The sequence below is a fragment of the Momordica charantia genome (assembly GCF_013281855.1).
Source record: "Momordica charantia cultivar OHB3-1 chromosome 1 unlocalized genomic scaffold, Mcharantia_2.0 BLBB01000001.1, whole genome shotgun sequence".
Lineage (NCBI taxonomy): Eukaryota > Viridiplantae > Streptophyta > Magnoliopsida > Cucurbitales > Cucurbitaceae > Momordica > Momordica charantia.
This window is the reverse complement of record NW_028275157.1, coordinates 24,132,491-24,341,398: the sequence shown is the minus strand read 5'-3', so window position 1 is coordinate 24,341,398 and position 208,908 is coordinate 24,132,491. Positions and strand designations below refer to the sequence as shown.

General features: G+C 34.5%; 21 protein-coding genes and 2 long non-coding RNA genes across 49 annotated transcripts in view; 13 read left to right on the top strand and 10 right to left on the bottom strand.

Annotated features, from left to right (window-relative positions):
* The first annotated feature begins 1,206 nt into the window (after positions 1 to 1,206).
* On the top strand, positions 1,207 to 17,156 carry VPS54. The gene is made up of 19 exons (XM_022290868.2): positions 1,207 to 2,331; positions 3,359 to 3,421; positions 3,946 to 4,025; positions 4,641 to 4,755; positions 7,843 to 7,917; positions 8,341 to 8,497; positions 8,949 to 9,037; positions 10,506 to 10,762; positions 11,503 to 11,674; positions 11,770 to 11,853; positions 11,967 to 12,385; positions 12,722 to 12,875; positions 13,182 to 13,263; positions 14,120 to 14,199; positions 14,853 to 15,014; positions 15,345 to 15,412; positions 15,821 to 15,901; positions 16,000 to 16,263; positions 16,825 to 17,156. The coding sequence occupies exons 1-18, from the start codon at positions 1,531 to 1,533 to the stop codon at positions 16,133 to 16,135; spliced, it is 3,075 nt and encodes a 1,024-aa protein (XP_022146560.1). The 5' UTR covers positions 1,207 to 1,530; the 3' UTR covers positions 16,136 to 16,263; positions 16,825 to 17,156.
* Positions 17,157 to 18,453: 1,297 nt separating this feature from the next.
* On the top strand, positions 18,454 to 20,620 carry TT16 (K-box region and MADS-box transcription factor family protein). 2 transcript variants are annotated; one of them, XM_022290952.2, is made up of 8 exons: positions 18,454 to 18,734; positions 18,812 to 19,014; positions 19,111 to 19,198; positions 19,283 to 19,447; positions 19,538 to 19,579; positions 19,674 to 19,715; positions 19,815 to 20,130; positions 20,267 to 20,620. In XM_022290952.2, the coding sequence occupies exons 2-8, from the start codon at positions 18,827 to 18,829 to the stop codon at positions 20,269 to 20,271; spliced, it is 846 nt and encodes a 281-aa protein (XP_022146644.1). In that variant the 5' UTR covers positions 18,454 to 18,734; positions 18,812 to 18,826; the 3' UTR covers positions 20,272 to 20,620. The 2 variants fall into 2 exon arrangements, with proteins under 2 accessions (XP_022146644.1, XP_022146643.1); XM_022290951.2 differs by having other exon boundaries at positions 18,456 to 18,707; positions 18,800 to 19,014; positions 20,267 to 20,616.
* Positions 20,621 to 22,446: 1,826 nt separating this feature from the next.
* LOC148213478 (uncharacterized) lies at positions 22,447 to 27,980 on the top strand. Of its 3 annotated transcripts, none has more exons than XR_015789026.1 (4): positions 22,447 to 24,060; positions 24,158 to 24,287; positions 25,470 to 27,085; positions 27,587 to 27,980. It is a non-coding gene; the product is annotated as an uncharacterized LOC148213478 (long non-coding RNA). The 3 variants fall into 3 exon arrangements; XR_015789025.1 differs by having other exon boundaries at positions 22,449 to 24,287; positions 25,470 to 25,645; positions 26,767 to 27,085; positions 27,587 to 27,950; XR_015789024.1 differs by having other exon boundaries at positions 22,447 to 24,287.
* A 368-nt stretch (positions 27,981 to 28,348) lies between these two features.
* LOC148213477 (uncharacterized) lies at positions 28,349 to 29,315 on the bottom strand. Its single transcript, XR_015789682.1, has 2 exons — positions 29,193 to 29,315; positions 28,349 to 28,592 (listed from the first exon to the last, which is right to left on the bottom strand). It is a non-coding gene; the product is annotated as an uncharacterized LOC148213477 (long non-coding RNA).
* Positions 28,586 to 46,482, top strand: CHR4 (chromatin remodeling 4). Of its 7 annotated transcripts, none has more exons than XM_088121357.1 (11): positions 28,586 to 29,753; positions 31,805 to 32,032; positions 32,349 to 32,450; positions 32,613 to 33,428; positions 37,360 to 37,494; positions 37,632 to 40,400; positions 40,780 to 40,937; positions 41,127 to 41,241; positions 42,367 to 42,449; positions 43,552 to 44,188; positions 44,319 to 46,482. In XM_088121357.1, exons 2-11 carry the CDS (start codon positions 31,814 to 31,816, stop codon positions 46,290 to 46,292), a joined length of 7,008 nt encoding a protein of 2,335 aa, XP_087977483.1. In that variant the 5' UTR covers positions 28,586 to 29,753; positions 31,805 to 31,813; the 3' UTR covers positions 46,293 to 46,482. The 7 variants fall into 7 exon arrangements, with proteins under 7 accessions (XP_087977483.1, XP_022146550.1, XP_087977439.1 ...); XM_022290858.2 differs by having other exon boundaries at positions 31,799 to 32,032; positions 37,387 to 37,494; XM_088121313.1 differs by having other exon boundaries at positions 31,799 to 32,032.
* Positions 46,483 to 47,783: 1,301 nt separating this feature from the next.
* Positions 47,784 to 48,164, bottom strand: LOC111015812 (uncharacterized). Its single transcript, XM_022290972.2, has one exon. It carries the CDS (start codon positions 48,162 to 48,164, stop codon positions 47,784 to 47,786), a length of 381 nt encoding a protein of 126 aa, XP_022146664.1.
* Positions 48,165 to 52,647: 4,483 nt separating this feature from the next.
* On the top strand, positions 52,648 to 55,662 carry URED (urease accessory protein D). 2 transcript variants are annotated; one of them, XM_022290994.2, is made up of 8 exons: positions 52,648 to 52,805; positions 52,892 to 52,957; positions 53,067 to 53,141; positions 53,310 to 53,354; positions 53,466 to 53,699; positions 54,881 to 54,963; positions 55,073 to 55,244; positions 55,372 to 55,662. In XM_022290994.2, exons 1-8 carry the CDS (start codon positions 52,704 to 52,706, stop codon positions 55,483 to 55,485), a joined length of 891 nt encoding a protein of 296 aa, XP_022146686.1. In that variant the 5' UTR covers positions 52,648 to 52,703; the 3' UTR covers positions 55,486 to 55,662. The 2 variants fall into 2 exon arrangements, with proteins under 2 accessions (XP_022146686.1, XP_022146687.1); XM_022290995.2 differs by lacking the exon at positions 52,892 to 52,957 and having other exon boundaries at positions 52,650 to 52,805.
* A 423-nt stretch (positions 55,663 to 56,085) lies between these two features.
* Positions 56,086 to 65,164, bottom strand: LOC111015829 (UDP-N-acetylglucosamine diphosphorylase 2). 2 transcript variants are annotated; one of them, XM_022290993.2, is made up of 15 exons: positions 64,782 to 65,160; positions 64,392 to 64,446; positions 64,156 to 64,307; positions 62,511 to 62,550; positions 61,592 to 61,684; positions 61,310 to 61,422; positions 61,152 to 61,226; positions 60,374 to 60,413; positions 60,202 to 60,284; positions 60,031 to 60,108; positions 59,472 to 59,615; positions 58,707 to 58,774; positions 56,957 to 57,071; positions 56,676 to 56,832; positions 56,086 to 56,414 (listed from the first exon to the last, which is right to left on the bottom strand). In XM_022290993.2, the coding sequence occupies exons 1-15, from the start codon at positions 64,968 to 64,970 to the stop codon at positions 56,317 to 56,319; spliced, it is 1,500 nt and encodes a 499-aa protein (XP_022146685.1). In that variant the 5' UTR covers positions 64,971 to 65,160; the 3' UTR covers positions 56,086 to 56,316. The 2 variants fall into 2 exon arrangements, with proteins under 2 accessions (XP_022146685.1, XP_087976105.1); XM_088119979.1 differs by lacking the exon at positions 59,472 to 59,615 and having other exon boundaries at positions 64,782 to 65,164.
* Positions 65,165 to 72,641: 7,477 nt separating this feature from the next.
* On the top strand, positions 72,642 to 75,136 carry LOC111015821 (PLATZ transcription factor family protein). Its single transcript, XM_022290980.2, has 4 exons — positions 72,642 to 73,222; positions 73,894 to 73,968; positions 74,060 to 74,200; positions 74,436 to 75,136. The coding sequence occupies exons 1-4, from the start codon at positions 72,962 to 72,964 to the stop codon at positions 74,766 to 74,768; spliced, it is 810 nt and encodes a 269-aa protein (XP_022146672.1). The 5' UTR covers positions 72,642 to 72,961; the 3' UTR covers positions 74,769 to 75,136.
* Positions 75,137 to 81,733: 6,597 nt separating this feature from the next.
* LOC111015788 (phenylalanyl-tRNA synthetase class IIc family protein) lies at positions 81,734 to 87,417 on the bottom strand. 2 transcript variants are annotated; one of them, XM_022290942.2, is made up of 11 exons: positions 87,182 to 87,417; positions 85,861 to 86,051; positions 85,000 to 85,206; positions 84,798 to 84,915; positions 84,338 to 84,414; positions 83,533 to 83,712; positions 83,374 to 83,418; positions 83,086 to 83,190; positions 82,516 to 82,632; positions 82,353 to 82,437; positions 81,734 to 82,104 (listed from the first exon to the last, which is right to left on the bottom strand). In XM_022290942.2, the coding sequence occupies exons 1-10, from the start codon at positions 87,369 to 87,371 to the stop codon at positions 82,387 to 82,389; spliced, it is 1,281 nt and encodes a 426-aa protein (XP_022146634.1). In that variant the 5' UTR covers positions 87,372 to 87,417; the 3' UTR covers positions 81,734 to 82,104; positions 82,353 to 82,386. The 2 variants fall into 2 exon arrangements, with proteins under 2 accessions (XP_022146634.1, XP_022146633.1); XM_022290941.2 differs by lacking the exon at positions 81,734 to 82,104 and having other exon boundaries at positions 82,139 to 82,437.
* Positions 87,418 to 90,161: 2,744 nt separating this feature from the next.
* Positions 90,162 to 94,104, bottom strand: LOC111015843 (thioredoxin O2, mitochondrial). The gene is made up of 6 exons (XM_022291011.2): positions 93,796 to 94,104; positions 92,561 to 92,626; positions 92,403 to 92,453; positions 92,189 to 92,268; positions 91,239 to 91,283; positions 90,162 to 90,589 (listed from the first exon to the last, which is right to left on the bottom strand). Exons 1-6 carry the CDS (start codon positions 94,031 to 94,033, stop codon positions 90,491 to 90,493), a joined length of 579 nt encoding a protein of 192 aa, XP_022146703.1. The 5' UTR covers positions 94,034 to 94,104; the 3' UTR covers positions 90,162 to 90,490.
* A 19,387-nt stretch (positions 94,105 to 113,491) lies between these two features.
* On the top strand, positions 113,492 to 119,795 carry RAN1 (copper-exporting ATPase / responsive-to-antagonist 1 / copper-transporting ATPase (RAN1)). Its single transcript, XM_022290835.2, has 9 exons — positions 113,492 to 113,991; positions 114,359 to 114,973; positions 115,350 to 115,779; positions 116,227 to 116,552; positions 117,571 to 117,629; positions 117,714 to 118,056; positions 118,267 to 118,461; positions 118,582 to 118,839; positions 119,042 to 119,795. The coding sequence occupies exons 1-9, from the start codon at positions 113,671 to 113,673 to the stop codon at positions 119,516 to 119,518; spliced, it is 3,024 nt and encodes a 1,007-aa protein (XP_022146527.1). The 5' UTR covers positions 113,492 to 113,670; the 3' UTR covers positions 119,519 to 119,795.
* A 5,713-nt stretch (positions 119,796 to 125,508) lies between these two features.
* On the top strand, positions 125,509 to 126,403 carry LOC111015794 (VQ motif-containing protein). Its single transcript, XM_022290948.2, has one exon. The coding sequence runs from the start codon at positions 125,652 to 125,654 to the stop codon at positions 126,207 to 126,209; it is 558 nt and encodes a 185-aa protein (XP_022146640.1). The 5' UTR covers positions 125,509 to 125,651; the 3' UTR covers positions 126,210 to 126,403.
* A 547-nt stretch (positions 126,404 to 126,950) lies between these two features.
* LOC111015686 (RNA-binding (RRM/RBD/RNP motifs) family protein) lies at positions 126,951 to 129,882 on the top strand. Its single transcript, XM_022290783.2, has 4 exons — positions 126,951 to 127,182; positions 129,156 to 129,224; positions 129,310 to 129,416; positions 129,502 to 129,882. The coding sequence occupies exons 1-4, from the start codon at positions 127,032 to 127,034 to the stop codon at positions 129,637 to 129,639; spliced, it is 465 nt and encodes a 154-aa protein (XP_022146475.1). The 5' UTR covers positions 126,951 to 127,031; the 3' UTR covers positions 129,640 to 129,882.
* Positions 129,883 to 130,668: 786 nt separating this feature from the next.
* LOC111015846 (RING-H2 finger protein ATL78-like) lies at positions 130,669 to 133,602 on the bottom strand. Its single transcript, XM_022291018.2, has one exon. It carries the CDS (start codon positions 131,424 to 131,426, stop codon positions 130,851 to 130,853), a length of 576 nt encoding a protein of 191 aa, XP_022146710.1. The 5' UTR covers positions 131,427 to 133,602; the 3' UTR covers positions 130,669 to 130,850.
* A 142-nt stretch (positions 133,603 to 133,744) lies between these two features.
* Positions 133,745 to 137,454, bottom strand: LOC111015845 (polygalacturonase QRT3). Its single transcript, XM_022291016.2, has 3 exons — positions 137,177 to 137,454; positions 136,859 to 137,095; positions 133,745 to 135,084 (listed from the first exon to the last, which is right to left on the bottom strand). The coding sequence occupies exons 1-3, from the start codon at positions 137,420 to 137,422 to the stop codon at positions 134,005 to 134,007; spliced, it is 1,563 nt and encodes a 520-aa protein (XP_022146708.2). The 5' UTR covers positions 137,423 to 137,454; the 3' UTR covers positions 133,745 to 134,004.
* A 4,211-nt stretch (positions 137,455 to 141,665) lies between these two features.
* On the top strand, positions 141,666 to 145,496 carry LOC111015696 (uncharacterized). 4 transcript variants are annotated; one of them, XM_022290800.2, is made up of 4 exons: positions 141,666 to 141,898; positions 143,457 to 143,545; positions 143,677 to 143,798; positions 144,980 to 145,496. In XM_022290800.2, exons 3-4 carry the CDS (start codon positions 143,702 to 143,704, stop codon positions 145,198 to 145,200), a joined length of 318 nt encoding a protein of 105 aa, XP_022146492.1. In that variant the 5' UTR covers positions 141,666 to 141,898; positions 143,457 to 143,545; positions 143,677 to 143,701; the 3' UTR covers positions 145,201 to 145,496. The 4 variants fall into 4 exon arrangements, with proteins under 4 accessions (XP_022146492.1, XP_022146490.1, XP_022146489.1 ...); XM_022290798.2 differs by having other exon boundaries at positions 143,457 to 143,550; XM_022290797.2 differs by having other exon boundaries at positions 143,457 to 143,555.
* Positions 145,497 to 147,725: 2,229 nt separating this feature from the next.
* Positions 147,726 to 154,074, top strand: SUF4 (zinc finger (C2H2 type) family protein). Of its 4 annotated transcripts, none has more exons than XM_022290834.2 (7): positions 147,726 to 148,153; positions 149,502 to 149,602; positions 151,354 to 151,480; positions 151,615 to 151,975; positions 152,649 to 152,828; positions 152,909 to 152,962; positions 153,650 to 154,074. In XM_022290834.2, exons 1-7 carry the CDS (start codon positions 147,960 to 147,962, stop codon positions 153,719 to 153,721), a joined length of 1,089 nt encoding a protein of 362 aa, XP_022146526.1. In that variant the 5' UTR covers positions 147,726 to 147,959; the 3' UTR covers positions 153,722 to 154,074. The 4 variants fall into 4 exon arrangements, with proteins under 4 accessions (XP_022146526.1, XP_022146524.1, XP_022146523.1 ...); XM_022290832.2 differs by having other exon boundaries at positions 147,727 to 148,153; positions 149,502 to 149,599; positions 151,615 to 152,039; positions 152,677 to 152,828; XM_022290831.2 differs by having other exon boundaries at positions 147,727 to 148,153; positions 151,615 to 152,039; positions 152,677 to 152,828.
* A 777-nt stretch (positions 154,075 to 154,851) lies between these two features.
* On the top strand, positions 154,852 to 159,736 carry LOC111015827 (GTP-binding family protein). The gene is made up of 8 exons (XM_088119274.1): positions 154,852 to 155,533; positions 156,671 to 156,760; positions 157,493 to 157,638; positions 158,139 to 158,297; positions 158,384 to 158,454; positions 158,725 to 158,828; positions 158,901 to 159,040; positions 159,295 to 159,736. Exons 1-8 carry the CDS (start codon positions 155,024 to 155,026, stop codon positions 159,377 to 159,379), a joined length of 1,305 nt encoding a protein of 434 aa, XP_087975400.1. The 5' UTR covers positions 154,852 to 155,023; the 3' UTR covers positions 159,380 to 159,736.
* Positions 159,737 to 160,642: 906 nt separating this feature from the next.
* Positions 160,643 to 163,142, bottom strand: LOC111015855 (ribosome biogenesis protein). 5 transcript variants are annotated; one of them, XM_022291029.2, is made up of 6 exons: positions 162,983 to 163,142; positions 162,724 to 162,826; positions 162,568 to 162,626; positions 162,002 to 162,051; positions 161,094 to 161,242; positions 160,643 to 161,010 (listed from the first exon to the last, which is right to left on the bottom strand). In XM_022291029.2, exons 2-6 carry the CDS (start codon positions 162,741 to 162,743, stop codon positions 160,785 to 160,787), a joined length of 504 nt encoding a protein of 167 aa, XP_022146721.1. In that variant the 5' UTR covers positions 162,744 to 162,826; positions 162,983 to 163,142; the 3' UTR covers positions 160,643 to 160,784. The 5 variants fall into 5 exon arrangements, with proteins under 5 accessions (XP_022146721.1, XP_022146719.1, XP_022146722.1 ...); XM_022291027.2 differs by having other exon boundaries at positions 162,724 to 162,808; XM_022291030.2 differs by having other exon boundaries at positions 162,724 to 162,790.
* Positions 163,143 to 164,863: 1,721 nt separating this feature from the next.
* LOC111015757 (Haloacid dehalogenase-like hydrolase (HAD) superfamily protein) lies at positions 164,864 to 173,452 on the bottom strand. 2 transcript variants are annotated; one of them, XM_022290900.2, is made up of 11 exons: positions 173,072 to 173,452; positions 171,691 to 171,740; positions 171,524 to 171,587; positions 170,382 to 170,430; positions 170,199 to 170,267; positions 169,349 to 169,410; positions 168,317 to 168,397; positions 167,481 to 167,635; positions 167,293 to 167,377; positions 165,651 to 165,790; positions 164,864 to 165,112 (listed from the first exon to the last, which is right to left on the bottom strand). In XM_022290900.2, exons 1-11 carry the CDS (start codon positions 173,329 to 173,331, stop codon positions 165,108 to 165,110), a joined length of 1,020 nt encoding a protein of 339 aa, XP_022146592.1. In that variant the 5' UTR covers positions 173,332 to 173,452; the 3' UTR covers positions 164,864 to 165,107. The 2 variants fall into 2 exon arrangements, with proteins under 2 accessions (XP_022146592.1, XP_022146591.1); XM_022290899.2 differs by having other exon boundaries at positions 165,647 to 165,790; positions 173,072 to 173,451.
* A 5,037-nt stretch (positions 173,453 to 178,489) lies between these two features.
* Positions 178,490 to 206,564, top strand: MOR1 (ARM repeat superfamily protein). 4 transcript variants are annotated; one of them, XM_088120023.1, is made up of 54 exons: positions 178,490 to 178,876; positions 179,004 to 179,109; positions 179,240 to 179,363; positions 181,747 to 181,826; positions 181,911 to 182,088; positions 182,167 to 182,231; positions 183,459 to 183,541; positions 183,635 to 183,720; positions 183,871 to 183,984; positions 184,461 to 184,580; positions 187,395 to 187,497; positions 190,323 to 190,459; positions 191,960 to 192,025; positions 192,127 to 192,244; positions 192,372 to 192,406; positions 192,514 to 192,585; positions 192,700 to 192,819; positions 193,574 to 193,679; positions 194,102 to 194,214; positions 194,310 to 194,397; positions 195,170 to 195,270; positions 195,488 to 195,595; positions 195,712 to 195,817; positions 195,908 to 195,987; positions 196,088 to 196,237; positions 196,360 to 196,435; positions 196,564 to 196,688; positions 196,775 to 196,885; positions 196,964 to 197,113; positions 197,203 to 197,277; positions 197,360 to 197,441; positions 197,519 to 197,634; positions 197,746 to 197,847; positions 197,930 to 198,004; positions 198,118 to 198,213; positions 198,291 to 198,392; positions 198,493 to 198,594; positions 198,782 to 198,964; positions 199,048 to 199,159; positions 200,000 to 200,076; positions 200,272 to 200,351; positions 201,072 to 201,134; positions 201,521 to 201,644; positions 202,359 to 202,481; positions 202,573 to 202,650; positions 202,847 to 203,005; positions 203,093 to 203,251; positions 204,139 to 204,236; positions 204,343 to 204,499; positions 204,595 to 204,711; positions 204,906 to 205,001; positions 205,298 to 205,369; positions 205,628 to 205,901; positions 205,990 to 206,564. In XM_088120023.1, the coding sequence occupies exons 1-54, from the start codon at positions 178,717 to 178,719 to the stop codon at positions 206,259 to 206,261; spliced, it is 6,075 nt and encodes a 2,024-aa protein (XP_087976149.1). In that variant the 5' UTR covers positions 178,490 to 178,716; the 3' UTR covers positions 206,262 to 206,564. The 4 variants fall into 4 exon arrangements, with proteins under 4 accessions (XP_087976149.1, XP_022146619.1, XP_022146620.1 ...); XM_022290927.2 differs by having other exon boundaries at positions 201,515 to 201,644; XM_022290928.2 differs by having other exon boundaries at positions 192,369 to 192,406.
* A 2,307-nt stretch (positions 206,565 to 208,871) lies between these two features.
* The window catches only part of LOC111015688 (patatin-like protein 3), a 2,387-nt gene continuing 2,350 nt past the window's right edge, over positions 208,872 to 208,908 (bottom strand). The window contains exon 3 of the mRNA XM_022290785.2: positions 208,872 to 208,908. This exon is cut by the window's right edge and continues 694 nt beyond it. The gene's annotated coding sequence lies outside the window, so the exon portion shown is untranslated.

The following is a 208,908-nucleotide window of genomic DNA, read 5'->3' as shown; positions in this document are numbered from 1 at the left end:
AATGAAAAGTTCGTATTAAACAGATACAAGTTTAAAGTGAAATGCTATTTTGATTGAGAAAAATAAACTAAATTGTGGTGATAGGTATGAATCTTGTATAATTTGCATGGAAGTTCATTTGATGGACGATGTGTAGTGGTTGATTATGAAGCTAAACAAGACAATGAGGGTGGCTATACCAATTAGGCAAATACAATTACTAAGTGTAGTTTCAACATAGTCATATTTATGCAAAATCTCTTATTTTAACTAGTGTAATTGGATTGGATGAATTTGGTGTACACAGGTGAAATTACATTTGGAATACGAAGAAGCAAAAGGGACAACAATGAATGAGATCCGGGGCCAAGTCTCACCAAAGCTTCCCTGAATTAAACGAATGATCCTTGGAGATAGAAAGCTTGTTCAGGAAGAATTGAATGGAGCAAACTGCTTTATTCTGTGTTTAATCAAATGCCAGAAGCTTTGGAGATCATTCGAGAGAGGAAGAGTATGCTAATTGCTAGCCGTGGAAGAGGAAGACTATGCTACATAATCATAATCAATCCTTTTTTTTTCCATTGCTGTATATCTTGTTTGAATGATAATGTACGCCTCAACTTTGTTACATAATTGTTTTGTTGTAACATTTGTGGCACACACCTCTGGCTCTCACAATATCTATCTAACTATAAATGCTTACTATAAATGTAATTGAATTGCCTTGCTTCTAACAGATTTCAGCAGCTCAGCGGTAATTCGCATATACTTCTAATCAAGAGATTAAGAGTTTGAGTTTCCTCATCAACATGTTCTAAAAAAAAAAAAAGAAACAATAATAGATTCCTGATTTTCCCTTTTTGGCTCCACATGTGGTTGTAAAGTCAAAAAGGAGCCTGTGATAAAGTGAGAATTTTCATTTAGCCAATTTTTTTAGTTAATATATTGATACAAAATTGAATCAAAATCATTAATCACTTTGAACCCGCAACATAAGATATAAAGGAAATAATTTGTTGAGTTATGTTGAGTTTGATTACTTAATTGAGTAGAGTTTAGCTCAGTAACAATCGTCTCTAATTAAGAAGTTATTACACTAATGGTAGAAAAATATATGATTCTAATTACATAATATGATAATATTGAAAAAGAAAAAGATAAATGATGTGAAAAATTAATCTCATTAAATTGGCGTTACAATTATATTATAATATTACAAGGTAATGTGTAATTGCGTAATGAAGGCCAAGGCCAAGGGTGTGGAATCGGCAGGTGGAGGTGGGCAGTGATGTGGTATAGGAATGGATTCCATTTCATGAGCCCAGAAATTTTGAACGAGATCTACCACCGGAGTTGCATTGGAAGGAGTTCGTTTTTCTTTCCTTCATCCAGCGCCAACTTCCTTCTCTTTTCGTGGCTTTTCTTCGTCGTCTGTTGAGATCTGGTCTGAACCACTTCATCTCGATCTCTATCGCTTTGGAATTCGACTACTGAACGTGATATTTCTGTCTGGAACCCGCCATTCATTCATATGATTCTCAGATTTTGAGCATGGAGTCCCAGCCTTCCCAATCGGGAAGGTCCCCTACTGAATACTCCACCCTTCTCAGTAGAGAAACGAGTCTTCGTCGAACTACTTCCTCTAAAACCAACTCCGATGCCAGCAGCCAGAGCTTGTCTTCAATTCTCAACAACCCGCACGCTGGCAAATCCGATGCCTCTTGGGCTGCCTGGTGGTCGTCTTCGTCCACCGTCAGCCCGCCTGAGTTCTTGCCCCTCTCCTCCACCATAGCCTCCTCTGAAGTTACTCGATTCGATTTCAACAACTACACCGCCTTGATCTCCGATTCTTATCATCGATTCGAGGACATACGGAACCATTCCACCAAAGAGAGCGTCGGCTTGGATAGCATTGGGGGCCAGGGGGAAGCGCTTGTGGCATGTTTGAGAGAGGTTCCCGCGCTTTACTTCAAGGAAGATTTCGCATTGGAGGACGGGGCGACATTCCGTGCAGCCTGTCCCTTCTTGAATGTAACGCAGAATTTGGTGCTCCAAGAGAAGCTTTCACATTATTTAGATGTCGTGGAGTTGCATTTAGTCAAGGAAATTTCACTGCGTTCCAATTCTTTCTTCGAGGCTCAGGGGCAGTTACAGGATTTAAATGTGAAGATAGTGGAGGGATGTAGCCGGATACGGCAATTAAAGGAGACCATACGGCTCTTGGATGTCGATTTAGTGGACTCTGCCAGGGAAATTCAGGAGCAGAATGCGACCAGGAACAATTTATTGGCTCTTCAGCAGAAGTTGAAGCTTATTTTATATGTTAATCAGGCCATTTCAGCTCTTAAATTGGTATTTTAATCAGTCCATTTAATCATACGTATGGTACTATTTGCTTGCTATAATTTCTTTGCGTTTCTTGGATGAACCTTTAATTCCTAAGTTTTTACCCCGTCTACTTAGTTGTGGTCGATGCATTAAGTCATAGAAAATAGCAACTGTTGTCAGAGTCTGTGCTTTTTCATAACAATCCGACGGCTTCAAAGTTTATAATTGGATCTTTCAGAGCACAATTCTATGACCATGTTCAATCGTGAAGCGGGTACTGATTAAAAAAACAATGAAAATTTGCTAATACTTTTAGAATGATATGGAAAGGTAATGTATTCAGGACCTGTGCAGTGCTTTTCAGACTCTCAGTCATGAGACCACCAAGGTAATCTGGATGCGACGATATCCTAAGAAAATAAAGCTGGTGTGATTATTCTGTCAAGAGGTCTTAACATCCAAGATAAAATTCAAATGAGGAAGTCCTACTCTTGTCTTTCTCCAAGTTGGTGTATTGTGTTTAAAAGAAATTAGGAATTGACACATCACCTTTTCCTTTTGTGTCCTTTTAGCATGGGATTGTGGACAAGCCTGGTTGTACTGCTGTTAAGAAGGCTTGTACACGTGAGTCTGCTTTCTGTTGTTTTCATGACTTCTAAAAGAAAAGCCAAAATTTTATGGCTCAATGTCATTAATGCAATTTCGTGGGAGGTTTGGTGAGAAAAAAATAGGAGAGTATTTCCTAAAAAATAGGGGGATGGAGTCTTGATGAAAGTTAAGTTTTTGTTTCCTCCAATTGGAATGCTTTACACGGATACTTTTTTTATAGTTATCATTTCTCTATGGCTTGTGCCAATTGGAATGCTTTACCTTTTGGTGGAAGATTAGTATTAATTTTTTTAGTTAAGGAACCTTCAACAAAACTTGTGATTGTGGAAGAGAGTCTATGTAACTTCTCTTTACTCTTTATAAAGGTACAATATTGGCCATAGGACTCATATCTAGTAGTGATCGAAACTAGTATTAATGGATTTATACTTTTGTCGTACAGCTTGTAGCATCAGGAGATTGTGCTGGAGCCTTGGATGTCACTGATGATTTACTACATCTTCTGGTATTTTCTCATCCAGCGAAGTAGATGATTTTTATTTTTTAAATCTATATGTTTATCTGTTCTGTACGAGTTCTGTTCATATTCTAGGGTCGGAAAAAATAAATCTAAAGTGATGACAGTGTAATCTTGAATCTTTTGATAGGCTTTATACTGCCCCTATTAACGAGAACTAAGAAATAAATAAAATTTAATAAAAATGGAGAAACAAATTGAAAATCTAGGAGGTTGTCAGTCTCGCAAGAAAGCAGAAAAGAGATGACCCAGATGCCAAGATATGGATTCTAACTCTGCCTATCACTCAGAAGGGGGAAACTGAAAAAACAAACTTGGTTTACATTTCCATTTTGTACTCTTAATTTCACATTAGTAATGAAATTGTTTTTTCTGAAAAAAAGTTTGGTTTACATTTTTGTTGACAATTTCTTCCCGTTCCAAAAAGTTAGTATGTTGGCTTGAATCAAACAGAAGTTTCTCAGTTGATCTGAATGTAAATATTTATTAGTTCAATTTCTTATGTGCTTTAGGAGGGTGATGAACTTTCCGGTCTTCATTGCTTTCGCCATCTACGTGATCATGTAGCAGCATCAATTGAATCCATAACCAGGTAATATTTTAATCTTATTGTTGTACAAGTGGGAAAGAATCCGTCAACATGAGTATAGCTTAAAGGTAAATGACATCAACTCCTGTAGTTACATTTTGGGGAATCTCATCTATCATTACATTTTACAGCTTCCATTTCGAACCAAGCCAAGTTATACTGTAACCACCGACATATTAAACTTAGTGCTATGCCTGTTCCAAATAACCTTAATCATGAGGTTAATTGTTAAATTCAGTATGTTGGTAGTCATAATTGTCCATATCATTTCCTTTTTTATTGATTAAAAAAACTATACAATCATGTTAAGAGTCTGAAGTGTTTCACGTAATCCCGTTTGGTGCTTTTGTAATTTCATCCATCAATGAAATTGTTTCTTACTCAAAAAAAAAAAAAAAAGGTTAAGAGTCTAGTTAGTACATCAATAGGTTGAAAAGTTTATTTGTGTGATTTTTATAAATGTGACAGGCAAGATATTGTTGCTTGTTTCTTATTTTGCATCTTATCGTTTTTCGTAACTTCGAAAATGAGTTGCTATCAATGTAATATACTGCTTTTATTATTCTATTTTTTTTAATTCCCTCTGGAGACTATTAATATATTAATTTTCTGGTGTAGCATTCTTTCAGCAGAATTTATGCGTGCCTCATTTCATGATGCTGGAGATGTAGATCTCGTTATTATATTTGAAACAAAAGCAAGGGCTTCAAATCTAATGAATGGAAAGGATGAAGTAAGTAAATATTAGTATAAAGTGCCTCTAAAACATTTTTTATTCTAGTTTACCGATGTGTTAACAGGGAAGCCTGAAGGCTCTTCCCGACCCTGTCAGGGGAGATGCCAAGTATCTCTTCAATGCAGTAGATTAATTAATGCAATGTATTATTACTTTGAAACGAATTTTTGTACATTAGCTAAATGACCTCAATTATAATTAAACAATTTTTATGTCATCTTCAAAAAAAGACATGTCTTGCTCTCTCCTTCCCCTCTCTTCCTCCCTCCCCACAACTCCACGCCGTGAGCACTAATCCACACCCTTGTAGGCATGGCCCAGCAGCTTTCAGTTCGCCCTGTTTTCATAGAACGAAAACGTTTCACGATAGATAGAGCCTTGTTCCTAACCATCAAAGATAGAGCCTTGTTCCTAACCATCCAGCGATCCTCCCTCACCTGGCTAAAGAACATCTTCTCAATCTCTTCTCAGCATTCCCCTGATGACCATACAATCTGGATAGAGAAAACTGTTAATAGGAAGGGACCCATTGTTGAAATCGCGAAACTAGACAACAATGGTGGTTTCAACAAGCTATTGGTTCCATAGGTGGGGAAAGAAAAGGATGGACGACTTTTTATAACCTCTTGAATGCATCCTCCTTTAATACTGCACAGCCAAAACTACCAATATTGCTACCTTTTTTGAAGTCGTTAAGAAAGGAAAAGTAGTTGTGAGAGAAAAAATCCCTCCCTGCATCACACCATCCTCCCATCAACAGCATTTAAAGACTCACGGCCCAATAGACCTCTATCCAGAATCAGACCCCCATGGCTCGAATCCTCCATCATTGTCATAAGGAAACACTTCCATGACAATTGGTTCTGTATATCTCGTGCTCTGCAACAACATATCAGTCACTTCTGTACTGTCAACCCCTTCCCTGTGGACAGGGCCCTCCTTCGATGTGAAAGCGAGGACCAAAGGCTTACTCTGTGTGGATTAAAGGACTGGTACAAAGTCGGTTGATTTCAGCTAAAGTTTGCTCCATGGAGCCCAGAGGCGGCAGCACTTTACCCAAAAGTTCCCTCATACGGGGGATGGATAAAGATTAGAAACCTCCCATTAGATAAATGGGATAAAGAAACCTTTAGGTTTATAGGAGATTCATGCGGTGGATACGTTGAAACGGCCAAAAAGACCCTGTCCCGGCTTGATATTTTTGAAGCCTCCATCAAAATCAAGAATAACCCATACTCTTCTCCTCCTCTGATGATCTTTCCCTTACCAACTTGTTCAGCATTGTCCGACTTTTTGAGGAAGCATCGGGGCTGAAAATCAACCATAAGAAATCAGAAATTATGGGTGTAAACCTTGAGGATCAAGAGCTTGACTACATAGCAGAGAAGTTTGCCTGTAAAAAGGGATTTTGGCTCAATACTTATCTTGGCCTTCCCCTGAACAGTAAGTACAAATCACTCTCATTCTGGGATCCCTTGCTTGAAGAAGTGCAGAAAAGACTCCTATCATGGAAAAACTCCTATATATCCAAAGGAGGTAGATACACCCTCATTCAAGCCACCTAAACAACCCCTCCCCACATACTTTTTTATCCCTTTTACCCTTGCCTTCCAAAGTTGCAGCTTCCCTAGACGGCATCTTCAGAAAATTTTTGTGGAAAGGAAGTAAAGCAGACAAAGGTATAAACCTAGTTGAATGGGAGACCATCACTTGGCCTATAGAGGATGGGGTCTCGGCCTATATGGTATGAAGCAAAAAAACAGAGTGCTACTAGCGAAATGAATTTGGAGATATTTAACAAAGCCGAATGCCCTCTGGAGTAAGCTGATTGACGCCAAATATGGGTATAACACAAGGAACCACAAATCGGGTACTTCATCTCTAGCCACTGCCAAAGGACCATGGAAAGCCATCATAAAACAACAGCATCCAATTTTCGAGCATTTAACTTATTCTATTGGAAATGGACAAATCCTTTCCTTTTGGCATAATCCTTAGACAAACGGCGGACCATTGTCTCGTCAGTTCCCCCTCCTGTTCAATCTGACTAGGGTTAAAGAGATGACAGTGAAGGATGCGTGGAATGAGGAAAATAGAAGCTGAAATCTGAAGCTGTAAAGGAACTTGAAGGAAGAAGAAATTGAGGAATGGGCACTCCTATCCCTCCACCTATCAAGCATCAATCTCGCTGCTAGGAGAGAGTCATTCCTTTGGAACCCTGAACCAGGAGGCAAATTCTCGACAAAATCTCTCATGAAAGATCTTCTCAAACAGCCTAATGATTCCTCTCCCCTGCTGTTCGAATCAATTTGGCAGGACCCCTATCCCAAAAAAGTGAAGTTCTTTATTTGGGAGCTCAGTCACAGGGCCAGCAACACAAACGATAAGTTGTAGCAAAGGTTCCGCTCCTTGGCTATCTCCCCACAGTGGTGTCCGATCTGTAAGTACAACTTGGAATCACAGCAACATCTCTTTTGTCACTTGTGTCTTTGCCACACGATTTTTTGGTCAATGATTCTCACAACTTTTGGCTGGTCAATTGCTCTTCCAAATGATCCTCCCCTCCTATTGGAAACGACTCTCCTGGGACATCCCTGCAACAACTAAAAGAAGCTTTTATGGTTGAACATTAACAGGACCTTCTTGTGGATCTCATGGAGGGAGCAAAATCAGCATATCTTTAATGGAAAAGCTCACTTCTGATAGACTTTTTGAAGATGTAGTTTTCTTGGCTATATCTTGGTGTACATGCTCACCCCTCTTTCACAACTATAGCTTCTCCTCTCTATTGTTCAGCTGGAATAGCTTAATGTAATCCCCTATCATGGGCCCACTTTTGTAATTTCTATCATCAGTGAAATTGTTTCTTCATCCAATTTTTTTTTTTATGTCATCTTCTACAAAATAAGTTAATTAAGCAGTAAATTTGATTCTGCTAACAACTACATATGATTCTGTGTATCTGAAACTTCTATTCACTGTTTGTAACTGCTTTTTGTCTGCATCTTATTTCTGTTATTGTTACTAATCGAGGACTAGTTTTATAATTTTATTGCATGTGACACGTGGATAAAACTGTGGCAGGTAAAGTTTGATGAAGAAGAAGCCTCCAACTTCCGTGATCGCCTTCTTCCTATCATCATTGGATTGCTTAGGACTGTGAGTTCTCATTATCATGCTACATTGTTTTGGTTGGAGAATAATTTCTTGATCTTTCCTCTCTGATTGAACGTTGAACATCCCCTTCATTTGTACATGAAGATCCATAACTATCAACTACCTCGTCATTTTATCTTGCTAAGTGTAATAATCCCGATGGGAACTGATCGCCCACAATTTTGTAGCAACAATTCTTTCTCCCCCCCCAGGTTTATGCAATACTGTTATGTGGTTAATCTGTCTTATGGTCAGTTTAAAGATGTTGATATGTACTCTAGATAGGGTTCTTGATATGGCTTGATTACGAGCATTAAAGTTATTTAACTGTTGGTTTGGAAGTCTGTACATGGAGTTATATGATCTTCAAATATTGATTTTCAATTCTGAACCAAATTAATTACATATATATGGTTGTTTCTACAGGCCAAGCTTCCCTCTGTGTTGAGGTTATATCGTGATGCAGTTACAGCTGATATGAAAACTGCTATTAAGAATGCAGTGGCAGAACTACTTCCTGTTCTTCTAATGAGACCTCTAGACTCAGATTTTGCACCTGGAGAGAGAACGGTGGATGCAGATGGTGAGGAGTAGCTGAATCTTGATATCCATCTGTTTGTACAATATTACTGTTTGATTATTCTTTTCTTTTATGAAACAAAATAGTTTCATCCATATTTTTGTGCATGATACGAAGTAATTTTGCTAAAGAGGATGAATTGCACAAAAGATTAAATGAAGAAAGTACAACTGATCAACAGCGTTGTGAAATTATATTACCAATAAGGTGATAGGCTATAGTTGCGTTTTGAATTGTCATGACAGACGTAGTGTCCTTCAGCATTTGTAGGATTTATCCTATTTCATTACAAAATATTCTCTCAGATCTAAATCTACATTTCTTATCAAGATACATTCTTTCGTGATGAAATTGTGTGTCATCCAGTCTGCAATTTTTAAGTTTCTTTAGTGCTTCTTTATTTCCCTGTTGTTCTCTTTTATGTGAATGATATTACAATAAATTGATGACTCAGGTGGAGGTGCATCACTCGCAAGCAAGCTGAGGGGTCTGTCATCTGAAGGCTTTGTTCAACTTTTAAGTGCCATTTTCAAGATTGTACAGGTAATTTTACTTGCTTAAACGTACTCTCTCCATAATGCACTCAATCTGTCCTACACTGCTTCTAATTATTAAAACATTAGATTTATTATATCAAATGTACGGGCTTGTTACATTAAAATAAAGTTACAGTTTATGATTGATGTGGTTTTGTAATTTGTTGGGAGTTGGGCTGCGGATAGAAATGTTAATATAAGAAAGTAAAAGAAGCAAAGGGTTGAAGTTCCAGAGTTTTGGATGTTGAAATCAATCGAAGCTTGAGACAGATTGTGAAACTGGCAAGCTTGTTAAATCGGAGATTCCTTTGGCCTTCCCTCAACTATATTTTTGGTTACTTAGTTTGGTGTAAGGTTCTTACAAAAAACTGGTTTGGTGCAATGCTAGAGTGGATATCCCATCTTCATCTCTTTTGTTTTCTTTCATTAATGAAAATACTGTCCTACAAAAAAAAGGTATGGTGTAGGGTTGCTGGTTCAATTAGCTTTCCTGATTCTAGTAGGGGTTTGGATTCTCTATCTCAATAAGTCCTTCTGATTCTAGATGGACATTTAAGGTTCAGTAATTGCTGTTTGTTGTTTTGGGTTTTATCAGATTAAGTAGTGGTTTCAGGTTTAGGAGTGGCTGTCTTTGGCCCTAAGATTGTCATTTGAGGTCTAAAGGCATGGGTCTCCGCCTCTCTTGAAAGAACTGGATGAAACGAATTAAGGGAGAGCAAATTCCAATCTTCTTCCCCAGTTTCTTCTTGAAGACAGATTGGAAAGCAACACTTTTATTAACAAAAAAGGGAGCATAAAACAAGGTGGATGAAGCATTCTCTTGAAGGGCAAAATTAGTTATTAAATTGCTCTTCAATTGGCTTTGAATCACAAAAATACTAGATCATACTATTTTCTTCTTCAATATAAAGATTGGAGGTAAAAATCTTCTTAATCTAGTTAAGGCATTTGAGCATACATCTGGTTTGAGAATTACTAGCCTACCCAAATAGGTAGTAGTAGGCATTATTTCTTTTCTTTTTTAAAAAAAAAAAGTTTTGATAACGCAGATGTTTTGTAATTACCAGTTAGGTGTTATTCTTTTGGATCGGGTCCCTTGTTGTAGGCGGATTTCCTTTTGTTGGTTGTTATTTTTTTTAATTATTATTTTTTTTATGCCTTTGTATGTTCTTTCACGTTTCTCAATGAAAGCTCAGTTTCTTATAAGAAAAGAAACAAAAATTCGATAAGGTTGTAGTAGGCATTATGATATGTGAACTTAACACCTCAATATAGGACCTAAATCAGGTTTGTCATTTGGTAGTGCAACAAAGCAGATTGATTGGTCCATTACTGTTTTAGCATCAATTGGAAAAGTTTCTTGAACAGATTAAATGAAATTAATCATATTTCTAGAGGTCTTCTTACCCTAAGTTTTGCACCATGCTGGAAATTCATCGGATGCATTATGATCTCTTTTCATTTAGTGAATGCAGGTACATTTAGTGCGTGCTGCAGAAGTGAAAAAGTCTATTGAATGGATTATGTGCAACCTTGATGGGCATTATGCTGCAGATTCAGTTGCTGCTGCAATTGCTATTGGTGCTGCAGCTGCTGGTACAGCTCAAGATAGTGATAATCAAGTTGGTTTGCTTCTTCCACATTTACCTCAGCGAGTAGCTGCCAAGGTTACTTCCTTACCGGGAAAAGCAAATGATGCAGCAAATCCTTCAAATATGTCTAGAAATTTCCGGTAAAATATTGTTTCGTTGTTTTGATATATTTTACTTTTCCTTTTTCTTTTGGGGGACGGGGGGAGCTATGTGCCAATTTAGTCCGAGTAAAACTAAGTAGGTAAAATTTTGTACCACTCCGTACATATCATACTTGATGTACAGAAACTTGCATCTACTCTCACTCTCTCTTTTCCGCTCAGTGCTATAATTTTGGTTGAAAAAGAAGAAATGTTTGAACGGTGGAAAAAGTGCTCTCAGTTTAATTTACCAATACAGGTGTTGATCTAGGACACTGGCCTTCCTCTAAGTAGTCATAATTCTGGAAGATTGGATATCAGAAATATGACAATAGAGTAGTTTGATTCTTTCATTGTTCATCTTTTAGTCAGAAAGCTTGAGAAAGAATAAAATTAAAAATTAGGACACTCTTACTGTTACTGCATACTGCCTACCCGCTGCGCCACCAATAGTTGTTGTGTTCTAGGATAGCTAAGAGTTGCCTGTGTTAGCAATGATCTTAGCTTGAATTAAATGCTTTTGAACTCGCCTTCTTTCTGAAAAAAACAATAATAATCCAATCTATCTGGGTCTGGTTCTATGAAGCACCATTGAGAATCGTATTCTTCATTGTTTTTTTTTCTTCTCTGTTTTAAAAATTGCTGCTCACTTGCTGAATATTTAATTTTGATACTTCCCATCTTTGCTTTTATAACTTTATTATTATTCTCGACTGTTGAAGCAATTTGATTGTAAACAGAGCTGATGTACTGCGAGAAAATACAGAAGCTGTTTTTGCAGCTTGTGATGCTGCTCATGGAAGATGGGCTAAACTCCTTGGTGTTCGCATTCTAGTTCATCCAAAGTTGAGACTGCAGGAGTTTTTAAGCATATACAACATTACACAAGATTTTATAACTGCCACTGAAAAGGTACCAAAAGTATATCTGGAATATGAACTTTTAAGGATATAAATCCATAGCTAATCAGAATATTCATGATTCCATCATTCTTCTAACTTAAACAGATTGGTGGAAGGTTGGGATATAGCATTCGTGGAACTTTGCAGTCACAGGCCAAAGCTTTTGTTGATTTTCAACACGAATCTCGTGTAAGTTTCTGGTTTTCTTTCTTTCTTTATTCTCTTGTTTTTAGAGTTATTATTGTACCTAACTCTCTTTTGTTGAGTTATTATTCATGGTTCTGTAACTTATGGCATTGTAGATGACAAAAATAAAAGCAGTGCTTGATCAGGAAACATGGGTTGAAGTGGATGTTCCTGACGAGTTTCAAGCTATAGCTGAATCACTTTATTCTCAAGAACTGCTTTCTGCAAAAATTGATGATGCTCAGGGTAATATGGATCGAAGCTACACTGATGTGACTACAAATAATGATGATTCAAGCATTGTAGGGGGTGGATCACTAAATGCTCAACAGCACTCTGAGCTGACTGATTCAAGTGACATGACGGGGGGGAATACTGAACATGCAAAGCCTACTCCTGCGGACAAAATTGAAAAAAGTAAAGCTGATGTGTTAATTCCTACAACACAAATTAACAATACTAATGTGAAGGAACGTGGAAAATCAAGCTCTCAGACTTTGCAATACAAAGGCATTGGTTATCACATGGTAAACTGGTTAGTTTCTTCTTTCTTTTATAATTTTTTCTCGATTATATATCTATTACTTGCTCCCTCCTCCACAAACATCCTTAAATAAATTGGTTGGTGCCTAGTTGTTGGCCATGACTTAACCTATTTGGTCCTTTGTTGTTATTCTGTCTTCATTTGGAGCTTCTTTATTCCTTGTGATATCACATTGTCACATTGAATTATATATTCTATTTTTTCTCCATAGTGCAACGGTACTGATGTACACCATCGTTTATTAATTTTAATTAGCTTGATGAACTTTATTTTGTTTGCTGCTGGTGTCTCAAATAGTATGTTTCTTCTTTTATGGTTCTTTCCCAGTGGGTTGATCTTGCTCAAGATGTTGTCGGAGTACATTGACATGAATGATTCTCTTCCAGCACTATCTTCTGAGGTCGTTCATCGTGTTGTGGAAATTCTCAAGTTTTTCAATACAAGGACTTGTCAACTTGTTCTTGGAGCTGGTGCTATGCAGGTACTTCAGTTAGACTCAATGTATGTAGTCAATGTAATGCTTCTATATTTGCTTCTTTAGTTTTTAATTTACTTGTAAATATGAATCCTTTTAGACTGTTAAATCATTGAAAATAATGTGGATTTTTCTTTTTTCTTTTTTTTTCCCTTAATGTGTAGTTGGTTGAATATTATAAATCATTCTTGAATAGCGCTTTCTTGTTCTTGCATAGCGCTTTCTCTATCTTGCTTACCATGGAAGCTATGACTTTCAAATGCTAGGTTGGTTACTCTCCCTCCTAAAAACTGAATTTATGTGGTGTTCCAGGTGTCTGGTTTGAAGTCCATCACATCCAAGCACTTGGCACTGGCCAGTCAAGTTATCAGTTTTACTTGCGCGATTATTCCTGGTACGTTGCAACAAAATCTTTAAGGCTTCAACTTTAATTCCCTATTGTTGCTTATGTCGCAGCCTATATTTCATAGGCAAGGCCAATCAATTTTATGTCTAGCAAACCACATTCTGCCCCACGCTCTTTGTCTTCAGCACCTACTTCAATTAAAAAGAAATCTTCTCATATAATTATTCTATTTTTTCATCATTGTTTTTTAATTTAAAAGAAACCGAGCTTGTATTGGAAGAAATATATGCAGATAAAGGAGGACATAAATTCTCCCAAGAAGAACTAACAGGATCTGATCTAATTGGTTTCTTAATATTTAATAAAATGTTTATGTTTTTTATGAAACATTATTTTTCATTCCATTTTATTGACGATTCCAAGGACATTTTTAAGTTTTGAAAGTATGATGAATGAAAATGTTGACACTCAATCGTGCATGCTTGATACTTGTTGGGAACTTTCAGAAGCATGTTGGATGTAGCCGCAGCCTATACCTCCTGTCGTGCTTTGATTGAATTTAATAAAAAAGAGAGAATTTAAATATTAAACAAAAGAGAGGATTTAAATATTCCCAAGGGATATAGCCATTACTTCCTTCTTGGTAATATTCCTTCTTCCAATATGAAAGTCATGTCAGGCTTATCTAAGATTGACTAAATATTACAGAGAAGCAGGAAAATGCTTTGGGAGACATTGTGTTTCAGAATATAATCTTTTTCCCTTTTATGTGATGTATCTGACACAGGATTCCATGTTCTTTTGCGGTGATTTGGTGAATATGGGATTGGGAATAATATTGTATTGCTCAAGATGTTTTGAAGTAGTTTGACGTTTTTTTTTTTCTTTTTGTGTCTTGACCAAGAAATTAGGAGAATCCTTTTTCTCAAGGTACCTGAGGCGCGAAAGACACTATTGATCTCAGAGATTGATCGAGTGGCTCAAGTATTTATTTTTTCATCATTTCATTCCTTCTGTTATATATCAGTTATGCTAATTGTATATGTTGCTTGTCCCTGGGGCGGAAAAGGGTTCAAATAGTTATACTTGTAGTGTTGTGCCATGTGTGAGCGTGTGTTTTTTAAAGTGAGAATTACATTGAAATCCAATAGTCCTGGCACTTGAAGCACAAGTTTTGAGAATAACCACTACATAACCCAATGAACCAAACCTAAAAATTGCACATGCAATTCACATTTAACTTTGATTGAGCAGTAAATGACTAAAGAGAGCAAACTCTCATCAAATATGCAAGTATTTCAATCTTTTTGGGTGTATGGTGAGACATAGAAGAGTCTGAGAAAAGTTAAAGGAAAAGAATATACATTTATTGGCCATCCTGGATGGTTGGTTATTTTCAAAGATGAATCTACTTTAATTTTATTATTATTATTTTTTTACAGAACTTTAACTTTAAATTGTTGGTGTTAAAGTTGCATGTATATATAGAGTTTGACTTTTTTCTGGAATTGTTTCTAGATTCTTGTCCAAGTCCTTGTATTATTACTCTTGAATAGCTTTCTCTTATAAGATTTTCTGTTATGAAGAATTGCTTTGTTACGTACTTGCACCATTTATTCAATTATTTAATAATTTAGGATTACAAAGTTCACCGAGATGAAATTCATACTAAGCTGGTCCAGATAATGAGGGAGAGGTTATTGGTTCATCTTCGTGGCCTACCTCAAATTGTTGAAAGTTGGAATAGACTCCAGGATTCTGACCCTCAGCCCAGCCAGTTTGCTCGATCCCTTACCAAGGTAGCTACTTGAATTTATCAATCAAACCAATGCATAGAAGTTTGATAAGAGCCTTTTCCTCTAGTTACTTTAGATATTTGTCCTGGCTATCATGTAAAATTAAGGGATTAGTTCTTTATTTTCAATATCAAAGTATTTTCTTCCGCTTTGCATGCTTGAACACATTGCATGTACGAATGGTTATGACAAATGAAATCCAACATGGTCGGTGCATAATAGCACAAGTCATCTCACAAGTTTGATTAGAATGATCTTTGCATTTAATTGCACTTTTTGCCTTGTTTGTCAACATGTTTCTGATTGACTTGGGTTGAAATCACTGATATCCAGGAAGTTGGGTACCTTCAGCGTGTCCTATCTCGAACCTTACATGAGGCTGATGTTCAGGCAATATTTAAGTAAGTCATACTATGATGCATTTGCTAAATTTTATTCCAGACATTTCTCCTCTTATTATGTTGAAAATTGTAGGTGTTTCATTTGTTTTTACAGATTAAACATTTCATAATGAATATATTTTTCATGCATGGAGAACTAATAAAATTTTTTCTAGAGTTTCTCTGTGAAGGTGATTACTACCAAAGATACATATAATGGTTCCTTTTAGTAGATGAGTTCTGAAGCAGATCAATATTGAGATACATATGTTGGTTCCTTTAGTAGATATGTTAAGCAACCTCTGATCTTATAATAGGGCTGTTCCATTTTAAAAAAAAAATGGATTGCTGCTAAACATCTGTAGATCAAGCATGTTTTCCACATTCTACTACTTGGAAGTTAATAATTTTCTTTGGTGCTACCTTCAGGCAAGTGGTCAAAATCTTCCATTTACAAATTTCTGAAGCATTTTCACGGTTAGACATAAGTACCCCTCAAGCAAAGGATAGGTAATGCCCCTTTGTCCTTTGGAATCAAGGATATTATCACCGAACCATTATTACAATATGCTCCTTGTTCTGACACCCTTTTTCTAATTGGATACCAGGCTGCTTCGGGATGTTAAGCACATTCTTGGCTGCATAAGATCTTTGCCTTGTGATGATTTGAGTAAACCAGACACCCCAAACTGGGGGCAACTTGATGAATTCTTGGATCAAAGATTCGGATCTGAAGCTGGATAATGATGTGAACGTGGAATGGCTATTGTTTTCCTTTTTGATGAAGGGTGTCATATTTGAGGAGTAAATATCAGGATATCAGAGTCAATTTTCGACCTATGTCATCTCCCTTGTACAACTAAAATATCAAGGTATGATGTAAACAAATCCTTATCCTATAGAATTTTGATGGATTGTTGGCAGGTAAAAGTTTAATCACCTTCGAGATCAAATCAAAGTTATCATACCCATAAGATTTATGAGCACTTGACAGTTTTTCGTTTCTAAAACCTCTAGCGGTAGTGTAAGAAAAACTGGTACTTTCATATTTGCACTATTTGTGAGCACTTCTTTAGTCTTCATTTCTCGTTTTAATTTGAGGAACTGCATTGGCCTCCAAAACTTCATTTATATGTGGCTCTGCGCTGAATCTTTCATGATTGATACTACATAGCAAGTTTTATGTTTCTACTACTAAATTTTGGCTGCATAAATTTCTGTTGTAATGTCTATTAGATTTCTATACTTGCGTAGTGAACCTTACCTTTTTGTTACTTCGTATACATTGGCCACTTTGTACTCTCAACTCCAGATCAGGACTACTTGTATCAAATGAGATTGTAACACTTGATTCGCTGGTACTTTGACTTGATTTTATTAGCAATATCATCCGAATGATTTCTGTTGTGTACTAACCAACGGGAAACTTCCAGGTTTTCGAATGCGATGGACAGGTATAAAGTAAAGTATCGGATTCAGATATTTCAACGAAGTTTATCCCCCTTGCCCTTTTTGCTGAAACGCATAACATATTTGTTTGTATTGGCTAGGCCAACGCTTTTTGCTGCCCTAATTGTAGTTATGATGTCTAGAGAAAGAACAGATCAATTGGTTTACTTGAGAAGCTTTAAACAGAATAGATTTTAGTTCCTTTTTCTTTTTTCTTCCCTCCAATTTCAATTGGGTTTTCCGTACAGGTATGCATGTTTGTACTTTGTAGAACAGAATTTATCTTTATTGCTATAAATCAATTATTTTTTTTTCAGTTTCAACTAGCACATCTACTTCTGTTGCGTAGAAGATAATTTATACTTATTTTATATGCTATATTTTCCAATTCTCTACCTTCAAAGTCTTAGAATGAGACTTGGAAAAGTTTTCCTTTTGTTTCTTAGTTAAAAGAAAGTAATTATGACACTTTTGATGCCTTCAACAGAGGGAGGAAACTCCTATTTCAATCTTCGGCGTGCAAAAGCGATGGTGGAATAAAGTTGGGTGCTGTGCATGGAAAATAAATTCTCCATGCATTATGAAATAAGCAGAAAAACCCTCCTCTGGGCACGCTCAATATTGTGGAAAAATAAGAATTGCACAACAAAACTTGATTTACATTCACTATATTTTTAATCAACACTTCAAGTTTCAGGTTTTATATAATAACTTTCTATCTTTCTAAAATAGAAAAATAAAGTGAAATTCATGCTCTCAATTTTGAAAGAGATCTCAACTTATAAACAAAAAAAAAAAAAAACTGGATTGAAAGGCATAATACTGCTATTTAATTTATCACTCAATTTGTAGACCAAAAAAAAAGAGAGAGAGAGAGAGAATATTCAAACCATTGTAAAAGGTTTAATTTTGATTCCATGATTCCAATTAAATTCTAAAAAGTGAGGGAAATTGAGTCTGAAGTCTGAATGGTGAGTGGTTTGAGATTTGAAAAATGGGTAAATGGTTATGGGATCCATTGTATTTTGTAGTTGTAGGGTGTAATTTTGGAAGTAAAAACAGAGGGTCCATGTGAAAACTGGAAGGGAAGCAAGGCTTGAAGTGGACGCAAAACTGTTTTCCACTCCATTTTTAGTAATTCTTAATATTCTCTGTGCCCACACCTCCCAGCTAATCATCATCATTCATCAATTCATACACCCCACCCACCCCCTCTGAATAATAAATAAAAATAACAAAATAATTAATTAATTAATAGAGTGAGCAAGCTGATTAATTTGAAAAAAATAAACTTTTAATGGTGGAATTAATAATAGTTGTTCTGTTTGTAAGGCAAACTGCAGAGGGATAATTTGGTAATTAAACGGGAAGGAAATGGTTTTGGTTTTGGGGTGTAGTAATGGGAGTTTCCCAATTTGGCAAATTCCATAAAAGATAAAACCACAGCACAGAGGGTGGTTAAGTGTCTTTCTCCTGCCACTGCCACTGCCACTGGGCATCCGCATCCGCATCAAAATTTTATTTCTTTCCCACTTGGTTTTTGGGTAATATTGTTGGAAACCCAAGGGCAATTGAGGAAAACCAAGCACTACTTCAATTCTAAAAATGGAAACAGGTAGCTGAAGAATGAAGATGATAATCTCATGCAGCAGGCAGCACCAACCCTAAGGCTCTGTACGTACACAGTCGTCGTCGTCTAACATTTATAAAAAAGAAAAAGAAAAAGATTTCATTTTGAATCTCTTGTTTTGTTAGTCTTTCAATTCCTCCGATCCCCCAAAATCTCTTTCTTTCTTCCGTGCGTCTCAGCCATCATTAGGGCTTCCGTGTTTGTGTGGTGTGTGGTCCATATCGCGATCAGGCCGAGGTGAGGAAACAAATTGAGAATTCGAAGGTAGCATTAATAATAATAATAATGATATTTGGCGTATTTTGTTTTTGAATTTTGCGGTTGAGCAGTAGTACTTGTAGTAGTAGTAGTCGGAAATGGGAAGAGGAAAAATCGCAATCAAGAGGATCGAGAACCGGACGACAAGGCAAGTTACTTTCTCGAAGCGGCGAGCTGGGCTTTTCAAGAAGACTCATGAACTCTCCGTTCTGTGCGACGCTCAGATCGGACTCATCGTCTTCTCCAGCAACGGAAAGTGCTTCGAATACTGCTCCCAACCAACTTGGTAAGTGGTAACTACATACTCACACTCACACTACTACCTACTAAATACCACTACTACCCTACTTGTGTTGATTAATTATTAATTCATTTCTCACAGCATGGATCAAATCATAAAAAGGTATCAGATTTCACTGGCCGGGAGCCGAGCTCCGGACCGGCTGCACGACGGCAACGACCCGGACCCGGTATGGGTATATATCTTAATTTTATTTAAAGGAATCAAAATGGAATAATATATGTTAATAAATATTGTAATGTACAATAATTAGGAAGAACTGGCGAGCCAAATTCGGAAAATGAGAAAAGAGACGGAGGAGCTTCAGGTGAGATTGCAGCGGTACACGGGGGAGGATCTCAGCGCCATTCAGCTCCGCGATTTGGATGAAATGGACCACCGTCTCCAAAACTCTCTCAATCGAGTTCGTGCCAGGAAGGTAACGTAGTTAACTCCAATAATTCTCTAATAACGTTACCCTAATCCCTAATTCCTAATTAAATTCCTGATTAATCCATTTAATTTGCAGTCTGAGCTGTTTCAGCAGCAAATGGACAATCTCAAGAGAAAGGTTATTTTCTGTCTCTCTCTCTCTCTGTAGATCGAACTCCTTCAATTCTTCCTTGTGTGATCATATACAGCGCTTGGGCTTTGTGTGTACGTAGGAGAAAATTCTGGAGGATGAAAATGAGCAAATATATCATATGGTAAGTAATTTAATTAATAATTAATGGAATTAAAAAGATGAGCAGTGTTTTAATTAACATTAACTGGGCGGATTGGGATATATTGGGGTACAACCGTAGATAAAAGAGCAGCAGATGGCGGCGGCGATGATGCAGAAGAGCGAAGAGGAACAGATGATGAGCAGCCACGTAGACATGAACCAGCAGCACCAGCAGATGCATGACTTTATCCCATTCCCGCTCCATCCTCAGCTTCAACTTCAAGTTCAAGTCCAACAAGCTGATCAAGATCATGAGGCCGATGAGCCCAGCAGCGTGCTCCAGCTGGCCCCGCTGCAGCCGCCGCCGTCGCCCTTCCACCCCTTCCGCCTCCAGCTCCAGCCCATCCAACCAAACCTCCAGGACTTCAACCTCCATTCCTCCACCACCACCTACGGTACGCCACACCCATCCTAAACCCTAGTCCCTACCTATATATAATAATAATAATAATAAACAAATTAAACATAACCCCCACTTCAAACTTGTACTAATTAATTTTAATGCTGAATTATTAATGTGTGTACATGCAGAGTAGGAGCGATGGATGGGGGCCGGGGGTTTGGACACACTGCATTCGGGACGATATTCATCTTCATCTTGCTGGTGACTGTTGACTGTTGACTGTTGACTGTTGACTGGTGAGGCTGCCAATTTATCACTACAATTAATTAATTAATTAAGCTGCAAAAACCAAATTAATTATATTTATTATACAGTTTCTAGTTTTTTTTTTTTTTTTTTTTTATCATGTCAGCAAAACTACCTTGATTATTATTATTATATATATATATATATATATGACTATGGGAGGGAGTGTTTATTTTTGTGCTACTGCTAGCTGGGGGCTGCTGCAGTTACTGATTACTGAATATGGATTTGTTCATTTCGTTTCAGGACCACATTTTATATATATGTCATTAATTACATCATCCTTCTTTTTATTGCATACTTATTAACCTAACAGATACACCGCTACACGCCCATTAAATTAAATAAACAAAATTCTGCCCTTTTTTATTTTTTGTTTTGAGTTAAAAATCGAAGAAATAGCTAGAGGGATAGAAAATCCAAATGAATCTTATGTTGATCGCTATATTTATCACTGGTTGATAACTAGTATACAATTTTTTGTTGCATTTAAATTTGTAGTTTATAAACCCTCATTATTTTATGAGAAACACATAAGAAAATTTAATTATAGGATTTGAACTCATTCCACCTATAAATTACGAACAATAATTTTTAATTTATTTTAGTACAACAATAATAAATAATTTTTAATTTTTTTTTAGTACAACAAGATATTGGATATTGAAGATTTGAATTTCTGATGTCTTCTTTGAAGGGAAGAGTATATATATTACCAATATTATTTGATTGTTTCTAATTTGTTAATATTAAATTATTTGAGATAATTTTGAGAGTGGTGTTTTGAAATGGGCCGCGCCGTACTGTTCTTTTAGAAGAAATATTAATTAAAAAAAATATTAATCGACCTTTAGTATAGTGTCTCTTTTCAAAACATTTTTAAATAAGGATTTTCTATAATAAAACGTAGACTTTCTAATTTCAAACACTACATGAAAGAAAATTACATACACTGCATATAGTAAATATGTATTTTTAAATATAACATGAAATTTAAAATTTTAAAATAATTGTACAATTCAAATAACAGGTAAAATGCATTAAAAAAAACCAAACCGATGCTATATTTGTAAGAAAAACCTTTCAGAAAAATAAATAAATAAAAGTTAGTGATTTTTTTAAAACGTATATATTAAATTTATAATATGTGGTATAATTTCTATAATTTTAATCAACTACAAATTAATTTGTGATCATTTAGGGTTGTATCAAATTAACCTACCCTAAATAATTTCCTCTAACCATATTCAAAACGGTTGACAATGTTATGACTACTTATGCACACAAAAACCATTATTCCAAACTTAAAATATTTGGTTCCTCACTAGAAAAGAAGAATCTTGTACTTACTACCATTAAATATCTCACAATTAAGGGAAGGGGAGAGAAATGCAAAAGTAAAAAATATTTTTAAAATATTTTAAAAAATGATGAGTTGTCAAATATTTAATGGTGGTAAGTACATTCCAAAATATGGTAAGAAGAAACCACTCTTTGGACGAGCAAAGCTCTTATGCTAAGAACCTTCATTCCAATTCGAGAGAAAAAATTGAATATCCATTACAACTGGGATAGATAAAAAAAAAAAAAAAAAAAACTCTTCCATGTAACAAATTGTTTCTTTTTAATGAACAAATTTTCTTTTAAGTCAACATATTTTTGCTTAATTAATTAACATTAGATCTAGCTAATAAAAATACTTGAACTCAATTCAATTTAAGTTAATGTTTCTGTCTCACGTCGATGGTGTACAATATGCCACTCAACCACCAACCAAATTAAAAATAATTCACTGTAGTTTTGATTCATTCGTAAGGAAATAATATAAAGTAATTATCAAATTTCGATATCTTCTACTAAAAATAATTGGTCTGGTTTAATATAATACACCGCCACTCACTTATAATATATTTTTCCTCTGTATTTTACAAAAAAAAAAATGATCAAATTGGAAAATAAGTGTTCACGTAGGGTTTGGTTTAGTTGCTTTTGTTTTGTTTTAATAAGTACTACATGTGTATAAATAAATAAATAAAAACTCCTTTTATTTTCAGTAATTTATATATCCATAATTTGATTGGGATTGTTGGGTGCACAACACAATCCATTTGGCGCCTCACTCGACCCGCCATCCGCTGCAGCTTTTGGCAAAGAAGTTCATTGGAAGGCGAAGGCGAGACGAGTCGTCTTCAACCTTCGTCTCTCTGCCTCTGCGCATTCCTTTTTCGATCAGTTGGTTTTGGTGGGAACATGAATTTCTCCGGTACTCAATTTTAGTTTCCCATTTAATTGCTGCCAAAATCGTGCTCCAACTGCTCTGTCTTGGTGGTTCCATGTTTTCTATATTATGTACACGAGCGAGCGCTTTCCGCAGTGACTTAATATTTTTCAACTACTTCCTTTTCTTGCCCTCTCAACGATGCTCCGTTTATTTCGAAGGAAAATGGCCGGAAAATGGCCCTGCCACTTCACCATCAGAGCCTTGCAGATGATAACTATTATATGGTCATATGTTTTGTTTTCCATAACTAATCAATCAAGAACTTAAAAAGTAGAGCCTTCTTTTTCAACCAATGAAGCAGCCCTTTTCCCTTTCTGTTGTGGGGAGGTGAAAATTCTGCTCTGTATCAACATATTTATTCTATGGAACGTTTTTGTTTCGAAATTCAGATTTTATGTTATTATGATCTTCTGATGTTTCGTTGGTAAGCCGTCTTAGAGCACACGGAATCTTGATTGACAATTGACCTATACCTAATATCCATCCTCTTATACTCTTACTACTGATCCAATATTTTTATCTTCTGCGAGCTCTTGATAATTTCCCAACTCTATATGCTACGAAGATGGAAATATGGCTACATTTTTCTCTCTCTGACCCTTTTTATTTTCATTTTCATCTGCATGAATTTTTAAGTTCAGATATTATTTTGATACACTGCTAACTCTGAAGACGAATAGAATACTGTACCATGCTGCACTGGCACATACCGGAGGTTCATTCTCAAATTTTTAATAGCAGTTTGTATTTTCTATTGTTCACTACAATGTGAGATGATAGTCCGGTTGTCTTGAATTTGAGATTTACTATGTAATTATTTCATTAGGCTCTATTTAAACACAACTGTTTTATTATAGAGCAATTACCTCGTGTTTCTAACTAATACTGTTGTGCGCAATTTTTTGATTCTTTACGACTAATTCTGCTAATTTAATAAAGAATGAGTAGACCTTTCTTTATTATTCATTGAGATTAGGGACATCCACATGGATATATTGTAACTCTCCCTTGGGCTGCTGTAGTTCTAGTCTATTTACATTTTCCCTTGCAATTCTCAGTGCACTTTATTTCCTTTAAACCCATTAGAAGCATTCGTGCATTCTATCTCATGGATGTTTTAATCAGAGAAGTATATCATCTAGCTCCTTTGAGGTGTTAATTTTAGCTGCCTTATATCTCGATCTCCTTAGGCAGATTGGGTATCTTGAGTTGTTTTATTTCCTTAATTCCCCCGGATGAAGTTCTCTCACTTGGGCACATGGCGATACTGTTAGTATGGCACAGGTTAAGCAATATTGAGAAACGGAGGAGCAGCACAACATGGTGATGCAAAACTATATTAGTGACATTAAGATGTAATGTGTTGAGACTCAGGTTCCCATGAAATTGATAAAAGTATGGTGTCTGATTTGGAGTGGAGGCCATATTTTATTTCCTTTTCTTTTGCAACATTCTGTGGAGAGGTCATTTTGGGTCTTTTCATATGTTGCAGATTGAGAATAATGGGGGTGATAAAGGAGGCTGCTTGTCCCCCATTCATCAGGCTCGGGAGAAGTTGTGAGTGGCTTCAATGATTGAGTACTAGTGATAGAAATTGAGAACACGTGTTGGTCTATACTTCGGTATGACTTGATTTTAATTTGGGATACCTACTTTGAATTTTTGTAACCATATGCAAGTGTATGCGATCAGATCATGGCTTTAGAAGTACTAAATACCAGCATTCTTCTAGGTATTTGATTGAAGAAGGTAGATTTATTTTTTTTAAAATCTGATGTGAGATGTGGGAAGTACACTAAAGATTTCTTGTGGACGTCTTGTGGGCTTCAAATATGAATTTTTCTTCTGTGTGATATACTTTTGTCTCTATTAAAAGAAAGATATAATTTTATCCTTTAAATCAAGGCAAGTAATTTCTAATTTTTCCTCTTCTGGAGGATCTGTGAGTTTTTTCTCCCCTTGTTTTAATGCACTCGTGCTGTTTTCTTTTTAAAATTGAAACTAAATAATTTCCCACTTTTTTTGGAACATTGCTTCCTCTCTATCATATTTCTCTCCTTGTTCTAATATAGTAAAATCCTCTTTTTCATCCGAAAGAGAAGATTGTGCTTCTTGTAAAAGGAAGGAGAAAAAAAGGAGAAGAAGGAAAGGATTAGAAAAGGATAAGAAAAGGTTAGAGATGTAGTTTGATTGACTTTGCTGTCTCTAAATTTGAAAATTCGTTCTTGTTCTATTTTTCCATTCGAGCCACTTTGAACCGTGTCTTGTTTTTTTTTTTTTTTCTTCTTTTGTTTATCACCCTTTACGACTCCAGAAATGTTGAGAATAGTTACTGATTTAAGTTCTACTTTTATCCATCATTCTAAACTTCTTGGCATGTGGCTTACGAAGAACTTAAAGGTCAAACTATGAACCTTGAAAATGGACATCAGATACTTAAGGGTACACGTGTTATGGTTGGGTCACGGATTGCACAGAGATATAATAGTGAAGTGTATGCCATTATATTATTGTCTTTGGTGAACTTGAATGGTAACATAATATTGCAGCTTGTGTTATACTTTGAAATGCGAAGTTAAAGTAGTTGTCAAAGTTTAGTGATTTGAATGTAAATCTTGTCCCTGTCCTTGGATTTATGAATCCGTATATATACATATATTTTCGTAAATGACGTTTTGTTAATATTCTGCTGATGGTAGACAGTTAGTCAGTCGGTTGTTTATTAATATTTGAAATTTATTTCCTCGACTTCGAGAGCCCAACCATTATTTTCAGAACACCTCTCTAATGGGGAATTTTTTCAGATGAAATATTCGAGGCCTGAAGGACCTTCATAGGCTATTTCCATCTGGTCAAGCTGGTGATGTGCAGATTGGTCTTTTGAAGTAAATGTGAAGTTAAGATGAATTCTCAGTGCCATTAACTTCTGGGTTGAAGTTAAGATGAATTCTCAGTGCCATTAACTTCTGGGTTGAGATATGTGCGTTTCATCTTTATTTCTTAGTTTATATTGTTTTCTATTCTCAAATCTGACCTGCCAGCTTCTGCAATCTGCAACTTTTCCATCTTATTATTGAGGCACATAGTGTGTCAAATTGATGGTGAATGGAGATTCAATGTTGGAATTTAGACTCCCTTCCACTATTCCATATTCTTAACCAGATTCACAAGTATTATAAGTTGGGTGTTAGAATGCATATTTATATATATATATATATATATATATATATATAAATATATATATATATATGTGTGTGTGAATGTTTGGACTAGCTTACGTACACTAATAACCGTCTGACTCATTATATTTGGTTTCCAAAGTAACTTGTAGGATATTAAATCCTATATAGTGGCCACATTAGATTTCATCTTACAAAATTAAAAATCTCTGGATCTTCTATGGTAAAGCCCAAAATACACATGGATGCATCCTTTCTAACACAATAAAGCATCAGGTGTATAAAAAAGTCGAAAGATGCATTGATGAATGATGGTTTCAGACTTCTTAAAACAGTTTGGAACATTGATTTCTGTTTCCTGTTTCTCTCTGACATATTTAAGTCATTCAACAACCCTGACGATGTAGGTTTGACTTCTGAGTATGATTCCACGAGTTCTACTTATGGAGCAGTCCTATGGTTTGAATTTCGGATAACCCAAACCACAGATCGCTAAGTGTTAGATTTGTTACCCCATATGGTTATTATTTATTTTCTTGTGCTGCATATGCTAGTTTTCAGTTTTTACATCGACCACAGGAGGTCAACTGAGTTTGTTCTTCCCACCAACCACATTTATCCATGAGGTTTTTCTGATTCAAGTGTATTTATATGCTCATAGCTACAAAGAGGCATGTCTGAGTTGGATCAGGTACAAAGACGAATCGTTCCTAACCCAATGATTTGAATTACCAAATTTATCCAAAATAAATGATCTTAGCTGGGTTATTGGACTTTTCGAGTCGACTTAATAGTAAGAGTCCAAAAAATTAGACTTGTATGTTTTTTTGGGTTACAATTAATGCTATCAATTGTGGCCAAAACTAAGTGACGTGGGCTTTGTATATATACTAACTGGTAACCTCTTATTTCCACATGTCAGCTCAAGTCTTGTCGCAGAGCAGGAGAGCCCAGAAGTTTTGATGCTTCCATACACAGCTTTTTTAACTTTGAACACACTTCTTTTGACTATAATTTCATGCCTTAATTAATCTATTTCCGTGAAAAAACAAGAAAGAAAAAGTTTTCAGGTTGGTGCACTGCAGATGCAGGTAATACTGTGATGTACTTGGACTTGGACAGGGCTGTTGTGACGAGCGTAGCGTATGACTTCCATTGGTGGAACTTGTAAGGAACACCAATATGAATTCCATACAGTGCTGTCAGCCATCAGCCATCAGCCATCAGCCATCAGCCATTAGGTACAACCACGACGCGCCTTCCAGCTAATTTTCAAATATATCAATAACCGATTCTCTCACCCTTTTCCTTGAAATATCGTCAATTTCTAACGAGCCAAAATTTAAGTTATTGCGTCTTCCATAGTTATTAAATAGAATTCAACATATACGTGAGATTATTTATGCATCAAACTCTTGTCATGTGGGATTCATTTAATTGCTTATATGAATTTTAATAGAAGAAGGTATTCATTTAGTCAATGGCTCGTGTATTTCATCAGGAAAGAAAAAACAAAATCTTCCGTATTAGGCTTTGATTCAATGTTTTATTGAACAGTAACTTATAATTGTTGAAATTCAATTTAATTGTTTTTATATAACATAACTCTATAACAATTGAGTGTCGTATGTGTAAAAGTAATAAATAGCTGCTACTTGTATGCTTGTATATGTATATCTAATTTGTTGACCTCTGTTATTTCCATCTATATCACAACTTTGACTTGTTTTATAATTAAACAGGCTTTATTCAACCACATTTAGAAGTCAAAAAGGAGGATTTTCAAGAATGTGGACAGACTTGAGCATCGTGCCATTTCAATAACATTGGGAGTAAGGCAAATAATGCTATACAATGTGGTGCATTTGCAACTCTGCATCTTTTTTATGCATATTTTTTAAGTGGGGAATGGTGCATAATCAGACTGACCTAGTTTTGGATGTTTTCGGCTTGATTTGAAAGAAAATAGAGAAGTGAGAAAAATTTTATAAATGTGAGACATATTCATATTCTTGAGAGGGTAAATATTTCCTCAATGTCTTAGAGATGTAATCTTTATTATCAATATCCATACAAATTTGTATAAGTTTTTCATGTATCTTTCTCTTTCTTTTATCTTTTACCTTTTTCTTTTTTTATTTTATTTTTATTAAGTACATCGAGGAGAGTAAGAGAATTTAAATTGATCTCTTAATCAGAAACATGTGTCAATTACTGCTCAGTTAAATTTATGTTATTATGTTTTAAAAATTTTACATCCTTTGTACCACCGAGAGCTTGATTAAAAAACTACAAAAATCAATCAATAATTATATTTACATATTAATAATATTAATTAAATTAAATGACTAACATTTATATAATTAATAAACACAGCTTACTGTTTTTATGGATCTAATAGATAAAATGTCAATTTGACTCGATCCCTATTTTTAAGGGTGTCGTTTGATTTTCCACATTTCAATTATTGAACTCATAAAAAAAAAGGGGTAAATAGAAACAAATATTTAATTCTCTAGCTCATACTTAATTTTAACATATTTAAACTCATCAAACAAATATCGTATTTCCAATCATCAAAAACCTTTAACAGATTTTTCAAGCTCAGCGGATAAGGTATAAATTATATATTACTTCTGGAAGAATCCAACCCTACCCATGCATTTGAACTTAAAAAAAAAAAGGAAAAAAAAAATATCCACGGCCGCCTTTGACGCCGGATTTGGAGAGGACCGCCTTGGGCGGAACCTGCGGGGCGGCGGAGAATGGGAGGGAAGAGCGTCAGCGTGTAGGATAGAAATAGAAAGGATATTTGAAGATTTTTTGGAGGTTTAAAGAAGAAAGTTGCAACTATACGATAAGTTAATATGCGGATCCTGATCGAGATTTTGCAGGTGTTAAATTTAGAAGAAACATGGGCAGGCTAAGCGATCCAGGTCAAAGTTTTAAGTAAAAATTTCTCTTTCCTTTCGGGCAGCACGCAGCAGAGGAGGAATCTATACTCTAGGCACAGATTCAGATTAGAAGCAATCTAATCTCCTTCCAGCCTCATCATTAATATACAATTTCCCCAAATTTCCATTCCAGATGGTTTTGGCGGCAAATGCTCGTTCTTCGCCCCTGCATACGCGATGTTGTGCTTATTTCCCACCAAATTTCCGCAATTTTTTTGGCCGGCGAGTCTCTTTTAGGGCTAACTAAATTAACCAGGGCCGCTACTTTCATTGTTATAATTAGAAAGAACAGGAGGAGTACGCCATCCTGGGTACTGCAATTGGGAATTGGGATGCAAAAGCTGGAAAGAAAAAGGGCGAAGAAAGAGAAGTATGGAGTGGAGGAGGAGCATACCCGAAAACCCAGAGAGGAATGGACGCCATTGATTATGCTTACGGGATTGGAGGTGGATGGAGAAGACAGAAGAGGTTCTTCGCTATGTCTATGTCTATATCTCTCTCGCTGTTGTGTGTCTCGGAAAGAGGGAAAAAGGAAAGTGCGCAAACTGAAGGCTGAAGCGAAGTGCGTTAAGGCTCTATTGATGACACGTGGCGAGAATCCAGTGGTTTGGATTCCTGGGAGGCTTGGCTTCAACAGCAACAACAGCAACAACCCAAAACCCAACACCAACGTATACACCCACAATCACAATCTCTCTCTTCTGCCATGTCAGAGTGTAACCCCGTCCTATGACCCCGGCGAATCCGTATTTGTGTGCTTCTCTTTCTAAAAACTCTCTCTCTCTATTTATTCATCTGTCTCCCACATCTGTCTCTTTCATTCTCATCTTTCTCTCTCTCATCCCCAACGCCAACTCTCCGAGCCCTAACTCTCGAACCTGCTTCTCCCCCCTTTTACTCTCTTCCCGCCCTTAATCACATATTATCATGCTCTGTATTCCCTATTGATCCACAGGTAACACTGCCAACCTCCTTAATTTTCCTGCCTACTGTCTTTTTTCTCTTCTTTTCTCTTGTATTTCCCAATATGATTCGCTCTTTTATGCAAATCGTCCAATTTTACCTTACCCATGTCTGCTTTCTTACTGGTTTGTATGGCCAGAGTGTTTGATTCCTATAGTATTTTGTTCATCTTTTTTAATTATTGTTCAAAGTTGACGTTTTTGAAGGGTTTGCTAATTGGGTTTTGGACTATTGCATGATATTTAGTACCTGAATGGGGCTTTGGGGGTTAAGTGTGTTAAATTTAGTGCATGCTGAGGTTGCTGAAATTTTTTATTTTTTCAGTTTTATCATTGTAGATAGTCTACATTTGCAGCATTGGTTGCTTATTAGATTCTGGGCTTATGGTTTGCTATACTTGGCAGTAACATGTATCAATGCAATAGTTGGATGGTCTTCTTGGTGATCTGCATACTGCTTTTCTTCTCAACTTCCTAACCCGTTTAATCTAGTGTACTCATCACTTGTTAATATTACAATGTATGCATTTGGTTTGTCTCCCTGTACCATTTTGTTGATTGGGTTTATTTTCTCTAATATGATAACGAAACATTTAATCTACTGTTTAGCTAGCTTAGTCACAAACCTCTGTTAGCATGGCAATGGGAATTGCATTCGCTTTGAACTTTTGTTCCGGAGAATCATACTTTTGCTCAGGGCACTATGAATCACAGAGTCTTGGTTCTGGATTGACCTAGTATATTGAGGCCTCATTCCAAGTTTCAAGTTCTTACAGTAAACCTCTGTTAAAAGATTTGGCCCTACTTATGTTTATAGAGGTTTAACTCTGTTGATGATTTAACTTTTGCAAGTTCAAAGTAATAGTGGTTATCTGGATAATACTATCTTTTTCTGCTTAGAGAGGAGAAGTTTCACTTTCATTACCTATTTAAATAGCTTGGTTTATATGTTTTGGATGTTCCGAGGCTTAATATTATTATGGTCAAAAGTTTGATGGTAGGCAGTAATTGATTCAGCAGATATTTTTTTTCAATCACCTAGAAGTATGTTTCAAACCCATGATAGTCACCTACGTAAGATAAAATCCATAAATTTCTTGACAACCAAATAATGTAGAATCATGAAATTGTGCTGTTAGATTAGTTGAGATGTGCATAAGCTAGTTTAGATACTCACTATATCCAAAAGAAAAAGAAAACATTGGTCATATTACAAATTGCGTTAGATTTACGCTGATAGTGGTGGATAAGGTTTATAGTAAGCCTGATGAATTGAGCAAAAAGTGCTCTTTGGAATTTTTTTATGGGAGGTAGGCTAACTCTCGTGCATTGGTTTTGTGCATTTTGCCTCTTTGCTTTACCTTTTTAAGGTAGCTGTAGGGATTGGAAGGAAATGGCAAGATGAAGGAACGAGGAATCATTTAGTGAATCAAAATTTGGTTTCTGGTTTTTGATTTTTGAGTATGGTTGTTGGGGGGGGGGGGGGGGGGGGGGGGGGGGAGTGTCTGGATTGTTATTTAGGAATGAAACAATTCTTGAAAATAGCAGTATATTTTTTCTTATAAATTAGGTTGTCTTTGGGTTTGATAGATTGGAGGAAGTATGGATTCACAAAAATCGATGAATTAAAAGCATGCAGGTACATCCATCTGTTTTTATTGAAATAAAACAGCTTCTTAAAAAAATGAATGGAAAAAGGAATTATGTCTTGGTACTTGTTCTTCAGCCTTTTCATAGAAGAAAGTGATATAATGTAAGTATCTGCAACTTATAATGGGTATTATTGCTCTTGTTAAAAAATGACCTTGGGGTAGGTTCATGTGTACGGTGCATTCTTATCCTACCCAAAATTGTATCTCATTTCTTCAAGGAAAGCTTTTGTTTTTATATAAAAACAAATTTATTATTGAAGTGTAAGCAACTGTATTTTCTAGATGCTCTGCCGAACATCAAATTAAAGCAACTGTCTTTTCAAGAGGCTCTGCCCTCCTTGACCTTTATGCCAACTCATGATGTGGTACATGTACTTTTTTTCAAGACCCAGGGTTAAGGTATGAAGGAGGATGAATCATCGAGTAGTAAAGTTATTAGCAGAAATTGGGTCATGAAACGCAAAAGGAGAAAGCTTCCTTCTGCTACTGATCTTCCCAGCAAAAGGGAAGACGGGTCACTTGTGATTGAATCCCCTAGAAGTATTTCTTTGGCTAAAGGGAAGGTGAAGAGTGAGGTACATGGTGAACAGTTTTCATCCAAGAAGAAGGGAAATGATGGGGTGAGTTTCTTTCTGTCTAATTGGGACAGTTCGCATTAGTTTTTGTTTGTCAGTCTTTTTGTTTGAGGTCATGTTCTAGCATATGCATCATAAATGGTTATCTTCAAATGATGATTACTGCAAGGACAAACCTTGAGGATATGGTCTCCAGCCTTTTTACCCTCTGACCCTCTTAAACGAAAAAGTTTTCTTCTTGGTGAATTATTTATGCCATCCAATCTTTTTCCTAATATGTTATGGTAAAATGCTTATATTAGGCGATATATATTCATATACTTCTCTCTAAGTTGGACATGCTTATTATTTGTTGATCCAGTATTTCTTTGAATGCGTGGTCTGTGATCTTGGTGGAAACTTGTTATGCTGTGACAGTTGTCCAAGGACCTACCATCTTCAGTGCCTTAATCCACCCCTTAAGGTTTGTTGATTCAGTCTATAATTTGCTATTGGGACAGACATTTACTCTTTCTGCTTCTGGTTATATTCATTAAACAAAATTGTTTTTGCCTGGATTTTATATTTTTTTAAAGGTTTGCAATGCTCTGGTCTAACTTCTGCATGAATCTGTTATTTATTGAAGCGGATCCCCATGGGGAAGTGGCATTGTCCAAGCTGCGAACAGAAGACTGATTTGCCGTTAGAACCTACAAGCTATTTAGACACCATATCTAAACGAGCAAGAACAAAAGTTGTCAGTGCAAAATGTAAAAATGGAATCAAGTCCTCTGACACTGAGAAGGTGTCCCGGATATTTGGAAGCTCCATTCTTGCCAAGAAGAGATCTTCCAACAAGAGAAAAGCAATCTTAGCTCAAAAAGTAAAGAATTTTGGAAGGAAATCAACCACCAGCAATATAGATGTGTCTTGTAATACCGAACCAAGTCATCCATCGGATGGTAATACTGTAACAAGCGTTCCTTCTCCTGTCATCATCGATGATGAAAAGCTGGGCAATGCATCTCACTCAGACTCTCACACAGAAGGAAAGTCGGCCCCTGCTGTTACGGATGATTTAACTCATTCTAAAGCTGAAAATTTAGAGCTATGTGACGAGGTTCCTGATAAAAATCTTGATATGCTTGAGAACAAGCTTGGAATTCCTTGTGATGATGCATCTCCGAGTAAGAACCTTGCTCTTGCAACTAGTGCTGTGGGGAAGGAGCCTAAAAAAAGGAAAAAGAAGACAAATAAAGATGTTGATCAAAAGAAGCAGAGGACTGGAAAGCCAACATTGGTAGCTAGCTCTTCAAAAAAACTTGGATGCAAAGTAGATGCTGCTAGTCCTGGAAATAGTAAATCGGTAAGGAAACATAAACATGTTGACCATGAGATACCTAATTCCTCCCCGAAAAAAGAGGTTGGGACTAAGAATTCAGATCTTGATGGAAAAGATGAGGTACCTTTAATACTTAAATCTCTTCATTTGTGCTTCTTGGGATGTCTTATGCATGAATACGAAGCTTACAGGGGTTCAACATCTTTCTGTTAGTTAATTTTGTGCTGTGAACTGATTGTCTCACAGCCAATGCATGTGTTTTTCTGTTGAACCCACTTTATAGGATATTAATTTGATTGATTCACCTACATGTTGTTAAATTAACATAACGTTGGAAATTATTTTTATTAATTCACCTGCCGTATCCAACAGCATTTGAAGTGATGAATGTGATGCTGTGGTTCCTGTGTGTGTGTGGCTATGTGATTCAAAGTTGCTCCTACTCCTGCTCCACACATGGCATAGTGTATCCTCAATATCAGTATGCTTAAAAAGTATCCAACTAATTTTACCTTGCTGATTTGTATGTGTGTGTGTTTGTTTTTTAAACAAGAACTTTTTCGTTGATGTGGTGTGAAGACCATACGTAGGTATAAGACTCTCATTAAGAGTTAATGATAAGGCCCCAAGTTATTACAAAAATAATTGTCAACTGGACACTAATATGAATAATGGAATTTATCCAAATCCAAAACTTCCTCCCAACTCTATTCATTGATCTTGAATACCCAGAAACTGAGCTTTCATTTTGGGATAAAATTTGTGGGGTTAATATTCTCCAAGGAAACCAACTAAGAGAGTATAATCTTCTTGGGATTCTTGCCTTGCAGAGCCCAACGTAGAAATGAAAGATGAAGAGATGGGCTGAGCAATCCAATAGCCAAAAAAATATTTTAGTAGAATGTTAGTTGGAAGGTGGATTTGTTGGCTAAGGAGGTTGGGGGTTTGGGGATTGGTAATATTAGGAATTCAATTAAGCTTTGATGACAAAATGGCTTTGAAGATCTCTTTTTGAGTCTGACCGGCCTTGGCACAGGGTGATTCAGAGCATTTATGGGAATAAAGAGGGGGAGTGGTACTGGGGGAAAAGAAGTTGAAGGAGGAAGACGAATTCCAGGACATATATGAAAAAAGAAATTGAAGAAGGTTGGTAACAGTGAGAAAACACAATTTTGGGAGGATGTTTTAATTTATATTGGGTGGTGGAAGGGAAGTCCAAAAAAGTTACTGAAATTAGGGATACAAGAACTAGGAGTTGGAATGTTACAAGAAGAAGTAATTTGAAGAATAAGGAGGAATTTGAGCTGAAGGGGTTGTTGCAACAAAGATGCTTGGTTTAAATGATATTGATTTTTTTTATAGAGGAAACAGCTAATTTCATTGATGAATGAAATAATACATAAGGGTATAGACCCATGAGCCACTTCAAAATGGAGTTACAAGGTCATCCATTTGGCCAGAAGTAAAGTAAGGCTATAATTGGTGTGTGTGTGTGTGGGGGGGGGGGGTGTTTGTGTTTGCAGTTACACCAGTATTGAGCCATAAGGGGAACAAAATTTAAAAAGAAGTGTATGCTTCCTCGGAGTCTTTGAAGGTTTGGTTGTTTCTTTGCAGCCAAAGTTTCCATATGAAAGCCCTCACAACGTTTAGCCATAATACTTGTTTATCACCTTTGAAGGGGTACCCTTGAGGACGGAAGAGATAAAGTAAAAAATATTGGCTGGGAAAATGGTGGACCAGCTGAATCTGTTGAGCATGAAAATCCAGAGTCTGTGGATGAAAGGGCAATGAATAAAGAGATGATATCGGCTCTCAGCTTCCTTGAGACACATAAAGGCAGTAGCTTGGTTGGAGGGCTATGCAAGGGGATTTTTTTTGGGTATTCTCCTGTGGCTTCATGTGATAGTTCCCTTGGGAAGAATTTTACCTTCTTTGGACAGCAGCCTTTCTAGATGAAGGTGTAAAGTGGAGATGATCCAGTTGCTTGGAAGGAGGAATAGAAGGAACGTACAGTGAAACCTTTGGAGAGGTCGAAGGTCCCCTTCCAGTTGTTCTTCCTGTCCCTTAGATGAAAGGGAGCAAGCAAGCGGGTTAAGGAGGTGCGTTCTTAAATTTCAGAATCTTTTGTGCTTCTCCTCAAGCCCAGGCTCCAATAATTTGAAGAGGAATTCCATAGCTCTTTAGTGGTGGCTGTTGGGCGATTAGTGAGACAGAATAAGATAGGGGAGCTTTCTTTGAAGGGCCTTTTACTAAGCCATCCGAACTTCCAAGAAAGGGTTTTTGCTCCATCCCACACCATGCTGCAGTCCCTTGAGCATATTTATCCTTCAGTTTTATGATGAAATGCCATGGAGCACGAGTGGAGGAAGAAGTTACCTGTTTTGGCCAAGAAACCTCCTTTGAGATGCCGTATTTTACCTTCATCACTTTGCACCAAAGCGCTTTATCCTCTTCCATATCTCCAAATCCACTTGCCGAGGAGAGCTTGATTTCTCAGCTTGATACTATCAATACTGAGACCCCCAGCTGCAGTAGGTTTCTGGACCTTCTTCCATTGGACTAGGTGTGAGCCTCCTTTCATTTGTGGCCCATCCCAAAGGAAAACACTCATGAGCTTCTCAATCTTTTGGAAAATTTTAGATGGCATGAGGCAGAGAGACATATAATATGTGGGAAGCTTCGATAGTGTTGCCTTGATGAGAGTAAGCCTCCCTTCTTTGGATATAAAAGCATGTTTCCAATTTCAAAGTTTGCACTCGATTTTCTCCAAGATTGCTCCTTTGTATGGTTTGAGTGGTTGAGTAGAGGTGCTTACCAAACCGACGTTGGTGGTTCTCTTGGGTTTTTTTAGAGAAAGAATTTGAGGGTGGTTTGAATATTTATTAGTAATTGGTATTGTTTCTTCTCTAATGGGGTAGGGTTAGTGACTTGTAACTTGGCTTATGGTATAGTTCTTGCGAGAGACGTATTAATAGTTGGTATTGTTTGGTTGAAGCTTTGTAAAATTTGTGCTCTCTACCAGCCAAGACCTTTGAGGAATGGCCAACCACTATTTGCATCACAAATCTCCCTTGTCTTGGATGTTCAATTATGATTCCAGCTACCTTGTCGGTTGTTGAATTTAATAAATTATCTTCCCCCATGAGCATTATTTATGTTTGAGCTTAATCTTTCTGATGAATGCAGAGGTTGGCATATTGATCTATCCAGGCATCTTTTTGTTGATTCCTCAACATTATCTTAAAGCCATTTGATATCATGTCTTCTAGGAGTCCATTCTGAAATTCAAGTTCTTATTTGGTTCTTGGATTTGTGAAGGTCCAAAACTTGTGACATTTTGTGAAGGAGGGAGGTAGCCACATAATCCTGTGTTTTATTTGGGTGTGTTCACTATGGAGTTGACAGACCACTTATTCATATTTTGAAGCTTTGCAAGTAAGCTTGGTTTGAATTTTTATATGTGTTCTGTCTTTGCTGGAGATTTGCTGAGATTCCTTTCTAAGTAGTTGAGTCGGTATTTCTGGTGGAAGGGTGCCTAAGAAGAGAGGAATTTCCGCACAAAATTTGCAGCTCCAACAATTTATTTGGTTTGGTTGGAAAGAAATAAAAGAACTTTGTAGGATAAAGTTGAAGATGTCGAAGTTGCTTGAGATTCGAGATTTTTTTCCCTTCGTTCTTGGTGTCTAATAAATTTTATTTGGTATATTTTGGCATTTTTTTCTGCTTGTTGATTTTTGGAGGATTTTCTTTCACTAATCCTTTCTCTTTTTGGGAGGATGCTGGCTTCTTCATTTTTTGTAATTGCCTTTCGTTTATTATTAATATGTATTTTTCCCAATAAAAGAATTCTCACTTTTAGATATAATGATATATATTTTTACAGTATGAATGCTATTCCAAAAATGTTAATATTTAGCTCAAACTTAATATATTATCAATGGTTTCCAGTTTATAAATCATGTAGCTGCCTCCATCTATGGTTGTGATTGTCGTATGAATTATTGTCATATGTTGCTGTTACTTGATATCTCATCCATTAATTGTTAATTAGGAAGTACGACACATTTGCTTATTGCAGAAACATCTTGATGAAGACAAAGATAAGTTGGTCGAGCTTGACAAAGTAGTGAGTCATTTAGATGGCATGTTGATATGTGAAAATGGATTGGATGGTGAGACTTTACAGGTAAACGATAATGCTTCTAAAGCAAAAGTCTATCTGTTTCAATGGTTTAGACATTGATTGCTTCCTTTATGTTTATTCTGTAACAAGCTGACATGCTCTCATTTGTTTGTTTTTCCTTTCCCCGCTCAACTTCTCAGGTTGATCGAGTTTTAGGATGCCGTGTTCAAGGTAATAGCAAGGAATCTTCATATTTACCTGAGATAGTGGTTAATGATCATCCCCATGATCTTTTAAATCCAGAAAATGAAGCCAGAGAAACAGGAGATAAATCTGCATTTGATGATGTTTTAGATGTTGGAACAGAAAATGTCATGAAGTCTCATCAGAATGTAGGTTCAAGTGGTGATATGGAAGAAAACTTGAAGAGTGACACGAAGGTAGATAAAATACAGGTATACAGAAGATCTGTGAATAAAGAATCAAAGAAAGGGAAGGCCCTGGATCTGTCGAGCAAAGGCAATATTGATTGTTGTACTACAACCTTAAATGGAGAAAGTCGAGATGGATCTTCTGCAACATTAGAAGATCAGGGTAGAACAATTGAAAATACCATCTCAGAGGAGAACGTTGACAACAGTTTGAGAAGTTCTGATGGAAATGATGTTCTAAAAGTGTGTGAAAAGGTTGTTTCTTTTGAAACCAATAACATAACAGAAGGTGATATAGAAGTAGGTATCAGTAGCAGTGTGGAAAATAAAATTGAAGATCCATTGTTACCTGATACTGCATGTAAGAAAGTTGAGACCGTACATTATGAATTTCTAGTGAAGTGGGTTGGTAAGTCTCATATCCATAATAGTTGGATTCCTGAATCTCACCTGAAAGTTCTAGCAAAGCGAAAACTTGAAAATTACAAGGCAAAATATGGCATGGCTGTCATTAATATATGTGAGGATCGATGGAAGCAGCCCCAGCGAGTGATCGCTCTTCGTTCTTGCAAAGATGGTGGGCATGAAGCATTTACAAAATGGAGTGGCCTTCCTTATGATGAATGCACTTGGGAAAATTTAGATGAACCTGTTCTAAAAGAATCTCCACATCTGATCCAGTGGTTCAATGAGTTTGAGCAGCAAACAATTGAAAAGGACTCTTCGAAGGAAACTTTACCTAGGAAATATGGCGATTCACAGTTTGAAATTGCTACTCTTACAGAGCAACCTAAGGAACTCCAAGGGGGTTCATTGTTTCCTCATCAACTTGAAGCACTCAACTGGTTGCGGAAGTGTTGGTACAAGTCAAAAAATGTAATACTTGCTGACGAGATGGGTCTTGGGAAAACAGTATCAGCTTGTGCTTTTATTTCATCATTATATTTTGAGTTTAAAGCTAGACTCCCTTGCTTAGTTTTGGTCCCACTGTCCACAATGCCTAACTGGCTTTCTGAATTTGCTTTATGGGCCCCAAATTTGAATGTTGTGGAATACCATGGGGGTGCAAAGGCCAGAGCAACTATCCGTCAGTATGAATGGCACGCTAGCAATCCAAGTCAGTCGAATAAGAAAACCGACTCCTTTAAATTTAATGTTCTTTTAACTACATATGAAATGGTTCTTGTCGATTCTTCTTATCTTCGTGGGGTTCCTTGGGAAGTACTTGTGGTAGATGAGGGCCACCGTTTGAAGAATTCTGGAAGTAAGCTTTTCAGCTTGCTCAATACATTTTCTTTCCAACATCGTGTTCTGTTGACTGGCACACCTCTGCAGAACAACATTGGTGAGATGTATAACTTGCTTAATTTCTTGCAGCCGGCTTCATTTCCTTCTTTATCTTCATTTGAGGAGAAGTTTAATGACCTTACAACTGCTGAAAAGGTGGAAGAACTGAAAAAACTTGTTGCTCCACATATGCTTCGAAGGCTTAAAAAGGATGCCATGCAAAATATTCCTCCCAAAACTGAAAGAATGGTTCCCGTTGAGCTATCATCCATCCAAGCTGAATATTATCGTGCAATGCTGACAAAAAACTATCAGATACTAAGGAACATTGGGAAGGGTGTTGCACAACAGTCAATGCTGAATATCGTGATGCAATTGCGAAAGGTCTGTAATCACCCATACCTTATTCCGGGCACCGAGCCTGAATCTGGTACTGTAGAGTTCCTTCATGAAATGCGGATAAAAGCTTCAGCTAAGTTAACGCTGTTGCATTCAATGCTCAAGATTTTACATAAGGAAGGTCATAGGGTTCTACTATTTTCCCAGATGACTAAGCTTCTTGATATCCTCGAAGATTACTTAACCATAGAATTTGGGCCGAAGACATATGAGAGAGTAGATGGCTCTGTTTCAGTGGCAGATCGTCAAGCTGCAATTACACGCTTTAACCAAGATAAGAGTCGATTTGTTTTCCTATTATCAACACGCTCTTGCGGCCTTGGTATTAATTTGGCAACTGCTGACACCGTTATTATTTATGATTCTGATTTTAATCCACATGCTGATATCCAAGCTATGAATCGGGCACATCGAATTGGTCAATCAAACAGACTTTTGGTATACCGGCTTGTAGTTCGTGCTAGTGTCGAAGAGCGCATATTGCAGCTTGCTAAGAAGAAATTGATGCTTGATCAGCTTTTTGTAAACAAGTCAGGATCTCAGAAGGAAGTAGAAGATATTTTAAAATGGGGTACGGAGGAACTATTTAGTGATACAACCATCACTAGTGGAAAGGACACGAATGAAAATGGTAATAGCAAGGATGAGGTGGTGACAGATATGGAGCATAAACATAAGAAGAGGACAGGTTCTCTAGGGGATGTCTACAAGGATAAATGTACAGATAGTGGCAATAAGATTGTTTGGGATGAACATGCAATTTTGAGATTGCTAGACCGTTCAAACCTTCAATCTGACGCAACTGAGATTGCCGAAGCTGATACAGAGAATGATATGCTCGGCTCAGTGAAGGTTATAATTTTACTTATACTAGCTAAATGTTATTTAATTTTTTTTTTTTTCATTTCTTTATGGCTTGTGGAAAGTTTAAATATTTTTTGCACGGTAAAGGAGAGGGGGTGGAGGATTAAAAGAGCCGCATCTTCAGAAGATGCGTGCATGTGTGTTGTAGCCTTCCAATCTTGACTTTGGTTGACACATTTTTCTCGTCAAACAAAAAGTCTGATCAATCCAAAATAGTATCAGGATTAAGTGTCTAATATTAGTATTTCTTATTAGTGTTCAACCATGTGAAATGCTACGTACCTTGTGACTTCTATATCATAAAGCTTCAGAGTCAATATCCTCTTACTGTTGTTAATTAGAAATTCCTAATTTGTATTCCAATTAGTCCGTCGATTGGAATGATGAACCAGCAGCAGAAGAACAAGGAGCTGAATCACCCACTGGTGTAAATGATGATATTTGTGCTCAAAATTCAGAAAGGAAAGAAGATAATGCGTTGGCTGGTGCTGAAGAAAATGAATGGGACAGACTTCTACGGATTAGGTAAAAACTTCTTTATTGAGGTCTCTCTACTTTCCTGTTAGCACTCTTGGTTTGTGTATAAATTACAATATGATTCAATACAAATATGTGAGAAATTTTTATACTAAAAGAAATGAGTACTGTAGCTAGTATCTTGAAATCTATCAAACACATGCTGTAATTTTAAACTTCGCTTTCTTTGGGACATAGGTGGGAGAAGTATCAGAGTGAAGAGGAAGCAGTTCTTGGCCGTGGGAAACGCCTCCGTAAAGCTGTTTCTTACAGGGAAGCCTATGCTCCACATCCTAGTGAAATATTGAGTGAGGTACTTTTGAATCCCTGATTTCTTGTAAGCCCTTATCTTTAGGAAGTGCGCATGGTAGTGTCCATTAACAGACATCATGTCATTCTTTATTTTTTTAATAAGAAGCAAAACTTTTCGTTGATTTACGAAAAGAAATAAATGTTTAAAGATACAACTCCCAAATGGAGGAAACCAAATAAAGTGCAACAAACTAAACATGAAATATAGAAGCATTTCAAAGTTAAATAGATATCTTGAAGATGACAATACACAATAACTTGGAAGAACTCCACTGTGAAGCTTTCAAGAGGCTATATCAAAACAATCAAAACAACTGTCATGCTTGATATCGAAGATCTTTTGATTACGTTTCCTCCAGAGCTGCTAAATAATGGCCTTGAATTCATTAGACCAAAGCAATTGAGGCCTTGAAGATAAATTAGGTCCAACCAAAATATGAAGATGATTGCATTTTGAGTCATTTGAAGAGGCCCAAGATAAATCAAACTTCATAAATATGAGGAATTCCTTATTGCTGTCATTTTCTGATAAGAATATTGTTGTCATTTGATATTGATCTTCTACATATTTATTGCTATGGAGCTAGGACAGAGACATGACAAAAACATTATAGTTCCAATTAGCAACCTCCTATTCAACTGTCTTCTGATATGTTTTCTTCTATAAATAAAAAAACATGACATTTCATTAGATAAATGAAATATGCAAAATAAGGGGAGAGGTGCGCTAACCCCACAGCTAAGGGAGGTCGACTGATTTGCAAGTAACTTCCATACATCTCAAAATATTTTACAATAAATTTATGGTTCTTCAGTTTGGATATACAGCTAGCAGCATGTTCTGGAAATGAATCTTGTAGTGCTTTGTATATCCTCTTGGCCTTCCACCGCATTCTTTTTTGATCTTTTAAAGTGACAAAATTCTTAGTCTGTGCTTTAGGGTGTTGGGCTGCCGATCTATTCTTCCTTCATATTTTAGTACCTTGAATTGCATAACTGCAAATGTCTTGATTTGGAGATGGACAATATTAATCTTCTTTGATTGCTTGAGAATAAGTAGAACTGTTACACTATTTTGTCATCTTCATAACGTACAAGAATCATTATTGTTAATTTTTAAAATCAGAGTGGGGGTGAAGAAGAAAGAGAACCAGAGCCAGAGCCAGAGAGGGAATATACACCGGCAGGACGAGCTTTAAAAGAAAAATTGTAAGTTAAATTTTCTCAAGAATTGAAATGCTTTCCAGTAACAATTTTGAGTTTTGAGACAATATAAATGTAGTTAAATGGTTATCATGGCTGAGTAGAACATACCAGTGTAGTTATTGCAAAGTAGAACTTTTATTTATTGTGAAGTTTTCCAAATGTTTCTTAGTTATTGCCTGCATTCGTAAATTTCATGTTTCTTATTTTGAATTTTGAATTCATGGGCTTATCTTTTCTGTTCACGATACTTCAATCTCCTTCTGGAACTTGATTTGGATCCTTACCTGCTTGAATGTTCTAATGAGATATTCTATATTATGAAGAAAAACTTGATGCAATAGAAAATATAGTATGTAACATTATTCTTTTAATAAAAGGAAAGAAATTAAACAATGGACATTAACAGACCCTGAATCTAAAGCTGCTGCACAAAAAATGAAAAAAGAAAAGAAAAAAAAAACTAACAATTGAGTCTCCCGTAAGTTTTGTCTTTAGGTGATTCCTTTAGTTGGGAAGCCTTTATTCTTCTATGAGAGGTGGTTTCTTATTTAAAAAATGAATGTTTGCAGAAGGAAGAAGAGGACAGGAGACCGTTGAACTAAAAAGAAAATGAAATTACAAGATATTCTATCAAGTTGTGTACATAGAATGCAGATGAAAAACCAAAATTTAAAGATTAAACATTATTTGACCTATAAAAAGTAAAGAGTAGAACTCTTTTCTAATCCACTTTCTAATCCTTGAACTTATCCTATAAAATAGGCTTGTTCCTTCATGGATACATTATCCAACACTAGTCACTAGAGCAAAAACTACACATTTAAATAGAAGACATTCCAACAAATCAATGTGTGTCATTTTTTTGCTCTGATGCATGGCATAGTGGTGTAGGTGCAAACTGTTTTCAAGTGACAAAAAGATTCTGTGTGACATCATACATATTTTGCCTTTCTTAAGATGTTTTGGCTCTATTTTGAAGTGTAAAGATGGTTGTGAAAAATATGACTTAATTAGTTCGAAGAAATTGCTTGATTAGATGTGCAGGTTGTCAATACTGACAATTTTTACTTTGTGATGCTTTATTTACTTTCATTTTAATGAACAGTTCTAGGCTACGAGCTAGACAAAAAGAACGGCTTGCTAAAAGAAACGCATTGGAAGAATCATGCTCTCGTGAGGGAGTGACACTACATGGGTCACTCCCTCACCCTCAGTGTCCTCTCACCAACGCAGCAGATCCAGATCAAGCAGCAGGATTGTTAGAAACTAATAAAGAGAGGCCTCCGGTATTTGACTTGGAGGATGAAAAACTTGTCCAGTCAGCAGATGCTCCAAAGAGCCGGATTGACTCAACCTTGAGGCTGGGAAGAATTCCAAGGCATAAAGTTATCAGTCAATTAGATCTTGCAGTAGGTCCATTAGGCTATCCGTCTGCTGATAACTGTGTTCCAAGCCAACATTTTCAGGGCACCAATCATACAAACTCAGTCCCGATGAACTTGTTGCCAGTTCTTGGACTTTGTGCTCCTAATGCTAATCAGCTCGAGACATCGCGTAAAAACCTGTCAAGATTGAATGGTAAACATAGCAGAACGGGACCTGGACCTGATTTTCCATTTAAATTATCTCCTTGCTCTGGAACTTTAACTGGCAGTGATATTGGTGGCGCCGAGGCTGTGCCAGACAAAGAACTGCCAGCTTCATCAGCAGAACGCATGCATGGCCATCTTTTATTTGCTCAGGTAAATTTTCTGTCATTCTCTGATCAGTTTCTTGATGGATTTCTCTATGAAGTCCTCAACTTTTTGTGGAAATGAAAGGACTTCAGAATTTCCTGCTTTTTTTATTACGTTCGACATCTCTGGTTTCCAGGAAAAGATGGCACCACCCAATTTTCCCTTTGATGAGAAAATGCTGCCCAGATATCCAATCCCATCTAAGAACTTGCCGACTGCACGTCTCGACTTCTTATCAAACCTATCCCTGGATAGCAGAGTTGAAGCTGTTAATGGCTGTCTTCCAACTATACCTTTGCTGCCCAATTTAAAACTTCCTTACCTAGATGTTATGAGGGGCAATCAACAAGATGAGGAGGAAGCTCCCTCCTTGGGTTTGGGACGGATGCTTCCTGCGTTTTCAACATTTCCTGAGAATCATAAGAAAGTGCTTGAAAATATAATGATGAGGACTGGGTCTGGATCTGCCAACTACTTCAGAAGAAAACCAAAAGGAGATGGTTGGTCAGAAGATGAACTTGATTTTCTCTGGATCGGTGTCCGAAGGCATGGAAAGGGAAACTGGGATGCCATGCTTAAAGATCCAAGACTGAAATTCTCAAGGTACAAAACCTCAGAAGATTTATCATCCAGGTGGGAGGAGGAGCAACTAAAGATTTTGGATGGGTCAGGTTGTCAGGTGCCAAAATCAGCTAAGCATAAATCACAGAAATCTTCTCTATTTCCAAGTCTCCCTGATGGGATGATGGCCCGGGCTTTGCATGGAAGTAGACTAGTTACAGCACCAAAATTTCATACCCATCTAACAGATATTAAACTGGGTCTTGGCGATATTGCTCCTAACCTTCCAAGATTTGAAGCAGGTTTGCAAAATGAGCAATTTGCAACAATTCCAACCTGGAACCATGACAAGTATCACTCATATTTTCCAGGAGAGTCTTCTACAGGAGCTTCTGATCGACCAGGGATTAACTCAACCATGCCTATCGAAAACCCATTTATGTTCAATTCTTTGGGAACTACTCACTTGGGTTCTTTGGCTTTAAATGGTTCTCGTACCTTTGATACACGGGGAAAGGAGAATGACGAACCAGATCTCGATAACTATGGGAAGTTGCCGATTTTTTTGGATAGATCCTTGAAACTATTTCATGAATCACCTAACAATTTGGAAAATGGTGGTTCTGGACTGCAGCCTGATCCAAGTAGTAGAGGGCTCAGTGTAGCAAATTCGAAAGAAGAAGTAACGGACAGTAGTTCTTCAAAGGACAAACTACCTCATTGGCTAAGAGAAGCTGTAAATGTTTCTTCAAAACCTCCAGACCCTAACCTGCCTCCCACTGTGTCAGCAGTTGCACAATCAGTTCGATTGCTATATGGGGAAGACAAGTTCATCACCATTCCTCCATTTGTGAACCCAGGTCCACCTCCCTCTTTACCCAAAGATCCGAGACGGAGTCTGAAAAAAAAAAGAAAACGAAAATCAGTTCTTTTCAGGCACACTCCAGCTGATATTGTAGGAAGTAGCCAGCAGGAGGAGCTTGAGGGTGGCCCGGTCCAGGCTGATGATACTGTTTCTTGCCCCATCTCATTGGTCTCGCCACTTGCCATGCATCCACAGCCACAGGAAATGGCAGGAACTTCAAGGCTTCCAGTTTCGGAATCTGACCTCGGCATACCTGCTCTGAACTTAAACATGAATCCACCATCGTCATCTCTGCACACGAACCCACAGAAGAAAACTAGCATGGGATTGTCGCCATCGCCAGAAGTTCTTCAGTTAGTTGCATCTTGCGTCACTCCCGGTTCACATATGTCATCTATATCAGGGAAGTTGAACTCAAGTCTCCTTGAGAATAAGCTTCCACTATCAACTTCCCATGATTCTGAAGACCTCTTGGGTTCTAAAAGTTCTTCAGGAAAAAGTAAAAAACAGAGGTTATCATTCAGTTCATTAGATTTATACCATCAAGACAAACCCAATTCCCCCGAAAGTGACGACTCGAGTAAGACACAATCAGACCCCTCAAGGAGCAAAAGACCTGATGGGGAAGAAATATCGTCTGAAGGGACGGTCTCAGATCGTCATGCAAGTGACCAAGAATTGTAGTTGTAATAAGAACCTGTAACAGTATAGTCATTTTTTAGTGCTGCGCGAGGCTGTATGTCAATGTGCTTGAATTTTTGTAGGCATTCCCCAATGAGTTAAATGCATTGGTAAATGGTAGGCTTATCATTATCATATCTTTATGTAAAGCTTTTTTCAAGAGAAATGTCAAATATAGTTCTCTCTTTTGGTATTTCTTGTGTTGTGGAACTTGTAATGGTAGCAGTAGCACCAAGCTCCAAGTTCTGTTGTCTGATCCATGCCTGATTCTGATTCTTGGTCACACAAGTTTGAAGGGAACTGTGTTAAACAACAGCTGAACCAAAAGCACTCGTACTTTGTTGAGTGTAAATTTGTAGTCTTAGGGAAAGCATTTACTTGAAGCTATAATGTAAATTTCCTTTGTATGGTTCTCTCCCTGATTCTTTGTAATTGTGGTAGTCTCCCTTCTAGGATTCAATAAAATGAGTTCATATTGTGAGATTCGAAAAATACAAAGTCAATTGCTGATGACTCCGCTACAGTTTTGACACTTCTCTTTTTTCATGTTTTGGCAATTTTCTTCACGTCTATTACTCATAATATAAAGACAAGTAGATGACAAATAAAATGTTCTTTTTTAAGCAAGTTGTCTATTTTTTTCTACTACTTGTATTTATATGTCATTGTATGTCAAATCAATCCGAGTTTGATCAATAGACATGAGCAACAAATACCACATTCGAAACATAATCGAAAGCTCATAAACTTAAATGAAATTATTTTAAGTAAAATGACTAATCTAAAAAAGATCACGGGTGGGAATTCTCATCTCATGTTATTTATGTAATTAACATTAAAAAAAATGAAAAAAGAACAAAAAGTGCAATACATGAACCTTGATTTAGGGAGATTTCATGGAGCTTAACAAAAGGGGTATTACATAATTTGATCTCAACACAGAAATCCAAGTGAAGCCGCTGTATGGCAGAACAGAAAAATAGTATATTTGCCATTGCCACCATCCATCACCGGGTTTTGTCTGCCAAAATAATACCAACTTTTCATGTCACATGCTTCCTTTTCACTCCGGAACCACTTTCTTCAATTTCCACTTGTTATTAAAGATCGAACCAAAACTCAATACTTTCTCATATATCAAAAAATAAATAAATTCATATCCAGGATCATAATTGGAGCTCTGACAAAACTCTGATTCTTCTCTCTATTATTCCTTTATCCATCCATCCACCACTTTTTTTCAATGATTCTCATTGGAACGCATCGTGTGATCTTCACTCTCTTCAAGTCATAATTATTGATCCAATTATTTCACGAACAGGTAAATAAAATGATCTGAATTCGATCTTAATTAATGTTGCTTGCTTTTGCCCTATCTGAACTTCTTGAACCGTGTATATTTATATATATATATAATCAGAATCAACCTAATGTACCATACAAGTTAAACACCGATAAAGAAAGGGGAAAGAAAAATGGTAGGGACAGAGATCGCTAGCGCGAAGCAGTGACTGTTACATCAGGGACAGAATGAGAAGCATTTCCTGGATTTGACGCGAATCTGGAAGAGAACGCGCAGAACTGATAGTAATCTTCGTCTAACAAGCTTCCGCAGCCGCTGGTGTCAAAGTTGAGAGAGTAGCTCAGCGGATCGTACCGGCACTGGAACGCGCTGCTCTCTCCACTAGTGCTGCATAAAACTCGCCCTCGTTTCTTCAGTTTCCGCAACAGTTTGGCGACGCAGTTGCAGTGAGAGGAGGGGGACGCCTTTTTGGCGAGGGAAGTCGCAGTTACCGCGGCGGTGGCGGAGGATGTGGTAGTTTTGCCGCCGGCGGAGACGGTCTTCGGCCACCACAGAAGCCACATTTGCGTCATGCTCAGTGAAGAAAGAAAGTTGAAGAAGTTGCAGAGTGCGGCGAAATCGAAATATGGAAACTCAACTCTGCTAATTTATGTAGGTAAGTGGGAAGGTGACGTTTACGCGTCACGAAGAGCGCGTGAGGTTGAACTCTGTCTTCGGATCTCAGCGTGATTATCAAAGATTAAAAAAAAAACAAAAAACAAAAAATAAAAGGGTCGGCCTTCTTTTGTTATTCCCTCTAGGAAGTCATGTGTCCCCCACGTGATCGAGCATTGTAAACCCTAATTAGCATATGCTCTCTCTTCTATCTTTCTACAAACTTATTACCATATTTAATTTAGGTTAAAGTATTCAAAATACCAGTAAACTTTTAGTCTGTTCCGATTATACATCTGTCATTTAAATTTTTTACTAATATTCTTACCCTTTAAAATTGATTAGACACCCCTAACCAATTTTGTCGCAATTTTATGGTTAAAATATAAGTGATAGAAATTGACATGGTTGGTGAGTTATAAATGGAATAATGGCGTATGACAAATACTAATTACCACTAGACATAACTTTTCTAGCTAAGTTTGTTGTTTGCTTTTTTTACTTACCCCACCCTCCACACATTAGAGACAACCACCCAGTAGTTATTTATACATGTCACAATTGTTGTTTATTTGTTAGTTTTTATCCATCAAATTGTCGAGGAACATATTTGAAACAATGTTAAAAGTAAGGGTAGAAGTGAAACTTTTTTATTAATAAAAGTGTAATTAAAACTAATCTCAAAGCATTTGGAATAATTTAGTCTTTTAATTTATATCATAAAATCCAACTTATTATATTAGATTATATATTAAAGTAGGAGGAATAGTAGTCGTTGCTCCCTTAGTCATATAGTGAAATAAAAAATTAAGAAAAAAAAAGTTAAATTTTCCACCACCCTCGGGCAATGTATGACTCTATCCAAGAAAAAATTCGAATGCAAGAAGAGTATATTACTCTTTGTGTTCGCACTGGGATTTTATCTTTACAAATTTTTTAATGTTGGTAGACTCCACGTCATTTCTAATACGATGTTGACGTAGCGTACAGTGAAATGAAAAGGAGTTTTTATGAATATGTCAACATGCATATGTAGAAGCGAGGATTTGAATCCACGGCCTTTCAATTGAGAATATATGTAGGTTAGCGGAAGAGTATATATATCTATACTTCCGTAATACGATAAATTTTCCCACTTCATCCCTAACTTTAAAATTTGTGTTTATTTAATATTATGTATACTTTAAAAAGTTTCCTTACCATCTTTAATATAACAACGACATATTATTTTGATTAAATAACTGATTTGATACGATGCAATGGATAAAAGAATAGACACAGATAGATAGATAAATGGACAAATTAAAAAGATATGCAGACAAATAAAATTAATAAATGAGCTTAGTTTGTGAACTGCGATGTAGATATTTTTGGAGTTGAAATTCAATTGAATCCAATGGGAACTAGAAAATGTTGAAATGAGATGAGATGATAGAAGAGGCCATAGGGCACCCATAGTCAATGTTGTAGAGAAATGTCAGAAATGATTTGAATGGGACAAGAAGCTTCAAGCTATGGCCCCTCCCAATTGCTTTTATTTTCTCAATTCTCATCTTATGTGGGCCTGGGCCCCTTTTTCTTCAACCACATGCTACCCACTTTCATCCTTTTTTTTTTTTTTTTTCCCTCTTTAACATCTAATTTATCTAACAACTTAGGTAGTTTATAATATGAAAATGTATATGGTAGGGTTATAGGTTTATAGATTTTTAGGTTCATAAGTTTATGCTTAGATCTTAACCTACTAATTAATTACATACTAAAATTTGAATAAAGGTACTACAAACTTAGAGTATTGACTTGATGACTTCGTACTTTTGAAGGTTATGAACATCTTTCAAATTTTTCACGAGTAAAGAATTGAGTATTTTTTTAAAGATAATAAAAAAAAAAAAAGCAAAGATTTAATTTGTAAAAAGATATATGGAAGAATGATTGGTATTGGTATTGGTGTGCTAAGTTTATATTTGGAGGTTGAAAAGGAGATGGTGGGGGCATAGAGGCTTTGCCCCATGCCTTTACTCTGACTATCACGTGATTCCTTTATACCACTTTTAAAACTCATCTTCAAAACTCTACTGGTATGTTCAGAATCATAATTTTTAAATTCTACTCCTCAAAATATCCTAAAAAAATTACGCAAGTTGAATCTCAATCTTACACATAATAATCAACCAAAAAGCCAAAAAAAAAAATTTATATATAAAATTCTAAGGTTCTTCGTATCCATTTTAATTTAACTCAATATCCTTAATTCTTTTTTTTTTTTGAAACGTAACTTCCTTATTCTGAATAGGGTAACATGTTGTCCACTGTATTTAATATTAAACTAATAAAATTCTAACGACTTAAACTGTTCATATTTCATATTCTGATTACTTTTAATTACTCATATCTCATCATCTTTCCTCCTCACCGTCAAGTCGAACATCGTTAAAATACCTATCTCACCAAGATTCGAACCCATCCCCACTTGTTGTAAGAAGAAAGAATAAAAAAAAAATCTTCCCTCCCTACCGTTTTGGCCGTTTTCAATGGTAGTTTCTGGCTTTTTGCGCTAACGAGCAATTGGATTTCCCCAATATGGGTTGACGGAATCAATTGAGAAAAGGGTCAAATTTATATTTTTATGATTGTTTTATACAGTTCTCTTTAAAAATAAATTATTACACTTTTGATGGTTTATTTGTACTGTTTGTTTTGCTTAAAAATCAGGGTACATGCGATAATATTATCGTTTCTTGTTTATGTTTCTAACTATATTTTTATTAATATTTTAGAATAACTTGAAAACAGAAACAACAAACAAGAAATTTATTTTTGTTGTTTCCAAAATTTATATGTAATTTTGAGAATGTTTCCAAAAAATGAGAAACGATAAATATAAATAGTTCAAATACCTAGGCTTCTTAATTTTTCTTTAACAAACTCACAACTGCCCAAGGGAAAAAAAATTACTGAAAAGAGTTGTCTTTTGAGATATTATACAGAGATTTGAATGGGTAATTACCTCTCAATACCCCAATGAATGGTATGGTTGCATTGGAATTTGGATCTAAATATTCAGTTGGCCGATATATATTATATTCCCCACTGGCCTCAGACATGATTTCGTGGTTTTATTTTATTGTTTAATTTATTATTAAGAGAAAAAAAAGCATGTGCCCTCTGAAGCTGCCAAAGTATTTATTGTTGTTTTGATGGTATAGTTTATAATAATATTGTCCTTGGAAAGAAAAAAAAAAAAGATTATAATAATATTGAAAGTTCTTTTCTCAATTAATAAATGGGATGTGGAGAGAACAAGGGAGATCATTGGGTAAACAAGTTTGACCAAGACATGTGCCAAACCTTGGATTCTAAATCTTGTCATTCTACACACAGTGAGATGAGATGATAACATGATCACCTCACTCCCAACCCAAATTCTTCTTCTGTTTTTTTTTTTTTAACAACTTAATTGAGATTGTTTGTGTTATAGGTAGGTTCAAAGACTGTCACGTGAACTCCTCACTCGAAAATGCGTGTTCAAGCTTCAATTCAATCACCTCAAAGATGAAGTAAGACTCGTTTTGTGCCCACCTGGAGCATAGTCCAGCTCAACTATAATCTAAGAAAGGGGATATCTCAATAGAAATTTTGTTGATTCCATCCAAGAAAGATAGATATGCATTAAAGTAGTAGGGTTGCACTCTCCTAAGCTCTCTTGTATAAAAAGTGGAGTCTTACCCTCCAAAGGTACAGAATATCTTAGTAATGGCCAAACACCCAGGTGTGTAAAGTTTTGTTTATAGGTCCCCCGTTCATCTTGTCAGTTGACATGACATATCCTTGTCCAAAATCCTCCATCTACCGTCTTACTTAAAAATTTTAATTTTTTTTCTATATCTTTTTATTTTATAACATGAGTTAGGAATCTTAGGATTAAACCAGATTTAATTGTTTATAAATGTCACCAATATTTATGTTTATGTTTGATATAAATACCTAGGTATAGTGTCAATTTTAACATAGTTCAACTAGTTCAAGACACTTATTATTTCTGAATAAAAAGTTATTAGTTCGAATTCGTAATAAAAATAGTAGGTCTTCATTCTCTTGACTTTGTTTGTAAGATACAATAATACATTAAATTTTTGTATGACATTTTCATATGTCCATACATTTGACATCAACGTAAAGGATGAATGATGTTTTCTTAGTATCATAAAAAATTGATACAATATAAAAACATCAACGTAGTATCAAGATAATATTAATATTAATTAGGAAAATTCACAGAATAATTAATAACATCACTCCGGTGGATTGGAGCTCAATTTGAAACAGCCCAATAAGAAAGTGGGCCAGGATCGGGTTGGGCTCTTGTTGTTCTTTGCTTCTTCCAGTAGTTAACAACAGTGAAAATTGAGATTACTCGGATTTCTCCGTCGCAGCTGCAATTTGCTGGAGAAAGAATGGAAGTCGACGGTGCGGTGGTGATCGAGAAAGTTGCAGGAAAATCCGCCGTCACGAGATGCTTTTCCAAGTATCCCCTCAAATTCATCATTCCCAGAAAGGTTCGTCTTTTTTGTCTAATCAACTTTTTCTTTTCCTCCGTTGTCAGCTAATTATGTTCAATCGCCTGTAATGTTTCCTCTTTTAGGTCGGTCCCTCCAAAACTGATGCTATTTGGATTTATAGCCTCAATTATGGTGGCGGCATTGTCTCTGTACGATCTCTCTGCTGTCTTCTACATTGAATTACACTTTTTCTCTTCAACTTACTTTCGATATCTTTCCTTTGCTCAATCTCATTCGGGTTTAATTTTTATGATGCAGGGAGATTCAATTTCGTGCGAGTTGACTGTTAAAGATGGCTGCACTGCAATCCTAACGACTCAGTCTTCTACTAAGGTGATCAATCTTCCGCGCCTAGCTCTGATTAGATAAATCGCCACTTCCTCATTTTTGTTTAGTGGATTGGAATCCATGCAAAGTATTTTGTACTTTATCTACTTATTCATTGTACTTCTCTCCTCCTGCCGATGGGGTTTCCAATTTCGCAATCTTATGCTGCTTTAGGTTTACAAGTCCAGGGGAGAAGAGCGCTCTGAACAAGTATTGAAGGTGTGCCTTGTTTTATTTTTGCTTTTTGTGACTGAAGTGTCCAATGATTTGTTAAGGTCTTTTCATGTTTCTATAAATATTTTCATGTAGTTTAGCATTTGTCTGCAGTAGGCAACGATTGGTCGCGATGCCCTTTTGGCCGTACTTCCAGATCCCGTGACATGCTTCGCCACCGCAAGGTATGCACAGAAACAAGTCTTTAGAGCTGATGCAGGCTCTAGTATGGTTCTTGTCGACTGGTTTACAAGTGGGCGCCATGGAAGGGGAGAAATCTGGGAGTTTGATTTCTTCAAGAGCACCAATCAAATATACTTAGAAGACGACCATCCATTATTTTTTGATACGGTAAAGTTGAAAGTACTTTCACTTTAAACTACAATTGCATAAGAAAGTGATACACTGAACTTAACTTTTAGGCACGGATTCTGTGAGTTTCTCTCTATTGTAGTATTGTTTATTTTCTGCTAGATGCAATTTTATCAACTCTTGCGGTCTGCATTGCATTATACACCTTGTCTTATCTCATGATAGACTCTCTCTCTCTTTCAAGTTTCAATTTTTCATATTCTGTTATTTGTTTAGAAGTTCCATTATTTCTTTCAAAGATTATTTGGTTGGGAAGCCAAGGCATCTCAAGTATGTATCTGTGTTGAAAATTTTCCTTTATTCCACTTCACTTTTGGGCTAAAAAGCACGGACACTTTATTTTGGGCAACGTGTCCGTGTCCGCTCCGACACTTATCGGATACTTGCTAGCTTAATAGACATGTATCACACACTAGTTGTAAAAAGTGAATATGGATTGAACACTTGTTAGGCACATATCGAATACTTGTTAAGCATAAGAAATAGACATGAATGAATGGTAGTATAGGGCAAAATAATAAACTTTGAGTAAAATACATCAAACTCATTTTTCATACACAAAAATGCATAAGCTTATTAGTTTTGAATTTCCTTCCTAAAAAAATTGTATAATTATTGACGTGTCCTTGTCGTGTCTATGTCCTAGATTTTTAGAAAATAACGTGTCACTGTGTCTGTGTCATGTTGTATTTGTGTCCGTATCTGTGCTTCTTAGCTTTTGGGTGAGTTTGGTTCATATTGCAAAGAATCATGAACTTTCTCTAATCAGACCATTAGTTTTAAGTTGTTGTATTATAAATCTATATAATAATGTAAATTGTGCCTGAAAAGGTCGTCCTTTTCTTAATCCCCTTGTGACCTTTATAACCAATAGTAGTATCGTCAATGAGGAGCAACTTCCAAAAGTTAAATATTGTTCTTCCACAAGTACTGGTTAAAAATTAATAACCTTCTTATAAGTCATCCTGGCATCATATAGGTTAAGAAGACTTGAGCTTTTTTTCCTTTGTCCATGATGAGTGCTTTATACTATCATCTATAGTAGAGTATGTTTGTATCCTGAAATCCTAGATACAATCACTTCCAAAACATGCTTGAATATGATTTATTTGTCTGTTGACCTTTTTTTCTGAAATCATATATGGTCTCATCAATTGCAGGTGCTTCTAGAGCGAGAAAGCACGAACTCTTTAATAGATCGCATGCATGGATACCAAGTCATTGCAATGGTTGTAATTTTGGGGTAGACACTTGAGCATCTTTGACTAGCTTCATTTCCTTGACCTTCTACTTTGAGAGTCAGGAAATGTGTTTTCTGGTTTACATTATTGTTGGTGGTGGCTCCACTACAGGCCAAAGGTTAAGAATATTCGAGACCAAGTTCGAGAAAACGTGAAAAAGATGATGAGTGACCAATTACATTCTCCTTTCACTTCTGCCCGTGGAGCCCAAATGAAAATGAAGTCTGATCATTTTTTGACCAAACCTGGCATCATTGCTTCTTCCAGCGTCTTTGGCCCCATGGTGAGTTAAATAAATGCATTCACGATCTGTTAGTTGAATTTAGATATTTCTTTGTAGTAAATTTGTTATAGAGTATAGTAACGGCTAAGTGGACTAAGAATTTTAAAATGTTACATTTTTCTTGTAGGGAATTGGCACTGTTGTTAGAATAGCTGCCATGGAAACTGAAACAGTGTACAGGTTCCTCCAGCAACAGCTAGCTTCAATGGAACCCCTTCTTGGAGTGCCACCTTATAAATGAGAAGTAAGCTCAAAAACTCCTGAATGTAAGCCATTCCCTTGTAACGGAGCAATAATCAATGGAATGTTGTATTGTCTGGAACCTTACATTAGTAAAGTGAAGAACACAAGCACAGAGAAGGCGGTTGCCATATGGAACCTATGAAATCTGGAGACTAATTTCGTTTTTTGCTTTCAATCCATTCACATTAGCGTTCAATAGTACAGAGAACGAAAACTAAAAATCCGAAACTTAGAACGAAGAATAGAAGAACAGAGACGAACAGTTAACCCACATACATTCAAGTTCATCTGTCGAATTAGCCTTAAGAGAATTGGACTACATAATGTTAAAAAAAAATTATTGTTATTCAAGCGGCACATTTGATTGACCATTAGTTGAAGCTAATCCTGATGCCAACCGTGAGGTAAAAGAGAATAATTTAGACAATTTAAGTTCGAATTTAACAACTTAAATTTATGAAGCCATCAACTAGAGCTGCCAGATTGCAACTGATAAGGTTCCTGCATGCATTAAATTAAACGATTTAAAGAGTGGAATTTATTTGTTGAAGCTAAAGTTCAGTTTCCTCACCTGAAATGCTAGCAATCAGAGTCATGGTAGCTAAAATCCACACAATCTTCGATAAGTGTTTGGGAAACATAATATTAAGTTTATTAACAAGAAGGAAGAAATACTTGTTGAATAACACAGCATTTGATGTCACAAAGCGTTAAATAATCCCACACTATATTTCACAAGTATAAGAAAAATGAACCTCATTTTCAATGCTAACTCTAAAATAATAAAGCCGGTGCCTCACAAGTAGGTTTTGGGAAAGGTTGACTTCAACTAGAAAGAAATTTCACAAGGTGCATGGAATGTCCTTCCACGGCATATCGCTTCTAGGTTTTCTCCTGCATATGAACAAAGTGGCGATACCTCCACACCTATGTTCAACATCAAATATAGATCACATCAGAAAACCATCATTCCAAAGAGTTAATAATATAGCCTCGAGGAGATATTTGTCTAATACATTAAATGGTTAGGAGAATTTTGAGGATCAAATAATATTAATAAAATCTTTCTGCCTGGCCAGGCTAGGGAAGTCCTTTCTATTTTATCTGTACTCCGAATACGCTTGCTATGTGTTCAATCCAAGATACTGAGCGAACATTATCTATAGTTCAAGTATGCATTAAATGTACCGGTTGCATATAAAGGCACTGAATGTGTCAAGAATCCACCAGCTGCAACCACCCAGCGAGCGTGGAGTCGAAGAACAAGGAGCCTAGCACTATCTGGAGTGTCAAAATTTGACCCATTGGCATTTTTCACTGGTGCGAACTCTTCTTCTCGTAAGATCTAGTTAAAGAAACAAAAATGAAACTTGAATACCCAGTATGGTGATAACTGATAAGAACCCCTCCTAGATAGAGTACAAAATAATATATATATATGCAAGAGAGGAAACAAAAGATGATTTCACCTCAAAAAGTGCAGTAGAAGGAGCATAAGGAAATGCATCGAATATAAACTGCTCCATTTTTAGTCCCATTGTGTGCCCGTGAATAGAAGGAATTTTTTTCTCCGCCAGGTGATAGCTACAATTAGAAGAAGTATATGAGCAAGCTCTTCGTGATATATATGAATTGTAGAGTCACTGTCAACTCGAGGATATGAGCTGGCATAGTAAGCCACAAAAGAACACAACATTGAAGACATGCAGCTTTTCTAAACTGTGTGATACTAAGAATAATAATTGAGCAAAAGTAATCAAACCTCCTCTGTATATCCCTTTAACACAGTTATTAGTCATCCAAAACTTGGGTAATGAACATAGATCCTCAAGTGGATGCTCCTAGGCTGACCACTAAGCTAAGATCAGATTCTTCCTCTCCTGTTACACCAAGAAAACCCCACCCATCCCTTACAACTATAATTGATGGATCCTCCTTGGACATTAGGAAGAATGACTGAGACTAATAATGTTCAAGGAAAGTGAGACAATATTTATGGTATAAAATAATGCCTTTTGAAACAAGATAAGAATATTTTTTGGTTTTCTATCAAAAATAAATTAGAAACTTAAAGAGGAGCTTTTGGAAACCCTTTTATTTTGCATAAATGAAAGTCAAGGTTTTCTATGAATGCATGCGGACCATCATCTTGTAAAACTCATATCGAATTCTTGAATATTATATAAAATAGTTTGCAAAGAATTTTAAAAACCATACATTAAAAGTTATATAAAGTGAGATGGGGCTAATATCATGGTTCTCAAAAAAAAAAAAAAAAATTAAGAATTATACTCATTAAACCAAGTTAGTCAATCACAAGTAATGATAACATTGTGAACAACAATGCCAAGCGGTTTTTTTCTCTTTTCTTATAACTGTATGCGAATATGCCTAGCTTAGTTAACCAGGTACTTGTATAACATTTACAGACAAGAAACTCATATGAAATTTAGCATCCTAAACTGGTGGACATCATAATTTGAACCCATTATCTTAAAACAATTTGAGTTTACATTGTGTCCTATCCCTTTAACTATTGAGCCAACCCATTGCAGTTAAATGCTCAAAGGATAGTTCAGACTAACAAAGGGTAATTACCTTCAAATCTCACAGTCAAGGACATTTGTATAATTCCAGGTCAATGGTTTACGGGAAAAAAAAAGTACAGAAGTTTCATAAAAGGAATCCAAGAATTTCAAGCTAAAAACCTTTGAATAAAAACTAACTTTCACCTTTCACCTTTCACATGCGCCTACTCAACAAAAATGAACAAGAAAATTGAAATGCATCATTTGATTCTACAACATTCGATTGCAAATGAACTCCCTACTTGAGTTAAGAAGCTTTTTCATATCCAAAAATCACTCAATGTCCAACATACACCAAGTCTGGAATTGAAATATAACATTCAATTCTACAACATTCAATTGTAAAAAGGGACTGTGGATCCGTGTCCAACTTCAGGTTAATTCAACCCTAGCAATCAAAACCAGGATAGAGTCCTATCCAACAATCTCAATATTATCATTCATTGAGGTTTGAGCATTTCAATCATTTTATGAATTGGATAATAGTTAAAAACTCTAGCAAGGACCAAAACACGTTCCACCTAGAACATTATAACAAGGATGGAGAAGCATCAAATGAATAGTTGGAACCTTATTCTGTTCAATTATAAAATTTTAAACTAGATGGGAGGAGAGAGAGAGAGCTACTAACATGCTGTCTTTCTCAAGACCATTTGCCACTTGGTTTAGAAACTCCAAAGTAAACATGTGTAAGCACACCTGTACATTAAAAAAAAAAATCGAAACATTAAGCTTCATGTTCTAAACGTTATTTCAGGTTTCAAAGCATAAAAGAGGTTGAAAATCCAAAGTAAACATGGGTACGCATGCCTGAACATGTAAAAGAATTTAAACTTTACATTCATATTATTTCAAGTTTCCAAGCATAAAAGACAAGAACAACATGATAAATTAGTAGAATTGAGTGTATTTCTGAAAGAGGATTAAAGATTCTGCTCCATCAAAAGAAAATATAATCTTCGGTACTATTGATAATAGGCCATAAAATATATAAGAACGTAATACAACCAAGAATCAAGAAAAATCCAGCTATGAAATGGTCTCATAAATGGTAACTTGCATTTGACCTTGCTGGGGTGTTTCGGGTGAGTGCACACTGAAACCAAAAAATATCATGCACAATAGCAAGAATGAAAAATGTAACTTGACTAAAAAGTAAATGCATTACATACAATCAGACAACCACTAATAAGGTGCTAAAAAGTCAACTGTGTGAATAAAATTTTGAAGCAAAAGGATATTGAAAAACTGATTTTCATCTGTCTGTATGTTGACATAAGAGCCACACTGAAACAATCTCTAAACTTGCATTTACGAATAATTGGGCTAGATACAAAAATTTTAGATATATCGTAAGTACTATTTCAGCAAAAGAAAAGGGTAAAACAAACATTACATTACTCCAACAGAAACGAAGGCGCCCTGTTACTTGATTGATTGCAGAAGCCAGTGATGGATCCAATTCACTGTACTCAACCACAGTGAGTGGTCCCCCTTTCCCTCGTCGGACAAATACACCAACCTTTTCTTGGGGGTATGCCTATGACCGAAGAAATCAAAAATAAAATAAAATACAATCTACTCCTTAAAAAATTGCATATGGGTAAGATAAGGTCAGAGAAAATGTTAAAGAATCTGTCTCATTTGGCTGGCATTTACTGGGTTGGACCAAATAACTCATTCAGTTTTTTACTGTGAAGTTGTAGACTTCAGAGTACGTCTTTTACAGAGCAAGAACAAAGATTTCAATCTCTACATTATATATATTTCTAAACACCATCATCCAGATATAAGAATATCTAAAATGAGATTGAAGCCAACAGTAGTTTAGAGATCTACTACGTTCTAATCCACAAAGAATTTTAAGTTAGACAAGAAGCTTCTTGGAACCAATATTTTAGTCATTATTGCATTAATCTCTTCCCATATGTAAAATAAACAATAAAATTAATTACCTTACGGACAACTTTTGCTGCCGCAGATACGCCTTTATCAATGAAATAACCCAAGAACGTTGGATCAGCCACGCGAACCTTTCATCATGATGCAAATTTTTGAAACATATTAATAATTTTGCAAAATCACTAATCCAGCACTAAGAAAGTTCAACATATATGGGAACTCACTAATGCATTGTCAACTCCATAGCAATCTATATATTTAATCCCTCTTGCCGACATATCTTCTAATAAGTGTGAGGATCTTAAAGCTGATCAAAAAACAGCAGATCCACATAAGAGGTAAAAAATAGAGTTATGAGTACCCAGCAACTCAAGCTTATTAGTTTGACCAGCTTACCTGTGTATACTCCCCCATTCCCATCTGGAGCCTTAGATACCTAGCTTTTCAAATTTCAAACTCTTAAAATCTGGTTTTTATATAATTGGAATAGAGAATAACAGTGTGATGCAGAGATATGGAGTTCAATAACATTAAAATCATCAGTGTTAATAATTTCTCCTATCAAATGTAATAAATGCAGACGAACTTTCAGACCCTGAGGAAACAACCGCCAATTTACCAATGCCATATTCATCCACTACATAGCATTGTACTATATCCATGACTACTAACAAATTCTTTTCATGAAAGAGATAAGTCCTTCCTCCTAATCAAATATAAGATTCTACCCTGCCCCTTGAGTTCATCAAATACAAATATCAATCTATGAGTGTCCATACCAATGAATATATTTGAAATCAAAATAGATTTTCCAATCCCAATCCCAAAGTTACTTGAAATCATGGTTTAACATGACTTGTGAAGTACTGGGATTGTGAAATTATTGGTCAACTTTGCAAAAAAAAAAAATATATAGATATATTATTGGTCAAATATTTTGATACTATGTCAGACACCACTTCCTTTATTCAAGAGACAAATCAGTGTCAATGTTTCTTCTCTTAGTTCCTAGCTTGAGAAATCAAAGATTGCTAGAAGAGTCAACTCACAATGATACAGGGAAAGGGAACATGGGGGGAAAGGGAAAGAGAAGGGTCGTGTGTGAAAGATATGATATGGATAATTGAGAATTTATCAATTCATATGAAAAAAAAAAAAAGAATTGAAACCATACTCTGTATGGTGTTTCCATCACAAATCTACCGTCCTTTGATATACAAGGAATGGTGCCCTGCTGAAAGAAGGTGACCTGCAATCCGGACATGGTGAAAGTGAGCACCATAGAAAGCAGGGAATTTAGAGAAAAGGTATGAGCATCTAAAGGATTATAACTTGATTCGCCTCCAAACCGAAATATTTCTGACTTTCAAAAAAACTGCGAGTGGTCTCATCAGTAAATGGGCTGGTCATCACATACCAATGAATTGATGCAGAACTGGAAGAATCTGTGATTAATGATGTACGTCAATAACTGTGACTAACCTCCATTATAATATAACTTCGTCAGAAGTCTCAAAGTACTTGGAATTAAATCCATACTCCATTATTTTCTAGCTGTCCCAACCTTCAGGGATAAAAAGGAAACAAAATGTGTACAGAAAAGTGAAAACTTACTGTCGGTTATGGCTTGAGCAGCTAATCGTTGAATGCGTAAAATTCTCTCAGCTTGAAGTTGAAAAAGGGATTTCCCCGATGGAAGGCCAATGTCTAACAATGAAGTATATCACAAATATAAATACTAGAGTGTATCAGTGGTATAAATACATAAACAAATATAAGCTTCCTCAATCTCCTATCAATACAAAATGAAATTAGAAGGAATAAGGATTCAATCATTTTGTGTGTAAGAGAGAGAGAGAGGAGGGAGATTTAAGTCACTAATCTTCCTCATACCTCAAATAGTTTGAAAATACGTCATCACCATAGAATACATCACAGTAAAAAATGTTTCATTGTATGTCAGCTCAAGACGAGAGTATGCCTTTCTTCTAGTTCTTACCTTCAAGCCTTCTCATGGCACGCTTTCCCTTTCATATCATGACCTACTACAGGTATTCTATTTATAACGTATTCCATATTAATTGTTACAGTTACACTTATGTCATCGTAATACATTTATGCTCTCTCTCTCTATAATTATACTAGAACCATGACTGAAACAATTTGCTAAGACATGACCAGATAGATACAAGCAGAAGTAAATAGTTGTTGATGAGTTTACAAAACTTTTGGGATGATAAAAAACCATGAGAATCTCAAGAAAACATAGATTTGACCCTTTCAACATACAGAAGTCCATTGAGAGCAATAACAATTCATTTTTTGCCATCAACTATTGGATTGAATATCCACACCAAAACATTATGAATCCTTTTATGTGAGCCAGCAAGTAGAACAAGGAATAAATGATTCAACAAGTAAATAAATAGCTAAGTAAAACATCAATTCTACATGAAAATCAATTTAAATGGCACCTCCGTGGGGAAACCTTAAGTATTTGCTCTATTACTTAGTGAATATGATTTTTACTTACTGAAACATCCCTTAGGATCAGAACTGCCCAGTCGAGTTCCCTGCATTTAAATTTCAACAACAGAAGGCAAATAAAAATCCAATCGAGTATCCACCCATGTAAAAATAAATCCATGGTTATTGCCCTAGTGCAAGTGATAGTGTAGTTGTATTAGTAGTAATAGCAGTTATAGCAGTCATTTTCACAAAAAGTCCAGTTGCTAAGGATGTCATGCATCAATGTTCATAAGTTGACTATTTAATTGAATTACAAGCACGAGACAGATTACTCAGTCATGATGGACTCGTTCTTAGTAAGTATTCATCTCTGCTATCTTATATCCTTTTGCTTGCCCAACTAAGTAAAGTAGTCGTGCCCAAATAAGGTAAGAGAAAAAAAAATTAAAGAGATTTCAAGTAGAAACAAAAATGAAAGAATCCCCGTTCACATTTGTTGATCATTATATTGTCTCGACTGCCTATCAACTTTAAAAGTAGAGGCTGCAAAACTAGATCATAATTACTTTTTCTTTTTTGTTCCAAATACACTCTCTCTTCTCAAATCAAATAAATAATTTGTTGTATGGGAGGCTTTTTTTCTACATCTTACATCTAAGACTTTATCCATCTTCTATGAAGGAGTCATGGCAAGATGAGTTCTTATAAGAAGCAACAATGAGTGACTTCAAGAATCTAATTATTATTACAACAAACAGCCTAAAAATTTCAACCGCACAAAACAAATTAACAAATGAAAGACTGCAGTCGCCAATTACTGCTGTCAAAGGATGCATTTCATACAGGTCTTGCGACACAGTTAGCTTCTTGTAACCTATAAGCTTTCTGTTACTAAATCCCTGTATACAGATTTATATTCTTTAATAAGGGATTTTTTGCCACCGCCAGAAGGGTAAAAATGGCCTTGGTACATCTCTGATACAAGGCTGTCCAATGGCTAATTCTCTCCAAAATTGGAAAGCATTTCAAGTTTTCTGCCGGTCCTTATCTCTCTCAGCAAATCAGTAAAATCTCTAATTTACTGATCTCTAGCTCTTCGGCTTCTTCAGATTAAGGCATCTTGCAATCACCCTTGATTGTTCATTTTTTTGTTTTTAGCCGTTAGCTTCTTTTCTTTTTTTTTTTCTTTTTTTAATTTCCTTAGATCATGTCTCTTAATTTTATTTTTTTCTTTTAAGTACAAGATTGTGTCCTTTAGACTTTGATTCTTTTGTACATCGTTCCAATATGTATGCTGATTTCGTATAGAGATCTCTACAGTGAAAATAAGACTGTTCCTTTGGATTCTTGTACAAACTCTTTTTTCCATAGTTCCTTCATCGTAATAAGTGTCAAGTGGAAGTCCTACTTGGCAGACTATTTCTCAGCAATTTTTTATATCAAATGGACTCTACGCAAGGTAATTATTAGCTATCTAAGACTAATCAGAATTTTCATTTTTTTTTAATGAATAACGAGAACTAAAAGGGGAGGGGAGGAAGGGATCTACTTAAAAAGAGTAGAATCAAACAAAGAGCATCATTAACTTTGATAATGCTTTATAGTTGAGTATAAAGGTCTGACACAAAGTAAAAGGAATCAATGCCAAGCAGTCGAATCAAGTTTTGCCAAAAAGTTAAAACATGCCAAGGAGAAATGAAAAATTATACCTGACCACCAGATAAAAGCAAAACAGCCAACTTTCCATCTGAGATGGCCTTCAACCCCGTCTTCCACCATCTCTCTCTTTCGTCAAGGGTTCGCTCCTCCAGCGTGGACACGCAACTCTCTGGTACAGGCTCAATTGCAGCCGCAGGTAGCCCTACCAGCGTAGTACAATTACAGATTACATTTAATCAATCTGATTGTCACAATTAAAAAAGGGACACATGAGGGAGATACCAACCTTGAGAACGAAGCGAACATCGAATAATTCGATCTACTCTGGAAAGATCTAAACTCTGAAAAAGAGCATCGATAATCATGTTACAACTAACGCTTTGTGCATCAGGAATGAATATCACAAGAAGAAAATAACTAATTTCCAGCATCATGCAGCAGGATTAGAAACATAAAACTAGCAAAATTCAGCTTGTTTAGCTGAAGAGAAACCGATTAAAACGATAGAAACTGAAAATTCTTGTAATTATAGAACTCTCACACTCAGCTCTCAACTAAAATGCATGGAGTATGAATTAGAGCAGTAAGTGATCCATTTCTTTGGGGAACACCATATACTCATACTCAGAAGATCCAAAGGGAGGTGAATTCAGAAGGAGAAATAAGGGAGGTTTACCTCAATATCCTTGACAAGAAGGTCTCTCTCCTCGTGAGAGAGCTCGTCCCAGAGAGCAAATACATCTTCCTGGCCATAATCCTTGAGCCTCTCAAGCAAGGCCTGAGGCGGTTGTTGCAGCAGCAGCTGCTGTGGCGGTTGCGGCTGCGGCGTCAGCGAGGCATTGGCATCGAAACCAACGACCGCCATTGGCTCCGTGATTGGCAGATCTCTGTGGAAAACTGAAATTGGGAGGGGGTGAATCTTTGATTGAGTGTCGGTGTGCGTTTGATTTTGAGGGAGAAATAGAACAGTAACGACGAAGACAGGGAATCAGTCAGTGTAACCACCTGCTAGAAGTGGGATGACCGAAATGACCCCATTCTTCTTATTCTATTCCCAATCCGGAGTTTCAACTTTCAAGCAAATGCGAACGCCTCTTGTCTTCTTGTTTTCTACCTTCAAAAATCTATCTCCAAAAACTATTTTGATTTCGTCTCTCTAATTTGGCACCCAATTCTCTTCTAGTCTCTTTACTTTAATTTTCGAATAAAAAAAAAGCTTCAATAAATAATTTTTAATCTTATTTTGAAATTTGATAAATTCTTTATATTGTTTAAATCTATTAATATAAGCTTCTAATTTTAAATTAAAACATAACAACCTTTAGCTTGGGTGGAATATGGTAGGGGATCAAATTTGAATTTGATAACATAATTTATTTTTAACTTTTAATCATTTTGGTCCTAAAATTTTTTTTCATCTGAAAACATGATTTATCGTCTAGTTACAAAAGTGTAATAGGGATAGGTCGGTTTTTAGATGAACTCGAACCGACTCGAATGTATTTGATTTTGACTTGATTTTGGTTGATCAATTTCGGTTTTTTTTCCTCCTCTCTCGATAGAGGGGGAGGGAGAGTAAAAAATTCAATTTGTAACCTAGAAATTTGCTTGATTTAGCAAAGGAGAGAGAAGTGCGGAGAGAGAGAGTAAAAAATTCAAATTGCAACCTAAAAATTTGTTTGATTCACACCAAGGGGAATTCTTCTTCTATGGATTCATGCCAAAGAGAGAGAGATTTCATTGTTGGGGTCGATGTCGCATCAATGGGGTGTTGTCGTTAGATCGTTGCCGCTGGTTCCGCTCTTCTTCTTCTTTAGAGAGAGAAATCTTCCGTCCTGTGCCACCATTAGAGTCGCAGTTGGGTTCCTTCTCGTGCCACCTAGGGGTCACAATCGCTTAAAGTCGAGAGATATGGAGAACGAACAAGAGATAAAAAGAGTGGTACATCAGGTTACAAAACCGTCGGTTGGTCGGGTCAAACCGACTATTCTTACAATCAAATTGGTTCGGTTCGGTTCAATATTTTTAGATCGATTTGGTTCTTCACACCCAAATTTAGATAAATCTTCGAACTATTACTACTTCTCTTTTCTTTTACAAAATAATAAAATTAATAATTCAAATGGTTGGTCACTCAATTCAAATATTGCATAAATTATTTTGTCTTGAGATCTATAATCACTCCATTCAAATATTGCATAAATTATTTTATCTTTCAGATCTATATAAATTCAATCTAACTCATTCATATCTCTATTTATTCTTCATTATTTCTTCTACCAAATCCATGAATGAACAGAGAAATATGAGAGATATATGGAAAGTGTAAGAAATTGGCAATGATGGACTGCTGTTGAACCTAATTCATTAGGTTGATCTAATATTTGCCATGTTGATGACTTGGTCTATATATTGTTATTTGTCTTATCCTAGCCCTATATTTTTATGAGCATATCGGTTCAATTGTCAACATTAATCAACCAATTATTATTATTTTTTAAATCTAATCAATCAATTATTGATGTGAGATCACATCCAATTCGATTAAAAAAGATATATATCCATACAACCACATTATTATTCCATATATTTATATTTACGGTGTAGTTTAACTAGATAAAAAATTTGTAGGTTCAAACTCTCACATTTGTTGAACTTAAATGAAAAAATTTAGTTCAGTTAATTTTTTTCCCCTGAATTGTAATGGTTTGATTTAATATTAGCTTCAAATCTTTAAATTCATAAAATTGAACCCTAAACTAATAAATAGTAAAATTAATATATATTTCTTAAAATCAAATTTGGAAATTGTACGTAAATCAACCAATAAAATACTTAAAGTTAAGTCAAATAAACACTCGTATTGAATTATGAAAAAATATTTGAATCTAACAACAAATCAAGTAGATAAACAGTCGACATCGACATGAATATAACTCAGCGATAATTGACATGTACTCATTTCCTCTAGGTCGGAGGTTCAGTTTTTCATATCCCCAAATCGTTGTACTAAAAAAATCAATAGGTAAACAAAATGTTGAAATCACGAGAACATCAAACAGAATATACATAACTAGTATCTATAAGCAAAATGGACAGACTAGTACCTAGAAAATAGTCACTGTGATTAAATTTTTAATTTATATGATTTTCTATAATAATTAATGGAGTTGTCAATTTTTTTTAGGTGGTAAGGACAAGATTTGGTTCTCGGAACGAAATAATTAATAATATGTGGAGTGAAGATTCAAAGTTTTGATATTTTAATCCACAATATATATTTTAATTTATTTGAGTTATCATATAACCCAAAGCAAAGGGAAAATGTACCATTGTTTCTTTCTTTTCCTGAAAAATGGCATTAACAGTTAACATCACTCTAGCTAGCCTTTAAAAAAATAGTAGCTTTTTAAAAAGAAAAAAGAACCCCAAAAGGAGCAGGCGAATCAATTTTCCCATCATTAACAATGTTATTTTTATTTTTATTTTTATCTTTTTCAGAACACATCATTAACAATGTTATTAATTAGTCTACAAACGTAAAAACATTATTACATTGATGGGGCGCACGTGAGAGTTTATTTGTTACTTCAAAGTCAATAACCAGTTTTACACGCTGAACTAAAAACAGAAATAAAAATAAAAACTTTTCCACGTGTGGTATGAAAAGTTGCACTGTATAGTGTATGGAAATTAAACACTCAAATATTATGTTTTATTATGAGATAATATTTGTAATTTTTCTTAATTAATACATAAAGTATTGAGTTATGTTCAGGTTAACGATGATATATGTCCTTGAGGTATATAAATAATATAAATACATATAATCATAATATCTTATGAAATAAAAAGGACGTGGATGCTTCCCTCCAACCCAACATCGGATACCACAACATTTACATCTTCTTTACGAGGATGGCCCCAACGCCAACATTTTTAAATACATTATTGTTTCTCCCTCTCTCTCTTCAATCTCCATTTTTTAAGTTTCATTATCAATATTCAGTACTTGTCATTCTCTTTTAACTTTAATTTCTCCATTTCAACCAACTTTGGTGTTACGACCCTTTCAATTTTAAATCGTGGCTTCAATTTTGTTTTTTCATTTATGCCGCAAATTTGGATTTATTCTGCACCAATAGCAAAAACTAGCAAATATATATATATAAATTAATAATTATTTTTGTTCATATTCTCACCACTTTGTTATTTTGGTATTTCTACTCATTTTGGTCTTCATACTTTGAAAGTATTCTCGGTTTAGTCCATATACTTTTCAAAAATCTAATCTGATCCCCATAATTTTAAGAAGTAATAGATTTGGTCATTGTAGGCAAAATTTTAACAAATTAAAATTTTTAATATAAATCCATGAGACTATATTTTAAGAAATTTATTGGATGTGTGTCATGTTGACATTATGATAAAAATTAGATAAGATACCTTTTTTAAAAGCATAGAGATTATAATAGACGTTTCAAAAGTATATATGTTAAAATGGATAACAGCAAAAAGTACGAGGATGAGGATGAGGATGAAGTTAGTATTTATTGTTATTATTATTATTATTATTATTTGCATGCTCGAAATAGTTACCAATTGTTTGGCCCAGTAAAATTGTTAACCTGGCCCACCTAAAATAGCCCACTTTAAATGTTTGGGCCTAATTAAAGGTCCTTCTTCAAATCATAATGGGCGAGGTAGCCCAGGATTTCGTGGAAAATCCAACAAAACTCCAACCAGCTTGCAAGGAAGGAGAATAAAAGTAAACTATCTTATAATATTTACGAGATTTAATTTTGGAAAATAGGCTTATAATGTGTTACCTTTATTCTCCATCCTTTTTTTTTCTCTTTTTAATACTTGCCAAATAATATTTGGATTTTGTTATTAAAAAAAAGTATGCCAATCAATTAGGTAAACCAATGTTCTAAAAATAATGAAAATTAGTTAGTCGACAACTTCTAATTTATTAATCTATTTTGATTAGATAAATCAATTATATACTAATATTAGTACATGATATACGTAATTTAAATTTACCATTGGCTTATTTTTGTAATTATTTTATAAAATGCACTTGTTGGAGTATTAATTGTTCAAAACATAAACAAAATTGATCTGAGATTAATTTACACCAAACAAAATATATCCTTAATCAGTGAGCTACTTTTACATGTGTTTTAATCTTCACTTACATATAAAGGTTAAAAAAAATCACACTTTTTTCAACACAATAAATATAGGGATGGAATATTGAACTTTCGACCTTTTCTGTATGTTCATATTCGCATATGATTTAACGTTAAATGAAGTCATTCTCGTCAATTTTCAATATATTACAAAATGTAGGCATTTATGTTAATGTTCATATTTTTTAGAAAATAATCAAACATGTGTTAAAATTACGTTAATTTAATAAACTAAACAATTGATTTTTTGTTAAAAATAATAAAATTAAGCTGATTTAAGGTTTCAAAATCTCTCTACCTTGAAAACTTATTTTTTTAGCAATATATAATTAGAAATTAGGAGTTTTATAAGGAATAATGAGATAAAATTAAACATAAAAAAATTGGGTGATTTAACTGATTATGATGTGTGTCTGTAAGGTAGAAGAATATTTTGGAACGCTAATTGCACGTGGCATTCCACGTGCAACTTGAACGACTCTTCAGGTAATGTCGTTTGCAGGTAAAGGAAGGATCGTCAATGAAAAAACGACATAATTAATATACTTTGGGAATATTCGTTTAATTAATTGATTAATTATGAGTGTAATGTAGTGTAAGTCATACCATACCCCACCTGGATGCATAAATATTAATTCGATCAAGACTCTTAAATATTATTAATTATGAATTTAAAAAAAATATATTATTGATTATTACTATTATTTATTTTATTTTTATTTTTGTTGGGGGAGGAACCCAATGAAACACATCTCCCAAAATCTAGTAGGCAACATGACCTTGACCAACTATTATTTACTCATGGAGTACCAATTTAATATTTATATCTTGCTTGTAGTAATTCAATGAACCTCTCCTTTGAATATTTTAAAATTCTAAATAAATACTTGTATGATTCGACTCACCACTAGTTCGGTATACTCGTACATGATCGAAATAATTACTTCAAAAACATCACTTTTTTTAGTACCTCTTGAAACATCACATGACCATCATGTGACAAATCAAATCAATATATATATTTTTTCTACTTGTACAATTGGATTCAAAAATACCCATGAATCTAGTTATACCAATTTGAGACCAATGCAGTAACTTGAAACACGATCTCTTAACTTGAAATTTATTTTAATTGCTGATATAATAGCTGACACAAAGTTATTAAGAAAGATTCTTCTTTCGATGGTGATCCATCATGATATCCATAGCGTTAAATCAGAACAACTTTCTACTGGAGAAATACATGACCGAATGATTTTTCCCATTAAATCGCAATTTCGTTTTTCTTTGTCTTAGTTTACGCCCCAGGTGAAGTACACAGCCACATTTTCTGATTCTAATGGTAGCAGTTGCATAATAAGCTATTGGGATTAACCATTTTCATTATTGTTATAGTTGGATTGAGGAAGGAAGATATAACATTTCTATTTCGAAAGATTCAATGTAGACATAAGTTCCCTTACAACTACGCCTTGTTACGACTTTATCCCGAATGAAGACTGGTTGTTACTTTTGTTTTGTGTAATTTTTTTTAATGGAATCATATAAACTATTGAAAGTCACTGAATGTTTCGAGAATTACAAATAATATAGCTAATTGGAGTAAATAGTGAGAAACAATCATGTAATAAATTAGGTTGATGTGCAAGTATTTCGTTTTCTTCAAGGGATTCAAGCCCTCTACAATGTGTATTTCTTTATCAACCACCAATGTCGCAGATATTCTCTGTATCTCAAACCATCTTGCAACTAGGAAGTTGAGCTCAAGGCTCCACAACATATCACCTTATTTCGATGATTTATATATATATATTTAACCTATTTTATATACTTCATCAATGAAAAATACTAACGAGCAACAATCATATCTCTATTCATTTATTTATTTACTTTTTGAGAAACATGCATATTTTTATTTTTCCTTACGTACATGTATATGCGATCATGTCTATTATAACTTAAATGTTTGCTTATATTATTATTCATTTATCTCTAATGAACTGTTTAATGTTGTTTCAAACTGTACTAACTGTAAGAACAAGAGGTTGTTTTGTAATTAAGATATTCACTATATTTCTTCTATAAAATTTGAGTAAATTTGACTATAATAGTTATAAATATATTTTAGTATTTTTACTTCAACTTAGCTGGCAAATATCTATATAATTTGATTTAACCAATAGCAGATCTTTTTTCATTTAAAACAACTATAAAGCATATCTTCTCATATAATATAATACAGAAAGTTAGAACATATAAAATAGAAAATTTTGATCAAATATCTTACTATATATGTTATTAATAAAACCTTGAACGGAAAATAGGTACATAAATATATATATTTTTTAATAATACTAAAATATGGTTAGAAAGGGAGACTCTTTTGTCTCTAACCATAGATGATAATGTAATTTGATGGAATAACTAAGTACAAGAGAGTGTATTATCAAAGTTTTGTGACTTGCAACACAAAATAGATTATTGAGTTCATATTACGAGTAGATAGAGTTGAAAATTATGATTGTTAAATCAGTTAGAAATTGAAATTATTTGATAAAGTAAAATTAAGCAAATTATAAGATAAGAGAGCGAATCCCCCGCATTAAAAGAAGAAGACTAACGAATCATCATTTACGGTAATGGAAAGTGTCATAGATCGTGGATAAGGACCATACTATCATATCGAAATTTTTACAGGGGAAGACGATGGCATAGTAGGTCAATATTATATTTTTATTGGTCATGGAGTTTTTTGAGCATGTGCAAATATGACACTGATCAGCATCCTATTAAAACGACTGAACTCCAACGTACACAGGAAAATATGTACCTTATTATTGAGGCGATGTGTAAGGTTAAGGTAATTATAGGCAGCTACCCTAAACCGAGATAGAGATAAGATTGAGTCAGGGCATTTAGAAGGCGATCACAAAACCAAAGAACCAAACTCATCTAGTTATTAATTAGTTATGAGTATGAATAGAGTAGCAATTAATTAATTGGAAAAAAGAAATAAAAAAAGAAAAATTGGTTAGGATTGGACAGTACATAATTTTGGGGAACCCTAGGTAAGGTAGTGATTTGAAAAGCAGAAATGGCAGTACAAGTTAAGTTATTATTTTATGGGCATTTGTCAGGTGACTCAATTTGTAATTTGTAAATGGAGATTAAATTAAACTTTTTTACATTTAATCCTCAAATCAAATCACAATTTACAATTGTTCATTCTCCATTGCTCTGCAACTAAGCCTAATTCAGTTTAGTTTCAATTAAATTTAATTTATAGAGTCTGTTTCTCTCTCCAGTGTCCAGCGAGTAACGACAACAATTCTGGAAAGTGGAAAATGGTCAGCTACAAATTGAGGGAGCTGGAAATTTGTGAAAGGAATTAAAAACAACACTCACACACACACACACACACACAGCAGAGAGCAGTGAGCAGTGAGCAGTGAGAGAGAAAAATGGCGTTTTAGGGTTTCGTCCCAAAAAGGCACATAGGGACTCTCATTTCGTCAGCCCAAATTAATTTAAATACTTCGTCTTCCTCTTCCTCTGCTGCTGGGTGCTGCCTAAGCCATGATGAGAGCTATAGCCTAATCTAAACCGCCTTTCCATACTGAGCCTAAACTCTCTAAACACAAAAAGTGGGCAGAGCAGAGATATGGTTAGAATGAGAGAATCGTCATCGACGTACGGCGGCGGCGGCGGTGGCGGTGACGGAGGCGACGAGGAGGAGGAGATGATGATGATGATGATGATGAAACCTGCATGGCTGGAGGGGCTAATCTCCCACACGTTCTTTGGTCCATGTTTGGTCCACGATTCCCGCAGGAAGAACGACAAGAATGTCTTCTGCTTGAGCTGTTGCCTCAGCATTTGCCCTCACTGCCTCCCTTCCCACCGCTCTCATCCCCTCCTTCAGGTACCCTAATTTTTCTCTCTCTTTCTCAATTCAATTCTTTTCCCTTCACACATTTCCATTTCTTTTTTCTCGGCTCCTCAAATCCGAGAATTGGGACCTATTTTTCTTGAATTTCTTAATTTCTTCTAATAATTCTTCTCCTACCTAGCTATGTGCTTGTCCTGTTCAAATTTCTAATCTGTGAGTGAGTCACAGTGGGATATTACTAGCTTCAAAGTTCAAACATTGCCTCTCTCTCTCTCTCTCTCTCTCTCTCTACATTTTATTTGGGTTCTTGAAAAATGAAAAAAGATTGTATGTAGTGTAGTGCAGTGCAGTCCACAGATGGGTTAATGATGTGTTGCTTGATTCCCACTTTTTGGATTTGGTTCCATTCCCATTTATGGAACGAGTCTTCTTTATCCATTTTTCTTCCTTCTCACCTGTTGCTTTCAAGGAAACCCAAACTTTGACCCAACTTTCATTCACCCCGGCCCCCAATTGTCATCATTTCTATATGCCATTTTCCCCCAACAACTCACTTTCAAATTTATTTTCTCATCACTCCAAATTTATTTTTCCCACCTAATTTACCTTCACCCTTCTTTCACCAAATTAACAACATATACAAATAATTAAGATCAAGATCAAGGGGGTGCAATTAATAACAGAAATGTGATTGAATTCGACAGATTCGACGCTATGTTTATCACGACGTGGTTCGGCTTGGCGATCTTGAAAAGCTCATTGACTGTTCTTACATTCAGGTTAAATTTGATTTAGATTTTAAAGTACTTACACACAATGTGCTTTGCCAAATGCCAAAATTTAATTTAGATTTGTGTTGCTTTGGTGCAGCCTTACACTATAAATGGTGCCAAAGTGATATTCTTGAATCACCGGCCACAGTCTAGGCCTTGCAAAGCCCCTTCCAATGTTTGTTTAACTTGTGACAGAATTCTTCAAGACCCTTTCCACTTCTGTTCTCTCTCATGCAAGGTACTGAATTTATATGTGTAATGTATAATAATAGATGCAATGTTTTAATTCTGAAAAAAAAAAGCCTGTTAATCAGTGCTTACTTGATCAAATTTGCAATGATCATGGAAACCCCAAGTCGGAGCGGGAGATTCGAACCACGAACGGGTTGTTTAAACTATAGGCATTGATTGATAGTAGAAGACTTGTTTTTGCTGTTCTTTTTGTGAAAGTGTGATTGTATTACAAAATGCAGGTTGATCATATGGTTTTTGAAGGGGCAGACCTATCAAGTATTCTGTTCAGGTTCGACGAGTCAGATTTTGCTTTTTCACAATTCGAAGGATTACGAATGGATGGCTCCGAGGTCACCGATGACGACGCCCAAATCGCTCCGAACTTCGACTCGTTGCAATGCAAAGGTTTGTCTTACTCAACTTCCAACGAGGCCACAAGCAATTCGGTACTCTCACGAGAACCCGAGATTGCGATGAAGAAGAAGAAGAAGAGCAATGGTTTCCTCCCCGGAATCGTTCTCTCTCTCGGTAATCGGAGAAAGGGCGCTCCTCAAAGGGCTCCGCTGTCTTAATTAGATTTATGCGAAAAATAAAAGTAAAACAAAATAATTTAGGAGTTAACGAAGAATGTTAATCACTGGTTTAAATTTGAGAAAAGGATAAAGGAAAAAGAAAGATATGTTTGTTGATTGTTAGGAGGAAGTTGTGTTACGTTGTTTAAGGTTGCGTTGTGTGTGTGTATCCAAATCCAATGTGATTTCGAGGTTTAAAATTGATTAGTGTTGTGTTGTGTAGTCTTGTCTTGTCTTGTCTTGTCTTGTCTAGACAACATATTCAAAAACAAGAAACTAAGACCAATTCCATTGCCATAGGCAGGCGGTTTGAGAACTTTGCTGATCTCAACACCCACCAATTTTGTGCTTCATCATGTAATGGAATTGACCTATATTTATATATAATATATATGATGTATATATAAATGCCTTCAGTTTCAAGTCTCCATTCTCTATAGTTTTCATATAGAATTTTGAAAATAAAATAAAATGATAACAATTAGATTTTGAAAACGCTTTTTTTAGGGTCGATTGCAAAAACAAGAAAAGCTAATAGAGTTTACCAGCAACATTATTAGAAATAGAAAATGAAAAAGTAATGAAAGAACATGGACGACGTGGGTACAATTAACAATTCATATATAAAATGGCATACACAAAAAGTTAGAAAATATAGAATAAAACCATGCTCATAGCTCATAGTTTATAAGCTTCACAAGTGACGAAAAGGAAGAGTTGTTGAATTGCAAAGATGATAATGAGAAAAAGGGTTTAATTGTAATAAAAAGAAGAAAGTAGGTGGTGGAATTTGAATTTGTCGTGTGAGAGTCTTGGTTATGTGTGTGTCTTGGAACTTGAAGGCTATGGATGGGATGAGATGGGATGAGATGTTAGGGTTTTTGAGTGAACACCAAACAAAAACAAAAACTTAGTTATGGAGACGGACTGGGATACCACCCTTCCTTCGCCACTAACTTTTTAATAAATTAATAAATAATAAATGCCTCTTTATTTTCAAAATTTCTATTTTAGGGAATGGGTTTTGACTTGCCTTCTGTCAGTTCCTTTTTAACTTCTGTCTCATTCTCAACTTGGGAAAAACCCCTTCATTATCTCCGAAATAAAATCTTCAACTCTAATGCCATTTTCAATATTTTCATATAAATTCTGGACCAGTTTTCGAGTTAGATACTAAAAAGTTATGCATATAACATAGAATACAAATTTTTTTTTTATTTTTTTTGAGATATTTAATTTCTAGCTGCAGAGGAAAGTAGAACATTTAAAACTTAAAATACCAATAATACAATACATAAATAAGATTTTAAAGTCATAAATCTTCATGAGAGAGAGAGAGAGACATGATGCACATGTTAAGGCTGACAGATATTTAACGTCTCTCTCTCTCTCTCTCTCTCTCTCTCTCTCTCTCTCTCTCTCTCCCCTACTGCAGCAACGCCTATAACTTAGGGTTATTATATACTACTAGCCGTAAGCGTAACAATTCATTTTTCCGTTTTTGGTGTATCTGTTTTATTATGGAGCCGACTGAAAATGTAACAAAATAATGATAATCATACACTCATGCATAATAACTCAAACCAATCACCAAATAAAATTAAAGATATAATTTTTTTTTTGTCATAATATATATCTTTAATCAAAAGATTGTAAATTCGATTTCTTACTCTCATGTTTTGTACTGTAAAAGAAGTAGGGGAGAACGCGAAAGGTTTACCATTAATTTGTGAGATCTGAGAGAGGTAATTTGTAAATCTTTGTCCTATATGAGAAATAATATTTATAATGGACGGCGGAAATTTGAACGGAGACTTTCAAATTTAATGGAAAGATAGGAGAGATTATGACACGTGGCAATGTAAATGGTGGGAATATCACGTGACATGTGCATGTCGCCTTAATTCCAGCATCCATTTGAACCTGCCTGGCATTATTTTAACAGCTGTCCTGGGGTTCTTCCACGTGGCACCTACACCCCTATCCCATTTCACTATCAACTCTTATTAATTCATTATATTAATAACATCAACAGGACAATATTCGAATTTATTGTAGTTGTTTTGTTACCAACACTAGATACAATATCCATAACAATTTAATTAATGGCAAAAAATTAAAATTAAGGAGATGAAAACTACAAGATTTTATATCTACATCATAGGTTAAAAGAATTGTTTTCATTAATTCAAACTCGAACCTTTGTAGTCCCCCCTTTTAAACAAACAAATAAAATAAGAAAAACAATTGACAACTATAAAAAAAAACATTAATTTTGAGGTTTACATCAATAGAATCTAATTATCAAGATACTGAGTCTGTTCCCTTTTTGGTTGTCAAGTAAAAAAAGAAAAAACAGAAAAAAAAAAACCTAAAGGGCGAGAGGATAAAGTTTGTCCATGTGCTGGTTGTCATCTTCCTTCTTACATCCAACTATAAACAGAAACATCCAACTATAAACAGAAGTTCAGAACATTTTCAAAGTTGAATCATTTCCATAATGGTACAAGGTGATTTTTGTGAAAATTAATCATATTCAAATCAAATCTATCAAGTAATGGAGAGTGGGGGAAAGATTTATCTACCATCAATGAAATTTATTATAAACAATATTTAGATACTTACTCTCCACCACTCATTTTTATGATAACCAACCATGAAAATATTTAACAGAATATTTATCTCCTCCACTTGTAGTGGTGAGTAAAATATAGGTGCTGAAGAAAAAACAAAACATCTCTTTTACATTTCTATTTACCCAGTTCATATCTTTCTTTCGTGCGTTTCCGGGAGGAATTCGATCTCGAAATACAACATAAATAATAGCGGCCAGAGGGTCAAATGATTCGACAAGAAAGAGTCAAAAGTCGATCAAACAACATACATCTTGATTGGTTTCCCCACCAATAAATCGTAAAATTCACGTCCAATAAACAAAATCTAAACGTGTGTTCAAATCTAATATGCGTTGGGCAAACATTTGAAGCTGTATATTAATATGTAGTCAGCTAGTTTTCCCTATAAATCAAAATATTTCAACGCTACCAATAGGCAATAGCATACTAATTAAGCAGTGAGTAAAGATGCTTATTTTTCAGAAACAGAAACAAAATATATAGTTGTGAAACAGAGCAGAGCTACAATACAAGTATTTAGTTTTGAAGCAGTGCAGTGCCAAATTCAAACCTGAAAGGGCAGACCCCTCCTATCCCTGCCTGCTCGTATATAATATATGAACACTATACCAACTGAAAGATGAGAGAGACACAGACACAGAGAAAAAGAAAGGGGACCCAGCGACTCTGAAATTGAGCACAAGCATTGTATTGTACAACCCAGAATTTGACCTTTTCAGAAGGATAATTAATCCTCCCAATAGATTCTTATATCAAAACCAACCTCCACCATCTACACATATGGCTATGTCTCAAGCTCCCAACTATAATATATTACAAAAACCCAAACTTAAACACACATTTTCTCGTAAATGGTGCTGTTCATTGTTCAAGTTTAATGAAAATTTTAACATCTTATAAATGGAAACGTACAAGTACAAGACATAAATGTTATTAAAAAGAAAAGCAGTTGCAGTACAAAGGAAATTAAATGGGCAGAGAAAAAAAGAAAGTGGGGACAGGTGGAAAAAAGGGCGAGCTGAAATCAGAGGAGGGGATGGTGAGTGGGTGGAAGAATAATGGGGTGGCATTTCCAACACAATAATAATAAGAATAAAAAACAATAGATGATTAATAGGCATGCATTTGCATTTAGCATTGCAATGGAAATGCAACTTTTCATGCATTATTATAATTCTATATGTACGTGGAATGACCCTACATGATATGACCAACCATGCATTGACTCTATTCTTTTTCTCATTCAAACTCCTTCATCATTCACCACTTTGCAGCCACCAATTTCCTGTTTCCAGACTGTTTGATTTGATTTCCAACGCCATTCCTTCTTTTCTTCCCTTCTTTTTCACTATACAAAAATTAGTTACCTGCACTACCCCCATCAAAATTTTAACTGAAGATTACTGTGCATCTTTTCAATTAACAGAATTTTTTTATGCTTTTAACAAAACCCACACCCCACACGTCTATACATCAAGGTTACTGCTCTTTCTTGGTAGAATTCTACTTTTGAGATCCAACGACTTGCATAGTTGCAAGAAGCTACAGTACTTCACAATTAATTGGAGGAAAACAGGCAAAGAAATATTCTAATATCCGCATAATTCATAAGCAAAGGTTTACCCTAGTTCAAATTGGTAATGGCAACTCTTACTTAATTATCAAGGAGTCAGGGGGTTCTGTGAAGTGTCCTTAATTGAGGGTCTTGGTTAGAGAAGAGCAAAAAAAGATCATAAAGGAAGGATATAACACTATGTCAAAAAAGACCTTATTCAAACAAAGTTAACGTCTGATCAGTTGGAGCCTTTTGGTGAAAAATAGGATCACAGTAGAAATGTCAGCTTTGAACAAAAAAGCTTATTTGAAGGACTGTTTTCAAATTGAACATTAAATAGCAGGGGCTTCCGTTAAAATAATAGCCTATCCAAAGAGTGAAGAACCGCTCTGGACGGTCATGTGATCATCACGTGTCATCATAGTCTATAAACTAACAGGTTGAGGAATGAATTAAAAAGTATCATTTGAAACGAAAAAAATGACTAAAAATAAAAGTAAATATAAAAGAGTTCGAGTGGACAAAAAAAGGTTAAAATCTTCTCGACATAAAGAGAAGTTATGGGGCTTTCAACTAAACATTGAAGTGACCAAAAATCTAACCCACAATTCTGTTCAAGGAATTTGTAGAACAACAAAATGGATCATCCCTCTTCAAAAACATTCAAACAACACATAGAAATATTAATTATAAGGAGCCACCATGATACTTGTTCTTTCTACCATTCAACAGATTAAAGTAAAAGCCAACTGCAAGAACAAACAACTAATCTGTAAATTATGTCATAATGAAATTTTGTTTGAGGGGATATAATTAATGTATCTTTAGTGACACGAAGAATTAGGTTTAAGGGAAGGAAGGCCAAATTTGTTAATGGAGATGATTGGTCCCCAATCCCATCACAGTTCAGGAAATGGGTCAGGCCTTTTTTAAGTTGGAGCAGAGCAGGGCAGAGCAGGGCAGGGAGCAGCTGGCTGCCATTGCCATTTTCTGATTTAGATCTCATCTTCTCTTTCTTTTGGGAGTACTCTCCACTTCTAACCTACGGTTACTCGATTACTCTCTACATCTTTCTTTGTCTTCCTCCTCTTCCTCTCTCTTTCCTGTTTTTTCCTTAACTGGCATTTGATTTATTTTATTTATTCAATTTTCTGATTTATAGGGTATTTTACAAATTTCATATAGCTCGTTAAATTTTAAAAAGTCCAAGAACCACAAGGGTCCGTATTAACCTTCAACCACCCTAGATCCTCTCTTTATTTAAGATGTAATACCACTATTATTTGTTATTTAAAAAATCGTATTTAAAAATTTTAGTTCTTACTAGTTAAAAATTCAACTGCGACAGAAATTGTGTACATTATATCTAATTTGAGACATGGAGATTTATTTTTATATTTAAAAATAAATTACAAAGTACAAACAAAAATTGAAGTCAAATCACACATTTCATCTCTATATTTCATGTTTGAGTGATTTCATCCCTGTGCTTTGAAAATTTTCAATATTTTTTCATACCTAACTCATTAGTCTCAACAATCCGTCATAATGTTCAGTATAATAAAAAATAATAATTAAATGAAATGTTCACATGTTTGTATTTATTTATTTTCCCCACTTGTTAAAGTTTCGAATTTTGTCATGTACTCTTATAATAATCACTGTATTAATTAGTATAGAATGTAATAATGATATTGATATAAACTGACATGACATCAATGTAGTTAAATTTTACAATGAAATGCAATAATACAAGGACTAAAGGAATAATTTAACCAAAGTGATGAATTATAAGGATGGAAAGAGAGATTAAGATAGGACATGGTTGTCACAGTCAGAGTGATGGCTGTAGGCATTATGGGGGTAGAAATGGAGCCCAGATATCAGATATTTCAGAGGCCATCATTGTCCCAATCCTTTGACTCATTTATACTGATGCAACCCTTCCTTTGACCCTATAAAATAAAACTCTCTCTCTCTCTCTCTCTTGCTTTTAGTATTAGGTTCAATGCCCACAGCCCTGTTTTCTCTCTTCATCCATTTTTATCCGTTTTGGTTGGAGAATATCTTGTCAACACAACCCTTGCTTCACTTCTTCTCAATCTTACCTCATCACCTACAGTACTCACTACCATTCAACAACTCTTCCCTCCACCTTTACAACTTTACCCTTCACATCTTTCCTTATTTCAAAACTCTCTTACACCTAAAGAGGCGTTTGTGTTCAGAGTAAATAATAAGAATATAAAGTTCAAATGAATATGAATAGAATTGTATAATCTAATCTCATATAAACTCATCACTGCATACTAACACACTTCTTCAAGTGACTCTACGACTTCAAAACTACACCAGAGAGATGATATTGTACTAAAACTTATCTAATTGTACTCTCAAATTAAAATTTAAGACAGAAAATGCTTCAATTTCTTTATATCTTATGTTTTTTATTATGGGAATCCCGTATCATGAGTGGTCTCTATTGTATTCACTAGAATTGCAAGGAGGGTCAACTGGTAGTCGGAGGGGCTGGGGTGTTGGAAAATTGCATCTTTCTTTTTTTCCTTGATCAGTAGATTAATGTGCTCTAGCTTTCAAAGTACAATTTCTTGCCCTGCACACTTGGTTAGTTGCATTAAGATATCAAAATTGGGTTAAATATCAAGGAAAAGTACCTTCCCCCAGCTTCTGTTTGTTTGGCTGTCAAGAAAATTCTCCACTATGAGAGATGCCAATTGAGGGTGTTTCAAGTTCCCATATAAAAGGAAGATACTGGACGTCAAATGCCCTTCCGATTGCTCACTTCCACGAAACAAACACCAATAGAACTGAATTCCTGTCCAATAATATATACACATTTGCTATCTACATTCTTTTGTTCAGTTAAATATAATTAGTTCCGAACAATAATGACTATCCACCTCCCACCCCCAAAAAGAAAGGCACATCCTGATCCTACTGTGAAGCACACAAGAAGTTCGAGTTCTTCTTCCTTTGTCATATTTCAGACAGACTAATAAAGTTCCCATTCTAATCTTGGCAAAAGTGGTCTAGTGGTAAATGGAGTTTCTTGATTGGATGAGTTCAATGATAAGACCCCCATCGTGTTTCTTTAATTCCAAGTGGGCTTTATCATTCAACAGGTCTGAAAATCGGCAAAGGCAAAGTAAAAAATGACGTAGGGGGAAGAGAAACTGATTGTATACATATACATTAACAAATTAGCTTGCGATACATATCCAGTTGAATTCTTGATTATTTTCAAGGATTTAACTGGATTATATACTCTAGACTTCCTATAACCAAGTTTGGAAAAAAATTATTAAAGAAAAAATCAAATGTGTACAGAGTAAAATTTCATTCAGTAGAGCAGCTAAAAGTATATAACATTACGAGGCTTTGACTGAAAGTGTTGCATTTCGAACGGTCATCTCAAAACAACGTTCAACTTGCTCTGAACCTGTTCTCTCACATTCCTCTGCAATTGCAATACACAATCTTTGAGGATCTATCAACAGTTCATTCTAAAGGGATGCAACTTAAAGCTAGTAAGTACCTGCAAATCATTGATTTCTTCATCTGTGAGTGATCGTTCCATAGATCGGTAAGCAATCCTGTAACAATGACTCGTCATCCCTTTCTTCTTGTTGGTAAAATTGTCTATCAATTGCACCTGCCAGCATCCATTTGTAAAGAATAAAAATTATTTTAGTGAACGAGATGGAACTGTTAGGTAACTGGAACAGACCAGATTTTGAGGTGCATCCATGAGCAATAAAAAGGTTTCCAGGTTTACACGTGCAGCTTTAGTTTTGAACAATCAAACTTTAGAGAGCAGATCACTAAGAATAGCTAGATAACAAGCCTCAAAAAGAACAATGTTCTCCTGCCCCTACCTAAAGCATGTCCTTCACAATAGTTATCTTAAAAACTCCTCTTTTTTTTTTTTCTGAAATCCGTGTGTCCGGACCAGCTTGCACGCATCTCGACTAATTACGGGCCAACCGCCTAACCTCACTACATTTGGTTGACAAGGTAACTCGTAGGATATTAAATCCTAGGTAGGTGGTCACCACGGTATTATCTTAAAAACTCTTTAAGCCCCTCAAAACAATTAATAACATACCTCTTCAACAAGATCACCGGCAATTCCTCTAACAACTTCACATAAATTATTCTCAGTGAAAGATTCATTGATCCAAAAGCTAATGTCCTTGTAGCAAGGTGGAAACTGCAGCAGATGCAATTACTTAAGCTTTTTAAAATAAATTAGTAGACATAATTTGTTAGAAGTCTAGTCGTACTGAAAAATAGTAAAATATAATTAAAAGAAATAAAACTACAAATTGCTCTCTAAAAAAAAACTTAATAATGCTCTGCCCTCTCTAGGTCTAAAATGTTTGGGTAACAGTACCTTCGAGAATGGTTTAAATTTAACACCTAGCTTGCCCTTTGAGAACTGCAAATAAAAATACGAACTTGGTGATTAAATAATTTATTTTTGAGAACGTACCTGAAGAACAAACAGAATGGAAAACAATGAAAGAGTTGTTTAAATGATGTTATTAGGTACCTGGGAGGTAAATCGCTCATCGGCTGACCAAAATAGTCGAATATCAGGTATATCAAAAAGAACCATAGCTAGCCGTTCCAATCCAAGTCCAAAAGCCCATGCAACATTATTCGTTTTACCACTTCTTGTCAGTATTTCTTGCTCCATCACCCCACATCCCAATACTTCCAGCCATTTCTCCTGCATTGGTAGGACATCAAATAACCCTCACACACACGACTACTTTCTATTATATTCTTGTTTGAAAAAGAAAGAGAGAAAACAAACTATAAATTCAAAGAAGGAACTAACAGCAACCACAAATAATTTGACAAGGAAATCTCACAATTCAAACATTATCCATTCATTCATTAATAGGATTTAAGGGAGGACAAATAGGATTCAAGGAGGCAATAATAGCTGAGATCTGGTTGTGGCCAACGCCAATTAGAGGAACTTTTTATAACCCCCTTGCCTTTGTTGGGTTGATTCCTCGTCACCTTTGTACTTTATGGTTTACTCCACGGAAGTTTTTTTATCCCAAAAAAAAGGTTTGCATTTTCCAACTTATCAACAGTTGTTCTTTACCTTTTTGTTCCATTGTCCAACTTATCAACAGTTAAAAAGCAGTAGGGTTCTTATATAACTACTATTTTAAGTTCATATAAAATAACTCAGAAATGTTACTGCATAATCGAAGTTTAAACTTCACATGGATAAACTTAAATTTATTTTGATAGTGAATGAAATTCATTTATGAAAGATGTAATGCAGTGTGTCATAATCAAATCATTGGAGCAAATTGACTAAAGGATTATCAAGATACCTGAAAGAAAATCTCAAGTTCAAATGATGGGTTTGTAAATGGGAAATATGTATCAACCCAGCGCATTTCAACAGCACCTGAAAGTTTAAATATATTAGTTTATGATAATACAGCTCCATCATGTGTACAACCACTGTGAAATTAAATAATTTTTTTAAAAAAATTCAAAGTACAATTAGGCAAGTAAGCAATTTATTCTTCAGAGTTATCTAAAAAACGTCTCAGCTTTTGGAAGAAGTTTATTCAAATCATATGCAAAATAATAATCATCAACACTCGTTGAATGCAACATATTGTTATTCCACTACTTTGTCTTTTAACCGCTTAATCTGCCGGTGTTATTATTTTGTCATTACCCTAAAATTATTGCATTTTCCAATAGAGCTACCAACGCATATCTAAGGCATAAAGGGAAGAACCATACATGGCCTTAATTCATATACAAATCTTAGTATCTTACCAAATAAATGCCTTGCCAAACCTTCCAAGCATTTTTTTAAGTCATTAGCTGCATAAGATGTTCCATCTGTGCCAGATGCCTCCCAATCATCCACAGAAACAACACGGACACCTTCCATCTGAGAAGTAGGCAAAGAAATTCATCAAATGAGAAATTTAGTAGATTCAGCTGAAGGCTTGATTACTATATTCATTTAGATTACCTGATGAAACACAGGGTAATGAGTTGAGTCAATGGAATCCCGACGGTACACATCTCCCGTCACAAGAAATTGAGTATTTCCTCTTCTCAACAGCTCCGCTTGATGAGCACTTGTATGACATCTTAGAACTGTTTGGGAGTCAATATAGTACGTATCATTATAACTTCGACTTACATGATCTGCTGGAACCAATACATCATCAAAATTCTGCAAACATAAACATAGGATTAAGATACAAAAGGCATAGTATAAAATTCAATACTTCAAACAACACGTGAGCTTTTGTAATTTAGGAAAAAGAACTTAACCAATTGCCTGGAAAGATGACAAACTACCAAACTGAGCCCACTTTTTCAAAAAGAAAAAAATATTAATAATACAATACGTAAAGCATAAAAGAAATTCTTTTCCTACAAGAACTACTCGTTTGAATTCTGAGCCCAATTTCTAGATCTAGTTCTAGAGAAAAGTTATCTTTCCTTCCTCTTCCATGAGAGACTTACTCTTCCATAGAAGAGGAAGTTTTCAGATCTGAAAGCTCTTCCAGATCTAAAACCCATTCTAGAAAACTCATATCCATTATGTAACTTTCTAGATCAGAGAATCTTCAATTACTCTAATCAATTTATTAAATTCTGGCGTTCAAGAATGTTTTAATGCTATCAAATGTCATATATCTCTCACATACACGCACAATCACATAAATGCACATTTTGGCAATCAAGAACGCTTTAATGCTATCAGATGTCATATCTCTCTCACATACACGCACACTTTCATTTCAAATTCACTACATATTTGGAGAGAGAGAGATCAATGTTAGTTTACTCTAATAACAATTGATGAGTTTGAGAAGCTTACCTCCTTCACGGAAACGATTGGACTGAGGTCATCAAACTTATCGAACTTATTTGAGTAATTTGTATCAAAATAGTTATATATCTCATTCTTCAGAATACCAAGTGGATGGTTATCTCTTCTGTGGAGTTGCATGCCAAGTTTTGAAAAAATATTATCTGGAACATTGTTAGTAGGATCATCCCTCACAACATCTGCAAGCATCCAATCATATTAGTAAATCAATTATGGTAAAATTTAACTTTAAATGGCATAAATTCCATAAAGAGATGGTCGATTGACACGAAGTTCAACAAGCACCTATCAAATTAATTAGGTAAGAATAGCTTTGATAACTTAACAAAAAAGAAGCATGAAATGTGGTGAAGGATTACAAAACTTCAAATCAGGGGGAAAATGCAACAACAGACAACAACTGCAGAAACATTTTTAGAAGTAGTTCTATCTCCTTGGCACCAACATAAAACTGGAATTCTAGAAGAGATTAATTATAACTCAGAAAGGCAGAACCAAACACTTAGGGCATATAACTTTAAAAGTTATTTTCTCCTTTAGGGACTACAAATAAGCACCACTGCTCTACCGAGCGAGCCATGTATTGTAAGTAATCTGAACCTACCCGGAGCGTGCCTTCCATAGAGGCAAGTGAAGTTGGTGAGCTGTATGATGGGCGACTATCTCATGGGGTTCGGAGAGGACTCAACAGTTAGTTAGTAACCCTTGGTTTTAGGGTGGACCCTTTCACTCTATTTTATTATATACGCCTTGTGAAAATAATGTTTTTTGATACACCTAGGACATGGATCGAGTATATATTGATCTCTATATGCCATATTATTAAGTTGACATCAATTTAAAAAATGAACGAATACAACAAAGTAAAACATCTCTCTTCAAACAGCTTCCTAAACTAGAAGAGATAAGTAAACAGAGGGAAAAACTACACTGAGGAAACAGTGTTAAGAAATAGTTTTCAAAGATCAAACCAACAGAGCCCTTCAGCATTCCCTAATTCTTAGTCACAATGTTAAAATAAAACGTGAATTACGGGAAGAATCAGAGAAAGAAACTTTGGTTGAAGTGTTCACCCTAATGTTCAGAGCACGAAGCAGCAAAACAATTAGATAACCAGGAACTAACTGAAAATTTTCAATTGTCTAAGATAGTAACTACACATATTACATCGTCACAGAAAATTCAACTAAATCGACCAGAAAAATCTAAGAAGTGGGAATAAGTCCAGGTCGCGGAATACAGAAGCCGATTTTACCTTAGGCAGTCGTAATAGAACGGGAAAGAATAGTAAAAAAGTGAGATAGTTTACCATCTTTGGCAATTACGACGCCGCCGAGCTGAAGGAGTGAAGACACCGGCTGTCTCCATTTCTTACGGTGAACGGTATCGGAGGAGGAGAAAGATGCAGAGAAGGCGAAGTTTCTGAGGCAATTCCTGCGCAGAAGAATAGAAGCATTGGTGAAGAGAATGGCTCGCGTTAGTGGCAGAGTGGATGCCATGCTCGTCTCCTCCACTTTCCTGGTCCTGCTCGGTTCTACACAAAGCTTATCGGGAGGCGCCCTTGCTTGCAATAGCAAATCCAACCAACCATGGGCTTGCCGAGGCCCAAGTTACCTTCAAGGCCCAATAATTTCAGAATACCAATTGGTTTCAGGAAAGCCTGTTTTAATGTAGTTTTATTGTTTCCAGGACAAATCTTTAATAAAACTATTATTTTAATTTTAAAAATATTAAAAGAATATGCTAGTAATTGTTATAGGGAATAAATAGGTGTCAATTACCTATACTACATATTTAAACTATTATTCTTTTAAAAATCACTTCATATGAATTTAAACAACTTAACATAACACTAAAAACAATGTTAAAACATATCCTACAAAACAATCACTACCACGTTTTTTGTATAATATATAAATTAATTTTTTAGACATAAGTAAACATAATTTTCAAAATAATTTCTTTTTGACAAGTTTAATGGAATAAATGACGTCTTTTCGAGAAAAAGGTAGAGAAAAGTTTTAGCTAGAAAAAATTTAAAAAATAATAAAAAAGAAAGGAAAAAGTTTGAAATTGCAATAAATTTTTAGATTTTTAATCATAATTCATAAGTAAATTTCAAAACACCAAAATTAGAAAGACTAGGAGAACGTTTTGAGAGGCAAGAAAAACAAAATTAAAAGTAAAAAAAAAAGTTAAAGATTTGGAAGATAAAGCTATAAAGAACTAGAAAAACATTTTGGAAATAAAAAGTTATAAACCGAGAGGAAAAAAAAAGTAGTAAATTTTTAACAAATATATTAGAAAAAGGTTGAAATAATTTTAGAGAGTAAATAACAAAAAAAAAAAAAGAGGAAAAGGTTTGACATTGCAAAATATTTAAAAAATGAAAGAAAGATGAAAGTTTTGATAAAAATAAATAAATCTTAGCAGAAAAAATTTAGTTATAAGTAAATTTCAAAATACCAAAATTAGAAAGAGGTCGAGAAAAATTGTGAGAGAGAAGAAAAACAAAATTAAAAGCAAATAGTTAAAGATTTGGAAAAAAAAGAAAAAAAAGTTAGAAAAAAAATATTTGGAAACAAAAAAAGTTAGAAAACAAGAGAAAAAAACGTAGTAAAATTTGAAAAAACGAATATTAGAAAAAGGTTGAGACAAGTTTTAGCAAGAAAATAACAAAAAAAAAGAAAATAATAATACTAATAAAGAGAGGAAAAAGTTAAAATTTTGCTAAATATTTTTAAAAAGAAATAAAGATAAAAGTTTGAAGAAAAATAAATAAATATTTACATCAAAACATCTTTCAATAAGGGCCGCGTTAGCGAGGCCGAGTCGGGGTTGCGAACAGCGGCCCTAAAAGACCTTACGCGACAATGCTGGAATTCTTTTTCAAGTTGTGGCCCCCCTTGCCACTCCCTGAGGCCAAGGATGGGGTTGCCGAGATATCGATGGGTTCTTTGCTCCTGCGGGGATGGAGCGACAGGCTCAATCGACAAAAAAGAAGAGGGGAACCCCTAGAACTGGCAAAGTCCGCATGTGTTGAATGATCTACACTACACAAGTGTGGGTACTTCTTTCTGTTGAAAATGGGTCGTTATCGCTCCTTCACCTCGTAAACTCGGTAAAGCGGCTTCACCCATGAAGACTCGGTTTCGATATAGCTCCAGTGGGATCAGTACCCTTCTAAGTTCTATACCCAGCAGGAGCAGTAGACCCCTGAGAGTGGTCGTAGATCACGGGCCTCTAACTTATCTTCGGAAAGGCTGGACGATAATAGCTCCTCTGCATCCCAAAGTGCAAAACCGATGGCCTGGTTTGAAAATACCAACTAATACTTTCTCTAAAAAATGAAAAGTGGGAGAACTTCCAGGTTCAGCTGTTCCCATTTTCTCGCTGACCCATCATGCAAAAGGTACGCTGTTAGAGTGAGAGGGCCCCGACAATCATACCACCGCGGTTGAAAAAGCGTGTTCCCTTCAGATAACTAAACTCATAAGGATTTTGATCGTTATCCCATGCTTGATCCCTTCATAAAAGCTATACCTATTAATCGAGTAGGTGATTTTGGATTAGCTCCTATGAAATGCAGTGACGCGACTTGTGTAGCGGATTTTCCGCACCCTCGACTTGAGAATCAAGAAGATTGATGTATATGAGGGAAAACAAAAAGATAACGAGGTTTTTGAAAAATTAAAAGCCACGAATCTTAAACTATATTTAATATTAGAATTGATTTTTTTTTTAGTTTCAACAATAAACTTAATTAACAATCCACTCTAATTAACAATCCAAAGAGTAACTTCAACTTTTACTTTTGATTATAAGTCCATTTGAATTAACAATCCAAAGAGTAAACTTCAACTTTTGCTTTTGATTGTAAGTTCATTTGACGTACAAATCATTGGTAAGATTTGAGCTCGTAACCTTTAATGGCACCTCAGTGGAAAAAGACAAAAAAAAAATGTTATTTCTGAAAAAGCATAAAATATAAAAGTGACAAGAAAAATGTGGAATTATTTTTTTAATGATCTTTTAATTAAAAAACAATTTGATGATAAATGCATGCTAAAAACGTTGTTCGATCATGGATGTATTATAACACTTATATCATAATTAATATAAATAAAAGTAGAATCTAATATCTATGATATAAATTAGAAAGAACAATCTTCAAATGTACCTTAAATAACCACTCCATGCAAATTTCCATACAAAAATAATAATAATAATATATGAGTTTAAGACTATGGGAATGAGCCTATTAATAGGGGATAAAGTTGGACTCCCAATTATGAGAAGAAAAGAAAAATAATTGTGGGAATGTGAATTAAAACTTAAAAAGTTTTGAGTTCAGGATGACAATTCTATATCAGTTTTTCATGGATTGCATCCAGCAAAAAGATTCTTATTCTGATCATCACATGGAACGACAGTTTAAATAATAAACCGACAACCTTAAAAAAAAAAAAAAAAAAAAAAAAACCATACGATGTTTGTCATCGCATTCCGATGGCTATCAAATTTCAGAACACTACATAACATGAGTAGGTGTGGCTCCAGAAACTGAGTCAAATTGAAAACATGCTTGAAAATGGGTAGAGCAGCAAAATTCGTGAGGTCATTTGTAAAGCTTCTCCACGATATTCTTGATGCCTGCAACATCTGCACCGATTATCTCCCCAGCCTTTTTTCCACTCTGAAAGAAATGAAATGTCGGCTGTTGCCCAACACAAAAGTCAGCATATGTTTATGTATGTTCAAATATTCGAAACTTTTAAACTCATCATCACACTTCACTCATTTTGCTTAGAAATGAGCTCATTTGTAGAATGATGTGTGTGTTTGTATTCCTTACCCAAATGCTTCCAACACTTGTAAATTAGATTCAAGGCTCCTTTATGTTAACGTATCAGTTGGATTGGAAACTTCTGGTTTAAGTTTAGACTTTGCTTTCATATTGAAAATAGTTTGTTTTCTCAATGACAAGAATCACAAATTAATTTCAGGGTTGAGATTGCGACGAACTAAAACCTTTAGGCTTTAATATAAAACTGCATTCATAATGGGAGGCGGTTTAAAACAACCTATCACAGATACCAGGCACTCAACATTCTTAGACATCATAGACAAGGACTATGTATAATCACATAAGATCATAAAATTTTGCAAAGGGGGCTCAAATAGAAACTCAGCCCCCTTTGCAAAATTTTATGATCAACAGAGCAATTCACGAAACTTATAAGAAAGCATACAATGATACAGTTGAAATTACGCACAAAAAATGAAAATTCTTGCTCAACGGAGCAATTCACGAAACTTATAGTTATAACAGGGTTGTAGCAAATTACAAGAGCCGAGACACTTACCACAGAGGTAATATTTAACTCGTTCAAAGTTCTTACAAGGCCCTCCTGTAAAAGGAATAAGAATTTTATTACAACCAATTTTCAGTGAATGAGAAGATGAAGACATGATCGACATTAATCATAAGGCAGCTGCAGCATGAATGCTGTTTTGGAGAAATAAAGCATTAAGCACGAGTGCATATGGAGAAACAACTATGCAAAAATACGTGTGAAACGGTTCATATTTTGTACGAAGCAGGGATGATAAGAGGAGAATAATTGTGCATTAAAAAAAATATTGAATAGGAACTTCATCTAAAAGGTAGCAAGAAAATGGTGTCCTTTCCAACTAAAATGTCCTTTATATGGATCCTCAAAAACCTCCTCTTCCTCTCCAACCAAATCATCCACACAGATCCGCAGCAGGCATCAATTTACAAAAATTTTGAATTGCCCTTCAAGCCATGACCTAACAGGCATTGCAGAAATTCCAAATTGTTCTCCAATTATACCAAATCAAAAATTCCCCTTGATCTCCCTTCAAAAGCTCACAATACAGAAGGTGCTATTCATCCTCACTGTTCTTATTGCATGGGCTGCACCAGTTCAGGTATAAGGTTAAATTGGAGTTTTTCCTTTGAATTTGGACGAGTGTTGATCTTCCCATCCCATGTAAGCAGGACCAAACAACGACTTTTCCGTTTATGAAATTTGAAGATTAGTGCTAACCTATCTATGATCCCTTTTCTCATGACCGTTAGCGTAAACAATCAGTTGGATTTTTCACAAGATCAGAACTTAAAACATATAACCAGTAAATCAAACAAGTCTAACAAAACACAATAAACCTGGATAATCAGTTGGGTAATCATTCAAATGAAGGTGACACAATTTAAGGAAAGCCGGTTTAACATTGGGAAAAGAAAAAGAAAGAAATAAAAACTACCAACCCCATAACATTATCTACCTACCTGGTCAATGTCAATTTTATATGTTGTCACTTGAGGGTGGTCCTTACTCAATTCTTTAATCACAGGAGATACCAATCTGCCTGCAAATGTAGAAATAAAACAGATTAAGAGCCGTATATTTGTATCATTCAAAAGAAAAAACTCCAGGAGTATGGAAACAAATTTAGACCAAAACAAATAAAGTCGCCAAATGTAAAATTGATTTGAAACTCACAAGGACCACACCAGGCAGCAGTGAAATAGAAAATTGCAGGCAAAGCTTCATCTACAGTGAGTTTTTGGCCAGGAAACAAAATATCCAGCAGTATTAAGCATCTGAAAAGGCAAAGCAAGAAATTTTTTATGAAAATGATGTTGCTAAAGGGGATATACCTCGTGCTTTTCTAAGTGCCTTGTTGAATTGATCTTCAGACGTTATCAAGACAATGTTCGAAGGATCTGAAATCATAATATTAAACCATCAAATATTATCACATATTGTAAGGTCGTTGACGAAGAAGTACATAATTCATAGCTAATGCCTAATTGAGAAGAACCGCTAGAAGCAAATCGATCTTTTTCCACCAGCGCCCTCACAAAGGACCTCGCACACAGCAACAAAGTGTCCCAAAACAGCCTCTAAAACACTATCTGGAAGGCCAAGTGCCCAATAAAAGTGAACTTCTTTCTTTGGTAGCTTAGTCACTGTGTCATCAATACCAATGATAAGTTACAAAGAAGACTCCCCTACATGGCTATTTCTCCACAGTGGTGTATCATTTGCAAAAACAGTTTGGAATCCCAACAGCATCTCTTTACCGCCTGCACCTTTGGTTCTGATTTTTGGAAGGATATTCTCAGAACTTTTGGTTGGTCCACAGCTTTGCCTAACGACCCCCAACTTCTCCTTGAGGCCACCCTAAACAGACACCCCTTCAAGAACGAAAAGGAACAGCTATGGACAAATTTCATTCGAGCTTTTCTTTGGACTACCTGGGGTGAACGAAATCAAAGGACCTTCAATAACAAGACACAATCCTTTGACCGTTTTTTTGATGCTATAGTGTATAAAGCTATCTCTTGATGTAAAACCTCTCCTACTTTTCATTATTATAGCTACGCTTCCCTCTTGTATAATTCTTATATAATTGTAAGTACCTTATGTAACCCATCTATGGTCTTTTGTATACCCTCTCGAGATTGTAATTTCATACATCAATAAAATTGTTTCTTTCAAAAAAAAAGAAAAAGAAAAGAAAAGAACCGTATCACACATAATTACAGTCGTTGAACCGTAAAATACAAATAAAAAGTAGCAGTATTCAAATCTCACGCTCCAGACGAAAGCAAAACGAGAAAGATTTATGAAGGTTTGATAAATAAAGACCTACGTCCACTGGCTCTGGCTCCTTTACTGAGCAATTCACCATGAGAATCAATAAGTACATATTATACTCCAAATTTTCTAACTGCTTAACCAACAGTAACGCCTATGTACAGTATATATACATACGTAGTAGATGAACACAATAAATACAACATTCTCAGAATTCAGCAGTAACAAACAATCGCAGTGCCAGACGGCGCTTAAAGAGGGAAAAAATGGGGAACGATGAGAAATGCAGAACCTGACGCTGAGCATATCGGTCGACGGTGCTGGAAAGACGGAGTCGGGAAATGAAAGTCCGGCGCGTTGGAAGAGGAGGAGCTGAAGGGCAACTTTGGCAACGAAGACGATGACCTACTTCCAATAATTGTTTCAGAGCGATTAAGAACGGAATAATTTCGATAACATGAACCTAGCCGTCGGCCGTCGTCGAGAACACGTCGGAGTACGCGCCACCGCGCTACGAGATTTCTTACCATTCCGCCGATGTTGAGCTTGATGATCGCGCTAATTTTCTTTTTCGGCTCTTCAAAATTTCTAATCCATATTATAAGATTTCAACAAATTTCTGAAGTAGAGGAGACTTGGCGTGCCCATTTTTCTTGCTGGGCCTAATTCTGACAGTCAGGCCCATCCAAGCCCGATCTGAGGGCCAACCCAATTGTCTTTTTTTTCCTTGAAAAATTAAAATCTTCCTCTATATACCTTCCCGTTAAACTTTGACGTGTCTGACAATTATCAATTGAATTTAAAACTTAAAAAAGTATTATACACAAATTTATAATCTACCCATTACGTCCAATGTGAACCCATACATTAATTATTAATATATAATGCAATGAGTGATCACGTAAAGTATATAAAATTAAATATATATTTCAATATTTATATTCTTTCAAACGATAATTTTGCTCGATAAGATTTTTGAAATTGCACATCAATTTTGTGAAGTAAAAAAAACCAATGTTATCATATGATATTCCAAATGCAAGGTTATTATTATACTGTTGATATTGTATATAAAATATTTTATTATTTTAAAATCACACAGTGACGTTTCCATTAAATTAACACATTTTAATTATATAATGTTATATTTAGAACTTCTTTAAAGGTTTATGTTATAGTTTTTATCTTCCTTCTAGAATTAAAATATAATCTTCACATATGATTGGAGATAAAATATAATAATCTAATCCATAAAATATCAAACTTTTAATTAATACAACTAAAGAATGGTGGGGACGAAATTGGGTCCTTAGTCTCCTAGACGTTGAAGATTATAAGTTATAGGTTTAAGTATTATTTTTATTCTCGTACTTTTGAATTTACTTCATTTTAGTACATATACTTTTAAAATGTTCATTTTAGTTTATATGCTTTCCAAAAAAAATTTCCATTTTAGTAATTATACATTCAAAACATTTTTCAAATTCATGTTCATTCAAAATGGGACCAATTCGATCCCCTAAATCATAACACATCTTTCATATACAATAGTAATCGTTTAATACAAAATTATGACTACAATTCAACAAAAAATTATTGAGTAAAGTATCACGCTAAAATTATGATTAAAAGAAATTAGATAAAAATAAAAATAAATGGACTAAAACGATCCATTTTTAAAACTATAAGTATACGAACTAAAATAAACAAAAATTGAAAATTTATAGATTAAAATAGATTTTTTTTAAGATGGCGTTACCAAAATTAAAATAAAATAATTATTAAGAAAATAACTCTTGATTCCTATAATTTTTCCTTTTTCTAAAAAATCTTTCTTTTACCCATTATTGTCTGGTGCGTTTATTGTAAATACAACGTCCAAACTACTTTTTACCTCTGTCTCCCGAAATTACTATTATTACAAAAGGCACGAATGACGAGTTCTTTTGAAATTATTGAGGAGATAAAATCTTAGAAGTTATAGAGATAACAAATTCTTTTGTGGGAAAGACTTAGAAAGGAGAACTACGTTACAGTTCTCAATATTGTCGGCAACGATATTAGAGGACTTATTCCAGACACCATCCTCTCATTCTTGAAATAAGATTTACAGATATATGTCGTTAAGGTTGAGTTAGGTGTAATCTACCAGATTAGTTTTCCAACATAAATTTTAGTTAGTTTAGTAATCATTTACTGTTTTGTATAATATATACTATTTATTGAACTACAAAACACAAATAGCTTTTACAATATTTAACTTTGGATCGGACTAAGAAACTTGATGGGGCTGGCATTAGAATCGCGGATTATTTCGACGTTGTTGTTGGAACCTGTACTGATGGTCTATTTACGGTCATGCTGACGATGCCCAATGAGAGCATCACGATGGACTATTTACAGCAACACGAAGACAAGTTATTGAATGCTGATTTTTTTGATATGCAGTATCGACATCGGCAGCACCCACCTATTTTCCTTTTCATTGTTTCACAAATCACGATACCAATAAGAAAAAAGTGAGGGAGTAATATTGTAGGGATGATGGACTTCTGATAAAGTATCTGTTAATTAATTATTTTTTCCTTCTATTTTTTTATTAATAATTATTTTTTGATAATTCTGATTTTCTACCAATTTTTAATTCAATTACATACTCATTTTGCGATAGACGAGGAGATCAATGGGTTCTGTATACCTCTCCAACAATATAAAATTCTCGTTATATCCATAGGCACTGGCCAAACATCTCACTCTAGAAACATAGTCATGTCTTGGGGCCTAATTTGTAGGGGTTTTTCCTCGGCAAAAGTTTTTTCAGTGCAGCACAGTGCAAGTTTTGGATTGGACATCCCTACGCTTCTCACGCTTTCTGAACACTTTGATCGGTATTTTCTTCGTATTCAAGAAGATCGGTTCATTGGTATTGTTGGGAATTGGATACAAAATAAAACAAAAGATGGATTGAAAGCCATTGGGCCATGGCCCAATTGTGTGTGTGCGTGTGTGTGGATGCTTGCGTGCATGTGTGGATGCTTGCGTGCATATGTGTACGTGCATGCGTGTGTGCGTGCGTGCTTGTTAAGTGTGTGTGTGTGTGTGTGTTGTGTGGTGTGTGTGCGTGTGCGTGCGTGTGCGTGCGCGTGTATGTGCACATGCGTGTGTGTGTTGTCTGTATGTATGTGCGCGTGAGTGTGTGTGTGCGCGCACTTGCATGTGTGCATGTGTTGTGTGTGTAGCACATGTGCGCACGCGCGAGTGTGTGAGTGTGTAAAGTATGAGACTTTTGTTGGGACATTTAGGAGATATTTGGGAGAAAATTATTGTAATTCAATTCTTAACATTATTAGTGAATTACCCACATCTGAGTGGAAGATTGGACGTAGCCCTTAGTGGTGAACCAGTATAATTTGATGTATCGTTTTCCTGTATTTTGCAGTTTTCTTCTTTATTTGCATATTGTGGTTGTGTTTGGATATTTTCTATGGAATGAAAAATTATACAAGACCGTTTATTTCCCAACAAGTGGTATTAGAGCTTTAGGGTCGCAGATCATGAGAGACAAATATCACGCACACCATTATTATGAAGGGGTTTTGAAGTTCACTACAAAGAATTTCAGTTTTTGGAAGATGCAGATAAAGAATCTTCTTACGTGCAATAAAATACACAAGACTTTGGGTGAGGGACCAGCGGGGATGACCGACAAGGATTGGAATGAGATGAATGAGTAGATCGTTCCATCTCATTCCAAACATCAAAATGTCTTTATCGATGGGTGTATGCAGTCTCGTGGTGAAAGAGACGACTACGAAAGAATTGTTGTAGCCTTGAAAGATAGGTATGAGAAACCTTCAGCCAACACTAAAATACTTATATGAACGAAGTATTTCAATATCCACATGGAGGAGGGAACCTCAGCGAATTCCCACATTAATGAGTTCACCGACGTATTGATCTAACAAGAAGAGATGAGTATCAAGATCGATGATGATGTTAAGGCTATGAAGTGGCCTACATTTTTACGTGACAGTTAGAAGACGATGAAGACCACGGTGTCGAATCACTTCTTACCCAAATTACTATTATTACAAAAAGCTGAATCACGGAGGTGCGGATGACGAGTTCAATTTGGTATTTCTCATAAATAACGTAGTATTATTATTGTTATCAAATAATTATAAAGAAAATATTTCATCATCCCTAGATTTTTTTCATTTTTCTCATAAATCTTTCTTTTACCAAATTTTGTCTCGTTCGTTTTTTATAAATCTGGCGGCCAAATCACTTCTTACCCAAATTGCTATTATTACAAAAGGTCGAATGGCGAAGGTGCGAATGGCGAGTTCAATTTGGTATTTCTCATAAATAACGTAGTATTATTATTATTAAGAAAATATCTCATCGTCCCTAGATTTTTTTCCTTTTTCTCAGAAATCTTTCTTTTACCAAATTTTGTCATGTTGGTTTATTATAAATCCAGCAGCCAAATCACTTCTTACCCAAATTACTATTGTTACAAAAGGCCGAATGGCGAAGGTGCTAATGGCGAGTTCTTCTGAAATTATCGAGGAGATAAAACCTTTGAAAGTTAAGGAGGTGACTAATTCTTGTATGGCCAAGACTTTGGAAGGGGTCGTTTCAGATTCAGCCACAGTTACTGATAACTCTCCTAAAGAGAGGTATTTGTGCCTAAAAGTTGAATAAAATAGCTAAATATAGTCTCATCTAGTCCCCAATAATCAATGTGTGCCTATTATAAAAGATAAATTCATGTTCTCATATGGCTAAGAGTTTATTGTTAGCACTCATATAAATGACCTTATTTTAAGCATTTTGCTGCAGCTTTAACGATGCTACAACATCGGCCCCAGAAAGAGACAAAAAGCAGCAAACTAGCAGTAAAAAATCTTCTCAACAACTTTTACCACAGTAATTAGAGGTTTCACATGAAAGTGAAATCTGGGCCACACAGGGCTTGTTTTGTTGCCCTAAAATTGGAAGAGGTATAAATGCTAATAATAAGAGAAGTCTTAACACACACACCAAGACAATTCCATTATTCATTCTTGAATGAATGAACCCTCACTCCAAGAAAACCTCTCCAATTGATAGAGAAAGTCAAGAGGAGAAGAAGACACTCACAGTAGCTGAGTGGAGGCCGAGAAATCTTATTAAGAGCTGATCTTCAGCTCCCTCTCTTCATTTTTAGCATATTTGTATTGTTTTTAATCCTACATTTTTTAACCTCCTTATGGTGTTGTGTAGCTAATCACCTTGTGTAACGGGGCGATGTTGTGAACTCATTTTCTAGGCTGTAACCTTGTTGTTTACGCATTAATGATAGTATGTTTTGAGTTGAAGTTGTTGTATCACTCTATTTTCGATGTGCTTTATCACCATGTTGAAATACCTCTTTGATAACCTTTGGAAAAAGGTATTAAGGAGCGAAAAACTTCATTTCGATCTAGAGTTTACTTGAGTTTAGAGTGTGGTGACTTAGGGATAAGCATCGCCTAGCTCGGTCTTGAAAACTATGCATATATGCTGCTGTTGTTTGTCTATGAACTTTAATGGTAGAAAATCTGGGGTGTTTGGAAGAACATCTTGTCTGTTTGACCATTGCATTTACTCCATTAATGTTGCAGCATAGTTAAGGTGTCCTAGAAAGAGTCGACATTCTCTCCCCCTTGCGTCCTTATTTTCATAAGAACTTCCTTAGCGATTGTGGATGTTTGTTAACTCTAGCGAAAACTTTACTTGTGATTGATATAAGATAAATATTTAAACAGTTTTTATTTCGATGCAGTTTAGCCATTAATCAGAAGAAAGACTTCTTAGTTTATTGTATTGATTTCTTAAGCGAATATTTGGTGTTTGGGCATTTAGTCTATGTGGATTCTAACTTTTTAATAATTGTTGCGACGATTGTGTACAATTGCAAATATAAGAATTGGTAGCATAATATGTAGACAACAGTTACGGAGGGAGCGGCCGACAATCCAACCGAGTATGAGAACTACGTTACAATTCTTGAGTATTGACGGTGGCGGTATTAAAGGGCTTATTCCAGCCACCATCCTCTTATTTTTGGAATCGGAGTTACAGGTATATGTTAGTTTGTTCAAATGTTGTGAACTTTTAGTAAATTTTGCAATCATTTACTGTTTTGTATAAATATCTACTGTTTATTGACCTATAAAAGACAAACCACTTTTACAATATTTAAAGATCGGACGAAGAAACTCGATGGGGCTGACGTTAGAATCGCGGATTACTTCGACGTAGTTGCCAGAACGAGTACCGATGGTCTATTGACGGCCATGCTAACGACCCCAATGAGAACAAGCGGCTGTTGTTCTTTGCTAGCCAATTAAAAGATTTTTACCTTGAATATTGTCCTCGTGTATTTCCTAAGACAATGTAAAGCTCTCTTCTCCATTGTGTTTTTTTTTTTTTTTTGTCCATGTTCAATTTTATATTGTGTAGGAAAAGATTGGTGGTTACAAAGTACTGTGGCAACAATCATCGTTTGCTTATCAAAAAAATTCTTAAAGATACACAATTAGATCAGACCCTCGCCAAGGTTTTGATGCCAAGCTACGATATTAAGAACGAATGCCCGTTATATTTTCCACTAGCAAGGTTGGTTATGTGAACTTTTTTATTTTTTATTTTAATTAAGTTCCAATCTAACTGTCAATTTAAGCAATGAGTTGTTTTTGTTTTTATTTTACAGCAACAGGAAGACAAGTCATTGAATGCGAATCTTTGTGATATTTGCATATTGACATCGACATCACCCACCTATTTCCTTCTTATCGTTTCACAAATCAATATGTCGAGTACCATTGTATGGATGGTGGACTTCTGATAAATAATCTGGTAAATAATTATTTTTTTCCCTTCTATTTTTTATTAATAATTATTTTTTGATAATTCTGACTTTCTAACCAATTTTTAATTCAATTACAAACCCATTTGGCGATAGACGAGGGAATGGATGAGCTCTCTATGTTTCTTAAAAGACATAAAATTCTCGTCATATCCCTAGGCACTGGCCAAACATCCCACTATATAAACATAGTCGTGCCTTTAAGCATTGAAGGGGTCTTTCATTGGGGAAAGTTTTGCAGCGCGGCATAGTGCAAGTTTCGGATTTGGGCGTCCCTAGCTTCTTAGGGTTTTTAACACTATGATTGGTATTTTCTTCGTATTCAAGAAGGGCTCGTTGGTATCACAGAAAAATCTCAAGGAGTTTGTAAAAATCAGCAAAAAGCTATTGAAGAAGCCTGTCTCCAGGTTAAATAGGCGGACTTGGGTTTACGACCCGGACACCTTAGAAACCAATGAGCAAGCGTTGGTTAGATGCACCCAATTGTTATCTCAAATTAAACAAAAATGTAGGGGCTAGATTATATTATTAGGTTATGATTATGTTATTTGAATGAGATTTTTATGGTTATGTTGTTTGAAATATATTTTTATATTAGGTTATGATTATGTTATTTGAATGAGATTTTTATGGTAATGTTGTTTGAATTATATTTTTATATTAGGTTATGATTATGTTATTTGAATTAGATTTTTATATTATTAGGTTAATGATCCATTAGATTTTATTACATATATTTATTTTTTATTAATAGAAAGTTGAACAAAATAAAGGTTGAGAAATATATTTTTAATAAAAATATGAGTCTCCCACTAAAACTAAAACATTGTTAAAGAGCCAGACTCTTTGGTCACTAATAATAGATAATAATGTAATTAAATGAAATAATTAAGTACATGAAAGTGTAGTATCTAAATTTAGCAGCTTAAAACTAATATGCTACCAGGTGCATTTGTACCTTATGATAACATAAATAAAAAATATCACTAATTATAAAAAAACAAAGAGAAAATTAAGTTATATATATATATATATATATATATATATATATATACCTTCTTATAATTGTCCGATAACACAACTTTAAAATTGAATTCTAACATCTCAAATCAATAATTTATAATATATATTGACTTGTGTGTGCGTGCGTGTTGTGTGTGTGCACGCGTGCGTGTGTGTGTTGTCTGTGTGCGCGCGCGCTTGAGTGCGTGCATGTTGTATGTGTGTATGCGCGCACATGTGAAGTATGAGACTTTTGTTAGGACCTTTTAGAGATATTTTTGGGAAATTTATTGTAATTCAATCCTTAATACTAGGAAAGTAACTTTTAAATAAATATGAGATCTAATTATTTAAATAAAATACAAATCTGATTCAATCAAATAGTATTAATTGAGGAAAATGTAGGATAAGCAAAAAAGTTCAACTCTAGAAATTCAAATATGAAAATAATGAAAACAAATGTCATTTGTGAAATAGAGTTTATATTGTGACCTACCAGACAATTCCTCTTTATTTTATTTATCTGCATTTATGCACTGATTTGGGCTCAAGTTTTTGTCAATGCACTTTTTTTTTATGTTAGAAAAATTTGTCTATGCACACTTTGTGGTCAATCACTGTATTTCTTTCTACTTCTATTCTAGAAAATCGAGCACTAACCTTTTACATAGTTCGTCCTTGTCAAGATTTCAAATGTGGATAGAACTGTCGATATCTCAATTTCATGGAGATGTTGACGAAAATATCAATGTTGATAGATATTTATGGACAAATTATAAAAATAAACAACTCATAAAAAATATTTAAATTAATAAATAATTATTTGAACCATTTTTAAATAAATTGAAAATGATTAATATTAATATTATATCTATATTAGGGAAATTTATTTTTCATATAGTGTCAATTTTTTTATAATACTATAAAAATGTCAATTTATCCCTTATGTCAATATCGAACATATGGATATATAAACATGTCGATGGACATGTCGACAGATATTTAATACTAGGTTGTTCTAACCTCTAAATATTCGCTACAACTCCATGAGATAGGATAGTTTGGAAACCATTGGAGGTGGAAATCAACTCAAAGTCACTAAATTCTAAATTTTAGTACTTAGTTTTTCATTTGAGGTCATTATTTCCTTGGATTTATTTTATGTGACGAGCTTGTTCTTTCATTTTCGTTCAAAATTAAGCGGTTAGTACTCAAGAATTTAAATATCGGTCATCGACATATTGTTAAAATAGCGAAATGTCGTAATATCCACGACATTTCGAGTATATCGTCAATCAATTAAAAAAACAAAAATTAGGGATTAGTACATTGATAGCCTATTTAGGAATCATAATTACATAAAATGATTGAAATGTATAAAATTTACACTTTTGTCGTACTAATTAAAATGATACCCATCACACAAATTACTAGTATATCATTTTAAGCATCCACTCAATATTAAATAATTTTTTAAATCTAGAAATGGTAAATTGGGAGGTTACAATTTAAATCTCTCCTTAATTATACTTTCCAATATAAAAAAATCCCAAAACCCCCAAAATCCCAAAACCATCCATTTTCGAAACCCCTTTCTTCTTCACCGTCTGTTTTTCTTCCTCCGACCGTCCGTCTCTATCTATCTTCCTCCCCGGCCGGCTCCGTTTTTCTTCATCACCCATCTCTGTTTATCCTGTTCGAAAGGAGATTTCTGTCCTTCCTTCTTCTCCGGTCGTTTTTGCCTGCTTTCGTCTCCGGTCGGCGTTTGCCTGCCTTCATCTCCAGCCGCCTCCATTTTTCTCCGTCGCCAGAGCAGGTCGTCTCGGTTTATCTCGATCGAAAGGTTTGCATTCCAACGGTTGTTTTGGATTTCTGATTTCATGTGAACTATTGTATATATGAGGATATATATTATAGTGAGTTTGATTAAGATATATCTTATAACTCAACTTGTATATATGCGAATATGCGGATATATACTATAGTGATTTTGAATGTATATATGCAGATATATAAGTGGATATATCTTATAACTCAACTTGTATATTGTTGGGTGTGTTGCCCTAAACTCGTAGTTTGTATTTTTTAAAAACAAATGTCTATTTAATAAAGTTTTATTCAATAAATTTGTTGTTGAATCATAGCTTTGCATTGTCCAAAATCCAATAAACTAAACATCCAAGGCTATTTATGATGTAGTCGGGACAGTATATATACTGGGTATATAGTTGATATACGGGGTATATATTTGATATACCCCTGATATATGAATGGATAATGTACCGTGAATAACCTAAAGGGTCTATAGTATATGGATAAGGCTGGGTACCTTATCCTGGCAACACTATGGATACGACCGGCTCTGTAAAGGTTACAGACGACTCGATCCAGGTCATTCGTGTGGAGACATGCGAGTGGGGGTATCCTATACAATGAGTTTGTATAGGACCGGACCGCAAAATAGGCAATCTTTAGATGTAACACCGTTAACTAATAGATTGTCATTTCTTAGGATGACCCGGCAACTCATTCTCAATCCTAAGTGAGTTATGAACTCCTGCCCCGTGAGGGCTCGTTCTTTGATCTGTATGGGTTAGAGTGGCATGAGTCGCCGACTCAACATTCCTACCATTTTGGGGACGAGACCGAGAGCTGGGAACATAACTTCACAAGATGGAATTCACTTCTCCCCGACTTTAGGGAAGTAGGTGAGTGTTCCCTTAAATGCTGACTTCGGGACTTGAACAAGGGGCCCCACCCTCTCATTGGCCGAGAGGGACTTCCAGTTATTGGTTGGACCATAACCGGGTTGTTCATTAGAGGAGCAGTGGTGTTTAAGGAGTAAGATGTAACTCAGGGGTAAAACGGTAATTTGACCCAACTTGAGTTACGAACACTCGTGAATGATTGACTCGTCATTAATGGTCGTATATCCATGGACACGAAAACATTCTGCAGTGAGAAGAGTGCAACTGCGGGTCTTTAGTGGAATGACCCGTAGTTAACGAATCTAGATTAACTCGGTCAATGAGTTTGACCGATTAATCTTGCATCGTTGGAACTTCGGATCTGTAGGTCCATTACGTCCCCTTGCTAGCTCATAACGGGTAAAACGAGGATCAAATTTTTTGGAAGAATTTGAATTGTTCAAATTACTTAAGAGATTATATGTATATTGATACATTATAATATATATAGTTAATTGTAAATTAAAACTATATATTATGAGAGATATTATTTGAATAAGATTCAAATAAAATTAATATGAATGAGATTCATATTAAAACTATAGGTTAAAAATAATGTGCATAAGATGTACATTAAAACTATAGGTTATACGAGAGAAATGTTTTAAAATATGATTCTAATTTTATAATAAATAATTAAGTGTTAATTATTTATGTATATATATATTTATTAATTATTAATTGGATTAATAATTAATTATATTAATATTAATATAATTATTATTATTAATATTAACTCCCCTGCAAAATTGTAGGGGAGTGAGGGGTTGCTTGTGCTTCTTCTTCAATGGTTAAGAAAACAGAACACAACTAAGAGAGAAAAAAAAAATCCCAGATCTCTCTCTCTCTTCTATCAAGGTGCTGCCACAAGCACGATCCCGAAACCCAAGAGGATAGCGAGGAAGATCCGGTGGTGGTGTTCGAGGGGAATTTACCGAAGAAAAGTTCCGCTCCGAGATTCACATCCCTTCATATATATGCAGATATATACTCTGTGTGTGTGTGTGTGTGCGCGTGCGCGTGTGCGTGTGCGTGCGTGTGTGCGTGCGCGTGTGTGTGTGTGGATATATAAGTGGATATATACTGTGATTAAAAACCAATGTGGGAGTGAATTAAGGGATTTGGATTGAAAATTAGTATGGGACCCACAACAATTAAAGGATTATGGTAATGGAATTAAATCTTTTATATTTTAAAAAATAAATACTATAATAAATGTAAATGCAATAAATAAGGATAAAATCGAAATTAAAATAAAATACTACATGCAGAAATCTAAAAACGTAAAATTAGAAAATTTTAGACATTTCTATAAATAAATTTATAAAACAGTCGAGACTGTCTCTAAAAACTACTTATAAGGCAAAACCCACTCTTCAAAAGCCCGGCCCAATGAAGCGATGAAATTGGGGGAGGGGAGGGGAGATTTTATTGAGGGATGCTCCCGTCCCCTGTTCCAATTATACCGATGGGACAATGTGCAGACGTGAATTTGCACCTGTGTTTTTATTTTTTATTTGTCCTTTTAAGTTTTATATTTTTAATTAAACTTCTCAATTTTAACAACCCTTCCTCCTCTATCCTCTATTTTAAATCTTTAATATATATTATTTTATATTTAGCAAACATATTTCTTCCTTTATTTTATTTAATTGATGTAATAGTTTAAATAAGCCAGAGACAAACTGTCAATTAGAAATTCAAGAATTTTCATGTCTCTTTATGGTTATTTTTGAGATTCCATCATTGGTATATATAATAAAATGGTAAATTTCAACTTTTCTATTATAAAATTCAAGAATTTTCGTGTTTTTGAGATTCCATCACTGGTATATATAATAAAATGGTAAATTTCAACTTTTCTATCAGTATTTCTAACTAAAGACTAGATTTTGATTAAAAATTATATATAAAATATAATTAAACAATGTTTAAACTTTAATTTATTAATTCAAATAATTTAAATCAATTTAGTAAATTGCTTATATTTTTATTCTTATTTTTACATGATCAATTAAGTTATATTAGAATTTTAGTTACTAATTCTAAAAAATTGTATCAATATTTGCGATTTTCATGATTCTTTCTAAAATATCCATCGACATAAAATCGGGATCTCGACATTTCCATCCATTTCAACCTTGCTAGTACCAAATAAAATCCTACACACAGTTAAACTATTCTTCATCTGCCAAATCAATCTTTTATTTAAGATGAAACGTGGATGGAGGTTGCAGAAATTTGTGTATAATGGGAGTGTTATGTTGTTGAAGTTGCAGAAAGCTAGAGCTATATCGGAAGGTGTTTGAATGGCTTGTGTTGGAGGCAAAAATATAACCGACCACATGACGAGATATGGTCGAGCCACTTAACTCACCTATGGCCGAACTTCTGAGGCGATATACATAATTCCTTAATAATCCTAATTCTAATAATTCCAATGAGTGATGGGTGACGAAGATAGGCTGCAAAATTGTTTTTGGAAAATGAAGGAAGAATATGGAAACATTTCTATCATAAGAAATTGAGCCAAAAATTAATTTGTTAAAAGAATCATATACAAGATTAAGGAAATTATTTCTTTCATTCATCTTATAATAATGTAGGATTAGTTCGAAGGAGAAACGAGAAAAGTGATTCATAAAAACACAACAAAAACATAACAACATATAAGCTAAAATAATTAAACACCCTTGGTGGAGGCCCTTCTATTATCAGATAGCAATTTGGCGAATGTAACCAAGGCTTGACGATTGGTCTCTGAGCTATTACAGTACTTCTTCTGTATCTGAATCAGTCTCTTTGGAGAGAGGCTTGTCCAACAGTCCTTCGCCAATTTTTACAAGCCGCTTAAGATTTTGATTTGTGGCAATGTCCAATGCAAGAGCGTGTCTTCTTGAATGCGAAGATAATAGGGTTGAGGACGCATGAAAAAACCAAAGACTTCGAGAGCCTTCCTTGGCAAAGTTCTGTCATACAACTTTTCCATCGTTGTAATTCTTTTTTGAATGGCCTGTTCCGAGAGATATAATGAGAAATTTTTTATGAACAGTTGAGTAATAACGCGACATCTCTATTATCCCGAACATTATCTGTAATTAAATACATAAGTGGAAAAGGAGAAAGTGTATTTAATTAAACCCGCAGTCAAGAAGATTAAACTCCCTCATTTCCTGTCGGGCCGCATCGTGAGTTTGGAAATAGTGGGCAGGGAAATAAGTGTGAATTGATGCTGCGGAGATGCAGATGTCGGAAAGCTTAGCATTGAAGGATGGGTCTTTCTGGACCTATAAATAGACAATTGTCCTGAGGAAGAAGGGATTTAAGTCCTTGCGGAAAACAAGGGCCGGTTGTTCTCGTTGGGCGCTGTCAACATGGCCGCGGATAGGGCGCCAGTATTGGCTCCAGGAAGGCTAGGATGGTAGTCGGAATCAGCCCTCTAATCTCGTCGCCGTCAATGCTACGGAGTAAGGTCCCGGTCCCGGCCATACTTGTTGTTGATTTCAATGGGAGATTTTCGTAATAGCTAGCTAGACGTGCCCTTTTGGTAAAAATAACAACAAAATAAGCACAATGAGGATCAGATTTGAAAATTAAGAAAAATACAAAAAGTGGGGATCAAAGAAGAAAACATTAACCTGTTTGTGGAGTACCACATATAATTTTTGAAGTATCCCACTGGACAACCACATAGGAGAATTATTTGAAGAAATTAAGAAATAGCAAGTAAATTTTAAGCATATCTGGAACGAATATATTATTATTATTATACATCAACTGGGCGACCGCGATCCCAAACAAACGAGAGAAAAAAAAAAAAAAAAATCATGAGAGTGAGAGAGCGAATACCGACGACGGACGTGAGGGAGATGAGAGTAAAGAGGTTTTAGCCGGAAACCCTAAAACTTAAATCACCAACTCAAAATATTTTTCCATTTAGCATTCATTAATAAAAATTCAAATTTTAACCATTAATAAATATTTTCCTTAAGTGAGTGTTAATCCTTTTAAAATATATATTCATGTTAATATTTTATTTAAATAAATCTTAATTTATTAGGACAGAACTTTAGAACTAAAAAGTGCCTATACGGGATTCTCAAATACCCCATATTCCTCTCCAACCAAATCATCCACACTGATCTTAATTTACAAAAATTTTCTATTACCTAATTACAGTCATTAGCAGAAATTCCAAATTGTTCTCCAATTATACCAAATCAAAAATTTCCCTCTATCTCCCTTCAAAAGCTCAAAATACACTGCAGTTCGTATATAAGGTTAAATTGGAATTTTTCCTTTGAATTTGGACGAGTGTTGATCTTCCCATCCCGGCCATGTAATAAGGACCAAACAAAGACTTCTCCATTTATGAAATTTGAAGAATATTGCCGACCTATCCTATGATCCCTTTTCTCATAACCATTAGGGTAAACAATCAGTTGGATTTTTCGCAATATTAGAACTTAAAACATATAACAAGTAGAGCGAAGCAACAACAAACATTGAGTTCACAATGTTGGGGCGGAGAATCGAACTCATAATCTCTTGGTTGGAGATTTATACCAATTACCGCTGAGCTATATTCGTTTTGGCAAATAGGAAAATTTAAAATTAGTGTTTTTTTTTTATTTAGAATGTTTGGTTAAAGAAATAGTAATGTATTCATCCAATATAAGCTTGTGTTCTTTTTATTTGGAAAAAAACCATGTAAATTAATACCTCAAAAAGTTTTTAATTAATTAATTAATTATCAATAATAATCTGTATGAAATCTAAAAGTACAATTTTTTTTCATTTTTTTTCCAAAAATATACTTTAAAGAATTTTTCTTTAATAATTTTAATTATAATATAAAATTAAATCAGTAAAATTATTTTATCTCAAGCTGTTCTGTAGTTTTTTGGGCATTTGCCCCGTTGCTTTCCGAAAAAAAAGAGTTAAATATATAACAAAAATTCAGCTTGATTCTTTTCTTTATAATTTTTAAATAAACAAACAAGTAATTAAAGAAATAATCCGTTCAAATTAGGTAAAATAACAGGTTGAAAACAAGAATACGAAATAATTATATATATTTTTTAATTTTTATTAAAAAGAATGAAATGTAATTTAAAATTCTTAAAAATGTGGTATGAAATAATGCACATAGAAAATAAATAAATAAATGTAAAAATTAGGATGTAAAATATTTTTTCTTGATATATAAATGAATTTGTTCTTAAATATATGAACGTTTTGTAACGTCAAAAGTTTATAATTCTTTCACTCTTTTTCGTTACAAATTCGTCATTTTTACTTATTTCCACCACAATTCAAAGGTTACATTTTAAGAAAGTTAATAAGAAAATAGAAAAAATATAACAATAATAATTTAGATGATTTTGACGATGAGGTATAAATGTAAAAACAGCAACAAATTCTAAATACATAAATTAATTTTGATAATAAGTCATGATTGATGTTGTTAAAATGCATTATTTATTATTATTATTATTTTAAAGAGGTTTAAATGCATTCATAAAATTGAAGTTGGGATGTAAAAGGTTTTCGTAATTTATTCCTAAAAATTGGTTATAAAATTTAAGACTTTACATTTTATTATAATTTTACAATATACATTCATGTCAATGTTATATTTATATGAATATTAATTTATTAAGAAAGAATAAATTTTGAATAAATATATTTTCTTTTTCCTAAAAAAAATAAATATTTTTTCCTTCCACCTATTCAAATGTACTTTTTATAAATAATTATTTACCAATTCTAGGAGACTTCATATTTTCATATAATATTTATAAAAATTTAAATTATTTAATGTAAATTGATATACTTATCGTTAATTTTAATGTAGGATTGAATAAATTGTAAATATTATGTGCATAACACGTATTAAAAACCTAGTACATTATATGTTATATGAAAAATATGATGTCTCCTAGAATTGAGGTCTTATGTCGGACTTAGTATTATCATATGTGTTAGAATCCATATAAATAAATTAAATTTACCTAACTCATCTTTTGGGTTGAGTGGTGGTGCATAGTCATTTCCTTCCCATTTATTATAATTTTCACTTGTTGATTCTTGATGTTGTTCCATAGTTTATACATCCTTAAGAATATGGTATTCTAAATAATGAATGCCTATTTGTACTTGCATCAACGTTTTAAACTTTGCCGGTTCAAACTGTTACATTTAAAATTGTTCAAAGTTTAAGTTAAAATGAATAAAGTCAATAATATAAAGAACAATATAGAGTTAATTTAAAACTAAGTTAATGGATTATATAAACACACACAAAAAAGTTGGTTTAGATCACCTGCTTTAACTGCCTTTTTGGACTTTGAATCAGTGGGTGGCCGTCTCCTAGCACATAGTTTGGTTCAAACAACTACAAATCCCACCAATTACGACATTGCCCTCGCTCTTTTACCACTTTTTCCCAAAATGCCATCCAGCCTGCATCATTAATTCATTTGTAATGTAAACCTCTCGTTTCGATTTATTAATAATTAAAAAATATATTTATTGTCTCTATTCTATATATATTGTTTTCAAAATTTTAGGACAATATATTTTAATCAAAGCTATTTTCTACCATTTTACAATAACTGCGAGTCTTTTTTGTTTTATTTATTGTTACGTGTATAATAAGAAAAGTACTCATGATTTAGTGAAATGGAAATAAAAAACTTCAAAAAAATTAAGATAAAAAATGATGAGACGTTGCAGAAGATAGAAAAATGAAGAAGTAAGACGATATGGGGAAAGAGAAAAAATGGAAGAAAAAAATAGGAAATATGAGACATTGAGGTTTATGGGACCAATTTGGATGTTTAGAAGCGAGGCAATGTGAATCTTGAAGAGCAAAGTTTTTTCTCTTCCTAAGTAATAATCAACTAATAGTTTTTCATTTTCATTTAAAAAAAACTAATTTTTATTTGTTTAAACATAATCAATCCATCATAAAAATAAATGTAATGTAATAGAGCATATTTAATTATGAGATATTTTGACATTTTTTGAAATCACGAGTATAGTGTAGTAAAATACTACTATTTCTTAAATTAAAAAAATAATTTCTATCGTTTTAAAATCACCTTCAAACATATAATGAGCTCGATGATATAAAAATAGTTTTAAAAGTTCAAAAATCACTCTTAATAATATCATGGACATAAATCATGCATGTTAGCAATTCTCATCCATTAAAAGGCGAGTATAAAATAGTCCTACAATCGCCGGTGGCATTGCCACGATGGCCAAATACTCGGTGTAAAGGTCATGAGTATTTGAACTTTTAAAGTATCTATAAAAAAAAGTTTATATACTTCCAATTTTGTGTAATAAAGTTATAATCTTTTAGATATTTTTATAAATTTATATGCTTAGATAATACAAAATTAAAATGTCAAAAATGATATAAAATTTGTTCTATATTTTTTAAAATACAATTTATTAGACATAAAATAAAATTAGAATTTTGTTGTTTTTTTTATAAAGTAAAAAAGTGACAAAATAATAATAAATTCGAATAAGAAGAAATAATATGAACGCTGAATGGGGTGGACCTATGTCTCGTCACCAAACATTGACAAAAGTTTACGATATAGCTAAAAATATGGGTTCCACGTAATATATATGAGATTGGTGGAAGGGTGATAACGTCCTTTTTTTTTTTTTTTTTTTCTTTTTCCTCTTTATTAAGCAATTTCATATTCTTCTTCCATTAGCATCTCAACTCTCATGAGTGGAAATTCGGTCACCTTTTCAATTACTTCTTGTCTTCATTTTTTTCCCCCGAAAACAGTTACAGATATAAATTTATCTCGACTGTTCTTCTGAAAAGAAGTTTATCTTTATTTTTATCATTAAACTTCCTTATTGCATTCAGCGAGAATATTCAGACTATGCCTTTATTTGTCACATACTTTAACTTAACCCATGTAACTTTTTGTGAGATCTCTACCAAAATGTGTTTCAAGAAAATATATATATATATTTCTATACCAAATCGATAAATTAAAAATAAAAAAAAAAGAGGTTGAATTCATCAGTGAACTTTTGAGGCGTGTGTCATTTATTTGAACAAAACATTATGGTAAAGAGACTTCTAGGGACAGAGTTTATTACAGTTTTTTCTTCTTCTAAGTACAACAATAAATTAAAAAAAAAGGTAGGATTGGAGATTCGAAGTCACTGCCTTCAAGTCATATATATATATATATATATATGTATATCTTAACCAATTGAATTGGGTTTAAATTGGTCGATTAATACTAAAATCTTACAAAAATATATTGTGACCAATTGCCTGAGGTTAGACAATTGTCCAATGAGATCATTAAACTATGGGCATTGAAAATTGAGTTGAATGCTCCATAAATATATAATTTTTATTATCCTAACAATTATTCAAAAGTATACTTATTTGAGTTTAAGGTTAATAATTATAAAGTATGACAAAATTATATGATGTTAAGTGCTATGATTTACTCTGATCACATATGTACTTTGAAAAAACAAAATACATAATCACATCTACAAAATTTTTAATATGCCATAAAATTTTAGTTGTATCTATTAATAACAAAAGAAAAGTCATGTCAATCCTCAAAAGTTAAGATATATGCATCAAATCATGAAGTTGTGAGTTCAAATCTTTATCTCAGATGTGGTACTAAAAATAAAAAAGAAAAGAAAAGTTCTTATACAGGGGACGTTCAAGAATTTAGTTATAATAATAATAATACATTTTTAATCATTATTAAAGCTAGTAATTAATAGTGCATGCTAAAGCTGAACAATTAAAATTAGTTAATGTAGGTCACTGTCAATTGGAATGTATACAATTTATTGTGTAAATTTAAATCGTAAAATTAAATATATTAATTAGTAGTTTGGAAGTTTGGATACTTCCATTTATCCAATATTTATGATCCAACCAAATTATGACGCCTTTAAATTTCACATCGTGGTATGTTGTAACACGAGTCATTGTTCGTTTAGCTCAAAAATATGTGCAGCGAAGATTCCAACGTTCGAATTTTTTGGTCGAAAATGATTTTATTTTAGTAAAAAGAATATAGAATTGAGTAATGAATCTCTAATCCCAAAGAAGAATTAGATTGAAAGAAAAGAAAGAGAATGCAATTTTGGTGAGAAGAAGTGAAAAACCCGTGAGTACAACAAGTGAATAAAAACGAGTACAAAAGTACAATTTTTTTAATTATTTTTTGGGTGGGGTTTGGAGGGGCAAAATGGGAAACGTTAAAAGTTTCCTCGCACCACCACCATCTCTGGGCTGTCCCACCACCTCCACCAGCTTTAGTTAGAAAATTGGTGTTTCAACCTCTCTTCTTCTTCGGAAAAAAGTCTCCCTTTCTTCTCTCTTTTCCTCTCCTATAATTCTCATATATATCTCTCCGATTCCATTTGTTTCTCTTATTCTCTTCTTTTTCTCTCCTGTTTCTGATTTCCCATCGATTAACCTCTTCGTCTTTGACCGGAACCTCCAATGGCGCCGGGCCTCAGAGACCTGCAGCTCACCCACGTTGCCGCCTCCGACCGCCGCTCCCTCGATGTTCCTGCTGCTGACGAACTTTCCGATGATCTCGAGGACGTGCGTCTCCTCGATTCCTACGACAGGCAGGACGAGAATTTGGGCCAAATTGGGGAAGGCATGCGGAGGGTTCAGGTCGGAGTTTCTGGGATGACATGCGCTGCTTGTTCCAACTCCGTGGAAGCTGCTCTGAGGGGCGTTAATGGGGTTTTGATGGCTTCCGTTGCATTGCTTCAGAACAGAGCTGACGTGGTTTTTGACCCCAACTTGGTTAAGGTCTTTGTCTAGCCTTAATTTTAATTTAATTTTCTCTCTTTTTAGAGCCATAGATTGTTGATGTAGGGAAGAAGGTGAGTTGACTAGACAAGGTGGTTGTATTGCAAAATGCAGAGCATTTAATGGCTTTTTGCGCTGCAGGAAGTGAGAACAATAGTTGAAAGATAAGAGGAACAAATGGGATTTTAGAAAAATAATATAAGAGAAAACTAATTGCTTCACACTATCAAACCAATTTTAGGTCTTAGGTTTGGATCATTAATCTCTTATCTTTTGTGATTAATGATTAGTTTCGAGTTTATTAGCCTCGTATGGACCAAAAAGAATATATGCATATGTAGATTTCCTAATTTTTGAAATAATTCAGGATGAGGACATCAAGGAAGCAATAGAAGATGCTGGATTTGAGGCTGAGATTATACCTGAAACCATTTCAGTTGGAAAGAAGCCGCATGGGACACTTTTGGGTCAGTTTACCATAGGAGGTATGACATGTGCAGCCTGCGTGAATTCGGTAGAAGGCATTTTAAAAGATCTTCCTGGTGTTAGAAGAGCAGTAGTTGCTTTGGCCACATCATTGGGAGAAGTTGAATATGATCCAACTATAACTAGTAAAGACGATATAGTTAATGCAATTGAGGATGCTGGATTTGAAGCTTCATTTGTACAAAGCAATGAGCAAGATAAAATTTTACTAGCGGTGGCAGGCATTACTGGCGAGGTCGATGTACAGTTTTTGGAAGTCATACTTAGCAACTTGAAAGGGGTGAGACAGTTTCTATTTAACAGGACAACAGGAAAACTTGATGTTGTTTTTGACCCACAAGTCGTGGGTCCGAGAACCATAGTGGATGAGATCGAGGGAAGAAGCAATAGAAAATTTAAACTGAATCTTACGAGCCCTTACACGAGGTTAACTTCAAAAGATGTTGAAGAAGCTATCAACATGTTTCGACTTTTTATCTCCAGCCTGTTTCTCAGTGTACGTGAATTTTCTTTCCTCTCAGATACACGTGTTTCTTAAGTCAAATATGCAAATTTGTTTGTCTCTTATTCACAATTCTTGATGCTGGCATTACTTTAGATAACTACTTCACCACGTGATTGAAAATTTTCCATAGTCGGAGATTATGAAGTGTTTGAGTTTGCTTGTTTGTATGTCTGATCGCATTGTTACAATTAAAAGAAGAGTTTAGTTTATTACGAGATTGAGAAACAAGGCACTTTGTACACATGTATCTATCAGAAACTTTGATCTGATTCCAGGGAAAATTTGTTGTCCTAATTTTGTCGTGAATTTCAATAAAATTAATCTCATCTGATATAATTTAATTGTTTCACGACTGTGTTTCTTCCAGATATTGATCTTTCTCCTACGAGTAGTATGTCCTCATATTCCTTTAATATACTCGATGTTACTGTGGCGGTGTGGGCCCTTCCTCATGGATGATTGGTTGAAGTGGGCATTGGTGACTGTTGTGCAATTTGTCATTGGAAAACGCTTTTATGTTGCAGCTGCTAGAGCTCTTCGAAATGGTTCAACTAACATGGATGTTTTGGTTGCTTTGGGTACCTCGGCCTCTTACTTCTATTCTGTCTGTGCACTTCTATATGGTGCAGTCACTGGATTCTGGTCTCCTACTTATTTTGAAACAAGTGCTATGCTGATAACCTTTGTATTATTGGGAAAGTATTTGGAGTGTCTTGCCAAGGGGAAAACATCAGATGCCATCAAAAAGTTGGTAGAACTTGCTCCTGCAACTGCTCTATTGCTTATCCGAGATAAAGGTACCCACTCTGATTTTAACGTATCAATAAAAGTCTTCTAGTTTTCTTCAGTACGAGCTTTTAATGACATTCCATATATTTCAACGTTCCTTAATATAAAGTTCCAGGTTGAGCATCTACAAGTTATGGATCACATTCGTTTGAAGCCATCTAATTGAGACATTAAGTATGTCATGTGTTTCTTCACTAAATATTGTAGGGTCAAGTTACTTAGGAGAGATGAATCTGGAGAATGAATAAAAGTAGAGGGATTTTCTGAGTGTAAAAAAAAAGCTGGTCTGGAAAACTTAATCAACTATCCTTTTTTTTTCTCCGAAACAAGGGTAGAAATGAGGTGGAGGATTTATATCTGTGATGGATACTTTAAACCAATTGGATTCTGTTAGTTGAGTTCTCACTAATGGATATCTTCTAAATAATTGATTGGTTCTATTTTTTTGTTTCTAGGTGGGAATTTGATAGAAGAAAGGGAAATTGATGCTTTGCTAATTCAACCTGGTGATGTGTTGAAAGTTCTTCCTGGTACAAAGATTCCAGCTGATGGTGTTGTTGTTTGGGGATCAAGTTATGTTAATGAGAGTATGGTTACTGGAGAATCTATACCTGTTTTGAAGGAGGTTAACTCGAATGTTATTGGCGGTACTATTAATTTTCATGGTGCCCTTCACATTCAAGCAACAAAAGTGGGATCTGATGCAGTTTTGAACCAGATCATTAGTTTGGTTGAGACAGCACAAATGTCTAAAGCCCCTATTCAGAAATTTGCTGATTTTGTAAGTATCCATCTAATCTACATTACTTTTGTTAGACGAGTGTCCAAATTTAATCTCGTTGTCAGGCCTTTGGTTATTGAACAAATCATATTCTTCTTTAAATTTTAATCTCCCGTTGCATATAGAAGCAAATTAGTAAGATATGAGCTGGATAAGAATACCGTAGTTCAGCAGTGGCATAGCTAAGCTCGTGTAGACAGATATTTGCATACTGCCTTTGTTCTATCCTTCAAAATTGGAAGGCTTTCATGTCATAGCTCCTTTTGGGGAGTAATGTACAACTCACCACTTCCAGGTGTTGCTATGGTTTCAGCAAATTTTTTTGTAACTACTCCCTTTCTTCTATCCTTCAAAATTGGAAGGCTTTCATGTCATAGCTCCTTTTGGGGAGGGGTTTTCTCTACCCCTTGACCTTAGGTTGTTCTTTTTGTGATTAATACATTTTCTCTCTGTTTCTTATCCAAAAAAAAAAAAAAAGAATTTATATATACTGCAGGCAGTATGGTACCTTAGATTTAGTCTTTTAGGCAGAATGGTACCAAGCAGTTTTATAGAATGGGACATTGTATTTGGGTTTTCCCCTCCTGTCCTTTCCATGGACCAAATATTTTCTTCCATGTACCTAAGGGTTTGAACTCTAATATTGACAGATATTTGCATAAACTTATGCTCTTATTACAAAGAAGAAAGGGAAACAAATGTAGACAGAAAAAAATGTAGAAGAAAAATTCTCTTTGTTTGTCTGTTTTTTTGTGTGCCCTTTGGTATGAAAGCTCGGCCTTTTTATGTAAAAGAATATAAAAGAAAAGTTTTAAAACTGTTTTGTTGGTCATACATGCATAGATATAATTGTTTGGGCACGTCATAGTGACGGAGTCTACGAGCATCTTGGTTCTCTCTTTCCTATTCTGTGCTGCACTCTATTTGAATATGTGATCTTAGACATGGGCTGTCAGTAAATTATGAAATCTGTAGATTCTGGTATTATTTGCATTATCGGCATCTGTTTGGTTTGCAGGTAGCAAGCATATTCGTTCCTACTGTTGTTGCTATGGCATTATGTACATTATTTGGTTGGTAAGTATCATTTAAAAGCATTTTAATTAATAGCCGAGTCGATCAATTTGCAGTGTGATTTGAAGCTCCTGTTGGCATCTGTAGGTACGTTGGTGGAATTCTTGGAGCTTATCCATCAGAATGGCTCCCAGAAAATGGAAATTGCTTTGTGTTTTCCCTCATGTTTGCAATATCAGTGGTGGTGATTGCGTGTCCTTGTGCACTCGGCTTAGCCACACCAACCGCTGTCATGGTTGCAACTGGGGTTGGTGCCAGCAATGGTGTCTTAATCAAAGGAGGAGATGCTTTGGAGAGGGCCCAAAAGGTTAAGTATGTGATATTCGACAAAACAGGCACGCTAACCCAAGGGAAAGCAACCGTTACCACTGCCAAAGTCTTCACTGACATTTCTCGAGGAGATTTTCTGAAGCTGGTGGCTTCAGCAGAGGTGATTTGCAATCTTTGCCAACTTTTAACTCATCTTTGAGCAAAAGACTTTTGGTCACTTTTTTCTTTATTAAACGCTATGAAGTATACAAAAAGGACACAATTTAAATCTTTTGGTATCTGCTGAGAACTGGGTGATGTGATGAATAATTCTGATACAATTCTGGAAACCAACTCAACCATAATTCCTATTGCTCTTTCTTCTGGATAGGCTAGCAGTGAACACCCATTGGGAAAAGCTATAGTTGAGTATGCTCGTCATTTCCATTTCTTCAATGAGCCTTCTGCAACCAAAAATGTGGAAAACCAAAGTAAAGAGTCTTCTGGATGGCTTTTCGACGTCATAGATTTCTCTGCATTGCCAGGCAAGGGAATCCAGTGCTTTATAGAGGGAAAAAAGATTCTGGTAAGAGTTTTTTTTACTTGTCAGGAAATATAAATGATCATTTTCTTATATCCTGCGATACACTGTGAAGGTGTTAATACTCTCTGGTTCTGCTTCTCAAAAACGTGATCCCTTGAACAGGCTGGCAACAGGAAGTTGATGAATGAAAGCGGAATCTCCATAGCACCTCATATAGAAAATTTTGTTATAGAGCTCGAAGAAAGTGCAAAGACTGGTATTCTTGTTTCATATGACGACAACTTAATTGGAGTTTTGGGAATAGCAGATCCACTGAAGAGAGAAGCTGCTGTTGTTGTTGAGGGTCTTGTAAAAATGGGAGTTTCCCCTGTCATGGTTACAGGGGATAATTGGAGAACGGCTCGTGCTGTCGCCAAAGAGGTTGGCATAAAATTTTCTCTCCACAATTTTTTTTGTTAATCCAAATTTAAGCAAGATTTCTTAAGGGCTCCCTTTAGGATGTTTTCATTTTCATTTCCTGATGGTTGGTTTCTCATGGATCAAATTTGATTCCCTGAATGAGACGAATGTTCAAATACAAAAAATTTCATCTCGGGGTAAAAATTTATGTTTTGTTATGCAGCTTGGTATACAAGATGTGAGAGCAGAAGTAATGCCAGCAGGAAAAGCTGAAGTCATTCAGTCGTTCCAAAAAGATGGAAGCACAGTTGCAATGGTAGGTGATGGCATCAACGACTCGCCTGCTCTAGCCGCTTCTGATATCGGCATAGCAATTGGGGCGGGGACTGATATTGCTATAGAGGCAGCCAACTTCGTCTTGATGAGAAATAATTTAGAAGATGTAATTACAGCCATTGATCTCTCAAGGAAAACCTTCAATCGGATACGACTCAATTATGTGTTTGCCATGGCCTACAATGTGATAGCAATTCCTGTTGCTGCCGGAGCCTTCTTTCCTTCTTTGGGAGTTAAATTGCCGCCATGGGCAGCCGGTGCATGCATGGCTCTATCATCTGTAAGTGTTGTTTGCTCTTCTTTACTTCTTAGACGATACAAAAGACCGAGACTTACCACGATACTCGAAATAACTGTAGAGTAGGGAAAACTATGAGTTTTATGAAGAAAAGAAAGCTTTAGCTTTATAGGATGTGATAAAGAAAAAAGGGAAAAAACGAAAGAAGCCAGTGTCTACCAATTTTTGTGTTGAAATTAGCATCCCAATCCTTGTAAATGGTACTTGTATTGTATGATAGTTTGTTTTTGTCTTTTCAATTGTCTTCTTTCTAAAGTAAAGTGGTCCAAAGTTGTTGGGATTCATCCTACTCAGGCACAGCTCAATTGTATGATCTTTCTGTGAATTTATTGATTTTTCTTGACTTTTGTGTTGTTGTTGGGACACTTTGAACGTTCAATCTTACACACAGCATTTTAGGAATGACCAAAAATTACAGGGTTGTTTGACCATTTGTCTGGATTGTTGATCACAATTCACATGGTTAGTAAAGATTTAGTTTACTTTACATTTGAAATAAATGTAAGTTCATGACTTTTTGAGCAATTTCTAATTTTGGGAGAGCAAGTTAAAAGAAAGCAACTTTTGAAACGTGTATTACTATTTCTTTAAGATGTTTTTTAAAATTCAGCTCTTGATAACCCAAATAATTTTCTCCCGTACTGTTTTTTAATAAAATATTTTTACTCTTTTTTTTTTAAATTACATAATGAATAAGGACCAAGTCAAAAACTTGGAAAAGAAGAATTCAAACTTTAAAGTGAGTGTGATTGAATGGGATAGCTAGAGAGAGAAAGGGGAATGGTTCCTGTTGAAGCTCAACATCTTAATCAATGTTTTGAAAATTATTTAAATGTTTTTTTTAATGCTATTGTTTTTATTACATGTTTTGAAGCTTACATGGCTGCACACATCAGCAATGTCCCAAGTCATTCATTGACTTTGAATCTTCTTTCACATTTTTATCCATATCAGCTCAGGTCTTCAACAGGAAGAAACCTAAAACATTAGTTTTTTTCTTTTCCTTTATTACTTTCTTTCTTTCTTTTAAGGCGTGAATTCGAACCTTCAACGAACATCAGTCGTAAGTTACAAATTCATCTATCTTGTAAAATTCCAGATCGTGTCTATTAAAAAAATCAAGGTTTAAGAAATTTAAAATTTGGCTAGAATAATGGAGGTGTTTTCGAAAATTTATTGCACGGCAAAACTTTAATGAATGAATAAGCTCGTTTTCAAAGAAATAAACTCTAATTTTTCTTAACATTTTGATCCTAATATTTTACTTAGAAAATGGTTGTAATTGATTGATTTTCTTATCATATAAGGAAAATAAACATTAATAAATTAATGTAACCTCAGCTTCAAAATTAACTAAAATGAAGATTTTTCAAAATTCTATAAATAGAAATGTCAAGCTCTAGAATTCAAAACCCAAAGTGAACATTTTTCCTAGAATAAAGCATAAAGACTTATTCAATGTGTATCATATATGCTATTTTAAAAAAAAAAAATTATATTGATAGAAGGGCATGAATTGCAAACTCACAAATTATAAAGATATGGTTTGAAACTATTTTAACACGCAAGGATCTGATTTGCAAAATACGCAGACCATAAAGATGTAATTTACAATCATCCCTAATTTGATATAGCAAAATAAAAATGAAAAAAATACTAAAAAAAAAAAGATAAATAATGAAAAAATATCTCTGTTTTTAGTCGATATCCGACAATTATGAAGAGACGACTTTATTCAGTAACTTTTTTTTTCAAGGAAAATGATGAATTGGTAATATTTTAAGAATAAAATTGTACTTTAAAAAAATAAAACAAAAAGGAATGGTACAAATGAACTTTTTTTTTCAAGAGAAAATGACTCTGCACCTATAAATTAAAAACCAACAACACGTTTTGGGAAAAGGAAAAAATAACAATAAATGGATAAAACATTTTTGAGTGTTTAAAAATATCCGAACGTATTATTTTAAAATTTTTTAAAGCTTTAATTATCTTGAGATAATAACATTAATCTGTTACTAGTAATTTCTTGCTTTTTCTGAAAATACTTTAAAAATTTTAGTCCTTTTTGACATAGTTTTGAAAATTGTTTTTTTTTATCCTGTCAAAAGAAAAGGGGAAACTATTTTTGTTAATTAATAACAATTTTAAGTAAAACAAATAAATTAATAATTATTTATATAAACCCTTACCATTAACATTTTTTCCGGATTATAAAACGTAATTTAGACGTAACACACCCTTTTCAAATATCAAAGATGTACCTTTGAGTCCTTGACCAATCCCTTCTAGAAGTTTGAATTATATATATATATATATATATATATATATATATATATATATATATATATATATATATAGAGTAGATGGTGTAGTTTTAACCTAGTTCATTTTGTCTATATTTCTAAAACATTTGAGATGTTTAATTTTTTTTAATACAACAAATATATAAATGGGAGATCAAACTCTCTGACCTCAAAGGAAAAAGGAAAAAGTAAGGTGTTTTAACCATTGAACTATATATAAGGTCTAAAATTGACTTTTTAGTTTTGACTTAGTTTATTTTTTGTCTATGGTCTAATTTAGACCATGTATTTTTATTTTTATTTTGTAATTTTAATTCTCGTCCTTTCAAAACATCAATTTTAGTCTTTGTGACCATTTTTGTTCATTAATTTTATATTTTATCTAATTTATTTTCATCATCATAATTTTAACATGACATTTCACTTACTAAATTTCTTGAAATGCTACTATATTAAAAACTTTCCATTGTGTATAAATTTTGTTTTAAAATGTTGCAAATAGGAACTAAATGAGCAACTTTTTAAAAATACATCAACTAAAATATACATTTTATAAGTAAAATTAGGCTAAAATCAAGGTTGACATAAATCAAAATAAACCAAAATATATAGTATTTAAAATTATATATTTTAATTTAGAATGATTGACACGTGCGAAAGAAGTTGATGAGTTGCCCCATTCCTCACTCTACTACATTAGTTAATACTTGTGACTTGAGAGATAGAAATGTAAATTAAAAGAAGAGTAGGGGTCTATATGGAATATTGAATAATTAAATATTTTGGAAAATGAGGATTAGTTAAAGGTCAAAATCACGTGCAATTACTTTAATGAACTTTGATGCAAAATCTAATCTCTTACAATATCAAGGCATTGAATTTATCCTTATTCTTAATAACTCATTGACCAATTAAAATATCATATATTAATTAAACACCTACTTAATAACCATTCTATTTTTAATTTTTTTTAAAGAAAACAAGCTCATTTTTTCATGGACTGACTAAGAATTTAAATTCAAGTTCAAATAAATGAAAAGCAAGAAAATTAATTTAAAGTTTAATTTTTAAATATGGAAAACTGTATTAAAAGAGAGACTATTTGAATCTTAAAGACTCTCTCCCCTTTATTTGATCCTCTTTTTGTTTTTGTTTTAAACCTTTGTTAGAGTTTGTTTCGAGGATGAAATTTGTAAATATTCACGAGAGCATTAATAAGTATATCAAACATTTGTTAGGTCACTTATGTTTTCAACGTCTAGTCCTTAAAAAAATTAATTAAATAAAAAACGTTACATTTATTTAATTCACAGGTGGAACAAATTTTTTTTTTTTTTTTTACATAAGTGGCACAAGTTTTAAATGAAATCAAATTCTTAGTTTCCACGCACGTGCGCGTACATACAAAGCTAGAAGTGTTACACGTAATGGTGACTAATATTCCAATTAAATGTATTTTAAATAGTTAAACAAAACCTAATCCAAATTATTTTCTGTAAGTTGCATTAGTTTTGATTTTAATGTTGCATGCTTCAAGTTGATCGTTTAAATTTTTTCAAATAAAAAAAGAGTTGATCATTTAAATTCTCTTAAAATTAGGAAAATATGATATTAAATTACTATTATATATATGTGTGTGTGGTATGTGCATGCATGTTAGAAGTACAAAAAATGTTGGGGGTAGATTCAACTTTCAATCTCAAGGAGATTGATGGGAGATCAAACTCACAATCTTTTGGTTGGATATATATGTCAATTACCATTGAGACTCATGCTCATGTTTGATATATATTTCCCTTTTCTAGTTCAAACCAACCTATAAGCAATGCCGTAGGAAATTACATGTTAGTTGTATATATACTTGGGGACAAAAGTTATTTTTTTATTATTCAGTTATTTATTTTATCTTCACAATATATATATATATATATATTTTATAAATTCTAAGTATCGTAGATTCTTATTCTCAAATATATCAAAAAATATATGTCAGTTTTTTTTTCTTTGAAATATTAAACATTTTTTTTCTAGGAGTATATTCATAAAATATTAACCATTTATTTAAGAGACATATTTGATCGAAGCCAATACATATGTCATTCTCTATTATATATAATGATAATTTCTATCACTAACAAAACTTTTACGTTCAGAATATATTTTACCATATATGTTTTCATATTCCAAGACTTCATTTAACAGTCATTTTATGTTTTGTTTTAAAAGTTATTTTTGAAATCTTCGTCAATTTAAAAAATAAAACACATGCAATTTTCTTAAAACTATTTTTTAATTTTTTAATTTTGATTAAGATTTAAAAAATATCTTCAATTTGATGGAATTTGTTTTAATTTTATAACATAAATATTTACTTTAATTTCAAGTAATGGAATCAATAAACTCTAAACTGTAATTATTAAGGTAAGTTTCCAATGTTAAAATGATTTTAAGAAATATAGTATGTGTACATAATTATAATTCATGACTATTCTTCATTTTTAATGAAGATTACAAAAACGAAACAAACAAAACTTTAGCTCTCAAATTAAAAACCAACGCTCCATATAAATTGAGCTTATTCCTTACATAACATTTGAAGCTTCATCATCGGACATTCCTCAATTCAGATATCTCGTTTGCTTCTCTCAATAACTAATTTAGCTGTTGCATATAGAGAGATGTGTTTGTTGCAGGATCGTCCACCAGTAAAAAGAAAGAATACACCATAAAAATAGATAAAATTTGTGTTCTAATGTAACAAAGATTAAAAAAAAAATGCATATGACAGCAACATATATGAAAAAGAATAAAAATACAAGAGTTAGATTAGAGGGTTGGTGGGTGGTAAGAAATTGAAATTCTATAAAGGAAACAAAGCTAGAGTTGCACACACCATCCTTAGTTCCTTACTCACATCCCATTTTGTCTTTATATATTTAAAAACAACTTTTGACCAAAGAAAAATAGAGACAAAGGCAGCATTCTCAGACAGACAAGCCAATTTAACCTCATTCAACTTTTTAAATTGGTTTTTTTTAATCAACTTTTAAAACGATTATTTTAACATTGAAGCTTAAAAAAAATTCTTTTAAGTCACATTTATGAATTTGTTAAAGTAGAATAAAGTTAAAAGCGCTAAAATAATTATCTTTTACGACTTAAAGGATTAGAAATAGATATTTCGAGAGTTTAGGATTCGTAATAAAATTAAAATTAAAAGTATATTAACTAAAGTAGACATTTTTAAAAGAGATAATATCGACCAGTTAAAAATTCGAACGTCTATTACTTTTTCCCTAAGTGATTGCTTGGGGATCTAACCCACAATCTAAGTTTTCCCTCGACTTTTGATCTTAGTACTTCGTTAAAGTTTTCTTGAAATTAGTAACATGAAATGGGGTCACCCTACCCTAGTTCATTGAATGTTCTAGCCTATATATAAAAAATATAGTTATAATTTTTTTACTTTTAATAAATCAAAGATAGATGCGGACTAGTTTAAAAAATTTAACAGCAAAACAAGATACCTTCTTAGTACATCTAAACCAAAATATGATTTTAAAGTTGAGGAACCGAAATAAAATAACAATCGAGACGGAGAAAAGAATGGGATTTAAAGCAAAATTTGGTTACACATCCGAGTTGGTGACATCACTATCTCCATTAATTTACCTTTTTATGTCCCTATTGATGTCTCAACTCAGGTAGCTTCCTGGAAGCATCGCTTTCTTCCTCCTCACGCTGTGTGCAACCAAATCCCCTGTTTTCTTCCTCTCAAAATTATCAAAATTCTCTCCATACTCCATTTATATATAAATATATCCATCAGTTTCCCCTCCATTATTAACCCCAATCACTTAAATTCTCCTTCCCCATCTGGGTTTGATCTATACATGTCTGTCACCAGCGATCAGTGGCCCCAATTCTACCACGGCGGCGCCGATTCCACGGCCCTCCCACACGGCGGTTCCACCAATGCTAATTCCAAGCCCACCAGACGGCGCTCCCGAGCTTCTCGGAAGGCGCCCACCACGCTCCTGAACGCCAGCACCGCCAATTTCCGGGACTTGGTGCAGCAGTTCACCGGCTTCCAGGCCGCCGGCGCCACCGTGCCCTTGGGCGCCCACAAGGGCCCCGTCAACCTCAGCTTCGGCCACCCCGGAGATGAGCCGCTGCACACCCTCAACCACCCCTCTGGCTCTGTTATGCTCCCTTTCTCCGACGCCCGCCATTTTCACTACCGCCAGCCGCCGGTGGAGCACCAATTCGCCTACCCGCCGGAAAACAGGAGCGGCAGCGGCGATGGGCTTTCTCGGCCGGCGTCGGAACTCGTCGAAATTCAGAATCTGATGGACGAGGACGATGATTTGAATTACGATCTGCAGGAATTGGCCATGGAATTTTCCTCTTCCAATGGGAATGGGAATTACGGCGGTGGCTACTTCCCCTGATTCAATCAATGCAATGTAATGTGAACAAGAAAGAGGGCTCATTAAGTTAATTAGTAGGTGTCCAAATTTATTTTATTTAATCCACTTTTTTTTTTTTCTTTCAATATATCCTGCTATACGTCAATGTTAATTAAAGCAATAGCTTCTTCTTCTTCTTAATTCTCAAATGGAAACTGAAGTTAGTTTTAAGAACAGTTTTCAGATATGTTACCAATATGAACACTGCTACAGATGGTCAAAGTCAAGGACGAAACTCTACTACTAGTCAAAGTCAGTGATCACCGTTGATGGTTATTTATCTTTTCAAGAAAAAAAAAAAGTAATTTAACCTTGGTGGTGGTTGTTGTTGTTGCTGCTGCAGCATCATTAAACGATGGCGTTGTGGTCCAAGTGTTGACTTGAATTAAGTGAGCAAATGAAGAGACAAATTTATAAGATTAAGATTAAGAGGAAGGGCCATTATACATTTTCCATTTCGTCTGTCAATAGTATTCATCTACGCCCGCCCTCAGTCACCGCTTTGAATACCTAAAATTAATCAAACATTATCTCTATTTTTGGCTCCATATGTACCTATACTACCAAAACTAAAAATATCTATTTTAGTCATTTTTTATTAATTTTAGTGATAATTTTCCATTTTTATTTATAAAATTTTCACACAAAAATTAAAATTTTTAATACAAATTTATGATTGAAATTTAATAAGCACGTAAAAATTATAATAAAAAATTGAAATAAAAATAATTTCGGGCTATGGAAATGTAAAACCGAATTCGGAAGGAACGAACAGATTTCCCACGGCGTCGTCTGAGCACGAACATGTGGGCTTCCACCGTCTCCTTCCCTTGTCTTTTAAACCCTCGTTTTCCAATTCTTCTCAGTAATCCAACCCATGGTACAGCCCGTCAATCTCTCAATCTTCGAGCTTCTTTCTTTGATTATCCCCTTGCCAGCAGAGTCATGGTTAGAAGTAATTCACGTTTCTCTTTCTTTCCTCTTTCTATGCATTTTATGATACGTTTTACTTGATTTCCTTGATTTTGTATTTCTGAAGTTTCCCCCCCAGTTTGTTGCCTTCGTTTCGTACTGATGTTGTTGGAGTACTTCCTTGGAATGTGAATTTTTCCGCTTTGATTGCCTTTTCTGTGCTTGTTCTTGTTTACTTCCTTTTCTTTCGCGATTTTAGTTGCCTTTTCTGTTTCTCCTTGGTCTTGCCCTATTTCTGTTGATGCTATTTTGTACCTTTGTTTTCTTTTTCAAGTCTCCTTTCCGCTATTATCAATGATTAAATTTATGCAGTTAGTTTGAAGGGTCAAAACTGAAAAGAAATTGAGTTGTTTTGAGCAGAGAAGGCACTAGGAAAGTTCGGGGTGGTTTTTTATAAACGAGTGAGAGAATTAGACCTTCAAAGGCAAAGAATTCAAAATCTCCAAAGTTACTTAAGGAATGTCTAAGGAGTCCTAAGAAAGAAATTGAACCTACACAAAGGAGACTGGGGAGACAAATCATCCCCTGCCGAAGAAAGGGAAAATTGCTAGAAAGTACTCCCATCTAGGAGTGAAATAGAATATGAAACTGTAAACTTCCAAACACTGGAAGAAGGCTAGGACTTTGACCGTGTACTTGTTCAAAAATGAGCAGTGTAAAAAGATGGTGCAATTAAAAAAAATTCTGGTGTAAAGTACTCCAAAGCTGTGTAATGTATATTCAAAAAAATCTTTTAGGTGAATTGATTTGGATTGAAACTTTTCTTATTTTCATGTCTCTGTGTGAAGGTGAGCAGAGATACAAACTTTGTTGTACTGCTGATAGAAGTTATAATTCCTTGAGATTTTTTTGCAAAGTCTATTGGGCCTACAGAACGTGTAGTTAGATAAATTGATGAGCTTAAGGAATAATTGTTTTTGTGTAGGTTGCTTATCAAACTGGTCAACTACGATTTCTGAAAATACGATTCTAAAGTTGAGTGCAATAAAATAATGCTTGTATCTATGTTTTAGAAAAAAGCTGTAAACAACAACAAAAAAACTTGGTCTTGTTTTTTCCAAACTTTCTTTAAAATGAAAAAACGAGGACAAGAACAGCTACCTAACGTTATGTTTCTCAAAAATTGGAAACGAAAAAGAATTAACAAGAACGTTACCAAACGAGCCTTTACATCAAATGTCCCACTTGCACACAAATAATGATGTTTAATGGATAATGATGTTTAATGGAAGTGATGTGAGTGGATAATAAAGCATTGATGGAATTCTGGAACTAATGTATTGAGAATTATGTGGACTTGACACAGATCTCCAATTCTTTTTCACTGTATTCCTTCTTTTACATTTAAGAACCTGGCCAGAAAGGGTCAATTATTTATTTGAAGTGATAAAAAAAAAACAGTTAAAGATGGGCTCTGGCTTTCTGTGTATATCTCTAAAAGTTATCCAGTTCTTCTCATTAGCCTTCTCGGGTACTTTCCAGTAAACTTCCTTTGCTCTATTTTGGCTTGTATGTGTCGTCTTGCAATATGGGTGGCTTTCACCCACTATAACGTTATTATTTATACAGCCATCATCACATTTTGAGTATACTTATCCATATTTTGGTGACGTCCTTCACCTTTCTAATTGAAACTAATCTTTCAGGAAAAGTGAAAGAGAGAAGAAAGCAGCATTGCTGTCTCATCTATTGTTCAATTCTAATACATCTGCCTTCTGAAAACAATTTTTTATGAACCATTGAATTTTCTTGTTTTCCTCTTTTTCATAATATTTTGTGGAGTCTTTGGAATCTTTTGATGTCTAGGTTGTAAAAGAAGTCTTGTATAGGAGGTTATTGTAATTTGTAATATCAGATCCATGGGATTCGTTTTCTGGAGCACCTGTGAATATTCAAATCCTGCTTCCATTGAGATTCTTTTTTTAACTAAACAAAAAAGGTGTACACAATATGCAGATTTACCATACTCTACCGATGAGGGTCGGCTGCAAGAAGAATTTTCAAGTTTTGGTGAGGTTGCTGAAGGTAATTGCATTGCTTTCCTGCTTAGGCGATGAAACCATTATATGATGTCTAATCTCCGGCCAATTCACTTATCAACCTGTGGCAGTGTTATTAGCAAAAGATAGAGTAACAAAAAGACCGAGAGGTTACGCGTTTATTCAATACACTTGCCAAGACGATGCAATGCTGGCACTGGAAAATATGGATGGCAAGGTTATGCTCCGCCTAGTTCCATCTTTACAAGATTAGATAACTTATGCTTGAAAATTAATGTACTTTCTGCGTCTGTCAAAACCAGAAATTTGATGGAAGGACGATCTATGTGGAAGTTGCAAGACCTGGGAGTGATTCTTTTGGAGGATATCCAAGAACCTCTGGACCCCCGAAAGAGCGGCCGAAACTGGAGCTAGAAGAGGTGGCAGATTGCTGGTATTGATATTGTTCTTACTGAGATACACACAATATAGAATAGATGACTTAACAGTTAATGACAGTTCTGCCCGATGAGATCGATTCCAAAGAATTTGTGCTTGAAGGATTGTTTGATGTGAGTGATGGATTCATTACATTTATACATATAGTTTCAAGCTTTAAATTCTGATGCCATTCTGCAGCTCTTCTCCCGCAATTTGTACGCAACTGTTTAAGAGACTTAATGCATCTCCTCGTGCTTATTGCTCTTTGTATTGTAGCAATTTAGATTATGGTGGCAAGAGCTTTACAAGTGCAGCTTTTTTATTTTCATGATCAAATAATCAGTTTTCAAATTAAAGAAGTATCACGTTTCTCAATCAGTTCTTAATTCCTTATCTTGCACTCAACTTTTGACTCGATCATTTACAGGTGAGATTTCATTTCTTAATTTAATGAAGGTATTTAAGGCTACCCTTATGCTCATGACCCACCCCGACTTCACCCACCTCAGGAACTAGCTTTAGAAGACAACAAAGATTTTAAATTGTTAAATTTTCTGTTTACAGTCTTGAACCCAAGGCATCTCCAAGTTCTTATCATTAGGGTAGGGTCGGTCACTCCTTGGATTGATGCGCTTGAGAGTGTAATATTCACGTTATGTTATGTTAGCTTCGAAATGTCGATATGGATGGAAATATTTCAACTTTATGAAAAGATTGATGTGAAAAAATCATGGAAGTTGTAAAAATATATGAAAATTGTTTGAATTAATAAATAAGACTTTAACGGTAGTTTAATTAGATTATAACGTATCACTTTTAACCATGATTTGATTTAGATATAAGAAATATACTTTTTTCCAACATCCATCATGCACTTCTAGACAGGGCTCAGTCCCACCACACAGAGTGCTTTGCTCCATCTTCTAAACAAACCAAAAAAACAAAAAAGAATAGAATTATAGAGTAACTTTTATCAACTTTTGAAGCTTGATCAATCCGTACGTCTCTGCAGTCGGCTATTTCCTCATCACAAGATAACAGAAGAAAAAGAAAACAACAAAATCTAGTTTGATTCCAAGTTAGCATGAAATGGCTCAAAACAAGCAAACTGACTTCAACTACTTTTATCATCAATCTCAACTCTTGGGAATTGGTAACAACTTCTTTATAAGTCTATCCGAGGGATCATCTTTATTGCTTACCTGATTCACTAAGTGGCTACTTCTCGACATTACACTGCGTGATCCACAGAGGAAATAGAATCCTTGGACTTGAGCTGATGCCTGCAAGTGGGGCAAGAAGAGTGACACAGCAGCCATTTATCTATGCATGTGACATGGTACCTGTGAGTACAGTTTGGCAACACTCGTATTTCATCCCCGTTCAAGAAATCGACAAGACAGATAGCACAGACCGAAGTTGGTGAGCTTGAATTCCTGTAAGTTGAAGTTGGCAGGGCAACCATGTCTTGCTTCTTCATGCCTGAGTTCAGTCCCCTTAAAGCCACCCATTGGACTGTCTGTCTGAGGGTGTGAATGGCGCATTGAAGTATACATGTCAGCATGGTATTCAGACCGACTGTGCAAACAACTGCGCAAGTAATGGCAGCCACGATGACAATGAGGCTGAAGTTGTCGCCGTGTTCTCGCTCGTGAGGAGCTGGGAAAGGAATGCTCGGCGAGGGATTAATGGAAGGAGAGGATGCAAGCTCCATGTACGAAGAACCAAGCAGATTCGCAAGCTGAAATGGCCGAGAGGGAAGCAGCAAACGACATATGGAAACAGGTTGGGGCATGTGATAAAACATATTTGTGGACAGAAAGCCTGGTGGGATCAATTCAACATGGAGGGTGACAATGTGATGGGAAGTAGTGGCATTGGATATGCTTATTTGAATATCCACAAACCTCTTTTTTCTTTTGTTTGTGCGCTACAAACAGAAAAGGGAAGTCTCACTGTCCCCTCACTTTCTTTCATCCTTAGCACCAAAGAAAAACAATCTATTTCTCTTCACAAAAGACAACAGAGAACCTGATAAAGAGTTGGACATTTCAAAAGCAGGTTTCAAGGATTGATCTTCAACTAAATACATAACTCATCTGTTGACCTGATTGCATTCAGATTACTCATTGTTATGATGATACTCATCACTAATGGTGCTTCTGTTCTACTAAAAAAAGTGCAGGCAGATTTTAGGAAGAGGACAAACCAAGAAAAGTATCCACACAAAGGAGATTTTTTAGAGACAATAACTTTGATAAAGAATGATTTCTGAACTGCCTCCCCAGTGCAGTGCTGTGTATCAAATTTGGTCTCATTGGTGAGGGTAAAGGCATGAATAGGCACAAGCACAATCTCCAAAAGATGTGGCTCTACTTGCTTACATAGTCCAATCATTCATTCAAAAGGATCAAGAAAGACAATGTTGGGAAAGAGGTAAGATGTTCAGAAAAGATTAAAAGCATTCTTTGGTCATTTTGCTCACCGAGTGTCAAGTTGAAATTAAAGTTAAAAGATCATAATCATTTAAAGAGTGTAAAAGTGAAACTGTGTGGTGTATGGTGCTTGATCTTGAGTGGCCAATAATTTGTGATTTTGAAGATAAAGAAGGATAAGTATATGCCTTTATGTTTCAATAATGATGGGATTTCATTGATTAGTCTAATCTATGTACAATGATCCTCCTTTCACTGATTGTATGAATGATTTGGAGGATATAGAAAAGCATAGAATGAGGAATCACAGATTTGGACGGATGTTTCCAAGCTTTAGTTGAAAATTGGATTAGTCTAGCAGAGGAGTATGAAAATTGTTGAAAAACTAACCAATAAATACGTGTATTGGTAATGATGTTTCCAAGGGTTAGTTCAAATCAAAGAGCAGGAGAAAGAAAATGAGTTAGCAGAGTTGCTACGGCACTAAAAAGGAGTTGAATAGTTTGAAATTATGCATACTTTTGGTAACGTCAAATCCAAATCCAAATCCAAATGGAAATGAGATGAGCATAATTATTCGATCAGGTGGCGGTCACTTTGTCTCTTACCTAACCTAAGTCCTAAGCAGAAGCAAGTACAAATCTAAATATTTTATTAAAAATCCCATGAAACTCCAAAGTCTAACGAGGATTTAGCTACTTTTTACTGCCTAATGATTTTTCTCTCCTAACTTTCAAAATTGACATTTTTTTTTCTCTCTGTCATAAGTTTGAATCTTGTTCTTGCATTACTCTTAAAAGTTTCAAAAGCATACATGTCTACGTGAATTATTTACTTAATTCACTGTTATTGGATTCCATCATTTTCAACTGTTTCATCAATTCTTTTTTGAGTTCAAGAATTGAAGGAGTGAGATGTTAGAACCATCCACAGAGATGAGGTGATAATAGATTCATCCACTTGAATTATGCACAGAGATGTGTTATTGACAAATAATCTCTCAATCCCACTAAACTATCTGTAGTACAACAAAATGTGGGGAGGAAAGATCTAACTTCAAACTTCTAAAAAATGAGTAAAATATTTAAACCTTAAACTAGGCTCAGATTGGCCATTGCATTAATCTTCCACACGTTCAATTATCTATCATTCATTGTAGTTGGGTGAATCCCTTCAGGTTTTCATTTTTGGAAGACTTTATACTCAAAAGTAAACCTTCATCAAGGCACCTATTCTCGATCAAAAGCCGATAATTTGAATCATCACTCCCACGCTTCGTTGAACTCATGTGATAAAATTGAAACTAATCCAACCTAAATGATAGGACCACATTTGTTTGACCTATATATATATATATATTTCTTCTTTTTTTTTTGTTGAAGCAAGGTTTCAAATCTCTTAGGATGTTATAAAAAAAAATCTAAATCTTTTAGGATAAATACTTAGTTATTTAGTTATTAACTAGAAATTTTGTGCTAACTAACACTTCTCTCTCCTCACATTTCTTTTCCCTACTTATCATAAACATAACGTAATAATGGTGTGTAGGAGATGAGTCCTTCCAAGAGTTTTATTCATCTTTTTATATATGCACTCCACAACATTGTTTTTTTTTTTTCTTTAAATATATATATTTTATATATGTGACGCTAGGCTGCCCTTGGAATTGTAAAATAAAGAATGAGAAGAGTACTCGAAAAAGCAAATCTTGTCTTTTGCGTTGTTCCACAAGAAGAGCGCAAAAGCAGAGGATCAACAACATTGCTTTATTTTGGAATTCCAAATCCTCCTTCCAATTTTCCATTTCAATTTCTACTGTTTTTCTGTATCGAATTTCACAATCTACACTCCCCTCCACGTTTATTTACAATTTCTTCAACCAAATTAAATCAAATCAAATCCAATCCAATCGAAACCCTAGCCCTAAATTATTATTAAATTAAATGTTTCTTACCTGTGCCCTTGATCCACCGTCGCGAACACGCTTCCGGCCACCGCAACGTCCGACTCGATCACCACCCGATTCTCCGACACGTTTCTCACCACGTGCTTTGGAAATCCCTCGCCGCTGCTCCGGAACGAGTACTGCACGTTCCTAATCAGGTTTGGAAACAACAGAATCGGATTGAAATCTATAATCCATGACGTTCCATTCCCTTGCGATTCTGCGCTTGCCGCTGTCGATTTTATCTGCATTCCCCTCGCGTTGTTCCTCTCGATCACCACCTGATTTATTTCCCTGAATGCCGATTTCGATTGGTCCAGTTTAACGATCGGAACTCCTCTGTCCGATCCGCTGAACATGTTGTCTACGATGTTCAATCCGTTCACCACGCCGTTGATCGATTTCAACGTAATCGACGCGTCGCCGAGGAAGAATGTGTTCGAAATGTGGAGCTGAACTGGATCTTCCGCCACGATTCCGGTGTAATCCATGTACGAGTTCACGATTCTCGTCTGCGTAAGCCCCGGTAACTTCAAGTAAATTCCGGTGCCTCCGAATCCGGTGGCCTTGTTGTAGCAGTGTACGCCTGTGAGGATGTTGGCTTGGCCGGATACGAGGATTGCGGTGGCGGCGGAGAAAACGACGACGTCGGTGACGGAGTTATCGTTGCCGATGAGGCTAATTCCGGTGCCGGAGAAGTTTCGCTCTCCGGGATCGGCGCCGGCGGTGATGTGCTGGCCGAGGAAGGAGCTGCGGATGAAGGTTTCGTGGCCGCTTTGAACTGAAATTCCAGTGGTGGTGAAATGTGTGATGTAGCAATTGTCTATGCTTGTTCTTAAGGAATTGATGATCGAAATGCCGCCGCCTCTGTAATTGGAGTCCAACAGAAGGTCTCTGAAAGTGATGTACTCGTAATTGTAGGATGAAGAAGAAGCGAGCTTCACGACTTCCATGGACTTTCTCTCTTTCTGCTTCTTGATTTTCGCCACCGGTGACGACGGCGACGACGAAGACGACGGCGACAAATCTATCAGGTAACCGTCAGAAGGAAAATCGTCTGAAGCGCGTAAGCTTCCACCTTGTATCTAAAATTTATAAACAAGTTACCAAAAATCACATCCAAAAATCACATTTATTTTATTCTAGATAACGTAATTCTGTTTTTCTTTTTTCTTTTCTAAATAACAATTTAATTTCTGTTAGTTTAAAAAAAAAACAATTTAATTTCTGTTAGAAAAATAATAACAAGTTTAAAAATAGAATAGACGTGATTAATTTATAGATCTAATTTGTTAAACTTTTGGGTAAATAGTTCTTTTTTCTAGTACATTGGGTAAAATAGTTTCTTTAACTTTTCGTAAACACTTCAATAAAATATTCTCTGTCTTTTATTTGTTTATTTCTTTGTCTTTTATTTGTTTATATCCATGTTAGGTAAATATTTATTTAAAAACCGACATTCGATCCTAGCTTGAACAAGACATTACTTATTTTTCTAAACATCGAGTTCAAACAAATATCACACCTCCACTATAGAAAATAATAATAATAATAATAATACTTAAGTAAATATTTTAAAGCCCTGTGTAATAGACTAGTTATATTTTTTTAAACAGCACACCAAGGATTTTAAATACTCTAAAGTACATTTAAATTATTATTAAATGATTGATAAATTAATTAATATTAAACAATTTTTTATACAAAGTTTAAGTATTAAAATTCAATATTTGAAGATAAACTAAAACAACACGTTTGAGGACAATATTTATTGTGCCTTGCCTATGAGTATAGGGAAGAAATAAAATGCATAAATGAAAAGGTTATAAGGATCAAATTAATACTCTAAATATGTCCATTTGAGCTAGTTTAATTGGTTAAGGCATTATCTCTGATTAAAAGGTCGAGACTTTAAATTCTCACCCCTGTATATTGTTTTAAAAATTCTTAATATATTTTAGTTATTTTATGAAGTTTTATATTTGGAATATAATAAATGATACACTACATGTTTTAGTTGAATATTTTATCAAATCCAAATATTCGGAAGATCTTTCTTCCAACAATTGCACATGAAATATAATTTTTAATTTGAATAATTAAATTTATATAATATAAGTATATAAGTATGATATAAAATTTATAAATAAGTACGAGTTCATAACATTATTAAATACATGTTAATATAAACATAGTTTAATCGGTTAAAATATAGATCAATAGTTCAAATCTCCACCCCTACATATTATTGAACTAAAAATATATACATCTATAATGTAATTTAGTACCTGTGTATTTTGAGTTATTTTATATATAATTAATTTATCATTAATATTTAAAAAAATGCATCTTAAAAATATATAATTAAAAATACAAATTTATGGTTGGATGACTTTGTGAGGCATCAAGAAAGCAAGATTTGAGTTGAAAGAAAGAGAGAGGCGTTTCCAAAAGGAAATCGAGACCCGAATATTGTTTGAATTGAAAAGCGATGCTTTCCATTTTCCGAAAGCTACCCTTGAAAAATATTTAACTAAATAAAAGTCATTAAAAAAGTGGAATATTAGATATTCGAGAAACAATTTAATGTTTAAAATTCATATTTAATATTTATAGACCTAAAAAAAAGTCATTTACGGACCAAACAAGTGTTGAGTTTGCAGGGAGGGGGAGGGGGTGAATTGACATTTATGACCCTCTAATTAACTTTCACCAACTACCCTCCTTCCCGTTTCCATTGGGAATTACCAACATTAGTTGCACTGCTCTGTCCACCTAATCAGAGACTTTTCAGTTCTTTTTTCTTTTTATTTTCTATGGTAAATTAGAATTTTTGTAATCAGGTGCGGGAGTACTTACCACAATGTTGCCTACGCCGGCACCCGGTAAGCGCAAGGGACGGCTGATTAAGTAATTTCCACCGTCCAGATTGATATGAGCGCCTCCCAGGTTCCTGATGCCGTCCATCAGCCACCCTTCACCGGGAGATCCGTACGCATCCGATAATGCCCGGAGAAGCGATTCTGTGCTGTCAACTCTGCCCGTCGGATCCGCTCCGTACGCCGTCACGTGATACACACGAGCGCCACCTGGTGCCTGCACTATCAAATACCGTTCTAAGCTGATTCCGATGATTTCGAAATAGAAAAAAATAAAGATAAAAATTAAATATATTACCTGAAAACTTGGTGGTGTTGGCGTCGGTGCAATGGAGAGTGAATCACGACGAACCGGAAGCGAGGCCTTGAGTTTCTGTAATTTAGCCAAATGGCGGTTATAATGGCGGCTCCGGCCGGAAACCTGAGCCGCCGGCGCCGGAGAAGAGAGGTGAACTGTACTTGGTGATGCAGATTCGGAAGTCCACAACAGCATGGCCGGCAGCCATAATGTGAAAATCAGAGCTGCTGCTAATTCCTTCGCCATTGCTGTCTCTCTCGAGAAGCGTATGGAGCAGGCTTTTATAGGGAGAGAGAGAAATAAAAGTTTTAAGTTAAAGGTTGGGGGCATGGAAAGAGGACACCAGTATTTGAAAGAACACGAAGCAAAATTAATTAATTAAATATTGTTTAAGGCAATGTGATAAAGAATATGACAACACATCTCACCCACGGCGATTTCGAGATAATTATTTATCAATCTGAACATACCATATGTTAAGTAGGAGATTCGAATTCTTACTCAACGAAAAAAAATTTTTAAATCTCTTATGAATTAAATCTTTGGATATATATATTTATAATGCTATATTCTAAAAAAATTCAATATAATTTAGTTGTTGTTGAAAAATAAAAGGGGGAAGTAAGTAGGGTTGCAAGTTTTGGTATGGTTTGGTTTGGTAGGCTAACAAGTTTGACAAAGGGTAAGGTATTTTTACCAACAAAGTAAAGGTTATTGTTGAAGCAAGCCCAAAACGTGTCTGAAGCTGAAAATCAACGTCACCATAAGTAATTTTCAAAATTTAGTTTTATTTTGTTTATTATAAAATAATAGGCAGGGCATCGCTGAGTAAAAGATGAGATTTTAAAAAATATATATTTGCTTATAATATTTATAAATAAAAAAATTCAACGGAAACATTTCATGATTTTAGAAAATGATAAAAGTAAAAGAAAAGATAATTTGAGATGGTAATGAAAATGAAAATTATCACTTCCTTTACAGTTGTATTCAAGTAAATTTGTGAAAATGACTTTTTTCTAATTTAAAAATTGTATAAAGTTGTATTTCAACTGACAAATTACTTGGATAAATAAGTTAATTAGTTAGTAATATATCTTTATGCTTTATTGTTAAATCGGTCCATGAGTTGGTGGACAGTTTAATTAATAATCATAATCCCCAACAGATTTGGAATAACTTGCAACTGAAGATTGCTTCTTATAATGTTTTGTGTATATATATATTGCAATCTAATTTTCGTTATATATACTTATCCTCTGAGTTACTATTTTTATAAGTATTAGTTTCATATGAACCATCATGGGATGGTTCAAGTGGTCAATAAAGACTAAGAGGGAATGAGTTCAAACCATGGTGGCTACCTACCTAAGATGGACACACAGATTTCAAAAAAAAAAAGTATTAGTTTCATGTGACAAAATTAAATTTAAGTTAACAAACAAAGTACATTCTTTGGAAAAGTTTATTATTTCCATTATATTAAGATTCATTTGAGATTATAATTTAACAAACAAATTTAATCCTGTTAAATAATTTTAAAGGATTTGCAAGAATTAAAATGCTACACATTAGCTAGGCCTCTAGGGTTAGATAAAACATTAATTATAGTCATACACATATTCAACAAGGTTAAAAGTCATCTCCTATATAATTCCTTTTTCTACATCTATGTATGAATTGAATTGTATAGATGTCTCAAACTAAGTAAATTGAATTGCTAGAATTAGACCTAGGAGACATGCATACAACTAAACGAATTTTTAAAAAATTGTAATATTAAATTAAGTCGGTTTGATAATTAATGTCAATCGATTTGTTTTGAAACAACCCATTTGCACATTTAATCAGAGCAATATGTTGCTGTCTCAAATTATTTCATTTTCCTTTTTTTAGTTATTTGGATCAGCCTAAATTACAAAAATATCCATACTACCTAAATTATTTTGAAATTTCAATATTATTCGTGTCTTTTTTAAACAATTCAAATATATATTTTAAGCAAACATCATTAATATTTTGAAAAAAATTTGACGTGATTTTAGAACAATAGGATAATTAACGTCCCAATTTTATTTTAAAAGTTTTCGTCATCTATTATCAACACATATTTTGCTTATCCATTTGTTTGCCTAATTTTATCCTAATCTCGATCTCTTTTAAAAACAATAGCTTCTTCCACGTTTCTAGGATAATTATTACTTCGTTCTAGATTTTGACACATCAACTTTCTATTCAAAATATTAATAAATGTTTGCTTAAGTAGTGTTTTTTTAAACAAATAGCAAAGTTGGTAGGTTTTTTTTTTTTTTTTTTAAGTTTAGCCAATTATTTTTTTTTATCACTTGAAAACTGAAATTACCACTCCCTCCATCTGCCAGACTTCGACTTCTTCCCAATCTCTCTCATGGCTTTCTCAGTTAGCACATCAAATTAATTAATATGCACACGTTTATTTTCGGTCCCATAAATTGAGTTTATTAATAGAATTGCTAGTTGGTTTTTTTTTTTATTCAACAAACGTGAGTAAGTGATCAGACTTTCGAATTTAGAGATTTGATGAATTTATTAATTTAGTTAGTTCAAATATATATACACATATGTGTGTATAAAGTTTTTTAAAATTGAATGTTATTTAAAAAAAATAATGACATTGTGTTAATTCAATATCTAAGTTATATGAATATAGTTAAATTGTTTTGAGTTCGAAAGTTCAGATCTTCGCTTCTATTTTGGTTTGTATTAGAAAAATAATATACATACTGGTTGCTGTTTCTTTTAATAGAATTCCGAGTAAATAATCATCGTCAATTTTATTTAAAATAGCCCCAATTTTAAAAGGACGTTTAAAATGGAAAAACGAGACTTTGTTTTTTCCTGTTTAGAAAAAAAATTATATATATATATATCTTTATCCCATCACTTATTTCTGAGATTATATTTGCTCGTGCAATAGCTTTTTGACGGTGATAACGGGTGGCATGTCGATGACAAAATGCATTTTATAAAATTCTTTATTAAATTTTTTTTTTTCCGAACCTCATAATCATCACCTAGGTTAGAAATTAGTAATTTGTATGTGTTTCCAACGCCAAATAGTAGGGTCAGACGATTATCCAATAAGATTAATCGAGGTGTGCGTAAGCTGACCTAGACATTCACGGATATAAAAAAAAATTATTATTTCTTTTTTTTAGAGACGTTTGCGTTATATGTACGTATATAAATAAATTATAGTTCAACATACGTAGGTATAAAATCGAGTCTTTAATCGTAGTTGTTGATGTAGGATTTGAATATATGAGTTAAATGTTCGGACAAACACATGCATGTACCATAGATCTAGTGGTGTTAAGTCCAACACATTTTGATGAGAAAAAAATCCAACTAAGAATAACAAAAAGATATAGTACAAACGTAGCTTGCACCCATGCATCTTCTCTTATTCATATAAGGAGTCTTATTAGGTTGGTTCTAGTGGACCGACTCAACTGGCTTCGTCGACTCAATCGTGTGGTCCAACCTAATTGGACTTTGGTTTGATTAGGTGGTCTAGTCTTGTTGGGTCAAGTGATCCAATCAAGGAGACTCGACCTTGTTTGGTTTTAGTTTAAGTGAACATATAGTACGATAATTTCACTGTTAAAATTGTCGAAATCGATAGATCTCTTATATGTTGAATATTAGTTTTTTTTTTCTATGGTTTTATTTAATGAGTTCAACAAATATACAGTTAAATATCGCAAACCTTCAACGTAATAAGTATCTCATTCATTGAACTACACTTGAATTGACTTAAATTACCTAGTCAAATGGGTAAACTCAAGCAAATTTTAGTTTTTTAGTATTACAATACAACAGATAGAGTTACATATTCCAAATTCTAACTTACCATTTAAAAAAATAAAATAAAATTATATTGTATCATGTGATAACTATTTTGTTTCTTATTTTATGTTTTTAAAGTACATGTTCGACTTCTCACGATTCCTCTTATATTTGTCAAGTTTCAAATATATTTAAACTATTAGTCAAATTTAAAAAATAAAAACAACTCATTATTTGATCTATTTATTTTAAATTTGGCATATATTTTTGAAAAGATAGGTAGCTAAAGAAATAAATACATGGATAGAAATAATATATACAAACTTAAAACTTAAAAATAAGGAAACAACGAAATGATTATTAAATAAGTTGTATTAAACAATATTTGTTATCGATGACAAACTTCAAATTGTGAAGAAAAAATTACACTGTATAACATAATTTTAACATGTATTCTTTAAAATGTGCCCAACTTTTTATTTTTTTTATTAAATATAGCATAAATTTTAATTTTGTTTTATATTATACTTGAGTTTAAATTTAATTTCAATTAGGATATTTTTGTAAAAATTTAAATTTTAAACACGTTAATTTTACTCTATTTATTTTGAAAATACACGTTAATCTTATGCCATTCATATTTATACATCCATTAAAAATTAGCGTTTTAAAACTTGAATTCCTCAATTGACTCTTCGCCACCTCCTCTAGACAAAACCTTCTCCTCCATCTCTCGACAGTCGACAACTCTTCATCATCGGTCGATCGGCTGTTCCAAAATCTCCCCAGAATCTCGATTTTGCCCATCCTTCTAGCTCTTGCGAAGTGCAACTGCATTTGAACCCCCAATTTGGAACTTCGAAGCCCTAATTTGCGGTCCAAATCTGCCATCTGGTAAGCTCAATCATATTTTCTAATTTCATGGAGCTATTGTTTAAAGAACACGAAATGTTTTGTGACTGTGAACCATGTCATGTATGTGGGATTTGAATCGTGGATGGCCTATTTCGTGGAATCTTTTGCTTTTTTTAGATTGTATTTGTTTTCTATCTGTGTGTTCTTTCACCTTTATGGATGCTTGTTCGATGGTTTTTGCCTTTTTATTTTTTGTTTTTTTCTTTAGAATCACATCTTCAAAATTGTGAAGGCGTTACTGCTTTTCCCTTTCACGTACATGTTCCTCACTGGCGTGCTGCATAATGAAGATTATATCCTCTAATTTTAGAAGGATTTTGTATTATGTTTTTAAATTGTGAATCAAAACATAAATCGTTTTTTAAAATAGTACAGCGTGTATCATAAATAAGAAGATTCATTTTCTAATTTAGTAGTATATATAAGCTACACGATAATAAGTGTATCATAAACTTTAGTTTAAAACTTTATGCTACACAACTGTCCACTACCATATGAAGAACTCAATTGTAAAACTAAATTCTAATAAATATATTAAACTTAGAATTAAAAGTTTAACCTGCACTCTTATACCAAATAGCCTGAATTTCTACTAAATTACACATTACATTATTCCACACTCCATTGTATGTGATTTTACAGCGGCCTTTTTTGGCACTTGCCCTTTAAATCTCCACCTATGCATGAGTTCATAGCAGGGTATAACAAAGAACTCACTTTTGCAAAGCCATCGTTTTTTTTTTTACTTTTTAGGTTTAGTTCCTCTGGCTTCATCTCTCATTTACTTACAGAATTTGTTCGACGGCTTCCTTTCCCATTAACAGATATTGAAACTCCATCTCCATGCCCTAAAAGATTTCAGTAGAACTTCTTGTTCACTGTATGGCTGATCCTAAGAAACACGGACACACATTTTTGGGCGAAGTGTCCGACACGGATACGTACGGACACGTGTCAGACACGCAACACTCATGTCTGGTTTTTTTTTTTTTTAAATCGGACCGGCATGATACGGCCTGGACACGGGATGATAATTTTGTGGGTTTTTTGAGCCCAAATTAAAAGGCCCAATGCCCACGAGTAATTTTAAAAAAAAACAAATAAATGATAAAAACCTAATACCCACCCACGAAAACAAAACACACCACCCACTTCACGAAGCCACGGACGCCGCCCCTGCCTCTGTTTTTCTTATTTTTTTTGCTTCTTAGGTAAGATCTAATAACCTAACTTTTTTTTTTTTTCCAACCCTCTGTTTTTCTTTCATTTTCATATACTAAAAACAATTCTCTTTTACAACCCTTTCTTCTTTTTTTTTTTCCAACCCCAATTTTGAGTAAAATGATAGCATTTCTGTCCACTTAGTCTTTGTTTCTTCGTTTTTTTTTCTTATTTTATAAATTTAATTATTCATATTTATAAATCCAAAAATAAAAGTATTGAAATTATATTTATGCATTTTATTGTATTTAGCATTTGTTTTGTGTTAAATTTACATATATCCTGAAAAAATATTAAAAAAAAAATCGTATCCCAGACGTGTCCTGTGCCCTGATCTTAAGTCTTCTGGAATCCATTTCGTATCCTCCATGGCAATGCAAGTCCAATTGTGAGACATCATTCAAGGTTCAGTTAGGTGACCTTTTGTTTGGTATTTAAATTTGATGTTCATTTTTTGTTTGAAGTCTCTGAAATTCTTGTTCTTGTTCAGTATTTTAATTAAGAATTATATATCTAACAACCTTCCCTCTTTCCAGACATTGTTTACTATTGAAGGTACGAATGGCAAGCGTCATAATGAAGTTCTTCACTGCATCACTGTTTATGTGGATAACCCCCATCGCGTTGTTATATGGTTTTAACCATAATTTGATTCCTGGTAAGATTTATTCACCTAAATACTGGAATCAGTCTGTCCTTTTATTATGTACGGTTGGTCGTGAAGATTTGTGTTTAATCATGTATTCTCAAGATTCTTGTTTTCTGTTGTTGGTCTTTCTTGTAACAAGAGTAATTAACTGTTCTATTTCTTACCTTTCTTATAAGCATCAATTTTGTGGGAAAGATGCAAAATGATCAGAACAACCTCTACATCTTAGGAAAGATACAAAATGGCAAGAACAACATAACTCCATATGAGCATGCCCAAAATTACTCTACCTCCATGTCTTCTTCCGCCCTAACTTGTTACTACACGTTTCTAAGCATTCTGCAGCCTCCACGTTTTCCCAAACTCTTTTGCTCAATAGTGTTCCTTATTCATATTCTATCTCCCCCTTTCCAAACCGATTCCTCAATAGCACTTGCCGCACTTGAGCCCTCTTCCATCTTATTCTTTGACAGAGTTTTATTCAATTATATTGTCACCATAGTCCTATGAGTTTCAATAATGCTACTAAGATATAAGCTACATCTTGTGTGAGAAGCTCCATGGTACATTCTAATTATGGTAGTTGCTTTAGTTCTTACATTTCTCCGGAATCCTCCACAACTTTGATCCCCTCATTTAGTTTCTGGTTATAGAGGGTATGGTTTGGTATGCCAATTGCCATCTTTACATCCTCATGGTTTCTGGTTATATAACTCAATTATTTATTGATGATACGTCTTATGGGAACTTTAATTTCAGACTCAAAATCCCTCATTCTTCCTGTCTATAAATTTATTAGTTTTTATGTGAAATGTTAAAATATTTCTGAGGAATCTGGAAACCTCGAACCAGCTTAATATAAAGGTCTCTCTATGGTAGTTAGCCTCCTTCCTAACCCTTGGTCATTAAAAAATCACTATAACTCTACCTCTGACTATTCAACTTAACAAATCATTCTAACTGTACCTCTGATTAGGTCTTTTTATGGTAACGTTCTTTCTCTTGAGTTTTGAACAAGGATACTACTTCGTGTTTGTTGGCAACTTGGCATGGATATTGTATTTGTGTTCGTTCTTATTGTTTTCTTCTCTGCACTTTTCGTTGTACGGCATGAAATTGACTTCCCTTCTCCTCTTCTTTTCGTTTTCCTGCGTGTGATCACATATTTAAGGAAATTCTATTGCGTACAGGTTCAACACAATTGAATCCACATTCTCTTACACTATTGAGTGGATTCCTTGCTGTCATATCAGTCAACGTTGTCATCGCCATTTATATTATAATGGCAATGAAAGAACCCGCTAGTAAACACGAACCAGATCCTGCATTTCTTGCTGAGGCGAAAGCTAGTATAAACCAGTCTGCTGGGGAAGCAGATGACCCCTCGCAAGCTAATAAGAAGGAAGATTAGGAAATGAGAGAGAGGCTTTGACGAGGAACATTTTGAAGCTTAATCTTCCAGGATTTGAGATATGAATCAGTCTCATATGTGATCAGAGCTGTCTGCTTGTGAATGATACTTGGGAAGAACAAAAGGTTCTGTTTCTCCTCTAGTTTTGTTTCATTAAAATAGACTGCATTTAGAGTGAGCTAATTTTCTAATGGTGATGTGATTTGCGATGTTTCAACTCTTTGCTTCCACTATCATGAAGTGAAGAGATGTAATAGCTTCTGGGGAGAATTAAAAGAAAATTTAATTTAACATAATCCTGATGAACAGAGCTCGGCCTTAGTCTAAGGACCATTCATCTACTCATAGTTTCAACAAGAACCAAGATCATTTGAACCTCTATTTATTAAGACGTTTTTTTTAATAAACAATTTAACGATCATTTAAGACAGGGTTGGAATGAAGTTGAATTTCTCCTGATTTAATTTTGGAAATTGGAAATAGAATTACAGTTCCCTTAAATAGGTAAGAGAGAGATTTGTTTTGAAATCTAGTAAATCTCACATTAAACTCTTTAGACGAAGTTTATCATCTCCATTTGACAATATTGGCTAAATATGGATGTCTGCCACATACTTATGATTTCATTTAAATTATTTTTACAAATTTTAAACATTTTAAGAGATAGTTACAAAAACATTACATAAATAATTTTAACAGAACTTTTTTTGCCCTAGTAAGAGCCTCTTTGGAAATGTTTCTTCCCGCTGTTTTCTGTTTTCTACTTTTCGATTCCGTATTTATTGTTTTTTCTTTTTTATTGAAAAAGAAACTAGAATATATTTGATAATCATATATTTTGTTTCTTTGTTCTCTGAAATTACTAAACAATTTTATGTTAATGCATTTTATAAGTTAGAAATGAATATAATAATTTGTATCCACGTTTTGAAAAAATATAAAAAGAAGAACCATAAATAAAAAATTTGTTCCTAAAATTTGTATACCATTTTGAAAATATTTTTTTTTAGAAAATAAGAAATAAGAATAGTTATTAAATACTAATACTTCTCAAAAATTGAAAATTAGAAAAGAAACTTTAAAACGGGCCTAACCATTTACATGGGGATTTTTTTTAATAATGTGAATTTTTAAAATATTTACTAAAATATGCCTCATAAGTTGGTTGTCTCTACTAACGTGGCGCTTACTCAGCGCCACGTTAATTTTTTTTTCAAATTAACCAAGACGACCATGTCTTTTTTTTTTCTTTTTTTTTTTAAAATAACGTAAGAGACGACACGTTAGGCGGGATTTTTTCAAATCCCGCTTGGTCATCTCTTTAAGAGACGACCGGCGCCTTGGTCGTCTCTTAAAGAGATGACCAATGGTGGGTTTTTAAAACATCTTTCGTTTTAAAAACCCTAACCCCTCACCCCTATCCCCATATCTCCCAAAATACATTCAGTCGCCGCTGATCTTTCCACCGCCGTCGTCGTCAATCAGTCCACCGTCTAGCCTTTTTAATTTATTAAGTAATGTAATTAATTGATTAATTACTATTATTATTTAGTTAGTGAACTAAAACTAAAACTTTTTAATTTATTTTTTTATTAATTTATGAAATTAGATTTAGTTACCAAATTTAACTTTTGTTCTGTTATAGGATAAAATATGGCATCTAAATGTTTGGCAATTGTTTTGTATATGAATGGTTGTATGGTGGAAGGTGTAAATGGGATTGAATACAATCGATCTCCCTCATGTGGGACACATTAGATTGATTGATAGACTATAATGGTTGATTATGGTTATTCAGCTGTAATTATACATATTAATTAATATATTTTTTCATATCTCGGATGATAGTATTGTTAAATTAATTATAATTCTCTAATTTGATAAATTAAAAATATCATTTTCTAATTGCAGTATGGTATTAACAAACTTTTAAATATAAATAAATATAGCAATTAAGAAAGAGACGACCAAAGTATTAAAAAAAAAGACCAAAGTATTAAAAAAAAAACCTCACATGTCGTCTCTTGAAAGAGACGACATGTTAGGTTATAGAAAAAAAGAAAAAGAAGCCATGGTCGTCTCTTAGAGACGACCAAAGTAAAAAAAAAACTAGAGACGACATGTTACGTTATTTAAAAAAAAAAAAAAAAAAGACATGGTCGGTTAATTTAAAAAAAAAATTAACGTGGCACTTTGGCGCTGAGTAAGCGCCACGTTTATATGCCAGTTCATAGGTCGTCTCTTCAGAGACCTATGAATTCCAAACTATCATTCTTGTAATTAGTTTGAGATGAGACATATTTTAGTAAATATTTTAAAAATTCACATTATTAAAAAAAAATCCTTTTACATGGTCACGACCGAAAAAAACTTCCGAAATAAATTATTATAATTTCACAATACGGTTTTTTTTTTTTTTTTTTGATAGAGAGTACAAATTAAATTTACAGCTCCCTAAAGACGGAAAATAATAAATTGTACAGCTAGAGCTATATATAAAATATAATATAAATAAACAAGTATTGAGAAGGAAAGGAAAAGAAAAAAAGAGAAAAAGCGAAAATTGGAGGGAGCGAGTAAAATCACAGATCGGGTTGAGGGGTAAACGAGTCGGGAGACGAGAAAAGAAAACCCCGTTTCCGGATAGGGAAAGGCCAGAAACAAAACCCTAAATCTTCGTGATCTCTGTTCGTTTGATTTCTTTTACAAGCCAACTTGCGAAGAACTCGTTTCCGGATTGCAGAAACAGTGTTCTGATTATGGGGAAGAAGAAGAAGAGGGTTTCCTCAAAGGTGTGGTGCTACTACTGCGACAGAGAATTCGACGATGAGAAGATATTGGTGCAGCATCAGAAGGCCAAACACTTCAAGTGCCATGTCTGTCATAAGAAGCTTTCTACTGCCGGCGGTATGGTCATCCACGTCCTTCAGGTCCACAAAGAGACCGTCACCAAGTATGCGTACTCTTTCCTCAACTTTTAACTCTATAATCTACTTTATTTTGACTGTTTTGTTCTCATCTTTGTCTGCATCTTCTGCTCTGCTTAAGCCACTTATTTTACGACTACACAGGTCTATACATAAACTTATCTTTCTCAACGTGTTCGAAAGATTAAATTTTTGTACAGCGCTGTATTTCATTCCAATCGCAAGAGAATTCTTTCATTGGTGTTCTTTGTTACTGACTGCTCGCTGTCGTAGGAGTTAATTTGGTAGATTTCTGTTTTCTTCCTTCCCTAGATCTCCTCGTGCTGGATTGTAAATTCAAACAGGAAAGCATATACGAATATAGTAGTATATAGGATATGATGGAAATTTCTCCTGATGTGCTCATGAAATTCTTTAAGTTCCTGGCGTTGACTGAACGGTGATAGCTGGAAGAGCTTGACTGAATTTTGCCCGTGTTTATTGTGGAGCTATCAGGGTTCCCATCTTATTAAGAAAATTTATTCGAGACATAATATTGCTGTTTCCGAGTTTTTTTCAATTATTAATGATTTCGAGTAATTTCCAACTTTGAGCACAAACTGGTTAAGCCATAAAGTAACCTCCCGTGAGGTCAAAGGTTCAAACCCCACCCCACCCATTATTGATGAACTCAAAAAAGAATTTCCAATTATTTTTATGGATTACAATGCTAATTTTCATTCACGGGATAGATTCTGGACGTACTGCTAGGTTCTACATAAGAATGTTATGATTTCTATCTTCTTTAAAAGTAGGTTGTAAGGTATACTTTATCCATTTCAATAGTGACACCCTACTACAGTTAAATTTTTGTTCTAGCCCCTTATTAATGTTTTGAGATAGATAAAGGATTCTGGAATGTGCATGAGATTTCGTATCCAGAGGGTAATGCTTTTTTTTCAAGTTAATATATATTTTTTGTTGTTGATAAAAATGTGCTATTGTTTAAGGGGATATGCATACCAATCAATTGCGATGAGTTTGCTAAAATTCTTAATGAGTATTAGCTACGATATGTAGGTAGTGTTCAAATATGGTTTTGAAATTTTGCATTCTGGTATTTTGTTATATTGATATAGTTTTGTAAGCAGAAGATTTTTGAACTATAGAATATGGGTGTCGAGGTCCACTAGATCTTAAAAAATCTACAGGAGGCCTATGTAGATACATAGCTTGCAGTGACCTGAGAGGCTAGATAGACTTGCCTCTCAATAGGGCTTTTGATTTGTCTAAGATCAAATGCATGTTTATTGGTTTGTTTCTGAACTGGTATTTTTGTTTTGGTCATATTTATATGCTAATTTTTTTCTGTTGTGGTGGCAATCTTGTGACTAGAGTTCCTAATGCAAAACCCGGCCGAGAATCAACAGATATTGAGATATATGGAATGCAAGGGATTCCACCTGATGTCTTGGCAGCACACTACGGAGAAGGTGGTGAGAAATCTTTATAATTCTTCCATGCGTTATTTTATTTCTTCCTACACCTATTATCTCTTACTTTTTTTCCTCTTCCTCTCTGTTTTTCTCATGCATACATTTATACATACATTTAAATAGACATACAAGAAGATATGGGTTTTCTATTTTTGTGTTAGGGCAAGGATTACTCTTTTAAATAAGTAGGTATTTTTTAATTTTCCAAACTGAGGTGTGAATTTGGTAAATCCCCCTTGGTCAAAGTTTCTTTTTGGTGGGTGTGGTTGCCCCACTTGGTAGATTTCTGTAATCGTGTCTTGCGGCTTTGAAAATTTAAGAGATTTGAGAACGCTCTCAGTTCCCCCCACACACAATATCTCACTGAGTTTTTTCTCCCTGTGCTCTTTCTTTTGAGGGTTCCTGGCTAAATATGGCATCTTATAGTTTTTTTTTTGGTTGTATTTGTACGTGTGTATGATGTTTATGTTTATATACTGTTTGTTAAATATTAAGGGCAAATCTTATAAAATTAACATAAACTTCTCGCATTTTGCAACATTTCCATGGAGATCCTAAAATACCTCGAGCTAAATGGCACCTAAGTTTAATGGACTAATAGTTATCATTTTGAGAAACTGTATGGATGAAATTTAAGTAATGAACTCTGTCTTTTTATTTATTTATTTAAATGAACTTTGTCTTTTTCTTCCAAAAACTGATCTGAATAGAAGGTTACCATTATCTTTCTTGTTTTTTAAGTTAACTATAACATGGTTGGTAGTGTTATTTTATCTTCAAATAGTAGTTGAGCTTGAGATTAATTTTATAACATAACTGAATTATTGTTTGTAAATATCTCTTAACGTCATATGTGTAATAATAATTTAATGTGGTAAAATGGGAGTTTGTCTACTCTGGAGAATTTATTTTGATCAAGCATGAAATAAATTTCCCATTTTCAGTTAGGTCACATTAAAGTAGGAGATATATGTTTTACACAGAACTTTTTATTAAGGTTTTAACAGATCAGTCTGTGACTTTGAGTTTATTTGTGGAGAGGTATTTATAATTTCTTTCAAGGAGGGAGGTTAGTGGAAGGAACCTGCATCTATATTTAGTCAGAGAACCTTCAGACTAGTTGACTATTTTAATTTTCACGTGTGAAATTCCTCAAACTACATGATATGTACAGTTCAAGGTGCTAAGGATGTTATTGTATGCTCTGGGTTTGAAGTTCTTCAGAAATGCAAGGTTTGATGATGGGACTTGTTGGTTCCAGAGAGTATCAAATCAATATGGATGGTTTATTAAGATGACAACTCTATCTCATAACGAGGTCAAGAGGAGCATGTTCTTGTAAGTTTGGAGTTTGGACAAGGGAGAGTGAAGAGCAATGAGGAAGGTATTAATAGAATTCCATGGGGAGAATGTTAATAAAGGATTGTATGGTTGAAGGGTGATATAATATATATATATATATAGCCAACTTTCATCGAGAAAAATTAAAGAATACACAAAGGTGGTAGTACAAACAACGTTTTTTTTTTTCTTTTTATAAAAACAAAAATTATGAGAAACAGATGATTTGAAATTACTAGAGGGGAGCTCTGAACTTTTCTCTTGTATATTGGATGGAGCTGACTTCTTTTTCACCCACCCCAAGCCTTTAGTATGCTTTATGATGAATGACATCTTGTCTGTTCCTTCTTATGAAAGAATGTTTTGTAGAGCGGTATAACCATAGAGTTATGGAAATGTTTTTCTTGTAGAGGAAGAGGCTGCATCGAAGGTGGCTAAAGTGGAGATGCCATCGACTCAGATGGTTGGAGGTGTGGTGCCTGGATCGCTGGGTATTGTATATCCTCCTCAACCAGGTTTAGCTGCAATGCAACCAATGTAAGTTTTTGCCTGTCCTTTTGTCTTCCATTCACTAGCCTAACTTGAAGTTTTTACAATTATTTGTGTTATCTTAAGTAAACTATAAAATGATCAAACATTGTTAACTTTCATCGATTATCATGTTACTGCAGTTATGCTTCTACCGGACAGGCGCTGCCTGCTGCCTGGCCAGTTCCACCTCGTCCACAACCTTGGTTCCCTCCAAACTCAGCAGTTTCAATTCCTCCACCTGCCCCATTGGGTTATGCTCAGCAGCCACTATTTCCTGTGCAGACTGTGAGGCCCCCACTCCCAGTATCATCAACTCCTATGCTCCAGCATTCGCAAATAACGCCTCCTGGATTGCCTTCAACTGCACCTTCAGTTTCTGTATCTCAACCGCTGTTCCCTGTTGTTGGTAATAGCCACGGAGCTATGCAAAGCTCGCCATTTTCTCCATCTACACTTCCAACAAGCATTCCTTTGACCTCTGCAGCAGAAATCAAAGGCTCAGTGAGTGCACATCTAGGCACTAACTCTTTTTCTACAATTGGAAATCAAGTTCCAAACATTCCAGGTTCAACTAATTACTTTTTACAGTCCCTTCGATATGAGTTTTCACAAGGTTTTATCCAGTTAGATTTTCTCCCAATGCCTTCAATGAAGACAAAATGAAAATGATGGTAGTACTTTTGAGAACTTTTTGATGATTGTGTTTGAAATATTAATGTTCGTTGATGATTTTGGTATCAGTTACCTACTTTGTTAAGGGTTATCCACTATTAAAATTAGTTTCAATTTTACATTTCAATAAGAACCATAATCTATGCATTTTTCTTAATGTAGTTTCAATTACGAACTCTTGCATTACTAGAAAGTCAGTAGAGCCATCATCTGACCGAGCCTTCAAGTTGTGCATGACTTTCTGCATATTGCCCTAATTACTCAAAAGAAAAACGAAATGGTCCAAAGAACATACAGCATTTTATGGAAATAGTTTTTCCTTTTTTTCTCCTTTTGGAATTAGAGATTCAAATCTTTGCAAGTTTCTAGAAGACTTATTATCTGAATTACAAGTTATTAAAATTTGATATTGATGCGTCCCTGCCCAACTCATTTAGTTATAGCAGTTGATATTGTCTCTGTCTTGTAGTGTAGGCTTTGATTTCGTTTAATTACTTAACAGGGTGACTTAACTGCATTTAATGCTATAGGTGGAATATTAAGTAATTCACACTCTTATGCATCGGGACCAAATACAGGCGGTCCTTCTATTGGACCACCTCCTGTAATTGCGAATAAAGCTCCTACTCAGCCATCAACAAATGAAGTATATTTGGTTTGGGATGATGAGGCGATGTCTATGGTAAGTTCTTGTGTGCTGGTTTAATATGATATATCTCGATATTTCCGACCTAGTTTCATTTTCTTGGTATACATGTGCAGGAGGAAAGAAGAATGTCCTTAACTAAGTATCAGGTGCATGATGAAACTAGCCAGGTAAGTTATACTGCAACTTATATATTTGGAGTTGGTTTTCAAATCTAACCATGTGGGGGTAGGCGATACATGTTTCTGTTTTTGGATTCTTTTTAGTATATATTTCCCAATGTAGGGATATGTATAAATCCAATTTATATAATTTATTTTTCTTAGAACCTTGAGCCTGAACTCATATTTTACTTCGAACTTCATAATCAAATGTAAATGCTGTTTTTTTTTCCAACTGACATTTTCCAGTTTGCACGCCAAACCACCAATCTTGTGGGCATCAAAAGGCTCAAGTAGGTATTTATGTTACCCCACTTATGGTGTGTGTGTATATAAAAACTTTCCAAATCTTGCTGCCAGAAGGTTCTATCCTTATGGCATAAAATGTGGTTAAGAGCGTAGTGTATTCAGTTCTTCCTATTGGCTTTTCAATCTATTATATGCGATTCACTCTCCCTATGCTTGATGCCAAAGTGTGGGGATTTGGGTGGAACAAGATTATACCCTACAGATTTTTGCTCATTCGTAGCATCATTACAATTTATTTTATGATCGATCAGTGAATTCGACTTTGACCAGGTCAGCCTCTTTTGCAAAGTTTGGCACCTCTTGCATAGGACTCAACCATATGATCTGGCGATGGCATCACTTCCATATAGTTTTGCTCTGATCATTCATATTGTATTCTTGTTTCAGATGAGTTCAATCGATGCAGCCATCGACAAACGAATCTTGGAAAGCAGGCTTGCTGGCCGAATGCCATTTTAGTTCAAGCGACGTCGACGATGGTTTCATGAAGCTCCATAAGCGTTGTGTTGCAGTAGGTTTCAGAAGAAGCTGTGGAAATTTGTAAGTCACCTGGCAATGTTGAGAACATATTTTTAGGGTGTCTAACAAACCGAGCAACTTAAAACATCTACATTGAATTCATTGCGAGAAATTGGTAGGACAGAACAGAGTTTTCATTTTTCCTATTTATGTAGGCGATTTAAAAGAGAAAGGGTGTTTTTTCCTTCATTTTCGTTTCTTCTCCTCCTCTTTGTATCAATTTGTAAACCCTCTTTCAGAAGATACCCAACCTAGAGATTTAATTTAGAGAAAGATTTGCAGCTTCCTTCCAATTTTTTGCTGGTTGTCATCTCTCTCCCCTGTTGTTCTTCATTTAAACATGATTTGCATTTCCTATGCTGTTAGTAAATAAAGCAATTTAAGAGAGCACGAAATCGACACTAAATTATATTGCATGAAAAGTTTAAATAAAGAATATATATATATATGTGTATAATAACTGAAACTACAGCAAAAAGAAAATTGAGACTTGTGTACCGAACAATGTCTATATGTTGAGCATCATTGTTGCAAAGACATCTCAATTTGGCCAACTTTCCAATGTCCTTCCTTCACTTTGTTCTTAATTTTAAAATTTGGACTAAATACTTTGATGGAACTACTTGGTTAAACTAAAACTTTAGAGTAAGTTGTGTACCAATTCCAAAGTCAGTAAAATTGAATTAAAGAGTATGATTTTTTATTTCGCTCGAAATCATTTTTACAGCATGATGATGTGCTTGGAAAAAAAAGAAAAAATGCAAACCATTAGTGCAAATTTTTCATGAAAAAAAAAGAGGTTTTTCTTTAAATTTGAAAACTAACACAATGTACCATATCATTTTTTTTATTAATTTATTATAATAATTATTATTATTTTGAGTCCAACGGTTGGATACTCGGAAAATTTTATTAATTATTTTCCTAAATAAAATTAGGCTAAGAATATATTTCAAAATTCAAACATTTTTTTTTCCATTCAAACAAACATTTAAAAGTTAGGAAAAGTATTTTGTAGATATTTTTTTCCTTTTTTAGTTCCTAAAAACTACTCATTCTTAAAATAAAAAATAAAAAAATGTGACTAAACCACCGTTCTGCTACACCACCACTGAAGGTTGTAAACCCCAAAAACCCGTCTTCCCCCAGCAGAGCCAAATCAAATCTGCTGCTTTCAGCCTTCGATTCTTGTTCCTGCCGCTACACTCCTCTTCCTTCTTATGCTTTACATGAGAATTTGATATGAAAGCTTTCAGAGTTCTTCGACTTGTCTCCACGATTCCTGCACGAACCCACCAGTCTTTTCTCCTAAATCCAATTTTTTCCCATGGATGTTACTCCGCCCAACCCGAGCAACACGATTTGAATCCCAACCCTACCTTCTCCGACTCTGAAAATGCCTCAGATTCCGTATTTTACAGCGCGCACTTCACCATTCCAAACATGGATTCATATACTAAAACTGAGCCTCAGTCCCCTGCAGAACCCTCTTGGGATATGAAGTATAGGGCGAAGGCCGACCAACTTGTATTTGGGAAAGAATCCGAGGGGCTAAAATACAAGATTATGGAGGAGGAGGAGGAAAGGAGACGGAGAGTGCTTGCCAAGGCTCTGCTTGAGGCGGCGTTGCAAACTGCTGACGATGAGGAAGAAGACGAGGATATAACAGTGAAGGAGGAGGACCAGAAGTCTCTAGCAGTTGGGATAATTGGTGCACCAAACGCCGGCAAGTCCGCATTGACTAATTATATGGTTCGTCTTTAGCTTTCACTCCTTGGAGTGACCAACTGATGGAACTTTTATGATCAGTGCATTTCTTATATGATTTTTTAAACTTATGGTGGCTTAAGAGATAGATTATATATATATATATATATATATATATTTTTTTTTTTTTTAATATGATCCTAAACTAACACTAAAGCTGCCAATTCGGTATAAATTCGTTTGTTGCAAGATGTTTGGAAGTCTAAACTTTTTCATGGTAGTTAAGTTGGGATTTCTGTTAGCTATTTGGGTCATTGGTGGCATCCAACATTTTTAGACCAGGTGATGGCAAAGAACTGGAATTTATAATTGATCGTCAAATTAATAGTTTGTAATGCATTTACTTTTCTGCTACCTTCACTTCATGAATGGATTGTTAAGCTCAAGATCTTATCATTCAGAAAAAGATGCCCGCTTTGGTTTACTTATCCAAGTATGTGTGTCCTTTGCTCCAAGGCAGGTGAAGATAACGACCATGCATTTTTTTTCTCTTTCCCATTGCTGATTTAGCAGTAATGTGGGATTCTGTGATGCATACATTTAGAACTTCTTGGGTATTTGATGCGAAGGTTAAGAATAACTTCATTCAGCTTTTTGGAGGGTATTGATTAATTAGAAGATGGATTAATCTGATTAAAGCAGTGGGGTATATGAGTAGAAAGAAATCAAAGATTGTTTGGAGATAAGTCTTCTAGTTTGGTGGATATATTGGACTGAATTATATTCCAAGTGGCGTCTTACTGTGCAAATCCAGAAGCTTTTTGTAATTATTCTAATTGCAGACCTTTTCTTAATCTACTATTTGCTATTTGTGATACACATATTGCAGTTTTTCAACAATGAATGAGAAACTTTGTCTTGTGTTTTGAAAAAAGAGAGTTTTAGGGTTGTTATTCTTTCTTTATAGCTTTGTATACTAAATCGGTTGTTGTGCATTCCCTTGCATGCAGAACTGTCTTTTCCATTTTCTATCCTTATACTCTAATAAGAAATTCTTCATCTCTTCAATTTTATCTTTTCTTAATACAAGGGTGGTCATGTGGGAGCAATCAGATAGTATTAGTTATACTTATCATATAAGAGATTGGAAGAAGGAATAATTCCATTATGTTTGTTATGCAGGTGGGAACAAAAGTTGCTGCAGTTTCACGGAAGACAAATACCACTACTCATGAAGTCCTAGGAATAATGACCAAGGGAAACACCCAAATTGTATGTATCATATTTTTGTTTTTCTTAAAACAATTAATCATAAGATATATTGCCACTATTTACTTTGAGCTTGTAGATGGAATTATTTGTCTAAACTCTTTTATAGATATCGGTATTTTTCTTATTGATGTCCATTGGGAATTTTTAGTCTCCTTTGCTTTTGGAATGGAGGGTAGCCTATCTACTTTCTCAAACTTTTGTTCATTTTCTAATAAGTTTATGTAATTCCTCTTTTCCAAATAGAATACATTTATCTGTATGAACTATCTACATTGCATAATGAGTTATAGCACTGTCATCTTTCAGAGATTTAAAGTAGTGATGTTACGTCTGAATTCAAGTAACTTTAATAGGATTACAAAATTTTTCAGAGATTTCTTGATTAAACCATAGATTATTGAAGGTGCTGATTTAAAAATTTTCAGATAATGGCTTGTTTCAAAACGAAATCAGTTGATATCAAAGAGAAAACTGTGTCAAATTTAATGTCATGACTCATGCATCTTAAATATTTAAGAACTTTGTAACATTTCATAATTTCTTCCTCAAATAACATTTGTTTGTTCTTTTTTGGATAAGAAAATAGCATTTGTTTCTTCAATAGTAGTGACAGATTTCCTTTGCCTTTGAGCTTTTTTGTGACGAAATCTGTCTCTGTTCTTTATCTTCTTATTACTACAGCCTACAGAAATAGTTAAATAGGAGTTTTCCTAATGTATTATGCCAATTCAGTGTTTCTTCGACACACCAGGGCTCATGTTAAAGAGTAAGGGACTTCCTTATAAAGATATGAAAGCTCGTGTGCAAAGCGCTTGGAGTTCAGTTGAACTTTATGACGTGTCGATAGTTATTTTTGACGTCCATAGACATCTTACAAGGTTAGTGGCAATTCCTTTTACTATCAAATGTTATAAAAAATAGATTTGTCAAATAAGAGACTAGATATTCATAGGCTTTGCAAAATTTTCCTAGTTTTTCCTAATAATTTAGAAATTTTCGAATTTGACTAAAAGTATTGCTTATTTTCCTCGAAACATTTGGGACCCTGCAATTCCCCTCCTCTTGAACCAAAACCAGTCCCAGATCATGTTAAATTGGATTTCCTCTTCCCCTTAGAACCGAAACTAGTGATGTTCAGGTATTGAAGATTAAATGCTTTATACCTTCAAGTTTTCTTTAAGAATGAATGCTTTAACCTATAGGTTTTCTTAGTTAGTTATTATCTTTGGAGCACTTTATCTCAAATCTTCATTCTACTTCTATTCGGTATGTTTTATAACCAACTCCTTGGTAATGATAGTACATTTTGTCTTCTTTTTCCTACTTCAAGTTGATTGTAGCCAGATGATTTAGCCATTGACTCTTGCATTTTGTCTAGGCCTGATTCGAGGGTGACAGGATTGATCAAACGAATGGGAGCATCGTCACACCCAAAACAGAAGCGAATATTATGTATGAACAAGGTTGATTTAATCGAGAACAAGAAAGACTTGTTAACAGTTGCTGATCAATTCAAAGATCTTCCTGGATATGAAAGGTAAGATTTGTTCTAGCTTTCAAAGAATTGACTCACTTAAGGGTTCTGCAGCTTTCCTTTTCACTTACAGAACAAACTGTTTATAGGTACTTCATGATCTCGGGGCTAAAGGGGGCTGGAGTAAAAGATCTTTCAAAATATTTAATGGATCAGGCATGTTTCCTATTCTGTTTAACTGCTGTTAGTCAAAGTAATGTATATTTTTTTGAACTTATATTTGTATGAAACGAATTAATTTATATTATTCAATTTTCACTTTCGTATTTAAGGCACCTTGATTACAGGCATATGAGGTTTTCACAATTTTGATGATGATGCTGAAGTTATTTTTTACTGTCATCACTCAGCCATCAGCCACTTATTATGTTCATTCAGCTTAAACTCTGCATCTAAACCTGGGCTCACCTTCCCCTCCCTTTTTAGGCAGTCAAAAGAGCTTGGGATGAAGATCCATGTACTTTGAATGAAGAAATGATGAAGAACATCTCTCTTGAAGTTGTCCGGGAACGGTTGTTAGACCATGTGCATCAGGTAGAGCTCAGTTTTTTTTGTTGGGTTGGCTAAGATATTCATTGTGACCAATCAACTTTGCTTCTATTTCAGGAAATTCCTTATGGGATTGAACATCGGTTGGTTGACTGGAAAGAATTTCGAGACGGTTCTCTTAGGATTGAGCAACACTTGATCACCAACAAACCAAGTCAACGCAAAATTCTTGTGGGGAAAAATGGATCTAAAATTGGGTAAAGTTATATGATTTTAATGATTTTTTTTTCCTTATAAATCGTACATATAAGTAACTTCCTAGTTCCTCCATCAGTTTTCAAAAGATTCTTCCCATAGAAAATACAGACCGAAGCTATCCAAATGTGACCATACCTTTAGTATCATATTCATGCATGGATACGATGATTAACTATTCAATTCCAACCATGCTAGTTTTAGTTGTTGACCATACCGTCTAATCATCGAATGCAAAACTTGTTAACAATTTCAGGAGAATAGGAATCGAAGCAAATGAAGAGCTACGGTCTATCTTCAAGAAACAAGTGCATCTCATCCTCCAAGTTAGACTTAAATGATGCATCCGCCTGCTTCAACAAATTCAGTCGCGAAGTAAAGTTTCCTTATACCGAATTAATCTGTTTATATTGAAAATCGTCGTAGATTGTCCTAGATTTGCAGATCTCTCTCGCTCTAACTTATGGTGGACGTGAAGATGGAGGCGTCGGAGACGAGGCGTGATTCGGTCAATTGTTTTAAAAGACAGAAATGCATTGTGATGAAGGGAAGAATCACCATTGTTCCTATAGCCTGCGAGAAATGAATGATATCGTGAGATTAAGAAGTTACTTAGATAGATTTTGATCTACCGATATAGTTTTGTTTCTTCTATTATTGATAATTTTATATGAAAGAAATTTATTTTTTGGTCTTTATTACATTGTTGTGAGCATGATGCAACCTGTTACAGCCTTACAGGCATCTTTAAACAATTGGATGAGAGTCAAATTCCGTCACAGGTGCATTGAAAACTTGATTTTGAGATCATTTTTGTTTACAAGAAATGGTTGGTCTATGTCTTACGCTGTATCGTATATTACTGAAATGAACCATTTCTTTTTCAAAGTGAAATTTTTTAGTTGATAAGGGCTTAAGTATAGCGACGTGGAACCACACTGCTGCCGTTGCCCTCGGAGCTTTCCAACTCATTATATTAGATAAGCAAGAACAAATTGTGTGGTGACATGCAAGAAAGCCATGTTCCGTTTCATGAGTAAGCCATCTCAAACCAAACTTTTATTATCCAACCCTAACGGTTTGGGTTAGATTGTTTGGATTGTTAACGGTTTGGGTTAGATTGTTTGGATTGTCGGTTTGATTGAACACTCTTAATTCCAGCTTTTGCTCAACATGCAAGAAAGCTTGTTCGCTTGGGAGAGAATTAAGAACCGGAATAACAACATCAACCTCAATATTACTAAAAATGGGAGGTTTGTATGTACACTAGCAAACCAAAATCCAACCATTGGCTGAATTTTCATTTTAATTTCTAAAAGTTCAAAATTGTTCCGCCGCATGTCTAATTGACAGCCGATCTAATGAAAACTTTAATTTGATCTTATCGGTTTGATGAGTAAGAACACATACATATTTACAGCCATTAGATTTTATTAAATTTAACATCGAAGGAAGAGTTTTGAACTTTCAGAATTGTCAACCTTTTAATAGAAATATACATCTTTTAACGGAAGGTATACATCTTAATCTTAATCAGATAAGCTATGTGAACATGAAATCTCAACTGTTGATAAAAGTAAATTCAAAATACAAAAACATAAAACTAGCACATTGAATACAAAGTAAATTCAAAATAAGATGTTTTCTGTTTTCTCAATAACTTTTTTTCATTTTAACTCCAACTTAGGAGATTCAAAACCGTTACACTAAATGTGTTTGTTATCATCAAAACAAAACATTAATTAATTAATCAAGACTAAGACCAAAAAGACCAACACACATTTGTTGAGGTCCTGCAGAAGCCTTCAACTTTTTCTCTTTCCTCTTCTTGCTCCCATTTTTGTTCGTATTTTTTTTCTTTGGTTCCTCAACTGGCTGTGTGCTCTCCAAATGTAGATGAATAGCTTTCAAGGGATCTGCCTGGAATGCAGGGTGATTAAGAACTGTACCCATCTGCTTTCTTTCCTTCAATCTGATTAAAATACCCCAGAGCATTACAAGACACAAGTAATGTCAAATATAGAACATGTCAAACAATAGTAACAAGTAACTTACATAAACTTTAGCCTGGACTTGCAATTTACTTTTAACTCGGCTGCAGAAGATTTTTGTTTAGGAGCCTCCAATCCAGGAAGAAACTCTGACAGAGTGGTCAGATCGAAAGCTTTCAACTGCTTTTTTCGACTTCGCTTTTTTGAGTTCTGCTAAACATATATATTCAACTTTAGCATAATGCTAAAAGTACAGTAGAGAGATTAAAGATTCTAACAATGCAATTTCTTCATTGTTTACGACAAAATTCAACGCTTTTCCATTAGTACACCCCATATCCTTGTAACTTTGTTCGTATGTTTCCATGACTGCTAAACCTTGTAACATTGGTTATAAGAAAACTTGGGATAATTTTGAGATAGGTAAGTGGCACCACATGATCTATTTGCTGAATCTAAGGTCTCTTATTGTGCTTTTACCAGGTGCCTTACACATGGGGTTGAGATTTCAAGAAAATTATGACCACAAACAGTTCAAAAGGAAAAAGATAAATAAGAAAATTTTTCAAGCATTACCCACAAAACAGAAATGGAATTTCAATAACAACCATCAAAAAGCTCTTAAAGAACATGTAATTACCATTATAAGCTGCAATACATTGCAAGATTTTTCTTTTCCATATTCAAGGGTGCATGTGCCATCTCAACTAATCCCACGGATGACTGTCTAATCCTATTTAGTTACCAAGAAAACTTGTAAAAAATTAAATCCTAGGAGGTGATTTGGACCTATTGCCTATCTTCCACTTTTTCGCCAGCCTTAATGACCACTGACCAACCCAGGGTTCAATTAATTCCAAGATACTCCCCATGGAAAAGAAATAATAACAAAACTGAATATCTATAACTAATACAGAAATATAATGCTATATCAAAACTGTAAATGCAAAGTAATCGAATGAAGAATTTTACCTTACTAATGGTTTTTTGAGCATTCAAGGCAGTAACGGTTTCTCCAACTCCTGCATATAGTCAGATTTTAATGTCCATGATACCACAAACAACTCTCAAAAATCAAACAAACATCCCGAGTTAAATTGAAAATCCTACATAAATAAATGACATTAAAATATAAACTCAACTTGCTATTCTGAAAAATGAACTTTCAGATATTTGGGAATCAAAAATCTAGGGGAAACAAATTGATGCGGACTTCGTAAATATGCTCAACAATTTGTGGGGGTGACAACTGAAGTGAAATTGGTGGCCAATTATGTATCATGCAATTTGCATAATATTAGCCGAATGCTATCAAATTATTTGGAGAAGTGTTACCAAACCTACTTAATAACTTGATGCTTTGTAATTTGTTTATCTATGCATCTTTTTTATTCAAACAACGTTTCTTTACAATGTCACCTGAGGTTTTTTCTTCTAACCTCTATCAGAGATAATGTCAATAATATCAGAAGTAACAAAGGCTGCGAAGAAATTTATAGAGCAAGCACGATCAAGTTTCTGTCAGAGTTCAAACTCACTCTCATAAAACTGGACCTTCTTTTGAAATTTTCGTTCGGCTTTAGATTTCGAATCCGACCTTCATCAAACAAAAGTTTAAAAGAAAAATTAGGATTGATAAAGAAAAAATAAGAAAATAGGCCTAACAAAAGAGAACCAATAGCTTGCATTCTTACCGAGAGACCGGTTTGCCCATAATTAAAACTTGCGAGCTTTCTGATGACTTGATCAAAAGAATTAATCCTATTATATAGAGACCTCCTGCTCAATCGGAGATTTCTATCCTCAAATTGTAAAAAGGAAAACAATAAAGTTCATGAAAACTTCCAGTTCCAGTTTTACTCATTGTTCGCGACCTGATTCTGATTCTGAGATGAGATTCTCGGAGAAAATCGGCGAAAAAGTTCATGAAAACAATAAATTGCAATGGCATACCTGGTTCTGATTCTGAGATGAGATTCCCGGAGAAAATCGGCGAACTCAACTCAAGTATGCTGATGAAATAGGGTTTGTCTGAGAAAATTGGTTGAGATTAACTCTCCCCTGCACAGCTCAACAAAAAAATAAAAATAAAAAATCGTCACTGAACTTTAAAATTGTTCCAAATATCTTTAAATCTTATATTTCTGAATTTTTAATTCCCAACTTATTTGACTTTTTTTTTTAAATTAAGAAATCGGTTAAAGCATAAAATTAAATTTTGCTTTTAATACGATTCTATTTAATAGTCTCATAGATACTATTAAAAATTACCGACAGCTATTATTCAAAATTGGAAGTTTAAATTTTATTAAATATAAAATTGAACTGATTATGCACCTTTTAAAAATTAAGGACATATTGGGCACCGTTAAAAGTAGGGTGTAATCAAGCTAGGTCGGTTCGATTTGTGAATTAACTCGAACCGACTCAAAGGTGTTTGATTTTTACTCCTGACCAAACAAAAAACCATAAAGCCAAGATTTCTATAAAGCAGAATACAGATGTGCAGCAGAGAAGGAAGAAAGACGAATGCTATGAGAGCTTGGATGGAATAAGGTCTAGGAGAGACCGCCCTTTTCTAACATGTGAGGGGAAGACTAGTAAAAGATTTGAGCTGTAAACTCGCAATATAGACATGAAAAAAGGAAGGAGACGGAATATGAATGAAGGATTGAAGCATCTGACTGGGCTCTGGAGATGAATACCGAAAGAGCTTACCGGATGCACCATCGACCTCAGACAGCTCGACCGGGCGGGGGAAAAACTAAAAAAAAAACGTAGTGGGTGAGCAAAAAGGTCGGATTGGGTCAACTTCGGTTTTTTCTTCCTTCTTCTTCATCATCCTTCAATCTTAGGGTCTATATTTTACATTTACGTAAGAATGCATTGGTTAATACTAAATAAATATTCTAATTCTATATTCGAAAATTAACGAGTACTGCAGATATAAGATATTAAATTAGAGGGTGAGGGGAAATGAAAATTGAAATATTTGTACGACACAGTGGGTTTTTTTTTTAATGTTGTTGTAAAATGAAACTTATTTTAAAAATATAGTTGTTTAAAAAACTGAAGGTTGGTCGAGAGACGACCATTTAGATGTGGTGCCACGCAGGCGTCACGTAATTTTTTTTTTTAATTTGAAGGTGAGAGACGACCATGTGGGATGGTCGTCTCTTGATGTATTATTTTTTATATAACGTCTCAATGGAGAGACGACCAATTTTCAGTTTTTTAAAACTACAATACTTTTAAAATAAGTTTCAAAATCTATAATTTTTTTAATTAAACAACTATATTTTTAAAATCAGTTTCATTTACAACATTAAAAAAAAAAAAAAAAACCCTACACAATGATGCAAGGGAGAAGGTTTGTTTTCATTATATCATTTTATTCTTCATATTATTCGTCCTAAATAAATTATTTTTAATCCTCCTTTCTGAAAAATTCCTATTTTGTATTATTTTGTAAATAAAAACTTAATTAAATATCAACAAACACATTAAGATCAGCCAAAAATAAAAAATAAACACATTAAGATCATTTTCAAAAAACAATAATAATAACAACAAACACATTAAGCTGAAAAAAACATTAATATTTTTATTAATAATATAATAAAAATGATCGATATATATATATATATATATTAAACTTTTGGGGTTGGAGCTCCATCCCGAGGAAAAAACATAATAATAAATTAAAAACAAAATTTATTTTCCCATCCTCAATCCCGATGAGAAAAATTGCGGAGATTGCGAAAGGCCGGCCAGTACACAGTGTTGCTTTGCTCCTAAAATATGTAATTATTCTCATGCTTCTGAGTTCTGATGTACGCTAAGGAAACATTATTCTCTATTATTTCTCAAAAGTTTCAAGATTTAAAGCCATACATTTGAGCATGAAAACTGTCATATAGCAGTGTTAAATACAAAGGCTTCATCTTAGAAAAGACAGAAATAACACGAGGCCAGCTATCTCAAGACCATGTCTTTTGCCGTAATCTGGTAATGGTCAAACCACCTACTCCGAAGCCATCCATTATAGCATTTGCTGAAGGGAACTCAGCTCTTGATGTCAAACTACAAATAATAAATAAATGCCCAAAAGTTAAGAAGCATAATACTTTTCTTAGAAGCATGCATGTGTTTGTTACAACTATCAATGACGAATTAAGTTTAATTGTACAACATGATTGTGAACAACAGTTTTTTATCTAGTCCCATTGGCAAGCCAAAATTTTCCTTCTAAACCTTGGCGTATGATCAAGAACAAAGTTCACATGTTATACCATCAAGCTTTTAGATTGAATCTCGTGTTGTTTTCTTGATGTATTGTAGTGATGAAACTTGGGAAAGCATCTCAAAAAGTCAGCCAACCATAAATGCAACTTCTTCCCAAGCTCAAACAAACTTCTGAGTGCCAATTCTTTTCCTGATTAAAACTTGATTGATTGTTTTAAATCACTTATCACTCCATCTATTTTAAGACCTAATTTGGCTCATTGAACACTCTAAAATTACCTGCATGCATACTAATTACCGAGACGTAAAATCATGGTATTCAGAGGGAAAAAAAAAGGTGAAATTTAATTCGAGAATCGAGATCGGGATTACCTACTACGTAGTACAATACATGGCATGCCTATTTGAACAGCTCCATCAACCCCATACTGGGTTCCTGCAATAAGGATGCAATTTGAAACAGGTATGCCTGCAAGTTCTGCTCCAGCACGCAATGCACATGTGATCTTCTCCAAACTGAATGTGTAAAAATACAGAATCATATAAATTATCACATAATAGAGCTTTTTCTTTTTGTAACCAATATACATAATATTAAATATTTTTGTCAAATAAACAGATAACCAATTATTTAAAATAAACTTTCAATACTTGAGCCCGTATCCATGACAGTTATAACTAGAGGATTCTTAGAATTTGAAAATAAACCACATAATCAAGCTTCTAAAAACATCCCTTGGATACTAGAAAGTCCACTAACGAGATGTATGTACGCATACACATGTATGTTTATAAAACTGATAATCATGCACAATAAGTATTTTGGTGCAGAGGTAAAGAAAAGGAAGGGTCTGCATAAACCGCAACATGTTTTTTTCTTTGGACCAGCGTACATCCATCTTGATTACTTCTATAAGATTCCTGCCTGAATTGACAACAGCATCGGGAACCTCAAAGGTCATTCAATATCTAAGTAGGTGATTTGACCCTATGGTTTAAATTCATTACCTTAAAGACATAGGTTTGCAGCTAGCCCAATCCATGGTGACTCATAAACTACAGTATTTTATATCAACTATTGTGAGGATTATCTTTACTGTTAGTGGAAGAAGTACAATACCAAAAGCTGGAGCACTTAAAAGATCAAACGCATTAGTAGATCAAGCCCCATGGAATTGTAATAAGAAACTCTATGCCGCCAAAGGAGTTCATAAAAAGTGCTCCAAGTGGAATAGATAAGAAAGGAGATCAGGAACCAGTTCAAACTCGAAAATTTTATACAATCTTTTTTATCTCTTGCGCTTGAACTTGGTTTCAGGAGATTGATTGCTAACCAAGCCCCTTCAGCAACACTCCATTGTTTGCATCGTCTTCTAATACTCATCAATAATCATTGGCAAACATTTTGTACGACAAAAGGTGAAAGCAGCTGTGAAACTCAGTTCAAGAGGAGAGGATGAAAGGTCGGTGCTCTCTCTCTATTTTACTTGGATAGCTTCCTCTCCGTCCCATGAGATCAAGTACCACAATTTCTAACTGCAAATTGCAGAACCTTCTCTCTTCTAAAACTCTATATGACTTCTCAAAAATTGGCCAACCAAGCTAAATTGTGAAGGAACTTCTCCATGAAATCAAGTTTTGTTGGCCGTGGACAGCAATTTGTGAAAAAATGTATACCAATGGTGGATACCAAGAACAATTCTTCCAAAGTTCCAAGTCCTCAGAAATGTATGTTATGTGAATATGCTAGAAAGGACATGGACCTCAATTATCCACTGCTTTCCTGTCATGATCCTTCAAGGCATGCAAGTCAATTAATTTTTAGGTGGTGCCTCATAGTCTAGAAGACTTGGAAGTATCAAATGGTTGGAGGCCCTACACTTCTATTCATTGTGGTCAGCTGGCCATTAACATGAAAAATATAGTAATAATAATAGTACAGCAACAATAACGACATAAAAACAAAAGCATATCATAGTAAACATTCACCATGGACTTAATTTAACAAATGGACGGACCTTTCAGATGAGGTAATATTTATCTCAACACTCAACTTTAGCGCTGATGCAACCTTCTCAGCTATCCTTTGTTTCTCGGCAGAAGCTAGCCCGTCAAGCAATAATACAGCCCTTCAGTATCCAACCTTGAATATTTAAAATAAAATTGGATTCACAAAGTATGTCAACCAACATGGAAAAAGGACTACCTGCTTTCATTGCTTCCTTAGCTAGTTGCTCATCCAGACCTGAATGCTTTGCTTGACCAAGCACAACCTGACTATATAAACTCTGTCTTGCCTCCTCATTCCCAACAATCTTTACTTTGGATATTCTCTCCGGTCCAAGCTTATTAATGATAGATCTAAAAATTAAGCAACACGTACCGGAAATGTTAGCTTTAAACATTGATAAAATTTTATTACAAGGCAGTGACAAATAAATTGTATCAATTGTGAGGAAATGACATTTTATCCAAAACAAGAAACATTTTTTTATTGATATGGGGAAAGCATTACATGAGGAAAAATCAACAATAAATAAAAATAAAAAAGTGAAGGACCTTGAAAAAGAAGAAATACAAAAAGAACTTGTAAAGATGGATGAAAAGTCCTTACTACTGGTCCAATCCGGAGAACAGCATTTTAAATGATTCAATAAGATAGTGCAAGAGAGAAATTTTCTCAATATTGGAGCCTCGTTATTACAAGCAACAAATAGTATTGTAGAAAACAATGTCTAATTAGTTTCACGCTTAAAACTAAATTTGAAATTGCAACAAAATTAGTTAGTCATAATTCCACGACTAAGCAAGCAAGGACACTCACGGATATCAAAAAAAAATAATGCCACGACTAAGGTTTTATGATTTCCTGATAACATAGCATATCATAGCTACTCGCAATTGGATATTCTATAATTAGGCAATTCAATCCCAAAAAGTGAAAAGTACTTTATGACAGCTATTGGGAAAAACCCACAGTTTTGGGAAGACAATTTATGTATTTCCAACTGTTGTATAACTCTAATATTAACAGGAATTTACCTAGCAATTTCTTCTCCAGTCTTGCTGTAGGCCGTGAGAATAATCACAGGTATTCCTTCATTATATGCATTGTCAATGAAACTGCAGAAATGAAATGTAGCTCCACTTAATAAAGAAACAGTCGAGAGGGATTCGTAGATCAAGTTTTGATAATTGACAACTCATGATATCAACTATAGTTGTATGTCTGATCTCATTTAAAGTCAAGGGTAGCAAGCAACCGGTTACCGTACGCGACATGATATTCAGCAATATCTGAAACTGTAAGTGCAAGTTTTTTTCTTTTTAATAAAGTAGGTGCGAATTAACTGTGCCTGAAATTGTATCTTCCGTTGCAGAATCCTTATTTTTATAAGACTGACAAATGAGTTTCTAAGAAGAGTGAATTTTCCAAATTTTCAGAACATTTCAAGGATAAAATCCTTACATTCCCTAGAATTTCATAAACCAATTCTATTTCATGAGGACTTCTTGCTTCAAGTTAAGCTATGATTGCTAATATGCCTACCTATTTTCTCTCTATCTTCTGTATTCTTGATGCTATGGCCAATAAAATTGATAAGCTTACTAGGACTTCATCGGGGAAGATCTCACTCTTGCTGGGTGGTAGTCATTTGAACTAAATGAGCACTAGAGAATATAAAAGCTTCTTCCATTTGGAACTAAATGGAAGATAGGGAGTTAATACAAAAAACTTTAGACAAATCAGCAACCAAATAAGCATTATTGCTTCTAAACCATGACCATATAGTCTGGTGTAACAGGTTTTCTTTTCTTTTTTTTTTCTTTTTTTCTTTTTCTAGTTCTAACATACAGAGCAAGAAAACCATAACAATATGACATGATTATACTACAACCATTAAATGGTCAATTTTCTAACACGTAATCCAAATATCAAGGAAAACCATGTCCACTCTAATAAGAAATATAGGCATTCAAATTAAAAAATAGGTGGATTAAGTAAATCATATAGATGATTAGGCAACAGATTCCCAAGTACCAATCGACTGGGATTCAGTTTGGAGCACTTACTCTTCAACTCCTGGCCGTAAAGGTAAGCTTTGTGAGACCATCAATTCATCTGATGCATTTTTCTGCAAATAATGGATGAAAAAATTCAGATTTAAAAGAAAAATAAAAAGATAGAAGAAAAAAAACATTGTTATAGCATCATTTTTTAATAGCTAATGCTCACAAGAGGAATGACATAAAAAATAAATATAATTTGTAAGAAACATTTTCTATGAAAAATGGTTACAGAAGGAGAGGGGAGGATAGTGCATGCAAACTAACTTGAGCACCAAAGGAGATTTACATTCAAGAAGACCAAGACATGACTGCCTAATCCAAACAAATTCACTTGTTCATTCATTGTATTGGACTCAATACGCTGTAAAAGTTTGACCATTGGTATTTAACTCCAATCTCAACTAGATCACAGATTTGTGTTTTATATCACAAATTCACTGACAGGTCCTTTCTTCATAAAGAATGCTAAATTTATATGGACAGATGCCATCTTTTTAGGAGGTGATTTAGAAAGAGAAAAATACAAGTTCGAGCCTTCAGGTGAGCTTAATACCAAAAACCCTTGATGTCTCCCGGGTCCGGACCTTGGGACGGGTGCAGGTGCCCCTTAGTATAGGAGAGCAAAGCTCCGACTCCCAGTTATCAAAAAAGAAAGATAAAAATACAAGATTATTCGAGGAAAGGAATAGAGAGGTCCTGTATATTTGGGAGCAAATTGGGATTATCAAATCAAGGCTACATGGCTATTTGTGTACAAAGGAATTATTATCCAATTTTTTTCATTTCATTGAATCAAAAACCTTTAAAAAAAATATCTGCCAGACATTTATTCATAGATGACCTATAGAAGCACCTTTTCTTGCAGAACACGTTTAATAAATGATTCCTTCTCATTTGTTGGCAGTGAAGTCGGCCAACCAATCTGTACAGAAGAGAAACACTTTGACTAACTTAAAAATGTGTTTCAGAACCAAGGAAAAAGAAGCAATTACCAAAACTAATAGTTCTAATTCTCAATTCAAGAAAAGAAACTCACACGGTTAAAATACGTAATTAGCATCCGTTCCTCATTAGAAGCATTTTTCCTGTGAAAGAGATCAAAATGATTTTCAAAAATCTTGAGTCACGACAGTGATAAAGCCTTGGCCAGAATATGCCAATTAGGGTTTTGGAACATGCTGTTTTCTTTTCTTGTATGATCCCTTATTTTTTATTACTATCTCCCTTCATCGTCCATTCAAAGACAAGGCAAAGGTTCTTTGGCTCGACTTTATTAGAAGTTTTTTGTGGTGTACATGGTTAGAGAGAAACCACATTTTTTTTGTCAGGAAAAGATAGAGATTTTTTATCTTTGGTGGAGAACCTCTTTGTTTCTACTTCTTGGTGTAGGCTTAGTAAAGCTTTTTGAAACTGTTCTCTAAATTATCTTTTGGCTAATTGGAGCCTTTCTTGTAACCTCCCTTGACTTAGGGTTGCCTTTCCTCCATTTTCTCTGGCATATTTCGTTGATATATAAAAATATTGTGTTTCTTATTTTTTTGTTAAATGTCACTTATATTGATAGAGGAAAGGATTTACAATCTACAAACATCCTAGAGGTTTGTATCTCTCCCACAAAACTAGCTACTCCCTGCATTCCCCTCCTTTACTAACAATTATACATACCAATGGCAGGTACTACAAAGGGTCCCACGTCACTTACTCATAAACCCTACCCCATAGAAATGCATTCACTTTCACATGCACCCTTTGCTCTGACAACTAAGAACTTAAGCCTTACATAACCAACCTACTGCACAACATCGTGAGACTTCTTCCTAGAGTATGTAAAATGGATGGGGACTTCAACACCATATAGTCATAAAAGCAAAGATGACAAATTTTGTTAAATTGAAGAAATTGGTCTTGAGTTGCAGAAAAAAGATGCAATGTAAAGTTACAAGCTTTTTTTTAATGAGAAACAAATTTTATTGAAGAAATAGAAGTATAGTTACGTGTTTGTTAATAAAATATAAAGGCAATGCAATCAAAGTTTGACTAATAAGTTTAATTGGGGCGGCCAGGGGTAGTGAAGATAATCTTTAACATGCCAAATTTATCATGTATTCATGAAAGCAAATATGGAAGCATAATTTCAAAATAATAAGCTAGATTAGATAGTATTAATAGGAGTTGCACCTCACAAGGTCTGAATATACAGGCTCAGTCCAATTTGCGCAGTCAAGTCCAAGCTTCCGAAATGCTGACAGCAGAAAGTTGGATAATGATCATCCAAAAACACATAAATCCAAATTAATTACAGAATTTAGAACTGATAATGAATAAGTATGAAAGTTTGAGCACACCCTCATTGAAAGCTTGGCGATTAGTCGAGCGATATGCATCCACGAGGACTCTGGAAGGAAGGGACAAAAAGGAGTTACGGAAAGAAACTCCATCCTACCCACCACATGCAACGTTCAAAGGTTGGAGAGCAGAAAAATATTAATTTCTTATTATTTCAAATCACGTAGACAATATTGGCCAGATACCCTAACTCAAATCAACATAGTCTATTGCCTCCCTGGCAATATTGCATTTACACCTTTTCTTTTCTTTTTTTAACTTTATTTCTTGATATCTAGTCCTTCTTTCTCTTGGTTTATCAAATATCCGCAAAAGCATTAATGGGCAACATAATCATCACAAGTCTAAAGGAACTTAGTACCTATTCTAGATTTTTGTAAAATCTAATAAGTTCATCATCCAAAGATGTGGTTGAAAGGGAAGGCCTAGTTGTGCTTGAAAGACCTGCTTGGTCTCTGCTTTAGCAGTTAGATACAGACAAGGGCTTGTTTTAAGTGATTGATAGATTGAAGGGGAAAGCCATAGCCTGCTCAACTGTTCTTTGGTGAAAGGTTAGATCTGGTTTTTTATCTTGAATATTTAGTTATTTTCACTTACATGACGTGGGAAGTAGTCAACACTGCCAGTTATTCCTTCATATGGCAATCCAATGATTTTTCTAGTCCAAATATGAGATCTTTCCCACTTTTTTATTCTTCAACACTCGTGCATGAGCCACGGCATAATTCAACCCGTTAAAGCATTGTATCCTCGACCTAGGTCGAAGGTTTGAATTTCCACCCCACATGTAGTTGAACTTTAAATATATAAAACACACAACAACAACTTCTGCATTATTTATGATGGTTAACGTTGTCTCTATTGATGGACGAACTTGACCGGAATTTAATTTTATCATATTTCCTCGATCAGATCTACAGATGAAGGGAGATAAACAATTTCCCATTTTCCGTACTTGGGCCGTCCGAAAGATAGTAGGTCCAATAATTAAGAGCCCTGTCTACTGGATTTCTGGTGGTATCCTATAATGGTCTAAAATTTTATTTGACTCAACATGCCTACGGGATAAAAGGTAGATTAGATCAGGAACGTGATAAAATCAATGAGTGTAAATAATTTAAACTGAAATCGGTCAGCACATTGATTTTGGAGAGACCATAAAGCTATAACAAAGTAGCTTCGTGAAAGTCGAACGGATAATGGAAAGCATTGCTACGTCAGTACGTCTTTGAAATTTAACAATGTGCAGGTATTCGTAGAATACTTATCTGTAAAGAGAAAAAGCAGCTTCGGTCTTCGGATAACAGAAGACAATTCGAACCAGAAAGAATTAATAAAAAGTGTAAATGCATGAGTTAATGAGAACAATTATGAAATCACCCTTCAACTTCGAGAAGAACCGCGAGTTCTTGAGACGAGTCGAGGTCGGAACGGCTGGGGCTACTGAAAGCAGGCAATCTTCCGAGTCGTAAACTCTTTCCATTGAAATTACAGCTTCTCGAGAATACAGAGAGATGCGGAGAAGACGGATGGAGCCTACTTCTTGGCTGATTGAGTATAAGATATGAGTCGGAACAGTTGCAATTCGGGGTTCTTTTGAGAGGACGATAATATAGCGTTGAGCAGGAAGTTATTTCCATGGCAGTTGGCTGAAGGTTTCAGAACGCAAGCTCCAATTCTCGCCGTCTGCTAGTGCTGGCTTCCTACTATTTTCCCCTAGCTAAAAAAATCCGTCGAGCACTCGAATTATCAGAAATAAACAAATACTTGTGAAGATGAAAATATCTCTGACTTCGGTCGTTTACTTTTCAACCTTCAATTTGGCCTGTGTATTTAGGTTATTAATTATTGGGTTTAAAATTTTAATCTCGTTCGGGTTACTTTTTTACTTTTAAAAGTTTGTATTGTTTTAATTATATACTTTTTTTCTATTTAAATACATTTTAAATGTTTGGTTTCAGATGCCTATAATTTTCTTTTTCCACTTTAGCTAAAGACGCGTGTCCATCCAACTCTACCTCTACTACTTTTTCTATTTGGTCCATGATAAAGTCCTCTTTACTTGATATCCAATTAGTAAAGCTTCCATCGTCCTGCAACTAGTATAGTATAACATAACTGATAGCTTCAGAGTAACACGATATTTCATTCAATACTTTGTTTTTTTAATGTATTCATAAAGTTGTATTCAGCGACCTTTATTGTCTATACATTTTGTGGTACGTTTTTTAACTAGTTACCAAAATTGTCACTATTTAAGGTACGAAACCAAAATGGATATTTTGAAAACATGGTGATTAAAATTAACAAAAGTTTATACATTGACCGAAATAAATGTTTTGAAAGTACAATTATCAAGATGAACCAAACAAATGTATATGAATTAAAATAATATTTAAACCTATTTTTGTTCATATCAATAATGTGTGGGAGGGATATTTACTTAATAATATATGTATTGACCAATTATGCTATGATTTAAATTTTATTTTGATTAATTTCGCTGATGGTATCCCTAAAAAATCATTCTTATATTGGTTAACTATCTGTAATCATTTGTTAACTTAAAATTGTATTTGTTTTCTGTGTCCATCTAGTCCAAGTTCACGTGTTTGTTTCGATTAAGTTGATATTGGGGATCGCCTCTTACTTGAATATGGGGTGGTATGATTGTTTCGGTAGGTTTATCTATTTGCCCATGGACCAGGTACAAAGTTATTAAAGTGAATATGTCGTATTAGTAAAGGTCGATCTCCTGAATGCAAAGTATGGATGATTTATTGGACTACATTTATATATCACATTTGAAGATAATGTGACTCTACAACCCATGATGGTGCCTATATTTCGGCTTCGGTTATTTGACATAACATTCACAGTGATGTTTATAATCGCACTATAACATGATTGGATAGTGCTCATTTTAGAGATCGTCTTTCGATGGAGTATGTATGAAATTTATTTTTCATAACTAAGTTCATTTGATTTTTAGCTCTGTTGTGTATGTTTGTAATTTTTTTTTTTTGTCGTTTGTTTAGAAAATGTATCTTTATTTTTGTTGTGCCATGATTCGTGAAATCCTTATTTTTTCTTGCAATAAGTCAATACACATAATATTGTCCTACCCACCCAACTTTCTAAGTAGATAGGAGATTCGAATATCATGCGTCAGAAATATATGCCACTTAAGTTTAGTTGAATTTGACATAAATTATTATATAATTGCTTCATGGGCCGGGAAACAAAATATGATATAATCCCAATTATTTTGTTGGACGCTTCCGTTATTGGTTACCATGGTCTTACAAATGACCGTGTATCAGCCTTGTACAAACATATTTTAGGAAAATGACATGTCCACTCTACAAACTTCAACATTTTCAAATGTATTTATTGAATATTGAATGTATTTTGTTTTGTACGATTATTATTGCTACTACAATTGGTTAAATGATCCTGTAATCAATTCGTTAGATAAATTTTATCTTTTCTAATTCTACATGGATTAGGGTTCCGAATTTCCAACAAGTTATCAATAGTAGATATTTTAATCAATTGAATTATATTAAAGTTGAGAAAATTAATTGATTTTGTTTGGGGAAGGGAATACCCTGGACACGTGAAGGACCCCTATTGGTGCTCCAAGATGACTCATGAGTCATGCCCAGCTCGGACGGCCGAGATCACCACTACTAGCGTTGATAGATGCTAAGTATGAGGGCCGAGGTGAACCTGGCCGAGGTCCGACCTACCGGGAAGCTCGGTGGGGGCCGATGCGAATTACTGTCAGCGGCGTGATTATCGGGCATAATCGTCGGTCCCGAGATTACCGGGCGTAACTGACAATCCCGAGATTACCGAGTATAACCGTTGCGATATTAGCGGGACTACCACTCATAAGTAGAGGACTTCACTCCACGATCAGGTACGATGATTTCAAGCCTCGAACTAAACTGGGAATCCGACCTATACTGACTTGATCGTCGGAGTGCTCACCTTTTTGTGCAGGTCCGCTCAAGTGTCCATGTCGGTCCGCAGGCCGAGTTCGAGCTGCAATCTGAAATACGCTGTTGTGCACATCATTGCATAAACAGATTTGATGCAATATTATATTTTAAATAAATATTTTTACACAAACAATACTTATTATGTGAAATATACTATATTATTTATTAGCACATTGAAATTCATTTTACGTATATAGATAAATTATTGTTAATAGTTTCATACTAAAAAACAATCACTTAACAAATATTTATAATATATGTGTGTACTCCTCTCATTGTCGAATGATTTTTATAGGGAACCATAAAGATTGATATAGTATCACAAAAGCTCAAACGAACACCCGGTCTAAAAATGAGATTTGACCAACGTACAATTATATAATATATTTGATTTTCGTACTGAACTGCAGTCACACACGACCTTGGCACGTGCTCCACTAAACCATTGTGAAATCTCATTAATATTTTTATATTATTTAGTATATATATAACAAGTGTTTCAAAGTTGAGGAGTGGAGTATAGATCCATCATTGATGTTACTTCTATCAATATTTCAATAGGTAATTATTATAAAAACTTTAAAACATACATCAACTTAAAAATAAATTTAAAGTTAAGAATATAGTCAATTTTTACCAAATTGAACTAGTTAAAAGCATAGATTATATGTTTCGAGTTTGAACAGCGTTATTGGGAGAATCCTTGGTATAAAATAAAGAATGTAAGAACTCTACAATGTGAAACGTACACATGATTTTGGCATATTTAATACAATTAATAAAAAAGTGGACATAGGACAATAGTCAACCACGTCACACGCACGTTTCAAAGGGAAAAAAAAAACCACGTCACACGCAGAAAAGGAGGCAAACCTCTTAATTTGAAAATGTTTAAAATCAAAACAATTGTTACTATACCAACTCAGTTTCATAATTATCCGTTATTTATATTATTTTTGACTTCATAATTATCCGTTCTTTAAACACACAAACAAAAAAAAAAAAGAGAGAAGAAAATCAAATTCCAAATTATCCCAAGCAGCAAGCGAACCGTTTTATTATTTTTTTTTTCAAAAAATGAAGAAGGTAAACTAAATAAAAAAATGATGAATTTGCGGAACTAACAAATCAATATTTTAAAATGTTTTAGCTGTTATATCAGTTTCACGACAAACGAAGGGTATTTCACAAATTTTGGACATAGAATTTTTGAATATTCGCAAACTATGCAATTATTTTAAAATAATTTGAAAACTTGATTTCCCGTAATTTATAAGTTTGCAGCCATACTACTTTGTATTGAATATAATCAGTACATGACTGCACGTGATACGTGTAAGATAAATCATGTGAACTGATTTTGTCTAAATTAAATAACCAAAATTTATAAAATGGTATGGTTTGTATATGGTAGGAATGAACAAAAAAAGTATTTTATCAAAAAAAGAAAAAAGAAAAAATAAACAAATGTATTAAACTACTAGTGAGACTACTCACGGCAATCTAAAAAAAACTCACTTGCATAAAATTTATATATATATTTCTTAATCTATTATACGCGGCAAAAGTTTAGTATTTCCTCAGTCTCTTTATATATATTTTTAAAAGTTCACGACTAAACTTCATAATCCTCTTTTCTTTTATCGTAATCATACTAACCGACTATCATAATTCTAAGCTCTTAAGTGTTGTTGTCGATAGAAAATAGATAAATGTCAATGTCAATATGTATTTATAGAAATAAAAATTCACAATAAATATTTAAATTAACAAATAAACCATCCACATTTTTTCTATGATATAACATTTATAAATATTAATTTTATGTTTATATTAGTGATATTTTGTTGACGTTTTTAAAAAAATTTTTGATGCACTCCCCTGCGTAGCATATTCAAATTTAAACAACTTGAAGTTAAAAGAATGGAATAAAAATCGTGTTTTTTTTAAAGCAAGAAAAAAAACTCCTATTAAAAAAAAGTGTAGAAAAATCTATTCCCTCATAGTATTTTTTGAATCTTATATCATTTTGGAAGATATAGAGGAAATATATCATAAATAAAATAGACCCATAAAAAAATCAGAATTTCCTAAAAAAAAATCACAATTGAAATAAGATAATATAAATTTGGATATCTCTAACATATAAACAAAAATTTTATATTGAGAGAATAAAAGAATTAATATATTTAGATCAATTTATAAATGCTTCCATCAACTTTTATTTTTGTTAGTATGATAAACGTGAGGTATATAAGCTTACTATTTATCTTTGTTAATGTTGGTCAAATGTATAATAATATTCGAGATAAGTGGAAGTCATGAAATTTAAAAATGGCTCAATAATAGTAGATGAATGTTTAGTTCATGTTGGAGTAAAGAATGTTTAATTTACGTTATTTTTTGAAAAATGGGCATTTGGGAGGTTTTCCAAACTTGAAAACGCCCGCGGCATGATTTTAATAATGCAAATGAATATAAAAGAAAATCCAACGGGCAGTTCCATTTGATGAGTATCCGCTCCCCTCAAGTGTCACTGTAGTCTCGTTTAGAGCTTTGTTTCGGACCCCACTAGGGACCCTACAATTTGAACCGCTCAACCATTGTAAATTTCAATATAATATTACCTCACGCGCCCGAGAGAATGTTGGTTTCACCACGCGCCTTTCACTGCCACGCTGTCATTTCTAATTCGCGGACTCTGACACGAGTGCAGGCCGACGAGTGGGGATGGCTCTCCCCGAATGCGTACACCCCAAAATACCCTTCTGTCTCACAGAGAAATGAGAAACGAAAAAAAAGGGAAGAGCAAAATCTCTCTCCCCCACTCTCCCCCATCGCTTCTTCTCTCCCCCCTCTCCTCTCTCTCCGTGTGTTTGCTCTGATTTAGGGCATCGCTTCATAGCGTTTATTCTCTGGGAGTCGTGTTCTACCTGTTGCAGGTACTTGCCGGAGAGAAATATAGAGATAGAGACAATTCTGCATTTGTTTTGTAGATAGGATCAATAGCTAGTAAAAATGTCGGAGGAAGAGAAACTACTCAAGGAGGCGAAGAAGCTACCGTGGGAGGATCGGCTGGCGCACAAGAATTGGAAGGTCAGGAACGAAGCCAACATTGATCTAGCAGCCGTATGCGACTCCATTACGGATCCCAAGGATTATCGTCTCCGCGAATTTGGTTAGGCCACTCGGTTACGTTTCCACTTATTAGATCTGGTTTCATGGCTTTGGAGCTCAGTGTCAATGATCCAGTGCAGTGATTGATGTAGATCTTTGCTCATGCATTTCGTTTCTCATTTCTCTAGGTCCATTATTTAGGAAGACCGTTGCAGATTCTAATGCACCTGTGCAAGAGAAGGCACTGGATGCGTTAATTGCTTACTTACGAGCTGCTGACGCAGATGCGGGGAGGTGGCAATTCTTTTCTATTCTCTATCTGCAACCTGTAACTTTTTTTAGTCGTCCACATTTGTATCTGGTGCTCTTTAAGGTTGTCACTTAACATTCTGGTTGTCTTTGCTTTTTGAATTGTGATTTACAGGTTTGCCAAAGAGATTTGCGACGCAATTGTGGCTAAATGCTTGACTGGTAGACCTAAGACCGTGGAGAAGGCCCAAGCAGTGTTTATGCTCTGGGTAGAACTGGAAGCCGTAGATGTTTTCCTGGTATTTTTTTTCTTTTCATCCCGTAGCTTTATCTATCGATTTCTGAACGTAGAATTGATTGGCATAAGAAATGGTTTTTACACTGTAATAAAGGATCTACTATAACTTTATCCATTGTCGCATGGGAACTCTAACTCGGAATCATAGAAATGTTGAAGGTCTGCCAAAAGTGACACTGCTCCGTAGTGGCAAAAGGGCAAAGCCATGAAAAGTAGTTTAAATATTTCGAAGCATACCTTCTCAATACACATCAATTGGGGTGAAGGACAAACATTGAGGTTGTCAAAGTAAATTAAAGGGCATTAATTCTCCTAGGCATAAAAGCTAGGAAAGAACCGAGTTTTCTTCGTGTTCTTTAAATTACTAAAGCTTAGTGAAAAAAAAGTGTGGGGGAGACAGAAGAGGAGCTGAAACGAATTGAATGTGTAGAGATGTACAAGTGAAAGTGATAGATAATACACATGGTGATTGCTATATTAGAAATAAGGTTGAATATTTGAATAACAGGAACAAGGCAGCCTAATCCACAGATCTCTTCATTGAGAAGGGCTCTAGGAAAATGATAATTGAAAGAGGGAGATTCACCCATCGATATAATGGTTCAGGATATTGGCAAGCTTTTGGAAAGGGATAACGAATATAATAGGAGAAATTGTGATTGGAGGGTGTTATCTTCAAGCCAAAGATCCTACCAAAGATGGACTATACAGCCATCTCCAATAGAAAACTTATTTCCCTTTACAATTTGATGTTTCTTTTGAACCACAATTATCCTTTTTGCATGATGTTTATATTCCTTTAAAGGCAAGCCAAGCACCCACCAAACATCTACAAGAAAGAGTTACCAAATCGAGAAAGCAAACTTGAATCTCCAAAGGGTGTGACCCAAATCCTTAGACAACTTCCTAAACAGAAATGCACCATTGGGGTCTCTGAATACGATCCATATTGTTTACTCTCCCATGTAAGACTAGACAAGCTAAAAAACCTAACCTTCTTGGGAATTTTAACCTTCCAAGTGATAATAGAGAGTTTCTAGCTATGTGAAGGTTACCCTAAAAGATAAGGAAAGAGTGGCAAGAGAACCCTTCAAAGGGATTGAGTGACCAAAAATGAATATATGTACTGCCTAGGCAAAGATGAAAGTCTTCTAGAAGAGAAAAAAGAGCTGAAACATCCAACAACTCTCTACATTAGAAACTAGGAGTAGGGACTACAATCTCACTATACAATGGACGAGAATAATTTGGAAGGGAAGTGGATGATCGGCTAAAGTCTAGTTACACATCACTGCTTGCTGGATTTTTATTTTTTTTTGATAAGAAAGCAAAGATGAGTATTCAAATCAAAATAACTCACAAAAAAGGGGGAGAACAGTCTAAAGGTGGAGGGTAGAGAGAACCCTCCGTAGAACTCTATACAATCACTGTTTTCCAATCCTGAGTAAGCAAAAGAAGATCGTAGGTAAAAAAAGCTTTTTTTGTGTAGTAATGACCACTACGATGCAATATGCGTTATTCGCACAAAAAGAATCTATCGAAGTTTACTTATCTTCAAAGAGCCGTCTATTCCGTTCCTTCCATATTGACCAGAGAAGAGCCCGGGCCGCACAATTCCAAATTACCCATGCTTTGCCCTTTAGCTTTCCACCACCAAAGCCTTCTGCAATGAAGCAATCAATCTTGCTAGGGATGTAGAGGGAGAAATCCAAAAGAGAAGCAATGAACGCCCATGCTTTAGATGCAAAATGACAATAAAGAAAGAGGTGATCCACCGTTTCGACATCCCTCATACACATACTACATAGAAGGAGAAAGGGTTCAGTGAGGGAATTTTCTTTGTAGCTTGTCTTTGGTATTTATCCCTCTGTAGAAGAGCACTGCTTGCTGGATTGATGGCTTGAAATATACCTATTGAAGAAACCTTAGAGAGTCTATAAATAATAAAGATTATTGCTATCACTGGAGGTTAAGTTTAAAAATTGCTTTGGAAAAAGGAGTTTCCCTGATCATTATGCTGCTAAATCACGGAAATATGAAGTTCGTCTTAATGTTGATAACTCTCTCCTGTCAGTTGATTGTTTCCTTGGCTTAAGTGTGCTGGAATATGTTTTTGAGTCAAGCATGAGATATCTTTTTTTTTTCCTGAAGTTTTTGTGTGCTGGTAGTGCCTTTTTTTGGGCAAAATGAAATTTCAACACACACACACATATATATATGTGCAATGTCTCGTTTCTTATTAATTTTTTTTTGGATGAGAAACAGATATTTCATTTTTTTTCTCTGATGAGAAACAAACTGCAAATTGCAATTTAAGTTCATTTGTCATATATATGAATTGAGGCCTATTCTTGTATCTCATTAGAAGGTTTATGCTAATGTAGGATGCAATGGAAAAAGCAATAAAGAATAAAGTTGCAAAAGCAGTTGTTCCTGCAATTGATGTCATGTTTCAAGCTTTGAGGTCTGTATTTGGATATCCATGGTGTAAATTCTGTCATTTACTTTTATTTCATTGTGTAATTTATCTATGATTTTCCTCATATAGTGACTTTGGAGCAAAAGTTGTTCCTCCAAAACGAATTTTAAAGATGCTTCCGGAACTCTTTGACCATCAAGATCAAAATGTTCGTGCATCTTCCAAGGGATTGACACTTGAACTTTGTCGTTGGATTGGGAAAGACCCAGTAAAGTCAATATTGTTTGAGAAAATGCGGGATACAATGGTATGATGAATTTAGATGGCTAATTTAACATCCTTTATCACCTCCTAAATGAAATAATTTTTCTTTTTGAATTTTCAGAAAAAAGAGTTGGAGGCTGAGCTTGTCAATGTTACAGGGTCCGCTAGGCCTTCTCGGAAAATAAGGTTAACAACCTTTAGTCTCTATACATTCTTGCTAGTGCAATTTTGGTTAAGATATTGTTATTGGCCTGATGGTGAATGGATCATGCCCTCTAAGCTGTCATTACTTTGTTTTTGGTTTCACTGGAATGTCTATCATGCATGTCATTTACTGTCTACTACTAGATCCTCTCCATTCTCTCCTAAGTATATATATATTTTTTTGGATAAGACTCTTTAAGTATGTTTAATTGATGTGGTTGTAGTTTAAATGAAAATCTATTCACATAACAAGATCTTTATTTTTAGTGGGATATTGGCAATAATCGGTTTTATTGGGTAGTCTGTTTCATTTGACAGTAGCGGCCATTCTTGCTGCTCTCGGATATTGCCCTTCCCTCACTCATATTCGCTCTGTTATTCTTCTTCTCCCCTCCTGTCTGATTTTGCCTCTTATTCTTCTTCGTCTTCTCCGTTTCAGATTTGAGATAAATTTTCTTTTATCAATTTAAAGATGTTGACGTTTTCTTAATTGTAAATACATCAACATCAATATGCTGACTAGTTGATTTTTGTTGTTATGTTGACAACTTAAAGTGTTTTCAATTTGTGGATAAATTAAAAATACTGCTATTAAGGAAGATATTTCAAACAAATAACTTTTTGAATTATGTATTGACACATGCTCTTGCATTCTCTTAGTGGACTTTCCTCTATAGAGACAAAATGATAGGAAAATGTGGGTGTGTGTTGGGGGGGGGGGAGGGAGGGAGAGAATAAGCAGGCTGTAGTATAGTGGGTGATACACGGATGATTGGTTGGTGGACAAATAAAGTTACGATCTATATTTTATGAAGCTTCTTGCTGCAAGGGTCTATGGTAGCAATTATCAGGTCACCATAATAACACGGAAAATTCAGCAAGTCCAATGCTAATGCTAGACAAAGTTTCATAATATTAAGGGTTTTTCTCCATTTAAATTACCCTTTCTCTGTTCTTATTCTCTCTTCTTTTTAAATTGTTTATATTTATTTTTTATTCTTTCTATCTTGTAGTTAGTTCTGGATTATGTATACTGTTAAATCATAACTTCTAATCTTCTTGTATCTTATAAAAAAAAAATTCGGCTTTTATACAATTCCAAAATTAGCCATTTTTTTATAGCTATTTTGCATAGCAGCCAGTTAAAAGGTTTTTTTTTTATTACTTTTTATTGTATTTCTGTTGAGATTAATTATGTTACTTAGTTAGGTCCGAGCAAGACAAAGAGCCAGAAAAGGAAGATACTTCTGAGGCTGTTGGTACGGGACCTTCTGAAGAATCTGTAGCTGATGGTATGTCTAATGCATATAGTTTGAGTGCGACATGAACTAAACATTTATTAATTAATTAAAGATTCTACCATTCTAATACACTTAAATTGTCAGTTCCTCAGGAAATAGATGAGTATGATCTTGTTGATCCTGTAGACATATTGACTCCGTTGGAGAAATCAGGATTTTGGGATGGAGTGGTTGGTGATTTTGACCTATTGCCTTGGAGATTATAATATATATCTAGTTCTGTTCCTACTAGCTGATTAAAATTAATGTTGATCTAGTTTTGAACCTCACTAGTTTTGCTATCCCACAAATTTATTTGTTTATCTTTGGTCTTTTTTCAGAAAGCTACAAAATGGTCAGAAAGAAAAGAGGCTGTCGCCGAACTAACCAAACTTGCTTCAACAAAAAAAATAGTACCTGGTGACTTTTCAGAAGTTTGTAGAACTTTAAAGAAGGTATGATTTCTTCTCCGTGGCCCTATTCTCTCCCAGGGCTTGAATTAATTTCTTTGGATGGTCATATATTTATTTGTCAGTCTTTCAATTTGAAATTAAATATGTGTCAATCTCTGATTTCGATATCTTAGTCTGTAACTGCCCACTCAATGTACAAAAGACACTTTTGTGACTTTCCAGTACCATACTGTAGCAAAACTGCGATGATGTCACATTCATACATGCATCAATCATGTATATCTTTTTGTAATAAATTTCAGGATCATCTTTGCAATCACAAAAGAAGAAGTTGTAAACAAAATTGGACCTGCTTGATTGGTAGTTTTAGTTTTGTTGCTGTCCAGTGTAGTTACCTGAATTGCTTGCATACGTTGATGAAAATGTTATGTTAGCATGGTGCTCGTTGATTAATTCCAAGCGTCTTCATGCGTGGGAGATTTTTGACTTACCAGTGGAGTTTTTGTCAAACTTTGCAGCTGATTACGGATGTGAATATTGCTGTTGCTGTTGAAGCCATTCAAGCTATTGGCAATCTTTCCAGGGGTCTCAGAGCTAACTTTTCTGGGAGTTCACGATTCCTATTGCCAGTTTTACTTGTATGTATATTAAGTATTTTTCGCTGTTCTTCAGGAAATTATTAAAAGTATCTCAATCAAGATTTTATATTTATGGTCTTTGTCTCGGTATCTATAATAGTTCGCAATGAAGACTCTCATTCTATTAGCTAACTTTTAGTATGTTATTCTGGCATATTTTAGCTGTACTTGTGAACTTACATCAATTATTATTATTTTGTTTTTAAATTTCACATAACTCTTCTTGTACTTGCTGGTCTGTCTAGGTTACTAACTTGTTTATGTTTTTGAATAGTAAACAAACTTGTATAGGTTACCAACGTGTTTCTGAAAGCAAATTTTCTTGTTCTTTTTGCCAAGCTATTTGTCCTATCATATAACTTAGTATTTGTTTTGGCATTTAAATTTGATTTATTTAAAGTGTGAGATCTATGTTTCTTGGTTGATAGGAAACATAAGTTTCTTATTTAGAGAACGATACCAAACATAACATAATAAGTTGACAGATGGCCTCTATTTAATTGAAACCCCCTATGTCATGGAAACTTCATGAGGTCTATTTTTGGGACTTTCCTGCGAGTCTAATGATTGGATGACCAAATTAAAAATTTTAGGATGTTCCACAAACCTGGAAACCCTCTGACTATTACCCATATTGGAGATTGGTGCTTTCATGTGAGGCCAGGTTGTTTTTGGTTTAAAAAATTGGTGAATTCCACATTCCTCCATCATCCCCTCTCTAGATTCTTGTTCGAGAGATTGTTTTGTTCAAGGCTGGCCAAGGTTTGTACTTGACCAAAAGCTTGAACTTTATGGAACATTTACTGCCGTATAGAAGAAAGGAGTTTGATTTTTATTGAGCAAGCCTATTCTCTTTCTATTTTTTTTAATAGGAAACAAACTTTTTCATTGATAAATGAAAAAGAACATAAAATGTTCAAAGATACAAACTCCAAATGAGTGAGAAAGATACAAACTCCAAATGAGTGAGAAAGATAACGGAAAAAAAAAGGAAAAGAATACAAAGCACTTAAAGTTGAAACAAAAGAAATAAGATTACAAAGGAGAGCTAAAAGCATCTCAATTAGAATCAATCATATTAGGTGAGTAATTGACAAAAAGATGGGAAAGAGCACACCATTGAGAAGCTTTGAATTTGGCAATGTGAAAACATTCCAATGGATGCCTTTTAAGCCCTTCGAAGGTCCTTTGATTCCGCTCGAACCATAATTCATAAATAAGGGCTTTAAGGCCAATGACCCGAAGTAATGTAGCTCTAGGATTCAAGTGTAGACCAAACAGCAACTGGAAAACCAAGTTCGAGACTGACTTGTCCATAACCCAAGATAGGTTGAAGATACCAAATAAGGCAGGCCAACAGGTTGCTGCAAATGGGCAGAAAAAGAAAGTGTGCAGCTGACTTTCGCTTGAGTTTACACAAAAAACACAAGCAGATGGCTGGAGAAACATATATGGTATCTTTTTCTGCATAATTTCAGCTGTATTGACCTTGCCAAACATAAGAATCCATGTGAGGACATTAACCTTCTTGGGGCTACCAGAATTCCAGAGCTTTGAGCAAAAATCCTGTGGTAATGCAGCAGAGGGAGCCTTAGAATTACATAAGGAGCTGACAGAAAAAGCCCCATTTTTATTCAGATTCCAAGAAAGTTTGTCTTCACCATCATTTAACAAAACCAAATTCAGACTGTCCAATAATTGTATACATTCAGCAATTTCTTCATCTTTTAGCGACCTTCTAACTTCAATCCTCCAAGAGGAGGTGGTTGAATCCCAAGCTTCATGAACCGAAAGGTAGGGGTTCGAGGAAACCCGAAACAGAAGTGGAAGCTTGTCCTTTAAGCTAGAATCGCCCAACCACAAGTGATGCCAAAACAAAGTACGTTTGTCATTTTTTACTGATGATGAAGAGAATTTCTGTAACTTTTTCCACTGTTTTTGAATGTTGTTCCAAGGGCTACGACACCCCCAATTCTTTTTTTCCAGAGTGTTCCAATCAAAACAATCTGTTTCATAAATGCTGGCCACAATCAGGCCCCATAACACAGAGGTTTCCACACTAAACCTCCAACCCCATTTCGCAAGAAGAGCATGGTTCTTATTCAATAACATACCAATGCCCAAGCCACCATTTGCACAAGGACAAGAAGCAATTTGGGGATGTTATTCTCATAGATTAGGTTTGTGTAGCTCGAGTTTAAGAAGTTGGACGTTGTCTACATGGATTTACTCATATCAAGCTATGAGTTTATTATCTTATGAGCCACATAAGAGATGTAAGAATAACACCGTGAAGGAATTACTGACCGAGTAATTTAGGAACAAAAACTGATGTACTTTGGGTAATTGGAGTTTTGTGACCTTTTGAAGGATGAGAAGCTGTCATTTTGACCAGCTTGTTATACCTTGTTATCAGCGTTGATTATGTGGGAAAAGAGAGAGACTAAGAGAGGGGCTTCTCTCTCTTTTTAATATTATCGACAACCAAGACTTGAAGTCATCTTAATTGCTCTTATCCTCTCACCGACTTTTTTGTTCTTTTGGGGTGTCTCCTTATATTCTCTCTTTGAGTAGTGTGCTTAATTATATTTTTTTTTTTTCTGTTTTTCATCCCAGAAAAGGGTTGTATTTCTTAATTACTCAAATCGTATCACCGCCTTTCAACTGTAAAAGTTTTGGTTTCTTGAGAAATATCTTGGTCAAGGAAAATTTGTTACCGGAAAATTATTTTAATTAATTTCTTTATATTTTCTTATGGTTATTGGAACTCACCTTCACAGCATGCTTAACAACTTGCCTTCGTTTTTTTTGTAGGAAAAATTAAAAGAAAAAAAACCTACTCTGATGGAGTCATTAACTCAAACTCTCCAAGCAATGCATAAGGCTGGGTGCTTAAGTCTTTCTGACGTCATTGAAGGTGAGATTCTAATACTTGTTAGATTCGTCCAAAAGTAATTTTTAGACAATGTTTAGGACATAGTCTTTTATGATTCCAATGAACTTAGTTGTCTCCTTAATTAAACTATTCATTATACTTCTTGATGCTCAACATGTTGTACTAAATTTATGGTAAAAATATATCGTTTATTGTTGTAGCTTCCTGTTTTTGAAGCGAAAAGTTTATCCCATGACTTTGGGTATCTATTATATTATCATTTACCTTTTTTGGGATCTTAACCTTCTTAAGGGAGGAGGAAGGAGCAATAGGAGGGGCGCCAAAGGGTTTGGGGGAGGGGGTCAGAAACGAACATCCCTTCTCCCAGACCCATCCTTCTCCCTAGACCTATCTGAATATTACTCGGAAGAGAAAGAATGCCATACACATCCACTATCTCCCTTCATGATAAAACGATGAAAAAGAGTTAGAACTCGAGGATGGCATAAAGGCACCAAATACAACCTCTATTTAAAAGGAGGACACGAACGAGGGAACAAAGTGCAAAGAGGCCTATCTCCTACTCAAAAGTCCTCCCAAAAGTAAATACATGTACCTTCCCCAAGAAAGCATTTTAGAAATTGGGAGATTAAGGATAAACCTGAAAAATAGCACTCCAGAGGTTTTTTGACAGCCTTTAGACCCGCAAGCCGAGACCCACTCAGAAGCATGTGGGTGGTATTTACTCACAATGATCCTATGCCATAAAGCTTTCGAATCCTTAGAGAAATGCCACGGCCATTTGGTCAAGAAGGTTTCATTACGCATGCGTAAGGTTACTAATGTCCAAAACCCAACAAAGGACACGAAATGATCTCCCACCTAATAAAAAAAAAAAAAAAATATATATATATATATATATATATATATATAAAATATGAATTTTAAATAAAAATTAGAAAAAATTAGTTTACTAGATTTTTTTTAAATTTAAAATAATTAATTTTACATAAATATATAATGAAGTTTATTAATCTATTTGGAGAACTTGACTTTAATTGTTTGGTTGTTTGTTTGTTTGTTTTTTTTTTTTGATAAGAAAGAGAGAACTGATATCCAACCATAAAAAACAGCAAAAACAACCTAAAGGCAGAGGGTTGAGAAAACTCTCCCCTAGGAACTATACAATAACAACTTTCCAATCTCGTATAATCCTTTGAAGACTATAATTACAAAAATCTTTCTTGTGGATTGTAGCCCACCAAAAAGCCGTATGCTGTATATTCACACAAAAAGAATCCACCAAGGACTTCTTATCTTCAAAAAGTCTATTGTTTATTCCTTCCAAAGAAGCCAAAGTAAGGCTCTGGCACAATTCCAAATATAAGATTTTCCTTTTCCCTTAATTGTTTGGTTGTTTGGTTTTCTTTTCCCTCCTTTCTGGGAGTTTGTATCTATGTACATTTTTCTATGTTTTCATCTATCAGGAAAAGACCTTTTCCCTCCTTTCTGGGAGTTTGTATCTATGTACATTTTTCTATGTTTTCATCTATCAAGAAAAGGTTTGTTTGTTTGTTTTTTTATAAGAAACAAAGAGAATATATTCATCAAAAGATAGCCCAAAAAAAGGGACGAACAGCCTAGAGGCAGAGGATAGAGTGAACCCTCCCCACGGAGCTATACAATCGTGGCTTTCCAATCTTGTATAATCAAACGAAAACTGTAGTTACAAAAAACCTTCTTGTGGATGTAAGCCCACCAAGAAGCTGTATGCTTTATATTCACACAAAAGTTTTCTTTTGTAACTCCTTTATCCTAAAAAAACCTGCTATTTTTCTTCCTCCAAAGGAGCCAAAGGAGAGTCCTCGCAGCACAATTTCAAAGGCTTTTCCTTTGAGAGTTGAGCCACCAAAGCCTTCCATAATGAAATCGTCGGTTCTTCTTGGAGGACAATAGGAAAGGTCTAAGAGAGCTGCCACATAATTCCAAACCTTGGTAGCAAAAGAACAGTGCAAGAAGTGGTGATCCACATTTGTTTGTTTTTTTAAGTTAATATAAATAATTAAAAATGATTTAAATTTTCTGTAATGGGATGGAGGCAGGACCAAGGTCAGGGGTAGGTTAGGGAATATTCCCTGTCACTGTCCCCAAACTTTAATTTTGGGAAAAATTCCCCATCCTCGTTCCGGTCCTTAGGGTTGGGTCCCTGTGGGAAAATTGACATCCCTATGACATCCCTAAGTAGCCCAATCCAATATTTCAAATATTCAGTAAGTTTCTCCATGAAGCCCCCAAAGGGCAATCCAATTGAAAAGGACTTGGGGTCACACTGGCTTAAAGGTCTCAAGTTCAAACCTTTCTGTGAGCTTAATACCAAAAACCGTTGATGTCTCTCGGAGCCAGGTGCGGGTGCCCCTGGGTATAGGGGTGCAAAACTCCGACTCTCAGTTTTCACAAAAAAGGAGAAACTGAAAAAAGTAAGTTTCTCCATGAAGGTCAAAACAATTTTTTTTTGAAATTAGGGAAGGTGCTTGTAAGTTATCATGGTCACTCACCATTATCAAAAAACAAGAAAGAAAAAGTGAATTAGGAGAGTAGTTTAACATGTGCCCATTACGAATGAGGAGGTTTTATAGCTTTGTTTCTTCCTCTTGGAGCTCTTGCTCAAATTTTTTTCTTAAATCCCTAATCAATTTACCTTCATTCCCCATTTGGATGACCTGTTTTATTATTCTTTAGATTATGGAGCTCTTTCCTATCTGTTTCTTTTTTGGTATATCTCATTTAATCAATGAAATAAAGTTTCTGATAAAAAAAATATAAATAAAAAAATTGTGGTAATGATTTAGTTAATGATTTTGTGGCAGATGTTAAGACAGCAAGCAAAAACAAAGTTCCTCTTGTGCGCTCATTGACTTTAAGCTGGGTTACTTTCTGTATTGAAACTAGCAACAAAGCTGTTGTCCTGAAGGTGCACAAGGAATATGTTCCTTTATTTATGGAGGTGAGTGAATACCGTGCTTTAAGCTCTGATATGATTATTAAAGTGTATTAGTTTAGAATCCTTTTATTTTAATCGCACGCACTTTTAACTATTTCCTTTTTGACATTTTTATGTCACAAGTTCAAGGATAAAAAGATTTCTTTGATTTTTTGGGATGGGAAGTTTGCATAGGGAGAATAAGATTTTGTGGGATGTCCAAGGCATTGAGACATGGAGGGAGGGATATTTTCTATTTTGTTATTTCTTTTTGCTTCCTGTTTGGCCTTCTTGTCAATCTCTTTGGCGAATTACTCTATTTCCTAGATCATAGCCAGTTGAAACCTCTTTTTCTTGAGGCTTTGCCTGCCACCTTTTAATGTATACAAGTTTGAAGCACATGCTATGAACGTGAAATTGTAGTTTTGTTTTACCATTTAAAAATAGAGTTTAATAAATTTAAGTAAAGATCACGATTAAAATATTTAAATAAAATTAATGCACAATTTAATTTTAAAACATCATGACCTCTTGAAAAATTGAATATATTATCTATGATAAATTAAAAAGTATTGAATTTATTTTATTTTATAAAATTGAGAAATAAAAAATTTCACTATCTCATTATTCAATAAGGTGACCAATCTTTAGAGTCAAATATGACCACTACCATGCTCTTTAAGAAAAAAAATGAAGGAAACATAGATGACATTGAGAACCTTGGAACCAATGTGGGATGTGGGGAAATATGTGAATTGTTTGCATGCGGATGCTCTTTATATAGTGCCAGAAATTTATTTCTTAGTCTTTTATCTCCCCAACTTTACACTTTTTCTTGTTTTGATAATTGTAATCTATTAATTATAAGGTTTACTTTTAATTTATAATTAATTATTATTTTAAATCAAATATTAATAATTAAATAACATATATATTATTAAAATAACTGGCAAGAGGGATGGCTTGGGATAAATTCTAATTTTTGAATAATTATTATTACAAACTATCTGCTAATAATTAAATTTAAAATATTATTAAAATAAAAAATAAAAAATATTATTAAAACAAAAAAAAAGGCTGAAAGGGATGAATCTAACGTTGAAAATTGTAGGGAACTAATTACAATATAAATTATATTTTAACTATAAATTAGCTATTAATAATTAAATTTTAAGATAGTATTAAAATAATAATATAATACTAATTAAAATTGGCAAAAGGCGAAATCAAAAGTTTCTCTCTTTAAGCCCATTTTTAATATATTATAGATTTTTCTAACAAATTAATTTCCTATTGGCAAAAGAAATATCTTTTTCTTTTCAAATGTTTTGAATAAACATCATTCTTACACCTATGTGCAAGTGTGAGTAAACTATGTTGGTTAGTGCTTATATCATTTTTATACGTGGATATGCCAAATTGAAAATTATGAACTCCGCTTATTAGGGCTTAGCCATTTGTTTATGCTATTGATTTGTTTTTGTCTTATCGAATCTTAACACAAATTATCTTTTCTCATTTAAGAGTCTTAATGATGGGACCCCTGATGTGAGGGATGCAGCCTTTTTGGCTTTAGCAGCAGTAGCAAAGGTAGTGATTGCAGTTGACTTTATGTTTTAACAGATTTTTAAAAATGATTATTACTGCTTTGATTCTGCTGCTGTAACAAACTTTCTTCTTGACTATACTAGTCCGTTGGAATGAGACCTTTAGAGAGGTCAGTGGAGAAACTTGATGATGTGAGAAGGAAGAGATTATCTGAGATGATTATGGGCTCTGAAAGCAATCTACCTTCTAATGCTAGCTCAGGTTCGTGACAATGAGTTTCTAGTAATTCTGTGCATTTTACATTTTTTTTAAATGATCTTTTAACAAAGTTTGATCTACTATATTTTATAACATTTTTTTTAAAGTGTGTTTCATGGCAATGCAGCAGCCCAAGCTTCTGGTGCAAGTGTGCCATCAGTTTCGGTAGGTCAATATTTAAACTATTTCTTCTAAATAATTTTTCATGTGTTTTCATGCTTATTTTCTTAGTTAATACATTATGATGATATAATGGATTGAACCTTATGCAGGATTCAGATGGTTTATTTGTTAAAAAATCTGCAGCAAGCATGCTTAGTGGGAAGAGGCCTGCACAGGGAGCTGTGAGTTAATTTTATAAGTGTTTTGGTTTCCAAGGCTTCGGTATTTATTCATTAGGTAAACAATACTTTCTTGTCTGCATAATCTATTCTAATAGTTCTATTTTTATTTCCTAGCCTTCTAGTAAAAAAGGAAACTCAACAAAATCAGGCACCAATAAGAAAGGAGATGGTACTGTATCCAGTGGTGGACCACCAAAATCTTCCAAGCCCATTGAAGTTCCAGAAGATGTTGAGGTAATCTAATAACTTGTCTGGTATGTGCTAGCAGTCTATAGTTCAATCTTTTTTGGATTTGGTTTGTTGGATCGTTCTAAATGTCTTTGATGTTTCTTCTATTGATTTGTCAATTTTTTGTAGTGGCAGGGGTCCCAACTAGCAGCATAGTTTTTACCCTTATAATAACAATATCAACAACTTTTTTTCTTACGGTTGTCTGAATTTCCTGAGATTTTTGGTTGGAGAGGAACTAGAGGATATTTTTGAATTAAGTTAAGACTTTGAGTCTGCTTGAACTGAGATTAGATTATATCTCATGTTTGTTCTAGGAATGTAATGTCTGTAGTAGCTTTGTCTATTCTCATGTTGAATTTCTGATGGAATTGTAATTCTTAATTTGTTATAGTTTTGGGAAGATCAACTGAAGGTTTTATTGTTTTTTTTCACAACAAATTTAATTGAATTCTAAAAAATTCTCTTGTTCCCTAAAATAGAAAGTTCCCCGTCATCATTCTGAACCTACAAACCCAGTATAAAAGTAATCAGATTCAAATATTCATCAAAATACCACCTGACATGCAAAGATCAGCATAAAAATTTCACAATCACTGAAATCAAATTTGGGTTCATTACAGTTTATTTTGTAGATCCAACTGTTCCTAAAACTTTCTCAGTTCAAAATATTTTGCTTCTGACAAAAAATAACTTTGTTTATGGCTGGCGGCTTCTTTATGTATAGATTAATTTTGCTGATTTGACTAAACATTTGTAGCCGGCTGAGATGAGCCTTGAAGAGGTGGAGAGCAGATTAGGTTCTCTAGTCGAAACAGATACAATTTCTCAATTGAAGAGCACTGTGTGGAAAGAACGTCTTGAAGGTTTTCATATCGCCTATTGCCTTAGTTACTCTTATTGTTCTCAGTTTCTCATAGGATTTTTACTATTCAAGAAAGTTAAGAAACTAATGATTTTTTAAAAATTTTCATCACCAAAGACGTTTCTGGAATACACCTGCAAAATAAACTATTTTTGTTCACTTCTTTGTCCACTTTAATCCTAGATACTAACCAACTTTAGTTGGCTATTTAACGACTGTATTTCAAAGCTTGATGCTTAAATGCAACAAAACCAACAATGTTTCAGTAAAAGATTGAAAGCTGGCCAATTTGTGACTGCCACATTGGTTATCATACAGCAGAATTTTGTAGCTCTCTTTTTCAGGTTGCTTACCTTTTGTGGATGTGCACTACATTAATTCGTTACTTCATTGACTGCTAAAAAATTTTAACTTATATTTCAGCAATATCTTCATTGAAGCAACAAGTGGAAGGTTTGGAAGATCTTAACCCATCAGTCGAGATTCTTGTTCGTTTACTTTGCATTGTCCCTGGTTGGAGTGAGAAAAATGTTCAGGTTTTACTCCAACTCCCTTTGGTACTTTACATTTCTATTATTCATTTCCGTTGGTTGGTTATTATATATTTATGTGCTCAAACTGAATGATGCAGGTTCAGCAGCAGGTTATTGAAGTCATAACTTATATAGGCTCCACTGCAAAAAAGTTTCCAAAAAAGTGTATTGTACTTTGCCTTTCAGGTGGGTAGCTTGGACATTTTTAATGAAGTGGCTGGTCTTTTGGGTGGATGCTTGTTTCTGTTGGTTTTTGTTTTCGACATTTTCTGGAGAAGGAAATTCACGTTTCACTAATGCAGCAAATAGTTACAATTGAATAATCTTGAAGAGAAGGAAATCTCATAAATCTGAAATTAAACCATATATGCAAATAATACCACCCCCGATTTAAATCATACCTAAATGTATATACCCATTTTTCCTTTTCATCTTTCAATAAAAAGTTGAAAAGGTTGTTTCTTGATAAAAAAAATACCCTTCCCTTACCCGACATAAACTCATAAAAATTCCCTCCAATAGAATTGATAATAAAAGGAGTATAAATTAGAAAAAGATTTTGAAAGGGTTACAGTGAAGAGAGATGAAGGCCAACTCAAAGACTTCCAATATCGTTCCTTTCCACTGAAAATTAGTTTGTTTCTTTTCATCCAAATTTCCCTAGAAAACTCCTTTATAATGTTGATCCCAGAATATTTGACCACACGGTTGCTTCTCAATAATGTCTATAGCCGTTTCATCAAAGACCTTGGAGCCTGAAACTAATAACTGAGGCTTGAAATTTCGGCTGAAATGAAAATGGAAGGGGTTCCTATTTTTTCATTTGTTAAGAAAACATGATTGAATTATTACTGATCTATATTAAGTTTTCTGGAAGATATGCGCTTGGTCAATTTCTTATTATTTCCCTTTTATTAAGTATGAGTGTATTTATTGTTTTTTGTTACATACTTGATAGGTATAAGTGAACGTGTAGCAGATATTAAAACTCGCACTCAGGCTATGAAGTGCCTTACTACTTTTTCAGAAGCAGTTGGTCCAGGGTTTATTTTTGAAAGAGTAAGTATGGTTCTAATGGTTTATAAACTGGAAGTGTTATTATGACAAATCCAAGTGCACTTTTGTACTTTTATAACATTTTTCTATAGTTCTGCATATTTATTTTCTTCTCTGCTTAAAGCAGGCCAGGCTAGACAGAATTATCATTTAAATTACAGTTTGTATTTTATTATTTCTTATTCTAAATATTAAGTTACTTTTTTGTTTTAACTTTTAGCTCTTCAAAATAATGAAAGAGCACAAAAATCCGAAGGTCCTTAGTGAGGGACTATTGTGGATGGTCTCAGCTGTTGAGGACTTTGGTCTATCTCTTTTAAAACTCAAGGTATTTGGTTCCTCTTCTTCTTCGAAAGTGTTTGGTTATTCTTTTCTTTCAGAACATTGTTATGGTTCTCATTATTATATGATCTATTTATTAATGGATGAAAATAAATATCACAGGACTTAATTGACTTTTGTAAAGAAACTGGTCTCCAGTCCAGTGCTGCGGCTACAAGGAATGCTACTATTAAGCTTTTGGGTTGCTTACATAAATTTGTTGGACCAGGTGACTAGACCCCTCCTTTCTGTTTCTTGGACTATTTCTTGAATCCTTGATAATATAATTTCACTTCACGAACTGTTTCAATTTTTGCAGATCTTAAAGGTTTTCTTTCAGATGTGAAACCTGCACTTCTTAGTGCAATTGATGCTGAATTTGAAAAAAATCCATTTGAGGTACGTGAGGCCATAGATCATACATGCACAAATGAACAAACAAATGTATGTTTCGAATTATTATTTTTTTTAGAATTCTTATTTGTCTGTTCTCTTTTAGGGTACTGCAGCTGCTCCAAAAAGAACAGTCAGGTCAGAAGAACTAACATCATCGACATCTGCCAGTGGGGTGGATGGCCTGCCACGTGAAGATATTAGTGGGAAGATCACTCCTACACTGCTGAAGAATTTTGAAAGTCCTGACTGGAAGGTACTACAATTAGCGTTAAAAATTGTAGTCTACTACGTTTTTTTATTGTTTTCTGTGTAATAGTTGTGTTGTTGACATTGTGAGGAATTATTTTATTTTTACTTCTTAATACACGATTGCAGGTTCGTCTGGAGTCTATTGAAGCTGTAAATAAAATGTTGGAAGAAGCTAATAAACGTGTTCAATCTACTGGGACATGTAACTTCCATCGTTTCAAATTATGGGAGCATTATTTGTGCTTCTGGGTTATTTTTCTTCTCTGTTTTCTTCCATTCCCATTTTGATGATTTTTGTTTGTGGATTATTCTTTTGTATATATTTTCCAGCGGACTTACTTGGAGCTCTAAGAGGGCGCTTGTATGATAGCAATAAAAACTTGGTCATGGCAACTTTGGCAACCATTGGTAATGTTGCTTCTGCAATGGGTCCAGCTGTTGAAAAGTCAGGCAAGGTTTGTTGTGGATCCTTAGACAATTTATGCTTAGTTTCTTATCCTTTAGATTGTTGAACTTTAATGGTCCTTTGTCTTGTGCACAGGGAGTGCTGTCCGATGTCTTGAAATGTCTTGGTGACAACAAGAAGCATATGAGGGAAGCCACTTTGACTGCTTTAGATGCCTGGCTAGCTGCTGTCCATTTTGATAAAATGGTATATCTTTACCTTATATGTTAAAGTTGCAATCAATATCTAGCATTATATGACAGTATATGTTTGTCCCTCCTTCAGATTCCTTATGTGACGTTAGCTCTAGTGGATAACAAGCTGAGTGCAGAAGGGCGGAAGGACCTTTTAGAATGGTTGTCGAGGAAGCTTTCTGGAATCAGTGATTCTTCTGATTCCATACAGCTACTGAAACCGGCTTGCTCTGCTTTGACGGTAGTTTGGTTGAATTTTTCTGGGCTGGAATTTGTATGCATATATTTTACTTGTCCTCCAATTGCTTAGGAGACTAAAATCTACTGCAGGACAAATCGTCTGATGTTCGAAAAGCAGCAGAGGCATGCATTACTGAAATTCTAAGGGTTGGGCGGCAGGAAGCAGTATGCATCAACTATTTTTCATTTGCTATTCTATTAAGCTCCGAGTATTTTCTGAAATATTTTTTTCCTTCCTTCTCTATAGGTTGATAAAATTCTTAAAGATATTAGTGGGCCAGGTTTGTCCCTTGTTCTTGAACGACTAAAACCCTATGGTGCTTTTCAAGGTATGTTGCTAACTCTCTAGCTTGCATTTGCTTCTGTCTTACTTAAGACTTAAATTTGTTCAACTTGATTCTCACAGAATCCTTCGAGTCTGCTAAACAAATTACCTCAAGCTTGACATCCAAAAATGCTGCAAAGGTCGGAAAAGCCACTTCAAATGGTGTTTCTAAGCATGGAAATAAAGCTATACCATCGGTTTGTTTCTTTGGCTAGAATTAATAGCATTTTTTAATATTTGGGAACTAATTTAATGATACTATTAGTCCCCCCTGTTCACCTTCTCAACTTGACCATCTATTTATACAGAGAGGCACCACTACAAAGGGAAATAGGACAGAATCCTTAATATCTGCGCATGATTTGGCTGTGCAATCACAGGCTTTGTTAAATGTCAAGGACTCAAATAAGGTTCCTACTCTCCTTATCAACATCCTTCTACCCGATCTTAAATTGGCTTAAATTTATTGTTGATTGACTTGTTCATATGCAGGAGGAAAGAGAGAGAATAATAGTTCGTAAGTTTAAGTTTGAAGAGCCACGCATGGAGCAGATTCAAGACCTTGAGGTTTGTATATAAGTGGGCTATGAATCTGTACTTGTTAAATGATTTTTATTTTGTGTTCTAGTTTCTAAATATTTACACATATTTTTAATATCTGAATTTTGGCTTCTATTCAGAATGATATGATGAAGTATTTCAGGGAGGATTTGCAGAGAAGGCTGTTAAGCACAGATTTTAAGAAGCAAGTTGATGGTCTAGAGATGCTGCAAAAGGTATTTTGTTCTGGAATGCTTTCTTTTAAAGTCATTGCACATTCCTGGCATATTTACAAACTTCTATGATTCTCCAGGCTCTGGCGTCAATTGGGAAGGATGTTATTGAGGTTTTAGATATTCTACTGAGGTGGTTTGTTCTGCAATTTTGTAAATCAAATACGACATGTTTATTAAAGGTATAGCTTCTAGTTTCCTTGAACAACACGTGTTATGTCCTTTTTTTTTGTGCCTATATTATTTTCCATCTGGGATATCTAAGTAGGTGGAAATGATCAGGTGTTAGAGTTTCTTCCCGAACTCTTCGAGACCTTGAAGGATGAAGGGTACTGTATTAACGAGTCTGAAGCGGCCATCTTTCTTCCATGCTTAATAGAGAAGGTGCTTCACAGTGCTCTGGATTTTCTTTCAAGTAGTTGATTATTTGAAATTTTATATGTTGCTTTGTTTGTGTTGAGGTACCAAATTGTTTTCATACATTGTTTACTTGAAATATTGTGTTTTTGTTGTTCATCCTAATTTGTTTTGCCTCTGTGAAAGACACTTACTCTAATGCACTGTGATGCAGTTGGGACATAACATTGAGAAGGTGAAGGAAAAGATGCGGGAGCTGACCAAACAAATCATACAGACTTACTCAGCTACAAAAATGTTTCCTTACATACTAGAGGGTTTACGTTCTAAAAACAATCGCACTCGGATTGAATGTGTTGACCTTGTTGGATTCTTGATTGATAATTATGGATCTGAGGTAAACATCAAATATGTTTTTGTGTGTATGTACAATTTTTTATTTCAACTTCACACTTGGCTGTTTTCCCCTTCTTTTTGTAGATTAGTGGGCAGTTGAGATCATTGCAAATTGTTGCAAGCTTAACAGCAGAACGTGATGGTGAAATTAGGAAAGCTGCTCTAAATACACTCGCTACTGGTTACAAGATTCTTGGTTAGTCTTGATGTTACTTGACACCTGCCCCATTAGAGGGGATCCAATGATAACAAGAATCACTTTACATTGTTTCTTTTAACCTTCATCACACGTTTTATAGAACCATTAAAATTCTCTTAGCGTCATTACTCGTGCTCTGACCAAATAGTCTGTTCTTGTATTTTCTTTTACGGAACTTCTCTTCCTACCTTTTTTAAGGAAATAAATAGTCTTCTTCATGAGAGGGGATCCAATGATAACAAGAATCACTTTACATTGTTTCTTTTAACCTTCATCACACGTTTTATAGAACCATTAAAATTCTCTTAGCGTCATTACTCGTGCTCTGACCAAATAGTCTGTTCTTGTATTTTCTTTTACGGAACTTCTCTTCCTACCTTTTTTAAGGAAATAAATAGTCTTCTTCATGTATGTTTTTTCCTTCAATTGTTTTATTATATTTATTTTGGTTTGTTACATTGTCTTTTATCGGGTTATTCATGCCTTCATCATTTTCTTTGGTAAAGATAGTGAGAGAGCAAGTCAGATAGATTTTGTTTATGTTTATGCTTGGATTCCTTTTTTCTTTTCCCTAAAATGTTTATTGCTTTTCTTTTGTGTGTGTGTGTGTGTGTGAGAGAGAGAGAGAGAGAGAGAGAGAGAGAGAGAGAGAGAGAGAGAGAGAGAGAGAGAGAGAGAGAGAGAGAGAGAGAGAGAGAGAGAGAGTATCAATCACATATGCATAGAAGATCTAGTTTATGCTTGCCATGGATGATTATTCTTTTTCTTTCAGCTCTTTCGCTATCATAGTGTGAAAATGTTCCGCATGCTATGCTGAGTGTTTGTTGTTCTTCTCAGGTGAGGAGGTATGGAGATATGTGGGAAAACTGACGGATGCTCAGAGAAGCATGTTGGATGATAGATTTAAGTGGAAGGTCTGTTTATATTTTACATGCATAAATGTTCATGCATGCGCACAAACACGTCACACACCTGGGACAATAGAACATGGACACCATGTTGATACATGAATGCATATGTGCGCCAATTATGTCTATATATATGAATTAATTTGTCTAGTTGTTGCCCTGTTTCTATTTTCATTTTGTACTTTTGTTAATTTTTTCCAGGTTAGAGAAATGGAGAAAAAGAAGGAAGGGAAGCCTGGTGAAGCTAGAGCTGCTATGAGACGGCCTCTTAGGGAAAATGAGTATGTACCCTATTATACCTTATAAATAGTATTTTGTTTTTTCACAGGGTTTGACGTTGTAGCATGATATTTGTTTTATGCTATGATTTGAAGCTTACTTGAGTTGTTTGCTTCCTGAAATGATTGTAGTGCTGCTTTGAGACAGTCTCTTAGGGACTATGATTGTGTTTCTTAGAGCGCAGGGTGTTGTGTGGGGTTCACTTGAGTTTGTCTGCTGCTGCTACTGGCAAGACCCCACAGGAAACACTAGTTTTAGTGAAGTATTTTTCGAGAGATTGTTTAAATATGCAACTGTTGTCTCATTAATTTTATAGAAGTAAAAAAAAAAAGTTTTTTTTATTTCTTAGTCAGTCTGAGGATGAATCATGTTGAAGTTGGAAACCCTGAAAAGGAATTAGAAGTGCTGGAATATAGTGGTTTTTTGACAATATCCTTCTAAAAAAGACGCACAGTATTAACTTCCTGGATAGATTTGGAGGGACTAGTGACTTGATTGCGTATCAGGGTTACTAGAGGAAGTCTCCGTAGGATGTGTGTATCACTGAAGGCCAGAAATGTTTGTATGTGAGTAAATGGACATAACCATGTTGTATGGCTGTTATGTTGAATTTTCTAGTTTCTAGTGCGATCATTTGTCACAGGATTCATTTTACTATGTATGCTTTTTTAGTACCATAGCTTGTAATTTTCTAAATATATCTTTTCAAATTTTCTTTCTAGATCTGATGTAGCTGAGCAAAGTGGGGAAGTTTCTCGATCCATGTCTGGAACAATTTTAACAAGGTATTTGCATATCGCTGATCTTTGAGACAATATACTGTATAATAGATTTAAAAAGCATATCTTGTCGTGAATCAACGTTAAGCGCTGTCAGGCGAGCAATGCATCTTGATGCTGTGGGTATGCTTTGCATTTTTTCAAAATGCTATATCCTATTTTCTGGAAAAAAAAAAGAAGAAAAACTAAGAAAGAAATGCCCTGATTTCTTTAATTTTTGGATGGGATGCCTATTTCTTTAAACAGCATCTAAAAACAAGTGCTCATTTCATTAATTTTTCATTATTTCATTGTACATAATACTATATATGTCGTATATGATTTTTTATTTTGTTGTTGATCTTAACATATGGAATCAAATTCCTCATTGATCATGTTATGCTTAGCTCCAGGAAAAACTATGGTTCTGAGCTTCATATGGAGAGACAATTGATGCCTCAACCACTCACTACTGCCAATGGTCCTACTGACTGGAATGAAGCAATGGACATCATTTCTTTTGGTTCACCCGAACAGGTGGAAGACTATCACGTTTTTCCAATGAATTATTTCTCCAATGGATTGTATTTTCTTATTTAGCTGCAAATGGAAACTATTTATTTGATGATTGCCTATCTGAAGAAATATTAGTTTTTAAATACGTTTTACAATAGGGATTGGGTTTCACTGTTGGAAAATATTTGTAAATACTGTAAGATCCATAGAAATTAAACCAGCAAGAGGATCAAGCACCCACTTAAAAATATCATAAAAAATGGAAACTATTGAACTTCATTACATATAAAGCAATAAAACCGTAGCAAACATCCTAGATCAAAGATGGACAAATAAGTTCAGCATATGCTAAACATCCTCAAGGTCTCAAAACTCATACTGGAGGATTGTTTTTTTGCGTTCCAATTGTAAGAGTTGAAAGTTGCCAAAACTAGCCTTCCATAAATGTTTTGTATTATTTTCCTTCATGTCAAACTATCTATATTCTGTCAAAACTTTATCATATGATTTACATGAATTAGAAAGGCTTACGTGTGTGCATAATATTTCGTATAGTTCACTAATAGGTTTTTCTACCATTTATAACTTTTTCAAATGAATAGTATTGGGCACATAGCTGCTGTACTATTATATTAAAAATAACTGAACCAATTGTAGTTTTCTTGAGTTAAAACAACAGTATATTTATGTTATGTGTCTTTTGAATCGTAATCAATATCTGGATATCTATTGCAGTCCGTGGAAGGAATGAAAGTTGTATGTCATGAACTGGCTCAAGCCTCCAGTGATCCAGAAGGCAGTTCAATGGATGAGCTAGCAAGGGATGCTGATAGACTTGTTTTATGCTTGGCAACAAAAGTACGAACAGTGCTATTTTGGCCTCCCATATTTTGGATTTTCTTTTTGCCCATTTTTGTGAACTGCTTGCCCTTTTTATCTGTGTGTATAGGTTGCCAAGACTTTTGACTACAGTCTGACTGGAGCTTCTTCAAGGTCCTGTAAATATGTTCTCAATACCCTCATGCAGGTGCTCACCTGTCAATTTTCATTGGGATTCTAAGAATTGTGCTTGTCGATTGTTAATTCTACACGAGAATTGTAGCTATTGTAAACAAGCATTAATTCTGCTGAAAGAAATTTCTTTATTTGAAATGTCCGATCTATTTCTTTCCAATGTAAGATGAAAACATTCTTTTTAATTGAGAAGTTAATCTTTGCTGCAGACATTTCAAAACAAAAGACTTGCTCATGCTGTCAAGGAGAATACTCTGGACAGTCTTATTACTGAACTTCTTTTGTGGCTTTTGGATGAACGAGTCCCACATATGGATGATGGCAGCCAACTTTTGAAAGCTCTAAATGTTTTGATGCTGAAGATTCTGGTCATTCTTTTCTCCATATGCTTCCTTTTTGCAGGGTTTTTGAGAAATATATTTTTAACGAGGCAAGGCTGTTTGTTTTCTGTACAGGATAATGCAGATCGTACTTCATCTTTTGTGGTACTAATCAATCTGTTGCGTCCGCTGGAACCCTCTAGATGGCCTTCAACTGGGTCCAAAGAGTCATTTGCTTCCAGAAATCAGAAGTTCTCTGATTTGGTTGTGAAATGTCTTATTAAACTTACGAAGGTAGTCTTCATTGCTCCTACGAGTTGGAATCAATTAGTCCTTTTTGCGTCCCTTCCAGAGCTACCATTGACAGAGCACCCTTTAGATCTCTTTTGGTTTTTTGAAATCCCCAATATATCAATTAGATTGGCTTTCAGTCTCTCACTTCAGTTTTAAAAATTTGGATTGATTTTAATCTCATTTTCAATTCTTTTGAGAAAATGCAGTTCACCGAGAGTTGAATTATTTGATTATGTTTACTACAGAATGATTTCTCTTATTAGTAAATATCAGAACTGGGAATGGAGGGATGGTTCTCTTCTCTTCTCTTCATACCCATTCTCATGATTAGTAAACCAGATTTTGATGAGTTCTTTGGTCTTGTGCCATGACTAATAGAGTTTGACAGTTGTGTCTTTTTTGATTGCGTTTATTTCTGTTAATCTGAGATGTTTATAAGAATGGCATCTAGACTTGTCTTGGATTTCAGTTTTGTAGTGCATTCCTGAATGGTGCATTGTATGATGTAATCATACATAGGCATCTTGTTCCGTTTGGCAAGTTGTGATATTTCATCCCATGGACATCTTCAATAGACAAAATTATCTTTCTCACTTCTTTGTTTCCCTTGTCATACATGGTAAAGTACATATTGAATCATGAGAAGTTCTACAGAATTACTTATTTGTGGCTGGTGATTTCTGGAAAGAAAATTGCAGAAGAAACTGCTATGAGATTTACACTAATCTTTTTTCAATTGAAAAAGAAAAAAAGACAAAATACTTCAAGAAAGAGGACTTCAGTGTTATGGAAATATTGTTTGCTCTAATGTTGTGTGTGCACACATCTATATAATTTTGGCTCTTTTGTGGGCGAGATATTCAGGAATTGGCTTCCTGGTGACACAGGTCCTTCAAAGTACTATCTATGATGTTGACCTTGATCGTATCTTGCAAAGCATCCATTTATATCTGCAAAATCTGGGGATGGAAGAAATTAGAAGAAGGTATCCATTGTATTTGGTATATGCCCCCTACTCCCAAAAGAGTGCAATGTCTTTTATCTGTTTCATTAAATTTCATTTCTGTGCCTCTTCTCCTTCCTCATTAAAGAGCCGGAGCTGATGATAAACCTCTGCGAATGGTAAAAACTGTTCTACATGAACTTGTAAAGCTTCGTGGTGCTGCAATAAAGGGTCATCTCTCTATGGTTCCTATTGATATGAAACCTCAGCCAATTATTCTTGCCTACATTGATCTTAATCTCGAGGTAGAATAATTTATATGGTCAATTCTATCATTATTATACTCTCATTTTGCTACTGAGAAACACTGATAGCTTTTGATGTCTCTACATCTTGGCAGACTTTAGCAGCAGCGAGAATGTTGACCTCAACTGGGCCTGTTGGCCAGACTCATTGGGGTGACTCAACGGCAAATAATTCTGCTTCTGGCACACAGTCTGCTGATGCACAGTTGAAGGTATTGAGCCCGAGGATATTTTTTATACTTTTCTTATTTTTCTTTTAAGTTATCATCAGCTATGTTTATATTACTACATTTATTGTTATTATTTTTATTTTTAAAAGAAACAGGAGATATATATATTTTTTTCCTTTATACTCGTGTGTCTTAGACCAATCATATTATTTTGATTTTGTGCATTTTTCCTGCAGCAAGAGCTTGCTGCTATATTCAAAAAAATTGGGGACAAGCAGACATGCACCATTGGATTATATGAGTTATATAGAATAACTCAACTTTACCCAAAGGTAATGGACTTCTATTTTTACGTTATTATTGTTATTATAATGTGTGTGTGTACATTGAAAGAGATGTAAGATTTTCATTCAGAGGAAATGCCACAATAAAAGGCTCTATAAACCAGCCTAAGAACATTAATCGGACTCCAATTACAGTTGAGTGGCCCCTTCAAGAAAAATGAAAATCGGATTGGGCTTTCTCCATAGGATGGCATTAACTTCCTTTTTTATTTCTCAAATATAAAAATGAAAAGCCTCTGCCGATCTCTTTGTTACTGACCATCATCATGTTCTGCTTTTCTCAGGTTGATATATTTGCTCAGCTTCAAAATGCAAGTGAGGCATTTCGCACATACATTAGAGATGGTTTGGCCCAGGTATGTGCCATTGCCTCTGCCCGCTGATAACTACTGAGATATTGGAATTATCACATTAACAGAATAATCGAGGATTTGAAGAGACTTATTTACAATTTTCTCCAGTTTCATCCATGGCCAATGTCTCAGTTGATTCTTAGATTTATTGTGGATGGCATGAGAAATTTATTGTATATCCATGTCTATCTCATACGAATCAGTTGGATGTTCCTCATTATTGCAGCCAAACTACCTTTTTATAATATAATTTCATTGCAGATGGAGAGGAATGCAGCAGCCGGAAGGACACCTTCAAGTTTGCCATTGTCAACTCCTCCTCCGGCTTCCATGAATTCTTCACCTGACTTTGCACCTTTGTCTCCTGTACATACCAACTCTTTAACTGAAGCAAAATCACTGAACGTGAAACCTGAACCGACTAACTTTACTTTGCCACCGTCATATACGGAAGACAATAGGATTGTTACTTCAAGAGGTCCCACACCTGATTATTCACTTGGAGATCAGAGGAATGACAAATATATTAGCGGAGGTAAGATGTTACTGTTGTTGAGTTGAGCTTATGCCTTTTTCACTGTATTTTCTTATGGAACTGAAAATGGAAAATTTCATGCATTCAGTAACGAGTGGGACACTTGATGCAATTAGAGAGAGGATGAAAACTATGCAATTAGCTGCGGCTGCTGGAAACCATGAATCGGGAAGCAAGCCGTTAATGTCTGTGAACGACAATTTACACCAAGGAATGGTTGCTCAAATCTCTCAAGCATCAGAGCACCTCGGTGTTGAGAATTCCGCTCAAAGCGGGGTCCTTCCCATGGACGAGAAGGCATTATCTGGACTTCAAGCAAGGATGGAAAGACTTAAAAGTGGGACTATTGAACCCCTGTGAAGCAGGGATATGTGATAGGAGAGCTACCATGATTTCGAGTCCTAACACGAGATGTTATCGTGTACGATAGGAGAGCAAAAATGTGGATGCCGGTATTAGAGATTAGTGTATCTTTTATTGGTTGCTGGTGCCTTATTTTTTTAGAGCGCAAGTTTGTTGAGATTTGAGGGTGTCGTCGGGTCGTTAAAAGTCGCCAGCATATTTGTGTTTTGAAGAATTGCTATTAAACCAATGGCAGTCATTTACATTAAAATATATATTTGGAATCACATCAAATTACCTCACCGTAAAAGTTCTTGTTTACACTGAACGAGAAGGAAATTTTACTCCAAGCGTCTGTTCTAACTCATTTATTGCTGAATTTATGAGTAATTCTAAAAATAAATTTGATATTTACTACTAAAGTAGTGTTTCGTAGAGTAGTATCATTCATGGTGTTTGGTCATTCATTTTAATGGATTTTGTCAACATAATGGTTTGATAGGTTCCATACAGAACAGTAGAAATTTGTAATGGATATTTTTTTTATTATTATATAAATAAATGTTTTCTTTTCCTAATTGAATAACAGATAATCTACGTTGATGAATTTATAATAAGTATCAAACGTTATTGTTCTTGAAGTAATCAAGTTAAATTAATTATATCGAATTAATTTTCATGATAATTGTAGTAATGTGTCCAAGTGCTACGACTATATATATATATATATATATATATATATATATATATATATATATATATAATATTATGTTAAAAGAATGCTTTATTGGTAAATGCTAAAACTAATTATCAATTGAGGATAAACATTTTTGTACATGATGTAATATTAAAATTAGATATGAGTGTATGACATCTTTGGTGTGTTGAGAAATGGTCTAAATTAGAATTTCAAATATTTCTTAGGCCTTGAACATTACATGGAAAAAAAAAAACTACTTTAGTTATTATTATAAATTTTTATTAGTAAATTAACAAAAATCTAAAGACATTTTTGAAAACTTAACGCCTACAACAACATGGAACTTCATTAGAACTTCAAACGCTCACAAAAATATTTATTGCTCACAAAGATATATTCGTGTTAATTTTGTTCAATAATTTATTAAAGAATTAATACTAATGACTAGACTAGATTTTGTATGCAAGTCAAAATAGAATAAACGGAAAAGTTCAAGAACTATAATACAATTTAGACGAAAAATGTGAAAAAAGTAGACTTTTGCTTTAGGTCCTTCAAGTTTGAATTAGATTTAATTTTTACCTTTGCAGTTCTGGAAAATCTTGGCTTAGGCCCCCCCACCATTCTTTTTAAGCATAAAGTTGATTGGATTTTATTTTATTGATTTTAAAGCTGATATGACATTAATTTATTCTCTTATTAATTTTAAATCTCGATTTCGGTCCTTCCCATCTCTTTCATAGTTGTTGGTTGTTTTGGAGGCTATTTATTAAATGATAGACTATAAAGTATCAAGGAAGAATTAGCTCTATCTAATACCTATTCCTAAAGTATTGAATGAAGTATCAAAATTATACAGAACTCATAAGCATACACCTCTCAGAATTGAGTGGGCTCAGATCTTTTTAATACTTATAAATCATTACTGAAAATTCAAAGTACGTTACTGCTAAACTCAACTTTTCTTAAAACTTAATATTATTTTTTTTTCTAAAATATGGTACTATGAGAAGTTGGTCTTTCTGAACAAGATGTACATAACAAAAAACTTTTGGATACAAGATCAAGCCGTTCACATGAAGGAAGATATGAACGAAGATGAAACTTTTGACTTATATATTGGCGAAGGAAGGTGTAGTGATTGGATTAAAATTGTCCAAGAACAAAAAAAATGTTCCACTGGAAATAATTGTGCAACATTTCAGGTCAAAATGGGAGTGGAGAGAAGCGACCAAATATTCTCCAAAAAAAGTTGTTTTGTCGGCGAGTGAAGGCCGAAGAAAAAGCAAAATTCGTGTCAACCAATTCTAATAGTAACATCAGGAAGCTTCCCCATTGCTTTTATTTCTGTATTAATTGAATGTACAATATCTCTCAAACAGATGCAGCCCCCTCCTTTCAATTCCATTTCATTAATCCACAAAATACACCAATTTATCAACATTCTCAAATTCATATTAGATTTGATAAAACATAAATCAATTTAGTTTCACACTAAATTTGAATCAAGTGTCCCTTTTGAACTATTTTTTAAACCCAGTGCTTTTTAAAACCTTAGGGTTAAATGGACACAAAATTCGAACTTGAATACTCCCCCTTATTCACTTTGATCAGGTAGTTTATAGATAGTTTCTAATTAATTCCAAAGATGTATTAATCACCACTAACTTAAGTAGTTTAAGAGTTAATTGGATGGATTTGAAAGTTTAAAACTAAAATGATTGCACTAAACTAAACAGAGGTAAAAAAATGAACTTTTTTTCAAAGTAAAAGGAAAGCAAGAAGAAGCAATTAATAGTGTTTTCATTAAATAACTACCATCAATTACAAATTTGGGTCTTTTTTTTTCCCTCTAGTGTGTTGAGGACCCCATGTCCTGCAGTGTTTAGGAACATCAAAAATCATCACACTTTGATCTTTGAACACAATACAAGAAAAGGTTAATACCAAATTTTTGCAATGGGA

What these genes read in the sequence shown, in the direction of transcription:
- VPS54 (XM_022290868.2), top strand. Translation starts at nt 1,531, where the DNA reads ATGGAGTCCCAGCCTTCCCAATCGGGAAGGTCCCCTACTGAATACTCC. An exon ending in AATATGTCTAGAAATTTCCG is followed by an intron (nt 10,763 to 11,502) that starts GTAAAATATTGT and finishes GATTGTAAACAG; the next exon opens with AGCTGATGTACTGCGAGAAA. An exon ending in AGATTGATCGAGTGGCTCAA is followed by an intron (nt 14,200 to 14,852) that starts GTATTTATTTTT and finishes TTAATAATTTAG; the next exon opens with GATTACAAAGTTCACCGAGA.
- TT16 (XM_022290952.2), top strand. Translation starts at nt 18,827, where the DNA reads ATGGGAAGAGGAAAAATCGCAATCAAGAGGATCGAGAACCGGACGACA. An exon ending in ACGGCAACGACCCGGACCCG is followed by an intron (nt 19,199 to 19,282) that starts GTATGGGTATAT and finishes TACAATAATTAG; the next exon opens with GAAGAACTGGCGAGCCAAAT. An exon ending in ATCGAGTTCGTGCCAGGAAG is followed by an intron (nt 19,448 to 19,537) that starts GTAACGTAGTTA and finishes TTTAATTTGCAG; the next exon opens with TCTGAGCTGTTTCAGCAGCA.
- CHR4 (XM_088121357.1), top strand. Translation starts at nt 31,814, where the DNA reads ATGAAGGAGGATGAATCATCGAGTAGTAAAGTTATTAGCAGAAATTGG. An exon ending in GCCTTAATCCACCCCTTAAG is followed by an intron (nt 32,451 to 32,612) that starts GTTTGTTGATTC and finishes TATTTATTGAAG; the next exon opens with CGGATCCCCATGGGGAAGTG. An exon ending in CTAGTGAAATATTGAGTGAG is followed by an intron (nt 41,242 to 42,366) that starts GTACTTTTGAAT and finishes TTTTAAAATCAG; the next exon opens with AGTGGGGGTGAAGAAGAAAG.
- LOC111015812 (XM_022290972.2), bottom strand. Translation starts at nt 48,164, where the DNA reads ATGACGCAAATGTGGCTTCTGTGGTGGCCGAAGACCGTCTCCGCCGGC.
- URED (XM_022290994.2), top strand. Translation starts at nt 52,704, where the DNA reads ATGGAAGTCGACGGTGCGGTGGTGATCGAGAAAGTTGCAGGAAAATCC. An exon ending in GCTCTGAACAAGTATTGAAG is followed by an intron (nt 53,355 to 53,465) that starts GTGTGCCTTGTT and finishes TGTCTGCAGTAG; the next exon opens with GCAACGATTGGTCGCGATGC. An exon ending in CCAGCGTCTTTGGCCCCATG is followed by an intron (nt 55,245 to 55,371) that starts GTGAGTTAAATA and finishes TTTTTCTTGTAG; the next exon opens with GGAATTGGCACTGTTGTTAG.
- LOC111015829 (XM_022290993.2), bottom strand. Translation starts at nt 64,970, where the DNA reads ATGGCGGTCGTTGGTTTCGATGCCAATGCCTCGCTGACGCCGCAGCCG. An exon ending in TCGGTTTGGAGGCGAATCAA is followed by an intron (nt 61,227 to 61,309) that starts GTTATAATCCTT and finishes TCCGGATTGCAG; the next exon opens with GTCACCTTCTTTCAGCAGGG. An exon ending in CTTCTACTGCACTTTTTGAG is followed by an intron (nt 56,833 to 56,956) that starts GTGAAATCATCT and finishes TTCTTTAACTAG; the next exon opens with ATCTTACGAGAAGAAGAGTT.
- LOC111015821 (XM_022290980.2), top strand. Translation starts at nt 72,962, where the DNA reads ATGGTTAGAATGAGAGAATCGTCATCGACGTACGGCGGCGGCGGCGGT. An exon ending in TTGACTGTTCTTACATTCAG is followed by an intron (nt 73,969 to 74,059) that starts GTTAAATTTGAT and finishes GCTTTGGTGCAG; the next exon opens with CCTTACACTATAAATGGTGC. An exon ending in TCTGTTCTCTCTCATGCAAG is followed by an intron (nt 74,201 to 74,435) that starts GTACTGAATTTA and finishes TACAAAATGCAG; the next exon opens with GTTGATCATATGGTTTTTGA.
- LOC111015788 (XM_022290942.2), bottom strand. Translation starts at nt 87,371, where the DNA reads ATGGCATCCACTCTGCCACTAACGCGAGCCATTCTCTTCACCAATGCT. An exon ending in TTTGGCAAGGCATTTATTTG is followed by an intron (nt 84,415 to 84,797) that starts GTAAGATACTAA and finishes TTAAACTTTCAG; the next exon opens with GTGCTGTTGAAATGCGCTGG. An exon ending in AATTTAAACCATTCTCGAAG is followed by an intron (nt 83,191 to 83,373) that starts GTACTGTTACCC and finishes CATCTGCTGCAG; the next exon opens with TTTCCACCTTGCTACAAGGA.
- LOC111015843 (XM_022291011.2), bottom strand. Translation starts at nt 94,033, where the DNA reads ATGGTAAGAAATCTCGTAGCGCGGTGGCGCGTACTCCGACGTGTTCTC. An exon ending in ACCGATATGCTCAGCGTCAG is followed by an intron (nt 92,627 to 93,795) that starts GTTCTGCATTTC and finishes TTATGATTTCAG; the next exon opens with ATCCTTCGAACATTGTCTTG. An exon ending in ATAAAATTGACATTGACCAG is followed by an intron (nt 91,284 to 92,188) that starts GTAGGTAGATAA and finishes TTCCTTTTACAG; the next exon opens with GAGGGCCTTGTAAGAACTTT.
- RAN1 (XM_022290835.2), top strand. Translation starts at nt 113,671, where the DNA reads ATGGCGCCGGGCCTCAGAGACCTGCAGCTCACCCACGTTGCCGCCTCC. An exon ending in TCTCCAGCCTGTTTCTCAGT is followed by an intron (nt 114,974 to 115,349) that starts GTACGTGAATTT and finishes TGTTTCTTCCAG; the next exon opens with ATATTGATCTTTCTCCTACG. An exon ending in TTATGTACATTATTTGGTTG is followed by an intron (nt 117,630 to 117,713) that starts GTAAGTATCATT and finishes TGGCATCTGTAG; the next exon opens with GTACGTTGGTGGAATTCTTG.
- LOC111015794 (XM_022290948.2), top strand. Translation starts at nt 125,652, where the DNA reads ATGTCTGTCACCAGCGATCAGTGGCCCCAATTCTACCACGGCGGCGCC.
- LOC111015686 (XM_022290783.2), top strand. Translation starts at nt 127,032, where the DNA reads ATGTGGGCTTCCACCGTCTCCTTCCCTTGTCTTTTAAACCCTCGTTTT. An exon ending in TTTTGGTGAGGTTGCTGAAG is followed by an intron (nt 129,225 to 129,309) that starts GTAATTGCATTG and finishes AACCTGTGGCAG; the next exon opens with TGTTATTAGCAAAAGATAGA. An exon ending in TGGAAAATATGGATGGCAAG is followed by an intron (nt 129,417 to 129,501) that starts GTTATGCTCCGC and finishes TGTCAAAACCAG; the next exon opens with AAATTTGATGGAAGGACGAT.
- LOC111015846 (XM_022291018.2), bottom strand. Translation starts at nt 131,426, where the DNA reads ATGTTTTATCACATGCCCCAACCTGTTTCCATATGTCGTTTGCTGCTT.
- LOC111015845 (XM_022291016.2), bottom strand. Translation starts at nt 137,422, where the DNA reads ATGGCGAAGGAATTAGCAGCAGCTCTGATTTTCACATTATGGCTGCCG. An exon ending in CAACACCACCAAGTTTTCAG is followed by an intron (nt 137,096 to 137,176) that starts GTAATATATTTA and finishes TTGATAGTGCAG; the next exon opens with GCACCAGGTGGCGCTCGTGT. An exon ending in CCGGCGTAGGCAACATTGTG is followed by an intron (nt 135,085 to 136,858) that starts GTAAGTACTCCC and finishes TATAAATTTTAG; the next exon opens with ATACAAGGTGGAAGCTTACG.
- LOC111015696 (XM_022290800.2), top strand. Translation starts at nt 143,702, where the DNA reads ATGGCAAGCGTCATAATGAAGTTCTTCACTGCATCACTGTTTATGTGG. An exon ending in TAACCATAATTTGATTCCTG is followed by an intron (nt 143,799 to 144,979) that starts GTAAGATTTATT and finishes TATTGCGTACAG; the next exon opens with GTTCAACACAATTGAATCCA.
- SUF4 (XM_022290831.2), top strand. Translation starts at nt 147,960, where the DNA reads ATGGGGAAGAAGAAGAAGAGGGTTTCCTCAAAGGTGTGGTGCTACTAC. An exon ending in CACAAAGAGACCGTCACCAA is followed by an intron (nt 148,154 to 149,501) that starts GTATGCGTACTC and finishes TCTTGTGACTAG; the next exon opens with AGTTCCTAATGCAAAACCCG. An exon ending in AGCACACTACGGAGAAGGTG is followed by an intron (nt 149,603 to 151,353) that starts GTGAGAAATCTT and finishes TTTTTCTTGTAG; the next exon opens with AGGAAGAGGCTGCATCGAAG.
- LOC111015827 (XM_088119274.1), top strand. Translation starts at nt 155,024, where the DNA reads ATGAAAGCTTTCAGAGTTCTTCGACTTGTCTCCACGATTCCTGCACGA. An exon ending in GTCCATAGACATCTTACAAG is followed by an intron (nt 157,639 to 158,138) that starts GTTAGTGGCAAT and finishes CATTTTGTCTAG; the next exon opens with GCCTGATTCGAGGGTGACAG. An exon ending in ATATTTAATGGATCAGGCAT is followed by an intron (nt 158,455 to 158,724) that starts GTTTCCTATTCT and finishes CTTTTTAGGCAG; the next exon opens with TCAAAAGAGCTTGGGATGAA.
- LOC111015855 (XM_022291029.2), bottom strand. Translation starts at nt 162,743, where the DNA reads ATGGGCAAACCGGTCTCTCG. An exon ending in CTCAAAAAACCATTAGTAAG is followed by an intron (nt 161,243 to 162,001) that starts GTAAAATTCTTC and finishes ATATATGTTTAG; the next exon opens with CAGAACTCAAAAAAGCGAAG. An exon ending in AAGTCCAGGCTAAAGTTTAT is followed by an intron (nt 161,011 to 161,093) that starts GTAAGTTACTTG and finishes TATTTTAATCAG; the next exon opens with ATTGAAGGAAAGAAAGCAGA.
- LOC111015757 (XM_022290899.2), bottom strand. Translation starts at nt 173,331, where the DNA reads ATGGAAATAACTTCCTGCTCAACGCTATATTATCGTCCTCTCAAAAGA. An exon ending in AACGTGTTCTGCAAGAAAAG is followed by an intron (nt 169,411 to 170,198) that starts GTGCTTCTATAG and finishes CATTATTTGCAG; the next exon opens with AAAAATGCATCAGATGAATT. An exon ending in TGTATTGTACTACGTAGTAG is followed by an intron (nt 165,113 to 165,646) that starts GTAATCCCGATC and finishes TATTATTTGTAG; the next exon opens with TTTGACATCAAGAGCTGAGT.
- MOR1 (XM_022290926.2), top strand. Translation starts at nt 178,717, where the DNA reads ATGTCGGAGGAAGAGAAACTACTCAAGGAGGCGAAGAAGCTACCGTGG. An exon ending in GTGGAAAGAACGTCTTGAAG is followed by an intron (nt 193,680 to 194,101) that starts GTTTTCATATCG and finishes CTTATATTTCAG; the next exon opens with CAATATCTTCATTGAAGCAA. An exon ending in TTTTATGCTTGGCAACAAAA is followed by an intron (nt 202,482 to 202,572) that starts GTACGAACAGTG and finishes CTGTGTGTATAG; the next exon opens with GTTGCCAAGACTTTTGACTA.